At 47.7% G+C, this 268266-nt stretch overlaps 7 protein-coding genes across 7 annotated transcripts; 2 read left to right on the top strand and 5 right to left on the bottom strand.

The window, feature by feature from the left end:
• Positions 1–23524: 23524 nt before the first annotated feature.
• POFUT1 (protein O-fucosyltransferase 1) lies at positions 23525–48480 on the bottom strand. Its single transcript, XM_082670309.1, has 7 exons — positions 48312–48480; positions 46536–46657; positions 42921–43103; positions 41650–41762; positions 32259–32451; positions 30562–30804; positions 23525–27773 (listed from the first exon to the last, which is right to left on the bottom strand). The coding sequence occupies exons 1-7, from the start codon at positions 48442–48444 to the stop codon at positions 27585–27587; spliced, it is 1176 nt and encodes a 391-aa protein (XP_082526435.1). The 5' UTR covers positions 48445–48480; the 3' UTR covers positions 23525–27584.
• A 5612-nt stretch (positions 48481–54092) lies between these two features.
• PLAGL2 (PLAG1 like zinc finger 2) lies at positions 54093–60658 on the top strand (the record flags this gene model as incomplete). The annotated part of the gene is made up of 2 exons (XM_082669608.1): positions 54093–54352; positions 57501–60658. The coding sequence occupies 2 exons, from the start codon at positions 54093–54095 to the stop codon at positions 58729–58731; spliced, it is 1491 nt and encodes a 496-aa protein (XP_082525734.1). The 3' UTR covers positions 58732–60658.
• Positions 60659–64826: 4168 nt separating this feature from the next.
• LOC309832314 (putative testis-specific Y-encoded-like protein 3) lies at positions 64827–65891 on the top strand (the record flags this gene model as incomplete). Its single annotated transcript, XM_082669973.1, has 1 exon — positions 64827–65891. One exon carries the CDS (start codon positions 64827–64829, stop codon positions 65889–65891), a length of 1065 nt encoding a protein of 354 aa, XP_082526099.1.
• A 19740-nt stretch (positions 65892–85631) lies between these two features.
• TM9SF4 (transmembrane 9 superfamily member 4) lies at positions 85632–142184 on the bottom strand. The gene is made up of 18 exons (XM_082671303.1): positions 142091–142184; positions 118559–118672; positions 113813–113912; positions 108895–109063; positions 108666–108795; positions 107297–107420; positions 105717–105835; positions 105503–105614; positions 104092–104162; positions 99587–99719; positions 98081–98162; positions 97907–97982; positions 94997–95080; positions 93296–93471; positions 92737–92800; positions 91444–91563; positions 90540–90629; positions 85632–87537 (listed from the first exon to the last, which is right to left on the bottom strand). Exons 1-18 carry the CDS (start codon positions 142103–142105, stop codon positions 87388–87390), a joined length of 1929 nt encoding a protein of 642 aa, XP_082527429.1. The 5' UTR covers positions 142106–142184; the 3' UTR covers positions 85632–87387.
• Positions 142185–152821: 10637 nt separating this feature from the next.
• On the bottom strand, positions 152822–191640 carry HCK (HCK proto-oncogene, Src family tyrosine kinase). Its single transcript, XM_082669972.1, has 13 exons — positions 191512–191640; positions 177052–177169; positions 174419–174461; positions 173954–174056; positions 173031–173129; positions 170910–171013; positions 168172–168321; positions 167555–167707; positions 165728–165907; positions 164805–164881; positions 159960–160113; positions 157475–157606; positions 152822–153328 (listed from the first exon to the last, which is right to left on the bottom strand). Exons 2-13 carry the CDS (start codon positions 177166–177168, stop codon positions 153126–153128), a joined length of 1515 nt encoding a protein of 504 aa, XP_082526098.1. The 5' UTR covers position 177169; positions 191512–191640; the 3' UTR covers positions 152822–153125.
• Positions 191641–208566: 16926 nt separating this feature from the next.
• CCM2L (CCM2 like scaffold protein) lies at positions 208567–226376 on the bottom strand. The gene is made up of 10 exons (XM_082671645.1): positions 226317–226376; positions 223854–224021; positions 221621–221704; positions 221345–221528; positions 220013–220476; positions 216534–216669; positions 214851–214914; positions 212366–212495; positions 211691–211829; positions 208567–210816 (listed from the first exon to the last, which is right to left on the bottom strand). The coding sequence occupies exons 1-10, from the start codon at positions 226344–226346 to the stop codon at positions 210500–210502; spliced, it is 1716 nt and encodes a 571-aa protein (XP_082527771.1). The 5' UTR covers positions 226347–226376; the 3' UTR covers positions 208567–210499.
• Positions 226377–238113: 11737 nt separating this feature from the next.
• On the bottom strand, positions 238114–261873 carry XKR7 (XK related 7; the record flags this gene model as incomplete). The annotated part of the gene is made up of 3 exons (XM_082671076.1): positions 238114–239069; positions 240389–240591; positions 261290–261873. 3 exons carry the CDS (start codon positions 261871–261873, stop codon positions 238114–238116), a joined length of 1743 nt encoding a protein of 580 aa, XP_082527202.1.
• Positions 261874–268266: the final 6393 nt, after the last annotated feature.

Here is a 268266-nt window from a genome sequence, read left to right as displayed (position 1 = left end):
ATGAATCCCTGGGATGCTCTTCCCCACCCCCCAGCCCCTACTTTTGCCTAGTGTGGTAGATATTGCTACTTACTACCCCACATTTTTTTTCTGGCTCCTGAACACACAACTAGACTACATTTCCCAGCCTTAACCTGTGGTTCAGACCAAGTTCTGGCCAATTCAATGTGAATATGTGCCATGCTCAGGCCTAGCCCATAAAAACTTCTCATATAATTGTTCATACTGTATCTGCTTTAATGTGAAGGACTTTAAAGGACTTTGCCTTAAAGTGAAGGACTCCAAGGCCCTAGGAGATGGCTGAGTTGCAAGATGGAAGGAATCTGGATCAATGAGACACCCCTTAGAGGACAGCTGTCCCAAACTGGACAAGAAAATAAACTTTTATTGGACTCTGCTGTTGAGACGAGGAGGCTTTTTGCTATAGCAGTTAGCTGGCCCCAACTAAGATACCTGACTTTGAATCATCCCTTGGGTCCTCATTTACTTCCCTTCACCTGTTAACCCACCCTACTTCCCTACCCAGCATTATTCAATATAGTTAAATCAATGAATCATGTTTACCCTATAATAACTACAAATTTTGTTTCTACTGAACCAAATAGTGTGTGTTTATGTTTATTTCTTCCACACCTTTTGGTATTTTTTGAGATTGATAATTACCTCGATTTTTTTTCCATTTTCCTTAGTTTTCTTTGCAGCTATTATTTTTTTTTTCTAAATGATCAACAAATCTTTCTGTCTTGAACTTCTCTTAGAAGTTGTATTTAATGGACTGAGCTTCTAATTTTCTCATTGTTTTTCTCTTATTTTCCCTCTTTTCGGCTTTTTTGTTCTACTCTCTGGGAGATTTCCTCAACCTTAGCATCCATTTCTTCTATGGAAAGATTCTGGGCTCACCTTTCAGTCATCAGTGTTCCTCTCTGCAGACACTGGTCAAAACTTCCTCCTCCTGTTAAGTCAGTTAGTACTTCCCCTTCTGTCTCTGTCTGCCAAAAGTTTGCTGAAATCTCTGCACTGCTAATGTCTCCCTCCTGTTCTATCCACATTATGGGCTGCTACATTTTTTATTTCTTACTGTCATATAAACAGGATTCAAGGAGAAAAAAATAAATACATGTCATGTATTCCAGGCCAATCAATACACCATGTTTAACTAGATGTCTTTATTACTTTAAATTTTAAAAAACAGGTACATAAAGGGGTATAAACAGCTAGTTCAGATAAAGGGTATAGAAAACATGGCTTTTAAACATATGAAAAGATGCTCTACTCACTCATATTAAAGGAAATGAAAATTGAAATAACGTTGAAATTTTTTTCACTTATCAGGAAGAAAAAAACTTTTATAAGGCACTGTTGATGAGAGTCTGGTCTTGATTCTGTCCTTAGTAAGCTGTATAAAACTGTATAGATTAGTAGTAGTAGTGTAGATTTAGTAGAAGTGTAGGGCGATCAATTCATCCTTGTTTGCACAGAACTTTCCCTATTTTCGAATCAGTCAGAAGTCCCATCTCCCAAGAAAACCTTAGCTGGGCAAACCAGGATGGCTGGTCATCCTAGTATGGGAGGGTAACACTTTGATATATTAACCAGTATTTTTCCATTTTCCACCCAACTTAGACATTGAAGCATTTATTTCTCAAGGAAGAGTTGTTTCAGGAGAAAGATAGGGAAAGGACTTTCTGAGTTCCAAAATCCTGAAGAGGGGACTCAGGACATGGAGGAAGTCTTGACAATTCAGAGCAGGGCTTCCAACCTCCAATTCTGTAGATTTGCTCATTTGAGTGAGAAGAGATATGGTGAGAATGCAACAGCGGGGAAAGAGGCCAGTGGGGCTGGGACAAGGGGTCCTGATATGGAGAGATCATGTGAACCACAGCAGAGACCCCTTCCCCCAGAGCAAACTCCAGCCTAGAAACGATCTGATCTAATTTCCGTGAGCGCCATTGTGTCGCTTCATTATAAGCAACAGTAACCAACCCTGGCTGATGATAGCAGAAACAATTTATTAAATGAGAAGTTCAAAAATCATCAGGAAATTTCTAGAAGTGTCCAGGAATGACAAGGCCAGGTCATGTGAGACCACATACTACTGAGCTAGTCTGGTGGGGACATCGGATGCCCAGTTTTCACCACAGACATCTGGCCTTGAGCACTGTCTCAGCATCATTCTCACCCACCCTCCCCATGAGGATTCCCTGCAGTCCCAGCTTCTTTGTAACCCAAGCTTTGATTGGTCAAGTCTGACTCATATGTCCATCTCACACCTGCAGTGGAAGCTATAAAGGCAAACATCTGGCTTTTTGGCTTCTATGGTGGGAGAAGACCCTGCCTTCATTTACAAAGTGAGAATTCCTTGAACGTAAGAAAAAGGGGTTCTGTTGTTAGGCAAGAAAAAAATCCCATTATAACCAGACATCCCTTTGCCAAGGAGCTCCGTCCATCCTCCTTCTCCTCATTGTCACTCAGTGAGGACACCTCTCCTCAGCAGCAACCATGTCACCCAGTGGCCACCCAGCTGGAATGAAGCCCACTGTGTCGTGAAATTTTGCTCAGTCCCCATCTGATTTATCCTGTGAAGGCATCCATTTTAATGGCCAGGAGCATCACGAGTCCCCCGTGACAGAGGAGAGCACTGGATACCTGGGGGTTTGGGGCAGAAGGGGAGTGAGGAAAGGAATCTGCCGGCACCTACCATGGGTGGGACAGAGCAGAGCCAGCTTGCAGTCTCCTCCCAAACCAAGAGAAAGACAAAACGCAGCCCAGAAACCCATGGATAATTTTATTTTGATCTCACCCAGGGAAGATAACTTCCGATGGACTCCCTACAGGGTTGACAAACGGCAGATGGCTGGCTCCCCATGCAAGAGTAAAATCGCCAAGTTTCCTTTCTTCTCTGACATCCTAGAGCAGCGCTATCCAACAGATCTTTCCACAGTGATGGAAATAGTCTATATTTGATGGTGTCCAATACAGTAGCCATCAGCCATGTATGGCTATTGAGTACTTGAGATGTGGTTGGTACTACCAAGGAATTGAATTTTATTTATTCAATTTGAATTCATTTAAGTTTACATGGCCACGAGTGGCTAGTGGCTACCATATTGGACAGCACAGCTCTGGGATGTGAAAAATGACAAGCATGACTGTGGGGTCCAGATGATTTTGGGTTTGCATCCCAGCTCCGTCCCTCACCAGATAGCTGAGTGACCCAGTGCAAGTCACATTATCTCTCTGGGACTCAGTTTCCTCATCAGCGAAATGGGGCTATTAATGCTACTGCTCAGGTTTATGGTGAGGATTAATGGAGATATAGAGTGGGACAGTGGTTGGCACTTAGTAGGTGCTCCAATAATGGTGAATCTCTTTCCCTCTTTTATTGGGTGAGGACCATGGTGTCCTCCAGGAAAACAATAGTTGCAGTGTAAAGAGTCATACTGTTTAGGAGAGTTTGGTCTTGGAAATTTAATACCTATTGGGGAAGAGCCTTGGAAAGGGGTCGTGTAAAAAGACAGCAAAGGTAAGTGAAATGAGTCAGACAGAAAAAGACAAATACCATATAACCTCACTTATATGTGGATTCTAAAACAAACAAACAAAGAGCAAAACAAAACAAGAACCAAGCTCTGGATATAGAGAAAGGATTGGTGGCTGCCTGAGGCAGGGGGTGGGGAGGTGGATGAAATGGGTGAAGGGAGTTAAAAGGTACAAATTTCTAATTATACAATGAGTAAGTCATGGTGATGTAATGTAGAGCATGGCGACTATAGTTACTAATTCTGTGTTGCATATTAGAAAGTGGCTACGAGAGTGGATCTTGAAAGTACTCATCACAAGAAAAACAATTTTGTAACTATACATGGTGGCAGATGTTAACTGGACTTATTGTGGTGATCATTTTGTAATGTATATAAATAGAGAATCATTACATTGCACATCTGAAATTCATATAATGTTATGTCAAGTATATCTCAGTGGAAAAAACAAACAGAGAGACTGCAAAGGGAATGATTTATTACAATGGAAGGAGGTGGCATCCCAGAGCCCGTTTCAGGAAGAAACGAGATACTGGGTTTGGACTGAGGCCAAGCACCTGAGACACACTTGATGGTCCTTGGTTGGCTGAGTGCCCAGGTTCAGTACAGATGAGATGCTGGGATCTGAGAGAGGCTCCAAGGGCTGAGAACCAAGCTAGTGCCTTCTAAATTCACATCTTGATGTTTTCTGAAGAAAGACAGACAGACGCTGGCTGCTAATTGCTTCCTCCTCAGGTACTTAACTGGCTGGACAACCTCAGTGAACCTAGTTCACTTTTCTGGACCTCATTTCCCTACTTGCCTCCTGCAGGGTTGCTATGAGAATTCCCCCAGAGGATGGGTGGGAAACTGCTTTCCCAACTGTAAAGCACAGTAAATGGTGGGGGATGAAGAACCAACAATGATGATTAAAATCTCAGAGCCAGAAGGAGGTCGTAGAAGCCTGATGACAGAACCGGTACTAGAATCGACGTCCCAGGATGGAGTTTTGTCTTGTATCTGTCCTCTGTGTTTAGCACAGTGGCTGGCACATGGCAGCACACAACACATGTATTTAAAAACATATATTATCACCATTCACCTTTCAAATTGGCAGTTTTTTTTTTTTTTTGCGGTACGCGGGCCTCTCACTGTTGTGGCGTCTCCCGTTGCGGAGCACAGGCTCCGGACGCGCAGGCTCAGCGGCCATGGCTCACGGGCCCAGCCGCTCTGCAGCATGCGGGATCTTCCCGGACCGGGGTACGAACCCGTGTCCCCTGCATCGGCAGGCGGACTCTCAACCACTGCGCCACCAGGGAAGCCCCAAATTGGCAGATTTTTAAAGCATAATACTAAGTGTTGGCAAGAAAGGAGAGAAGAGCACTTTATCCCACTGCTAATGGGATGAAATTGGCACAAATTGTAAGGAAAATTAACATGATGACTAAGAGCCATTTGAGTCAGCCCATACCACCTCTAGAAATCAATTCCGAGAAAATAATGAGAAATGCTCCTAAAGAAGTTCATCCCAGCTTCACTTACAACTGGGGACTATTATATCCAACATTAGGGGAATGGATAGATAAACTAAGATATGTCAATAAGAGGGAATATTATGTTGCCATTGAAAATGTTTTTTGAAGAGCATCGAATGATATGTGGGAATGCTCCAGAAAATATAATGAGGGGAAAAGTAGAATATCTATATACATTAGGAAAACTTTTAATGCTCCATGGTGGTCATCAAGGCAATCAACAGAATGAAAAAGAAAACTTACAGAAAATATTTGCAAGCCATATATCTGATAAGGGGTTAATGTCCAGAACATATAAAGAACTCCTACAACTCAACAATAAAAGACAAATAACCCAATTAAAAATTGGGCAGGGACTTCCCTGGTGGCACAGTGGTTAAGAATCCGCCTGCCAATGCAGGGGACACGGGTTCAATCCCTGGTCTGGGAAGATCCCACTGCCACGGAGCAACTAAGCCCGTGCACTCTACTACTGAGCCTTCGCTCTGGAGCCCATGCGCCGCAACTACTGAGCCCACGCGCCGCAACTACTGAAGTCCGTGTGCCTACAGCCTGTGCTCTGCAACAAGAGAAGCCACTGCAATGAGAAGCCCGTGCACCGAAACGAAGAGTAGCCCCTGCTCACCACACCTAGAGAAAGCCTGCACACAGCAATGAACACCCAACACAGTAAAAAATAGATAATAAAAAAAAAATAAAATTTTTTTTTAATTGGGCAAAGGACTTGAATAGACATTTCCTCAAAGAAGGTATACGAATGACCAACAGACACATGAAAAGATGCTCAATGTCACTAATCATTAGTGAAATGCAAATCAAGACCACAATTAAAGAATATAACAAGTGTTGGTCAAGATGTGGAGAAATTAGAATCCTTATGCATTGTTGGTGGAAATGTAAAATTGTGCAGCCTTTCTGGAAAACAGCATTGGGTTCCTCAAAAAATTAAAAATAGAAGTAACATATGATCCAGCAATTTCACTTTTGGATACTTACCCAAAAGAACTGAAAGCAGGGTCGCAAAGAGGTATTTGTACACCCACGTACATAGCAGCATTATTCATGATAGTCAAAAGGTGGAAGCACCCCAGGTGTCCATGGATGAATGAATGGATAAACAAAATACAGTATAAACATACAATAGAGGGGCTTCCCTGGTGGCGCAGTGGTTGGGAGTCCTCCTGCCAATACAGGAGACACAGGGTTGAGCTCTGGTCCAGGAAGATCCCACATGCCGCGGAGCGACTAAGCCCATCTGCTGCAACTAAGGAGCCCACGTGGCACAACCACTGATGCCCACGCCTAGAGCCCGTGCTCCGCAACAAGAGAAGCCACCACAATAAGAAGCCCACATAACGCAAGGAAGAGTAGCCCCCGCTCACCGCAACTAGAGAAAGCCCACACGCAGCAACAAAGACCCAACACAGCCAAAAATAGTAAATAAATAAATTAATTTTAAAAAAACATACAATGGAATATTATTTAGCCTTAAAAAGGAAGGAAATTCTGATACATGCTACAACACGGATGAACCTTGAGAACATTATGCTAAGTGAAGTAAGCCAGTGCAAAAAGATAAGTACTGTATGATTCCACTTACACAACGTAGTCAAAAATCATAGAATGGTGGTTGTCAGGGGCTGGTGAGAGGGGAGAATGGGGAGTTGTTTAATGGGCACAGAGTTTCAGTTTCGCAAGATGAAGAGTTCTGGAGACTGGCTGCATGATAACATGAATGTACTTAACACTACTGAACTGTATATTTAAAAGGGTTAAGATGGTAAATTTTATGTTATGTATGTTTTAACCACAATTTTTTTAAAAAAGAAGAAAATAGTGGCCTTTGGCTCTTTTCATCCTACTCCACCCTTACATGCAAGTTGTTTTCTTGTCCTTGCACTTGTCACCTTGTTGCAAGATGTCTGCTCCAGGCATCACACGCTTACGCCAGCATCTTGCGTGAGAAGAAGCAGGGGCAGAGGCTTCATCCCAGTGAGACTCTGTCTTTCCATCCAGGCGGGGTGAGGCAGCAAACTCACCACCCATGTTTCCTGGCCAGGAGTGGGCCAAGCACACACTTCCAGCTGTGTCCAATAAAACTTTCTGCAGTGATGGAAATGTTCTATGTCTGTGCTGTCCAATACTGTAGCCACAGTCACGTGTGGCTTTTGAGGACTTGAAACGTGGCTAGTGCAGCTGAGGAACTACATGTTAGATTTTATTTTAAAAATTAAATAAATTAATTTGAATTTTAAAAGCCACATGTGGGCAATAGTAACCAAATTAGACAGTGCAGCAATACAAGCTAGAAGGGGGATAAGATGAGCATGAGTGGCCCAGAGCAGTCATGATTCCTCTCCCTGGACAGGCTGAACCTTCTCTGAGATTAAGGCAACTCCATCACTACCTAAAAACAAAACTGGGGCTTCCCTGGTGGCGCAGTGGTTGGGAGTCTGCCTGCCAATGCAGGGGACGTGGGTTCGAGCCCTGGTCCGGGAAGATCCCACATGCCACAGAACAGTTGAGTCGCTGCGCCACAGCTGCTGAGCCTGTGCTCTGGAGCCAGCACTCCGCAACAGGGGAGGCCACCGCAATGAGAGGCCAGTGCACTGCAGCAGGGAGTGGCCCCTGCTCGCCTCAACTAGAGAAAGCCTGGGTGCAGCAGCGGAGACCCAGTGCAGCCAAAAATAAATTAAAAAAAAAAAAAAACAGAGCCTTTAAAAAAAATAAAACAAAACTGAAGTTCTGTGAACAAGGGAGAAGGGTGTGTGTATTGAGCAGAAGACCAACAGTATCTGCTACAGGTATGCAACTCTGTCTGATCACACATTTGGTTTAGAAATACGTGTATGTGTGTGTGTGTGTGTGTGTGTGTGTGTGTGTGTAGGCATAGAAAAAGCTGGAGGGATACCCATCAAATATTTACAATGGTCATTACCTTTGGGTATTGGCATTATAGTTGATTCTTATTTTCTTTTTAACACCTTTTCATATTTTCTAAATTTTATGTAGTAAGCAGGAATTATATTTATTGTGAAAACTAAGTAGCTGCCATTACACACTTATTAGAATGGCCAAAATCCAGAACACTGACAACACCAAGTGCTGGTGAAGACAGGAAGCAGTGGGAGCTCTCACTCATTGCTGGTGGGAATGCAAAATGAATGGTGCAGCCACTTTGGAAGACAGTTTGGCAATTTTTTACAAAACTAAACATACTCTTACCATATGATCCAGCAATCATGCTCCTTGGTATTTATCCAAAGGAGCCGAAAAATTATGTCCACACAAACACCTGCACACGGATGTTTAAAGCAGCTTTATTAATAATTGCCCAAACTTGGAAGCCACCAAAATGTCCTTCAGTAGGTGAATGAATAAATAAACTGTGGAATATCCAGACAGTGGAATATTATTCAGTGCTAAAAAGAAATGCTCGGGACTTCCCTGGTGGTCCAATGGTTAAGAATCCGCCTACCAATGCAGGGGATGCAAGTTCGATCCCTGGTCAGAGAACTAAGATCCCACATGCCATGGAGCAACTAAGCCCGTGCACTCTGGAGCCTGCATGCCACAACTAGAGAGCCTGCACGCCGCAGCTACTAAGCCTGTGCACTGCAACAAACGATCCTGCCTGCTTCAACTAAGACCCCATGCAGCCAAATAAGTAAATATATATATATATTTTTTTTAATAAATAAATTTATTTATTTATTTTTGGCTGCATTTGGTCTTCGTTTCTGTGCGCGGGCTTTCTCTAGTTGCGGCGAGCAGGGGCTACTCTTTGTTGCAATGTGCGGGCTTCTCATTGCAGTGGCTTCTCTTGTTGCGGAGCATGGGTTCTAGGTGCATGGGTTTCAGTAGTTGTGTTGCATGGGCTCAGTAGTTGTGGCTCATGGGCTCTAGAGCACAGGCTCAGTAGTTGTGGTGCACGGGCTTAGTTGCTCCGCGGCATGTGAGATCTTCCCGGACCAGGGCTCAAACTCATGTCCCCTGCATTGGCAGGCAGATTCTTAACCACTGCACCACCAGGAAAGTCCCTAAATAAATATTTTTTTAAAAAGGAAAATGAAGTGCGCTATCAAGCCATGAAAAGACATGGAGGAAACTTAAATGTGTATTACTAGGTGAAAGAAGCCAATCTGAAAAGGCTACATAATGTATGATTCTAATTATGTGACATTCTGGAAAAGGCAAAAGTATGGAGACAGTAAAAAGATCAGTGGCTGCCAGAGGTTAGTGGGGAGGGATGAATACGCAGAGCACAGAGTATTTTTAAAGAAGTGAACATACTCTATTATGACACTATAATGGCAGATATATGTCATTATACATTGTCCAAAACCATAGAATGTACAAGAGAGAACCCTACTGTAAACTATGGGCTTTGGGCAATAATGACGTGTCCATGTAGTTCATCAGTTGTAACAAATGTACCACTCTGGTGAGGGATGTTGATGGGGACAGGAGACAACTTTGCTGTGAACCTAAAAGCCTGCTCTAAAAAAAAAAGTCTTAAAAAATAAACAAACTAAGTAGCTGTTGTGGTCTTAAAGGATATCATTGGCAACCCACCATCCTGGCCCTGGTGATTACAGTTCCTCGGGTGGCCACCACTAGTATGGTCGTGAAGGTCTATCACTTCCCTTTCCCTCCCCTGAGCAGCAAGGCTATCTCTGGTGCCCTGGGAACAACCAGATTCAGGCTCTGCACAAAGATAGCATCCGACACAGGGGTGGGCAACCCATTAGAAAATCATTTACTGAAATGATTGCGGGCAGGGCATCACTTTAGGAGCAACAAGACACCTGAGAATGGCTAAGATGTAGCATCTGCACTGAGCTAGGATTCTGGAAGCAGGGGGAATCTTGGCTATACCAATTCTGTGTGACCTTGGATAACTTGCTTTCCCTCTCTGAGCCTCAGTTTCTTCATCTACAAATTGGGTGTGACTCCTGCTGTATGACCTTATAGAATTCCTGTGGGAGAGTTGATAATGAAGTGCTGTAGTGAAATGCTTCATTACTTAATGGCGCTATGGGAGAAGCAGGGTGATTATTCTAAAGGGCAACTGAAGACTCCATATGAGGATTGCGGAGTGGGGGTAAGGGGGAATCACCAGGTTTGGAGCCAGGCAGATCTGGGTTTGGATCTCAGCTCTGCCATTGATGGTCATGAGGCCTTGAACAAGACACTTGATTGCTCACAGCCAGTGAGTATCGAGTCCAAGGAGCATGCTGTGATATCAAAGTTCAGGAACCTGAGAGTCAGTCAGACCTGAATGCAAGACCCAACTCTGCCATTTATCAGCTACATGTGATCTTCTGGCTTTTCCCGAGGAGAGTCAGAAGTAAAAAAATTCAAAGGCACATTCTTGACCGGTAAGGAAAGTGGGATCAGGGGATGAAAAGAGAGGGAGCACATAGGTTAAGGAGGGAGACAGATAATCCACAGGTACAAGGTGGTGGCCTAAGGTAAGGAGACCAAGGGGAAGGGCACGGGACAGCTGAAAGGACATTTATGGAGCATTGAGTCAGGTACATCAATCCTTACAGTCCCCTATTATGAAGGTACTATTATCATCCCCACCTTACAGGTAGGAAAACTGGCCAAGGTTACATTTTTGTCCCATGAACGCAGAGCCCACACTCTTTCCTCTGCCTACAGCCAGGTGGCCCCAGCTCATCCCTGCACTTCTCTCAAGTTCTCTGCAAATATTGGGGATGTCTCTACGGCAGCAAGACTGAAAAATAGCCTATTTTCCTCCTCCCCCGCAACTCCCAGATTTGTGGAGAGGAGACACAGGCTCATGCTGATTTGAGATGAGGCCTGGGAAAGCACATTCAGCACATCACTGACTAGCAAACAGTGATGATTTTCGGTTATCCCTGTTCCTACATCTGCAGATCTGCCCTGCCCGTAACTCTCCAATGGCTCCCCTTCCCCCAGGCACATAGCTCCGAGGCTCCTCCCACCAACACGGACAACCTCATTGTTGGCCGTATTTCCCATGTTTCTCTGGCTAGGTTGCATAAACCCACTGGCCTCTCTGTACCTTTCTTCCAGAGGTCCTTCTCCCCTGTAATGCCCTCTCCCCTGGACCCCTCTTCCCATGCACACATGACAGATCTCTCTTCATATCTGTTCATCATCCCCGCCCCCGCCCCAAAATAGGATCCTGCAAACTTCCTCTTTCAGCTGGGTTTTGTCTCAACCTTGCACGAAGGAAAATGCTGTATGTGCTGGCACCTAAGAGGAAAATGTGAACTGCGCATCTAACAATTAAAACCAAAGTCCCCCTTGAAAACCTTGGAAGTTACCTCAACCACCCTTATCAAAAATTACCTTCATAGGGACTTCCCTGGTGGTGCAGTGGTTAAGAATCCACCTGCCAATGCAAGGGACACGGGTTCGAGCCCTGGTCCGGGAAGTTCCCACATGCTGCGGAGCAACTAAGCCTGTGCGCCACAGCTACTGAGCCTGCGCTCTCGAGCCTGTGAGCCACAACTACTGAGCCTGCATGCTATAACTACTGAAGTCCGTGAGCCTAGAGCCTGTGCTCTGCAACAAGAGAAGCCACAGCAGTGAGAAGCCCATGCACTGCAACAAAGAGTAGCCCCTGCTCGCCGCAACCAGAGAAAGCCTGCGTGCAGCAACGAAGACCTAATGCAGCCAAATAAATAAAATAAATAAATAAATTTATAAAACAAACAAACAAAAAATTACCTTCATAGGCAGAGCTGCGAACAGTGCATGGAAGCCTGAGAGAGGCCCTCATAATAGTTTAGTTATTTATTGCATTTATTTAGCACTGCATATTTATTTATAAATATTTGTTTATTATTTATTATTTATAAATTCTTTATTTATTTATAGCTCTGCATTTATTGGGTGTTTCCTTATGCCAGGCACTGTGGTAAATACTTTACAGTTTATCTTTCTCTTCACACATCTATGTCTTTAAGAGGTGGGAACTATTATTATCTCCATTTTACAGGTGAGAACTGAGGCTTCAAACCATTACCCAGTAAGCGGCAGAGCCAGAGTCAGTCTGTTGTAATCCAGTTTCAAAGCCCATGACTTTGGTGTCTCTGGGCCCACAAACTGGTGAACTGTGGGAGCATCTGCCTGTAGTTGCATTTTATCTGGCCTGCTCCATGTTTTAAAAAATAGAGAATTAACTGCCGACATTTAAAGACTAGGAGATTTCTCATATCAGTTGGGATCTTCAGCTTCTCTTGAAATATCCAGGGAATTCCCTGGCGGTCCAGTGGTTAGCACTCCACGTTCTCACTGCCATGGCTCAGGTTCAATCCCCGGTCGGGGAACTAAGATCCCACAAGACATGCAGGGCGGCAAAAAAAAAAAAAAGAAGAAGAAAGAAATATACAAAGACTGGGCTCCCCTGGTGGCGCAGTGGTTGAGAGTCCACCTGCCGATGCAGGGGACATGGGTTCGTGCCCCGGTCCGGGAAGATCCCACATGCCGCTGAGCGGCTGGGCCCGTGAGCCATGGCCACTGAGCCTGCGCGTCCGGAGCCTGTGCTCTGCAATGGGAGAGGCCACAACAGTGAGCGGCCCGCGTACTGGAAAAAAAAAAAAAGAAATATACAAAGACTTGGCCACACTTGGCCTGGGTTCCCACATGGCAATAATTGGCTGGGAGGAGTAGCAACTGTCCCCCTTAATCAGGATGTGTGCATTCCACTTTGCCATATACTCGCCAGTCACCTGCAGACCTACCTCATTTATTTTCATTGCCTGCCTGGCCCTTGGAAGCATGTGAGTTTATACTCCTGGGTCCACACTCTCTGATAGTTGTAATTTCCTTGCAATGTAATGAGCTTCCCATCACTGGAGATGTGCAAACTGAGGCCAGCTGGCTGTTCGGTATGGGTGTTGGAAAGGGATTTCAAGAGGTAGTTGGAGAACTAGATCAGATAATGTATATAATCTCCTCCAGCCCTGCAATGCCAAATATTTACTTAAGACTTTGCAGCATATATTGTTAAGAACTAACTTCCCCCTTGGTCTCAACTTACTGTTTCAAACTTTCCTTCCCTTCACCTTGGTTTCTTGATCTATTTATATATTTTAATCATATGATTACGCTATATCAATTCTAGTAAGCTTCCTCAGATCCTTTTTGGAACAAGGCATGGGGAACAAACAAATCCAGACATAAATATTTACATAAAGGGCTTGGTTCCAGATACTGAAAAGAAAAAAAAGGAAAAAGAAAGGATTAAAAGTTGTAACAGCAAGTTATCTCAGTTTCACTGAGATGTTTGGGCTCAAGGAGATAAGGACCTAGGAGTCTGGGATGCAGCAGCTGTGAGCATGTGCCTAGGAGGTCCCAACCCACTATCTCAGGAAAGGCATCCTCAATGTTTTATTCTCCATTCTCTATTTAAAATAGATTTAAAAATTTTTTATTTATTTATTTTACTTTTGGCTGCATTGGGTCTTCGTTGCTGTGTGTGGGCTTTCTCTAGTTATGGCGAGCGCGGGCTACTCTTTGCTGCGGCATGCGGGCTTCTCACTGCGGTGGCTTCTCTTGTTGCGAAGCATGCGCTCTAGACACACAGGCTTCAGTAGTTGTGGCACTTGGGCTCAGTAGTTGTGGCTCGTGAGCTCTAGAGCGCAGGATCAGTAGTTGTGGCACACGGGCTTAGTTGCTCCGCAGCATGTGGGATCTTCCCGGACCAGGGCTCGAACCCGTGTCCCCTGCATTGGCAGGCAGATTCTTAACCACTGCACCACCAGGGAAGCTCTAAAACAGATTTTAAAATCATATAACTAATTGTGGCAGTTTAAAAAAATTACTTCAGTTTCCTTAACGTTCCTCCCATCAAGAGGGAGAATCTATGTCCTCTTTCCTTGAATCTGAGTAGGCTTGTGGATGATTTAAACAATACAGTGTGGCAAAGTGATGCTCGGTGACTTCTGAGACTGGGTCATAAAAAGACATGCAGCTTTGCCTGGTTCTCTTGGAATATCCTCTCTCCAAGAGATATTCCTCCTGCGACACAGCTTCCATGCTATGAGAAAGACCAAGCCACAGCGAGGGCCCATTTGTAGGTGTTCCAGTCAGTGGCCCTACCTGAAGCCAACATCCCAGCCATCCAAGCCCAGGCACCACAAATGTAGTCACTCCCAGCTGTTTTCGTCCCCCAACTTAGGCCCTTAGACTCCTTGGAGCAGAGACAAACCAATTCTGCTATGCCCTGTCCACATTCCCAACCCATAGAATCTGTGAGCAAAATAAAAGGATTATTATTTTACAACACTAAATTTGGGGTGCTTTGCTACATAGCAACAGAAAATTGGAACAGCAAACCCAACAAATGATTCAAACTATAAAGTAAACTATAGTGTAAAAATGGTAAGTTCCCTTTCACAACATTTCATTCCATCTCCCTTCCCAGAGATAACACTTTTAACAGCGTCAAATGTATCCTTCCAGACCTTTTTCTATACATTTACATATATATATATGAGATACGAATATGTATATTTTGTTTCTTTATTAAGTGCAATTATATGAAAAGGCAACTTGCTTTTTTTCTATTAATAATATATCTCAGTGATCTCTTTAAATTTACAAAAGAATTTGAATTGGTGATCTATTCACATACTGTGGTAGGCAGCATGTAAGATGGCTCTCAATGACACTCACTGTATTCAAATCCTCGTGTAGTCCCTTCCCGCCCTGAACCAACAATGGCTTGTATGGTTAGAATAGGGTTAGAATAGGATATGGCAGAAATGTTGGTGTGCCACTTCTGAGGTTAGTTTTTTTTTGTTTTGTTTTTTGTTTTTGCGGTACGCGGGCCTCTCACTGCTGTGGCCTCTCCCGTCGCGGAGCACAGGCTCCGGACGCGCAGACCCAGCGGCCATGGCTCACGGGCCCAGCCGCTCCGCGGCATGTGGGATCTTCCCGGACTGGGGCACGAACCCGCGTCCCCTGCATCGGCAGGTGGACTCTCAACCACTGCGCCACCAGGGAAGCCCTGAGGTTAGTTTTTAAAAGGCACTGAAGCTTCCATCTTGATCTCTTGGATCTGGGGAAAACAGCTGTCACATCAGGAGCAGCCCTATGGAAATGCCTACGTGGGGAATAATTGAGACTTCCTGCCAATAGTCACCGGGGAACTGAGGCCTCCTGCCAATAGCCATGTGAGTGCACCATCTTGGAAGGAGACCCTTCAGCCCTAGTCGAGACTTCAGCTGACTACAGCCCAGGTTGACATCTTGACTATAACTTCATGAGAGACCCTGAGCCAGAACCACTCAGCTAAGCTGATTCCAGATTCCTGACGCTCAGAAACTGGGTGAAGTAATAAATGTTTGTTGTTTTTCAGCTGCTGAGTTTTAGGGTCATTTTTTCACACCAACAGATAACTAGTACAAGAGGTTTGAAATTTTTAAAAATAAGAAAGAGAATATAGCAAAAGCTCTTTGTCACTCCTACCTCTAAACACCTGGTCCCCTATCCTCTCCCAAATCCCCCAGCTAGCTTATAGAAAGCCCTTGGGAAGCATTAGATTTATTATCTGGGATACAGAAGCAGATATCTTCCTGGCTCCTCTTATAGATCATTTGACCCAAGAAAGGCTGCAGCAATATGGCATTCCCTTTCAGCAGCTGTAAAATCATGCCCTTCTTTCTCCACAGGAACTGGGCCTTTTCAGCCTTGATGCCACCTTTCCCTGCCAAGGCCTCAGTCTCCCACGAGCGTCCCCACATCCTATCTCAGGTCTGGGGGTGGGGGATTCCCCTCCTTGCACACCAGTGGAAAACATTACCTGGCCTTGTTCTTCAACCCATAGAAATCAGAAATCAACCACTCACTTCCCAACATGTAGTCTTAGCCTAGTCCCTGGCCTTCTTGCTGAGGGGACCCACCCTTCATCTTGCCCCAGCCTGGCATCCTCACCCCAGACAGCCCAGTCTGCTCCCAAGATATTGCCCATGCTCATCCCTCTGCCCTGAATGCTCTGCCCCCAACCCACCCTTCTGAAAACAGCCACGTATCTTTGAGACTCAACCCAGGGGCCATCTCTGTGAAGCTTCCCCAAACATCCTCACACGCCTCCTTGCTTCCAACCTGGCCCCCACCCCCACCCCCGTCAGTCCATGGTCCACTTGACAGCCAGGAGGATGGGTGCAAAACCTGAGGTAGTGCTTACTTCCAGTGAGTTGGAGAAACAGTCTCCACCCTGCCTCTGCTGCTGAATGCAGCTCCAAACCCTGGACAGAAGATACTGAGCAGCTCTTGAGGGCTCAGAAAAGTCAGCAGTAGCAGGCAGATTGGGGAAGACCAGCAATCAAAGTACCACCAAACTGGCAGTGAGTTTACACTTTTGTTTCCCCTCTGTATTCCTTGGGTTCTCTCAATGCAGTTCCAAACCTAGAAGTGGACATCAGCATGACAGAGAGAGTGTCAGGAGAAACCCTCTAGTTCTAGCTCCAGAAACAGGAAAGAGGTCTCCTAACACTCAGAAAGACTGGCGGGGGGGTGGGGGGGAATTCCTATTTCCTTTCTTTTCTCCGTTTTCTTGTGTCCTAGTCCCCAGGCCATCCATGGCAGTGGAGATGGTGGCAGGTGCCTCCAGGAGCCTGAAACTATGAGGAAAGCGAAACTTCCCCTCTAACTGGAAGAGCTGTGTCCTGAGATGTTGGGATGAACCCCTACTGATTTTCAGTTGTTGGAAATGCACATCAGGGCCACATAAATAAAGCCCCAGGGAGCCAGAGAGTCCCAGGGAGACAGCACTGAGGGAGGAGTTTGGGAAAGTGGCCCTGTAACGTTATCAATGGGCTTCTGGACTCACCTGCTAGCTGCATATCAGTGGATCTAAACTAAACAGCGTACCACAGACTTTGAGAACTGAATCATGAGAGGCCGCTTCCTGAGCTCCAGACTGGCCCATGAGCGGCACGCAAACAGAGCAGATACACATAGCACCGCTGAGGGTTTGAAAACAGGATTGACACTGGAACTAAACCCACAGAAGGCAGGTGGAGCCGAACCCACTGTGCCAATTGCCTTCTAAGACAAACATATCGATATCTCCATGGGATTTTAGTGAGACCCATTGCTTGTAACATCATATTCAAAATGTCCAGGACAATTTACCTGCAATACAAAAAAGCAGGAAAGTCTCAACTCACATGGGAAAAGCCAATGAAAAGATGTCAACACCAAGATGTTGGAATGATCTGAAAAAGACCTTAAAGCAGCTGTTACAAAAATACTCCAAGGAGAGAATGGGGAGTATTTAATGGGTATGGTTTTAGTTTGGAAGGAAGAAAAAGTTCTGGAGACGGGTAAGTGGTGATGGTTGCACGACAATGTGAGTATACTTAACGCCCCTGAACTATACTTAAACGTGGTTAAAGTGGTAAATCTTATGTATGCTTTACCACAATCTTAAAAAAATACTCCATGTAGTAAGGATGAAGATTCTGGGCTTTCTCTAGCTTTTTCATAATAGATAATCTCCAATGGATATTTTAGAACTGAAACGTACAAAAACTGAAATTAAAGACTCAATGGATGGGCTAAACAGCAGAATGGAGATGGCACAGGAAAAAAAAAATCTGTGGACTTGAAGGCAGAGCAATTGAAATTACCCAATCTGAACAACAGAAAAAAAATAAACAGGGTCCATGAGACCTGTGGTACAATATCAAAAGGTCATCAGAGTAGCAGAAGGATGGGAGAAAGAGTACAGTGCATGAGTGTTTATAGCAGCTCTATTCATAATCCACACTTCCCAATTGGAAATAACCTCTTCAATGGATAAATCAATAAACAAACTGTGGTATAGCCATACAGAGCAATGCAGCTCAGCAATACAAAGAAATGAGCTATTAATACTTGCAGCAACCTAGATGAGTCTCAGCGGCATTATTCTGAGTGAAAGAAGCCAGTTTCAGAGGTTGATGTACTACTGTACGGTTCCTTTTATGACATTCTCAAAGACAAAACTATAGTGATACATCAGTGGTTACCACAGGTTAAGGGTGGGAAGAGTGTGTCACTACAAAGGGAAACAGGAGGGTTTTTTGAAAGGTGATGGAACTGTTCTGCATCCTGTTTGTGGTGGTGGTTACGCAAATCTACACGTGTTAAAATTCGTAGAACTATACACCAAAAAGAAGTACATTTTACCGTATGCTAATTAAAATAAAACAAAATAAAACTTGTGGTAGTCAGTCTCAAGCTGGCTCACAGAGATCCTCACTGCCTTGTATTTATGCCCTTGTGTAGTCCCCTCTCACATTGAATAGGGCTGGCGGGTAGGACAAATAAAAATGGCAGAAGTGACAGTGTATGACTTCTGAAGCTGGGTCATAAAAGACACTGCAGCTTCTGTCTTGGTCTCTTGAGTCACTCACTCTGAGGGAAGGCAGCAACAATGCTGTGAGGACACCCAAACAAGCCTGTGGAAAGGAGCTGAGGCGTCCCATCAACAGCCAACCCCAACTCGCCAGCCACACAAGTGGGCCACCTTGGAGATGGAGCCTCCAGCCACAGTCAAGCCTTCAGATGAGTGCAGCCCTGGCCAATACTCACTGCAACCTCATGAGAGACCAGAACGGCTCAGCCAAGTTGCTCCCAAATTGCTGACCCACACAGAAGCGGTGAGAGAGAATATATGATTATTGATTATTGTTGCTTTAAGAGACTACATTTTGGGGGCTTCCCTGGTGGCGCAGTGGTTAAGAATCCGCCTGCCAATGCATGGGACATGGGTTCGAACCCTGGTCCCAAAAGATCCCACATGTTGCAGAGCAACTAAGCCCGTGCGCCACAACTACTGAGCCTGCACTGTAGAGCCCGCGAGCCACAACTACTGAAGCCCGTGTGCCACAACTACTGAAGCCCGTGCACCTAGAGCCCATGCTCCGCAACAAGAGAAGCCACCACAATGAGAAGCCAGTGCACCGCAACAAAGAGTAGCCCCCACTCTCAGCAACTAGAGAAAACCTGCGTGCAGCAGTGAAGACCCAATGCAGCCAAAAATTAAATAAATTAATAAGTAAATAAATTTATTTTAAAAAAAGAGAGACTACGTTTTGGATTACTTGTTATATAGCACCAGGTAACTACAATCCCGAGATAATAGTTCAGATCATGTCGCTCCCCTGCTCAAGATCTCCCAGTGGCTTCTCACCTCACTCACATAAAAACCAGAAGTGAGGTCCACTCTGATCTGGCCCGTGCCCCCCTCATACCTCACCCTCTTCCCCTCCTCTCTGTCCCTCAAACATGCCAGGCTTACCCCACTCCAGGCCTTCTGCATTTGCTGTTCCTTCTGCCTGGAATGCTCTTCCCAGGTATCCACACACTCACCTCCTGAGGGTTTCCGCTGAAATGCCACCTGGACACAGAGGCCTTCTCTGACCACCTCAGCCACTCTCCTTCCCTTTACCCTATTTCATTCTCCTTCATGGTCTTCATCATCTCCTAACACTTTATATATTTTTTCCTTAGCTGTTTCTCCCCACTAGAAAGCAAGCTCCATGACAGGAGGGACTCAATTCATAACTCAATTCAATGGTTTAATTTCTATTCCCATTTTACAGATGAGGACACTGAGTCCCAGTGATTACGCACTAGATTAATGTTAGGGTAGGCTGTGCACCCAAGTCTTGGGACACCAAACCTAGTGCCTTTTCTATAGAATTACCCAATCCAAAGTCCTCATTTTCTAGTTGAAGTGGAAACAAGAGTTCAGAGAGGGCTGGGGACTTTCCTGCCACAAAGAAACAGTTCTCTGTACCCTCCCCTTGTATACAACTGGCCTACTCCTCAGAAGCTTAATCCCCCAGAGGCAGGAGCGGTTCTTTCCCGCCAGCCTATCTCCCAAGTGGGCTGAGTGCTCAGCTCCTGTTCGCTTACTGGCAATGGCTGGGAAAAGATGGTCTCACTGTGAGCTAACACAGCACTGAAATGCCAAGGAGACACGTAAAGGAAGTTTACAGCAGGTGGCGCCTGGCAGGGCTGCTGTAGCCCCAGTAAAGCTTAACCCCTGTATCTGGGGCCCTCGTAATAGTTGCAAAACATTTTCATGCACTTTGGAATCTCTCTGGCAGCCCCATGCCAGCTGTTCCTGGATGAAGAAACTGAGCCTCAGAAAGATGCTTTTGCAATTTCATGAAATAATAACACTGTTATCATCAAGCATCCATGATGTGCCAGGTACTATGGCAACAGTCGTTCCTTAAATTCTCACAATGACCCTACAAAGCAGGATGAAGATATACCACATATGGGTTTAACAAATTAGGGCACAAAGAGAGTAAATTTTGTCTTTATACTTTAGGACCTGACTTTAAAGTAAGATAGACTCAACTGAAGACATTATTTCCATTTGACAGATGCAAAAACTGAGGCTCAGATAGGCTAATAACTTGATTGAGTCACACATCAGTTAGTGGCTGAGTTGGGATTCAAACCCAAATCTCCTCGACTGTGTAGAGCCAGCACAATGCAGCACCAGGACAGAAATTAAAGTGTCTAGACCCAAGATAAGTGGCTTCTCCCTAAGCCACATGAAAAACCAGTGAAACCAGACAGTGTAGGGAACAGGCATTATGCCAGGGAGGGTGAATTGGCACAAGCTCTTTGGAGGGCAGTGTGGCCATGCCCATCGAAGTGACAAATGTACACACCCTTTTGACTCACCAATGCCACTGTCAGAAACCTATCCTACTGATGTATTTGCACATATGGGAAATGGCACCTGTTCCATGTTTTTCATTGTGGCTTTGTTCCTGATGGCCGAAAACATCAAGCTTAAATGTCTCACAAAGGTTAAATACCCCTCCCCCGACAGCCCCATGGGTCTCATTCTGAGGGTCTGCGGGGCCTGGCATAAAGATAAGGCTGAGTGAGGGTCTCCTAAACTTCACCTTCATCATTCACACCATATCATTTACTTAATATTTTCTCTAAATCAAATCACTTTTTGTAACCTAAATAAATTACTTAAAAGGAAACTTTAAATCACGTCTGTAATTGAAAACATACAAAATATCCAAAAAATAAATTTAGCAAAAGTGTTACTAAATTCTAGATAGCTAACTCTGACTCCAGGTCTGCTCTCTCTCTTACCAGGATGGATTGGCAGGTGGCAGAGGACTTAATGACCTGCTGGCACCAAACTGAGACTTTCTCTTCGGCATTGCTAGCAGGACTGAGAAAACGCTGAAAAGACAATTCTCTCCTTCTGCTAGTGCCCTGGGCCTCCTAAACCATCTTGTACACTGTTAAGAGGGGAAATAGCCCCCACGCTGCAGAGAATGGATGCGTCACCAGTTTTGTTTTGTTTTAACAAATTTATTTATTTTTGGCTGCGTTGGGTCTTCGTGTGCACAGGCTTTCTCTAGCTGCGGCGAGCGGGGGCTACTCTTTGTTGCGGTGCGTGGGCTTATTGCGGTGGCTTCTCTTGTTGAGCAGCACGGGTTCTAGGCGTGCTGGCTTCAGTAGTTGTGGCACGTGGGCTCAGTAGTTGTGGCTCGTGGGCTCTAGAGCACAGGCTCAGTAGTTGTGGGGCACGGGCTTAGTTGCTCTGCGGCATGTGGGATCTTCCCGGACCAGGGCTCGAACCCACGTTCCCTGCATTGGCAGGCGGATTCTTAACCACTGCACCACCAGGGAAGTCCCAACCAGTTTTTTTTAGACGTGGATCTTCAAAGAGGGATGGGGTGTCCTCCAGGCTTCCTTCTGCCCTTTGGGTGGGCATCAGTCCCCACTTCTGCTGAGTCACTGCTTGTGGGGACGGAGGTAGTTTCTGGGAAATGCCTTTTGTTCTTCCCTTCCCGCTCTTTACCTGATTGGGCTTGGCATCCTGGGCTGATGATCCATAAAGGATTAGCTGTAAAAACAAACCAAACCTTCTCGTCCTTAAAGATGTTATTTCAGGGGCTTCCCTGGTGGCGCAGTGGTTCAGAGTCCACCTGCCGATGCAGGGGACACGGGTTCATGCTCCGGTCTGGGAGGATCCCACATGCCGCGGAGCGGCTGGGCCCATGAGCCATGGCCGCTGAGCCTGCGCGTCCGGAGCCTGTGCTCCACAGCGGGAGAGGCCACAACAGTGAGAGGCCCGTGTACCGCAAAAAAAAAAAAAAAAGATGTTATTTCAAGGGAAAGTTCCCAATCCTGAAATAAACCAGGTTTCAAGTAAGAATTTGAATTACTCCTGACAACATAATCCAGAGAGCAGGATTTGCCTTCAGGCTATGGGTTTTTTCTGTCAACCTCACTAAGGATAAAGAGAAAATTGAAGCAAGTGATCTTTATTTTCAGGCCAGGGAAAGATTATTATTATTGCTATTATTACCATTAAGCTTCCTTGAAGTGAACAGAATGTGGACATGAGAGCTCAGCTTTCTTCCGTCCTCTATCCCGTCTCACCTTCCTTGCCCCCTTCCTGTCCACTCCCTTCCATACTTTTGGAGGATCTATAAGGACAGCATTTTCCCAGCTTTGGTTCCTTTGAACACCAGTTTCTCCATTTCTGCCTCATCCACAACCCACCTCTACTGGTAGTTACTTAATTTTTAAAAAATGTAATTCCCATCATTTTGCTTATGTAAGTTTGGCCCCATCCTAAAACAATGAGATCCATTAACTGAAGGGCTTGACTATCTAGCTGTATATTTCCCCCAGTGCACAAAAAAGAGAAAAAAGTCAATGTTACAACACAAACTGAGCACTACTGGGCACCTTGCACAGCCACGCCGCTGACCACGCTTGGTGGAAACTTCGAGGAGTGCCAGAGAGGTACCTCAGTGAAGGCCCTCCATAAGTGCTTGCTGGCTGACCACAGTGCGCCATCCCCACAACCTTGTTATCAGTGGTGCTCAAACTTTAGCTGCTGGAGAGCTTGTTAAAAGATTCCTGGGCTGCATCCGCAGAGATTCTGATTCAGCAGGTCTGGGGTGGGGCCTAGGAGCCTGCATTTCTAGCAAGTTGCCCCAGATGATGTCGATGTTGCTGGTCCAAGGACCACAATTTAAGTAGGTCTTGGGCTACTGGGCATCACAATCACTTGTAGGTGCTTAAGATGCAGATTCTTGGGCACTGCACACCAGACGTTGATTCCTCAGACCTGGGTGGGTGCCCGGAATCTGATATATCAACCAGCACTCCAAGGAGCCTCCAGAGACCACCATTATTAACACCTGGAACTCACAGGTGAGGTGGAGAGGTGAGTGACCCACATCAAGGTCACTCTGCAAATCAGGGACAGCTCCTCCTCCCCGTTGCTTCGGCCCTAAACCTCAGAGCATTCTGGACTTCCCTCTTCTCTCCTAACCCCACTTCAGTGTGTCAGCAAACCCTATAGGCTCTTCCTTTGAAACATTCAGATTTTCTTGAAAAGTCTCCAGCACATGGACTTGGGAATGAGACAGTAAATGAAACAAGGCTGGTGAAACGTTGAGGATTGTTGAAACTGAGAGTTCATTTTATTACTCACAATTTTTATGTATATTTGAATTTTTTCAAAAAAAAGTTTTTATTTTTAAGTCTATCTAACAAATCCACTTCTGGGAATTTATCTTAATGAAAATTTTAGATATAGAAAAAGACTTACAAATAAAAATATTTTCCAAATAATAGCAGTGAAAAATTGGGAACATACTAAGTTCTCATAATAGGACAACAATAAGCTATGGGACACCCCTCAATGGAATTTTATATCATTAAAAACATTTATTCAGGCCATGTACCAACATGGAAAACATGATATACTATTAAGTGAAAACCAGGACATTAAATTGTAAATACTGCATGATTAAAACTATGCAAAGACTTATATCTTTAAAAAAGACTGAAATTTTTAAATGATTTTATACATGCAGAATCTGACCACTTCCCACCACCTCCAAGACAATAACCTTTGCCTAAGTCCCATTGTCTCTCTCGCCTGCATCCTTGTGACAGCCCCACATTGGTCGCCCTGCTGCTACCCTTCCTCCTTCCCATCTCTTCTCCACGTGGCAGCCAGAGAGGCCCTTCAAAAATGTAAATCAGGGTTTCCCTGGTGGCGAAGTGGTTAACAATCCGCCTGACAATGCAGGGAACACAGGTTCGAGCCCTGCTTGGGGAAGATCCCACATGCCGCGTAGCAACTAAGCCCATGTGCCACGACTACTGAGCCTGCGCGCCACAACTACTGAGCCCTGGCACCACAACTACTGAAGCCCGCGTGCCTAGAGCCTGTGCTCCGCAACGAGAAGCCCGCGCACTGCAATGAAGAGCAGCTCCCGCTCGCCGCAACTAGAGAAAGCCCGCGTGCAGCAACGAAGACCCAATGCAGCCAAAAGAAAAAAAAATAACCAAAACTTCAACAAAAAAAAAAAGTAAATCAGACCATGACCCTCCTCTGTTCAGATGCAACAGGGCTTCCCATCTCTCTCCAAATAAAAGCCAAGTCTTGACCTTACACTGCCCTCCAGGCTGTAGGATGGGTCACGTCACCTGCTCTCATCTACTCTGTTCCCTGCCTCGCTTCTGCCACTCCAGCCACACTGACCTCCTTGCTAGTTTTCAAACGCTCATTCCAGCTTCAGGACCTTTGCACATGCCGTTTCCTCTGCCGGGAAAGCGCTGCCTCCAGATCTCTGGATGAGTGCGCCCCTCCGCCCTCCACAGTAGCTCTTCAGAGAGGCCTTCCTGAGCTCATCTAAACCAGGACTACTCCCCATCTGCACCCACCACGCCCTTTATTTTTCTTTAAAGCACTTAATTAACACCTCCCACAGTACATTTGCTTATTATGTCTTCTACTTTATTAGAATGCAAATTCCTTGAGTACAAAGACTTTATGTCTGATCCTCTGCTGAATCCCTAGGACCTAGCACAGAGCGTGGCACACAGTGGGTCAATAAACACCTGCTGAATGAAAGCATGTTGAATTAAGCAACCACCCAAGAGAACTGTAAGCTTCATGTGGGCTTTCTGTTTCTTGGGTGATCCCCCCTCCCTGAAAGCTCCTGGCAGTGGCAGACCCACGGCTGCAGCCCAATGGGGATAAAGGTGGCTGACCATTTCTCCATCCGAAGCCTCCACAGCATACAGCATAAAGTGTATCCTGTGAACTGGAGGAGCAGAGCATGCTGGCTAACAGCACTGACTTTTGGAGGTCAAATCCGGGCTGACCACTACTGGCTGTGTGGTCATGGGGAAACTGAGAATTTTCTGAGCATTAATTCTGCCCTGTGGGACTTCCCTGGGGGCTCAGTGGTTAAGAATCCGCCTGCCAATGCAGGGGACACGGGTTCTATCCCTGGTCCGGGAAGATCCCACATGCCGCAAAGCAACTAAGCCCATGCGCCACAACTATTGAAGCCCGCGCACCTAGAGCCTGTGCTCTTCAACAAGAGAAGCCACCGAAATTAGCAGCCTGCACACCGCAACGAAGAGTAGCCCCCGCTCGCCGCAACTAGAGAAAACCCACACGCAGCAATGAAGACCCAACGCAGCCAAAAATAATTAAAAAAAAAAATTCTGCCCTGCCCAGAAGTTCCTACTTCCCAGGGCTGAGGTGGGGGCTAAACCAGAGAATGTCCACAAAGCACCTAGCAAGCACAGTGCCTGGTGCCAAGGAGGCATGCAACGAGAGGCAGTCAAATTATCAACAGCCATGTATTTGCCTTTGTCTGTTTCACGTTTACAACGGGCTCTTATACATGCTTTATGTGATTGGGGCTGTTCAACAACCCCGTCAGTTTTATCACCACTTTATAGGTGAGGAAACTGGGTCAAAGGAATAAAGTACTCGCCTACAAAACACACTGAATCTGACTGCAACTCCAGCACCCTCACCTCCAGAGACACGAGGATTTGGCCGGCCCATTAGAGCCTCAGACTCTAAGGCGTGTGCCTAGTGTGGGGCAGCAAATGACATCAGGCAGAAAGCCACAAGCCCCCAGCCGCCGGATGGAGGCAGGGGTTCCCTTGTCCCACAGTGAGGCTCGTGAACAAGTCTGAACAGATAAACCATCTCTCAGAGTCCACCCAGGATTTAAAACATTGCCCCCGGAGGGAAAATTCAAATGTCCTTTCTGTACAGTTTCTCCTGCTAAGAGTTGGGCGGCAGCTCTAAGCAGCGAATGCCACCTTTGGTGTTTGGTGCTTGTTGCCCTGCAGCCTCTGATTCAGTCTGCCATGGAAACAAAGCATCTCTTCCCAAAGGTTACCCAAGGGGCACCGCTGCATGGAGCTCTGGGCCTGGCTCTCATCAATCTCCTCTACCTTACCAGGATTGACTGTGGCCTTCTGAGGGAGGCCAGATGGCGGGGAAGTGATCGGCAGGTGTTAGACGTGAATTTTAGAACCACAAGGCCAAAAAATCAGACTCTCAGGAGTCATGGATTTTTACAACGACAGCATCTGAGAGACAAAGAAACTTATGACTGTTAACACCTTAAGCCTCACGGGCTTGGCTGAGATTATACTGGATGACATGGGCAAAAAAACCTGGGAATCCAATGGCTCCTGGGAACTGAGCATCTTTGATCTGGTCAGAGGCTTAGTGAACACTCCCTTGTGAGAATATAGTCTGAGGGCTCCAGCTGCAGGAGGAAGGCTGGGAGGACAGGCCTTGGACAGCAGCTTAATGGCAAAATTCTACAACCAGGCCCCTTGGGACATGAGATCAGAAGAGGAGACTTCAGAAGGATCCTGCCAGGCCAGCAAGTCCTGGCCCTGGTGAGGTGTTATGAAACCCTGACGGTGCCAGGTTTGTGGCAGGCCACCAACTACCAAGAGACTTTGAGAGCAATACCATGATGGTCTGGCTTGACGGCAGGTGCTCCTTGCCGGGAATGCGCTGTGGGAGCAGCACTTAGCCGTCTTCAGGGTACTGACAGCACTGTGATCGATAACTTCTATTTGCATAGTGTGTACAATGGAGAAGAGTGTTTGTGCCCCAAACCCTGGCAATGGCCTAGGAAAGGGGGGCTGACAAATGGCTCTGGCCAGGCAGTGGGGATGAGTCTGAGGGCCACTTTGGGGGTCATCTGGAAAAGCGGTCAATACACCCACCCACCCCTGGCCTTATCCACATTCTGTTAAGGTCACTTCAGGTACCTACGTTAATGAACTTCACTGATTTTTTAAAATGAGGGAGAGTTCTAGGGGAGTCATGACCTTGTATCAAAACTATAAAAATCTCTCTCTATATATATAAAAAAATCTCTCCTAATACAGTTCAGCATCCCAGGCTGCTCAGAGCAGGGCAGACCAAAAGACAGATGTTGGACTGCTTTGCTGGTGTGAGAAATTCCCAGGAGAAGCAGCAGGGAGCACATGAGAAAGGGAGATGGTCTGGCTACTAGAAGCTTGGAAGTCCCGTGCCCTGGGAGATGGACTGTTTTCCTACTCCTCCAGGAAGTCCCTGGTACTTTTTTCTGTTCTCTGATCCTTGGGGATCAATCCTGGGAGCACCTCTGGCTGCCAGGCCTGGCTGGAGGGAACAACTCAGACAGGCGGTATGCTCCAGGTAGGATCAGAACTCATCCCGCAGCTGAGGGGGACTGTCCATGCCGAAGAAGGAGGACTGCCTCCCCTGGAGGTCCCGCTCCCGCTTCACGAAGGCAGTGAAGGAGGAGACACAGTTGCCAATAAAGTGGTCAGCTTGGCCGAGGATGTACAGGTCGATCTGGGCCACCTCAGGCTTCAGACTCACCACGTTCACCTGCAGGAGGAAGGGCAGGGTGTTTTAGCCAGGGTGCAGGCCTAAGTGGCCAGCTCAGCCAAGGCCTGCAGCCACCTGCCACCTTCCTTCCCTGTGCTGAAGTCACAGACAGACAAGGAAGCATACAGAGGATTAAAATGCAGGGTCGGGGCACCTGGGGGAAGTGCTGCCCAGCAGCTGCCTTAGCCCCTCAGCTGCAGACACACCACTCATTCACACTCTGCCTTTGCTTGTTGGTTCCCTCTGTCGGGAACGCCTTTTCCCATCCATCACAGTCCTGACCATACTCTCAAGGTTCAGCTCAAGGTCACCTGAGGGGCTTGGCTTCTCCCACCAAACCATGATCTGACCAAAGCGCACCCCACCCACTTGGTTCTGCTGCCTGGATGCCTCCAAGACTTAAGTCCTGTCCAATCTATCCCCGAGATATTCCCCAAAGGTGAACCCTTCTCTTGATGGATTACTACTCCCTGGCCAGTCACCATAATCTTTTCTCCTCCAGGTCTATTCACCAAATGAAAGTAGCCAAAGGAAACTTTTTCAGATTCCCCTACCCGCCTACTCCTCCCTCTACCCCAAGCTGAGCACCCTTAACTGGTGCCCTACTGCTCTTCAGATAAAGATGACAAATCTTGAATGTGGCCTATAAGGCCTGTTTAGCTGCCTCTCCACCCTGAGCTCCAGCCACTACACCAGTCTCCCTTCCACCTCAGGACCTTTGCACATGCTCTTCTGTCTGGCGTGCTTGTCTCTTTGCTCGGTTAACTCCTACTTAACTCTCACCCTGCAGCTCAAGTCACACCTCCTCGGGGAAGCCCTCCCTGGCTCCCCCATCTAGTCCAGGCTCCTCTGCTCTACACGCTCACAGAACCACGTTCTTTTACTTTGTAGTACACATCTCAGTTTGTAGCTTTCACTCCTTAGTGATTCTCTGGTTAACGTCTGTTTCCTGCACCTGACTGGGGCTGGGGCTGCGTCAGTTTGCTTGTCGCTGCTGGCTGGGGTCTGCCTCAGTATGCATCTGTTGACTGGACAAGTGAGTGAATGAGCCTCCACACCCAAGCCTGGCCCTCTCTTGTGGCGTATCTTATAATTCTTTGCAAATCTCTTTTCCTGAGTTTAGACTGTGAGCCCTGGAAGGCAGCACCACATCTTATTTATCAGTATCACCGGCTCAGCACTGGCCCAGCTTAACAGATGAGCAAGGCTTAGTTCAAGAGGAAGGGTGGGCTGAGCCCATGGAGAAGGGGGCAGAGTGGTGGAGAAGGGCAAAAATAGTGGCACAGGAACAGGAAATAGAAAATGGCAAGAAGCTCAAGGTATAACAAACATACCAACTCTAGAAACTCACAAAAAAACTCCCTGGGACTCTCCAAATGGGGGTGTGGGCAGAGTTGGGGCTGAAAGTGCTTTGCTGTCACACAGAGATTTCTGATGTAACAAAAATCATCATCTTGCTATTTGGATGGCAGCATAAAAATAATAGCAGCTTAACCATGGCCAAAATCCCCTGAACAATTCCACCCACGCCCTGAAACTTACCCGCTCTGTGTCATGCCCACTAAAATGAGCCCCGAGACCTCCTGGGTAAATTCTATTCCTTTACGGGACTTTGGTTTTCTCAGTTATAAAACGCAGGGCTTGGGTTAGAGGCCCTCCAAGGTCTCCCGGCTCTGATACTCTTCTATAAAGCGGGTGGGTGGGGACCAGAATGCTCTGACTCGGCACTTCCTCTACAAGCCGGTAAAAGAGAGAAAGGGAGCCCCGCGACATAAGCCAAGGGCACCCACTGCTAGAAAGCGGATGTCTGTCTTTTAAGGTCTGCACAAGCATTTAGGGCCTTCATTCACTCAAAAGTCTTACTGAATGTTCACTATTAACTCCGTCATTTTATCGATACCTACTTATTATCTATTCTTCACTCATACGGTAACAAGCCTGTTCTATTATTTACTCATATACTGAACACCTACCATTCACCACCTCTTCAATCATTTACTAAGCACAAAAGAGCCTTCCTTGTATTCATCACCACCTACTTCTACTATCAATGACAGCTAACTTTATTCAGCACTTATTTTTTACTGGACCTGTTTTAATTTCTTTTTATTTGATCTTCACAATTACACTATGAGATGTAGGCACGACTCTCAGTCCCATTTTATTGACGAGGAAACAGAAGCACAGAGAGGTAAAGTAACTTGTGTGAGGCTGCACAGTGAGTAGAGCCCAAGTCCTCTGGCTCCAGAGTCCATGCTCTTAATCCCTCTGCTGCACTGGACCCCTTCCAAGGGCCCACTCTTTATGGCCTCATTCACCAAACATTTACCAAGTGTCTACCACGTGTCAGGCACTGTCCTAGACACTGAAATGGCAAGGCGGGGTCTCAGCCCTGGAGGAGGTCAAAGCAACAGGCTACACCCTGAGGAGTAGAACAGTGAGTCCACCTTGGATCCTGCCTTCAAGGAGTCGCAACTGGGAAGAAATAAGACCTGTTTCTACACTAGTCTCAGTCTAGAAGGTGTCTCAGGAGATGTGATAAAGTGCTGTGACAGCTCCCAGTAGGGATCCATTAGCGACAGGAGTGGAGGGAAATCTGCGGAGCACCTGCGGAGGTGTCTGAGCTGGGGTTTAAAGAAGGGTAGGAACTGGAAGGGAACCTGATGTTCAAGTAAAAGCCTGGTGGTGGGAGGACGTGAAGCATGAGGTGGGAGCGGGCAGACCACCCTGGTGCTTCCTCTGATTCCCTTCCTGCTGCCCTCCCACCAGGCCCACGCCCCATGTGTACCTTCCCTTTGAAGAGCTGCTGGATCTCAGGTACATAACTCTCAGAGTCAGTGGCAATGTAGACCGACTGGGCGTTCAGCGCCGTCACCCAGAGCTTCAGGGTGCGCCTGATTTCCTTCAGGTCGGGGAGGCACATGGTCATGGTGAGCGGGGCGGCGGTGTGGCGGCTGTAGCCCACGCACTGCGGGGAGGCCATGAAGTGGGCGCCGGCGGTCCCGTCCTTCAGCATGGCGCACGCATTCTTCTGTGGGGTGGGTGGGGACAGAGCTAAAGACGGCCACCGCCCGCAACCCCAGAAGCAAGAGCCGGGAAGGGGAAAAAGGCAGGCAATACAGGAGGAGCGCAACTATTTTTTTTTTTTAAAGCATTGAGGGAAGAGGGAAATGCTTCAAAACAGTTAACGGTGGTTATTTCTGGGTAGTGGGATATTGGCTTTTCACAATTTTTTTTTCTTCGTATAACTGCACTATCTGGGACTTCCAGCAGAATTCTGAACTGTGGTGGTGACGATGGGCAGCCTTGTCTGATTTCTGACTTCAGTGGGAACACTTCTGATAGCTCCCAAGAAGTACGTGTTTGCTGTGGGTTTCGGAGAGATAGCCTTTATCAAGGTAAGGTGGGTCCCTTGTATTCCTGGTTGGTTAAGAGCTGTTTTTCTTCTTTTTTAAATCATAAATGACTGTTGACTTTTTATCAGGTGCTTTCTTGGCCTCCATTGAGATGATTATATGATTTTTCTTCTTTGGGTGTTAATATAGTGAATTTCCCTGCATTCCTGGGATGAATTTTACTTGTTTGTGTTGTATGTTCTTCAATGTGCTACTGGATTTTACTTGGTAATATATCTATGCTCTTTATGAGAATGGGCTGTACTTTCCAGAGTTGACCTTATCTGAGTTTGGTATTAGCATTATGCTAGCTTTATAAAAAAAGAAAGCATCTTATATCTTCTTATGTTCTAGGGAAGCATAAATGGGAACTATCTGAAACCACTCACAAAATACTCTGGGCCTGGCTCCTTTACTTTGTGGAAGGGGGCAGGAAGGGGGGCAGGAAGGGAATCTAGTGGGTAAATGTGTGATTGCTTCCTCAAGTGACACTGAATGAATTGTGATCTACTTTCTATACTTTTCAGTATTTTTCAAGTTTTCAACGATGGGTATTTCTCACACACATACATATATATCTTCTTCTGTAAACTAAGGAGATTGTCTACATTACTCCAGTTATTTTCACAGGGAGGATAACCTGATGAGCTTTCTGCACATTTCAGCAGCTGCTAAACTTGGAGGATGACATCTTCATTTCTTGGGAGCCCCACCCAACCTCCAGAGCTTGTTTTTCAACAAGGAGTCTACTGGCTAAACACTGAACTGGGACAGAGGACTGTGGGCTATGGGGCTCTTTCTGGCTTGCTGTCTGACCCAGAGCCTAGCTTGATACCTCAGTTTATCCATCTGTGAAATGAGGATAAAAATGGCAACTGTTAAAATGAAAACTGTCAAGCAAGTGCTCTGGAGCTACATTTCTGACGTGTCTGCAGTGGGATCGTGGGGCACAGTCCCGTGAACTTGGCCAAGTGAGACCTCTCTACCCTGGCTAGGACGTGGTGCAGTGGGTTCAGTGTCCAACCCCCATAGGCATGGGCCCTGCTCAGAGATGTGTCCATCCCAGCCATGAGAGGAAGGGGGAAGTTACCCAGTCGGAGCCAATGCGCAGGTGGATGCCCACATAGGGTCGGATGAGGTGGGCACGGATCTGGGCCTCCCCTGTCCTCACCATCTCATCTGACCACACCATGTACTTTTGGAGCGGCCTATGCTCCTCCAAGACAGGGAACTGGGCCGGGGCCCCTGGCAGGGCAAGCACTGGATGTTCCTCTGGAGAAAATCTAGGCATGAGACAGAAGGAGAAGAAGTCAGACAGAGAGCACACAGCGAGTCCAGCCGCCACCCCCATGGGAGAAAAGACGGCGTTGCACCATGCCCCAGAGACCCTGCGGAGGGGCCCCTGCAACATGCAAGAAGCACAAGAGGTTGTGAAACCCCAACGGGCTGATAAGAGACCTTGGCAGCGGCAAGAGGCACAGTATGCAATACTGTCCCGCCACATGGAATTTACAACTCTCTTTGATTGTTTAACAATTAAAAATTTACAGCAGAACCTGTAAATTTACACTCCAACCTTTTGTATGTCATGCTGGCTTCCAATCTGTAGTGCGGTAATTCACTCCAGGTTGGGGTGTCTAGACTGAGTCTTTGCCATTTTACACACACAGTGGGATTGGGAAGTGCAGCTGCTGACAGGTCACACTCCCAGGGAATGTGTACGCTGGATGAGACCATTCCCTCAACATTTAACACATTATCTATGGATTGCCTACTATGTGCTGGGGGCCAGGGGAGAATGAGACAGGCATGGTCCCTGCTCTCATGGAAAACACTAGAGGTCTGTAGATGCCCCCCACATACCCTGCCGAAAGCTCTCCCTCCCCCTTGTTCACAATGCACCTTGTAATTATTTTACCCGAGTCCAGAAAAGTTTGCTGGACTCAGGCTTCTGAAGTCAGTATCTCCGCGTGCCTAGAACAGTACATGGAAGAGCTCAGTAAAGATCTGTTGACTGAATAGAGTGAGGAGCAAACCTGTGTTCCCTCATTAGCTAAGCCCAGACTATATTCCAGCAACATGAAATGCCCCGCTCTTCCATAAGCTTGCAATGCACTTTCAAAGTACAGATCTCTGCAGACTTCTCCCCTCTACCTGGTATGCCTTCCCTCTGCCAGCCAAAATCCTTTTCCTGAAATTATGAAATAGGTACAGGCACTCGGGAAAAGTTTGGCAGCTTCTTATAAAACTAGACGTGCAATGACGATATGACCCACCAATGTACTCTTGGGCATTTAACCCAGAGAAATGGAAACCTATATTCACACATGAACCGGTATGCGAATGTTCACAGCAGCTTTCTTCATAATAGTAAAAAACTGGAAACAACTCAGACGTCGTTTAACAAGTGACTGGTTAAACAAACTGCAGTACATCTACACCACAGAGCACTATTGCAGTAAGAAGGAACCAGCTACTGATACAGGGAACAACTGGGATGGATCTCAAGGGAATTATGCTGAGTGAAAAAAGTCTGCCTCAAAAGGTCACATACTGTATGATTTCGTTTATATAACATTTGTGAAATGACAAAGTTGAGAAAAAAGAAATGGAGATGGGATTAGTGGTTGCCAGGGGCTAGGGTGTGTGTGTGTGTGTGTGTGTGTGTGTGTGTGTGTGTGTGTGTGTCTGTGTGTGTGTGTGTGTGTGTGTGTGTGTGTGTGTGTGTGTGTGTGTGTGTGTGTGTGTGTGTGTGTGTTTAGGGAGGTGGGTGTGGTTATAAACTGGCCACACAAGGACCTTTGTGATGTTAGAACTGTTTGATATCTTAACTGTGGTGATGGATACACAAACATACACACGTGATAAAATTGAACAGAACTAAGTATACACACACACAGAAGTGAGTACAAGTAACACTGGGGAAATTTGAATAAGATGGATGGACTGTACCAATGTCAATATCCTGGTTGTGATACTGTGCTATAGCTTCGCAAAATGTTAACATTGGGGGAAACTGGGTAAAGGGTACATGGGATCTCTCTGTATTAATTCTTACAAGTGCTTGTGAACCTACAGTTATCTCAATAAAAATTTCAATCAAAATTTATTAAAAATTTCAGAGCATACAGGATAATACTGAAAATAATTTAACAGTCCACAGAGCTGTGACCCAAATTAGCAAATATTAACACTTTATTTCAGATTTTAAAAAATATACACCTGAATAAAAGCTCTATCCTATGATCTCTTTTCCACTTCCTCTTCTTTCCAGAAGATACTGTGGTTTCATGCATGATTACACCTTACTATTTATATTAAAGGGTATTATTTTGTGTGCTCTTTACACAGTGCAATGGTAAAAGCATGGATGGTCGAGCCAGATGACCGTGCTCTAATGTTGACTATGCCACTTACTAACTAGGGCAGGTGACTTAACCATTCTGTGCCTCAGTTTCCTTATCTGTATAATAGAGCTGATAATAGTTCCCACTTCATAGGGCTGTTGAGATCAAATGGATTAATATAAGCACAGCATTTAGAACAGTGCTTGGCACGTAGAAAGCTCTCAGAAAATTCTCTCACCATCACCACCATCATCATCATCATATTGCATGTAACCTATTTCAACTTTTAAAAAATTCAACTCAGGGACTTCCCTGGTAGCGCAGTGGTTAAGAATCCGCCGACAGAGGTTCGATCCCTGGTCTGGGAAGATTCCACATGCCGCAGAGCAACTAAGCCCGTGCACCACAACTACTGAGCCTGCACTCTCGAGCCCACGAGCCACAACTACTGAGCCTGTGTGCCACAACTACTGAAGATTGCATGCCTAGACCCCGTGCTCCGCAACAAAGAGAAGCCACTGCAGTGAGAAGCCTGCTCACCACGACGAAGAGTAGCCCCCACCTGCCACAACTAGAGAAAGCCTGCGCGCAGCAACGAAGATCCAATGCAGCCAAAAATAAAAAATAAAATAAATTTATTTTTAAAAAGTCAACTCTGTTTTAGAGATTTGGCCATGTTGATGGTGTGGGTCACGTGATCGTGTTAGTGTCTCTTGAAGGTTTCCATTTGCATGAATAAACTGCAGTTTACCTATCTAGTCCCCCCCTGCTGGTCAGTGAGGCTGCTTCCGATCTTTCCCCATACAACAGTGCTGCAATGTACATGCCACTCTTTCTTCACACCCAACCAAACACCTCGCTCCACAAACACCTTCCAAAGTTCCAAGACCAGTTGCCGCTCCCAAGCCTCAGCTCCTAGGAGAGGGCTCTGTACCACTTCTCCTTTGCTGCCTTCTGCACACTGATGTGCTCAATAACCACCTTCCCTGTCCACTGCCACGAGGGTAGGCCCCAAGCACTCTTGTCCACCATGATTCCCACACACACTGGTGCAAGGCCTGTGCCAGCTAAGCCACAGCAAGTGTTCATGGACAGCTTGGCTCTATCTAATCGTCTTGTCAGACTTTACATGTACATACATGTGACAGGCAATGTTCCAATTACTTTGTGTACAGTAACTCACTCGATCCTCTTGAGAGCCCCGTGAGGTAAGTACTACCATTGTCTCACTTCACAGATGAGGAAATTGAGACACAGAAAGGTTAAGTAGCATGCTCCTGGTCACACAGCTAGGAACTGGTGGAGCAGGGATTTGAATCCAGGCAATCTCCTCCAGAACCTTTGCTCTTAACTACTATACCTCACTCCCAGCTCCCCCACCCAGTCAATAAGCACCTCAAAAGCCGAGTCTGTGGCTTATTCTTCTGATTCCCAGCCTAGACACAGGCCTCAACACATAGTAGGTACAATAAATATGTCAGTGAATGAATGAGAATTCAGGGATCTCACCAGAAAGACCAGATCAGGATGTCAGGGGTCAGAGGAAGAAGTGAATAGTAACTGAGTACCTACTATGGGCTAGGACCTCAGCTAAGCGACTTTCATAGGCCACCTTAAAGGGTTTCAAATGGAAAGCAAAGCTGTGATCTCCCAGGTGGCAGGAACATTAGGATAAAATCAGGATCTGTTCCCTCCTTGACCTCTTAGAAAGTACCTGCTGTTGACCTTTGGTGAATTCCAAATCTGGAATATGCAGCCCCTCCACATGGATCTGGATCAGCACATATAGCTGTCCCAATGCAACGTCAGCTCTGACGTGACAAGCAGGAAGAGGCCAAGACTGACGTGCTCGTTTGCTCCCAATGAGGGAGGAGAGTGTTGTTTGGAAAGAAAGTGGGGAATAAGGGTCTTGTTTGGGAAGAAAGCTTGACCAGGTCCATCTGTTCACATCCCTGATGGTTGACCCTAAGTCAGGCCCTTAGCCTGGTCACTGTTCAGCTGAAGAAGGCACACTTTCCTGCTGCTGGGTGCAGTGAACCTCTGGGGTTCTTCACCACCACACTGACACTGCTGAGATCCCCCTACCAAGCTGGGGTTTCTCCATGCACAGCACCCACATGTGAGCCCAGGATACACCAGTGGATGGATACTATGCTGAGTGCAGAGGGTGCAGGGACATGAAAGAGGCAGAGTCTAGTTCTCAATGTCCCTGACATGAAGAACTACCTTTCCCTGCAGCTCTTTGCATGCCTGGCTTCTTCTCATCCTGCAGGTCTCCGCCCTGCCAATTACATGTCACCTGTTTATGTCCTCCCAAGGAGGCTGCAGCCTGGGAGAACGATAAGCCACGTGCTCAAACACCTGTTGCCTTCATACCAAGAGAATGGTTCATAGCCTTCCAACAGTAAATGTGCAATAAATAATAAATGTCTGTTCAATTAAATCTCCATCAGGGTATTCACAGACTCAGAACCAGCAGAGCTGGAAAGATCCTCAGCGGGAAATCACTTAGTGGGGAGAAATAACTCTTATCCTCTTTTCCTAGAAGCCAGTTTTCAGCTGGACACACAGAAGCCCCAAAAAAGACATTTCTCAGTACTTCTTGTAGCTACGTATGGCCACATGTCTAAGTACTGGCCAATGAGCTGGTGTAAGCAAGCTATAAGGAAGGCTCCTTAAAACGGTGAGGATGTGCCCTTCTTCTGCCCCTTTTGTCCTTCCAGCTACCTGGGGCTTCATGAGTCATCTTGGCCCATGAGGTGACACTAAGGATAAAAGCCAGTACTGGGGGAATTCCTTGGTGGTCCAGTGGTTAGGATTTCACGCTTCCACTGCAGGGGGCAGGGGTTCGATCCCTGGTTGGGGAACTAAGATCCCGCATGCCGTGCAGTGTAGCCAAAAAAAAAAAAAAAAAGCCAGTACTGGGATGGCTAAGCAGAGATGGGAGCCTAATTCCTAGACACAAGGGAGCTGCCATGCAGCCCTGGGTTGCACAGCCCGGTCCTTTTACTTAAGAAAACAATGAACTTTTATCTTGCTAGTCTTCTGTTATTTGGGGTTTTCTGTTACATGTAGCTAAGTTAAACCTGGTGCACCCGGACCTGTGGCCACCAGCACTTCTAGCTGATATACAAGAGGGTTACTGGTTGAAGGCAGTGGGGGAGGGGAACCAAGCAGTTCCCACTTGGCCCCCGTTGCTGCCCCCACAGCACACAGCGCTTCTCCAGAACTCTAAAACTCAAAGAACAGTTTGAAAGTGACCGATCTTGCTCAATCCCTTCATTTTGTAGATAGAGCACTGTGGCCAGAGAAGGGAGGCAATCTGCAGTTACACAGTGAGCCAGGGAAGCGGCTGACCCTTTCTAATGCCATTCTCCCTACACCCACGCCCCTGCCCCCAAAGGACAATTGTCTCCAGCAAGAAAGTGTCCACTATTTAAGAAAATGTTTAAAATACTTAAACTCTCAAAACTCACCCCTGCAAACACTCACAGGATTCTTATCAGACTGCTTCACCAGGGCCTAAAAAGCCCTGCACAGTCTGACTCCTGCCCACTTCTCCAATCTCCTGTTCTATATGGCAGGTTAATTCAAGTCTCCTCCCATTGGGTGGGCTCTATGTCCCCTCCCAATAGCACTTGGCAGAGGTAACAGTGTCCTGGATGCCAGGCCCAGGCTTTAGGGGGCCAGCAGCTTCCACCTTCTGTCTCTTGGAGCACGCACTCCCTGGATGCACCCTCTCAGAATCCAGCTGCCACGTTGCCCGAAATCCAAGCCACACGGAGAGGTCAAGAGTATACATGTCAGCCGACTGCCTCAGGTGAGCTCCCAGACGACAGCCAGCACCACCAGCCAGCCATGAGTGAGCCCTCTTGGACATGCAGTTGAGCCTTCAGATGACTCCAGTCCCAGCCGACAGCTGACTGTAGCCATGTGAGACCACAAGCAAGAAGTGCCCATCGACAGATGAATGGACATCCCACACACATACCCTACCCAATACACCCCATTGGCATGGAGTGGAATACACATATACACACCAGTTAACCATTTTTTGAAATCTCATGTTTTTACATGTTTAGAACGGATCTTGCCAATGATATTTATTTACTAACCTGATAAATATCAATTACTCCTCAGAAAAGATAGTTACTCAATTACAAACTATATGTAATAATTTCATTTTAAGTTAGTATGTGTAGGTATACATTGTATATGTACATAAAAATACACCCATTTTGGAGGGTGGAAGTATACATATCAAAATTCTAATACTTTTTTGGAGGGGTGATGGGAGTATGAGTAAGTTTAATTTTCTTATAAAAAAAAAAAAAAAAACACCAAATGTGGTGGGTATTCCAAAGAGTATTCATCTTAAGAAATTAGATGTTTAACATGGATTGGAACTTTGTACAGTTGGGATTCCATAAAGAAAATGGAAAAACAAAAACCAAACCAAAGACCTACCAGCCACTCTGGCCTTTCTGCCCCTTGACCACACCAAGCTTGTCCTGCCTCAGAGCTTGCAGTGTCCCCACCATGAAGAATTACCTTTCCCTCCAGCTCTTGGCATGGCTGGCTCCTCATCCTTCAGATCTGTTATGGACTAAATGTTTGTGCCCCCGCCCCCGCCCCGCCCCCAATTCATATGTTGAAGCCCCAACTCCCAATGTGATAGTATTAGGAAGTGGGCCTTTTGGGGGCAGTTACATTTAGATGGTCATGAGGGTAGAGCCCTCGTGATGAGATTAGTGCCCTTATAAGAGACCAGAGAGCTTGCTCTCTCTCCAACATGTGAGGATACAGTAAGAGGCAGCAACTGCAAATCAAGGAGTCCTTACTAGAACCTGACCACGCTGGTACCGTGATCTCGGACATCCCAGCCTCCAAAAGCATGAGAAATAAATGTCTGTTGTTTAAGCCCCCTAGTCTGTGGTATTTTGTTATAGCAGTCCAAGCTGACAAAGACAAGGTCTTTGCCTGCCCATCACACATCACCTGCTTATGTCCCTCACAGCACTGTCTTCTGGGACTATCCTATGTAAAAATGTATTCACTGTCTCCCCTGTTAGAATCAGCTCCATCAGGGCAGGGGCCTTATCTGCTTTATTCTTGCCTGTCTCCCCAGCATCCACACCAGTGCTTGACACTCAGGTGCTTCTTACATGTGTGTGGAAGGAAGGCAGCTGCCCAGGTGGTCCTAGCTCTCTCCAACTGCCTCCAGGGACCTCATCTTCCCCACTAGTCTTCCTTTCCCAAAAATTTGCTTGTGAGGTACAAGCTTCCCCAAGCCCTTACACAATTCCTACAACTCAATGATCTGAAGCAAGACCACGCGGCCATGAACAAGTGTTTCAGCAACATTGTCCGACTGATGCATCCATGCAACCCTGTCCCTTCTCTTCCAACCAGGACTGTGTGCTTTTTGGAATTTGCTCTTAGAGCTGCTTTTAGAGCTGGTGTCATGGTTTTTTTTTCCCCCTGGCATTTTAGAGGCAAATCTCCATCCTTTGAGGACAGGTCTGCCGTCTGGCAATAGCTCTGGGTCATTCAGAGTTGAATGGGGAGAACCAAGCAGGTGATCAAATGGGAATCAACAATTCCCTATCTGGGATCAACAATGAGGGGGATTAGACTCTGCCAGGACTGAGTATCCTCAGTAGCTCATGAACTAGCTCTGAAGGCAAGTCCCAAATAGGAACTGGCAGCTATTAAAGGCACAGCTCTTTTCTCCACAGTGATGAAGAATGGGTGCTCTGAAGTCAGGCTGCCTGGATTCAAACCCCAGCTCTGCCACTTCAAGCTGCATGACCTTAGGGAAGTGACTTCACTTCTCTCTGTCTCAATTTCCTTACCTGTAAAGCAGAGACGACAGTAACACTTGTCCCCCAGACTCATGGAAGCATTAAATGAGCTATTACCTTAGAAGACTTAGGTAGTGAAGATTTAGAACAGCAACTGGCACAAGTAAGCACTAAATAAATATTAGTTCTTATTACCTATGAAAGCCTTACACACAGACCCCTGCTGCCCAGTCAATAGCTGCATTACCTTGGGCAAGTTATTTAGCCTTACTGAGCTCAGTTTCTTCACCTGTCAAATGGAAATTGATCATAGTACCCATTTCATGAAATTTCTCAAAGACTTAAATAAAATAAAGGATGTGAATAATAGTAACAGGTAACAGTGACTGGCCCTCTACTACGTGCCATGTGATTTACACACTTGGAGGCAGATACCATAGTGCTCCTTCCAATAAACCAAGGAGGAACCTCAGGCCAGACAGCTGGAGTGGCTCACTCAGGGGCATCTGAGAAAGAGGCAGGGCTGGGTCAGCGCTCAGGCCTGTCTTATCCTGAGCCTGTGCTCGTTCCTCTGCATCAGTCCATCTTTGGCTAACTAAATGCCAAGTGCTGGGACCTCACAAGAATTCATAAGCCCCTCACGGTTTCTAACCCAGGTCTGACATCAAAGCCCACGCTCTTTCTTGCCACACTACAGCATCAGGGGCAAATGTACTATGTTAGTGTCATCATTATATCTAGACTGTAGCCCGCTGAAGGCTGAGACCGGGTCTTCCTCATTTTTATGCATCACCTCTGGCCTTTGAGCACTACGTCTCATACGTGACGGCTGCTCTATAAATATTTCACAGCCTGTGCCTATGCCCTGCTAACCTAGTTTTTGTTCTTTAATAGGGCTTACTGGAGCACAATTAATAAAGCACATCCAATTACTATCAGGATGACATCATTTCTCCGTCTGCACCTGAAGCTGTTTTTCTCTAGAAGCAGCTTCCAATTTTCACCTTGTGAAGAGGAAGGTAACAGGGGAGTGATTCTCACGCCTAGAGGAGGAAATCGAGACTCATGTGACTGCACAATATTCTTTTTATGACATCCTTTATTGGCTGATAAACTCTTGCTCAACCTTGTGGCAGGTCAACGTCCCACCGTGTCAGGCGTTGAGATGGGAACAGATCACATAGGATCCCAAGTTCAACAGACAGAACAGCCGCACCTTTGGTCTCATACATCAGGGTGTGGTAGAGGGGAAGAGGGCCAGGAAGGTGCTGAATGCCCGTGGGCCCCCCACCTCTCCCCTAATCCCAGCAACGCTGCCCCCTCCACATACCTCTGGATCCACTGATCTTTGTAGGAGGCGCTGAAGGAAATGCCTGCAAAAAGCTCAGACCTGTTGAAACTCACATGAAACTGATCCCAAAATGGGCCAAAGGGGTTTCCTTCCTAGAGAAAGAGAGTGGGAAAAGGCTTACTGAGCAGGAGGGAAGGCCAGTTGGGGATGGGGCCAAGGGACTGTGGATGGGGGAGCCCTGGGTGATTTGACTCAGGCTGAAATACTCTCACAGGATGGGCCAGTAGGAATATCACGTCGTAATTTCTGGGCTGGGTGCTGAGGAGGGCAGCTCGGCCTCCAGTCTGGTTTTCAGCAGGCAACGTTCACCACGATATCTGAAGGAGTCTTTCCTGCTCGTGTGCCATATGCCGCTGACCCTGCAGCACTGGTGGGGGTCTGGGGAGCAAGTCAACCTTGGATTTAGGACCATGGACTACGAGCTCCAAGAGACCTTCAAGACCTGGCTAATCCAATGCCCTTATTTTCAAGATGGAAACCAGGACCCAGACAAGACACTTGCTCAAGCTCACAGAGCAAGTGAGGGCAATGTTGGGGCTGTAAGCAAGGTCTCCCTTCTCAAATTTCACAGCTCCTCCAACCACCCTCCTCAGACTGTAGCATAAGCACTGAAACACATGTTGGGGACTGTCTTATTCCAAAAGTGCCAGAAATTTACAAACTTCTACTGATAAATATAACAGCTTTTCATTTATGTGCTGAGAGGCAAGAAAGTATACAAGTTAGGAGGGTGGATAATGGAGCCATATTACCACAACTTATTTGCTATTATGATTTTGGGCAAAATATTAAACCTCTCTTTGTTGCATTCGGTGTCCTCTCTACAAAATGGGGTATTAATAGTACTTTGCTCATGGAACAGTTTAAGGATTAAGTGGGATAATATGTGGAAAGCTCTTAACATGGTACTGGTGTGTAGTAAGTGCTATGTGAGTATTAGTGATTATTACTGATGTGGCACTTTACAGTTTACAAGCACTCTTACACCTGGCCCTCACTGATACTTTACGAGCAAGACACAGCAGGAACTGGTGTCTTTACTTTGTAGGCAGAAGTAAAGGCTCAGAGGAAGCAACGTCCTCTGCCCAAAGTGACACTGCTGACAAATGCCAGAAATGGGACTTAAATCTCCATCTTTCTATTCTAGGCCCTTCTGGTGCCTTCTCCCACACACTGCTATCGCACAGTGTCTCAGGGGCCTAGAGGACCTGGAACAGGCAGAAAGGGTCCCCCAGACCCACAGGACCCACCTTCATGGGGCATGTCTTCTTATCAGGGCTTCGCTGGGCTGCCACCTCAAAGCAGTATGCCACCCGCTTCTCAGGGGGCCAGTGAGTAGGTGCCAGCTTCTCCATGAAGTCCTCCAGGCTGATGACCCGATGGTAGGCCTGGAGGGGCTCCAGCTTGAAGTACTTCTGGTAGGACACATGGAGCTACAGGGAAAGTGGGGAAAAGGAGGGGGCGAGGGCCCCTCCTCAGTATCCTAGTGGCTGTTTCAAAGACATTCATTAAAACCATATACTCTAAGACCCAGACAGCTTGGACTACATGTCAATGAACAACTTTTGATAAAAGATACCACAGTTAGAACGGAGGCTGGGAGAAGACATCTGCAAACTAAAGAACAAACAGTAATACACCTCATATTCAAAAATGCCTGCTGATTTATAAGAAAAAAGACAAATGATGCAAGAGAAAACATGGGCAAAGGATAGGAGTGAGCAACTCACAGCAAAGGGAACCCAAATAGCCAACACACTCAAAAGATGTGCAAGCTCACGAGAATTAGGAGAAAGAAAATTACAATGACAACAAGACACCACTTCTTACCTGTGAGACCAGCAAAAATTTAAAAGCTTAACTCTAATTACTGGAAAAGATACGGCTGATAGTAGAAGTATACATTTTGGAACAACTACTTTGGAGTGTAACCCCTTACAAGCATCTAATAGGATTTTAAAGGTGCCCTCTACCTCTAGGTATTTGCCTTAGAGAATCGTGCCCTTCGTACCAAGAGATGGATAAAAGGATGCTCAGTGCCACAATGGAAGTAGTACAGGAAAAAACTTGGAAGGAGTCATACCAAGACACTAAATCCATGATAGTGGTTGCCTCTGGGGGGAGGGACTAGAAGTTACCTCGAGCCAAGACACACAATCTTTTAACGACTTTATCTATAAACTTTTATTTCTTTTATTAACAAAAAGAAAACATGAAGCAAAGATGAGAAAATATTAATGATTATCATTTCTAGTGGTAGATACATGGACGGTGATTATAGTAATCTCTGTATTTTTCTAGACTTAAGAAAATTTCTTAGAACACCATGAAATAAAATTTAGACTTTATCCTATAGGTCAGAGTTCCCAAGCATGTTCCACTAGTTCAGGTGGGTAAAGGGTTCTGCAATAAAAAGGCTCCAGAAATAAACAGGCCTGGGAAATGCTATGTTAAGCAGGTTTCTTTATGACAGAACTCAGGGCCTTTAATATGCTAACATGCATTTTGAATCTCCAAATTTGGGGGGAATGAGGAATTGAGAACACAATTTCCCAAACTGACTTAACCACTGCACCATTCCTGCACGAGCCATTGATGTTCCAATGAACAGACTTCGAGAACCTTAATTATTAGCAACAAGGTCTTGCTGAAGGATTTTAAGCAGAAATAATGTGAGATCTGCTTCCTTGAAAGATCACTCTGGCGGCAGAAGAAAGAATGTACTGATGGTAAGATAAGAGGAAGGAGAGGAATTAGGAGGCTACTGCAATGGTCCTTTTACTTGTTCAAGTATTCATTCAACATGTATTTTCGTTTTGTTTTGTGTGCTTTGTTTTGTTTCAACATGTATTTTTGAGCATCTCCAAAAGTCCGAGAGATGGGGAAGCATGGACAGGTTAAAAAATGTAAAGGGAGGTGAAGTACAGAGTAAAGGGAAGCATTTAGGATGACTTCTAGGTTCCTGGCCCAGGTGAATGGAGGTGACATAAACTAGGGCTGGAAATATAGGTGGTTACACAGGTTTGAGGGGAAAGTTCTGGCTTTGTGAACTTCAGATTATCTGTGGGTCATCCAAATAGACCCAAAGGCAGAGGAGTTAGAAACACAAGGCCTGTGGTCAGAGGAGAGTCTGGGCCATAGGTAAATTTGGGAGGTACGTGGAGAAAAGTGAAAGCCCAAGAGTCAACAGAAACTTATAGCAAAGCAAATAATGGTAATAAAAGCAACTAATATTTACTGAGTGCTGGGTTAGTGCCAGGTGCTGTACTCATGATGTTTCATGGACTTATTCATCTAATTGTAAGAGGTTGGAATACAACCATCTCCAGTTTATTTATGAAGAAACCCAGGTGGACAGAATCTAGGTAACTCATCTTGAGTCACACAGCTAATAAGCAAACAGAAAGAGGAGACCCACCAACATTTAAACAGTGGGTGGGGAGAGAGGAGCCCCTGATGCAGCACAAAGAGGAAAATGTGGATAGGTTGGGCTGAAGCAGGAACAGGCTGTGTCTTGGAAGCCAGGGGAGTAGGAAGTTCAAGAAGGAGAGAGGCACATGGGGCCAGGTGCCACCGGGAGGTCAGTTAAGATAAAGACTGAGAAATGACTCCTGGATTTGGCAATTCTGAGGTCCTTAGTGGCCTCTGTGAGAACAGTCTCAGTGGGGAAGGGGAGCCCAACTGGGGTAGGTTGAGTAACCCATAGAAAGCAAGAAGTGGAAACTCTGAAAGACTCCTAGCTGAGAAGGCAAGGTGAGAGAAGGCAAGCAAACCAGAGGGAGACCAACGGGCCAGGTCTAAACTATAACAGTGAGTACAAAAAGTCAGAGCATCAACAGCTCCCGGTTACTAAGGACTCCCTGCATCCTAAGCACTTTCAATTGATGGCTTCAGCTGATTCTAAGAGGGAGGCATTCCACAATCACTAACTCACTGAGGGAGGTAGCAACAACTATTACCAGCCTGTTTTAAAGATGAGGAAACTGAGGCACAAAGAGGTCACGTACCCTGCCCAGGCGATACGGCTAGTAAGTGGCCAAGCCAGGCTATGATCTCAGGTACTCTGGCTTTTAAACTTTCTAAATACAGGCATGTGCAGGAAAAAATAAAACCTACGTTTTAGGCTGTAAGAATAAAGTACAGTGTTTTGTACATACTAAACATAATTTTTTGAAGTTTATTAAAAACTTTCAAAGTCAATTCACTAAATATTAATTTAGTTCCTACTGCCAGGCCCCTGGAGTTACATTGTGAACAATGCCAGATACAGGACTGGTGGAAGACATAAAGAACATGCAAGAAATTACATGATGCTGGGCTTCCCATACTAAGGGACCCCTTGATGAGGTGAGAGGCAGTGCCGGAGCCAGACTGCTCCGGTTTGTGGCCCTGGACATGTTATTAACCAACTTGTGCCTCTGTTTCTCCTTCAGAACTGATAATAGCAACCATCACCTCTGACCAATGGGTGGGACCAAACAAGGCTGGAAATGGAGTCTGGAGGTTCAGGTCACAGGCTCAGGAGTCAGAGAGACATGGGCTTGAATTCCAGTTTACTACTCACAAGCTGTGTGAGCGTGGGTAGTTACCTAACCTCTCTAAACCCATTTCCTCATAGGGATGTGATGAGAAGGAAAAGAGCTAATCCTGATGCAGTGCTCAGAAACAGTGCCTGGCAGACAACAGGTGCTGGATAAATGTTAGCCAGTTAGCCAGGGAAGACAGTTCTGGCGGGGGGCGGGGTGGGGGGAGGTAGGGCAAACTCAGAGGGGTGGGAGGTAAAGCCTACAGAAAGACTTGGGGTCAAGCAGAGGTGAGCAGGATTAGGGAAAGGTGGACAAGGGTCAACAGCAGGAGGTACTCACATTGGTGAAAGGAGGCTTGTGATGCTGGTACTCAATCCAAGGAGGTACAGCCAGGGTGCGGTTCAACAGCTTTGCAAATGCCAGGGAGCCCAAGAAATGATCAGCCTGGTTCCCAAAGCGCCCTGGATGGTATATTGCAGGTGAAGTGAGGACTACGGCATCGAGGGCTTGGGGCATGCAAGGCTCAGAAAGGATGCAGAGCCAGGAGTGTGGAGGGCCAGGACACCAAGGAGAGCCAGGGGAGCTGGCAGCATGGGATCACGTCTGGACTCCTGGGTCTGACAGTCAAGGCCCTTCAGGCCCTGCCTCTTCTGCCTCAGCCACTCCAGGTTCTTTGCTGTTTCCCAAACATGCTCTACACTTCCCATCCCCACCCCATGCCTTTGCTCTTGCTGTTCCATCAGCCAGGAGTGACCTTCTACTTCTATTTCCTCCCATCTGCATGTGAAGGGGTAACTCCAATGCCTCACTCACTGGGATCCTTTCACTACCCCTCTGCCATATTCAGTTCCCCTCCTCTGCCTCCCACCTTGGATATGAGTTACTTGCGGTTCTTCACTCTTCCTAGAATGTCCTTTCCCATTTCCCGGCCTTTGGCTGTTTCCTCAGCCTGTGAATGCCCCAGGTGCAAGGTCCCTGTCTGACTCTTTCTGTTATCCCCAGCATGGCATCCATTCATTCATTCCACAAAGACTGTTGAGAGGCCACAACGTGTCAGGCTCTCTGCTAGGTGCTGGGACACAGGAGTGAGCAAGAAGGACAAGGTCTCTGCCTTCAAGGCATTCACAGGCCAGGTAGGGGGACAGTAAACATATAAACAAATATACAGTGATAAATTTTTATAAGTTCAAAAATGAAGTGAAAAAAGTTTGGTGATGGAGAACAATGAGGAGGAGATTATTTGGGTTGAGGTCAGTGAAGTCTTTTCTGGTGACATTTAAGCTGTGGCCTGAGGATGGAAAGGAGTTGGTCTGGCACAAGACAAGGGGAGGGTGTTCCCCGGCAGAGGGACTAGCACAGGCTGCAGGACCTGAGTATGTGTAAGGAACAGAAAAGGGTAACTGTGCCTGCAGCTGGAGGGTCTGGGGAGAAGGGTGTGGTGGAGATGATGCGCAGAGGGCAACATCATCATGGTTAGGAGTGTGAAGGAGTTTAAGAAGAAATAACTTTAACAGTGACGATCCACCACTCCCATTTAAATTGCACTCCTAAGCCAGCTTTTAGATTCTCCCTTACCCTGCTCTATTTTATTTTCCCATAGCACTCATCCATATATATTATGCAGTTACTTATTTTTTATATTTATCTTTTATGGTCTGTCTTTCCCAACTAAAATGAAGGCTCTACAAGGGCCTGGAGCTTTCTGTCTTATCACCACCGTATCCCTGGAGCAGAGAACAGGGCTGGGCACACAGTAGGTGCCCTATAAATACGTGTTGAATGAATGAAAGAATCGCCCAGAGCCAGCGTTGGGTCAGTGCCATCAAGTCCTGCCCCACTAACTCCATTTACTGGACTCGGGGCTGGCTTAGGCCTTGCGCAAGACACATCGTAACCTCTCCCGGCCTCAGTTTTCTCATCTGCCAAACGGAAGGTTGGACACAGAGGTCCCTTCGGTGCCCTTGCAACTGGGGCAGAAAGGTGAGGAGCAGGCCCTGCCCCGCGCTGGAGTCCTTTCCTGGACCTGTCAAGGCGTCTCTGGGCGCCTCAGAGAAATTGCTTCTCCTCTCTGGGCCTCAGTTTCCCCATTTGGACAGAAGGCTCGGGAGGCCTTACCCATGCATGGGCAGTAGAGCAGGTAACCCGCCGGGTCCCAGGAGCCCACGGGCAGCCCCGGGAACGGCAGAAGCAGCAGCAGGAGAGACACACGCGGCAGCAGGGGCGACGATGCCCACGCGGCGGCTCCCATATTGGCCCCAGAGCCAGGGCGCTCCGCGGCTCGGAGGCGGGGAGGGAAGGAAGGGCGCGAGCGTCCGCCCCGCTCCCGTCAGCCCCCGCGCGCCGCCCGCGCGCCGCTCCGGCCGCTCTAGCCGGCGGGCAGGCGGGACCATAGAGAGCCCGCGGCACCGCCCCCTCCACGGGCAGAACGCCCGCTCGTGCGGCTCCCAGAATGCACCGCACAATGGCCCGACCGCCGCCACTACCGGGGCCTGAGCGGGCCTGGCGGAGCCCGAGCGCGGCCCGGCCCGCAGCGCGGGGCCCGGAGCGCGGTGAGTGTGGGCGAGGGCCCCGGGGGACGGCGGGGAGCGGGGCGGGAGGCAGTCTCGCTGCACCCGCGCGCCCGGCGCCCGGAGTGGCAGCGCCCCTCATCTCTGGCCCCTCTGCACGGTCGCCCACACCCCCGACCCGAGGCCCCCTCTGCGCCAGCCCGGCCCAGATAGGCCCCAGGGTGACGAAAACTTTCCCCGGACCCGATACCTGGGTCTGGGGGACCTGAAGAAACCCCGCTGGCCCCCTCCCTTCCGAGACCTGGAGCCTCAGCCCTGGGGGGGGGGTCCCCACTCCCGACCCCGCAGGCTCCCTGGAAACCCAGATAACGCGCTGCTGACCTTACCAGGGACCCGGGTCTGGGGGACGCCGATAAGCTGCACCTGCTCTCTCCTCTCAGACACGCCTACCCGGACCCACATAACCCCCTTTCCTGCTCCAAATAGTTCGCTCTTTCTCCTCTGTTTCATTTCCCAGAACCACATAACCCCTTTTGAGGCTTCCCCCAATTATTTGGTTCTGGGGAACCCAAATAATTTCTACCTATAGTTCCCTCCTCGGCGATCGTACTCCCAAACTCTAGACAGTTTCCACCCGGTACCATTTTGAGACTCTTGAAATTCAGGGAATTCGCTTTTATCTTCAGCCCCTTTAACCCTCCATCCCATGTAATCCATCCCCCACCCCCCACCGTCTCTCTTTCTTTGCGGAGGGTGGAGTGGGGGTCTCTTAGGGATCGAGATAACTTGCTCCTCCCTCCCTTCCATTCCTGAGACCTCCAGACTTCTTCCTGAATTTCTGTCCCTGGTCCGGCAGCCGTCTACCCCCAGCCCTCCCAGCCCAGGGGCGTTTAACCTTTCCCCCCATGCAGTAAGGTAGTCTAGAAACGAACCAGAAGACAGGCTATCCCCTGCAAATCCTGTCCTGGCCCCATCTCGGTGGGGGAAAGGGACTTGTAAGGTGCAAGATAAGGGGACGTCGGGTGTGGGGAGTTGGTACTTTAACCAGCAAGTGTTCCTGTGACCTGGCCTGTGTGTTTTCCCACCTGTCTGCCTGGGACTCTGAAAGAGTCTCGCCTGGGGTTGCTAACCCTACCGCCCAAGGTGAGGCCACGGGATTGGGGGGGGGGTGTCTAATGAGGTTTCCTCTTGGTGAAAATGGGGCTGTTGTGAATTGCAGCCATTTGCTCAAGGCCTCCTTAGGAGTGGGAGGCAGCGGGAATCAGAGGAAATCATGAATCAAAAGGACTCCAAAAAGGGTCCATCTACACCGATAGAAGAACTAGCAGCCCCTGTTAATCCTGTTTGATGTCTCCTGGAATGATGCAAGTCATTGAGACGCTCCAGCCTCCCTGTAATTTAATTCTCCCCCCCACTCTGGAGTGTATGTGTGTTTGTGTGTGTGTTTTGGTGGCGGGGGGCAGCTATACCCATTTCCCGCTTTCCTTCTCACTGTTCTCCAGTCAGTCAGTGTGTCTTTTGGATTTGTTTCTGATGCCCAGGTCAGGACCTGTTTTTTATCTCTAAGTCTATTTATAATTTCCCAGTTGCTATTTTGGGTTCTGCTTAAGGGAAGATTGTGTCCACTGCAAGGAAAGTTCCTGGGTGTGTTTCCTCCTCGGCAGGTGTTGAATTGAGTTCTTCAGATCCCCAAGTAGCTCTTGGGCAGCAGGGATAAAAGCTATTTTAGGGTAGTCACTGAAGTGGAGCTGTTAATCCTCTGTGGGTCTCTCTAGTTAAGAACACTTACAGATTAACCCTTTCCTTGGTGCAGGGGCGCTATTTCTCAACAGTTTTGGGGGGAGGTTTGAGAGAATTCAACTGTGGCAGCAGAAGGTGGGAACATGCAACTCTATACAAAGGCAAAGATAATAGCTGCCTTTTGTTGGGTACTTAGAGCAAGCCAAGCCCTGTGCTGAGTCCTTTGCATACCTGACTAAAATAATCTTTACAACAAGCCTGTGAGGTAAGTATTTTTAGTTTTACAGATGAGGAAACAGGCTAATAATGGAGAAAGAACGCAGTCTCTATAGAGATGATGTAACACCATAAAAACTATAGTTTCATCAGAGGGCAGCAGGCATCGTGGCACACAACAGAGGACAGACAGACGAGGAAGCGATTTGTCTCTTTTAAAGGCTTCCAAAGAGGGCCATACAGAGTTTTTAGCAAGCATTTGTATTTGGGGTATGGGGCCTTAATAACAGAGGAGATTCCTACAGTGAGGGAACTCTGGCCCAGGATATGGTGCTGGAGGAAGATAAAGTAAGGGGGACTGGCTCCGGGGGATGTGCTGAGGGTTAATTGTGAGGGAAAAGGGGAAGGCTGCATTCTGGGGAGATGTTGGGAAGGGAAGGAAACTCACTCTGAGGCCTGAGAAGACTCATCTAGGGAGGAAAAAAAAGTAGTACTATTCAGGCCCCGTGCGAAAAAGAGGGAGACACAGTTTAGACCTCAGAGACAGCACTGTTTGTATTTACACGTTTTATGTCAGACATTTCAAGAGTTTCACTGAATCTTCCATGAGGATTTTATAGGTAAGGAGAACAAATGTCTATTTTAGAAATTGAGGAAACTGAGGTTCAGAGAAACTACGTAACCTGCCCATGGTTTCACAGCCAGTAAGTGGCAGTCTTCTGATAGCAAGTCCAAGGTTCTTTCCACAATACCTCCCTCTTCATATCAGACTCCAGAAGGAATCTTAGGATGAAAATATACCGAGTTACACCAGTAACTGGGAGGGATTGATTGTGTTTGTTTTATGGGAACAGGTTCTGTCAGCTTCTGTAGTTGTTAAGGTTAGAGTATGAGACCAGAAGAGCAGCTTTGAAAGAGAAGCAGAATTTTTTCAGTTTTGCAGAGGAAGATGTCTGAAGGAATAGGCCTTCGGATAATGTGGGAGAGGCCCAGGAATCTTCCTGGATGAAAGGATTTTGCAGACAAGGGACAGAGGGAGAAAAACTAGATTTCCAGAAGGGTTCCTAAGGTAACACTAAAGCCATAGCCCCATTAAGTGCAAATCAAGGCAAGCACATGGCTGCTGCCTTCCTTCTTTGATTCTATCATTACAACCTTGAGAGCTCTTCTTAGCCACCATCAGCCTCTTTCCTAGAAGCCCATTACTCTTCCAGCAGCAGCATACTAAACTGCTGTGTCTTGTTTGTGCTTGTTCGGGAGAACAGATGAGGTGGACGTGTGGGAGGTGGGGGACATACTGTTCTCTTTCTGAGTTTGCGTGGAATTTCCAAAGCTAGGCTCCTCTCTCACATCAGCCAAAGTGATGTGACTTGCTTCCCTCTGGCTGCCATTCCCAACTTTCCAGAGGCTGAGGTGCATGATTTCACATATTGACGGGGGGTGGGGCAGAATTTGACTTTGAAGGTGGGGGAAATTCCCTTCAAACTAGATGTTCAAATTCGTGCTCGCTCACTACCCAATTCCAAGCTGCCTAGTAATCACTGGTATTATAAACAGGTAATTCCACCCTTTGGAAGAAGGAGGGGACTTAAACGATGAAAGCCAGACATCAGAGGCCTTTGAGGTTTATCGTGAAGCAGGCAAATATGCCATGATGACTCGAAGGCTCAAGTGGGACTAGTTTTTAGTGCTAACACGTGACTCACGCAAAATGCAGCCACCTTTGTGCAGATCTTTCTAGGCAAATCTCCACTCGTGATAGGGAGATGTTTATCATATTACATTGCAGTGTTTCTTCAACAAGAGGAATGGTTCCTGAACAGGACGTAGCTTATGTTAATGATGAGCAAAGCTCTCTCGGGCATAAACCCGCTGATCCCATCATCTCGTTCACGGCCAGCCTGTTGGTTGAATGGTCACTGTAAGCAGCAGGTGCTAATGAGCTGAGCAAGCATTCTTTGGCCCACAGCTAGTTTGTGCAATTGGAGCCCTCCCCAGATTCTCATGGACAATCCCCAGATACCCCTTTTGCTCCCTTCACATGGAAAAGCCTCATGACCAAATTTTGGCATGACCTCTTCAAAGGAAATCCCCCTGTTATAGCAAGTTGCATTGGGGTTGGTAATCTCGTGTGATGAGCTTGTGAGTGTGAATGTGGCTCTGTTGTCCCCCTTTTGAGAATCAGTATGGTAATGCCCTTTCTCTCTTCCTCTGAGTTGAGTCAGGAAAGAAGTTGTGTCACCTTTGCTCCCCCGCCCCACTCCACAACCCAGTAGAAAGCATCAGACTTCAAGATATTGGCTCCCCACTTTGGAACTCAGTTTAAACCAGAACTTCCTGAGCATGTTAGCCAATAAGAATCCACTTGCATTCAATGACTGATTTACTCATCTAAAAGAAAGTTGAAAGTCCTTTTCTAGGTGCTAGGTGTGTGGAGATGAAAGAGATGTGATCTGAACTCTCAAAGAATCAGAGTTTGGTGATGGCGTCTAAGTTCTAATGCAAATGTGTTACTTGCTCATAATGGAGACATGCACGTGTTCTATGAGGGTCTTTGGGACCCTCAGCACCACTCAACACCTTGTGTGTTCAGCGGACTTTGCTAAAGAAGTATGGTTTGGGCCCTGAGACCAAGAGACCCAGAGTGGTGGTTGAGGGCGGGACAGGACCAGTACTGGTTTAGTGGAAATGCTGAGTTTGCTGTTGCCTTCCTCAGACAGAACCTCTTGATGTTGATATGCTGCTAAGAAACACATCTGCTAAGGAACACGTCTGGCGCAGGGGCTGACTCTCCAGGGTGTAAATTTCCTAAGTAATGGCTTCTTCTTTCTCCTCTGATGCCTTTTGGGCATTTTATTGCTCCTTAGCACCTCTATGAGGAGAATTGTAGAAAGTGAGGAGGAGGTAGGGTGAAGAGGAGGAGGAGGTGCTGCTATTTCTAAATTTAGTGGAAAGGATGTAAAAGTGAAGCTAGAAGGGAAAGTCTGGAGTTTAGGGCTTTTACTTCCTCTGATTATCCTGTTTTCCTATTAGCCTAGGTGGTACTTGTAATAATAGTTACCACTAAGCACTAGGTGCCCAGCCTTCTGCTGAATGCTTTGTATTTATTATCTCATTTAATCCTCAAAAGATCCTTATGATGTAGGAGATTATTAAGCCCATTTTGTAAATGAGGGAACAGCTCAGGGAAGTAAGTAATTGGCTGAAAGTCACATGGCTTCTAAGTGGAAGGGCTGGGATGGAACGGGGATCTCTCTGCCTCCAGAGCCCATGTTTTCATGGTATTGGGCTCCCTAACACCAGGTGTTCTGATGTTTCAGGTGAAGAGATTGTTTTCTGAAGGCTGCGTTGGAGGCTGTGACAGAGCACAGAGCCCTGTGGAGCTGATGGGGAGGCTTTCTCAATAACATGGCCCTTCGCCATTAGCCTTGCCATGACCACATTTTTCACCAGCGTACCCCCCTGGATTCAAGATGCAAAGCAGGAGGAGGAAGTGGGCTGGAAACTAGTTCCCAGGCCTCGGGGCCGGGAGGCGGAGAGTCAAGTGAAGTGCCAATGTGAAATCTCGGGGACACCCTTCTCAAATGGGGAGAAGCTGAGGCCTCAGAGCCTCCCCCATCCAGAGCAGAGACCGTATAGCTGCCCTCAGCTGCACTGTGGCAAGGCGTTTGCCTCCAAGTACAAGCTGTATAGGTAGGTGATACTCCCATACTTCTTCCTGCCCTGAGGTTTCCAGAGGATAAAGCCAGAGAGACTCCACTGAGTGTGGGACTTTATCTGTGGCAGAAGAGTAGAGGTTAATTTGTCCCATAAGTGTACCCTGAACGTCAGCCCTTTGAGGTCACTCACTGAAAAATAATGGTGGTATTTTTTATTCAAACACTAGAATCTGATGGGTACAATATCAGGTAGCCACGAACAAACTAGATAGAATTTTTTTTTCAATACAGGTATACCTCACTGTATTGCACTTCACTTTATTGTACTTCTCAGATACTGCGATTTTTACAAATTGAAGGTTTGTGGCAACTCTCAGTCAAGAAAGTTGGACCAGTTTTCCAACAGCATTTGCTCACTTCATGTCTCTATGTCATGTTTTGGTAATTCTCACAAAAAAAGATTATAGTTTGCTGAAGGCTCAGATGATAGCTAGCATTTTTTAGCAATAAAGTATTTTTTAATTAAGTATATACATTGGTTTTTTAGACATAATGCTATGGCACACTTAATAGACCACAGTATAGTGTAAACATAACTTTTATATGCACTAGGAAACCAAAAAATTCATGTGACTCCTATTATTGTGATGTTCACTTCATCGCAGTGGTCTGGAACCAAACCTGCAATATCTCTGAGGTACGCCTGTGCTACTTTCCCCACCTGTGTCGGGTAATGGTCAGAATATTAGCCCCAAATTAGGAATCAGTTTTAGAAGTTAAGAAGGAAAAGGAGACCCTCAGGTCCAATCTGTAAATTTTAAAGTGCAGGCTCGGAGTGGAGAAGTAACTTACCCAAGGTCTATAGCTTCTTAGGTCCTGCAGTGCCTCTTCTACTGAACTAGCATGCCACTCAGATGATTACTTATGTCTCTGTAGAGTCCCTGGTGTCCTCTGGGTTGGAAGATTTCCTGAAACTTCTAAGCCCAAGAACCCCTACTTAAAGTGAAATGGAATGTGAAAGCCCTGGTGTAAAGCAGATAATGACAGAGCAGCTTTGAAGGGAGGGGGGCCCGCTCGGACATAATTTTGATTTTATCCTTGCCTTTCCGTCAGAGGACCATGAACATGCCCTTTACCAATAATGTAGACTTCCCTGATGCACAGTCATTCATCTCTTGACTATTATTTATTGATCTCCTGCCACATACCAGGCACAGTGTTCAGTGATACGGACAGAATAGTGAGCCAGACAGATGGGGGTGCTGGCCCTCCTTGAGTTTACTGTCTAGTAGCAGGGACAGACAGTAAATGAGTAAATACAAGGACAAGATGACCACAGAAAGCCTCAGTTCCTTGTCTGGAAAACAGTTGATAGGAAGGAACTAAAACAGGTAACAGGGTAGCGTGTGGCCAGGATTGCCCTCATGACAGTTCTGTTGTCCTCAGGAATGCTTTGATTCTGTGTGCTCCTCTGTCTTAGGTGAATTCCAGTTGGGGCTGTCCTCTTAGACTTTCTTAGTGACAGTCTGAGTGTCAGTGGGAGGCTACAGGAAAGGTCCTGGGCCAGGAGACAGGAGCCTTGACTCCACCCTTAGTCACTGTATTTTAGGTGAATTACTAAACCTCTCTGGGCCTTTGTTTCCTCACCTTCAAAATGAGGGAAATAGACTGTGGATCACTCAGCATCTCCCTCTCATACGTTTTCATGCCAGTTGTGTCACAGGAGGTTAATAGTAACCCTCATAGGTGTGAGCATTCACACATAGCATGAGGGTAATGGGTACGATTGATAAGAATCACTGGGTGCTGTGCTAGAGACAGCAGTGGCATACCTAAGTGAACCTGGGTCTCAAGAAGGTCTGTGTTTAAATGCAGCCTCTGCCACTTACTGACTGGTGGGTGGGGCTGCCCTGTGCTTCAGCCTCTTAGGGAGAACAACGTTAATCACACATCTCACACAGGGCTTGCAAACCATGGGACTCCAAAGTCTTGCTGAGTTGATTCTGAATGTACTGTGGAGCTCTGGATTGCAGTTCCTGGATTCTGAGCTGCTTTCCAGACAGAAAGGAGCAGGAGCAAACCAAGGGACACTGAGGTGCCAGATCACTAAAAAAAAGTTTTTAAATGTTGCTGCTGTGCTCGCTTCGGCAGCACATATGCTAAAATTAAATGTTGCTGCTTTGTGTGGCAAACAATTTAAATGGTACCAATGGACATGCAGTGAAAAATGAATTGTCACACTCAAAGCCACTGTTCTCCTCCCCAAAGGCAGTTTCTTGTATGTCCTTGTTGAGACATTCAAACGTGTATTCCCTTCCTTCTTTATTTTCACAGGGGATTGTATTACACACACTATACTGAACTTCCTTTTTTGACTTGGCTCCCTATATCTTCGGATATTGTTCCAGATCAGGAAGTTTAGATACATTTCATTTTCCCTTTATTGTGTCATTTAAATTTTTATAAATACACTTTTTTTTGCAAAGGAAATGCATTCAAAATTCAAAAGGTATATAATGAAAATTCTCCATCACACCCATAAAAGCTGCCCATTTCTTCTCCCCATAGGTAGCCAGTGTTGTCAGTTTCTTGTGTAGCCTTCCAGAAATATTTTAAGCTCATACAAGCAAACATACATATATCTTCCCTCTTTTCATATGTATAGTACCATTCCATAGGCACTATTCTGTCTCATGGGTTTTTTTGACTTAAGTGTATCTAGGAGCTTGTTACCTGTGGTACGTATAAAGCTGCCATTATTTTAAAAAGTTGAGTTGGGAATTCTCTGGTGGTCCAGTGGTTAGGACTCTGTGCTTTCACTGCTGAGGACCCAGGTTCGATCCCTGATCGGGGAACGAAGATCCCACAAGCCTCATGGCCAGAAAAAAAAAAAAAGTTGAGTCATTTTATGGACATAGAATAACTTAATCAATTCCCTATTGATGGACATTTAGATTGTTCCTGATTTTTTGCCACTAAAATCAGTGCTGCAAAGAATAGCAGTACATGATTTTGCAGGTGGTCAGGGATATCTATAGAATACAGTTGGCGTGGTATTCCATTCCATTGCATGGCTGTACCATAGTTTTTGTGTCTGATTGCCTGTTAGTGGACAACTCAGTTGTCTAGCCAGCCCTTGTGATCTCATTTCTTTCTCCTCTGTCCTCCATCCCTATCTCCAGGCACATGGCCACTCACTCAGCCCAGAAACCCCACCAGTGCATGTACTGTGATAAGATGTTTCACCGCAAGGATCATCTGCGGAACCACCTGCAGACCCATGACCCCAACAAAGAGGCCCTCCACTGTTCTGAGTGTGGTAAGAATTACAATACAAAGCTGGGCTACCGGCGCCACCTGGCCATGCATGCCGCCAGCAGTGGTGACCTCAGCTGCAAGGTGTGCCTGCAGACCTTCGAGAGTACCCAGGCCCTGCTAGAGCACCTGAAGGCCCACTCACGCCGGGTAGCAGGTGGCACCAAGGAGAAGAAGCACCCCTGTGACCACTGTGACCGGCGGTTCTATACTCGTAAGGATGTGCGGCGGCACCTGGTGGTCCACACAGGCCGGAAAGACTTCCTGTGCCAGTACTGTGCCCAGCGATTTGGCCGCAAAGACCACCTGACACGTCATGTCAAGAAGAGTCACTCGCAAGAGCTGCTCAAGATCAAGACAGAGCCAGTGGACATGTTAGGCCTACTCAGCTGCAGCTCCACGGTCAATGTGAAGGAAGAGCTGAGCCCTGTGCTGTGCATGGCCTCTCGGGACGTGATGGGGGCCAAGGCCTTCCCTGGCATGTTGCCCATGGGCATGTATGGTGCCCACATCCCTACCATGCCCAGTGCGGGCGTGCCACACTCCCTGGTGCACAACACGCTGCCCATGGGTATGAGCTACCCTCTGGAGTCCTCACCTATCTCTTCCCCAGCTCAGCTTCCTCCAAAATACCAGCTTGGATCTACCTCATACTTGCCCGACAAATTGCCCAAAGTGGAGGTGGATAGTTTTCTGGCGGAGCTTCCTGGAAGCCTGTCTCTCTCATCCGCTGAACCCCAGCCCGCCTCACCTCAGCCGGCGGCAGCTGCGGCCCTCCTAGATGAAGCACTGCTCACCAAGAGCCCCGCCAACCTCTCTGAGGCCCTCTGCGCTGCTAATGTGGACTTCTCCCACTTACTGGGCTTTCTTCCTCTCAACCTGCCCCCATGTAACCCACCCGGGGCCACAGGAGGCCTGGTCATGGGCTACTCCCAGGCCGAGGCGCAGCCCCTGCTCACCACTTTGCAAGCTCAGCCTCAAGATTCCCCGGGAGCTGGGGGACCGCTGAACTTTGGGCCTCTGCACTCCTTGCCTCCTGTCTTCACCTCTGGCCTGAGCACCACCACCCTGCCTCGTTTCCACCAGGCATTCCAGTAGCCCCAAGGAGGACCTCAGCTCAGTCTTGGCTCTGTCAGGGAGTCTCAGTATCTACCCCATATGCATCCCCCATGAAGGCAGCTGAGCTTTCAGAGCTGAGTTCAAAAAGAAAAATTTCAGTATCTGTATGGAGCACTTGGTTTGGGGGCTTGGGCTCCAGGATCAGTTCCAGGAGGAGCCTTGAGCCCCAACCCCATGAAAAGATTTCATACAATAGGACTTCAGGTATTTTTACTTTTTTTTTTTTTAATCTGAATCGGGAGCCACACCTAGCCCTCTCCCTCTCCAAAGCATCAGAACCTCCTCCTCTTTGGAGAAGGGAGAGGTCTCGGAGACACAGAGGGTTTTACTTTGGATGACCTCGAGAGAAATAGCCCAAGAAGCCCGTCTTCTGGTCCCAGCCTGCAGACCCCACAGCAGTTGGTCAGGCCCTGCTGCAGCGGGTCCATTGCCTGCTTCCAACCAACAGGCAGGAGAGAGGGCCTCTGTTCTTCCCATCACCTCCATCCCTCCTGTCCTAGCACCTCCATTTTCAGTGTTTTCCAGCAACGGTACCGTTTACACAGTCGCCTCAGACACACCATTTCACCTCCCTTGCTGAGCTGTATAGCCTTAGAATGATTGCAGTGAACATTGTTTACACACCGTGAATCCATTCCCACCAGTCCATTCCAGTTGGCACCAGCCGGAACCATTTGGTACCTGGTGTTGACTGGAGCCCTGTTTACAAGGCGGAGTCGGGTCTCACTGACTTCTCTTCACTTGAGGTCATATTTTTCCCCTGTGGGGAAATAAACTGACTTTGGACTGCTTCAGTCTCTGCCATCTTCCATGACTGTGTCTGTTCCTGCCTTCGTCGGCAGAGTCCACAGGAGACAGGCAAGAAGATTGGAGCGGTTTTCTCACAGGTCTGCAATTCTGTTTTTCTCCAAGTACATCATGACCCCCTCATCCTCCTTTTGAACTGGAGAGGGGAAGAAATGAAAGGCATGCCCACTTCCATCACCTCCCGCCCCAATTCTCTAATCCCCACCCTGAATGTCATGAGCTTTTATCATTAGTCTTGGAATGAGGGACTCCGGTTCTAGGCTGGTGTGGATAGCAAAGGAGAGGGTGAGACCTCATTTGTCTCTCTCCTGTCTCTTTTCCAGGAAGTTGTGGAATTGTTGGAAGAAGAGTTTTCAGAAAGTTAGGACTGGGCAGATAGTTGAGTCCTAATCTCTGGGTGTACATCATTGCCTCCCATACCAAACTTTTTTCTTCTCTACAGTGTTCCTCCTCTCTCCCACTTTGCAGTCCCGTGGACTCAGGCCCACTGTGCCTAGGCTTCTCTGCTCTCCATCAAAGAACTTCCATCTTCCTTTTGTGGCCCCTCTCACTTTTGCCCCCAGTACTCAGCAAGTTTCTTGCAACAAATGATTAGTTCTTCTCTTCTGACTTGTGGGGCTCCCTGCCACAGATAGCACAGCTCTTGCCCAGCTGAACCCCATCCCTGCTTCATCTCAGTTCTGCATGGGCTTCGCTCTTCCCACTCGTGGAAGGGAGGCAGCTCAGGGACCACCAGTGTGGGGCCCTCTTGAGACACTTCCACTCTGATTCAGAAACACACTCCTACCTCTTTACTGTTAACTCCTACAGATGCAGCCAGCAGTTTCTGGGCACTTCTCTCAGCAGGTGCCTCGTACTGGCTTCTCCACTAGGGTTTCAGGACAAACTACCGAGGAACTGCCTCAGCCTCTTCCCAGTCCTCCCCCCCTCCCCCTTCTGTCTAGAAATCACTTTGGTTTATCATCAGGAACTGAGCAGGTCCAAGACCCAGGCTTCTGCTTCAGCCCAGGCCAGTACTCTTCCTTTGAGGTGAAAGCCTTATAATGTAGCTCCCTGGCCCTTGATTGGAAGCAATGTGGAGTGAATAAGCATGTTTTAATTTAGGCAGGCTAGTTTGGGATACCTTTTTAAAAAAAAGACAAAACCAGATATAAAGGTGTCTGGCAAGATTAGAATCAGAGTAGGTGATTTGCTTCTAAAAATTAGTTTCAGTGAGTCCCAGGGACTAATTAAGGTTTACTTTTAAAAGCGTCCCCTTGGTACGCAGCCACCTCCTGCATGCTGTGCATGTTATTGGGACTCGTGTATAGGAAATGGTATGTGAGGATCCAAACAGGACTCTGCTGCCATTCTCCTTGTCGTCTCTGATCTTCATCACTAGACCCAGCAACCCTCACCCCTCCCTGCCACCTTCCCTGCATCTTTCGTTTACAGAGGCAAATGGGCCTCTGGCCACAGAATATAAAGTCTTGGGCTGTTAGAAGCGTCGCCTCCTCTTTGCTCTTTCCTGTCCCTTCCTTGAATACTCTCCCCCATTAGTGATGCTGGGAAACTCATAGGACAGGCAAAGCAACTATTTAAAACCTTGTAACTGGGGCCTTGCCCCTACTCCCCTCACTTCTTCCTTCCGTCCTGTTCCTCTTTTCTTCTTCCTTCAATGCCCTTCCCACCCACAAGGAATTTTCCTATCACTGTGAACTTTGCTGGTGCAGAGGAACATTTGCCTTCACCTTTTTTTTTTTTTTTGGACCATAGACACCCAGCCATTTCTTAAACCTCCCCAAAATTTAAAAAAAGAAAAAAGTCCATATTGGCCTGGTTGTTCAAAGGATAAGAATAGCTTTATCCTACTCAGTACCAAACCCACTTCAGTACCCTTACTGAGGCCATGAGAGCCTAGGGGTTTCTGCCCAGGACAGGAGCCACGGCATGTTGGCAGAGACCAAACGGGGACCAGGAAAAGGGGTGATGTTCCCTTCCCCCACCACCTCCAACCTCTGTCAGCATGAGCTGCCTTGAACAGTGGCAGGCAACTCCCCCTCTGCACAGTAGCTGGTCAGGGTTGAGTGCAGTCCTGGGGGCCAGGGGATAGCATGCCCAGTTGTGTCAGCTCAGAGGATCTGTGCACATCTTAGAGATGTGAGAGGTAGGGAAAGGAATAACAATGAGGTTTTTTCCCTCACCCTTTTACAATGGCATTTTGTTAATGGAAATCTGGGAAGCAGGTGTGATTACTTCTTTTGCTCGTAGATATTGTCCTAAGTTGAAATTCTCTCACTGCCCTAAACTTTCCCCTAGTAGCCCTTTAAGTCCCCACCCCCCTTCTTTTTGGTAGCTGTTTTCTTCACCCTCTCTCCACCTCCTCTTTATCTAGGAGCTGTTTTTAAGCACGATTTTTTTTTAACAGTTTATATTGTACAGGATCAATATTTTGCTTTTTAACAAGGATATTTATGTAATAAGAAACTTTGCCTTAGGCAGGTGTTGGCCAGAAAAGTCCAGATTCCTCTGGGACCCCACCCTGGCCTCTCCTGGAACTCTGAACCTGCTGTGGAAGGAATTGGCTGTAACCTCACCACTGGAGAGTAGGGTCTGTGGCGAGGGAAAGGGGTGTACTGGTGTGACAGGAGAAGGATCCACCATCATAATCTAGTGCCTCTATGGAGGGGTTTGGAAGAAGCATTCCAGTTCAGTTTCTTCGGGTGTGAGCTTCCTTCCTTAGCGGGTTCTCCCCATAGTGCACCTCTCCACCTCCTACTGTTTGGCACTAGAACTCCTGAAACACCACTTCTCATACACCTCCCTCCCTCCTTCCCAGTGGTCAAGGCTTTGGAGCCACTCTTTCGGAACGCCAGATTATTTAAAGAGAGAAAAATACAAGACAAAACCTTCTAGCACTTTGTAAACACAGTGAATAACCTCTTGGAGTATTTTTGGCTTTATATAAAACAAGGTTTTTAATTGTAAAATATAAGTGCCATTAGAAAATGCACAGGGCCTATCTTTGTTAAAGTAGATTTTTCAATGTTTTGCAGAATTACATTTTCAAAAAAGTTTTTATAATGAAGTTGTTTATTAAAAACTTCTGAATGATGTGTTTGGAAGTTGTGAACCTGTTTGATTGGGAAGGGGTAGGAGAGAGCTTGAAGAAGAACTGGAATCCAGACATCTTTAGCATCCAAGGGGATGATGAGTATAGGGCAGACAGTAACAACCTTTCACATTAGCACCTACAAACTTTGCACTTTGATATTAAAGATCTTTGAGGTAAGTGGCATCATGCCACCACTTAATATTTTTGGGTGCAAGAGTCAGAAAAACCAAATTGGCTTAAATGGTGAAATTTCATGTCACTGAAAATGCCAGATGAAGTGCAGTCTTGAGGTTAATATTGATCCAGCAGCTCAAACATGGTTGGCCTTAGCATTCCTGTGTTTGCCCTATCTTGTGCAGTTGTGACTTCATCCTCCAGCCCTTCCAAATGGTTTGTCCCTTTATGTAGAAGAATGCTGCCATAATTCCAGTCATTTTCACACAGTGCTGACCACAATGGAGAGGGACCCTTTCTGGGAGAGAGGAGTCCTTTATTCACGTAAGCGTCTCCTGTCTCATTGGCCGTGATGGCATTGTGTGCCATCCCAAAACCAGTCACTATAGGCCAGTGATGACAAGGCTGAGACAAGGGTTGGAGTAGTTTCTCAAAGGAAATTTGGGGTACTGTTAGGATGAGGAATGGATGCTGGTTGTCCAAGAAAAAAATGTCATCCATTGCCCAAGGCGCACAGCTGGTAAGTGACAGAGCTAGGACCTAACCTTGACCACACTCGTGCCTACCCATTTGGTTCAGACAGACTCTTGAAAGGCCATTATGGCTTCACCTGATGTTGCTTGGCCAGTCTCCAGTGAAGATAGTCATCACTATTCCGGGCCCCATCCTTTGTACTGAGATCCTCCTGTCCAGGGCTCAGACTGAGCTTGCCTTTCTGGGGTCTGGAGCCAGTGTTCATAGCCAAGCAGTGCAAATCACTGCAGAGACCAGCCCAAGAATTTATGGGACGTTAAGTGTTAATGTGTGTAACAGGTGCTTTATGTACAAAGGCAGTGGGCTGGCTGTTCATCTCTTTGGCCTTCTGTTTACTTGACTAACTGTCCACCCCAGTGGGTTGGATCCCTGCTAGGGCCCCAAGAGAATCCACCTTGCCCTCTAGGGGATGCATACCCAGGAGTGGGTCTGGGGGCTCAAAGCTATCTTTTCCATTGGATGGGAGGAAGCTGAAGGCCTTCTGGAGGAGGTGGCAAGGACTTCCAGGTGAGCGGGTGGGGTATTGGGTGTATTGACCTCCATGGGCCACAAGTTTGGGAGCTGAGATCACAGGAGTGCAGGTGCACTTGCAGGATCAGGGCTGCGGGGGCTGGTCCATCCAGGCTCTTACTATCTGTGCACAGACCCTGCACTTCAGACTAGAGTTCACATTTGTGAAATGTCTGGAGCAGAGAAAGGGGTAGCCCCTAGGCCTAGGACGAGGTGAAGCCATGTCCACCCTTCAGCCTGTCAGCCCAGGAAGATCCAGCTCGTTCAGGGAAACCAGGCAGAGGCCCACTTGCTTCCTGGTTGGCAGCATTTGGGATCTTCCCTCGCCCTTAGATCCTTCTACTCAGACCTTGTTTCTGCCTTTCCCCACAAATATTTTGAGCACCTCTGTGTGCCTGACAATTACTATGCAAGTTTCAGTCTAGTCAGCCTCTGCAAAGGATACCTCTTGGGTCCTCTGCATATGCCTGAGTAATTTATCCTGTGAAAGCTGCCCCGAAGCCACAGTCGAGTGTGGGCATCAGCCGACTCCCACCTGTCCACCGCAGATGCGGGGAACAGTAATTGCCTGGCGTGGTGGCTCTGGGGTTGGGCCTGATCCTGGGCGCCTGCTCAGAGCTGTTCGCTGCTTGGTACACCCCTGCACTTCACCCCATTTCCACCGCCGACTCCCAGTTCTGTCTGGGCGCCCGCAGTCGCATCCCCACCGGGCAGCCCCCTGCCACTCCACCAGGCGCCTAGTCCCAAGACAGCCGGGGAACCCTTGCGAATCACATCCGTAAAAGCGTCGGGGCGCAAGGGGCGGGGCGAGCCCCGTAGGAGAAAATCGGGCCTCCCTGCCTACTACCCGCGGTCCCGCTGGGGTCGCTGCCAGCCCTCCAGCCGCCCCTCTCGCTGAACCCGCAGTATCGCCCGCGCGCCCCGAGCCCCTCCAGGCCAGAGGCTCCCGCAGGTGATGGCGGACGAGGGTGCGGGGGGCCTGGAAACCGCCGCGCGCCCGGTCACCGCGTCTGGGGCCCAAGAGGCTGGGGGACGCGGGTATCCCGACCCCGCAGCCCGCCCAGGGACCATCCTACCTTCCCCGGGGGGCCGGGAAGCGGCCTCCGCGGCCACTGGCCTGAGCCCAGAAAACGGCCTTTTCGGGGACGGGGGCCCAGAAACCTGTGGCGCAGAAGGGTGGGAGGCTCGGGCTGGAGCCGGCGGGAAGGCAGAGGAAGTGACGACTGGGGAGGGCGCCATCTTCATGGAGGAGGCGGAACGGGAGGTGGGGAAGCAGCCTGTGGGAGAGGAGATGGAGGTGGCCGAGAAGCTGGTGCGGGGGGAGAAGCTGGAGGTGGGAGCGGAGGCGCAGCAAGGCCCGGGGCCCCTGAACTTTGGTGGCCCAGTTGTGGACCCGCTGGAAGCCATCCAGTGGGAGCTGGAGGCCGTGAGTGCCCAGGCAGGCAGGGCCTACCTGCGGCTGGAGCGCAGGTTTGGGCGCATGCACCGGTTGCACCTAGCCCGAAGGAGCTTCATCATCCAGAATATTCCTGGCTTCTGGGTCACCACCTTCCTGAACCACCCGCAGCTGTCAGCCATGATCAGCCCCCGAGGCGAAGACATGCTCTGCTACCTGATGAATTTGGAAGTGAGGGAGCACAGGCACGCCAGGACGGGCTGCAAGTTCAAGTTCAGTTTTTGGAGCAACCCCTACTTCCGGAACAAGGTGATAGTGAAGAAGTATGAGTGCAGATCCTTAGGCCGGGTGGTGTCAATTGCAAGTCGCATTTGCTGGCACTGGGGCCAGGAACCTCCAACTCTGGTACACAGGAACCGGGACACCATCCACAGCTTCTTCAGCTGGTTCTCAAAGCACAGCCTCCCGGAGGCCGACAGGGTTGCCCAGATTATTAAAGAGGACCTGTGGCCCAACCCCCTGCAGTACTACCTGCTCTGGGATAGGCCCCACAGAGCCAGGCAAGGCCTAGCAAGGTGGCCCACAGAGGCCCCTCCTAGGCCCTATGGGTTCCAGTCTGGCTAAGTCCTGCCCTGGGACCTGGCCCCTACACAAGACTCCTTTCTGCCTCCTGGGGACCTGGGCTTAGGCCAGCCATGGCACTCTGCTGTCTGCTTTCTGTTCCATGTACTCTGACCCCTTTGGACTTCAGTGGACTCAGCTCCGAGATTGTGGCCTTCATGGCCACGCTCTTCTGTTTCCATGTAGGCTCCATGCATCACATGACTGTCACATGCCACAGTGTCTACCCAAGCACCCAGCGCTGTGGACAGGTACTACCATCATCTTCATGGCCCTGGACCTGTCTTTGATCATGGCCTTCCACCCATTTTTTTTTTTTTTTTGCGGTACGCGGGCCTCTCACTGTTGTGGCCTCTCCCGTTGCGGAACACAGGCTCCGGACACGCAGGCTCAGTGGCCATGGCTCACAGACCCAGCTGCTCCGCAGCATGTGGGATCTTCCTGGACTGGGGCACAAACCCGCGTCCCCTGCATCAACAGGCGGACTCTCAACCACTGCGCCACCAGGGAAGCCCCACCACCCATTTTTTACATGGGCACCCACAGGTCATCACTAGGAGGACCAGTGCCTCTTTGAGGCCTACTCCTTCAAGGCCACAGCATGCCAGGCTTCATACTTATGCTGACCCCACACCTGTCTGTGGCAAGCTGAGTCTTGTCACCCAAGAGGAAGTGGGTGCATTTGGTCAGCCAGACTTGGACATTCCAGGACCTCAGGACCACAGGCCAGGCTAATAGACTGTTGGGCATCTAGCAGAATGGGCATGGGGTGAGGTCAAGGACATGAAGCAGTGGGCAGTGCATTCTTTGTGATCACACTGCTCTTCTTACCCCTGTGTTGGTCCTACCTCCCGACCTGCTACTGACTTTTGAAGGTCTGTGTCCTACCTGTGTCTGGTCATCGCCCTTCTCATGAGTTTCACCCAGGTTGCCAGCGACCTTGTTGCCTGCTCCCAGGTCTATAAGGACCTCAAGAACTGCCTGTGAACCCAGGTGGGCCACCTGCCAATGCACAAGAGCTCCCCAAACCCCAGGAACTCTGCCACGCTGGCATATCTGGGCATGCACTTAACGCAGGGGCAGTAATGGAGTCCCTTCCAGAAGCCTACCTTCCTGAGCTCCAGTCACTGGACTCACACAGAACCCAACTCCCCTCTCTCCACTTGTTTTTAGGCGGCCAGCTTGGGGGTGCTGGAGAGGGGGTGTTTCTGGTCGTGAGGCCTTTCTCCACCTGCCGAGATCTCACACGTTTGTTTTTATTTTCTTTAAAGTGATAGCTCAGAAACAAAATAACTGAAGAAGCAAGGTTTTTTACAAACAGCTGAGGAGACAGGCTTTCTTGTTGAATTTGCCTCTCCGATTGTCTCCAGAGAGGGAGGGTTGTCCTCTAGCTTGGCGGAGCTCTCTTTGCCCCCTCTGCTCCAGTGCCCTGTCCCCCTCAGCAACGGGGGACAGCACAGGGCCCCTGAGCAGAGACACCAGGAGCTCCGGGCCCACAGGGATAGCACACTGTTTTGTTTCGTGCTGTGTTCTTGGAGACTAACTTTAGCTCCAACTCTACTTTCTTCTCCTTTCGCCGGGTCCAAACCCTCATGGGATCCTGTTAGTACAGGGGCTTAGCCGTGCCCCACTCCTGAGACCCCCTAAGACAGTTTTTTTGGGCTGTCTCCATCTCATTTTGGGGGAATGACCATACCCAGGTCCCTTCCCATGGAAGGGCTTCTGTTCTGCTCCCGAGGACCTGGGGAGACCTTAACACAAAATAAAGGGGGGGGGGCTGCTCTCGGCAGGGGCGTGCAAGAGAAGTTGGAGCCAGCTGGGAAGACAGGGATGGAGGAGGGCCTGCAAGGTGCAGGGAGGGGAGCCCCCGAATCTTCTTAACTTTTTTGATTCACCAACTGATCTTTTAATTTTTTAATATTTTTTTCCTTTTATTTTTTTAAATTTATTTTTATTTGATTATTCCAGTTTCTAAAAATTTTGATGGTCAACCCTATTGAGGAAATTTGTAGATTTTTTTTAACATCTTTATTGCAGTATAATTGCTTTACAATGGTGTGTTAGTTTCTGCTTTATAACAAAGTGAATCAGCTATACATACACGTATATCCCCCATATCCCCTCCCTCTTGTGCCTCCCTCCCACCCTCCCTATCCCACCCCTCTAGGTGGTCACAAAGCACCGAGCTGATCTCCCTGTGCTATGCAGCTGCTTCCCACTAGCTATCTAGTGGGATATATATGTCCATGCCACTCTCTCACTTCGTCCCAACTTACCATTCCCACTCCCCGTGTCCTCAAGTCCATTCTCTACGTCTGCGTGTAGATTTTTTTTTAAATTAATTTTTATTGGAGTGTGGTGGCTTTACAATGTCATGTTAGCCTCCACTGCACAACAAAATGAATCAGCCATACACATACAGATATCCCCTCCCTTTTGGACTTCCCTCCCATTTAGGTTACCACAGTGCATTAGGTAAGAGTTCCCTGTGCTATACTGTATGTCCCCATCAGTTGTCTATTTTATACATAGGATCAATAATGTATATGTGCCAATCCCAGTCTCCCAATTCCTCCCACCCCACCCCTTTCCCCCTTGGTATCCATACGTTTGTTCTCTACGTCTGTGTCTCTATTTCTGCTTTGCAGATAAGATCATCTATACCATTTTTCTGGATTCCACATATATGTGTTATTATACGATATTTGCTTTTCCCTTTCTGACTTACTTTACTCTGTATAACACTCTCTAGGTCCATCCATGACTCTACAAATGATCCATTTTTATTCCTTTTTATGGCTGAGTAATATTCCATTGTATATATGTACCACATCTTTATCCATTCCTCTGTTGATGGACATTTAGTTTGCTTCCATGCCCTGGCTATTGTAAATAGTGCTTCAGTGAACATTGGGATGCATGTGTTTTTCTGAATTATGGTTTTCTCTGGGTATATGCCCAGTGGTAGGACTGTTGGGTCATATAGTAGTTCTATTTTTAGTTCTTTAAGGAACCTCCATACTGTTCTCCATAGTGGCTGTATCAATTTACATTCCTGCCAACAGTGTATGAGGGTTCCTTTTCTCCACACCCTCTCCAGCATTTATTGTTTGTAGGTTTTTTAAAATAAATTTTAATTAATTAATTTTTGGCTGCATTGGGTCTTCGTTGCTATGTGCAGGCTTTCTCTAGTTGCAGCCAGCGGGGGCTACTCTTTGTTGTGGTGGGCGGGCTTCTCATTGCAGTGGCTTCTCTTGTTGCGGAGCATGGGCTTAGTTGCTCTGTGGCATGTGGGATCTTCCCAGACCAGGGCTGGAACCTGTGTCCCCTGCACTGGCAGGTAGATTCTTAACCACTGTGCCACCAGGGAAGCCCTGTTTGTAGGTTTTTTGATGATGGCTGTTCTGACCGGTGTGAGGTGATACCTCATTGTAGTTTTGATTTGCATTTCTCTAATAATTAGTGATGTTGAGCATCTTTTCATGTGTTTGTTAGGTCTTCTGCCCATTTTTTGATTGGGTTGTTTGCTTTTTTGATGTTGAGCTGCATGAGCTGCTTGTATATTTTGGAGTTTAATCCTTTGTCAGTTGCTTCGTTTGCAAATATTTTCTCCCATTCTGAGGGTTGTCTTTTCGTCTTGTTTATGGTTTCCTTTGCTGTGCAAAAGCTTTTAAGTTTCACTAGGTCCCATTTGTTTATTTTTGTTTTAATTTTCATTACTCGAGGAGGTGGCTCAAAACAGGTGTTGCTGTGATTTATGTCGAAGAGTGTTCTGCCTATGTTTTCCTCTAAGAGTTTGATAGTGTCTGGCCTTACATTTAGGTCTTTAACCCATTTTGAGTTTATTTTTGAGCATGGTGTTAGGGAGTGTTCTAATTTCATTTTTTTACATGTAGCTCTCCAGTTTTCCCAGCACCACTTATTGAAGAGGCTGTCTTTTCTCCATTGTATATTTTTGCTTCCTTTGTCATAGATTAGGTGACCATAGGTGTGTGGGTTTATCTCTGGGCTTTCTTTTTTTTTTAAATTAATTAATTAATTTTTACTTTTGGCTGCATTGAGTCCTCGTTGCTGTGTGCGGGCTTTCTTTTAGTTGCGGTGAGTGGGGGCTAGTCTTTGTTGCGGTGCGTGGGCTTCTTATTGTGGTGGCTTCTCTTGTTGCGGAACACAGGCTCTAGGTGCGTGGGCTTCAGTAGCTGTGGCACGTGGGCTCAGTAGTTGTGGCTCGTGGGCTCTAGAGTGCAGGCTCAGTAGTTGTGGCACACGGGCTTAGTTGCTCCGTGGCATGTGGGATCTTCCCAGACCAGGGCTCGAACCCATGTCCCCTGCATTGGTAGGCAGATTCTTAACTGCAGCACCACCAGGGGAGCCCCTGTCTCTGGGCTTTGTACTAATTCTGTGAAAGATGACATTGGTAATTTGATAGGGATTGCATTGAATCTGTAGATTGCTTTGGGTAGTATAGTCATTTTCACAGTATTGATTTTTCCAATCCAAGAACATAGTATATCTTTCCATCTGTTTGTGTCTTCTTTGATTTCTTTCAAGAGTGTCTTATAGTTTTCTGCATACAGGTCTTTTGCCTCCTTAGGTAGGTTTATTCCTAGGTATTTTATTCTTTTTGTTGTAGTGGTAAATGGGATTGTTTCCTTAATTTCTCTTTCTGCCCTTTCATTGTTAGTGTACAGGAATGCAAGAGATTTCTGTGTATTAATTTTGTATCCTGCAACTTTACCAAATTCATTGATTAGCTCTAGTAGTTTTCTGGTGACATCTCTTTAAATTAGAAGAACGCATAACAGAACACTACAATTTTAGAGGTTCCCTCAATCCAGGTATGACTTTGGGTATGTAGAAAGTTTATGCTCTGTTTTACATTTCACTGCTTTGTTTGTTTGTTTTTGTTTTGTTTTGTTTTGTTTTGGTCATGCGGTATGCAGGATCTTAGTTCTCCAACCAGGGATCGAACCCATGCCCCCTGCAGTGGAAGCATGGAGTCTTAACCACTGGGCCACCACGGAAGTCCCTCATTTCGCTGCTTTTAAGTCAGCCCCGATGCATCCCCTTCTGCATTTCCATCCACTGGGGAAATTGAGCTGTCCAGTCCTGCTTGTTGCTTTTAGCTGAGAACATTTACCAAGAATATCAGTGTAATTTTTCTACACCATTTGGAAACCTATGTGGCTATTCGTGATTGTTATTAAGTTGTTGTGGCTGTTAATATAACCCTGAACTTAGAAGTAGTTTGAATAAGGTGGTTTTGTAGGACTTAAGACTAGAAATTGTTACCATATTCTGTGAGGATAACCTCCGAAAAGAAATCTGTAACTCTGATGGTCTTGATGACCTGTGTCCCAGTGGCGGTGTTGTAATGACATCGCTGTAACTGACATCACTGCTTCTAGACAGAGAAACAGTCATAAGGTGGCTTTGTCCAATCAGAAGAGGATTCATGGCACTTTGTCTTCTATTGCTTGAAGAAAAAATAAAAACTTTTCAGTCTGGGGGGAAAAAAAAACCCTCAGATCATGTTACTCCCCCATCCAAAACCCTCCATTGACAGAAAAAAAAATCCTAATTCCTTATTGTGGCTGACAGATTCCAGCATTTTCTGGTCCCTGCCAACATCTCCCCTCGATCTTCCTTCGCTTCCCCCATGCTTGCCTCTAAGCTGCTCATTAAACACACTAAGCACATTCCGACCTCAGGGGTTTCGCACTTGCTTTTCTGGCCCCAAACGCTTCTCCCGAGGCCCTTCCTGCCCAGCCTGTCTAAAGTCATTCTCTGCCCCTCGGCATTGCTTCTCCCCTTCTCTTCCTGATTGCCTCCATGGCACTTGTAACTCTGAAGTGATCTTCGTTTTCTTCTTTTCCTCTCCCATCTAACATGTGTCAGGAGGACAGGGACCTCTCAGTCTGCTGCTTTGCCCCACGTGCACCTCAAAAATTACTTGTGTGAAATGAATGACTTTAGCCAAATGTGTCAGAGTATCGTGCTCTGCCCTGCCAACGTGGTTGCTGCCCAAAGGATTTCAGTTGGGCAGAGAAGTGTGGGGACAATGAAGGGTGACCATGTAATTTGTCCTTAGCTAGAACACATCTGGGAGTGAAAGGGACACTACTAATAATTACACCAGGACAAGAGGCCTAACTGGTACATAACAGTCACCCCAAAGAGACAGAACCCAGCTAAGTCCAGCTTGGCATACAGCTCTTCCCAGCTGTGTATGATGTGGGATCAGAGGGTAGAGACTTCTCTGAAGCCAGGACACTGGAGCTGGGCTTTAAAAAATGGGCGGTAGTTTAGAAATTGGGCCTGAAAAAGGAAATTCCTGACAGAGCAAACAGTGTGACCAGAGGCGCTGGGATAGAAAATGCATGATGTGTTTAGGGCACAACATGTGCCCTGCGTGTGGCCGCTTGGAAGAGGCAAGCCTAGATGGGTAGGTTCAGGCCATTTTCTGGAAACAGGACCTCTGAATGCAAAGCCAAAGCATTGTCCTGTAGATAGTGGGGAGGGCTATCAGATGTGGTTCAGAGGTGGGAGAGCTCATGGGGCAGCTGGAGGCAAGGCAGGGGTCAGTGTCTGCAACTCCCGCTCTCCAGTACCTTCAGTTTGAATCTTTTCCATCTATCCAGGCTGCAGCTCTTCCAGGAAGCCCTCCATGATTGCCCTAGCCCACCACAATCTCTGCCACCTCCCAAGTAGACTGAGAACCCAAAATTGGCACACCAGTGCCTGGCTGGGATGCACCCTCTGGGGTTCTCTTTTGTGCTGTCCCAGATGCTCCCAGGGGATTCAGGGTGAGCCTGAAGTGGAGGCGGCCTGGCGATTCTGGAAGCCAGTGCCCCATGTGGTTTGCCTGCCCTGCGCCTGGTGTTTGGCAGGTGCACTTTGGCTCCTGCAGCCCAAATTGGGGCCCAGCTGCATCCTACACGTCCTTAGGCCTTTGATAGTGGTGCTTACCCAGACAGGTGCTCACTTGATCTTTCTGCTGCGTGGCCAACAGCACACCTCCTTCATGCCGTGACTGGCCTCAGTGGGGGACCTTGGCAACCGTGGGTCTTGGCGCTCTTCTGGGGCCTGAGTCTCGTCCTCAGAACCCACTCCTGCTTGCTCATTTATTCGGGTCCTGAGTCATTTGTTTATCCACGCATCTTAGCGTCCTCCGTACCGGATGTTGGGGGCGCAAGATGACTCTATTCAGGTTTCTGCTCTCAGTGAGCTCAAGAGCCTGAAAACAGTGATAATAACCCCTGACGTTTAGTGAACACCTACTGTGTACAGGGAGCTCACACGGATACAGCAGCCAGAGTGGTTCTTTAAACCTACGTCGGGTCATGTCTTTCCTCTGCTCCAAACCCTCCAACGGCTCCAATCGCACACAAGAGGGAAAGCCAACGTGCTCCTCGTGGCCTGCAAGACCCTCAAGATCTGACCTTATCACCTCTCCAACCTCATCTCCTCCACCTCTCCCTCCAGATCGCTTTCCAGTGACAACTCCTGTTAGTCTTCAAACCTGGCTCAAACCTTTGCTTGCGCTTCCCTCACCTGGAACCTTCTTCTCCTGATATCTGCACGGCCGACTCCTTGATTCATTAAGGTTTCTCAGCTCATCTGTTACAGTTTCACCTCCTGAGGGAGGCCGTTTTTGACCACCCTTTCCGAAAAACACCCTGACAGTCCTCCTCCCGGTTCTCTGATTTGGATTTTGTTATAGCACTGACAACCCCTTACGTTAGATTGCATATTGATTTATTGATCTGCCGTTTCCTCTGCACTCATGGGGACTTTGTCTTATTCACTGCTGAATACCCCTCACCTAGAGTAGCACCTGGCACAGCTGGGGGCTCAGGAACTCTTTGAGGAATGAATGCTTCACATGCTTGAGGTTCAGGAAGCTCTCACAGGTGGGCAAGGGGAAGACGATCTCTAAGGATAGGAGCTCTGTATGGCCCGAAGGCAGCCATTTTCCAGGCACTCTCTGGAGTTGAGGTGATGTCTCTGGGCCCATTCCTGGTCCCTCCTACAGAGATATGGCCGCCTGGCTTACACATGCTCCAAGGGTGGAGGAAGGAGTTCAGGGCGAGGAGGGTCTTCCTGCTCTGGTGTGACAGACACGAGCCTATGCTCTCAGAGGTCTGCCCTGTTCCGTTGTCCTGGGAAGGAACTTTGGACAAGTTCTTTTCAATCAGAATGAATCTGTCTAGAAACTATAGCAATTAGTTGTTACCTATAACCGCCCTGATTACAGCTTGGGGGACTTTGATATTTTCTCCCAAGGACATGATTTCAGCACAGAGATGCAAGTATGTCTGATATCCGCTTGCCTTTGCTTAGCAGGAGAACTAAATGCTAACTTGGGCCAGAGAACTTTGAGGCTCCCACCTCACAGGCCCCACCATCACAGCTGACTCGACCTCAAGGGCAGGGGCTGGGGTGGAGCAGGCACTAGCCGGAAGGCTGATAGGCCGGCATGCTCTTGATTCCCCACTGTGTGGCCTTGGACACATCCTTTCATGGCTCTCAGCCCGAGTTTCTCACCTAAAGGAAAACTTGGAAATTCTTTAGCGGGAGGAAAAAGTCCCTTCAGGTGTCTCCCCCTCCCCATAAGCCTGCAGCCCTCCAGGTGGCCAGTTCAGTGACAATGCTTTTGGTTGCATCTAACAGAAACTCTAATTGACTTAAACAAGAGAATTTTTTCCCCTTACGTGAACATCCAGAGGTCAGGTGGGCTTTGGGGCTGTTTGAATCAGCAGCTCAATGATGTCTGCAAAGACTTGGGCCTTCTTCTCTGATCTGCCATCCTTCCTGTTGGTTCCATTCTCGGGTTGGTACCAAGATGGTAGCAGTAGTTCCAAGGGTAACTTCGGGATATGGCAACTCCAGAGAAGGCAGATTGTGTCTTCCCATGACTTGCTTAAAATGGAAGAAAACTTTCCCAGAAGCCACTTTAGACTTTCTGGGTTCCGCATCTAATCGGCTAGAACTGGGTAACAGGTCTGCTCTTGAATCAGTTATCGGTGAGGGGGAACATGGTACTGTGACTTGCTTGGACCAAACATCAGGGGTAAACTGGGTGTCTGTCCACAGCGTCCAGTGGGGTGGTTAAGACTGTCATCTCTAGGAGCTGCAGTTATAATTCAGCTCTCCTGTGGGGCCCTAGATAGCACTTTCACCCTGCAGTGGCCCTCAGGGTTAGAGGGCGCAGACTTCTGGGCTAGCACACGTTCAATCGCACAGTTTCTCGGCCTAGAGCATTCTTAGGTGCAGCCAAGTCACTGCCAAGCTTAGATTGCCAGGAATTAGGCCCTTTAGACTCACCATCCATGGGTGAGGAGGGAGTAACCGATTAAGCAGCTACCATGAGTGACCCTTTCATGTAACAGGACTCACACAGCCCTTCAGAGACCCCGTGATCTTACAGGTTAAAAAAGGGAGCAGCAGAGACTTCTGTTTTTAGCCAAGATGAAATAACAGGTAAGATTTATCCTCCCACCTGCAACTACCAGAAAAACTAAATATATGAAACAGTGGTTTTCAAGGCTTTGGACATTGATCAATAAAGGACAGTAATCCCAGACAGATGGGGAACAAGTGAGGTAAGTTCTATGACTGCCTAGCTCACTTCCTTGAGAGAGTTTTCAGGCTGCAGCATAAGGAGGGGGACTGAAGTAGAGCCGAGTGCCCTCCCTGAGATGGTGCTGGGAGTCTGGAGACCAATGTAACAAGGGTTCAGAAATGGGCAAAAGATCTGAACGGACATTTTTCCAAAGAAGACAAACAGGTGGCCAACAGGTACATGAAAAGATGCTCAATATCATTAATCATCAGGAATATGCAAGTCAAAAACCACAATGAGATATCACTTCACACCTGTTAGAATGGCTATTATCAAAAAGACAAGAAATATTGGTGAGGATGTGGAGAAAAGGGAAACTTTGTGCACTGTTGGTAGGAATGTAAATTGGTGCAGCCACTGTGGAAAACAATATGGAGGTTCCTCAAAAAATGAAAAATAGAACTACCATACGATCCAGCAGTTCTACTTCTGGGTATTTATCTAAAGAAGACGAAAACACTAACTCAAAAAGATGCACCCCTATGTTCCCTGCAGCATTATTTACAATAGCCAAGATACGGAAACAACCTAAGTGTCCATCGATGGATGAAGAGATGAAGAAATTGTGGTATATATACACAATGGAATATTATCCAGCCATAAAAAATGAAATCACCATTTGCAACAATATGGTTGGACACTGAGGACATTATTGCTAAGTGAAATAAGTCAGAGAAAGACAAATACCATATGATCTCTCTTGTAGGTGGAATCTAAAAAAAGAAAAACAAATAAAAACAAACTCATAGATACAGAGAACAGATTGGTGGTTGCCAGAGGTGCAGGGGGTGGGAGAAATGGGTAAAGGGGATTAAAAGGTAAAAAGAAAAAGGGGGAGAGAAGGGGAGGGGAGATGAGAGAGAGAGAGAGAGAGAGAGGAGAGAGAGAGAGAGAGAGAGAGAGAGAGAGAGAGAGAGAGAGAGAGAGAGTGTTCTCAGAATACCAGAGAGCCAGAGAGAACTGTGCAAGGAGAAACCCCTGGAGCTCTGCATAGGGTCCCCTGAAGTATTCATTAGCATACTGATAAGCACAAGTGTGCGAGGAAACTACCTGAGGCCAAGAACCAACAGGAAGAATGAAAGGGAATAGTCCTTAGTGCTCACATGAGTGGGGAATAGTGTCTATTCCCACCAGCCATGGCACGGGGGAGAATGTCATGGTATATACGGGAGAATACTCAGAAAGGCCTTGCCTCGATAGTGGCCAATAATTAGCCCTAGAAAAAGCACTGCTCTGAAATTGCCTAAAAAATCTGTGAGTAAGACCCAAAAGGATTAAACTGTTTCCAAGTAACTTAACTGTCCCAGAACAAAGCTCAAGAGGATTTACAGGATTACAAAAATATCCAGCCCCTAACAAGGTGAAACTCACAACATCTGGCATTCAATCAAAGACCGTCAAGCCTATAAAGTGGCAGGCAATATGATCCACAATGAGGAAAATAAGCAATGAAAACCAACCCACAACTGAAATAGATGTTCAAATGAGCAGATAGAGGCTTTCCTCCTGGCGCAGTGGTTAAGAATCCACCTGCCGAATCCAGGGGACACAGGTTCAGAGTAACCCTAACCTAACACAAGCCACAACCAGACCTGGTGCAGCCAAAATAAATAAATATTTTAAAATAATAATAAAAAAATTTTTATTTGCAGATCAAATGATATTCTACATAAAAAACCCTAAAGATTCCACAAAAAACTGTTAGAACTAATCAATGAATTCAGTAAAGTTGCAGGATATAATCACAATACAAATAATACAATAATACAAAAATCTGTTGTGTGTCTATACACTAATAGCAAAAAATCACAAGGAGAAATTAAGAAAACAATCCCATTTACAACTGCGTCAAATATAATAAAATACTTAGGGATAGATTTTTTTTACATCTTTATTGGAGTATAATTGCTTTACAATGGTGTGTTAGTTTCTGCTTTATAACAAAGTGAATCAGTTATACATATACATATGTTCCCATATCTCTTCCCTCTTGCGTCTCCCTCCCTCCCACCCTCCCTATCCCACCCCTCTAGGCGGTCACAAACCACCAAGCTGATCTCCCTGTGCTATGCTGCTGCTTCCCACTAGCTATCTACCTTACGTTTGGTAGTGTATATATATAAAAATTTTTTTTTTAAATTTTAAAAAATGGGTAAGGACCTAAATAGACATTTCTCCAAAGAAGATATACAAATAGCCAATAAGCACTGAAAAGATGCTCAACATCACTAATTATTAGGTAAATGCAAATCAAAAACACAAGATACCACTTCATATTCACTAGGATTGATGGGTATTTTCTTTTTTTAAAACAAATTTATTTATTTATTTATTTTTGGTTGCATTGGGTCTTCGTTGCTGTGCGCAGGCTTTCTCTAGTTGCAGCAAGTGGGGGCTACTCTTTGTTGCAGTGCGTGGACTTCTCATCGTGGTGGCTTGTTGCAGAGCATGGGCTCTAGGTGCGTGGGCTTCAGTAGTTGTGGCATGCGGGCTCAGTAGTTGTGGCTCGCGGGCTCTAGAGCGCAGGCTCAGTAGTTGTGGCGCACGGGCTTAGTTGCTCCGCGGCATGTGGGATCTTCCCGGACCAGGGCTCGAACCCGTGTCCCCTGCATTGGCAGGTGGATTCTTAACCACTGCACTACCAGGGAAGTCCCAGGATGGGTATTTTCAAAAAACAGAAAATAACAACTATTGGTGAGAATGTAAAGAAACTGAAATTTTCATGCATAGCTGGTGGGAATGTAAATGATACAGCCACTGTGGATAACAGGATGGTGGCTTCTCAAAAAAATTAAACATAAAATTACCATAAGATCCAGCAATTCCACTCCTAGGTATATACCCAAAATAACTGAAAGCAGGGACTTGAACAGATATTTGTACACCAGTGTCTACAACAGCATTATCCACAATAGCCCAAAGGTAAAAACAACCCAAATGTCCACTGGTGGGTTAATGGATAAGCAAAATGTAGTATATACATACAATGGGATATTAAACCTTAAAGGAGTGAAATTCTGACAGATGCTACAATGTGAATGAACCTTGAAGACACAGTAAGTAAAATAAGCCAGACACAAAAGGACAAATATGTCCTGATCCCACCAGAGTAGTCAAGTTCATAGAGGCAGAAAGTAGAATGGTGGCTACCAGGGGCTGGGGGGAGAAAAGAACGGGGAGTTAGTGTTTAATGCATAAACAGAGTTTCAGTTTGGGATGATGAAAAAGTTCTGGAGATGGCTGGTGACCACACATTTGTTGCACAAATTATGTTGCACAATTTGTGAGTCTACTTAATGCTTCTGAATTGTACACTTTAAAACAGTTGAAGTGGTAAATTTTATGTATACTTTACACAATAAAAAGTTAGGTAGAAATATATAAAAAGAAAAGACCTAAATCAAATTGCTAGAGGTGAAAAAGACGATATCTGAGACGAAAACCACTGGATTAGTGGCAGAGTAGACATGGTACAAGATTAGTGAATTTAAAGGAACAGTAATAGAAACTATCCAAAGTGAAACACAGAAAAAAGAATTAATGAAATGAGCATCAGTGGATGGGACATCAGTGGTGAAACAACTTCAAGTAGTCTAACCTATGGTTAATCAGAATCACAGAGGAAAGTTGGGGGGGAGAAAAAATATTTGAAGAAACAGTGACCTAAAAACTTTCCAATCTTACTGAAAACAATGAACGCACAGTTCTAAGAAGCTCAATGTACCCTAAACATAAGAAATATGAAGAAAACTATACCAAGGCATCCAAAATCAAATAGCTCCAAACCACTGACATAGTAAAAGCAGTCATAGAGAAAAGACTTGTTACATACGGGGGACAAAGAGAAGGATATCAGCTCTGTTGTTGGAAGCAACGCAAGCAGCAAGAGAGTAGACTAACATCTTTAAAGTACTAGGAAACAAAAAAACTTGTCAACCTAGAATTCTATACCAGCAAAAATATCTTTCAATCACAAAGCTAAAACTGAAATATTTTGGACATACAAAAACTGAAAGGGGACTTCCCTGGGGGTCTAGTGGTTAAGACTCCATGCTTCCATTGCAGGGGGCACAGGCTTGATCCTTGGTTGGGGAACTAAGGTCCTGCATGCCATGTGGTGAAAAAAAAAAAAAAAAAGCTGAAAGAATTCATCATCAGCAGATCCTCACTACAAGAAATATTAAAGGATATTAAAGGATGTCTTTTAGGCAGATGGAAAGTCGTACCAGATGGAAATTTGTGTCTACACAAAGGAATGAAGACCACTGGAAATAATAACTACCTGGGTACATATGTAAGATTTTTTCTTATTACTTAAGCTCTCAAAAGACAACTGTTAAAAAAAAAAAGACAACTGTTTAAATAAAAATAGCAACAGTATATTGTGGGGTTTATAACATATGTAAAAGTAAAAAAGGAGTGACAATCAAAATATAAATGCTGGTAATGGAGAAATGGAAGTATACTATTGTATGGTTCTTATACTGTATGCGAAGTGGTATAATATCACTTGAAGGTAGACCGTGACAAGTTAAATATATACACTAGGAACCCTAAAGTAATTACTGAAATATCCAGAAAAAGTTACAGTCAATAAGCCCATGAAGGAAATTAAAATGCAAAGCATATTTAATTTGTCCAAAAGAAGGCAGAAAAAGAGGAAAAAAGGATACAACAAATGGGGAAAATAGAAAACAAATGGCAAGATGAAGGACTTCAACTTAGCCAAATCAAGAATCGTATTAGGGACTTCCCTGGTGGTGCAGTGGTTAAGAATCTGCCTGCCAGTGGAGGGGACACAGGTTCGAGCCCTAGTCTGGGAAGAATCCACATGCCACAGAGCAACGAAGCCCATGTGTCACAACCCTGAGCCTGTGCTCTACACAGTTGCTCCACAACTACTGAGCCCGTGTGCCACAACTCCTGAAGCCCGCACACCTAGAGCCTGTGTTCCACAACAAGAGAAGCCATCGCAATGAGAAGCCCGTGCACCTCAACAAAGAGTAGCCCCTGTTTGCCACAACTAGAGAAAGCCTGTGTGCAGCAACAAAGACCCAACGCAGCAAGCAAGTAAGCGAGCAAGAAAGAGAAAGAAAAGACGAAAGAAAGAAAGAATCATATTAAATGTAAACGATTTAAACACTCCAATTAAAAAGCAGAGATTGTAAGACTGGATAAAAAGCAAAACCAAAGTATATGCTGCCTATAAGAAACACACTTTAAATATAAAAATACAAATAGGCTAAAAGTAAAAGAATGGAAAAAGACATACTGTGCTAACATTAGTTAAAAGAAAGTGGGATTGGCTGTATTAATACCAAAGTAGATTTCTGGGGATAAATTCATCCAAAGAACAACATGAACCTAACAGAGTTTCAAAATACATATAGCAAAAACAGAACTGCAAGGAGAAATATACAAATCTACAATTACAGTTAGAGATTTCAATATTCCTCTCTCAATCACTGGTAAAACAAGCAGGCAGAAAATAGGCAAGCACATCATAGACTTGAAAAACACTATCAACCAACCTGACCTAATTGACATTTATATAACACTCCACTCAAAAACAGCTGAATACTCATTCTTTTCAAGTGTACATGGAATATTTACCAAGACAGACCATATTTGGGGCCATAAAACAAGTCTCAATAAATTCAAAAGAATTCAAGTCATATAAAGTCTCTGCCCATTATTGTCTCTGTCCACAATAGAATTAAATTAGAAATCAATAACAGAAATATCCTTGAAAAAAAATCCCCCAATATTTGGACACTAAATAACATACTTCTAAATAACCATGAATCAAACAAGTAATCAAATGGAAATTAGAAGGTATCTTGGACTGAATGACAATGAACACACAACATATCAGCATTTCTGGGATCTTGCTAAAGCAGTATTTAGGAAGAAATTTATGAACACCTATTTTAGAAAAAAAAAAAGACCTCAAATAAATGACCTCAGCTTCCACCTTAAGAAACCAGAAGAGAGCAAATTAAAGAGAGATGTCCACTCGCACCATTCACCACTGTATTTGAGGCTGTGGCCGGTGCAAGACAACATGATCATTTATGTAGAATTCTGAAGGAATATACAAAAGACAAAAACAAAACAAAACGAACAACCCCCCCCCCAAAAAAAACAGCTACTAGAACTAATATGTGAATTTAGCAAGGTTTTAGGATATAAGATCAATATATAAAACTCAGTTGTGGAGCTTCCCTGCTGGCACAGTGGTTAAGAATCCGCCTGACAATGCAGGGGACACGGGTTTGAGCCCTGGTCCGGGAAGATCCCACATGCTGCAGAGCAACTAAGCCCATGCGACACAACTACTGAGCCTGCGCTCTAGAGCCCGCGAGGCACAACTACTGAGCCCGCGCGCCTAGAGCCCATGCTCCACAAGAGAAGCCACCATAATGAGAAGCCCGCGCACCACAACAAAGAGTAGTCCCTGCTTGCCACAACTAGAGAAACCCGTGCGCAGCAACAAAGACCCAGTGCAGCCAAAAAAAAACAAAAATAAAACAATTATATTTCTATTGCTAGCAATGAAAAACTTGGAAATTAAAAAACACCATTTTTAATGGCATCAAAAGTATGAAGTACTTAGGAATAAATCTGACAAAAAGCTGTGAAAGACCTATACATTGACGACTGCAAAATATGGTTGAGAGAAATTAAACAGAGAGATATAAGTTGTTCACAGGTCAGAAGACTCAACATTAAGATGTCAATTCTTCCCAAATTGATCTATAGATTTAACAGAATCTCAACTGAAATTACAGCAAGTGTGGACTTCCCTGGTGGTCCAGTGGGTAAGACTCCGAGCTCCCAATACAGGGGGTCCGGGTTCGATCCCTGGTCAGGGAACTAGATCCTGCATGTGTGCTGCAGCTAAGAGTCTGCATGCTGCAACTAAACAAAGATCCTGTGAGCTGCAGCTAAGACCCAGCGCAGTCTAAATAAATAAATCATTTTTTTAAAAAAGAAATTACAGCAGGTGTTTTTGTGGAAATTGACAAGGTGATTTAAAAATTCATATGGAAATCAAAGGGCCTCGAAATGCTGGAAAAGAACAAAATTGGAGGGCTAACAACACCTGATTCTAAGAATTATTATAAAGCTACAGTAATAAAAAGTGTGGCATTGGCATAAAAATGGACAGAACAATGGAACAGAATGGAAATTCCAGAAATAAATCCACACACAGGTGGGCAACTGATTTTTGTCAAAGACACAAAGAGAAAAGATAAGCTTTTCAAGAAATGGTAAAAGAAAAAAAAAACCAAAAAACAACTTAGATCCATATGTTGCACCTATACTAAAATTGCCTCAAAAAGGATCATAGATCTAAACACAAAACCTAAAACTATGAAACTTCTTAAAGAAAACATAGGAGAAAAATCACTGTAACCTTGAGTTAGGCAAAGATGTCTCAGATATGACACCCTAACCCCAATCCATGAAAGAACGAATTGATAATTGGACTCTTTCAAAATTAAAAATTTCTGCTCTTTAAAAGACACTACTAAGAGAAGGAAAACACAAGCCACAAACTGGGAGAAAATCTTTGCAAAGCATGTATCTGACAAAGGACTTGTATGCAGAATCCATAAAGAACTCTCAAAACTTAATTTCAAAAAACAAGCAACTCATTAAAAAATGGGCAAAGGATTTGAACAGACACTTCATCAAAGAAGATATATGGATGACAGATAAGCACATGAAAAGATGCTCAATAAAAGTTGTCACTAGGGATATGTAAATGGAAATCACAGTGAGACATTATTTTGCACCTGTTAGAATGTATGAAATTAAAAAGATTAACCACAGGAAGTGTCAGAACGTGGAGCAACTGGAACTCTTATATACTGCTGGTGGGAATGTGAAATTATAGATACAACCACCTGGGATAACAGCTTGGCAGTTTAGCTTAAACGTTCCCACTATCATATGATCCAGCCATTTCACTGCTTCACTTATTCACAGCAATTTTTTTTTTTTTTGCGTTACGCGGGCCTCTCACTGTTGTGGCCTCTCCCATTGCGGAGCACAGGCTCCGGACGCGCAGGCTCAGTGGCCATGGCTCACGGGCCTAGTCGCTCCACAGCATGTGGGATCTTCCCAGACCGGAGCACGAACCCGTGTCCCCTGCATCGGCAGGCGGACTCTCAACCACTGCGCCACCAGGGAAGCCCACAGCAATTTTCTTTGTGATAGACAAAAACTTGAGACACAAATGTCTGTCAATAGATAAGTAGATAAACAAATTATGGTATAGCCATACAATGGGATTTCATATACTCTGAAATATAGAGGAATGAACTACTGATATACATAACAATGTGGATTAATCTCAAAATAGTTACGCTGAATGAAAAAAGACAAAAAAAGCAAACATATGATTTCATTTATATAAAGCCCTAGGAAAGGTAAACTAATCTGTAGTGACAGAAAACAGGAATGGTGAGAGGCTGGAGGCCAGGATTACAAAGGACATGAAGAAACTTGGGTCGATGAATATGTTCACTATCTTGATTGTGGTGATGGTTTCATGATATATAAATATGTCAAAACATGGGACTTCCCTGGTGGTCCAGCGGTTAAGACTCCACACTTCCACTGCAGGGGTTGCGGGTTTGACCTCTGGTTGGGGAACTAAGATTCCACACGCTACACGGCACAGCCATAAAATAAATAAATTGTACACACACACACACACACACACATACAACAGAACATATCAAATGGTGTAGTTTCTATCAATTATAATTTCTATCAATATAATTTATTTATATTAAAAATATAAACATAAATACACTTTTTTTTTTTAAATACACATTCTTTTAAAAAAGCAGCTATGGTAGTGGTTGGAAGACCAGGCCTTGGAGTCTGGCTGCTTCAGTTGAGTACTACTCCAGCACTCACTTGCCATGGGACCCCCCCCAGCAGGCTACCTGAACTACTGGTGCCTGTTACCTCCTCCGTAAAAGGGAGGAAAGAATGAATTGATCATTGGACTCTTTCAAAATTAAATAACGGAAATTAAATTTTTAAATTAAATAACGGAACATGCTTCAGAGGATCATATTCAAGATTAAATGGCCTAACACATGGAAAGTGTTTGTAACAGTGTCTGGAACACAGGAAGTATCCCATGAATGGCAACCAGCACCTTTCTCACTGAGGTTTGGCGCTGGAGTGGGTGGGTCTAACAGGCAAATGTTGTTTTTGTTTGCTGTGCATACCCTACTGTGGTTAACGGTTCTTTCCTCATCACCCATTCCACGTGACTCTGGTGGGCTGAAATTCACAGTATCCAGTACACTTGGGGTATGCACCCTGTAATAGGACTCCATCACCCAGGATGTAGTGATTGGTCCAAGATGTATGAACAGTAACCCAAGCCGGGCCCATCAGAGACCTTTCCTGGGATTTATCAATATTGAGTGTACTGACATAAGATGTCTTTCTTTTTCTTCTGGGCTTTCTAAACTGGCTAATGTAAGCCTAGAGTGATCTGTGCCATGCTCTCCCTGCCTCCCCCACAGGAAAGAAGACTGTTGACAATGGGACAAACGATACAGAGAAAAGCACAGTGGAGACAGGGAGAATCTTAAGGCTATCCTTTGTGCCCCTGGATCTACCCAGACCTGAAGCCAAACCACTCCTTTCCTTGCTGACTTATGAGCTAGTCAATCCTCCTTGGGGCTTTAGGCTGTGTGACCCATTTCCACTGCCTGCAGCTGAAGGTGTCTTACATGACAGAGAGGTGAAGTGAGTTAGCAGCAAAATACTGGAGCTGGAAATCATTTAAAAACCAGGTCTCACTGCTACCAAAGCTCACACATGATTACCATCTCCTACTTGTGGGACCAGAGGGGCATGCTTAGTGATTCAGTATCAAGGGGCTAAGCAGATGGCAGAGGCTATGAACAAGCACCAGGCAGGGGAAGAGCAGTGGCCTGGGCCCTAGAAAGCCTTGACATGAGACCGAGCTTTGAGGGAAACCACTCAGCTCAACACATTTGGGGAATGTGTCTCACCTCAGACCCTTGAAGAGATTCAAGAGACATGACAACAGGACAATGACATATTTATTTACAATTGGACCAAAAAAAGGCATACAGGCGTCTTTTAATTAAAAATAATGATGATGATGATTTAAAAAGTCAGAAAAATCGATGCTGTTTGAACCCTTTATGAGGAGTCCGTTTCCCCACTCCCCCCAAAAAGAGAATCTCTTAGGGAAAAAATCCAAGATTCGAATGAAGAAGACTCCATTATCATACTCTACTGCTTGGGTTCCCTTTCCTCCAACCTGATTCTTGGTGGACGCCGCTTGGCACTGCGGAGTCGCCGTGAGGCAAGGTTGAGAAGATCACCGGTTTGACTGGTGGAGCTGGTGAGGGCTGCCGGGAGAGTGCGGGGGGAGGGCGGCGGGGAGGGTGGTGTGTTCCTAGCTCAGCCAGCATCCTGAGCTTTGTCTTCCTCAAGGGGCTGCAGCCAGGGTGAGCGGCTGCTACTTGAACCCTAACCCCAGGGTGGGTTTGGTCTCTTGCAGCTTAAGAGCAGACGTCTTGTGACACGCACGGGGGCGGGGGGTGGGTTAGGAGAAGTGGGCACTGACAGGGGAGCCAGGCCTGCACGTCAGCTCCTCTTTCTTAGGCTCCTTGCCTATTCCTGGGACTCGGGGAAGGAATGACAGAACTTACTTTCCATCTTCCTTCTCGCAACCAGTGTTCTGGGTGTTCCTCAAAGGAGACAAGAACTCAGACAGGAGGTGGAGGGGAGGGGTCTGGCTAAAAGAGCTGTGTATGGGCACTAAGGCTGGGGGATGTCAGGGAGAGTGCCTCTTCCCAGCCACCTAAAGGAGGGGATCTGCGGTCTCCAGGCCTTGTCCCGCCCTGGAAATGGAGGAGAGGGCCCACCCTAGCACACTCCGCAAAGAGCAGCGACCCCCACAAGGGAGGGGCTGAGGAGCCTCCTGTGGGGTGAGGACCCTCAGCCCAGACACACACACATGGATGCTTGGTTTGGCTCTGGAAACACTTGGCCCTGGATCCAGGGTTTCTTGGCACGAAGACAGTTCATTGCAAGTCTCTCCTCCGGTCCAGAAAACTCTCACTGCTCTGAGCAGGGGCAACTCCTGCTGTCCTGGGGCATTTGGTGCCCAGTACTTCCAGGGGATTTCCTTGTAGCAACCAAGACCTGGGCTCCCAGTGACAAGATGACCGGAGGCCTGGCGGGAAGCCCCACCTTGAGCAGCCCTGGGAGGAGGCTGGGGAGGAGAGAAGAGGGAGGAAAAGGGGCTGGAAGAGGCTGGTTGGCACTGAGGATGCGTGTCCGGGCTGAGCTGTGCTTTGTCGCGGCATCAATGGCGAGGACGGGCAGCAAGAGGCTCCGAAATCTCGCTGGAGCCTGGCAGGCCCGGCGTTTCCTCTTCCAGTTAGTCGTGGGGTGGCCAACAGCCCTGAGGAACTGAGGTGGAGACAGTGACCAGAACCCAGTGTCTTGATGGGTTTATCCATCCTGGATCCATTTGTTAAAAAAACTAAGGAAAAAACTCCAAACCAAAAATAAACCTGAATAAACAGGTCTGAGAGTTCCTGCTGGAGGGATCTTAGCACTGAAGAAAAACAACCCACAAAAAACTCATCCCCAACAGAACTGGAATAAGATGATGAAGAAAAATGCAAGATTTATCTATAGGCCCTCCCGCCCCCTATGCAGTCCCAGGATCCAGGAACACTGTGCCAGGAGTTACATTCCAAACGAGCAGGAGTTATTTTATTTTATGTGCCTGCAGTTCCCCACGCGGGGTGGCTTCCTGTCCGTGGATGGAGTGGGCCAGGCCACGGTCCACCCCCATCAGTCTATCTTCACAGCAGCGTAGATCTTGCGGACAAACATGTAGGCTGCATAGAAGCCGATGGTGCCCGTGAGAAGCCAGAAGGACAGGACCATGAGGGCCGTGTAGCCAAAGTAGAGGAGCGAGGGAATGAACTCGACGATGTCCAGCTGGGGCATGAGCAGGGGAGAGAAGAGAGGGGACACGCTTAGTGCCAGCCTGCCGTGGCCAACTGGGTGTCCCCCTACCTTCTCACTGATCTCGTGGTGAAGCTGAAGACTGGCAAGGGGAAGGGGCCTGCCCCAGGTGGGCAGCGAGGGGCAGGTGGGTCTCACAGTCACGGTGGACCTTCAGCAGTACCAGGGCCCGTGCACCGCCTTGGATGCTCACCACCACCATGGTAGGTTATTAACCCACTTTACAGATGGGGCACAGTTACACAGCCGGGAAACAGAAGGAGCTGGGATTTGAACCTGGGGCTAGAGGGCTAAGAGCCCAAGGCCCAAATCCATTGACTCAGGACATTTCCTGCGGGGGTAGGAGGGAGTGGGAGTCTTCCTGGGGAAGGGCCTGGGAGCTCGCTGGGAGATGGGGCTGACCTCAGGGGCCAGTGCCAAAATGACAAAGGCAGCAATGGCCATAGCTGTCACTTCCTCACTCGCCACAGTCCCCAGAACAGTACAGTGAGACTCCTGGATGCTGGAGCACAGGAAGTGGGGGCAGGAGAGAGGCGTCCAGGGCTCCTGGCTTTAGGAACAGAGAGCCACCATGAGCCTGTCTCAGCCGACAGTCCTGTCCATCTGAGTGCGCTCTGTCACTTTCGTTACTCTCTCATGGGGATTTTTATCTTGCAGCATTTGAACTCCTTTGCAGAGTTCTGAGGCCTGGGCAGGGATGCTAGGGAATCTGGGGTGTGGTGGGGTTTGCTGGGCCAAGTGGAACTAATCTAGGACCTTGGTATCAAGACCTGCCCAGCCCACCAGGGCCTGAGTGGGGCCTGTTCTAGGGCTCATGGGAAGACAAATGGCCACAAAATGCCAGGAGCCCAGAAGAAAACAATAAGGGTCACTGTTTGAGACCGTCTCCCTGAAGTCAAATGTCCTCAAACTAGGGGTGAAGGCCATGTTTTCCAGCTCAACTGCCTATGTCTCCTTTTATGAGCTTTCTTACGGCTGAAGATGGGGTGAAGGTGAGGGGGGAAACAGGGCAGTGGTAAATCCAGTGGTAAAACCAGGAAAGGGATGAGGCAAAAAGGCAGCGCTGGAAAGTTCCTTAGAGTTCAGACAGGCCAAGGCCACCATTTTACAGACAGGGCTCTGGGGCTGGAGGAGGTTTTTAGAGCAGAGAAGAAAGGCTGGGCCACAGGCAGGAAGGGCAGGAGGCTGAAATGTGACCCTTGTGTAGGCGGCTATGGTAGCAGGTTTTGCTTGCCCAACACTGGCTCCTGTCTTCCTTCTTCCTGGTGTCTCGGGTACCCACTCCCTACTTTGTGGTCCTATTGGGGCTGTCGGTCCTAATACAAAACCTAAGCTAGTCAATCAGAGTATGCCATCCTACTGGACATGAAGAACAGTGAGGGATGGCATGTAGCCTGGGCCAATGAGTGTCTTCCCTGGGGTTTATAACATAATGATAGAAGAAAGATGTTCTTTTAGTTCTAGAGCTGCAAAGCTGAGAAAAGGAGACTCTAGGGCTGCTATTGGTCATCCTTCTATTTGTGGAAAGATCCTGCCTACAGATTGAAGCCAAGAAAACACACACAGAGCTGAGGAATAAACACAGAGCCCTGATACCATCTGAGCTGCTGGATCTAACCAAGCCTGAAGCTAGAACTCCAACTTCTTATTAAACTTACATCAGCCAAAACATTCTCTTTTTTGCTTAAGCCAGTTGGGACTGGTTTTGGTCACTTTCCATTCAAAATAGTTCTGATTAATAAGGGCTGTAGAGAAGGGAAATTAGATTTGTTCTGCAGGATTCCAGGAACAAGACTGTGGTCTGAAGATGGAATTTACAGGGAGGCAGATTTCAGTGTGACTTAAGGAAGGCCTTGATAATGACAGGAGCTATCCAAAGAGAATGGGAGCATCAGGAGGGAGTGACTTCTGTTGCTGGATGTGCCAGGGCAGAGGTCAGCGAGCTTTTTCTTAAAGGACCAGATTATAAATAGTTTAGGCCACGTGGCCTCTGTCAAAACTACTCCACTCTGCCATTGTAGTGTAAAAACAGCCTTGACCATATGTAAATGAACAAGCGTGGCTGGGTGCCAATAAAACTTGTTTACAGAAGCAGGCCTGCTGGCCCATGGGCTAGATGATCACTTGTTGGGATCGCTGGAGAAGAGGGCAGTCCGCAAACTGGAAGCAGGGGTGCGGCACCGCACTCAAATATCTGGACAGTCCTTTCCAACCTGACGTTTTTGGGAAAGGGAATTCCAAGCTTCACCCAGCTGACCTATGCCTCTAGTGTGGGAATACACCCTGGTTATAAGCAGAGGACTTCTCGGTTTGGGGTCCTGGATACCCAAAGTACAGCGGGTAAAACTGTCTTCAGCGTAAGCTCCAGAGGTAACATGGGGTCCGCCAGAGTGACCCCAGACTCCTCTCAATGGCCCATCTGGTTTGTGTTACACACAAATCTAATAAGCCTGCTGTGGGGATCTGTTTGTATTCTTACTCTTACGTCACTCTTTGGGGACGGTGAGCTCCGTGAGTATAGCCGAGTTCCTAAATCTGGGCGCTAAAGCCTACTTCAGCAGTTTCTGCTTTTACCTTTATTAACTCTTCTCATTTACTTTCATTCTTTCAAGTTACTGTTCTTTTTTTTTTTTTTTTCTGTCATCTTGAGGTGAACACTGTATTAGTCTCTCTTATTTCCTCTTAAAAGCACTGTAAGGTGATATACTCCCTTTAAGTTCTGCTTTGATTGTATCTCACAGGTTTTGCATACAACATTCTCATTGTCATATATCCTGAAGGTTTTTGTCACCCAAACATACTCTCTTTCCTAAAAAGATTATGTTCTAAGAGCAGTAACAGTTCTAGGATGACTTTGGTCCTCCTCATTCTTGGCAGAAAAGTAAGACTTAGACACTTAGGGTTTTTCCCCAGCACCCTCCCCGCCACAATCCTGCCCTGAAAGGGCTAGGGGGCTCCCTCATGCAGGGTGGTACCTTGTTAACAAAATAAAAGATGGCATAGACCAGGACATAGAATGCAGATCCCCCGGAGACTAGGAAATTCCTCCACCACCAGCGGTAATCCTGAGGAGGAAACAGAGAAGGGTCATAGCTGTCTCCAGGCAGAACCTCTTCCCCAAGTTTCAGAGCTGCCTGAGGAACTAAAGACCCTGGGTAAGAACTGTAATATTTGGGGTGATGCGAAGCTTTTTATACCGTGACTGTGATGGTGGTTACACAACTGTAGGCATCTCTAAAAACTTACAGAACTGTAGATTAAAAAGGGTGAACTTTACTGTTTATAAATTATATCTCAATTTAAAAAAATCAGCAACAACAAAAGAACATTATTAACAACATTAGCATTTCTTGAGCAAACGCTCACCACGTGCCACATATTGTTCTAAGTGCTCTATGTGAATCAGCTCATTGAATCTTCGCAGCAGCCCTGTGAGCTAGGCCCGGAAGGCACACGGAGGTTAAACGACTGCCCGAGATCCAGAGCTACTAACAGAGGAGCCAGCGTTTCAGCTCAGGCTGTCTGTCCCAGAGCCCTTGTTTTGCCCATCAAGAGCTAGTCCCCACATGGAGGGCAGGTCACCCAAACTGCATCAGCTGTTGAAGAAACCACTACTGGAGTGGACTCAGTACTGACGAGTCTACTGTCGTTAGGTCGTGGTGACTTCCCTGCAAGACTATGCAGTGAGGTAGGGATCATTAACTCTAGTCTACAGCTGAACAAATGGAGGCTCTGCAAGGGGAAGTGATGATGTACATGCCCAAGACCTCATGGCCAGAAGAGGCAGGACCACAGGAGAAACCCAGACAGCCTCACTGATCCAATTCAATACTGGACCCAGCTGCCCCCACCCCAAACTGCTGGCCCCATTCCCCTCACCTCTGCACACAGCTGGAAGTACACCATGACGATGCTGATTTGCGAACAGGACACCACCAGGATGATGAAGACGAGGAACAGGAAGCCGAAAAGGTAATAGAACTGATTCTCCCAGATTGCCTGTGGATATACCGCAGCCGGCCTTCAGGTAGCCTGCCCCCACTCCCCTGGCATTCCCTGCTTGTGCTCGGGAACGCCATCCCTTAGTCAGGACTGGCAGGAATGGAGACACCATCATGACACCACTGGGGCCTGCGAGCCTGGCTCGTGGCTGACTGGTCTCTCCTCCCTGGAGCAAAAGGTTCCTAGGGAGGGGCTGGGGCATGGCTGATCCTGAGATGGGTGGCCCCCGCCTGAACTCAGCAGCTTGCGGAAAATAATGAATCCCACCCCAATCAAAATTACACGGCAGCCGCCACGACCTGGGGCAGCTCACCACGTGCCAGGCATAGTGTTACGTGCTTTACGTACACCATCACGTGTCAGCCTATGAAAGCATGGCATTTTACAGTGAACGACGTCACGGTTCAGAGAGGCTGGTGATTGGCCCAGTGTCACACAAACAGAACAGATGTAGACTCCCTGCCCAGGCAGCCAACCCGTCCTAGGCAGGGCTGGGTGGGCGAGGGGGTCTCAGTAGGGACAGGCTGGGCCACTCCAGAGGAGTGGATGCTTGTCCAGCACTGACTTATTGCAAGACCCTCCCTCCATGCTAGGCGCTGAGCTGGGTCAGCTGGACTTAGATGGCTCTGAAGAACTGTTCTGCCAACTTTCATCTTGGCATGCCTGGGAGAGGAGTAATCATCATTACAACAGCAGCTACAAGTTAACAAGCATTTCCTGAATGCCAGGCGCTGTGCCTTTTATAGACGTTATCACGTTCCAGCCTCATGATGATCCTGGGAATTAGGCATCATCCCCCCACTTTCCTAGGAGTTTTGAGTAACTTAGGTAAAGACACGTAGGGACCCAGAAGTCAAAGCAGACGCAACAATGATATTAATAATGGTGGTGACTGACTGCAATACTGCTAAAGCAGCCAAAGCAGCTTCTGTTTACTGAGCCCTTCCCACACCAGACCCCGTACATGTGGCACATCTCACGTACCCTTCCAAGCTGTCCCGAGAGGCAGGACTGTTACCCTATTTTAGGGCAAAGAATGGGGGCTCTGAGAGGCTAAAAGGTCTGTCTGAAATGTCACAGGCGGTAAGAGGCAGAGCACCTAAGTGGAGGGGTAGGGACTAGGCTAGTGCGGGTGAAGGTGAGGGGTGGGGAGCAAGTGGCAGTACTCACACTGAAGATGAAGAAAAGCTCGATGAACATGGCGCCAAAGGGCAGGATCCCAGCCATGAGAATGCTGCAGAGAACGGGAGGGTTAACAATGCTGGGAGGCCTGGGCCGCTGGAAGCTTCGGGCTCCCTCCTGAGCCAGCAAGACTGAGAATGCTTCCACTGTCTGGTGGGTCTAAATCTTTCGGCATGCTTTTGTACCATTATAGCCTCTCAAGAGGTGGGCATCATTCTCCCCATTTTATAGATGGGAAAACTGGAGTACAGAGAGGTGGCGCGACTTGCCCAAGGTCCAAGGTAGTCTTTACCTGTCACCCCGCACCTTTCCACTCCACCCCTTCCCTGGCCAACACTGAGTCTGGCTACAACTTGGTCCTCTCTATCTTGGAGTGAAGCTAAGCTTTCAGGAAGTCTACTAGAGCCAGCCGGGGCTGCAGGAGCACCTGTCATAGCCCCCACAGGGGGAGGGTACCCCTGTCCATGTCTTTCCAAGGAGATGGCTCAGGGGAACGTTGGCCTTGCCTACTCCAGAAGCCCCCGCCCGGCCCTTGCCGGAGACTCACCCCACGAATCGGTTCATGTACCACCGCTGCTCAGGGATCTGCCGGGGAATCTGGTTGGTGCGCACAGGGTTGTCATATGGCTGCTTGCGGAAGCCGAAGTAGTAACCCAGGTAGACAAGGGGCAGGGAGATTCCGAACCACATGCATAGCAGGGCCACCATGGTGGGGAAGGGCACCTGTGGGCACAGCACCGTGAGGCTCCACAAGCCCTGAAGCCCAGGCTGGGGACCCCTTCTGGGTCCCAGGGCAGGAAGGGCACAGCAGGACCACCATGGTGGGGAAGCTCCTGCAGACACGCCCCCCCAAAGGGCTCCTGGCCAGACTGTCCTGGGGCTGACCCCAGCCCCGGGAAAAGCAGAGGGCAGATGGAGGGCCAGTTGAGCCATGAAGTGAAGGAACCACGGCATCCTACAGGAGCTTGTCACCAGGGAGGACGTGGGGGAAAGAACAAGGAAGGAGGGGCTTAGCGCATGAAGGGGAGAGGAAGGGCCGGAATGAAGAGAAATTACGTGTGGTCTGTTAAGTGAAAACGAAGGGGAAAATACAGAAGTGCACAAATAGTGCGTTCCCAATTTCGCTCAATGAAAACACCACAATATACCACGAAGTGAAAAAAGCAGGATATAAAACTGTATGTAGAGAACTCCATTTTAATAAAAACACCCCAATACTTATATGCATACATGCCTGGAGAGGCCTACACCAAAAAGTTAACAGCACTTCCTCAGATGGAGTATGGGGTTTGGAATTGATTTTTCATTTTTTTTTTAAATTCCCCTCTGCACAGTCTGAGGTTTTTACAACTCACACAAAATGGAAGAAATGAATTAATCTTTGTAAAGTGTTCAGAACAATACTTATTCCAAAGTAAGCACTATAAAAATGTTTGCTATTAGTTTATAATTTTACGATTACATTATTCCATTTTAAATATATCTAAAAAGAGGTTAAAAGACTGCAAAAACAGGGAATCCCTGGCAGTCCAGTGGTTAGGACTCTGCGCTTCCATTGCAGGGGGCACGTTTCCTTTCTAAAATTTCTGCAATGAGTGTTTATAGTGAGCAGCTGGTAACTGGGAGAAAAATGTTGAGAGAGAGAAGGGAGACAGGTATAAAAAAGAGGAAGTGAGAGGAAGAGCATGACCCTGTCTTTCCTGAGGGCAGCTCCCTGGACCGCTGGGAAGGACCCAGTCCTCCGGCAGCCCGGAGTGCAAGCCTCACCCAAGCACCTTCTGTGGGCACCTGCCAGTGGAGGGGAGGCCGTTCTCTCCGCTGAGGCCGGGATGGCAAACACCTGCCCCACCTCTCCCGCAGCTAACCCATCAAGACCATCTCCCCACCCCCAGCTGAGTCCACAATCCTCACGGGGGGCTGGTGCTGAGCTCGGGGCAGGGACACTAGGAGGAGAGCGTTGTTTTGGGAGACTGACCTCATCAAGTCATACCAAGCAGCTTTCCCTTGGTTGAGACGAGGGAAATTCCCCAGTTGGCCCCTGGACTGTGGAAATCTCCCTTTAGAGAAGTGAGCTTTGGTCAGCTGTGTGAAAGAGCCCACAGGAAGGGCAAGACAGATGGATGCATAGGGATGGAGAAAACGTGGCCAGCCCTCTGGGGCTTTAGAAAAGGGAAGGAAGCAGCAGGAAGTGACCTGCAGGAATGGGCCTGAGCACAGCTGGCCCTCCCTTGCTGGGGAGGGCACTTACCGCCCCTGATGAGTGCTTTCCCCAGATGAAGCAATTCAATACGAAGCAGATGCCAAAAACCACGCCAGGGTACAATGTCGCCGTCTGGAAGCAAGAGAGACCAGGCTGGGAGCTGTATCTAGGGAGAGCTCCCACCTGCCCCATCAGGGCTCCCCGACTAGAGGTTCTCAAGCCCTCCCTGTCCTGTAGGACTCAGCTCAAGGATAAACCCTTCCAGAAAGCATTCCCTGACCCCCAGACTAGGCAAGCCTCCTGCTCTCTGTCCTTTTGGATCCCTGAACCGCACCGTCCTCGCCCTCATCCGTGTTCGTAATCATGTGCTGTTGTTACCCCCACAGACATAAGCTCTTGGGAGGATCAGGTCCTGCTCACTGATGTGTTCCCAGCACTCAGAGCACAGTAGTGTTCAATAAGCATTTGTTGAATAGGAATGATCAAATAAAAGTTTTACTAAACACGTAGGTCTGGGCCTCAACCCAAACTGTCCAGAGTGGTGGGTAAGCTTTAACTGAGTCTTAGGGGCGGTGGGTGCTCGCCTCCACATGAATCCATCATCTCACCCAATCCTCACTACAGGCCTAGATGGGAAGCACTGTCACTACCCCTTTTCAAGAAGAGGACAGAGGCCCAGTAACGTTAAATACCCCACACCCCAACTTCACACAGTCAGTTAAGGGTGGAGCAGAGATTCAAACCCAGGCAGTCTGACTCCAGAGGCCCTGCTCCTGACGCCCTGCGGTGTATTCTATCCAGTCAAGACTTCTGGGGCTGGGGCTCAGGCACTGGGAACCAAAGTCCTAGACCTACAGTGGAGCCTCCTTTACTACTGCGGCTGCCGGAGCACCCAAGAGGGTCTGCCCGTGAGGCCTGAGGCTCCCTGCAATCTGGTGCTCAGCTTCACGGCCAGTTTTATTTACCTTTAGCCTGTAGCCTCCCACACCCACTAACTGGCCACTGCTCTCCACGTCCCTGACCCCGGGCCTTCATGAGGTAGAGTCATCAGCATCTCAGGGATCTGCCGTCTGAGTGCCAGTGCTGAACCAGTGGCCTTCTGTATACAGTCTCCTTCCAACCACACAACGACCTGAGACTTAGGTGCAACCAGTCCCCACTGGAGAGATGGGGAAACCGAGGCTCAGAGGGCTGGTCAAGGTTACCAACCAAGGAAATAACGGAGCCAGGACTGGGATCCCGGAGATTCCAGAACCTGAGGCCTCCTTGCTGGCTGCTTCCATCCAGTTGAAACCCTCCTCTCCGAGGCCCAGCTCAAATGTCATTTCCCCCCTTCCTGTGTGTTCCTACTTTACTCTGCTGTGTAGCAGAGAACTCCTCGTCTGTCCTCCTGGCTGAAATGTATGGACTGAGCACTGTGCTAGATACCAGGAAGAACAGGAAAAATGTTCAGACCCATAAATGGAGAACAACATAAGTGGCACTCATAGGCACAAGGCTCTGCCCAGGCCCCCCTGGAGTGCCAAGGGGGACCCTGAAGTTAGAATCGGTGGGGGAGGAAGAGTGACCCCGGACCTAAGACTTAGCTGCCCACGCAGAGGCTGGAGGAGAGAAGAGCAGTTGTACACCTGCATGGCTGTGGCTGCAGCAGAGGCCCGCCTGTGGAGCGATGCAGAGCTCCACACCAGGGAAGGGTCAGAATCTTGCAGGGAAACTGAGGAGGCCTAGGACGGCCAAGGGCCCAGGCAGGAGGGAAAGATGCCTGAACCTGGGCAGGAGTCCTGGGGATGGAGATGGGAAGGAATTCGTGGACTATCTGGCAGGAGAACCATCCACACTTGATGTATGAGAGGAGGCGGGGGTGCTAGTGAGTAGGAGGAAGAAGGGGAGCCACCCAGGTGACTGCCTTGGGGGCCCGGGTGGATGACGGTGCCACTGGATGCAGGGAGCAGGTTTGGGGCAGAGAGACGGGGTTTGCCGTGGCACCAGTACAGGGAGACTTGGAGGGTATCTGGTGGGAGACCTCATCAGGGAAGTCTCACCAGGTGAGGAGAGGGCTGGGTTTTACAGCTCTGAAGATCCCTGGGTCTTAGCACACAGTAGCCTGAGAAAAACACCTGATGTGTCAAGAATTTAGGAAACTCTTTTTGATCTTTCTAGAACAACCACTGTCACAGCTCTTCTATACTGAGGGCTTATTAACTGCCAGGGGTATTTGCCAGAGCTGGGATAGCCTGAGTTCCCCTGCTCTTTTGATAGCTGTGAGAATGGTTTCAGAAGGCCTGGGTCTAGAGGCTTCTCTGAATTTGGCACCAGGGGTTTCCCTGGTCCTCTAAGGGCTCACTTGCTCTGGGAGAAGGGGCTCAGGGCTCCCTGGGAGGCAGGGTCCACTCCCAGGCATCCTCTGGTTTCTGTGGTCTTTTCTGCTGCCAAGAACTCTCCTCACCACCAGGAGGACAGTGAACACCAGAAGCTGACCTTATTGAAGAGGCACAGAGGCCCCAAAGTCTGGAAAACAGGCTGACGGTGACGTAGGCCTGGCTTCTCCCGCCCCTGGCAGGTAATTCTCTCCTTACTCTGCTGGGTAGGGTGTTCTCACAGCTGCCCTGCTGATCAGGTTTTGACCTTAAACTTTGACACCTGGGATGGTGTCTAAATCCTGTTATTCTGAATCCCCTATTTCTTCTTGTGCTTGAGCCATGGGACAATGTAGGCTAAAAATCATCTAAGTTCAATTCCCTCTTTTCATGGATGCGGCTACTAAGGCCTCAGAGGTAAGCACCCAGGGGTGAGAGCCCAGCTCTCCTGGCCCTTGGGTGTGCTCCTCCCACCCATCAGGCTGCTGCCCAGCACCTGGCCCTAAACCCCCACCAGAGCCTGCTTATGCTGCTCTCGAGGAGCCCAGGAGGAAGCTTCTTGGCCTCGCAAGAACACGGGGAGGAGGGTTGGGACACTTACACAGAAGGCTCCTTTCTTCCACCGATGGCCTTTTAGAGTGCGGTACAGACGGCCGGCGGAAAATCCACCAAACACCCTGTGGGGAGATGGAAGGGATCCACACACCAAGGGGACCTGTTAGCTGCAGTGCAGGCAGCCGGCGCCAGCCCTGGGACCCCACTCATGCACACGTACCCCATGAACATGAAGAGGAAGCAGGCCGTGGTCATGAGAGCTCCCCGGCTGGAGGGTGACAGCATCCCAAGCATGGCCACAACTGAGGAGGGAGGGGCAAGAGAGGGAAAGTCAGGGTCTCTAGGCCCCAAGGCCCAGTCGTGGGCTGGCTCACAGGGCCCCAGGGCAGGTGAGGCTAGATGAGGCTCCCTACTCCCTCTCTCTACTTTACTGGAGAAGACTGGGTCTTAGTTGGGGTTCAGAGGGGTGCAGCAGTTGCTGGGCCATGGCTGGCTGCGTCTTTTTCTTTTTTAAAAAAATTTATTTGATTTTAATTTATTTTTGGCTGTGTTGGGTCTTTGCTGCTGCGCGCGGGCTTTCTCTAGTTGCGGTGAGCGGGGGCTACTCTTCATTGCAGTGCTCGGGCTTCTCATTGCGGTGGCTTCTCTTGTTGCGCAGCACGGGCTCTAGATGCACGAGCTTCAGCAGTTGTGGCTCGAGGGCTCTAGAGTGCAGGCTCAGTAGCTGTGGCGTGTGGGCTTAGTTGCTCCGCGGCATGTGGGAATTTCCCGGACCAGGGCTTGAACCCGTGTCCCCTGCATTGGCAGGCGTATTCTTAACCACTGTACTACCAGGGAAGCCCCATGCATCTTAATGGTAATGGCCAGCCCACAGAGCACTTGCAACCAACCAGGCACTGAGCTGAGAGCATTACGAATGCCAGCTCACTGAATCTACCTCATCAGCCCTCTGAGGTGGTTAGTTCCCACATTCCTTAGATGAGGAAACTGTGGCTCACGAGGTTAAATGAGAGGCTCACAGAAGTTAAATGACTTGTCCAAGGTCACAAAGCTTGGAGGCATGAGGCTGAGACAGAAATTTAGGCAGATAAGTTGCTAAGAGATTAGATTTTGAAAGTTCTCATCACAAGAAAAAAAAACTGTAACTATGCGAGGTGATGGATATTAACTAAACTCACTATGGTAATCATTTTGCAATATATACATATAATATCAAATCATTATTTTGTATACCTTAAACTAATACAGTGTTATATGTCAGCAAAAAAAAAGGTTAAAATGGTTAAAAAAAAAAATTTAGGCAGATTGATTTCAGAACTGCCTGTAACTACTATATATTCATTTTGGGGGGTGTTTTCTGAGAAAAAAGACCTGATTCCAGTCCTAATCCTGGTGCTGAAATGGGTAAGTCACTTAATGCCTGGCTGCAAAAGGAGGCCAACCTCAGAGTGCTGATATATGGCTTCATTGGTGGTGTGGATGTCGGGGGCTATCGATGGTGCTGGCAAGATCTGAGGAGGAGCAAATCACCAGGGCCTGTGGCTGAGAGGACCAGCCCTCTTGCTGGGATGGACGGCTCTGTCTGGCCCAGAGATGTTGACATGCCCCTCTGCCCCAGGAAGGGAAGCCCACCCTTTTCTCAGACTCAGGCCTGTGCTGCGCTGGTGAGCACAGCTCACCCTCCCCAAACCCCCAGCCCACCTCCACCCCTGCCGGGCTTACTCACAGATGACGATGAGGATCATGCAGAAGAGCTGAATGCCCGAGCCCAGCAGGGAGCTGAGGATCATGGGGTACTGGGGGGGCCTGAAGACGTCGCCATGCACTAGCTTCCACCCGGACTCCTCCATCGTGTCTTCCTGCAGCAAAGGGCCAGAAAGCGAGGCTCTTCTTGGGCTCTGGAGAAGGCAGCTCCTGCAGGGACCACCCCCAAGGAACCACATCCTTGACCAGGGCTGAGGGTCCCTCAGGTGTCAACCAGCTCCACTCTGACACAGGAGTGTAAGTGACATGAGAACGTATATCCCAGAGAACTGTCACACGGAAAAAGGAGGGCACAAACATGGGCTTACAGCTATACAAAAGGAAAATCTCCTCCCCACATTCCACAAACCAAATGCATGGAAAAATAATGTAAACCAGTACACTAAAATGTTAACTGTGATAGTTTTTGAGTGGTGTCTTTAGAAGCAAGTTATTATTTTTTTAACTGATTATAAAAGTAATATAGGCACACCTTATTTTATTGTGCTTCATTTTACAGCACTTCGCAGATACTGTATTTTTTACAAATTGAAGGTCTGTGGCAACCTGCATCAAGCAAGTCTATTGGCGCCATTTTTCCAATAGCATTTCCTCATTTTGTGTCTCTGAGTCACATTTTAGTAATTCTCACAACATTTCAAAATTTTTCATTATATCTGTTATAGTGTTCTGTTATCAGTGATCTTTGACTTTACTACTGCAATTGTTTTGGGGTGCCGTGACCTGTGCCCATATAAGATGGCAAACTTCATCAGTAAACATGTTCTGATTGCTCCACCAACCAGTTGTTCCCCCATCTCTCTCCCTCTCCTCCAGCCTCCCTATTCCCTGAGACATAACGATATTGAAATCAGGCCAATTAATAACCCTATGCCTCTAAGTGTGTAAGTGAAAGGAAGAGTTGCCTGTCTCTCACGTTAAATCAAAAGCTAGAAATGATTAAGCTTAGCAAGGAACACGTGTCAAAGGCTGAGATTCCTGAAAACTAGAACTCTTTCACCAAATAATTAGCCAAGTTGTGAATGCAAAAGAAAAGTTCTTGAAAGAAATTAGAAGTGCTACTCCAGTGAATACAGGAATGATAAGAAAGCAAAACAGCTTTATTGCTGTTATGGAGAAAGTCTGAGTGGTCTGGATAGAAGATCAAACCAGCCACAACATTCCCTTAAGCCAAAGCCTCATCCAGAGAAGGCCTAACCCTCTTCAATTCTATGAAGGCTGAGAGAGGTGAGGAAGCGGCAGAAGAAAAGTCTGAAGCTAGGAGAGGTTGGTTCATAAGGTTTAAGGAGAGAATCCCATCTCCATAACATAAAAGTGCAATGTAAAGCAGCAAGTGCTGATGTAGAAGGTGGCTACGCTAAACATCAGATGTTCCATGTAGACGAAACAGCCTTCGATTGGAAGAAGATGCCATCTAGGACTTCCATAGCTAGAGAGGAGAAGTCAATGCTTGGCTTCAAAGCTTCAAAGGACAGGCTGACTCTCATTAGAGGCTAATGCAGCTGGTGATTTTAAGTTGAAGCCGATGCTCATTTACCACTCCGAAAATCCTGGGGCCCTAAAGAATTATGCTAAATCTACTCTGCCTGTGCTCTAGAAATGGGGCAACAAGCCTGGATGATAGCACATCTGTTTACAATATGATTTACTGAATACTTTAAATCCACTGTTGAGACCTACTGCTCAGAAAGATTCCTTTCAAAATATCACTGCTCATTGACAATGCGCCTGGTCATCCAAGAGTTCTGCTGGAGATGTACAATGAGATTACTGTTATTTTCATGCTTGCTAACACAACATCCATCCTGCAGCCCATGGATCAAGGAGTCATTTTGACTTTGCAGTCTTATTATTTAAGAAATACATTTCATAAAGCTATAGCTGCCATAGAGTGTGATTCCTCCGATGCATCTGGGCAAAGTAAACTGAAAACCTTCTGGAAAAGATTCACCATTCTAGATGCCATTAAGAACATTCGTGATTCATAGGAAGAGGTCAAAATATCAACATTAATAGGAGTTTTGAAGAAGCTGATTCCAACCCTCATGGATGGAACTGTGGGGTTCAAGACCTCAGAAGAAGAAGTAATTGCAGATGCAGTGGAAACAGCAAGAGAACTAGAATTAGAAGTGGAGCCTAGGGCTTCCCTGGTGGCGCAGTGGCTGGGAGTCCGCCTGCCGATGCAGGGGACGCGGGTTCGTGCCCCGGTCCAGGAGGATCCCACGTGCCGCGGAGAGGCTGGGCCCATAAGCCATGGCCGCTGGGCCTGCGCGTCCGGAGCCTGTGCTCTGCAGCGGGAGAGGCCGCAGCAGTGAGAGGCCCGCGTAATGCAAAAAAAAAAAAAAAAAAAAAAAAAGAAGTGGAGCCTAAAGATGGGACTGAATTGCTGCCATCTCATGATAAAACTTCAACGGATAAGGAGTTATTTCTTACAGATAGGCAAAGAAAGTGGTTTCTTGAGATGGAATCTGCTCCTGGTGAAGATTTGTGAAGATAGTTGAAATGAGAACATAGGATTTAGAGTATTACGTAAACTTGGTTGATAAAGCAGAGGCAGGGTTTGAGAGGACTGACTCCAATTTTGAACGAAATTCTGCTGTGGGTAAAATGCTATCAAACAGCATTGCATGTTTACAGAGAAATTGTCCATGAAAGGAAGAGTCAATTGATTTGGCAAATTTCACTGCTGCCTTATTGTAAGAAATCGCCACAGCCACCCCAACCTACAGCAACCAACACCCTGATCAGTCAGCAGCATCGACACTGAGGTGAGACGCTCCACCAGCAAAAAGATTAGGACTTGCTGAAGGCTCAGATGATGGTTAGCATTTTTAGCACTAAAGTATTTTTAAATTAAGGTATTTTTTTAGACATACTGCTACTGCACACTTAATAGACTGCAGTATAGTATAAGCCTAAGTTTTATATGCACTAGGAAACCAAAAAATTTGTTTGACTTCCTTTACTGTGATAATCACTTTATTGTGATGGTCTGGAACTGAGCCCGCAATATCTCTGAGGTATGTCTGTATGTGCTCTTACTTGTGTAATAAGTAAAAAAATTTTTTTGATATATGGCATGATATTCAAATGAACAAAAAGTAGTAAATGAGTATTGTAGACAATTTTTTAAAAATCCAGAAAGACTGAACAAAAAATAAAAAACTCATAAACATTCATAGATTAAAAAATAAATCAGAAAGATAGAGAAAATGATTTATATACTTAATAATACCGCTGTTTTGACATATTTCCTTCAGTCCTTTATGTATGTACATGTGCATATGTATATATAATTTTTAACAATAAAATACTGTATTTACTGTGTAACAATACTTTGTTATTTTAAGCTGATGTATGATCATGAGCATTTCCTTATGTCCATAAACACTCTCTACAATTACTATTTTAATGTTTGTACAATTTTTCATTGTATGGCTGTACCATAATATAACCAATCCATTGTTATGGAATATCAGGCAATTTCCAGTTTATTTAAATGATAAGAAAGGCTGCAATAAATATTTCTAGACCAAATTTTCTTTTTTTAGACCAAATTTTTGTGGTTTTAATGCTTTCCTTAGGAAAATTCTAGAAGATAGTGTATCAAAACAAGTTAACTAGGACTTCCCCGGTGGTCCAGTGGTTAAGACTCTGCTTCCACTGCAGGGGGTGCGGGTTCGATACTTGGTTGAGGAACTAAGATCCCACAGGCCGCACCAACAGTTAAAAGTGCAGCCACATGTTAAAAACAAAACAAACAAACAAGTTAACTATTTGGCAGTTCATGATATGTGCTGCCAATTAATAACTTTTCAGAAATCTCCTAGTTTACACTTGCACGGGTGGCATGAAAAGGTGCTTATCTCACATTAACCCTGCCGGCAATTAGTACTATGTGTACGAATCTGTGCTAATTTGAAGGTCCAAAACTGTCTTCTCATGACTGTTGGACACTGCACGTTGGGGGCTTATCCCTGAGGTAAAAACAGTTTTTCACATGTTTACTGGCCATGTATGGTTCCTTGTCTGTAAATTTTTTGTTCATTCTCACATTAGGGATTTTAGTGGTTTTTTTTTTTAGAGATTTTATACCAGTTCTTTTAACTATCATCTTTTAAAAAATTTGTTGCATATATTGTTTTGCCACTTCACTTTTCTGTTGTTTACATATCTTAACATGCAGGATTAAGGTAAAATTAATCCAGTTTTCTTTCTGTGATTTCTTCCATTGTTTTTATGCTTAGAAATTAGAAAGCCTTATCCCCATCACTTTGGGTCATTAAACATTTTGTTTTCCTTTTCAATATTTGGTTTACGCTATGAATGATAACACACACACACACACACACACACACACACACACACACGCGTGCATGTGCGCGTCCTGGTCTGGTAGGCCCAGAGCCCCACTGCTAGACTGCCCTCCCTCTGCAAGTCCATCCCTCCCCAGCCATGACCTCGTACAATGTCATCCTCCTTATTATAGTTGGCGATGTCCTTCCGGAGGGTCCGAATGATAATCATACTCAGGATGCCTGAAACAAACAGGGGCGGGAAGAAGAGGAGTGTCAGCACGGCCATCTGAGTCTTCTGTGCTGCTTGCCCTCCGGGCACACGTGGCTTCCTCTAGTGGGAACTGGCTATGCAGCCGCCTCAGGTTCTCTCCTGGGCATAGCTCCACCCCAGCTACAGGGCAGGGGAAACAGAGGGTCACCCCCCAAGAGGGGAAGAATGAGCTGCTGGGATGGGCGGAGGCAGTCACAGGACACCGCTTGTATTCCAGGGAGAACAGCATCCCAGCTCCTCCAGGGCTTGGTCCTTCCAGCCTCTCCAGCCTCACCTCCTCCCAGGCTCGCCTCTCACTTGCCTCTGGTTATTTGTTGCTTTTAGTTATCAGGTCACAGCCCCATCTCTCTCTCACCTGCGTGCCTGTAACCCAGCCTGTTCCCTTTACCCGAATGCCCCACTCTGTCCTGACTCCTACTCACACTTCAAAACATCTTCTCTTCTCAACACCCCAAACAGCTCAGAGGCACCCCCGTTTGTACTTGCACAGCACCCTGTTTACCTATCTAGGCAGCACAGCGTAGTGGTTAAGACAATGGGTTGTAGGACCTTGAGCTAACTTAACACTTTTTGGCTTAGCTCACGGGGCTGCGAGGATGGGGATGCATTTAAGTGTTTATTAGCACAGCAGCTGGCCCCTGGGTAAATGTTTAATAAAGACAGCATTATCTTTACTTCTCCTGATACTGAAACGATCAGTTTCATTCTACCTCTGACAACCACCCTCACCCTGCTCAATGCCCTCTTGCCATCTGGCTTCTCACCAAGCCTGTCTCACTGCAGGGCCGTGACCCTTGCTGGAACCGTCTTTCCCTAGGTCTCTGAATGGTGGCTCCTCATTCAGAGAGGTCTTCTCTAAAGCAGCCTTCACCCTCTCCTCAACAGCCATGCATATGCTTCACAGCACTTAGCACTATCTGGAACCCTACTACTTCTGTGCTTTTCTGTCTCTCTCCTGCCACCAGAATACAGACCGTGAGGGCAGAGACTGGGTTGGGCTTGCTCAACACCATATCCAGCACGCGGCATGGGGCCCGAACAGGATGAGCAATGCCGAAACACTGTTGAATGAGTCAGTGAAGGTGTGCGTGAAGAGGCGGCGCAGCCTTCCCCTAGGGAGCTCTCCGGAGTAGAGGGTGAATCTTGTTTACCTCTGTGTACTGATGCCTTGCACAGAGCCCTAATGTCTGTTTTTGACCTATGCTTGGCTCCAAGAACACCCTAGAAGTCTCCTGGGAGTGATGTGACACCTCAGCCCCTCATCCCTCACCCCCTGTCCTCTCCACCCTCCAACCCATAGCTCTCTCACCTGACAGGAAGAAGACCACCACGACGGAGTTAATGATAGAAAACCAGTGGATCTGTACATCACTCATGGTCAGGTAAGTGTCCCAGCGAGAGGCCCATTTGATGTCACTCTCCTGGTGGTGGGAGGAAGCACTTGAGAGTCAGGCCTCCACCTTGATAACTGCTGCTTGGACCAGAGCCCTCCTCCCCTGCCGTGGGCTCCAGCCCCTTCTCACCTCCCAGTGCACAGAGTAGGTGAAGTACAGCTGATTCGCCTTGGTGGGGTCAATTTCTTGGGGCGAGGAGTTGGTACCCTCAGGCAGGGTGCATGAGCTCTTCTCGTCTGTTTTGAGGTCTGTGAGAGACAGAGACTCAGTCTGTTCCTGCAAGGGCTGGTGCCACTACCCAGGGTCTGTTCTGCGGGTGCCCTCAGAGGCAGCGTGCTGCGGAGCAGTGGCTGGGAGAACAGCTGGCAACTAGAGCTTTAAAACTGTGCTCCCTTGGGTGGGTGGGGAGGGTGGGAGGGAGCCCCAAGAGGGAGGGGATATAGGTATATATAGAGCTGATTCACTTTGTTGTACAGCAGAAATGAACACAGCATTTTAAAGCAATTATAATCTAATAAAGATGAAAAAACAAAAACAAAAAAGAAACAAAAAACTGTGCTTCCCACAGCCCTGACTTTCCAAAGGGCCTTAGGGGCTGCAGAGAGGTGTATGTGGGGAGGGGTCTGAGTCCCTATTTAGTCAAACGAATTCTTCCTTCAATCAATTCAAGCATTCATTTGCTCATTCAATCAGTCCCATTCAACAGGCAAAAACAACACTGACTCACTCTCTCATACGTTCGCTCACTCATTTAGTCCCCAGAGTCCTGGCACTTTAGTAATTCAATCACTCCGATGCTTCCTTCCTTCATTTACACATTTGTTCATCCTGCTGTCTGTCCATTCATTCAACCAACATACAATAAATAAGCACCTACTATGTGCCAGGTACTGTGCTGGAGAGAAAGTGGTGAGAAAAGGAGACAGGGTCTCTAACTTCGAAGGGCCAGTGGGGGAGCAGCTGCTGTCAAACACTCACACAGTAAATGTCAAGCTGTAACCATGACACAGACGGGAGGAGAGGCAGTATGATGCCCCGAAAGTGCAGGGTCTATGTTTTACATAAGACTTCTGCGTATGACTTTGTTTGACTATGAGGTTCCACAGCTTAAAAAAGCTCCAGAAACTCACCACCACTGTGGACAAAAGGCCAGGCATGCGAAATGGAAGTCGCCCTGTGGTGAGCTAGCGCTGCCAGGCAAGGTGAGGCCGACCAGATCCCGTCAGGCCCACAGGGCTGCGCCTGGGCGCTCAAATTCCTGCACAGCTGTTGACCCGGGGCCAATCACTCACACAGAGGAGCGGAAACACTGAAAGCTGCTGCCCAGCAGCTCCGTCGGTACCCCTGCCCCTTGTGCTTCATCCCTTTGCTCTTGAGCTGGCTGCTTCTTGTGATGGCCCAGCAAAGCCCCAAACTGCTGTTTGGTCTTGGCCAAGTCACTGACCTCTCTGAGCCTCTGGTTCCTATCATAATCAGCACATTACCTCCCGGGGTGGCTGGTAAGGTGCTGTGCCAGGCCAGGAGACACCCTGTCAGCTCTCCCATTGCCCCCCATCTTCTCTAATGGGAATGTAGTGACTCTACCTTGGCTGGGCCCATATGCCACACTGGGGCCTATCAGCCATTTCAGGAATCAAGGGTGCAAAGACCCTGGGTGTGAAGCCCAGGCCCGTCCAGCCCTGCCCCTCTGGTCACACCTCCCCACTCACCCTCCAGCCTGATGCTCTGGGGAATCACCTCGAAGCGGACGACGCGGTATGTGTGCTCCTGGTCCTCTTCCAGGTCCTCCCGGTGGTAGTAAAGGATGAACGAGAGGTGATTGTGCAGGTAGATCTAAAACAGCGCAACAAAGAGAACAAAATAGCTAGGAGCCAAGAAACCACCAGAAAAATCACACAGGGTGACCAGCCAGGTATTAGGTCCCTTCCCTCATCTAGCAGACCCAACTGTACCAGTGTTCCAAAAACACTGCTCTTATAGCAACCCGCTACTCATGAACCCTCCAGGGCTCTCTGGGGCTTACTAGGTACAAGTTCAGACCCCTTAGGCTGGTATTCAAGGCCTTCTGTCACCCTAACATACCCAGCTGCCGTCACCCTCCCAGACATGTTAGTTCGCCTGGTCTCCCTGGGTCCCTCCCTGCCCCGTGAACAGTCCCCACCCTGAACTCTGTTCACGGCATTCACTTAACTAGAATGCTGTCCCAACTTCACTCAGCTCAAGCCTACCTATTTTTCAAGGCCCACCTCCTCCGTGACAACCTGCCTGCACATTAGCTCCCTCTGAACTCTTCTGGCCCTGACCGTCAAAGCACTGGCACGGTCAGGATTGGGACTTAAGATCCAGGATCTTACACTGTCAGTTCTCTTCCCAGTTATGAAAAAAGCCCCTGGAGGACAGGGACTGTGCCTCAAAAGAAATGCTTTTGTTCTTTATTCCCTAAGTAATATGTGTTCAGTTTAGAAAATGACAAACATAAGAGAATCACTGTTACAATCAATGCCATTAGCATATTTCTCAGGGGCTGTGCTATAAAGTGCTTACACAGATTATCTGATTTACTCTGCATGACAACCCCAAAAGGCAGGTATGGCTGTAACATACATTTTACAGATAAGGGACCCAAGGCTTAGAGAGGTGAGAGAGGTAGGCTTAAGGTCACTCACCAACTAGTAAGTGGTGACGGCAGGATTCAAAACCCGGGGAACCTGCATGCTCTTGACCACTGCTGAGCTCTCTCTCTTACATACTGATGAAGTTCCAGACTTCCTTTTTTTTTTTTTGCGGGGGGGGGGGGGCGGTGGTTAATCTTATAATCCATATAATCATATATTTATGTGGAATCTGAGTTTTTAGGCACTGTGCCTTCCACCTGCTGTGTAGCATCTGCCAGAGCCGGGCCCACAGCACTCAGACATCTGACAGGCCATGGCCAGGGGCACCAGGGGGAACTTGTCTTGGCCATCCCCACCTTTCCTAAGCCTAGAGCTACATGTTTCCCCCTCCTCTGTGGCCCCAAGTGCTCGTGACTTTGGGGAGTGGCTCCCCCAGCCCTCTGAGCACATCAAGACACTCTACCTTGTTGACATCCGTGAAGCCGAGCCGGTAGCCGTGTTCAAACTGCACGTCCTTCTCCTTCTTCTTGTCATCGCCGTCGCGGTTGGAGTAGAGTTCCAGTCGGGTGGCCACGGGCAGGTTGTCTGCAATGCTGGAAACCCAAGGCCCCGCTCAGTCCCTCAGATCGCCTCTCCCTCAGTGCCCTCCCCTATGGGAACTCGAGGCTGGCAGGGAGCAGAGGACAACTCACAGGTGGACATAGTAGTCCTCTGAGATCCGCTCGGCCACGAGCCGGCTCTGTTCCACGGTCAGGGTCACTGGCTTGTTGGACTGGCTGCACAGAACCTCACACTTCTTTTCACTGTTCATGAGAACCTGGAAAGGGGTGTTGACAATCCGGTCCCCTCTCAGCACCTCTCCTGCCATAAGAGAGACAGATGGAGCTCAGAGCTTCAGCCCTGAGGTTGCTGAGGTCAGCAGAGACACAGGGCCCACCTGCAGGGCCTTCAGCAGTCCTGCAGCCTGGCACTCAATGCATTACCCTGCCTGTTCAGGCCAGGCTTGCCCACCTGACGCCCCCCTGTTGTCCCTCCTCTCCCTTTGTGCTCTAGCACCACCAGACTCTTCAGAGCACATCAAACATGCCACGTCATTCCGTGCCTCTGGGCCACATGTCGTTTCCTTTGCCTGGAGTGCCATTCCCTGCCCCGTGTTCCTGGGAAACTCTTCCTCACCCTTCAAGCTCAGCTTCTATTCCACTCTCCGGGAAGCCCTTCCTGACCGCCTTAGGACTGAGTTTGTGACTCCCTCCTCGGATTGCCCTCTGCACAGAGGCAGCATCGTACAGTGGTGAAGAGAGGGCTACTGAACCCTGGCTCTGCCACTGACTAGCTTAGCAGTCTTGGTAAGTACCTTAAGCTCAATGAGCCTCAATTTCCTCATCTGTAAAATGGGGATAATAGTACGCATCTCACAGGGTTACAGTGAGAAATAAAGTACCAGGCATAGAGTGGGAAGACAACAAATACTATTTTTATTACCAGCATCACTTCTGCACCTTTTCATATGTCAGTGATGTGACTTTGCACAATATGTTGATAGGTTAAGTTTCTGCCCTCATACCTCATTACGAGCTCTTTAAGGGCAGATAATGTTTCCTCTTTATTTCTGCATCTTCAGATCCTGGTTCAGGGAGGAAGGGAGGTAGGGTAAAATCCAGCACCTGAGATTTTCAGCCAAAACATCTTTTTAACTTAACAAACTGGCACACCCCTTGCATGCCTACTGCCTCAGAGAAACCTGCTGCCAGACGTTCCAAGAGCAGGCACCGAGCAGTCAGGGCCTGTCAACTAAACCCAATGGTGCTTTCCTTCTGAGCCATTCTAACACTTCTACTGGGATGAGGTGGAACTGGGGCAAGCTGAAGGAGACCTACCAAAGCCCACAGGCGGCACTAATGCCCACATACGCCTGGTCTAACAGCTGCCTACCAGTGTGGACCCGCTTGATGTGGGACTCTTGGCCTAGTCATTCATTCGTTCATTCATTCATTCCTTCCCAAACATCCACTAGATATTGGTTATGTGCTGGGCTCTGAAGAAATAATGTTGAACAGACATACGGAGCTTATGGTCTAGTGGGAAGACAGACTGATTAATCAGGATAACGAGAAGGTATAGTACAATATGAGGAACTTGCTCTAGGTGTGGGGGAGTAGGTCTAGGACAGCTTCTCTGAGGAAGTAATGCTTGAAGTGAGCTCTAAAGGAAGAGAGCCTTAACTAGGCAAAGAGATAGGGGAAGACTATTCTAGACAGAAGGGAATAGCACGCACAAAGGCCCCCTGCCTGGTTGGGGGGCGGGGGGAAGGCAGGGGGATGACGCGGTAAATGTAAGAGGCCTGTGCGGCTGCAGTGCACATGGCAAGGGTGACTTGAGGCACGCTGGAGAGACGGGCTAGAGCTGGACTTCAGGGGGCCTGTGGGCCAACGGGAAGTTTGATCTCTATCGAGAGAGCCACAAAAACCAATAAAGGGTTTCTAACAGGAGCGGCAGAAGACATTATCCAATTCTGGTTACAGATCACTCTGGCTGTTTTGTGAAGAAAATATCGAAGATGCACGGAACTGGCCGGGGGCGATGGCAGTCAGCTATGCAAGTGGGCGGTGATGGTGGCTGGATTAGAGGGTATAGTGAGGGCGGAAACAAGTACACAGACTCAGGAGCTACTGAGGAGGTGAAATCTAGGGGGGCTGGTGCTGGCTGACAAAGGGTGAGTGAGGAGCGGTGCATATCAGGAAGACTATGGGGCTTCTACAACCAAGTTCCAGTTGGGGGGAAAATGGGAAAAACAGCAAATTTAGACTGAAGGCATTTTTTCAGTTTGCATATGTCAAGTGGCTATGTCAAGCAGGCAGTCAGATATCCAAGTCTGAGGGTCAGAGGAAAGGTCAGGGCTATAGATAGAAGCTGTGAGTTGTTGGGATACAGATGGTAAGTGGCAGGGCCACTAGCTTTACCACAGTGGGGAGAACCACTCAGCTGTGCAAAGTAGCACTCTGACAAGAGTGGATGAGGCCGCTCAGGAGGGGGGGAGGGTGAAAAGGCGCCTGGATGAAGGTCTCTACACCTCTCCCCCGCTTTCCCCCTCTTTTAGAAGGCTAGTTATGCAGGTGAGTCTGCAAAACCCAGGGAGGGACTGGCCAGTGGGAGGCCAAGAACACCAATGAGATATCTGCATGGTCCACTGCTGAAATGATCTGGGTCATCCTCTGCCATTTTACATATGACAATGCTGAGAACCAGACCCAGATAGTGACTAGCCTATGACAGTGACTGTGGTAGTGCTAAGCCCCTGGGCTCTTTCCTCTACACCACGCCTTACCACTCACTTCTTTTCAGGAAGGTCAATAAGGAATTCACTTGAGGAAAGGAAGAACATACAGAGAGAGGAACAGGGCTGAAGATCAAGTAAGGTGGGTATCACTTCTTGATATTTAGAAATTATTGATACATTTAAACCAAGAAAGAGGACACACTGGCCTGGAACAGCTCAGTTCTAATACAGAAGTATTCATTTTAATTTTTAAAGCTGGGAGCACACAGCCAGCCACACTAGACGAGCAACACGCTGAGTGGACCCTCTAAACGAGTCTGATGTCATACTCCAGTACAGCTGCCGCAGACATGCCCCCACCCCCCCGCCACGATATGAATCTCCACCAACATGATAATCGGGAGCACAGCCCTTGGACAGCCCAAATGAACCTTTCTGGAAAAGGCAGTCTGGACAACAGAAAGAATTCTGTTTTTAGAGTTAAAAAACCTGGGTTAAGATCTCAATTTCTCTACCCATTGACCATGTGACCACAAGCAAGTTTTTCAAACCTCTGAAGCTGCTGTGCCCTCTACTATGGCATGGGGGCCATCATACCTGGCTTTGCTGAGTTACAGTCGGAACCAAGTAAGACAGTGCGCAGAGTGTACTGCTTAAGGCTATGGACCCTGAAGCCAGAGTTCCTGGGCTCTGCCACCAACTCGGCGAGTGACCTGTAGCAAGTGACTTCACCTCCTGTGCCTCGCTTCTGTTATCTGTGATAAGGGGATAGTAAGAGTAGCTACCTCAGAGGGCTGTTGTGAGAATTAACTAAGGTAAGCACAGACGTGCTTAGAACAATGCCTGGCTCACTGTTAGAGCCCTTTAAGTATTAACAGTGATGATGATGAGGACGTAGAGTACAAGGCTTGCGACCCAAAAGGCATTCAATCAAGGCTGTTTCTGCTCCACTCAGGGAGGACAAAAACTTTTACCGAATGACAACTATGTGTCAGACACTGGGTCAGAAGTGGCAGAGAGAGACACATGGAAGACATGATCCCGCTGCTCAAAGAGCCCCTAGGCCACAGAGGGAGGCACTACACAAAGCTGGAATGAGATACAGTGTGGCAGGATAACTTCTGTACATGGAAGTTTCCATTTCTACGAGGCAGGAACATTCCCCAGCTTCACGGAGGTTAAGGTCACGCAGTATCACACTGAGGTGTGCCCAAGTGCTCAGCCTTGGGCTGTAGATGAAGCCGCACCAGCTCACAGGGGGAGGGAGGAGCTGCTGTGAGGGGTCTGGAGGACACAGCAGGCCAGGCTTCCCAGCAGTGGCAAGGTGGCCGGAGCACGGCATGGTGTGGAGAGAAAAGAAGGGTAAGCGGCAGGCAGCAAGAGCAGCCCAGGCCCCGAGACCGACCTCCGTCCAACTGTACAAGGCGAGACTTCGGGACTGGCGGTGCTGCCTGCTTTTGGTCGAGGCCTGCCCCAGCTGGTCTGGGACATCCAATACCTGGCAGTAGGTACACCTGTTGGCTAGGGGTTCTGGAAACATCTGAGCCATGGGTAGCCCTGATGGAGAAGGCAGCCCTTTCAGGGGACTGCTCAAGAGCCAGTTCTCTCCTTTCCCCTCCCTAAGCTATAAGAGAACAGGAAAGTCTCTTAAGTTCCTTGAAGTCAGGGAGGGCATAGTTCTAAGCTTTTATCTCCAGGACTTAACACTGAGATGGCAGAGTAAGTTCTAATAACCATGTCCTCAATAGAGGCCACCAAATGCCTTTTCCTTTCAGCCTGAAATTCCACCAAATGAAGAATTATTTGAATTAAAATAAAATGGCTGCTATTTATGAACACATATGCCAGACACTGCACTGGGTGCTTCCCACATTATTTGAGGCAAGGCCTGCACAGCTTAGCAAGAACTATGGTGATGTCCCTGATTCCATTAGGGCCAGAGATAATCACTCATTCTTTTAATTAAAAGCAGAGCAGGTTACAGAAGCCACAAGAAACAGAAGGGGCTATCTAGAAATCAAGGAGAGCCAGTCGGAGCAGTAGCCAAGGGCTCCAGCTCTGAAGCCTGACTACATGGATTCCAAGCCCAGTTTAGCCATTAATTAACAGTATAACCAGAGGCAAATCACTTACCCTGTAAAATGGGAATCAACACCACAACTACCTCCTTCGGGATGTTATGAGGATTAAATAAGCTAATCTGTATATAAACTATGTAGAATGGTGTCCAGCACACGGTAGGTGCTATATAAGGGTTAACTGCTATTAACATTATGAAGAGATCCGGGTTCCTCTTTGGGATAGCGTGACAGCAGTGTGAGAGAAGAACTTACCCAGATTCTCTGCCTTGTAGGTTATTTTGCTGGGCTGGCAGAAGGGCAGTGAGTAGTATTCATAAGGCAGCTGGGTGCGAGAGCTGGTGAGCTTCACAGCCTAGTGGAAGAAGGGAGGCCATTATTCTTCAACCCAGAAATCAAGATGACTGTTTCAGTAACCCTCCCTGGTACCCACTCATCTTTAGTATACTCGGCATTATTACCTACTAAGCAAACTAACCGCAGCAGACACAACTCTGGTATACTATACAATACAATTATTTCACAGTTCACTAGTTTTAGATTACATTATAGATTTTGTTTAAAATCACAACCAAATCCAATATATACTCAGAGTCCTTAACATGCTGACATCCTTTGACCCTATAATTTCACTTCTGGGTATCTTTCCTAAGGAAATAACTCCAAATAAGGGAAAAAACTTCAGGAACAAAGAGCTCACTCCTCATTCCTAACCACAGTGGTCTTCTGCCTCTAGTTCCTTGAGCCTGACCAGCGCTCTCCTGCTTCAGGCTTTGAACCTGCTCCTCTCTGCCCGACTCTCTGACTCCTTCTCACATTTGGTCTCAGCTTAAATCCCCTCACCTTCGAGTCCTTTCCTTATCATCTTATCAAAGGAATTCCCTCATCTTCTGTATTTCAACACTTCTAGTTATCTTTGTAGCATGTCTGATAAAATGTAATTATTTTATGTTTTTGTTTTCTTTTTCCAGAGAAATCAGCCTCCCCTACTAGAATTTAAGATTAAACTCCATGAGGGCAAGGACCATATGTGTCTTGCTTACCTATGTAACCACCGTGCCTAGAGATCTAGGTACATAGTAGGTGCTCGATAAATGTTTGCACAATGAAAAAAGAGAAAAAAATGGAAAAACAGCTAAAAGCTCCGTAATGGGAAATTGGTCAATAAACCACAATATATTCGTTCAATTAAATATTATGCAACCATTAAAGATGAAGTTTAAGAAGACCATGAAGAAGAACATTTAGGAAGTGATGCAAGCACACAGAATGCAGCTCTGGAAACAGTGACAGCCACAGACAACTCCCCAAAACATGGATAAAATAGAACCAGTCAAAATGTTGCAAAAAAAAAAAATTAATTAATCAATTAATTATTTTAAAGTTTTTTTTGATGTGGACCATTTTTAAAGTCCTTATTGCTATTGTTACAATATTGCTTCTGGTTTGTTTTGGTTTTTTGGCTGCGAGGCATATGGGATCGTAGCTCCCCGACCAGGGATTGAACCCATAACCCCCTGCATTTGAAGGCGAAGTCTTAACCACTGGACGGCCAGGGAAGTCCCAAATTTTAATTTAAATGCAACTAAAATTATCTTTGCTATTTAAAAACTATTAACCATTCCTCATACACCATCTGAAAGTATAAATAGTTTTTAGAATCCAGATCCACAATCCTTACTTAAAATTCTTGCTTTGGAATTAGGATTTTTAATTTAATTTTAAAAGATTTAAAATTTAATTTAATTTAATGACTGTTTCAGTAATCCTCTCTGGTACCCACTCATCTTTAGTATACTCGGCATTATTACATTAATAATTATTACATTACATTACATTATTACATTAATTTATAAATTAATTTAATTTAATTTAAAAATTTTTCCAATTTTAAAAGAGCAATGTGGTATATTATAAAACCATGGGTTTTATAACACCCCCCAGCTGGGTCTGGAGCAGTACCCCACATTCAATGACAAGGAAATGCAAAAATATTCATACTAAGTGGGAAAAATAAAGTTAATAAACAGTTCAGGTCAGGTCTCGCCTACAATGAGTTTAGAAAAACTCTAAGTTTCAGAGCTTTTTAGATGTTGAATTGAAGGACGGGGGACCTCTATTAAGCATTTCATGAACTGCTTGAGGCGAAATGACCAAACAGTTATTATCTGTTATAACAGCCTGTTATTCTGTGTTTCTTAGCATTCTCTCCTTCTGGACAATCAAAAAAGAAGCCACATTACAAAGAAACTGAGTCTCACCTTTATGTCCCCTCCCGCCCTCTCCCTTCCCACCCAAGGTGTAGTTCTCACATGCCCAGCTTGGCAGGACTGAAGCCAGAGCCACCCTGTCCTCCCCATGCCACAAGCTTTGCTCTGGAGGGGGCTTCTGGCAGAGGCACTGGGAGGAAGGGTACCGCGGCGGTTAAGAGCCGGGCTCTGAACTAACCCTATGTCTCCCTCACAATGTGACCTTGGACAAGCAGGTTCACTTCCTCGGGCCTCAGTTTCCGTAACTGTAAAATGTTCAGTAAATCTCTAAAACATACAGTATCTGCCTCAGAGGGCTCTTAGGGGGCATCTTGAGCTAAGCCATGCATAATGCCCGGCATGTAAATAATCCTCAATAAAGGTGACTTTAATTATTGTTCCCGAAAGTTACAAGTCTGACTTCTAAGGAAGAGGGATGCTCACAGTAATGCAACACATGGAATGGTGCATTTGCTTGTTACTACTACATGGTTCTAAATGCAGACACTTTCTAATAGTCATTGATCATATGTATTTATCCACCCTGCCAGGCTATGTACTAGGAGCTGGTGACACAGCAGTAACCGAGAAAGATAATATCCCAGCCCTTGTAGAACTTGATTCGTGGTAATTTTCGTTTTTCCACAAATGTATTATATTTTTAACCTCTAAACTGGTTAACTCCCCCTGGATAATGAAAAGTTGCTTGCATCTAATGCCCCAAATAAGCATGACATGTAGCAATTTATAATTTTGCAAATGCCCAAAATGTGGTGGCAAACAAAGGCACATGTACATGACAGCATGTCAGGTGGATGGCCCTTTGTGATTTTCTGGGCTTCTGTTCCCCCTTTTGAACACTGTGATGCTTAGGACAGGATAAAAACTTTATTTTCACACAATCTCACTGCTTTGCTTTTGCACAGACCAGTAAAGATGTGGTTCCCATCAACAAGAAATGTACATTTTAGGAGCAGAATTTATTTTCATTGCTTTATAAGTTTTGCTAGACCTTTGTACAGAATCACTAAGGATTTGAAGGACTACTTAAAAACTTCAACTCTACGTTATTTTGCCTATGGGGGACCAATGTGGTAGTCAAGAAGCTGGGGGTTTACGGAAGTGTGAGAATGCCGAGTACCCTACACTGTAAACACTGCACAGAAAAAAAAGACTAAGAAAAATAACCCAAAGTATTAAGAGTGGTTATATTTGGGTGATGGTAGAGAGGAGTCCCTATAGCTGGGAGCTCTGGAACAAGGTCACACCCCTTGTCTGGTGGCCAGTCCTCTCGCCTCAATGTGGGAGAACTCTGCAGCTGGCCACTCCAGTTCCGGAGCCTTCCATAGGACTCTGTTTATCACAGCTTAATATCTCCCTCTGCCCAGTCCTGCTTCCAGGACTGGGCACCTAGTCAATAAATCTCTTGCACCAAATCTCCACCTTAGAGTTTGTTTCCTGGGAAATGAGATCCAAGAAGATCCACCACCAACCCTCAGCTGTGTTTAGGGCTCTGAAAATGCCACCAAGAGTCCAAGACATTAGCCAAGGTGCCAGCCTGCCCACTGCCCCGATCAACCACATTTTAAAGGACTCTCCCATAACCCTGTCACAGGTGACTGGCCCACAGGTGGGCATCTAGGCTGACAAGGTGAGGTGGCCCAGCTGGCTGTTCTTCTGGACTCTGATTTAGGACAATGCTTTCAAATCCGAATCACTCATGTACCAACTTGCTCTATCTACTTACCATTTATTCTGCTATTTTCTATATGATTCGTTTTTAGGTAAATACCTTTATTTAAGAAGCAAACATTTTGGGCTTCCCTGGTGGCGCAGTGGTTGAGAGTCCGCCTACCGATGCAGGGGACGCGGGTTCGTGCCCCGGTCCGGGAAGATCCCACATGCCGCGGAGCGGCTGGGCCCATGAGCCATGGCCGCTGAGCCTGCACGTCCGGAGCCTGTGCTCCACAACGGGAGAGGCCACAAGAGTGAGAGGCCCGTGTACCGCAAAAAAAAAAAGAAAAAAAAAAAAAGAAGCAAACATTTTAACACTATTAAAAATGGAAACCCAACAATGACAGCCATGGAATCATGAGTTGAAGTAATGGCTATATTTTCTAGTATAATTAAAAGAAAACAGCTATTAAAATAAAACATACGTGTCAGCCACTTAAAATCATCTCATATACCACCACTCAGATATGCAGTGCACCGTTTGGAAATACTGAACTGGAGAATCCTGGCAGAAGCTAAAATTGAAAAAAAAGGCCATAATAATCATGCGTATACATAGATGATATGAGTTATGCAGAGAAAGCCGGTAACATAGAGGAGGATGGAGAGAGGCAGAGATGTCACAGAGAAGGAGGCAGGTTGAGAGAGATGGAGACACAGAAAGAGGTGGGCACAGAAGCGAGTGAAAGTGAGAGAGAAACAAAGACACAGGAAGAACCAGAAACAGAGACAGAGCCAAAGAGAAAGAGAGAGAAGGACAGAGAGAGAGAATGCACTCATACAGGGGGAGATGCAGAGACAGCCAGAGGCGGAGAGAGAGGAGAGGCGGCGGGGCCAGAGGGACACACCACTTCTGCCCCAGCCATGCGCAGTGAATCCTCTTCCTCCCAGGCTGAGCAGCACTGGTCTGGGTTCTCTGCAACCACAGGAGGGACGTGACCAACTCGCAACAGTCCTCTGGCCAGGCTGCCCAGCAACTGGGCAACAGTTGGCTCCCACAGACCAGGAACGCACTTACCTTGATTTCTACAGGGTCGTTCTGGTGGAAGTTGATTGGTGCGACCCCAGGAACATAGAAGGCCCCGGTATCACACGTGAGAGAGAGAAGCAGCAGGGACCACGGCAACCAATCCTGCTTGGAAGAAGAGAGGTGGCAGTCGGAATGGGGGAAAGAGGTGAACAGCCCTCTGGGGCACCGTCACATCTGCTTTAACTGACGCAGTCTCATCCCCACTCTGAGAAGCCTGAGGCCCCCCAAAGGCTACCCTCTAAATGCCCCCAAGGGTGCTATGAGGCACTGATCCTGCACTTCCAGAAATGAGCCCCAAACTGAGCGCAGTAACTGACAGCAGGGCTAAAGGGCAGACTAATACAGGAGCCACGGCTCCCCACTCTTCGAGCAATGTCCCTTTCATCATGTCACATGTATCACTGTCCTGTAGGGCCAGCAGGAAACAAAGCTCCACAGTGTCCCATTAATTCCCATTTCTCCACGTAGCAACGGGCTTGCTTTGTCAGGAAGCTCCAATGGTACCAATACATTTTCCTACAAACCGCCTCCAAAATTGTCCTGACCCCGCCGCCTCCCATCCTCTGCCTCCTCAGCTCCGTTCACGCCGGCCTTCGTGTCTCCTGACAGCAAGTCCTTCTCCACCCCCTCAGGGCCATCACCTTCACTGCTCCCTCCGTCAGAATGCCCTTCCCACAGGTGCCTGCCTGGCTCACCCCCTTATTTCATTCAGGTCTCTCTCAGATGTCACTTCCTCAGAGAAGCCTCCGCCGACTAGCCTGTCTAAATGGCCTCCTCAGGGCTCCTATCACCCATTCTCCAACCCCTTACTCCACTTCTCTTCATGGACTCAGCTAATTGGCATGGGCATATGTATCTGTTTCCTTGTGTATTATCTGTCCCCCTTCATTCGAATGTAATCTGTGTGGGAGCAGGGACTGTGTCCCCAGTGCTTGGCACCTGGGAATCAAAGGCAAGAAAGGTCAATTACCCACCTCAAGAAGTACCCCATCAAAGCATCTCTGTCCCTCCATTAATATGCTTCGCCCCCTCAAGGTACTAGAAGAGCTTCTTTCCCTCTGCCTGTCTTGAACAAGGAACTTTGTCGTCCACACACCTGGATCACGAACTCAATTGCGCGGCTGCATCTGCCTTCTCTCTCCACCCCTTTTACCGCTGTGGCATTTCAGACCCTCATTTACTCCCATCGGACACTGGCCACAGCCCCCTGATTACCCTGTCCCCGCATCCTTCAAATCACCATCACCACCATACACACACACACGCTCTCTCTCCCTCTCTCTCTCTCTCTCTCTCTCTCTCTCTCTCTCTCTCTCAGACGATTCTTTCTGGAACTCAGTGTTACAGGGAATCGGAATCACTCAGGCGGCTTGCCAAAAATGTAGACTCATCTGTGTTTTTACCAGGAGCACAAGTTGAGGAAAACTGGCTTTCAAAGTTTAAGGTTCTGAGGTTGTGCACTAGTTTAGATACAAAGCCTGGTCAAACTCTTAAAAGCAATATATTCATAGAGTGCTTTCCTCTGATCTGCTGTGATGTTTATAAGTATCTGTCAGCTGATGTGCATTATGAAATATGAAATAATAGTCTGACCCCAACAAAAACAGTGAAAAATGGCTAAGACAGTTTTATTGAATCTGGTAATCACAAAGTCAGCAGAATTAGGGGTGAAAGCAAGATCTTTAAAAGAAATGACAAGACAAAAAGGTGGAAAAATGTCTCATGGGGTAGGATTCTGTATAGGAAGTCAGTATGCTCCCCGCCTCTGTCATTTTTTTAAACTTTTTATTTTTAAATAAATTTAGATTTACAGAATATACTATGAGAGTTCCCATATACTCTTCACCCACTTTCCTCTAATGTTAACATATTACATAACCATGCGTAAGAGAGGCTTTTAAAAAAATAACTAGGTTAAAAAAGTTTTGAAAAAGCAAAACATATACAGTAAATATTTGCGAAGATTATGGGAAAACCCGAACAAACTTTTTGGCCAATCCAGTAACTCAAACAGTACAAATGGGTATAACCATGAAAAATAAATCTTCCTCCCTCTTCAGCTCCCCACAGACAACTGCTAGCACCAGTTCCTTGAAAATCCCTCTGGAGATGTTCCACGCACATACAAAGAGAAGCCTTTAGTAGCATGGGTTTGCCTTGATACAGCAACAACAAACAGAGTTTTATTCTTTCTTTCTGTGAGAGAAAGCCTACTGACTGTGGGCTGGTTACAGCTTCTGATTTCCTCTCCATCAAGTGGAGGATTTCCTCCACTTGACCAGTCATCAGAAGATTCTAGCCCTCTCTCTTCGCTAGGCCTCACTGGGCAGTCCTTAGATTGAGTGCTTTGTGTGAGAGAAATAAATCCTGTCCTTTGTTTTCCTCAAATTCCTCTTTGAACCTGAATTCCAGTTAACTAAATGCAAGGAAGACAAACCCTGTACTACTGACGTCAAATGTCAGCCAAAAGTCATTTAAAAATAATAACCCAGCTCTAAATTTTTGAAAAATGATACAGAAAACAGACAATCCTCACACATAGATACTATCAACAAATCACAAATCAATTTATCTTACAGGAAGGATCAACAGATGAAAAATGGCAAAGAATTATTTCCACAATATGCTAGAATTTTTGAATAATATAAGTTGGCAACCAAAAGCAATTCAGAAGTTCAGTTTAGAATTAATGACTATACCAAGATGATACTGTTAGTTTTAGATATTAAAATGTCACTGTTTCGATATTTTCATATGGCTGGAGGGATTATAAACTGAAACATTTCTGGAGGGCAATTTGACGCTATCAAAATCCTCCCCCCAAAAAAGTCCCCCAGAAGTGCATACTCTTTGACCCTGCAATTCTACTTCTAGACATGTTAAGAAAAATATGACAAATATGCCAAAATGTACATAAAAGGATGTTCACCACAGGGTTATTTAAAATAGTGAAATAGTTCACAACTTACAATAGTAAAATGTCCAATATTAGTGGAATGGGTTAAATTATGGTGTAACCACTTATCCTTTTATGTAGTCATTAAACATGATGATATACTTCTTGAGTAGGAGTATTCAAGCTTTAGATTTATGTAGAAAAAGCAGGGGATAGAACCCTGCTCAGCAAGGCATGCCCCTCTTTTTTAAAGTTATGTTTGAGAAAATGAGGTGATGTTTTCCTTTTTTGCATATCTGTATTTTCCAGTTTTTCTTTGGGGATTATACATATTTATACCACTTAAGAAAAATAATAAAATAAATTAGGCAAAAGAAAACATCACTGTTCTGAACGCCTAGGTTAGAGCAATTCTAGCTTGGTATGGAATGAACTCTACCTGCTGGCCCCAAGATGCCTTTCCATCAGCACCTCCCACCTTTTCTTTCTAAGCCTTCAGGAAGACCCCAAGTTTGTCTCTGCCCTTGGCAAGCAGACTTGCCCAGGTGAGGCTGCCTTCAAGGCCTTTGCTCAGGCTGTTTCTGACACTTGCCCTTACCTAATTCAAGTCCTACCTACACTTGGAGGTCCAGTTGAAATGTTGCTTCCTTCAAGAACCCCTCAGACCCCCACAGGAGGAATTATCCTCTTTCTTCTTTATTTTTCAAGGCAGTTGGCAAATATCTCTATGATGACACTAGAGGCAAGAAATTTGAAACTACCCAACACCCAAATGAACGTTCACATCTATACATGTTCAAAGACTGCTGCTTAAGTTATCTGACAAGTATTTAAATCTGTACTTGTTTAAGGCCCTACTATGGCACTTTTCATGTTGTATTATGGTTTAAGTAGCTGCCATCTCTCCACCTGCACTAATCACTTGTCTGGCTTTGGTGATGTGAGTACTCAACAAATCCTTATCGAACAGGTTAACAATAAGCATCAACTAACCTCTGATCTATAAAAATGTAAAATCATAATTCGCATACAGGTTGAATACTATGGTTCTTAATCTTTGCTATATCCACTTGATAGCTGATTTTCTTCAAATCCTCAAATTTAAGGAGTTCTTGACACCTCCCACCTTTCCAGCTGTCCAAGGACCTACTGTGAGAATCCCTGAGACATCTATTACCTCTATACCCTATCTGTACATCTAGGATACTGGTTCTCAACCCTGATGCACATTAGAATAACTTGGGGAGTAAATGGATTAAATTCCCAATCAAAAGACATAGAGTGGCTGAATTGATAAAAAAACAAAATCCAGTGATATGCCACCTGCGAGAGACACATCTAAAGACACACACAATGAAATTGAAAGGATAGAAAAAGATGTTCCATGTAAACAATAACCAGAAGAAAGCAGGAGTAGCTATACTTATATCAGACAAAATAGACTTTCAGTCAAAAGCTGTGCCTAGAGAGCTTCCCTGGTGGCGCAGTGGTTGAGAGTCTGCCTGCCGATGCAGGGGACACGGGTTCACGCCCTGGTCCGGGAAGATCCCACATGCCGCGGAGGGGCTGGGCCCGTGAGCCATGGCTGCTGAGCCTGCGCGTCCGGAGCCTGTGCTCCGCAAGGGGAGAGGCCACAACAGTGAGAGGCCTGTGTACCGCCAAAAAAAAAAAAAAGCTGTGCCTAGAGACAAAGAAGGTCATTATATGATGACAAAAGGGTCAATTCAATAGGAAGATAAAATAATTATAAATATATATGCACCCAACATCAGAGCACCTAAATATATAAAGCAAATATTGACAGATCTGAAGGGAGAAATTGACAGCAATGCAATAATAGTAGGGGACTTTAATATCCCAATTACAATACTGGATAGAACATCCAGATAGAAAACTGTTAAACAGCTGACTTGAACAACACTACAGACCAAATGGACCTATATATATAGACATATATAGAACCTTCCACCCAACAGCAGAAGAATGCACATCTACTCAGGTGCACATGAAACATTCCCCAGGACAGACCACATGTTAGGTCACAAAACAAGTCTTAACAAATTTGAAAAGAGTGAAATCATTCCCTGTATATTTTCTGACCACAAAGGAATGAAACTAGAACTCAATGACAGCAGAAAATGGGAAAACCTGCAAATAGGTGAAAACTAAACAACACTCTCTTAGATCAAAGAGGAAGTTGAACAAGAATTTTAAAGGTACCTTAAACAAAAGAAAAAAAAAAGCCAAAATTTACGAAATGCAACAAAAGCAGTACTAAGAAGGAAGTTTAGAGTGATAAATGCCTACATTAAAAAAAAAACAAACCCTCAAACAAACAACCCAACTTTACATCTCAAGGGACCAGAAAAAGAACAAACTAAGCCCAAGTTAGGAGAAGTAAGGAAATAATAAGATTAGAGCAGAAATAAATTGAAAAGAGAATGTGAAAAAATAGGAAAAAAAAACCCAGAACTGTGTTGGTTTTTTGAAAATACTGACAAGCCCTTAGCAACACTAAGGAGAAAAAGACTCAAATAAATAAAATGTGAAATAAAAGAGGAGACATTACAACAGATGCCTAAGAAACAAAAAGGATCATAAGGGTCTATTGTGAACAATTATAGGTCAACAAATTGAATAAAAAGGAGACTGAATCAGTAATCAAAAACCTCCCAACAAAGAAAAGTCTAGGACTAGATGGCTTTAAAGGTAAATTCTAACAAACATTCAAAGAAGAGTTAATACCAATCCTTAAACTCTTCCAGAAATACAAGAGGGGACACTTCCAAACTCATTTTATGAGGCCAGCATCACCTGATACCAAAATCAGACAAAGATACCACAAGAAAAGAAAACTATAGGCTAATATCCCTGATGAACACAGATGCAAAAATCCCCAATAAAATACCAGCAAATTGAATTTAACATCTTGCTAAAAGGAGCATACACCAAGATCAAGTGGGATTTATCCCTGGGATACAAGGATGGTTCAACAAATGCAAATCAATCAATGTGATAAACTACATTAACAAAACGAAAGAAAAAATCACATAATCTTTTCAATAGACACAGAAAGAACATTTAACAAAGTTCAACATCCATTCATGGACTTCCCTGGTGGAGCAGTGATTAAGAATCCACCTGCCAATGCAGGGAACACGGGTTTGAGCCCTGGTCCAGGAAGATCCCACATGCCACGGAGCAACTAAGCCCGTGTGCCACAACTCCTGAGCCTGTGTTCTATAGCCCACGAGCCACAACTACTGAGCCCACGCTCCACGACTACTGAAGCCTGCACTCCTAAAGCCCGTGTTCCACAACAAGAGAAGCAGCTGCTATGAGAAGCCCGCACACTGCAGTGAAGAGTATCCCCTGCTCGCCACAACTAGAGAAAGCCTGCGCACAACGAAGACCCAATGCAGGCCAAAAAAAAAAAAAAAAAAAAAAAAATCCATTCATGATTTAAATTCTCAAAAAAAAAGTATAAAAGGAACTTACCTCAATGCAATAAAGGCCACGAATGAAAAGCCCACAGTTAACATCATTATTTCTTGCTAATCAAAAATATATGTGCTCTACCTCCTATGCTGCTGGTGGGAATGAAAACTGGTGCAGCCACTATGGAGAACAGTATGGAGGTTCCTCAAGAAACTAAAAATAGAGTTGCCATATGACCCATCAATCCCACTCCTGCGCATATATCCAGACAAAACTATAATTTGAAAGGATCCATGCACCCCTATGTTCATAGCAGCACTATTTACAACAGCCAAGACATGGAAACAACCTAAATGTCCATCGACTGATGAATGGATAAAGAAGATGTGGCAAATACATACATGTGTGTGTGTGTGTATCTGTGTATACACACACACACACACACACACACACATATACACAAAATGGAATATTACCCAGCCATAAAAAAGAATGAAATAATGCCATTTGCAGCAACATGGATGGATCTAGAGATTATCATACTAAGTGAAGTAAGTCAAAAAGAGAAAGACATATAACTGTATGATATCACTTATATGTGGAATCTAAAATACAACACAAATGAACATATCTACAAAACAGAAACAGACTCCTCACAGATATAGAGAACAGACTTGTGGTTGCCAAGGGGGAGGCAGGGTGGGGGAGGGAAGGATTGGGAGGTTGGGATTAGCAGGTGCAAAGTATTATACATATGATGAATAAACAACAAGGTCCTATTGTATAGCACAGAAAACTATATTCAATATCCTGTGTTAAACCATAATGGAAAAGAATATGAAAAAGAATATATATATATGTATAACTGAATCACTTTGCTGTACAGCAGAAATTAACACAACACTGTAAATCAACTATACGTCAATAAAATTTTTTTAAATATATATGTGTTCTAAATTTCCCTTCCTAGGAAGCCAGAGTCCAGACTTTTTGCCTTATCTGATATGTGATGTGAAGCCAGGGCAGAGGATTACAATCTCTTATGGTTATCAAGCCAATTAAATCTAAGAAGTTACTCCAGTTCTTTTGAAACAGAATCCTCCAATCTTAGCAGAGAGACACTGCCCTGGGGAACTCAAGGGCTCCATGAGAGCTCAGGTTGCAGAGGAATGAAAAGCAAATGCTGAAAGACTTCAATACCCTTTTGTTCCAAAGTCTCAAACCAATGGAGCAAGTAGACACAAAAAACAAACAAACAAAAAGACATAACAACAAAGAAAATACTCACCCTAGCGGAAAACAACATTAAAAAGTAACAAGAAGCCACAGAGTCACTGAGCACCTAAAAGTAGGTACAAGGCACTGTGGCACAAACAGTCCCTTCCTTCCATTTACCAAGTCCCTGCTTTGTGCTAAGCACTTTACAAACACTGACTTGCACGATTCTGGCAACTATAACTAACTACCTGGGGATTTCTATCACCATTTCCCAGATGATTGCCAATTAACCTGAGACCCTGAGATTATATAACTTGCCCAAGATCAGAATGTACAGGAACAGGTATGCTCTTTTCAGGCAGGTGAGTTGCATTAAAAGATGATAACAATGGCAGCTAACATTTACTGGATACCGATTATGTGCCAGGCACACTTCTAGGTTCTTTTCATGCAATAACCCAGTTAATCAATTAATCTTGACAACAATCCTATGAGATAGAGACTCTTACTATTCTCATTTCAGAGATGAGGAAATTGAGGCTCAGAGAGGCGGTATAACACTAGTTGGGTCAGGATTTATACCCAAGCAGTCTGACTCCAAGGCCCATGCTCTAACCAGTACAGAAATCAGCTCACTACATTGAACACCTACTATATGTCAGGCACTGTGCCAGCCTCACAGAATGCACACCCACGAGGAGCTTTCAGCCAGCTGGCGGACAGAGACAAGTCATCAGCCAATGGCAATACTAGGTCCCAGATGCAGATGCTATGGAGGGCCTAGTCTCTTGTCCTATCAGTTAAGAGGCTAAGAAGTACACAGGACCAGCAACAAGCCCAGTCTTAGAGGGATGGGGTGCAGATCTAAGAACTCAAGCCTACCCAGGGCCTGAAGGGAAAGGAGAGGGAAGAGAGAAGTGTTCCAGAAAGAGCAAAACACAGGCACGAAGGCCTGGGGCAACCATAAGGGGTTTATGGCAGGTGAGGTGTAGGCTGGTGCTTCTCAAACTTTACTGTGCATATAGATCACCTGGAGGGCTTATTAAAATGCAGAGTCTGATTCCGCAGGTCTGGGGTGGGGCCTGAGATTCTGTATTTCTAACAAGCTCCCAGGTGATGACAACATTTCTAGTTCACGTGAGTAGCAAGCATGACTAGGTCTGTGTAGACAGGAGACTGGAAAACGGGTAAGGGATACATCACACAAAAGCCACACTGAGGAGTTTGGGCTTTCTCCTTAGTGCATTGGGGAGACACTGAAGAACTTTAAGTAGGAAAGAGATACATCATATCTGCAGTTTTAAAAATGACTCTGGTTACCAAGTCCGCGTGCGTATGTGTTCGGGGGAAAGGTGTGTGTGTGCAGCACGTTTCTGCTCCAGAGACATAGTAATGTCCAGCCCTAGAGAAATTACCTATAAATTCTTGGTCAGATGTGAACAGAAGCAGCAGCCACGTGGGGAAGCAGAATGGGAGGCAGTGGTTCTGAAACTTGAACAGGCAAGGAAATCACCAGGAGGGATTATTAAAACAGATTCCTGGGTCTAACCCCCAGAATGTCTCTTTCAGTAGCTCTGGAGCAGGGCCTGGGAATCTGCACTTCAAACAAGTCCGCAGGAGATGCTGGTACTGCTGGTCTTGTCTTGGGATAACACTCTGAGAACCACTGGTGTAGTGGAAAAAGCACAGGCTTTGGGGGCCATACAGATATGAATTCAAAGCCCTGACCCACCACTTCCTAGCTGTGTGACTTTGGGCACGTTTTTTAAACTCTTTGAGTCTCTGGTTTCTTATTTGTAATAAGAAAATAGTAATACTAAACTCATGGCAGGGCGGTTGAGTGATGATGCTGGTAAGGATTAAGTAAAGTACACAGAGTGTGTGCTTGATAAGGCAGAGTGGCTTTGCTCTGGGTTGCATCGGAAGGCAGGACCAATGAGTGCACTGCAAGGAGGGAGATATATGCTCAATCTAAGGAAACTTCCAACAAGAGAGTTATCTAGCTAAGGAAAAGGCCATAACCATGAGCAAATCAGAGAGAAGGAGGTGACCAAGGAAGGAGGTGAAAGGGGATATCCCTACCCTAGTGAGGAGAGTGAACCAGAAGCCTCATTACCTCCCATAAAACTCAAGAAATTCATGATTCCCTTGAAAATATGGGACATTCCATCAACCCAAGCAACCTAAAGGTTGAACAAAACAAGGCAAAGTTCCACCCAGAGTTGGGTTCCATAAAGACATCTTTTGGAACTTCCCTGGTGGCGCAGTGGTTAAGAATCTGCCTGCCAATGGAGGAGACATGGGTTCAAGCCCTGGTCCGGGAGGACCCCACATGCCGCAGAGCAACTAAGCCCGTGCGCCACAACTACTGAGCCTGCGCTCTAGAGCCCGCGAGCCACAACGACTGAGCCCACGTGCCACAATCACTGAAGCCTGCGCGCCTAGAGCCCGTGCTCCGCAACAAGAGAAACCACCGCAATGAGAAGTCCATGCACCACCACGAAGAGTAGCCCCCGCTCACCACAACTAGAGAAAGCCCGTACGGCAATGAAGACCCAACGCAGCCAAAAATAAATAAATAAATTTAAAAAAAAGACACCTTTTGAAGAACCTCAGAGTCAAGTAATCCAGGAGGCCAGAGAGGGGAAGTGACGTGTTCACACAGCAAATTATCTGCAGAGTAAAGGAAGTCCAGCTGTACCAAACCTGGCAGAGCTGAGTGATCAGAAGTTTGTCCCCACTGTGGGAGCCAAGCTGGGAGATAATTTGGATACCTCATGATTAGAGGTATCCAAAGAAGAACCTGATGGCACAGATTAATTGCTTTTTGTCTCCCTTTACCCTCCCTCTCTAATTCTTTTCCTCTCCAATACTTTGTCTTCCTTGCCCCTCCCCCAATTCAATGCTTTACTACCAACAAACAAATCACTCTAGTCAGTTTCACACTTATCCTTTACTTCAGGATTATTTTGAAAAGAAAAATAATGAAGGCATACTAGTTCTACTAAATATTAAAATACAGAGCTATCCAAACTGGTATTGGAGAAGACAGAAAAGACTTCAACGTAGAAACTGAAATAAGAGCAGTATCAGAAGAAAATATAGCTATACTTTTAAGCAATCTTGACATGGAAAGTTTTCTAAGAAGAAAACAAAATCCAGAAGCTATTAAGAAAAAGAATATAAAGGAAGAAGGAAGAAAATGAAAAAAAAATCACCATAGAAAAAGAAAAAGACAATTTGAATAAAAATATTTCCCACACACCTGACAAAGGGCTAATTTCTTCAATACACCAAGAGCTCTTACAAACCAATAAAGGACAAATAACCCATAAGGATAAGAATGGGCAGTTAAGGGCTTCCCTGGTGGCGCAGTGGTTAGGAATCCGCCTGCCAGTGCAGCGGACATGGGCTCGAGCCCTGGTCTGGGAAGATCCCACATGCCGCGGAGCAACTAGGCCTGTGCACCACAACTACTGAGCCTGTGCTCTAGAGCTCGTGAGCCACAACTACTGAAGCCCGCGCGCCTAGAGCCCATGCTCCGAAACAAGAGAGGCCACCACGGTGAGAGGCCCACACACCACAGAGAAGAGTAGCCCCCGTTCGTCACAACTAGAGAAAGCCCACACGCAGCAATGAAGACCCAACACAGCCAAAAATAAATAAATAAATAAGAAGTATTTAAAAAAAAAAAAAGAATGGGCAGTTTAAAAGTTCAAATGGTCAGACACAAAAAGATGCTCAACATCATTCATAATCTAAAAACTGTAAATGAAAATAATGACATCTTTTTCACCTTTCAGAGTCAAAGTTTAAAGAAAATCTGAATACACTAGATATAGGTAAATTTGGGGAGGGCAATTTAGCACAATATATACTTAAATGGAAGGTAGAATTATTATGAAATACTGCCAACATAAGATATTAAGTTGAAAAAAAAAGATGCACAGCAGTGTATGTATAGCATAATATCATTTGTCTAAATAAATTTGTTAAAAGAATGTACCAAAGCCAAAGACATCACAAGAAAAGGAAACTACAAATATTCCTCAGGAACAAAGACAGAAAAATCCTTCACAAAATATTAGCAAATTGAATCCAGCAACATATAAAAAGGTTTACACATCATGGCCAAGTGGGGTTTAGCCCAGGAATGCAAGGTTGGCTTAATATCTGAAAATCAAATAATGTAATACACCATATAAATAGAATAAAGGACAAAAACTATACAATCATCACAACTGATGCAGAAAATGCACTTGACAAAATCCAACACACATTCATGATAAAAACTCTCAACAAACTAGGAATAAAAAAGAACTTCCTCAATCAGATAAATGGTAGCTTTGAAAAACCCATGGCCAACATCATACTTGATGAAAGACTGAATGCTTCCCCCTAAGAAGAGGAACAAGGCAAGGATGTCCACTTTTCCCATTCCTATTCAACACGGTTCTATAAATGCAAATAATGTGCACTAAAGCTAATAATTAAAGTCATCCAGATTAAAAGGAAAAAGTAAAAGTGCTTTTATCTGCAGATCACATATCTTGTATCTAGAAAATCCTAAGAAATCCACAAAACAACAACTAGAACTAATAAACAAGTTGAGCCAGGTCACAGACTACAAGATCAATATATAAAAATTAATTGTATTTTTACACACTAACAACAAACAATCCAAAAATAAAATTAAGAAAATATTGCAGGGACTTCCCTGGCAGTCTTAACTACTGGACCAGGTTTGATCCCTGGTTAGGAGTCTAAGATCCCACTTGCTGCACGGTGTGACCAAAAAAAGAAAAAAAAAGAAAAGAAAATAGCTCCATCCACAGTACTTCAAAAAGAATAAAATATTTAGAAATAAGTTTTCAAAAAGGACTTGTACACTGAAAATTACAAAACATTGCTAAGAAAAACAAAAGAAGATCTAAACAATTGGAGAGACATTCCACACTGGATTGGAAGACAATATTGTTAGGATGGCAATTTTCCCCAGACTAATCTATAGATTCAGTGCAATCCCTATCAAAATCCCAGTAGGCTTTTTTGTTGAAACTGACAAGTTGACCCTGAAATTTACCTGGAAGCACAAAGGACCTAGAATATCCAAAACAACTTCAAAAAAGAACAAAACTAGAGGATTTACACTACCAATTTCTAAGCAATTATAAAGCTACAGTAATCAAGACAGTGTGGTAAGGATAAGCATAAAACCCACTGGAACGTGGACTTCCTTGGTGGTGCAGTGGTTAAGAATCCGCCTGCCAATGCAGGGGACATGGGTTTGAGCCCTGGTCTGGGAAGATCCCACATGGCGTGTAATACACTAAGCCCGTGTGCCACAACTACTGAGCCTGTGCTCTAGAGCCCGCGAGCCACAACTACTAAGCCTGAGTGCCACAACTACTGAAGCCCACGCGCCTGGAGCCTGTGCTCCACAACGAGAAGCTACCGCAATGAGAAGCCCGTGCACCGCAACAAAGAGTAGCCCCTGCTCCCCGCAACTAGAGAAAGCCTGTGCGCAGCGACGAATACCCAACACAGCCAAAAATAAAATAAATTAATTAAGTAATTTTTTTTGTTTTGGTTTGGTTTTGTTTTTGTTTTGCGGTACGCGGGCCTCTCACTGTTGTGGCCTCTCCCGTTGCGGAGCACAGGCTCCGGACGCGCAGGCTCAGCGGCCATGGCTCACAGGTGCAGCCGCTCCGCGGCATGTGGGATCTTCCCGAACCAGGGCACGAACCCGTGTCCCCTGCATCGGCAGGCGGACTCTCAACCACTGCACTACCAGGGAAGCCCTAAATAAATAATTTTAAAAAACAAAACAAAAAAACCCCAATGGAACAAAATTAAAAGTCTAGAGATAAATCTTTGCATTTACAGTAAATTGACTCTCAACAAAGTTGCCAAAGCAATTCAATAGGGAAAGGATAGCCTTTTCAACAAATGGTACTTGGACAATTGGGTAACCACGTGCAAAAGGAACCTCACATCACATACAAAAATTAACTAAAAATAGATCATAGACCTAAACATAAAAGCTAAAATGATAAAACTTCTAGGAGAAAGTCTGTGCCCCTGGGTTAGGCAAAGATGTCTTAGATACAAAAGCACAACCTATATTTTAAAAAACTGATAAATTGAATTTCATCAAAATTTAAAACTTTTATACTTCAAAGATATCATTAAGAAAATGAGGACTTCCCTGGTGGTGCAGTGGTTAAGAAACCACCTGCCAATGCAGGGGACACGGGTTCGAGCCCTGGTCCAGGAAGATCCCACATGCCGTGGAGCAACTAAGCCCATGCGTCACAGCTACTGAGCCTGCGCTCTAGAGCCCACAAGCCACAACTACTGAGCCCACGTGCCACAACTACTGAAGCCTGTGCGCCTAGAGCCTGTGCTCTGCAACAAGAGAAGCCACCGCAATGAGAAACCCATGCACCACAACGAAGAGTAGCCCCTGCTCGCCACAACTAGAGAAAGCCTGCGTGCAGCAACAAAGACCCAATGCAGCCAAAAATAAATAAATAAAAAATAAATTTATTTAAAAAAAAAAAAAGGCTTCCCTGGTGGTGCAGTGGTTGAGAGTCCACCTGCCGATGCAGGGGACACGGGTTCGTGCCCTGGTCCGGGAAGATCCCACATGCCGCAGAGCGGCTGGGCCCGTGAGCCATGGCCGCTGAGCCTGCGTGTCCGGAGCCTGTGCTCCGCAACAGGAGAGGCCACAACAGTGAGAGGCCCGCGTACCGCAAAACAAACAAAAAAAAAGAAATGAAAATGAAAAACAGGCCACAGACTAGGAGAAAAACCTTTGTAAATCACATATCTGATAGGGGACTTGCATCCAGAATATATAAAGTTTGGCAGTATCTTTAAAGAGTTAAACATAAACTTACCATACTATCCAGTAATTCCAATCCTAGGCATTTACCCAAAAGAAAAGGAAATACATGTCCATACAATGACTTGCACATGAACGTTCCTAACAGCTTTGATCACAACAGTCCAAAATTGGAAACAACCCAAACACCCATCAATTGGTGAATGGATAAACAAAATGTAGTATAGCTGTACAATGGAATACTATTCAGCAATAAAAACTACCAATTCATGTTACAACATGGATGAACCTCAAAAATATTATGCTAGGTAGAAGCCAGATGTGAAAGTCTATGTACTACATGATTTCACTTACATGAAATGCCCAGAAAAGGCAAATCTATAGAGACAGAAAGCAGATCAGTGGTTGGCTGGCTGTGGGAACAGTGTTATTGGCTGCAAGTGTCAATCCCTTGACTGTAAGGGAATTTGTTGGGGTGACAGAAATGTCTAAAACTTTGTGTCATTATGAAGATGATTGTATAAGTCTATATGAAAAATTATTGAACTGTACACTTAAAATGGGTAATTTTATGGTGTTAAATGATACCTTCAAAAACCTGAAGAAAAAAAAATCAACTAGGGGGAGGTATAGACAAAACAAGTTTGGCAATATAATAGCAATTGCTGAAGTTGGGTAATGGGTTACAGAGGTTCTTTATACTATTTCTTCTACTTTTGTGTATGTTGGAAAATTTTTATAACAAAAGGTTTTTAAAAATAGACGTTTTATGTGCATAAAGATGTTCTGGAGAAACATTTTTTTAAAAATCAAAGACTACACCTGATGAATGGATGGTGGGGTAGCTGAGTGACTTTCTTTTCATTTATAGCTTTCATACTTTTTCCCAAGTATATGGATCACCTATATTCAAAATAAATACATTGACACTTTAAGAAGGGGAAGGCTGCCTCTGAAAATACATGGGCAAGTTCCCCCAAAGATGTGCAGAAAATGGGAGCTACAAGGTAAGAATGATGCAGAGGAGATTCTGAAGCCAGGTGTGTGGGTAACCAGACCAGATCAGTAATTCTTAATCTTGGGAAAGTGTTGCAAATCCCCCTAAGAATCTTAAAAAGCTACAGACGCTGCTCCCAGAAAAAAACACTCCGAAATGCAGAATCTGATGTATAATTCCAAGAGGATCAAAGGACCTAGAAGTTCACGGGCCCTTGATAAAGACCCCTGTACTGGATCCCATTCCAACTTTTGTGATTATCTGACTTAATTACCTCTGTAGCCCTGATAGCCTCATAGAGGATGTTTGACCCATATTTCATTTCTGTAAGGAAATTAGGGAGAAGCAAAGTACCTGCTTCTTGGGAAATTCCTTTATATCTTCCTTTAATTTTTAATTGATCACCACAGGAACTCTCACATGAGGTTCAGTTTGAAAAGCCAATTAAGTATTTAGGAAACATCTGCTGCAAGTTCAGAGCCATGAAAGGAGCAGAGTCCTAGGAGAGGTGAACCAGTCCATTCAACGTTATTTTGCTTGACTTGGTTTCCAAGTCACAAGACTGCAAAGGCAGCATGTCAAGGAACAAGGTGATGGCAATCTAGAAGCCCTTGTGCTGTAATCTAACACCCTATCACTGGCAAAGATATGGGTGACCTGAAAAGTTATAAAGCTCGAGAGGCCTAAGAATCAAGGTCTTGCCCTCCCTATCTACTTTATTCTTGGGGGCTGGGCACGCAGAAAATTTTCTCCGAAACAACAGCCCAATGAAGGACTACTAGGACCAAAAATCACCCCTCACCCCCCGCCCAAATTTGCACCACCCAGTTTGAAAGGTATGAACAATTAACTTCTTCCAAAGAAAATAGGAAGTTTCCCCTGAGAACTGAAAATTATTTCATTCACTCATATTTCTCTGTGGGCAGAAGTTAACCTTTTGTTTTCTGGAGCCCTCTGCCTTACAGTCGTCTTTCCCATAAACAGCATCACCTAGAGATAGAGTCTGGCCAATCTGAACAGCCTTCCTGGTTTCTATTCCATGCCTTTCCCGCTGCAAAAGCAGCACCTTCCCTTAAGAGTAAGCTAGATTCTTCTTTTTCCTTTTCAAAGATACAGTCACCATTTTAAGATTGCTCAGTAACTGCTCCCCAGGGCTGCGAAGAACAAAGAAAAAGGCTTTGGGGCACAGTTTGCAAACAGTTAACTGAAATCAGTTACCTAATCAGTTAAAGCTCCCTAAGAATTCAACCACACATGAAGGACAGCTAAAGACCTCAGGAAGAAAAACAAACAAACAAATGAACCAAAACAATCACACAAGCAAAAAAACCAAACCAGAACCAAATTAGCCACAGGAGACTGAAAATGTAGCCTTTATTTCAGAGCCCAAAGACACAGAATAGCTGTTGAGCAGAGACACACAAAAAGACTCAAAACTGTTCTTTGGGGGTAGGGAACAACCCACAGCAGGCTGTGGAAGTCCAGGTGAAACTAGTAACTACCCTCACCAAGCAAAAGACAACCAGACCCAAACCTTGAGGCTAGCAAGTGCAGAAATAAAACATAAAAAATGCACTGACCTTCCCTCTCCCCCTGGGTATTTGTAAAAGGACTCTCAGTTAGCCCAAGCAATAGGCTTAGATGGTTCGTCTCCTAAAGACTTCAAACCATGGAGTAGGAAAGTTACAGAGAGCTCTCTTTGCGCTAGGCATGTTCATCTCATATTTCATTTAATCATCACAACAATCCTTTGAGGAGAGTATCATCCTCATTTTAAGAATAAGGAAACCGGGCTTCCCTGGTGGCTCAGTGGTTAAGAATCCGCCTGCCAATGCAGGGGAGGTGGGTTCGAGCCCTGGTCCGGGAGGATCCCACATGCCGCAAAGCAACTAAGCCCGTGTGCCCCAACTACTGAGCCTGTGCCCTAGGGCCTGTGAGCCACAACTTCTGAGCCCACGTGCCACAACTACTGAAGCCCACGCACCTAGAGGCCGTGCTCCACAACAAGAGAAGTCACTGCAATGAGAAGCCTGCGCACTGCAACGAAGAGCAGCCCCCGCTCGCCGCAACTAGAGAAAGCCCGCGCGCAGTAACGAAGACCCAACGTAGCCAAAAAAAAAGGTAAAAATAAGGAAACCGATTCGGATGAAAAAGTTTTTTGTTTTTTGTTTTTTTTTTTTTGCGGTACATGGGCCTCTCACTGTTGTGGCCTCTCCCGTTGCGGAGCACAGGCCCCGGATGCGCAGGCTCAGCGGCCATGGCTCACGGGCCTAGCCGCTCCACAGCATGTGGGATCTTCCTGGACCGGGGCATGAACCCGTGTCCCCTGCATCGGCAGGCGGACTCTCAACCACTGTGCCACCAGGGAAGCCCGGATGAAAAAGCTTTAAAGATGTATGGTGGTGACAGTTGCACAATAATGTGAATGTACTTAATGCCACTGTACACTTAAAATAGCTAAAATGATAAATTTTATGTTATGTCTATTTTACCACAATAAAAAAATGTTTTTAAAGTAACAGGTTTAAAGAAGCAAATAGTTTTACCAAAGTCATAAAACCAATCAGAGTGTCAGATTCTAGCCCAGGTCCTTAGACCAAGCCTTAGTTTCTTCATTTGTAAAATGGGCTTTTGTAAGGATTAGACGGAATAATGGATGAGCCTATGGTTTATCAACTGAAATGTATCTTGTGAGCAGAAATCTCCCCTTCAAAGTTAGGTAACATAGGGGATTACCACACCTTTTCATATTGCTTTTGAATCAGAATGTCAAAATAGGAAAAATGTTATAGAGACCACCTCATTCAGGGGTTACAAGTTCAACCACCTAGAGGGGCCAGGCAAGTTACCTAAATGGTGAAGGAAGGAACAGGACACGAGGGAGTGGAAGAGAAAATGACAAACTGGGTCCTGCATGGGGAATGCTCCTGACGAGGGACTTGGGCCCAAATTTTCAAGAAAAAATGAAACTTTAGAGTTTTTGCAATGTGAAATCTCCCAATTATTAAATATTGGCAACTAATTAGAAAACATTTAAAGTCCTGTGCCTGCCAATCTCCATCCTCCACCCCCACCACCCCAATCAAATCCATATGAAGATGTGGTCCATAAACTGTCTATTTATAGCATCTGATCTACTTCATTAGAAACTGAGGCCCAAAGACGTTAAGTGACTTGCCAGGACACCCAGACTCCCTTCCAAACTGGCTTACGAATTCAGCTCCAATTTGTGATTTGATTTTGTTTTTTAAGAACTGCTAGTAGCATTTAGCATAGCCTCTGAATACAAAACCTTCAGACTTCAACCCTGGGAGGTCTGTCAGTTTAATGTTCGGGCATAGGTGAGAAATCATGGTAGGGGGCAGAGAAGGAAGCAATGAAGAGGAATGAGACGGAACCAAGAAGTCGCGGTGTCCCCAGCCGTGCCCCACTTGGGAACTACCAGTGTCAGCAAATGGTTCAGGGATCAAAGCAGGTTTGGGGTGGTAGGTGGCTCCTACCATTCGTCTATGGCCAGATGGCCCTGTTCATCCTGGGTCCTTCCCACCTTCCTGCCAGTGCCCAGAGATCAAAACTCAACCTTCTCCAACATTCTGTGACCTGCTTCTTTAATGCTGAGATCAAAGGGGAACTTTTGTCCAAGTTGTAAAAGAGAAACCAAGAGGCAACTTAATGCCATCTCTGCCTTCTCTGGACTTCCTGAGGGGATTAAGGGCACTCCTTTAAAGGGATTCCTCAGAGAAACACATTTGTACCAAGGCCTGGTGTCGGCGCCTCAGCTCCAAAGACGCAGTGACTCCTGCAGAACATGTGCCAGGTGGAGCAACTCGAGAGAGCAGACAACACAACCAACAGACAGCCGCTTGGGAAGACCACAGGGATTATGGTCATGAAAAATAAAAATCAATCTGATTTTATAGGCATATTAGCAAAAATCACCTTAAATACAAGTACTGTAAACCACAAAATTTTCAACCAAGACTTTAGAAATCCTCAAGTCTAAATCTTAATTTCACATATGACATGTGTTGAAACAAACCAAAAAAGCCAAAATAATCTGCCCCAGGCTACACGGTGGATCAGTGGCAGTGCTGGGACTAAGCTCCGGCTGCTGACTCCTGCTCCAGTGCTCTTTCCTCAATGGGCTGATGCCCATCCACATGTGAGGCCCAGGGGAGACAGCAACTTGTCACACACAGGACTGGTAGCAGAGTCCAGGCCTCCTGCCTCTTGTTCCAGGCCTCTATCATCCAGATTCCACCACTAAAAACGGCTCCTGTGCTTCTGACTGGGTTGGGGGGGCCAGTGCGGGATGGGACGGGGGGCGGGGGGGAACTGGCTAGCACTGCTTCTATCTGCTCAAAGGAACCTTGAGGTCATTCTGGCCATTCCCCTGCCTCTGGACTGGATCAAACCCAAGTAACCTCAAAACAGTGAGAACTGACCCAGCAGTTCCACTCCTAGGTATATACCCAAGAAAACTGAGAACCTATGTTCACGCAAAAACTTGTACACAAAATGTTCATACCAGTGTTATTCGTAACAGCCAAAAAGTGGAAACGATCCCAAAGTCCATCAACGGATGAAAGGATAAACAAAACGAGGTCTATCCATACAATGGAATATTATTTGACCATAAAAAGGAATGAAATATTGATACATGCTACAACATGGATGACGTTTGAAAACATTATGCCATGTAAAAAAAAAAAGTCAGATACAAAACACCACATATTGTTTGATTCCATTTATATGAAATGTCCAGAAAAGAAAAATCTATACAGACAGAAAGTATATTAGTGGTTGCCAGGGACTGGTGGGAAAGGGGGAGTGGGAAGTGGCTGCTAATGGGTTTCTTTATAGGGTGATGAAAATGTTCTGGAAGTAGATAGCAGTGAAGGTTACACAACTTTGTGAATATACTAAAAACCACTGAACTGTAAACTTTAAAAGGGTGAATTTTATGGTATATGAATTATATTCCAATAAAAAGGGAAAAAGATAAAACCTAAAACAGTATAAACAATGATTATGTGAGAGAAATACACAGAGTTTTATTCTCCAAATGGAGGTTTCTAGACTCCTGAGATGCCTACAAATGCATTCAATGGACATTTCCCAAGTTCCATGAAAATAATATTCCCCAAAGCATATTCCATATGATCAAGAGTTCCATAAGGAGTGAGACATGAGCCTGCTTCTGACCTCAGACCCAGCTAGATCAACTCAGTATCCTGTAACTTTATAGAGTCGCCTAAATCCAGGGCAGGAGGAAGGCAGGAAAACTAGAGAGCTTCAGTTTACACCAGCCACCTACTCCTATGCTGCAGGAAGTTCAGGAAACCCCATTGTGCTAACACAGACCTGGGAGGTGGCAGCCAACCCCTGGGGAAGAAGAACCAATCACTAAGGAGGGGAAGGGGGAGAAACACATAAATACCACTTGAAACTTGCGTCCACAACCCTAACTTGCAAAACAAAAGAATAAACCAAAACCCAGCATGTTCCCACGGTCACTGAATCTATTAGCTCACTTCCTCTTTCCTTGTATGACTTGCCTCAAAACCCAGATACCCCAAAGCAGATCCACACACTTCCATTCCCAACAGCTGTGCAACAACCTATGTGTACGAGGGTGTGGGGACTGTTCTGACTTGCGTGTAATAAAGTGCTTAATACAGACCAAGCTCAAGTCCATCTGCCCACTCTGCCTGTCACACATATCCCCCTGTAATAAACTTGCTTCCATGCCTTTTCACCATTGCATCAAACGTGAAGTTTCTCACGTGCACTCTTTAAAATGGCCTCTGTGGGTCACTGTATACATTACATCCTCAGTTTCTTGAAATCAGTTACAGTATTCATGAAAGCACAGGACGACACTCCCAGGTGACACAACAAACACGAAATCACTGTGCTTTCCACTGTCCTTAGAATAAAATCCAAACTCCTTTCCATTGTTTCTCTGCAGGCTGAGAACAAGCCGGCTCCCTTAATGTAACGTTCTGGAGAGGATGGGAAGGCGAAGCACCTAACAGAACAGTCTTTCAAAATGCAGTCCACAGACTGTAAACTGTAGACTACAACCCACCACAATTATAGGCATGCTTCTAGAAACACAGCTCTTCCTGCCTCTCTGCCATTTCCTCTTGTATCATTCTCTGCACCACACCCTGACTCCTCACCATGTTTCAGTCCCTCCAGCCTTCTATGTTCCTCAAACATACTCTTTCCCACCTTGGCCCTTTACGCTTGCCATTTCCTTTACCTGGAACACTCTTTGCATTGCTAGTTCCTTCTTGTCAATCAGGTCTCAACTCATGTCACTTTCTCTGAGAAGACTTCTCTGACCACTTAATGCAAAGCAGGTGCATCACCCTGTCACCCCCAATCACTACCATTTCACCTTGCCATCTTCACAGCACTTACTACTACCTGACACTACCTTGTTCATGTATTTGTTTACTTACTCACTGCCTGTCTCCTCAGACTAGAAAGGCTCCACGAAGGTAGGGACCTTGACCCTCTAATTCACCAGAACATCTCTAGGTCTTGGCACAGAGCAGGCCCTCAAATATTTGTTGATTAAATAAATGTGTACCAGAAATATGTTAACTTATTACCTCTTAAAAACCTCAGAACAGGGCAGGAATTTCCCAGTGCAATGCAATAAATGCCATTTTATTGAACTTTTGTAAAAGCGGGTGTGACTTTTCCTGTTAAGTTCTTATGCCATTCTTGTTCTGAATGTGGCCCAGAAAAAAAATGCGTTTCAACATACCACTTTGGGGATTTTTATCAGGCAAGACTGTGAAGACTTTTACCTGACCTCTGAGGTTCTAAACAAGGAATCCCTTTATTAAACAAAAAGGATAATTTATCAGTTGGTTAACAGAAGGAGGGAAATTTGTTATCAGCCAATATCCTACCCTTGTTTGGAGAAAATCAACACCAAAGAATTTAAACAACAATCTTCTTTACTAAAGTCAAATGCCCTTTGTGTGCACTCCCAGGATGCAATTATCTGCTGAGGAAGCAACATACAGGAACACCCAGACAATCACTCTGGACTAAGTGACTTAGTTTTGGTTCTGGTCTCTTGACAAGCAGAATGTGAGCCGAGCTTCTGGAAGAAGAAAGGGCCAGTCCTTCATAGATCTACTTCCAGCGTTCTGTACCAGAAGCCAGCAAGTTCTGACCCACTTTCCAGGCACAGCTTATCCACATACCCTTATTCACACACAGGCTTCATCCTGTAGGGGCACGGGAAGGGGAGGGGGGCAGGCGGGGCTGGTACAGTGTTTTTCGAAACGTAGTTACAGACCATCTCGATCATAATCGCTACAGTGCTAATAAAAGCGCAGATTCCTGGGCATCATCTAGCCCTAAGGAATTAGAATCTTTGGAAACTGCATTTTTAACAACCTCCAAGCACACACCCCGAGTCTTATGCACAGTTAAGTTTGAAAACCAGTGGGATAAAAGCTCCCTATGAGAGAGGCAGGGAGTTGAGAGAAGACAGGAGAAATGATTAGGGAAGAATCTGGGGATGGAGGATGGGGGGGGCCAAAGGCATGCTTCCGGGTATCGGCAGTCAAGACAAGTGCGCGGTGGAAACAGCTGAGGGTACAGGTGAAGACAGGGCTCTGGAAAAGATCTGACACAGTATTTGGGCTGGAAGGTTGGTCAGAGGTGAGGACGCATCCGCGGACTGGTCAAGACAGTGGGGAGGCGGAGAGAGCAGGGTCTGGACGTGAGAGGGAGGAGCGAAGGTGGGAATAACTGGGGGCTCTTCAGAGAGATCAGGGCTGGAAAGTGAAAACTGGGAAATGGGAGTCACAGGATGCGGAGACCAAAGCCAGAATAGGAACCGACGGAGGCGGTGTTTGAGACCTTTCCTCCGACCCAGTGCCTCCCCCAAAACTTCGGGCCTTGACAAGACTGAGTGCGGGGCAAAGGCCGGAGAGGGGGAGTTTGGGGGAGTCAAGTCCTGTCAGGGATGTCCCTCAGGCCTGCACTAGGAGTCCCTGAGGTGGCTCGGGCCAGGCATGGGACGCCGGAAAGTCCTGGGATCTCCCGGAGGGCCCCGCTCCATCTCCGGCTCCCGGAGCCTCCTTCACTCACCATCGCAGCCGCCATCTTGGATCCACGTGTCGTCGTAGTGACGTCAGCGGAAGTAGTGTTTCCCTGGTTACGGAGTTAAACTCCGCAAGGTGCTGCCTGCCTTCAGTTGCTCCTTTCGTGGCGGTGAGTGGAGGGGCAAAGAAGACTTAGCTGCTGATCGGTAGCTTGGTCTGGGGAGTCAGGTCGCTGATTAGGTGAAAAGAGAGAATGGTGTAACTACGGGAGCCATGTTAACTCCTGGCAGAGCCTGCTCCTCCCACTCTTGACACTGCATTGTGGGTAATAGAGGTGTGAGTAAACGCACTTGTTTTGTGGACTCCATTTTTACTATTGGCAGGAAGACCCGTTGCCAGGGTTACCTGAGGCCCCTGATATGGGTGAGTGGGATGGGTACCAGGGCTCTATTAGCAGAATAATTTGTAATTATATATTTAATTACTTGCTTGAATATCCTATATCCTCTCCAATAAAATATAATTCCTATGTGGGTAGGATCCTGCCTTTTATTTAACCTCGCTCTGCCTCATTCTTATCTGTGAAATGCAGAGGGGATGATTATAATACCTTCATCATACGTTTATGATGAGGATCCAATGACATAATGTTACACACTATTATTCAATAAATAATTGTCCTTAGACTCTTATGTATACTCCTTCTGGCATATGTTAGGTGCCCAACACAATACACTAATTAAATGAATGAAGGAAAAGCAGCATCTTTAATGGAGGGAAACATCTTTGAATGTGGACTTAACCATGTGCTACTTACCTAAGTGTGGGACTCGAGGCAAGTCACTCATCGTTCCTAAGCCTCAGTTTCCAGTAGCTGGAAAAGGAGACCCAAAGAGTTGTGGAGTTAAAATTGGGAGAGACCTGAAAGTTCTCTTGGTCCATGTATCACTGTAAGGTGGATACAGTACCAGTGCTATCTGCAACTGTTAGGAAAAGTTGTAAAAAAAATAATAATGGTGGGACTTCCCTGGTGGCGCAGTGGTTAAGAATCCACCTGCCAATGCAGGGAACACGGGTTCGAGCACTGGGCCGGGAAGATCCCACATGCCGCGGAGCAGCTTAACCCGTGTGTCACAACTACTGAGCCCGCGTGTGGCAACTACTGAAGCCCGCGCGCCTAGAGCCCGTGCTCTGCAACATGAGAAGCCTGCGCACGGCAAGGAAGAGCAGCCCCTGCTCGCTGCAACTAGAGAAAGCCCATGCTCAGCAGCAAAGACCCAACACAGCCAAAAATTAATTAATTAATTAATTTTAAAAAGACAAAAGAATAACAATGGTTAATAATAATAATCACTTACTGAACATTTGTTGTGTGCTGCAGCATTTAGCATTATGCTAAAACTATTCATAAGACTCTCTTATCTAATCCTACCTCTTGGCAGGGGGCAGTTGAACTCTGTTGCCCACCTACAAGCACCACTATGGTGGATTGCCAGACAAAGAAGGCTGCCAACAAGTCTTCCCATCTTTTTGTGAGCATACTGTTTCTCCCGCCAAGAGGTAGACGCTTGTTCTCTTCCTTTTGAATCTGGCTGGCCACATCATTTGCTTTAGCCAATAGAATGTGGTACAGATGACGCTGCCAGTTCTGGGTCTAAGCCTTAAGAGACTTGGCAGCTTCTGTTTCCATCATCTTGGGTCTAAAGATGTGTGGCTACCCAGCTGGAGAGCCACATGGAGAGGGAGAGAGGCCCAGGCATCTCCTCAAGTTACTCTGGAAATTCTAGTTGAGCACTAGGCATACAAATGGAGTCATCATGGACATTCTAACCCTAGCTGAACTGCCAACAGAATACAGCCACATGCATAACCTTATCTGACACTACATGGAAGAAAAAAACTGCCCAGCTGAGCTCGGTTGTTTTAGATTTTGGAGTGGTTTCTCATGCAGCAATAGATAATTGAAACATACACTTATTAACTCTTGTGACCCACACAACTATCCTGAAGAAGAGCACAACAGATAAATCCCCAAGGGGGAAGAAGTTTGAGAGACTGGGGGGGGGCGAAATTTGCCAGAGTTTCATAGCTAGTAAGCCATAGGTTCCAAACTTGCAATCAGTTCTCCTGGAGCTTGAATCCTGGGTGTTTCCCACCATTTCTGGATGCCTGAAGAAGGATGACTGATAAGGACCAAAGTTCCGTGAATGGCATATTCCTCAGTATTTCCATTTTTCCCCTCATACTTTCTGTTTTTCCCATAGGGCTTTCATGACCCAGTCTCCTTTAGTAACATACATACATCAGAATCTTGGAGTAAGACTGCTTGGGTTTAGATCCCATCTCTGTCACCCCCCAGCTCCATGGTATGGGCAAATTTCACTTTTCCCTTAATTTTTTTTATTGTAAAATATACATCACATAAAATTTACCATTTTAATCACTTTTAAGTGTACAATTCAGTGGTATCAAGTACATTCACAATCTTGGGCAGTCATTACTACCCTCCATCTCCGGAAACTTTTCATCATCCCAAACTGAAACTCTGTACCCATTAAACTCTAACTCTGCATTATACCTTCCCCTCAGCCCCTGGTAACCACTATTCTACTTTCTGTCTCTATGAATTTGCCTATTCTAGATACCTCATATAAATGGAGTTATGCAATATTTGTCCTTTTGTGTCTGGCTTATTTCATTTAGCATAATGTCTTCAAGTTTCATTCATGTTGTAGCATGTATCAGAATTTTATTCCTTAAGACATTTGGGTGGTTTCTACCTTTTGGCTATTGTAAATAATGCTGCTATGAAATATCTGTTCAAATCCCTGCTTTCACTTCTTTTAGGTGTACACACAGAAGTGGAATTGCTGAATCATATGGTAATTCTATGTTTAACTTTTTGAGGAACTGGTATACTATTTCCCACAGTAGCTGTATCATTTTACATTCCCATCAGTTATGCACAAGGGTTCTAATTTCTCCACATCCTCACCAACACTTGTTATTTTCTGTTGTTGTTGTTATATTTAATAATAACCATGCTAATGGGTGTGAAGATGGGCAAGTTTTTTAACCTCTCTAAACCTCAACTTCCTCATCTGTAGAGCATGGATCATAAAAGACCTTACCTCGTAGGATGGTTATGTGGGCTGAATAAGTTAATATATGTCAAAAGATTAGAATAGTGCCTGTCACATGGTAAGTGCTATATACATGTTTGCTGTTATTACTTTGAGGTCAGTAGGCCTGCCTTTTTATCTCTGGAATGGTGGAAACATTAAGATAAAGATAAGTTGAGAAACTTGGACAACGTAACCCAGCAAATCAGAAGGGGGATAAGGCTTGACTCAAATCCATTGAGTCAAGTCCATGCCTCCGTTGTACATCCAGATAGACAGACAAAACCAAACCCAAACTAGAGGGGTCTTATAGGAGCATCGAGGCATGTAGTTCCAGACACCTGCAAAAATGCTTCTCCAAGGAAAACTGGAGGGTGGGGCTGGGCTTAGAGGAAGCAAATCCGATCCTTAGATATCTCCAAGGAAAAGGATAGGATGTATTAATCTATGTCCTTCTCACAGTGGTGTCAGTTATCTATTGCTACATAACGCACTACCCTAAAACTTAGTGGCTCAAAACAACAATGATTTATTATTTCCCTTGATTGTGTAAGTTGGCCATCTGGGAAATTCTGATGGTTTCAACTGGGATCTTTCATACGCTCTCATCTGACAGCTTAACTGGGGCTGGAGGGTCCAAGGTGGCCTCATATATTTGGGAGGTTGGTGCTGACTATCAGAAGGGCCTCTCTCTCCACATCGTCTTTCATCCTCAACAAGGGCAGCCTAGGCTTCTTCACATTGTGGTCTCAGGGGTCCCTGAGGGTGAGAGCAAAAGCTGCTAGCCTCTTCCTAATGCCTAAGCTTCAGAAATCCCATAGCATCAGCTCTGTCACAATCTGTTGGTCAAAACAAGTTACAAGATCAGTCCAGAGTCAAAGTGGGAGGGGATCACACACAGGCACGAGTTCAAGGAGGCATGATTCATTGGGGGTCATTTTGTCACAAACCATGGCGCAATCCTTGCCTAGGCCACCCTCCCCTCTCTCCCCTGGGCATCTGGGGTGATTTTTTTCTACACTCACTCTTGTCACCTCTAATATCTATTTAACCATCAAAGTCATCTTTTAAAAAACAAGAATCAACTGCTTCTTCCCTGTTTAAAACTCTCGAATGATTCCCACTGTGGTAACAGAAAATCCCAAGTCCTCACCATGGCCTGCAAGGGCCTTCATGATCTGGCCTTGACTCCTACACTGTCCCCTTTACTCACCAGGCTCCAGCCACACAGACCTACTTGGAACTTGCCGAGCTCATCTCTATCTCAGGGCCTTTGTACTTGCAATTCCTTCTCTCTGGAATATTCTTCTCTCAACATTTTGTGTAATTAGCTCCTTCTCATGATTAGGTCTCAGCTCAACTGTCACCTCAGAGAGCTGTTCCCTGCCCCCCCAACACAGTTGGGAACACACACACGTACACACACACACAGATACTTTGGTTATTTCTTATTGTCCTTCTTCCATGAAAGCCTACACTGGGTCTATGGTGTTCCCAACTGTGTCCCTATTAAGTATGTGCTCAAAAAAATATTTGTTGAATGCTTGCATTATGAATTAATCTTAGGCCTCACTCTGTCAGTTGGGAATAGATCCGGCTGCAAGGAAGACACACACCGCCCCCCTGGAAAATAACAGTGGCTTAACAAGATGAACACTTACTTTTCTCTGTCTTAGTTTGCTTTTCTCCAGAAGCTGACTCTGAGACAAGGATTCAAGCAAAAGTACTTTATCTGGGAGGTAAAGGGATGCCAGAAGGCAATGGTGTGCAGAAGCCAGCTTCTACTGTTTGCAAGAGCTGATGGTTAAATTCTCAGAAATTTTGTGAGCCAGTTGTTGAATACGGGCATTATTGAAAATTAAATTATATACATTTAAAATTAAATAAGTGGTATTAAAAACAAAAGTATGAAATATTCAAAACTCATTTCCTAATAATTTTACTAGATTTTATTATTTGCTAAGCTCTTGATTTTATTTACATCTATTTTATGTGTATGACAGAAATACTGTTATTTCATGTGCTGCTACACATCTCTTCCCAGCTCTGTATTCAGTGACTTTGGGTTGGTAGCAGAGACAGTTTATCCATTAACACAGTAGGTACAGTGCCCAAGGCCCAACATACTTTTAGGGTCCACAAAATGTTTAAAAGAAATTAATTCCTTTTAAAATCAGAAGGCAAGGGCTTCCCTGGTGGCGCAGTGGTTGAGAGTCCGTCTGCCGATGCAGGAGACACGGGTTCGTGCCCCGGTCTGGAAAGATCCCACATGCCACGGAGCGGCTGGGCCCGTGAGCCATGGCCGCTGAGCCGGCGTGTCTGGAGCCTGTGCTCCGCAACGGGAGAGGCCACAACAGTGAGAGGCCCACATACTGCACAAAATAAAATAAAATAAAATCAGAAGGCAAAAATGAACTTTGGCGTTGAAGTAAAAGTTTTCATATGTAATATTAGCATATTTTTTAAAAAGAGCTTATTTACTTATTTATGTATGTATTTATTTATTGGCCACGCTGCGCAGTTTATGGGATCTTAGTTCCCTGACCAGGGATTGAACCCAGGCCCCAGCTGTGAAAGCACCAAGTCCTAATCACTGGACTGCCAGGGAATTCCCAGTGTATTCATTTTTATATCAATGCAGCGGTTGACTGCAATTTATATTCAATACAATTTATGTTTATAAATAAAAATATTTATATTGATATTTATAAAATGTATATTTTATGAAGGAAGTGTCCTACAAAGGCAAAACTGCCTAAGCCCCATGAAAGCCACAATACAGTTCTGGATGGTAGCTTAAAATTGGCCATGGTGGGGATATTTACACCACAAAAATCAGCAAATGCTACAAATCAGGACTTGAATTTTTGCTTTGTTAGCAAAAATTTTCTGTAAAGGGACAGATGGTAGATATTTTAGGCTTTGCAGACCATGTGATTGTGTCACAACTACTCAACCCCGCCTTGTAGTACAAAAGCTGCTACAAACAGTAAATAATGAGCATGCTGTGTTCCAATAAAATGTAGTTTGCCAAACCCCAGCTTAGACTTAAAGTGATGGAGAAAGTGTCAGTTATGCAGACTAAACTTTCAGAATATCATGTCTGTAGCTGTTACATTGTGATTAGCACAAAAATGTGATAGCATTTGAAACTCTTACTTTATTCAGCAAAGAAGTTGCTCATATCATTGAATAACAAGTGAAGTTCTGATGTACGCCTTCATTATTTCATTTTCACCTGATTCGTGAATATACATGAAACTATCAACCCACATTCGTGTTGGAACTATACTTGGAAAGCATATGTTGTCAAGCAAGTTACCATCGTGGTTAACTGAAGCTTAATTCTGTGGGGAAACTCTGGGAAACAATGCAAAACACTCACCTCAGTTATCCTACCCAAGGGGCAAGGGAGCTGGGGGATTTATACACCACCTCCCAAAAGTCATTAGTTGAGGACTGATCCCACAGGGTGTTAATTCCTTAGAACTTTTGGCCTTCTGGGAACACTGGTAGCTGAAGCTTTTTGCAGTTTTAGAAAAAGAGCTCTCAGGCACAGTGATGCAGATGACAGCTAAAAATCCAGTCCACTTTAAGGGATACCAACAGTGCCTGTCACACCCTGTAAAGTTAAAAGTCTGGGGAGGACTGTCTTAGCTGATATGGCAGCTGTGCCTCAAATATCTTCAGGGAATCAAGCTTCATCCAGCTTTGTCATCCCTAGAATTAATTTATTTTCCTCAGGGTCCAAGCTTCCAGCTAAAGCTCTAGCCTTCACATGTACATTCTAGGCAGAAAGATAGAGGAAGAGATGAAAAATAAGAGGCAAAGAGACCACATCAGTTGTCTTTTAAGAAAGGAATTTGGAAGATGCTACACCACACTTCCACTTACAACCCATTGATCAGGACTTAATCACGTGGCCACACTTTGCTGCAAGAGTGGGAAATGTAGTCTTCATTCCAGGGAGTTATGTGTCCCTAATAAAAATTCTGTTTCTCAGAATTCTACTTCTAGAAGAAGGGGGAACATAGATATGGGGACAACCAGCAGTCACTGCCAACCCCCCAAAGGGAAGGGATGCAAACAGAATGCAAACTGTTATAGCCTTATGTCAGAACATATTGTGACAAGGACAGACACGTGACAAAATTGAGGGCCCAGGGGGGTAATGAGGAGAAAGTTTTACAAGTCACAGGGAAGAGAGTGAAACAAGTGCTTTCCCTATATTTAAACTCAAAGCTATAACTAGAGAAAAGATTGAAACAAGTCATTAACATCTTAGAATGGGCACTTTACCCATGCCTTCTTTGCCATCTTCTGGGGAGGAGTGCGTGCCGTTTTCCCATAAAATGGGTGGCACAAATCTATCCCCATATTTATTTAATAGACTTTATTTTTTAAAGCAGTTTCATGTTTACAGAAAAATGAGTGTGAAGTACAGAGTTCCCGTATACTCCCTCATCCAGCCCCCAGTTTCCCCTATGATTAATATCTTGCCTCAGTGTGGTACATATGTTAGCATTGATGAGACAATAATGATACACTATTATTAACCAAAGTCCATATTTTACATTAGGGTTCACTCTTTGTGTTGTACATTCTATGAGTTTTGGCATATTTATGGTGATATGTATCCACCATTAAGAGAATCACATGGAATAGGTTCACTGCCCTGAAAATCGCCTGTGCTCCACCTCTTCATCCCTCCCTCCCTCCCCAACAAACCCCTGGCAACCACTGAGCTTTTCACTGTCTCTATAGTTTTACCTTTTCTACAGTGTCGTATAGTTGGAATCATACAGTATGTAGCCTTTTTAGATTGGCTTCTTTCATTTAGTGCATTTAAGGTTCTTTCATGTCTTGATAGCTCATTTCTTTTTAGCACTGAACAATATTCCATTATATGGATGTATCACAGTTTGTTTATCATTCACCTATTGAAGGATATCTTGGTTTCTTCCAAGTTTTGACAATTATAAATAAAGCTGCTACAAACATCTGTGCAGATTTTCGTGTGGACATAAGTTTTCAGCTCATTCAGGGAGTGCAACTGCTGGACTGTATGATAAGAGTATGCTTGTTTTGTAAGAAAGAGCCAAATGGCATCTAAAGTGCCTGCACTATTTTGCATTCCCACCAGCAACGAGTGAGAGTCCCTGTTGATCCACATCCTTGTCAGCTTTTGGTTGTATCAGTGTTCTGAATTTTAACCATTCTGATAGGAGTGCAGTGGTATTGCACTGTTATTTTAATTTGCATTTTTCTAATGACACATGATGTTGAGCATCTTTCCATATACTTATTTTCCATCTGCATATCTTCTTTTTGAGGTGTCCATGTGTTTTGCCCATTTTTTTTTTTTTTTTGCGGTACGCGGGCCTCTCACGGTTGTGGCTTCTCCTGTTGCGGAGCACAGGCTCCGGACGCGCAGGCTCAGCGGCCATGGCTCATGGGCCCAGCCGCTCCGTGGCACATGGGACCTTCCCAGACCGGGGCACGAAGCCGTGTCCCCTGCATCGGCAGGCGGACTCTCAACCACTGCGCCACCAGGGCAGCCCAGTTTTGCCCATTTTTTAAAGTGAATTGCTTTCTTATTGTTGAGTTTTAAGACTTTGTGTATTTGGGATATCAGTCCTTTGTCAGATACATGTTTTGCAAGTATTTTCTCCCAGATTGGAGCTTGTATTTTCATTTTCTTAAATGTCTTAGAGCAGAGTTTTAATTTTAATAAAGTCCAATTTATCAATTTTTTCTTTCACAGATCATACTTTTGATGTTGTACCTGTCCCCAGTATTCATCAGTCTTTCCTGTGACCAAAGGGATAAATCAGGGTGTAGGCTGATGGGGTTCAGAGGGCAGTGTAAACTGAGAGAGCAGGAGGGCAGGAATTGACCCTTTGATCTTGTCCATATAGGCTCCACCTTTTGAGATTATTTCTCAGTCATCTATTTCTATAATAATGCTACACAACAAAACACCCCCAGAACTCAAGGGCTTATCATAATAAGCATTTACTTCTCTCTCACATGTCCATGGGTTGGCTGGATTTCAGTTGATCAAGGCCGTGCTCAGCTGGGTTTAAATCCAAGCTGCAGGTTGGGTCCAGATCTGTTTCACATGTCACTTATCTTCCTTGGACCTTGTTCTTTTCAGGTCAAAAGACTGGAGGGCAAGCCCAGCCACACAAGCACATTTCTAGTCTTTGCTTACATCATATCTGCTAACATTCCATTGGTGAAAGCAAGTCCATGGCCGAGCTCAACATCAGTGGGGCAGGAAGTACACTCCTCCTATGGATAACTGAACAGCAATCTAATATGCCACAAATCATATATGCAGATTCCTATCACAGGACCCTGGGCTCTGCTTTCAGATATCCAAAGACACATTCCCAAACAAGAAAGCAAGAGAGAAATTCAGTTATAAACTAAGTCAGTTGAAACACTGCTAGCTTTATTTTCCACTGTTCTTATACCCAGTGCCTAAGGTTAGACCCTGTGCTACTCAAGGCTACAGAATCAAGTCAGTATAGCGTTCCATGGGACTCTGGCGGGTGCTTCACAGAAGGAGATAGATCCTTCAGGAGATACAAGAATACAGAAAGGTGTTATTTGCTCCCCACCCCACTGTCCACCTCTTCTCATCGCTCCCCCTACCACAAAGCTAACCAACAGTGACTTTCAACTGAGACAACATGCAGGAAGGCCCCACTGCCTCATCTTCTCTGCCTCCTTCCCACATCTGCCCCCACCCCCCTACCCTCCACTGAGAGCTTCCAACACAGGGTACCAGATACCTCTCAGCAGCGATAGCCCAGCTGCCAGGGCTCCTGCAATGGTGGATACCATCTTAACAACCATGGTGGCTGCTTGGCCATGAGAAATGCAGGGGCTACAGGCAGCCCCCTATCCTGTGGGAGATCCAGACCCACCAACATGCATAGCAAAGTGGCTTGACAGGAGAGTCAGTGTCCCAGATCGTGAAAAATCATTCCTGTCATCCTGGCTGACCCAGCTTCTGGGAGACAAAAAACCATCCACTGTGATAGGTGAATAATGCTCCCCCTCAAAAAAAAAAAAAAAAGATGTCCACGTCCTAATTCCTGGAACTTGTGAAGATGTTACCTTATGTGGCAAATGGGACTACAAATATGATTAAGGAACTGAAGATGGAAAAATTAGTCTGGATTATCCAGGTGGGTCCAATGTAATTACAGGGGTTCTTACAAGTAACAGAGGGAGGCAGGAGCCTCAGAGTCAGAGAAGGAGATATGATAACGGAAGCAGAATTTGGAGTGATGAACAGAAGGGAACGAGGAATGTGGACAGCTTCTAGAAGCTGGAAAAGGCAAGTACACAATTGTCCCCCAGAACCCTGCCAACCCATCTCAGACTCTGACCTATGGAACTGCAAGACAATAAATTTGCTTTGTTTTAAGCCATCAAGTTTGTGCTAATTTGTTACAGAAGCCATAGGAAACTAACACAGCTAGCAAGTATTTGGGGGCAGTTAGAAAACTGTGAGCACTGAACCCCACTTCTCTTTGCCAGTCCTTCCCCCTTTGACTTGACATCCAGCAAAAGGCAAATGTTCAGAAATTGGCAGGACAAGACAAGTCAACCTGTTAGTAAAACCTTTAGCATTCAGATCTTTTATTTAAATATTTATTTCATTATTTTTAAAGTTCTCCATCCAAACCACAGCTGTAACTGGAATCCAGCTGTCCCAGGCAATAGAAATATCAACCGGGGGTGTCCTGAGATTGGCAGATTGTGGGTTGCTAGAGTCAAAAAGAGATTGTCCGGTCCAACCCACCCACTTGACAGATGAGGAATTGTGGCTGGAGAGAGGGTGGGTGTCTGGGAGTGGGAAAGGTGAGCGGGTGCTGGGCAGATGGTGCTGGAGCCCCTGCGCAGGCATGGCCTCAGTGCCTGGCCCTGCCTGGCCGCCCCCCGTCATGGCTGCTGTTGGTACTGGCCCTCGGTGGCCGTGTAGAAGTCATCCAGCACACTCTGGATGTATTCGAAGGTGGGCCGTTCCTCGGGGTGGTTCTTCCAGCAGCGAGTCATGATGTTGTAGAGCTCCTCGGGGCAGTGCTCTGGTCGAGGCATCCGGTACCCCCGCTCCAGTGCCCGGATCACCTCGGGGTTTGACATCCCTGAGAAGGAGCCATGGAATTGAAAAGGGAGGGATTGGGGTTGGGGTGGCAGACACCGTTGCCTCCCCAATAACCATCACTCCCCACCTCCCCATGGGAACTGAGCTCCTCCCACTGTGAAAGCCAGGTATCCCTTCTCCAGCCACCCCTGCAGCGAGGGCAGGGGCCTGGTGCACAGTTTGGGCCAATGGAGCTGACGGGGAGACTCCCAGGAAACTTTCAGGCAAGGTTTTTCTCCCTTATGAGAAAAGAGGCTTTGGAGGACACACCCTTCCTGCTTCCTTTGGATACTGACACAATGTGATCTTTGGAGCTGCAGCAGCCATCTGACCACATGGGGAAGACAGTCACAGAGGAACCAACCCAGAGTCCTGAGAGCATTTGAGCAACTGAACTGACCAGTCACCAGTGCCAGATTCCTTGCTCTGGGGAAAAATAACTTACCTATTGTTTCCACCACTCTTAGCCTGATAATTTGTTACTTGCAGCCTAATGCATCCTAATGGATACAGCATTCCATAACCCATTGCCTGGTTTTTATTGGTGTACCCTCAAGATAAAACAAGTAGCTAGACTCAGTGTCACCCTATGAGTGGGAACATTTCTTTTTTTTTTTTAGAAGATGTTGGGGGTAGGAGTTTATTAATTAATTAATTTATTTTTGCTGTGTTGGGTCTTCGTTTCTGTGCGAGGGCTTTCTCTAGTTGTGGCAAGTGGGGACCACTCTTCATCGCAGTGCACGGGCCTCTCACTATCGTGGCCTCTCTTGTTGCGCAGCACAGGCTCCAGACGCGCAGGCTCAGTAGTTGTGGCTCACGGGCCCAGTTGCTCCACGGCATGTGGGATCCTCCCAGACAACGTGTGGCACGAACCCGTGTCCCCTGCATTAGCAGGCAGATTCTCAACCACTGTGCCACCAGTGAAGCCCTGGGAACATTTCTTTGTTCAATTAAAGTTTATGTTAGTTATCCTCAAGAACAACACTTTAAACATCTATGATCCCCAATTTTATATTACCAGTCTTGAACACCAAACATATTCATAGATCCAAGTGCTTCCTTGAACATCTTTACTTAGATGTCTACAAGTCACCTCAAATTTAACAGGGCTGAAATGGAATTCTTGAATTTCTATTCCCAGACCATCATGCACCCAGTTGCTCAATCAAAACAAGGAGACTCATCCTTGATTCTTCTCTCTCCCTCACCTTCCACATCAGTAAGTCACACCCTTTCTTCTTATAAAACACAGCACCAACTCATCAACTTATATCTGTTACGACTGTCACCACTGCCTGTGCCGTTGCTGCAGCTCCCACCATCTCCCCAGCCCCGATGCACTCTCCACACTAAACCAAAGCATCGCTTAAATGTGGAAATCAGATGATGCCACTTCCCTGCCTAGAATCCTCCAATAGCTTCTGTACACTTAGACTAACACCTATAAGCTTCACCATGACTACGGATCCTGCCTGACTGGGCCCCTGCCAACCCCCTCATGTACCGTCTGCTCTCATTCCTTGTCTCCAGCTACCTGGCTTCCTTGCTATTCTTCAGGCACACCGCAGGCCCTAAGAGCTGGCAGTACCTTCTACCTGGAATCCTTCCCCCAGATCTTCACTCGGCTGGCTTTCCGCTCAAATATGACCTGCTCTGACAGTGCTCCCTGTCTGCAGGAGGCCCATGTCACCCCCTCTCCCGAGCCCCTGCTTCATTTTCTTCTCTGCAGTGATCTCCACTGAGAGTGTGTGTCTGTTTAGTGTGTGTTCCTCCAGGCTAGAACGTGAGCTCCTGCTGAGCAGGGACCTTGTCTCTTACTGTATCCTTCATGCGCTGTATCCTTCTTCATGCCTAACACACAGTAGGAATTTGATAAATACTGATGAGTGAACCAAGTGTCTACACCTTTTATTTCTAATCTTCAAAACCACTTCTGCAAGGTAGTTGACATCATTACCTATAATTTTTACAGATGAAGAACTAGGGTAGAAGTCAAGTGGATTTCCCAAAGTGTAATAGTTGATGGGGACAGGATTAAAACTCAGAACTATTTACTATTACACGGGCTTCCCTGGTGGCGCAGTGGTTGAGAGTCCGCCTGCCGATGCAGGGGACACGGGTTCATGCCCCGGTCCGGGAAGATCCCACGTGCCGCGGAGCAGCTGGGCCCGTGAGCCATGGCCGCTGAGCCTGCGCGTCCGGAGCCTGTGCTCCGCAACGGGAGAGGCCACAGCAGTGAGAGGCCCGCGTACCGCGAAAAAAAAAAAAAAAGTCAGGGACTCTTTATATCCACCTTGCCTCTTCTCCCCACTGTTCTGGCTACAGATACCCTAGGATACATCCCAACTGAAAAGGAACAGCGAACAACTTTATTTACTGAGTCCCCGGCAATCTACATGTCGGGTATATCTTTGTATACCCTATGGTCTACTCAGTGTAGGGTGCTGCCCATAGGCATGGGGATAAATTCATCCATTTGACGAATAGTTACTAGACACCCATTATGAGCCAAGCACAAATGTAGGCAGTGCAGATGCACCAGTGAGGAATACAGAAATGATTTCTGGCCTCACAGAGCTCAGAGTCTGATGGAGAAAATATCAAATGAATATATAGTTATCAGTGGTGATGAATGCTGTGAATGAAACAGTATAGGGTATTGTGAATGAGAATCACAGGGACATGTATGGTACTTTAGATCAGAGGTCCCCAACCACCGGGGCGTGGACCAGTACAGGAACTGGGCCGCACAGCAGGAGGTGAGCGGCGGGTGAGCAGGCGAAGCTTCATCTGCTGTCCCCAATCGCTCCCCATCCCTCGCGTTACCGCCTGAAACACCCTCCCACCTCTATCCATGGGAGAACTGTCTTCCGTGAAACCAGTCCCTGGTGCCAAAAAGGTTGCTGCTTTAGATGACTGGGCTGTGGGGTACAGCATGAAATGAAGCGGGAGAAGTAGGCAGGGGCTGGATCATGAAGGACCTGCAGGCCACAATTAGGAGTTGGGATTCTGTCCTAATTATGCTGGGAGGCCATTAAAAAGTTAGAGGTGGAGAAGGGAAAAGATCTGGTTCACAGTTTTAGAAAAATCCCTCTGGTCTCAGGTGGAGAAAGGCCTGTTAGAGAGATGGGAGACTGATTAGGAGGCCACTGCACCAGCGAGGTGAGGGAGGATGTTGGCCTGGTGTTGGTGGAGGCTGTGGAGTTAGAAGTGGGCCGACTTGGGGTGTTTTGGAGTCAAATGGCCAGAACCCTGTGACTTCTTGGATGTGGAAATGGATGAGAGAAGAGGAAGGGCCAAGCAGGCTCCCAGATTTCAGGCTTAAGAAACTGGATGGATAATGGAGGCTTTAACTGAGATGGGGCAGGCGAGGGGAAGTTGGGGGTGAGGGCCAGGAACTCAGTCCGACATAGAGAACAGACTGGTGGTTGCCAGGGGGGAAGGGGTTGGGGGAGGGATGGAGTGGGAGGTTGGGGTTAGCAGATGGACGCTTTTATATATAGAATGGATAAACAACAAGGTTCTACTGTACAGCACAGAGAACTATATTCAATATCCTATGATAAAACATAATGGAAAAGAATATTAAAAAAAAGAATGTATATAACTGAATCACTTTGCTGTACAGCAGAAATTAACACATTGCAAATCAACTATACTTCAATAAAAATATTGATAAAAATCGGGACTTCCCTGGTGGTCCAGTGGTAAAGAATCTACCTTCCAAGGGAGGGGACGTGGGTTTGATACCTGGTCAGGGAACTAAGATCTCACATGCAGTGGGGCAACTAAGCCTGTGTGCCACAACTACTGAGCTCATGTGCCTCAACTAGAGAGCCCCCGTGCCGCAAACTACAGAGCCCACGCGCTCTGGAGCCCGCGTGTCACAACTAGAGAGGGAAAACCCGCAAGCCACAATTAGAGAGAAGCCCGCGCACCACAACGAAGAGCTCGCACACTGCAATGAATGATCCCACGTGCCTCAAAGAAGACCGGATGCAGCCAAAAAAAAAAAAAAATTGATAACAATAAATAAACAAAATAACAAACAAACAAACAAAAACTCGGTCCGAATGGCCGCATTGATAAGAGAAGAGAGCCAGGCTGGGCCCTGGAAGCAGCCCCAAGCTGATGTTCTCTCTCCTACCTGGGTAAGGGATCCGGCCGTAGGTGACGATCTCCATCATCAGGATACCAAAGGACCAGACGTCTGACTTGATGGTGAAGGAGCCAAAGTTGATGGCTTCAGGAGCTGTCCACTTGATGGGGAACTTGGCCCCTGTGGTTTGGACAGAGCAGAGTCAGGCTGAGTCTGGGGAGCAGTCAGGGCTGGGTCTCTGCTAATGCAAGGGAACAGGACAGCGGTACAGCTGCCAACGTCTGCCCCCTGCAGAACTGTGACTTCCCTCAATCTGGCCTCCGTGGAAGCAAGGAACATCCATCCTGAGGACAGATGGCTAAAGTGGGGAGGAGTGGGCCGAGGTGCCTGGGATGTGTCTGGGAACTCACTCTCTGGGGCCACCTCATTGATTCAGCTGATGTCCTGGTGAACTGCAACTCCTGAAGAGTGGAGTCCTAGAGGTCACAGGATCTTTGGGGACAGCAGAACTTCAAGGGACTTTGAGACCAGGTCACATCTGATGCCTCCGCCCCCTAACCCCCTGCAATGGGGAAAGGGAAGATTTTGGCTCTTGGCCTCTGAGGTTTCCCCCGTCACTGGGTGTCTCCCCTTCTAGTCCTCCCCTCCTTGCCTCTGGTCTGGGATGGGTTTAGTTAACCTTTGGTGAGTGATTTCTATCATAATTCCACTGTGGTTGGGGAATGTGGTGTAAAGGATACATGTTCTTTGGAGTTTGTTGAGACCTGCTTTATGATTTAGTACATAGTCAAGTTCTGAAAATGCTCTATGTTTTTTCTGTTTTTCCCCAATCCCTTCCTTCCTTGGGATTGAGAGAGTTTTTTTTATTCCTGCTTATCCTCTCTTGGTTTAGAAATTATACACTCTATTCTTTTTTTTTTTTTGTGGTATGTGGGCCTCTCACTGTTGTGGCCTCTCCCGTTGCAGAGCACAGGCTCCGGACACACAGGCTCAGCGGCCATGGCTCACAGGCCCAGCTGCTCCACGGCACGTGCAATTGTCCCGGACCAGGGCACGAACCCGTGTCCCCTGCATCAGCAGGTGGACTCTCAACCACTGTGCCACCAGGGAAGCCCTACACTCTATTCTTTTAGTGGTTGCCCTAAGTTTAGATTCTTTTAATTGTGTCATAATAAACATGAAATAGAATGTACAAATCTTTCATACACAACTTGATGCATTTTATATATGTATATCCCTTTGTAATCACCACTCAGATCAAGATATAGAACACTTTCTCAGAAGTGTTCCCTCCGGCCCCCTCTCTGTCAATACCCTCCCCAATCCAGGTAGCTATTACTCTGATCTCTAACATCATAAATGAGTTTTGCCTGTTTTTTTTGTTTGAGATACATTCACAGACCATATAATTCACCCACCTAAAGTATACAGTACAATGGTTCTTAGTATATTCACAAAGTTGTGTTTTAAAATATTTTCACCATACCCCCCAAAACCACAGCAGTCACTACTCATTTCTTGCCAGGTCCCCACACCAGCCCTAGGCTGGAGTTAATCTACTTTCTGTCTGTAGATTTGCTTGTTCTGGGCATTTCATATAAATGGAATCATATAATATAGGTCTTCGTGTCTGGCTTCTTTCACTTAACATGATGTTTTCAAAGTTTATCCATGTTTAGGGTATATTAGTACTTCATGCCTTTTTTTATGGCCAAATGATATTCCATTGTATGTCTATATCCCATTTTGTGTATCAGTTGATGGACATTTGGGTTGCTTCCACTTTTGGGCTCTTAAGAATATTGCTGCTGTCAACCTTCACATATGTGTTTGCCTGTTTCTGAATTTTATATAGATGCAACTATCCAGCATCTACTTTTTTGTCTGATTTCTTTTATTTCGATATTATGCCGTGATAGTCATCTACTTTTTTGCATGTGTCACTGGTTCGTAAGTTCTCATCGTTCCATAATATCATATTCTGTGAATAGACCCCAATTTAAAGATCATTCTACTATTTGTGGACGTTTAGATGCTTCCCAGTTTTGTTTTGTTTTGTTTTTTTTTTGCGGTACGCGGGCCTCTCACTGCTGTGGCCTCTCCCGTTGTGGAGCACAGGCTCCGGACGCGCAGGCTCAGCGGCCATGGCTCACGGGCCCAGCTGCTCCGCGACATGTGGGATCTTCCCGGACTGGGGCACGAACCTGCGTCCCCTGCATCGGCAGGCGGATTCTCAACCGCTGCGCCACCAGGGAAGCCCAGATGCTTCCCAATTTTTGTCGACTACACATAACGTTGCTCTTACCCTTAATTTCAACATGACTTGACTAACCCAATCTACAACTGATCACAGTCACTGGGGGAGACTCTGCAGACCAAGACACTATGTCCAGGAGTCCGTCCAGCTTAATAACTCACAGCTGATACTGGGACAGACCTTTGCATTTTCACCAATCACTTTCACGGGTCTTAACTCTCAACAGTCACGACCCACCCGAGTGGGCTTCACGGGGCCCTCGGCAGCATCCCCTACCTTCCCGAGCTGTGTACTCGTTGTCCTCTATGATCCGCGCCAGGCCGAAGTCAGCAATCTTGCACACCAGGGACGCAGACACCAAGATGTTGGCGGCTCGGAGGTCTCGGTGGATGTAGTTCCTCTGCTCGATGAAGGCCATGCCTTCTGCAATCTCCACCCAAAAGAGAGACATGCTTACCCTCGGATCTGGCCCAGCCCAAGATGGGTCTCATCCAAAAGCAGAAGAGAAATGTCCAAGTGTGAGAAGGCTGGAAAATACGTGCGCCAGCTCCCTCTTTTTTTGTGGGAGGGTCCTGGGCTCAGGTTGGCATTTCTCTGTCTACCCAGCCAGACTGGGGGGATCCTCAGGGCCTGGGCCAGTTTGGGGCTTCTCTAGAGCTCCAAGACCTCCCAAGAACGCTTTGAGGAAAAAGTGTTATTTCTCCAGGGACCTACACACACACAAACCAATATACTTCGACGGGCTTTCATCCTCAACCCCACTTCTGGGAACAACCTAGGCTCACATAACATTCTGCTGTATCTCTTATGCCTCCTTCACCCCGAAGCCTGGGTAGGGAAAACTCCTTTATTCATTCAACAAATATCTACTGAGTGTCTCATGGGTGCCAGACATATTGCTTGAACAGGTGGGGAGCCAGGCAAGGTCCCTGCAGGTGGTAATAAGTACCATAAAGAAAGGATGAAGCAGGTAATAGGACACGAAGTGTAGAGGGCTGTTTTGGATTAGATGGTCAGGGAAGGCTGCTTTGATGAGGTGAAACTTTAGGAAAGATCTGAGTGATGATAAAAATGTGTCAAATAAGAGCATCACCATGAGCAAAGGTCCGGAAGTAGGAGTGAGCTTGCGTATTCATAGAACAGGTGGCTGAGCAGAAGTTGCCAGAGGGGAAGTTGGGGGAGTTGAGGTTGTTAGGGAGGCTGCTGATTGGGAAGAACCTTGTAGGTTAGGAGAGGCAGTTGGGTTGTAGTCTAAGCATAAAGGGAAGAAAGAAGTCTTAGAGCAGGAGAGTGACATGGTCTGATATATATTTTAATGTCATCATGGCTGCTGAGTGCATAATGGACTGTGTGGAGGATTCTTTTTTTTGTTTTGAATTTTATTTTATTTATTTTTTATACAGAAGGTTCTTATTAGTTATCCATTTTATACATATTAATGTATATATGTCAATCCCAACCTTGTGTGGAGGATTCTTATTCACAATGGGACCTTGGAAGCCTGACAGAAAGATGTGGGATTTTTCCTTAGAGACGTTTTCCACTTACAAGGGTTTGTGCATTAACCCTCAGAAACAGGCTTATGACTAACCCTCAGAAACTCAGAAAATAGCATTTATAGTTCATAAACTGGCCTTCAATGTCCTTGAGGCAGGCATTATCACCATTTCTGTTGTACAGGGGAGGGACACATTTTCTAGATCACACCACCAGGGAGATTCTGATTCAAACCTGTCTGTGGATTTCCACTCCCCATACCCCAAGCTGCCTCTAGTTACTCAGAACCCCAGTGCTCTGGAGAACTGCAGCTGGGTGCAATCTGGTGAGATTATTTGGGGAGGTGGGACTTCTGACCAGACCAAACCGAGACACAAGCCTGTTCAAAGTCTGAGGCAAGTGGATGGTGCACTTGTGGAAAATGGCCAGCAGGGAGCACCTGTGGCCATTGGAACTGAGGTCTGAGGCTCCAGTCTTTCCAACAAAGACGTGAGACTTTCTGATTTTGTTTGTGGTAAGGCGGAGTCTTGACCAGGGGGTGTGGAAAATTTATAAGGAGTTCCTCGACCAAACAGTTAACAACAGCTGTAACATTAACGGCGGATGTTGTAGCTTATTCATTAATCATAAGATAATACTTAACAAACTTAAATAGCATTTACTCTCTGCTTTGGGGGAGGTACTATTGATATCAGCACTATTTTACAGGTGAGAAAACTGAATCCTAGAGAAATACTTAACTGGCCCAAGTGGAGACCAGGACTGGAAATCTGACAGCCCTGCTGTGGCAGCCCTGTGTCCAGTAATGGACACAGGGTCTGTGTCCATTACTCTACCTGAATGTTTGGCACAGAGCAGGCACTAATGCTGGTCGTTACCATTTCTCAGTACCCAGGGACAGACTCTCATGTTATGGATTTGCACATGAGCACATGAGCTCAGTGGGGCAGGTGGGACTAACCCCACTCAGGAGACAGCAGATGAGAATGCTTAGGTGACTCTGGGGTTGGACCAGCTCAATTTGAGCCCCATATCTCTGTGACCTCCAAGCAAACTATTTTAACCCTCTGTGCCTCACTTTTCTTCTCTGTAAAATGGGAACAATAGAACCTTCTTCCAAGGGGTCGTGTGAGGATTAATACTCTAAGTCTACATCAGGGCTTAGAACAGAGTCTGGCATATAATTATTCACTTCAACAGTGGCTATAATGGTCCCTGTTGAGGAAAGTGGCCCTCAGAAAGGTTAAGCAATTTGCTCAAAGCTACACAGGCAGAGCTGGGGTCAATAGCAAAACTCTACGTGATTTCTAAGCCTGTGTGTATATAGTGGTTCTTCTCAAGGGTTTGTCAACTGAACAAATAGTGGATAGGTTGACTGGGTTCAGGGTTGGTCTACGAATTGGGGGTTAATGAGGTGGTGAGATTTCATGCCCACCAAGTGGGTTGCCATGATGTCAGGCGTTATTACTGGGTTTGCTTCTTAGAGTATCAGGGAATCACAGAACCAGCTGGAAGGGCCTGTAGGGATATCCCAGCTCAGGGCTCTTCAAACTGAACCCAATTGATACCTCAAGGTCATCTTGGGGTTGGAGGGAGAAAATAAAGGCCACCTGCTTCAATCAGAGCAGCTCTGTTTTGATCTATTTTAAAGTATTCAGCTGCTCTATAAGATTCATTTGACTAACCGAGTTATGGCTTAAAAAAAAAAAAAAGAAAAAGCTTTCAAACTTGAAAACCACAGAGATGGTCCAATTCCCTCATTTGACAAATAGAGAGACCAAGACCCAGAGTGGATCTCAGGCTCCACAGCCAGTTGGTGACAGGGCTGGGCAGCCTCCACTGACTGCGCCCACCTGCCTCTCTAGACTGGAAGTGAAGATCAGGCCACCAGGTTGACTCCTTCCCATCCCTGGGCTCTGGGGGTACCTCTGCTCCTTGATGCACAAGGGCCTGGAACCTCTTTCCCTCCTGTGGTTTCTATTTTCCTGTCTGTGCCATGAGGAGAGTGGTTCTTGCCCCAGTCCGTGAACCTCCACCCGGCAAGGTTTCTGCCAGTTTGATGGTTATAATTTAGTAACAGGCCAGACTATTGTTTCCCCGGGGCAGCGCCCACTGAAGGGAAAATGCCAGGTCTTGATTTCCATAGGCCACTGGCATTCCAGGCTCTGAAAGGTAAACTCTTTTATTATACCTCTGCCCACGCCCCCAGGATTTGCCTACTCAAGTGAACTCTGCCTCAGGCATCTCCAGAAGGCCCAGCCCTAGGCCCAGGCGCCCCCGTCTCCCTTAACACCTTCCAGGCTGCGAGCCACACCCCCTTCATTTTTGCCAGGCCCAGCCTCCAACTGACCAGGCTGAGCTCTTGTTTTGCCCTTTGGGCTTGGCACAGGCTGCTGCTTCTGCCTAGAATACCCTTCCCTCTCCTCTTCATCTGCCTAACTTCTACTCATCCTTCAGGGCTCAGCCTAGAGACCGCTTCCTCTGAGAAGCCTTCTCAGATTGCTCCTCGACTGGGCTAAGTGCTCCGGCCGTGTACTCCCATAGCAGACTTTTCCTCCCCTGTTTTCCCACAGATAGGACAGAATGAGAGGCTAGAAGTAAAAAGCACTCAGGCTGGGGGTGAGAAGAGCTGTAGAAAGTGAAGGGAAGATGAGAAAGAAAATGGGGTTTAAGAAGCGTTTGTGTGATTTACAGACATTTTAAATTTTGCTGGATACTGCATTCTTTTGGCACTGAGCCAGGACCACTTGGGTCCTGGCTCTCTAAGAGATTCAGTTGTTTCGTAAGTGTAAACCCTGGGAGGACAGCAATACTTTCCATTTTGTTCACTGCTGTATCCCCTAAAAGTAACATAGTAATTTAGACAAGCTACTCCACCTCACTGGGCCTTAGTTTCCTCATCGGTACTTCACTTCATCTCTGTGCCTCAATTTCCTGTGCTGTAAAATGGAGTGACAATTACCTATCTGTGGCCGGACTATTACATCAGCGGCTTCCAGTGAACCATGCCTCCTGGGACTCATGGTGTAGTCCCTCCCACACTGACTGAGGGCTGGGCGTGTGACTTGCTTTGGCCACGGGGACGTTAGTAAGCGTGATGCAAGCAGAGCTTGCTCATTTACGGCTTGGTCCCTTAGAAGATTCCCTCTTGGAACCTCGCTGCCAGGATGTAAAGGAGCTCTGCTTGGCCTATTGAGTGACGTGGGGCCACTGGAGAGAGACTTGGAGGATGAGCCACCGTCTCGGACATTCTAGCCCCAGGCAAGCTCTCAGAAGAATGCATCCACAAGAGGAACCTCGGTTTCACCACGTGGAGCAGAAAAACCACCCAGCCGACCCCAGTCAACTCCACAGAATCATGGGAAATAGTACGTTGCTGTTTCAGGCTACTAAGCTTTGGAGTGGTTGATCACAAAGGAATAGATAACAAAAATCTCACCCTAGAAGGTTGATGTGAGGACTACGTGAGTTAGTACATAGAAGGCACATAGAAAAAGCATACTTTAATCCTGAGCACTCAATAAATGTTAGCTGTTACTACTATAGTATGTGATCAATAAACATTTGTTGAAGAGATAATTGCCTTCCTGTCGCCCTCCCCAGACTTCCCCATTAGACTCGCACCTGGGCTGAGAAGTCGATGAGTCTTGGCAACGGCTGCTTACTGCCTTCTTCACTCTTCAGGAAGTCCAGCAGGCTGCCTGTGTCGGGGAGGGTGAAGCAACATTTACTACTCTCAGGACTTCAGCGTGTGCTTAAGATCTTTCCTAGTAATGGATCTAAATAAAAGTATTTACCGCTCCTAGTGTTTGAGAAACAGAATTGGGGCGTTTGGAAAACGACTTTGTGATTGCCAGACTGGTCCCTTGACTGAGACGGCTTTCTGAGCCTGGATGACTGGGGGCGTGGTTTTATAAGGCAGGCATAATTGTGTGTTTAGAAAATGATAAAAGCTTTGAGATGTTGAATCACTCTAAATGGAGGTCATGTGAGATGTTTCTGTATATAGAGAAATGGGCAGGGATTGAAAATGATTGGTAAATGGTGGTCTAAAAAAAGATCCCTGAGACTGTCCTGAATTGTGTGTAGGCAGGGTGGGGGCAGCCTGGAACGGATGCTTTGTCAACTCTTAAGGTTGACAAAGGTCTTAATGCTTTGACTCTCTTTTCTGGAGCATTGGTCCAGCTAGGGAAGGTGGCTGATGGTGGGGGGTGGGGGGGTGGTTTAGGGAGTCACCCCAGGCTCTAGGGCTCACAGTGAACCCATAGAAGCCTCTTCTCCTATCACCCCGAGGGATTCTGGCCCCACCCGCTCTCCCAGGGGCCCATGTGCTCCCCTTCTCCTGGCATCCCCCTAACATGATTTCACCCCCTCAAACAGGAGGGTGGGGTAGGTGGATATGAGGATGATCAGTGAGCTCGTGTCAGAAGAGCTCCTGGTCAGACTGGGGAAATCTTGAAGGCAAGAACCGTGACAGAGTCACCGTTGACTCTGCAATTGACCCGGAGGAGCCACAGCCTGCATCCCCAGCTCCCAGCACGTGGCACCTTTGGCCATGAACTCTGTGATGATGTAGATGGGCTCCTCTGTGACCACGGCATGCAGCTTCACCAGCTTGTCGTGCTGCAGAGTTTTCATCAGGTTGGCTTCTGCCAGGAACGCGTCCACAGACATGCTCCCGGGCTTCATCGTCTTCACGGCCACCTTGGTGTGCTTGTTGTAGGTGGCTGGAGTGGAACAAGGAGCAGGAAAGGTGGTCAGGACCCACTGCCCACAGTTCTGGAAGACCCGGGTGCAGACCTGCCTCCTCCAGGACGCCTTCCCTGCCCATCTCAGCCCTTAGAGAGAGAAGGGGAGACATGGGCTTTGGCCTTAGACAGATGTGGGTTGAAGGGCCGGTTTACCACTTCCTAGCTGTGTGCCCTTGGGCAAGTCACTCAACCTCTTTGAACTGTGGTTTCCTCATCTGCAAAGGCTCTTTCAGGGATTAAAGAATAACCTTAAAACATCACTCAGATTATGTCACTCACTCACACACCTACCTTTGTTTTGTCAGACATTCATATACATACTATCTTTGCTTAAAATGGTTTATTTAATCTTAACACTGCTCTCAAAATAAATACCAGTTTCATCATGGTCCATAAGGCCCTGCATGATCTGGCCTTGCCCACCTCGCCTCATCATCCACCAACACCCCCTTACCTTTTGTGCACCAATCAGCCTGCGTATCCTTCAGTCCCCCAAGCAGCCAACTCCCCCTCCCACCACAGGGACTTTGCACATGCTGTTCCCTCACCTCACCCTACTCCTTCCCTGCTTCATCTTGTTGATCTTGTAAATCTCGTTGTTGCTTGTGTTTCCACGTGTGCCTTGGCTGCCAGGAAGCTCTAATCCAGAGTTGAGGTCTTCCTGTAGTAAGAGTCTAAGGCCTCATATAATATTTTTTGTTTTCCAACCTCATCAGCCCAATCTGTCTTACCTTCCTCTCCATATTCTCTCTGCCACATTCTCTTATTCAGTGCCTGGCACATAGTAGGCTCTCAATAAATATAGTTAACATAGGTGGATTTTAATCTTATTTTTTTCTGGCTGAATTGTTTGCATATCTGTAAGTTGTCTTCACTCCCATTTGGAATGTGGTGGAGTATAAACACAATGGGGGGCGCCAGGCACTGGGCCAGGCATCGTGTCTAACCCACAGTCCTGCAAAGCAGGCTTTGCTATTCTTAGGTTATTAGAGGCAGGACAGCAGGGGTGGAATATGACTTTTTGGTGCTCCACAATGCCCTAGCATGGCGCTGGGCACACGGCCGGTGCTCAGAACAGCTTGTTCGTCAGCTGCCAACACTGAACTCACCTGGAAATCTCCAGTAATACTTACCCTTTCTTTCTTTTTTTTTTTTTTGCCATGCTGCATGGCATGTGGGATCTTAGTTCCCTAACCGGGGATCGAAACCCGTACCCCCTGCATTGGAAGCACAGAGTCTTAACCACTGGACCACCAGGGAAGTCCTATATTCTTTCCCATTCTTAATTTTCATCATCCTAAGAGATGTTCAGGTTATGTCAACACCCTACTAAGAGACTGTCCCAGCTCCATATGAGGGAGCAGATTCCTCATCTAGGACTCCTACTTCCCAGAAGAAAGTGTTTGACCCCAACAGGCCTGGCCTCAAAGGCAAATCAGTGTTTGCATGGCAGGACAATTTGGTTTGCTATCAGAGAGGAACTGAAGAATTGCTCCTTTATGGTTATTATTCAAATCTCCCCTCTGCCCTGGGTGGCATTCCCACTTTGCCTCAGGCTGTTCCTGAAAGCAAGGACCTCCCTCTCCCCTCCTTCCCCTCCCCACTCTGGCCCTGGGTTCTTACCCATCCAGACTTCCCCAAACTGCCCAGCTCCAAGTTTCTTCTCCAGCCTGAGGGACTCCCGGGGGATCTCCCAGGCATCTTTCTCCCAAGGCTTCTGGGGTTTGGAGGACATGCAGGGCACTGTCAGCTTCTGGCAGAGTCCGTCGCTCCCCTCTGGAATAGAGTCCCTGATCAGCTGAGGGCAGCCAGCTCCAGGCCAGCCACAGGCTTCCCCTTGGGGGCTGCCCCACCTGGTCCACTGTATCTGGCCCGTGTTCCAAAGGGTCGCCCTATCAGGGACATCCCCAAGAGAACAGAGCATGACGAGATGTCACCTCTGTCCTCCTGCTCAAAAGGCCTTCAGGAGACTCCGAAGCAACTATTTGTCTGGGGAGGAAGCATCATCAGGCCTCAGAGGCTGCAGTGCACACTTGACCAGGATTCCTGGGAGACAGGCCCACCCACTTGGGCCCCCGGTTGGAAGGCAGCCACAGTAGGACTTACTCTTTTTTGTTTGTTTGGCTGTGTCCCACAGCATGTGGGATCTTAGTTTCCTGATCAGGGATTGAACCTGCACCCCGTGTATTAAAAGGGCGGAGTCTTAACCACTGGATCGCCAGGGAACCCCCAGGACTCACTCTTGTAGTGGGCCACCAGCTCCTGCAGGCTGCCGAAAGTGCTCCGGGGGGAGATGTAGAAGCCCCCATTGTCCAGCGTCCGGATCTTATAATGTTTCACTGTGTCCCCGTGCTGGGGGTCGTAGTCTCGCACGGACAAAGAGTAGCTCCCTGCGTGGGCCAGAGAGAAACCCCTCAGGAGTGGACTCTCGGAGGCCTGCCACCTTGTGTCAGCAACCTGACACTCTGTAAGGCCACTACTGGCACCGTCCTGGCACCTGCTCAGTGGAGTACAGGGTAGGAGTGGGCTGTGGAGTCAGGCTTCCTGGGTGCTTCTCAGGCTGCTCCATGTCCAGCTGTGAGACCTTGGACAAGTGACCGCGTCACTTCTCTGGGCCTCAGTTTTCTCATCTGTAAAATGGGATTGGTCATACCTCCTCACCCCCATCCCATTGCCTGATGGTTAAAAGAAGTAATGCTTGTACTCAGGATGTAAACACTCATTAAATGTTGGCTGTCATCATCTTCATTATTATCTCTTTTTCTTCCTATCATCTATCTATCTATCTATCAATCACAAAAGCCAAGATACCACACCAGTTTGGTAGAAATGCTATTTAGAAACAAACAAGCAAAAAGATAAAACAAACACAAAAATATCCAGTTCAATTATTACAGTATAAACATTGAAATGTAAGTGTAAACATTAAATGCTGTGGCAGGCTGAGTAACAGCTCCCAAGATGTCCGCGTTCTAATCCCTGACACCTGTGATTACCTTACATGGTAAAAGGGGTTTTACAGATGTGATTCAGTTAAGGATCTGGAGATAGGGAAATCATCCTGGATTATCCAGGTAGGCCCAGTGTAATCACAAGCGTCTTTATAAGAGGAAGTAAGAAGGTCAAAGTAGGATATATGAAGATGGAAAGTTGAGGTTGGAGAGATGTGAGAAAGGGGCTATGAGGCAAGGAATGCTGGTGACCTCTAGAAGCTGAAAAAGGCAAAGAAACAGATTCTTTTGTGAAGCCTCCAGAAGGGACCAGTCCTGCGGACACTTTAACTTGAGCCCAGTGAGACTGATTTCAGAATTCTGAGCCCCAGAACTGTAACATCATAAATTTATCTCGCTTTAAGCCACTAAGCTTGTGGTAATTTGTTACAACAGCAATAGGAACCTAATACACATGGCATCACATAGACCAGAAACACACACGTCTTTCAGTCCACGGCCATGGTTCTGCCATTTGTGAGCTGAGTGTCCTTGGGCAAGTTATCAGCCTCTCTGTCTCTCAGTTTTCTCTACCACAGTAGCACCATGTCTTAGGATTTGGGGGAGGTTTAAACTGTTGCATGAATAACAGTTGATCATACATGCTAGCCACTAAGAACCTTGTCTGAATAAAAAATGAATGAAAGAAAAAATGAATGAATAGGAATAATATTCATTATAATGAATTATAGTTATATGTATTATGATAAATGATATTATTCACTATAGTGAATGAATAACCCCACAAGGTAGAGGTTCTTCATCACCACAATTTTATAGATGAGGAGACTGAGGTCCAGGGAGGTGAAGTAACTCACCCACAGTCACACAGCTTGTAAGTAGCAGAGCTGGGAGTCAAACCCAGGCAGCAGGCTCTGGGACCCCCCACTCTTAGCCGCTCTGCCCAGTCAAGGTGAGGCTGGTTTGGCCGATGCTGGGTGGGGAGAAGCAGAATCCAAGAAGAAGCAGGATAGGATTTGGGGCACTTGTGCTGCAAGTTTTATTAACTCGGCGAACCCGCCTATGCCCCCACCTCTGAGGGCTGTGACAGTGGCCCAAGCTCACCTTCCTGCCCCGTAGGTCTGCCCCTGTGTGCAGGATGGCCCAGCGGGAGAAGAGAAGCCGAGGGCTGTGTACGGCTTTACCTTTTTGTCCATTTCTTTTCCTCTGGGGGCTGAAAAGGGGCTTGTTGGGTGGGAGGAAATAAAGCCCAAATATTCACTGACCCAAAACACTGATTTTGAGTGGTGTTCTAGCCACATTCAGGCTTCCCCAGTTCAGATATCTAGGGAGTGAGTAGAAGGTCACACAGATGCCTTCGATTGTTGGCCCCAAAACTGCCCAGGGTACTGTGAGGTCACACTTTACGCAATTTACTGATTTCTTTGAACCAGGCAGTCTTGAGACTAAACACCGTAGTAAAGGTCCACTCTGTGTGTGAAATCCGAAATCACGAGACTCCTACTTACATTCATTCCTTTGGGAAAACTGGCCTCAGTTGATGTCAGTTTGAGTTACGCACTGTTTTGGGGCACTGCTCTTGCCTCCTGTGCGATGACCCGGCACAAAGCCACCCTCACAGCACAGAAATTTCAGGAAGCAGGCCTCCAACATCAAAACTTCCAAATACCTCAAAGGAGCTATTTTAAGCAGGGTCCTAGCGAAGGCCCTCCTTTGGGAGGAGGCCACCCATTTTCGTATGGAGAGAGGGAAGAGTCAGGTCTAGGGACAAGATATATTTTGATGGATATTTAAAAGAATACAAGCAGGATGTTGTTTTTAGGGGCGGTCACTGCCTCCTACTTCCATTGGCCTAAGCCGGCAGCTCTGGGGGCTGAGAAGGCCCAAACTAGGCTTGAGCAAAGGGCCGGAGGAAGCTTGGAAGCCGTGGTGGGCTGGTGAGTTGTTCAGGCCCCCATCCCCCGGGGCATTCCCCGTGGGGTAGGGGTGGGTGGGCAGGGACACAGGGCTGGGAGGGCCCGCATCACCTTTGGTGGTCTCGCTGTCCCGCATCATGAAGGAGCCCAGCACATTGCCAGGGGCCAGGAGTTGGCGCTCTGCATCCTTCCGGCTGATGCCCTTGAAGAACCACCTGGAGGGGAGGGGGGTGCAGCGTGTGAACCCGTGGCGGACAGTCCTGGCTGGCTCTCAGTGCTCTTGCCCGGCACCAGGATTCTGAGGGCCAGGCTTCCTGCGGGATCAATTTTACTCAGATTCTTTTGGGGAAAACAACCATTCTTTTAATATTTTAACATTAAAACAGACATTTTACCAAACTGGTGAATCCAGTTTGCTGAGGCTGAAACTTATGCAATTTGGGGAGCTTTCTTCAAGAAAAGTAACACAGCGTTACAAATACAAAATGCTCGTGGTCGTTCCAGCACCACCCAACGGGAGGGATAAGGTGATGAACAGAAAGATTGGGTGGAAAAATACAGCGGTCTTAACCAACTGCGGTCAAAAATCTTACTTCTCCAAATTTCACAAGAACATTTGACCATCTTTTCAGGGTCTTGGAGGCCCACGTGAGTGAGGGCTGAGCTCTGTTACTGCCACAGTTCATCCTCCTCTGTGGATACAGAGTGAATATAAAGTCGGCATGCGTTTCTAAGATAAAAGGTGAGATTTCAAATGATTTTCTACTTGGGACCATATCCTTGGACCTTTTCTTCATACTCCCTGGATGTTTGGGATCTTGGGTGGAAAAATTCAAGCAGCAGCAAACAAACCCGTTCCCTGAGGAGTAGTTCATGGGCTGTGATGGAAAAACCTCAGACCAGAGGTCAGCTGGCCTTGACCCTGCCACAAATCTGCTGTGTGATTTTGATCACGTCGTTTTCCCTCTCTGGACTCCTGTTTCCTCTGCTATCAACTGGGGAGACAGACAGCTGACATTCCTCAAGTTCTTGTTACCCACCCAACAACTCTGTGGAATCATTGCCTTTATTATCCCCACTTTATAGATGAGGAAACTGAGGAACAGAGAAAGCAAGTAACTTGCCTGGCGTCATAGAGCTAGGAAGTGGTGGGGGCAGGATTCAAAGCCAGGCAGTCTAACTCCAGAGCCCAAGGTCTTAGTCACCATTCTACACCCCCCACTTGCCTTCTTTGCTCTCATTTGGTAAAGTAATTCATGCCATGGTAAAATGTTCAAGCAATGTTAAAGGGTACAGAGTAAGAGATATCTCCCTGGCAATTCCAGCCCTAGGAAGTTATCCCGCTATCTCCCTGGCAATTCCATCCCTAGGAAGTTATCCCACCGATCTTGCACAGGAGGAAGTGACATATACGCAAGGAGATTCACCGCAGCACAAGACTGGAAGCAGCTTAAGTGACCGCTGGCAGGGGATGGTGGGGCATCTACGTGACAGACACTGCAGCTGTGAAAAGGAGGATACTGTAGGTGCTGCACGGAAGAGCTGAACAAAAGGAGTAGAACAGTGTGCGTTCAATCTGCCACTTGTGTAAAATGGAGGGAGATATATGTATTTTCTTAATCAAGTATAAAGCATTTGGGAGGACGTACAAGAAACTGGTTGCTTCTGGAAGGGAAGTAGCTGGGTGGGGATAGGGTGGGAGGAACACTTTTCACTCTTTATCCTAGGTCCTTCTGCACCATTTGCATTTTGAAACATTTGAAAATATTGCCTATTTCAAGGCAGATGAGGAAATAAGATCTCATCCCACGCTGATTCCAGTGCCCCAGCTGCCCTCCCCAGAAGCAGCCTCTGTGAGCAGTTTCTTGATGCAGACACAAGAACCCAGGAGTGTAAGACTCACATAGGTATTTAGGTCAGTGGTTCTCAAGGTGCGGGAGGCAGACAGCGAACCCGTGAACAACCAAGGAAACAAGATCATTTTTGCTAGTGAGAAGTGTCTAGAAGGAAGTAAAATGGGTTTCCATGAGAGAGAGAGAATCTCAGAGGGGACCTGATTGAGACCGGGAAGGCCTCTCTGAGACTGGAAAGATGAGAAGGAGCCAGCCAGGCAAAGAGCCCTAGGAAGAGCGTGCCAGGCAGGGGAGACAGTGAGTGCAAAGGCCCTGAGGCAGGAGCAAGGCTGGCTCTGTTCATGCTTCCTTCTGGAGGGCGGGGAAATAGAATACTCACTCTTCTGTCTCCAGAGAGTTGACTCGGGCAACGTAGTTGCTTGGGATGTAGCCCTCTTTCCGGGTAGCCAGGGATCGTGCTCTCCACCACTCCCCAGATCTGAGGGACAGGAGGAAGCAAAGGGGTCAGAGGGCAGGAGGACCACTCCTCGTCCTCTTGGGCCCCCCAGCGTTGGCCTGGAATACCCCCAACACCAGGAAGCCGGTAGGGTGAAGGGCAGGGCCACTACTGTCTCCGCTCCCAGCCTTCACCCCGTTAAGGTAAATACCTTTACAACAATCCCCACTGTGCCTCTGAAGGTCCGCCCAGGGCTAGAATCAAGCCCTGTACCTGCATTCAGAGTCCTAGGTTTGTGGCCTCACTCTTATTCCCTGGACTTGTGGCCTTGGCCTTATTAGCCATATGTAAGGTGGGGCCCTATGCCCATGGCAGACTCACAGTGGCTCGTTGGGGCTGAGAGCCAGAAGGAGTGGGCTCAGGAGTCTGACCAAGCATAACCACTCCCATCCTTGGGCCCCAGGACATACTAGACACTACATCCACTGATGGTGAAGATGGTAGGAGAGTGGAGGTAGCAAGCTCAGAGATCCATGGATTTCTGAATGCAAAGTCACCTCAGCAGGGTCTGGTCCATAGGTAAGGCTGCAGCTTAATCATAGGAGTCCAAGGAAGGCTTCCCTGAGAAAGCACTTTCTACTGTCCATCCTTGCCTGGATGAGCCATTAGCAAGTATGCAAGCCCCTTTACTGTGGCTGTAAGCCAGGTTAACAGCAAACTCTTCTTCCTTTATTACGATCAGGTTCTCATCAGTCATTTACACCCTAGTGTAATATAGTTTATCAGGTCCTTTACTGAAGCACAAGAGAGCAAAACTGAGTATTGGAGATAGGTATGTCTTAGAGGGGAGTGGAATGGGGACTCACTCTTCCAGGACTACCATCTCGTCCCCCTTCTGGAAACTGAGGTCTTCATGGTGAATGGCCTCGTAATCATACAAGGCAACCACAATGATCTCCTCAGAACCTGCTGGGAAGAGAGACATGTGGGATGGTGAGGCTTTATCTGAGCACACCCACAGTCCTGGGTGTTTCCCACCCCAACACCTGGCACCCAGCCCTGGACCCCTTGATGTGTCTGTCTTGTGATATAAGTAAGCATCTTGCCATGCCAGCTGTGATTCTTGAGTTTAAAGCTAACGGAGTTTTGTTCATGTTATGAAACAACATTATAGAAAAACAATAGCTTGTACTAAGTACTTTGGGGGAAATTTATGGGATTTTCAAGAGTGGTTTTGACTGTTTGGGATTTTTGCCTCAAGCTCTGACTGAGAACCTAACCTAATCCGCTACATAACATGACTCCAGTACACGTGCTTGCCAGCTACTTACCCTCTGTGGACCCTGGTGGGTTGCCGTTGCTACTGTCAGGCCACTGTGGGGAAGAAATGGGAGAAGGGGATGAATCCAATAGTGTGTGTGTAGCCACGGAAGGTCTGTGTCAAAAAGGATATCCCAGCCCCGTGAGTCATGGGAGGAGGCCCAGAGAGGGCTGGGAAGTACCCAAGGTAACACAGCACATTAGGGGCACAGGCAGCACAAGGATGCAGGTCTCTTGGGTTGTAGGCTCTGCCTTCAGCCTTGGACATACTGGGGGACGTACTTGTGCCTTCTCCTCAACATACAGTGAGGGGCTTGGTCCCGATCAGTGTTTTCCAAGCTATGTTTGAAGAAACCCTGGGTCTACCAACGTGGCTCATGAATAAAGGCTCCACTATGTATGTGAAACAACATAAGTGTCTGTCCAAAGGGGAATTGGTTCCTACACTGTGGTGCTCTAAGCAGCCCTTATAAAAGGGAGGCCGCTTCCTTCCTGACACAATGAGACCTCAAAGATATATTGTTGAGTAAACAAAGCTAGTTCAGAATGGTAAATATGATACATTGGTATAAAACACATACTCAAACATCCTAAACACTTTCTGTGGACACATGCTGTACACATGTGAGTGTAAATTCATGGAAAAAGGTTTGCAAGGTTCCATGCCAAACTGACAACAGCTGATACCTCTGAGGTAGGGTGTGGGGCATTGGTCAGCAGAGACTGTAGCTTTCACTGAAATCTGTGATTTTTATTTTCAAGGAGAATGAATTTGTGTGTTACACACGTAAGTAAACATTAATTTAAAGAAATAGGTTTGGGAAACACTAAGAAGTATATCCTTTTTGGGGAGAGTCACAAAGCCCATTACAAAGATTTATAAAGGCTCTGAGTCCTACAGGGAAGGAGTGTTTGGCCCAGTGTTTTGCAAACTGATATGACCTGGGAACCCTTTCTCAGTTACTAACTTACTGCTGAACCAGTGCTCTGAATGAGGGGAACAGTGAATGGCTGATAATAGCGTCCCTTAAACCTGATGCTCAGAGAGAACAGCCAGAAACTGGTGGGAGAAAATCCTCTGCTTCCCACTGCTGACAAGGCAGAAGGCCTCAGAGAACCTGAGAACCTGGAGCCCTGGCCACAGAAAGGGCCCCGGGACGTGCAGGCCAGGTGAGAAGCAGACCTGGGAGCGACTTAGGGTTTAGGATGTCAGCTCAGGATCTCGTGTAACCTCAGGCTGTATTAGTAGATGTCAAGTGTCAGAAGGAGGGAGGTGAATATTCCAGTCTTCTCCCATTTCCATGTGTTTGGGGCAGGACTAAGGGGCAGGTGTGTGATCCAGGAGTAAGGGTTATGGGGTAATATGCCTGCCTTCAATACAAGGAAGAACCTTCTAAGGGGCACCAGAAAAGAGTGCACCCCTGCCTCTGCAGGCAGCGAGCAGAGGCTGTCCTTCCTGGACAGCCTCAGGTAAGGGGATGGACGAAAGAATCCCATAGGAGAGAGAACCTAGCCTTGAGTTTAGGAAGACCCAGCTCTGCTGCTTCCCAGCGGTATGAGCCCAGGGGAGCCATTTAACCTCTTTGAGCCTCAGTCAGCCTGGCTGTAAAGTAAAGTAACTCCAGCCTCAGTTTTTGGTGAGGATTAATGAACAGAAATACCTCACTCCAGTGCCCGGAACATAGTAGGTTTTCAAAGAACAGTAATGGTTATTACAACTGTTATTGCTGCTCTTAGTACTGTTGTCCCTTTACTAGTACGATTATTGTAATCACTACTATTGCTACTGCTACGGCTCTTCTGACTATCACAACTACCATTACTAGTGGGGCTACTTCTATGGCAACTACTGCTCCCAGGACCCCCACTATTGCCACCACGACTACTGTTCCTGTCACTAGCATTTGGCTCTGTTACTCTTGTTCCTACCCCTGGGACATTGGAACCTGCACTGCCCAAGTTCAATCCTTACAACCAGGTGGTCTTCAGCAAGTTATTTAATCTCTCTGTGTCTCATCTGTAAAATGGGTATAATATAAATTGTGACCTACAAGAGCACTATTGTGAGGATTAAAGGTGTTAGTAACAGTAATGCACTTAAGGTAGGGCTTGGTTCATCGTAAGCTCTGTAGAAGTGTAAGAGAAGTAAGCAAATAACCTCTGCTAGTATTACCACTTCTCTCATTTACTCTTTCTGCTTTTGTTCCTACTGCTATTGCTGTTGTATTCCCACTAGTATTGTTGTTTCTGTTACTGCTACCATTGTTATTACAGTTACTGCCATGATGCTGATACTGTCATCATTCCTGTCATTACTTCAACTGCTGTTGTCACTAACCTGCTCACTCATGACTCTCAGTACTGCTTATGGTACTTCCTAGGTGTGAGGCCGGCCATGCCCCCTGGGACCTGGTCACCCAGGCTGATGGGCCAAGGCCTGGGCAGTGGGACAAGGGGCAGTGACATCCCCGTCCTGGGTGCTTGGTGCAGGTGTATCCTGGGGAGTCAGGGAGCTGCTGGCGACCTGTAAGCTCCATTTCACCCCAGGCTCACCCTGCTCGCCCTTGGGAAAACAGGAAGCGGTGAGGGCAGGTTGGGGCAGCCCCCGGGCTGCCGTCGGTCTCCCCTTTCTTCCCCAACTCACCCGCTTGCCCAAGGACGTGGGATCCGGCACATACAAAGCGCTGTGTGGGCTGGTGTTGGGCTCCGTTTTTGAGACCTTGCCTCCATCCCGGAGGAACTTGGACTTCACACACCCCATCCTGTGGTAGAGAGAAGGGAGATGAGCCCCGCTTGCTCTGAGCCCCACACGGGGGAGTCTTTGATGCTGGGCTCTAGACCCCGTGTTCCCAGGCTGGCACCCTGTCACCTTCCCTGTCTCCCCTCCCCCTCTCTGCCCCCCTCACCCCACCCTGGCCACGTGGAGCTCACTCTGCCCTTGTCATCTCTGGGCTTCCCCACACCACGTCTGGCCCGCACCCACACAGAGCTGACAAGCTGTTGTAGTCATGCTACCAAGGACCCCTGCGATGGGGAGTTTATTCAGAGAATAAATCGTGATGATCATTGAAATTCAACAGGCGGAGCCTCAGACCAGAGTGGGGGGAGGGGGTGTGGGAGCTGCCAGCTCTGGGGTCAGAAAGCCTGAGCTGACGCTTGACCCCTCCCTCCCCAGCTAGCAGCTCACTTACCATGCCCCCTGCTCCCCAGTCTCAGTTCCTCATCAGCAAAGTGGGGATAATAATACGACCTACTCGCCGGGCGTTGGGAGGACGAGAAAGCACGTGGGTGGGGAAATACTCAACACAGAGTCAGGCTCAGAGCAAATGGTGAAGTAAAACTATACTCTCATTATATAACGTCAACATTTTATATAAACTGATAAGGATCAGGTCACATAATGTGGCTCAAACAATCAAGGTCATCATATTCCTCACATCATTTTCTAGTTGCCTTCTAACAGCTTCCTTCCTTCTTCCCTCCCTCCCCCCCACCCCTTTTTCTTTTTTTCTTCCTTCCCTTCTTTCTCTCATGGATTTATTTGGTCATTCAACCATTCATTTACTCAGCAAACATTTACTGAGCACTCTTCTAAACCATGATTAAGACAAGCAAGTTCATGCCCTTACGGAGCTCACTCTGGAGATGGATGGGAGACACAGACGATAAACAGGTAACAAATAAATAACAAGATAAATTCAGTTAGTGAAAAGTGTGAGGATGATAAAAGAGGATGTGATCAGGAACAACTATGTGGGGACCCTTTACACAGGGCGGTTGGGGAAGGCCTCTCTCAGGAGGTGATATTGGACCTGGGGCCTGACTGACACAAAGGAGCCAGTTATGTAACACTCTGAGGGAACAGTGTTCCAGGCAGAGGGAACAGCAAGTGCAAAGGAATGTGATTGAAGAGAATCAGGCACTGAAAGGAGGCCAGTGTGACTGGAGACCGCAGGCAGCAGAGAGAGGATAGCATGTGACAAGGATGCCCCATGTTGTGAGGAGTTTGGATTTGATTCTAAGGATGATGGGAAACCATGGAAAGTTTCAAGCAGAAGGATGACAGGGTTCAGTGTGTACTTTAAATAATCCCACTGGCTGCTCGGTGGAGTGTGGACTTTAGTGAGCAGGGCAGGGAGCCCCGTCCACTGCAGGAGTCCAGGCTTGAGATGATGGTGGCCTGGCCCGGGGTGGTGGCTACTGAGGAGGGCGTAAGAAGTGGACAGATTCGGGGGACATTTTGGAGGTAGAGCTGACAGACTTTGCTGGTGGATTAATCAAATTTAAAGACACTTAAAGAAAACACTTTTACCTGATCAGAGTCAAAACTTAATTGTTAAAGTGGCAGAAACTTTTTCTTTCTTTTCTCAAAATGTGCACATGTATTTGCTGAGAAGATAGGCTGTGAGCCGCCACATAAGGAAGTAACTGTCTTCCTCATCTCTACACAGTCACAATTTTCTTCTAAAGCAGTTAGAACTCAGTTATACTTATCTTGTTAAAATAAACATGTGTTTGTGGCTTAAGAAATAACCCCGAATTCCTAGGTTAACGAGAGTTATTTTTTTAAGATTCTTTTTATTTACAAGGATGTTTTCTGTCTGTCCTGGTGGGAACTGGGAACAGTTTACCACATCAAGACTTGAGCGGTTTTTGCTTCATTCGCCTTTTGCGAATAAAGTAAGGAACTAATCCAGACTCCTGGAGCGCTAGATCATTATTTTGAAAAATGATTGCAATGAATCAGTGCTTTATAATGTACTTGTATGCATCGAAAACAAAAACCAATACCTCTCTGACTTGTGATAAATATGGTTTACACTTGTGGGAAATAAAACAGCATATTGTGTGGTTTTGTATGACAAAATTATATTATGTTTCATATATTTTGATTAACTTAAGGGTGTTCTGGGAAGAGCATAGCTATGTGAAGTACAGCCGCTCCCTCCACCTCTCTCAGTACCTATTGGGTATGCCTTACGTCATCAAGTTACATATTCAGCATGGCCACAGGGTCTTGAGGGATGGGTCTCCCCAGGCATGAACATGCATGATCCATGGATGGTGGGGTTCTACCTCCCGGGGTGGCTGCAATCACAGATGAGTTGAGGAGTGTAAAGGTGTCTGCCACACAATAAGTTCGACAGAAATGTTAACCTTAACCATTTCCATTCCCTAGCAGATGTGGCACTGCCCTGGAGCATAAAGCAAGCACCGTTTGCAAGTCCTTTGGCCTACAAGTGTAGAGATACCACAGTACTCTAGAAGTTAACTTTTTAAAATAGGGAATTCCCGTTAGTTCAATTTTTGCACAATAAAGTTTTTTTTTTTTTAAAGTGATGTACTAGCAGGAGTCAAATTTGCATAAAATGTGATTTCCCGCTAAGTCAAGAGAACCATTCTACTGCCTGGTCTGGAGCGGCCTCAGAAATGCTTATTTTCACGACCACTAGACCTAGCCATGTAACGTGAGCCACGTATATAATTAAAAATTTTCTACAGCCACATTTTTTCAAGGTAAAAAGAAACAAGGGAATTAATTTTAAGATGTATTTATTTTTCCCAATATGTCAAAATTATTAACATGGAATCAATATAAAATTATCATTGAGATACTTTATATATACATATTTTTTCATGCTGAGTCTTCACATCCCAGGGTGTGTTTTACACGTACAGCACATCTCAGCTAGGACTTGCTGTGTTTCACGTGCTCAAGACCTGTCTGTGGCTCAAGCTACTGTACTCAGCAGTGCAGATACAGAAGGTTTCCATCTCTGCAGCACAGCAGAGGCTGGTCTTGTTCACATCTGTGTCCCTCAGCGCTTAGCTCAGTGCCTCCCTGGCACACGGTAGGAGCATAATGCGCCGTTAGTGAGTAAATACATGCCCAGAGCCCACGCTTTATGTGGTCAGGCCAAAGTAAAAGCATCAGGACCTGGTTCCTGCTCCAGTTGGGATGGGAAGACTGGACATACAGAACTACATTCCCAAGAAGCTGTTAGGCATTGGCAAGGACAGTCAGAGCCATGCAAAGACTGCTACAATACTTACTGAGTGAGAAAAGCAAACTGCAAAACATATATAATATCAAGCCATTTTGTAAAATGAATATATATCCGGGTTCTGCCACTAACATGTGTATGTTAGTTTGTTCATAGGAAAAACAACCTGTTTATAATAATTGAGCAGCAGGTTAATGAGTTGGGTTTTGAAGAATGGGAAGGATTTCAATAAAGATTGGGGGAAACTCAAGAATGTTCCAAAGAAGCACTGACTTTCAAAAAGGATTTGAGGGAGCTTATAATATTAAACCATATACAGAGCACTTCAAGACTCAAAAAGGGTTATGCTACACCATTTAGAAAGGAAAGATTATTGAACCAGAAGCCTAGGGTGCTACTGCTACTGCCATTGAGCAGTAGATTTATCTCTGAGTTTCCTAGCAGCCAAGATAAAAATGGCAATTTGTACATTGTTAACATAAAATCCCAGGAAGCATGGCAATTTACTGAGAGAAACAAATATTTTTTGAGCACTAAATTCAAAAGAGAATTTATTATGTGGATCATCCTATAAAGGTCACTGGAGAACACAATGAACAGTGATTTGGCAGCAAAGTCTGCTGTATGTTGACAAGTAGTCCCCAAATACATGACGCTGATGTTTGGGTGGGTTTGGAAACCATGGGATGGGGGTGGGGAGAGGGCGAGGGAAGAGGTTTATATATCCCAGGGCTTCTCTGCAGAGTGGGGGCTGCACAGTTGCTTGAACTGAGTGAGAAATGTAAGAGTGCCTGGCTACTCAGAGTGTGGCCAGCATGAAGACCAGCAGCATCTTCGTACGGGAGGCGTTAGAAATGCAATCTCGGGCCCCACCTCCCAAATCGGAATGTGCGTTTTAACAAGGCTCAGGTGATTCACGTGATCATTTTAATTGAGAACCGGGCAGATGAACATTTTTTGCTCTTGCTTCCTCAGCATCCATCCCTTTTCTGATAACAGTGCCTGGATATTCCTTGGGCAACCAGCTTCTCCCACTCAATGGGCTTTCAGGGGGCTACCCCACCCTTGCCTTCAGGGATTGACAACTTGATACAGGCCCAGCCCATTCGAGAATTCCATGTTCCACGACAACAAATGGTGCTTGGTTCAGTTATAGGTATGTACGTGATCCTAGCCGAGGCAGAGTCTGCCCTGAGGTTTTGCTGGAAAAATTAGGGAAAAGGCACTCTCTTTCCATAAGCGTTGATGTGGATGTGAATGTAGATGTAGGTATAGATGTGGACGTCAATGTAGATATGAATGTGGATGTGGATGTAGGTATAGATGTAGATGGAGATGTGGATGTGGATGGAGATGTAGTTATAGATGTGGATGTAGCTATAGATGTGGATGTGGATGTAGCTGTGGATGTGGATGCAGGTATAGATGTGGGTATAGATGTAGATAGGGATGTAGAAAACTGGAGCTCTTGGGAGCCATCCTGACATCATGAAGGGAGGGACTGCCTTTGAGTGAAGCCATCACAAAGGACAGCAGAGCTGAACAATGGAGACAATGTGATTCCTGAAGACATGTTTGAACACCTGGATCCAGCTATGCCTAAAACTTTCCAACCTCAGAATTTTTGTAATTCATGAGCAAGTAAATTCTCAATTCTGCCTAAGCCAGTTTGAGTTGGATTTCTGCCACTTGTACCCAAAGAGTCCTCACTGATTCTTGCATATTCCTGGGCCACACTCTGGATTGAATGAACTAGAGTTTCTGGGGATGTAGGCCTGGAATCTGCATTTCTAACAATTCTTTAGGAGATTCTTATCACACTAAAATTTGAGACCAACCAATGTAGTGGAATGAAGGTCAAACTTGGGGTCTGAATACTTGGGTTTGGATCCCAGTTCTGCCACTGACTGGCTGTGTAACCTTGAGTAAGTCACTTCCCCTCTCTGAGCCTCATTTTCTTCCCTGTATGATAGAAGGCACTTGCTTCTCAAGCTTGTGGGACAGAGATGTGAAAGGCTTTTTAAAATTTCTGAAAACACATGTTTCTTGTCTAATCTGATTCGAAACCAGGCTCTGAGAGCAGAAGTGGCCTGCCTGGCCCCAGACTAACTTAGAACAGCTGATCCCTGACAAAGACACTTGCTCAGGTCACTGCTGAACTCCTGGGACCTGAAACCGGCTCCTCGTCCCCTCAGCTTCTGCAGGTGTTGCATGGAAGGGAAATGAGAAAGTCCAGCTTGCTTGGCCTGGCTGCCTCCCATGGTCACCGTGCTGGCTGTGGAGGCCTCAGAGCCGCCTCCTGAACTCTCAGAGCCAAGCCCAGGTCCTGCCTGTGCATCCTGTGGATTGGGCGGGAGATGGTTTTCTAGGAGCTTTTAGGCTCAAGCAGAGGCTTGTGAGGGCTGGGGGAGAGGAGCCCTGGAGTTTGGTCCCACCTCTGCCACAGACTCACTGTGTGACCTCAGGCAAGTCCCAGCCTCTCTCTGGGCCTCAGTTTCCCCAAATATGAAGTGAGATGTTGGATGATAAGTTCTCTGAAGGGAACAGCTATAGTTCTTTCCTGAGTAGCATCTACTCCTTCTTTTGACAACAGCTCCCCAGTTTTCTTTGGGAACCACCCTTCCCCCATTCTCAACCCATGGATTGCGGTAAAGCTGACTTCAACCTCTGGATGTAGGGGTGGGTCTGTGACCAAGTCTGGCCAATCAGTAATAGAAGTAGAGATGGGCATGTGACTCAATCCTGGCCCGTGAGCATCATCCGTTTGGCTGGAAAAGAGGCTTGTAGCTGCAAACAGAGCCAAGAAATGAAGAAATACAGATTCTCCAGCCCTACCTGAAGTTGATGTGCTCGTGGACTTTCCAATAACCCCCTTCTTCTGTTTGAGCCAGTTTGAGTTAAATTTCTGCTCCCTTAAACCTCAAAGGGTCCTGCCCAGTGCAAAGGAAATTCTTACAAGGGATTGCAATTCATACTCAAGTGTTAATGGCTTAGGGAAAAGACTGCCTTGATAGGAAGTTTGATGGAAGAAAGTAAAGAGAGTACTAGACCCATTAGAGTAGGTGAGGGTGTGTGAAGTATGGACCCCATGAAGATGACGGCACTGAAGCCATGCTTAGAAAGGGCTTCCATATATATTTGTGGAATGAATATATTGTGTTCAACCCTCTCTAGGCCTGACCATACTTGGCTGAAGTCAGCAGGACCAGAATTATGAACCCACCTGTCAGATGGGGAAATGGAGGCCCATGGCAGAGAGCATCCCCAGGTGATCAGTGGCAAGTACAACAAGAACTCAGCTCTCCTGCCTCTCATACTTCACTGGGTCAGCCTCAGAAGCTGCAGTGGGGAAAGGGGAGGGGGGATGAGTTAACACAAACAGGAAGCTTAGGAAGGCAGACCGCCAGAGGCCCAGGGCTCAAGACTGTCCAGTTAGAGGAAACTTCCCTTCTCTGAATAGCTCAGCCATGGGTGTGGGGGAGAAAGCATTTCGCTATGAGGGACCAAGTCCCTGAAGAGTTTTCAGGAGTGCAGAGCCCTACAGCTCCCTCTTCTCGAGTTCCCTGACTGTCTTCTGAATGAACCAGCCAAACCTCCAAGTGACTGTTATCCATAATGGACATTTAGGGGTCACCCCTGTCTCCCCATCTCTTCCCTTTTCTGACCCTCAGCTTCTTTCTGATCAAGAGCTCAAAACTTTGACTTTGCAAACAGGAAGGGACTGGAGAGACCTTTGTTTTACAGATGGAAGCAGCAGCCCCAGAGAGGGCGGGTGTCATGCCCTGGTTTACAAAAAAGCAAGTGACAGAGCAACACACTGAAGAGGAACTCGGGCCTTTGGTCATTTGCCTCACTTGGCCAGAGGGTTGGCTCTGAGATGCATGTGTTCCAACCACTTGTTCCAAACATGTAGTAAGTTTTTAGCATGTTCAATGTTACCTCTGGGTCAACTCCAGAACTCAATGTTACCTGGTCAACTCCAGAACTCAAGGGCACTTGCGAGCCTCCTTAGAATAATACTATCTTTAAGGTAGGCAGGGGGCAGGGAAGTTTGGAAAACATAGGATGGGATTTGAAGCCAGAAAGAGCTGGGTTTGAATCCCCATTCTGCCTCTTACAGAAGTGAGCCTTTTAAAAATATAAGTCAAGTCATGTCGCTCCTCTGCTCAGAACCTCCTGGGGCTGCCATCTCACTTGGAGTAAAAGCCCAACTCCCCTCTATGGTTGGCAAGGCTCCATGACCTGGAATCCCCTCAACCTCACAGTCCTGTCTCCTCCAGCCCGCCCTTGATTTTTCCATTTCAGCCACACTAGCCTCTTGCTACTCTTCAACTCACCAACCATGTGTCCACCTCAGGACCATTGCACATGCTGCTTTCTGGAATGTTCGTCACCCAGAAAGCCTCTTTCTCTTCATGTAGATCTCTTTGCAGATCTCACTTTCTCAGAGGGGTCTTCCCTCATCACCCTGGCTAAGATAGGAACTCCGCCCCCAACTCCCAACACTTTCTGGCCCCTTCCCAGCTCTATTCTTCATGGCTTTAACCACCACCTAACGTGGCAATTCTACTGAGAGCAGAATTGACAAATGGCCCCAGCTGCTGTGCTTTGAAGACCGTCACTGTTGCCATGGGCTGCTCCCAGCCAGGGACTGAGTGTGGCGGGGATACTGAGGCAGGCCCGTGCCAGGGGGACCTCTGATAGGAGACTTCGGCTAAGGGCTCTTTGACAGCCTTGCCAACCTTCCTTAGAACTGCCCTGCAGTCTAAGACACTTCCACCTTCCCTTCCTTGCTTGTTCTCTTCCTTCCTCCCTCCTTCCTTCATTTGGAGTCAGACGCACCTGCTATCTGATGGCTCTCCTAGCCTCTCCTAGCTTCTCCCACAGGCATTCCCTCTAATCAATTTCTGGCACATTTAATCTCTCTGAGAGTCTGCTTCTCAAAGGACCTGAACTAACACACCTATTGTTACCTGTGGATGTATCATCTGTCCTCCCATAGAAAGTAAGATACATGAGGGTAATGATTGTTTGGTACCTGGCTATATACTAGTGTGCAAAACTAGGACACAGTAGGTGCTCAATAAATTCTTGACTAATTGAACAAAGTGCCCTTTAGCTGCCAGGGTGCCCTAGATTTCCCCATTTAAACAATAGTTACAAATGTGTGTTTAAACTGAGAAGGACTCTCCATGTTTGTTTATCTCTGCTTGGAGAGGAACAAAGTCTTTCCTCGATTGAAGCTGAGTGGAGGTGGCCCCCTTCAGAAAGGACATGGTGGTCAGTTCGCCCCAGGGACAACTTTTCACTTCAACCTCCCAACGTGCTCCGAGGTCAGCTGCCCCCAAATCTGTCCTCAGTAAATGGAAACTTCAAAGCCAAAAAAACACATCCTCTGACCCTTTTACACTTATTCTTTTATAGTTGACAGAGCCTATTCTTTTCTGTTTTGGTGGGTATGTGTTTTTGTTTTTAAAATTATCTTTCATCACCTAGTAAAACAATACACCGTCCTTGTTAAAAATGAAAACAAGGACTTCCCTGGTGGTCCAGTGGTTAAGAGTTCACACTTCCACTGCAGTGGACCCAGGTTTGATCCCTGGTGGGGGAACTGAGATCCTGCATGCCTTCGTGGGGTGGCCAAAAAATTTAAAAAAAGAAAAATTGAAAACAATACAGCGAAATCTAAGGCACCCTTGGAGTAAGGCTTGTAAGGTACCCTTTACAGGCTCTCCACGGCCACCCCTCCCCCCTCCAGGTAGCCTCTGCACGTGCGTCTGCATACATGTACTATATCAGAGAAGATGCTGTCGGCGCTCTGCCCCATAGCTCAGCGCTTCACCATTTCTGAACACTCGCCGGACGTCCAACTGCTAGCACTTGCATCTCTTTGCCTAAGAGATTTCTCTGTGGCCCTTGGTGCCTGCTGTGCCCTTGAGCTTGGCAAGTGGAAGTGCTAGAGAATCACCATCCCTCAGGAGCAGCCCTCGACCAGTGGCTGACAGGAGCAGGCAGATAAATACCCCAGTTCCTTTGCTTCTCAAGCGCGGTCATCAGCTCCCAGTGGAAATGAGCTCCAGGTGCCCACAGCGGGACTGGCTTGATAACACACCTTGATTGGCTGCCTTCTCTCCTTGTTTTGCTTCCCCACTCTCCTACCAGGGTTTTCTGGGATCTGCTCCCAAATAAACTAAATAGTAAATGCATTTGAAATCTTTTCTATGGTCTGCTTCTGGGCCAACTCAACCTGAGACATATACGCCTATAGAAAATATGGAGTATCTTTTGTGTGTGTTCACATCAAAGGAATACTGTTCTGCACGCATCATGAGGCAGTATTCTTATTCCCATCTTTTAGATGAGGAAATTGAGACTCAGAGAGTGAAGGAATTTGCTTGATGCATCACGACTTGTATGAGGCAATGTCAGCGCTCAGACTCAGGTCTCCTGTGCTCCGTCTCCTGTGCTTCACTGCTCTGGCAGAGCAACCTGTTCTCTTGGTTGCACCTAAGTCTCCTGGACCAAAGGATTTCATGGTGATGGTGGGAGCTCGGGCAGGTGTCATAGGGCAGGATTAGGAATGCAAGCCCCTGTGCAGTGCCATCCAGAGGGTGCAGCATGTGTGGCCACAGCCACTGCCAAGAACGGGGCACGTTTTACATTCAAGCAAGGGTTTCTTCTGTATCATTACCCCTGCCTCTGAAAGTACACTAAAACTCCCAGTCCTGGGGTAGAGGGAACCGGAGAAATGGGATGGGGATCAAAATGCTGTGAGGGGGGACTTCCCTGGCGGTCCAGTGGTTAAGACTTTGCCTTCCAATGCAGGGGGTGCGGGTTCGATCCCTGGTTGGGGAGCTAAGATCCCACATGCCTCGTGGCGAAAAAACGGAAACATGAAAACAGAAGCAAAGATTGTAACAAATTCAATAAAGACTTAAAAAAAAATGTGCTGTGAGGGTTTGCTTAGAAAGACAGAGGCTAAGAGAGATTGTACTACTAACTTTGTGTGTAACTTTGGGAAAGTTACTTACCCTCTCTGGGCCTGACATTTCTTTTCTATTTAAAGGGAGGCCTTGTCATGATTGGAGGGCTGGGCTTGAAAACTCAAGTGGCTATAGGGGCCCACAGGGCCATCCACATGAGGAAGGTGGTCCGGGCAAGGGTGCCGCAAACCGGACAGCTCAGGGGCAGTCTACAGGGCAGCCCCATTCAGCATCACCAACGCTACCATGAGTCAATAGCAGAGGAGTACAGGAGATTGGTCTAGAACCTTGGGGTTCTAGTCCCAGGGCTGTCAGCTCCTCCAGTTTTTCAAGAGAAGACAGAAATCCAGATTTATGTGAGCTCTCTTGACTTTAAATGTTAGCAACTAATTTAAAAAGAATCACTTTGTGGGGTCAATTGAAATACACCTACTTGCTGAAATACCTCCTAGGCAAGGGAGGGAGGGACTGTTCAACGTCCCTCAATTCCGTATTTTTGAGTGGCCCTACTATGTGCCAGGTGCCAGGTGTTAGAGATACAGTAGTTTAGGAGACAGACATGTCTGTGCCCTCATGGGACTTAACTTCTAAAATAGCTTAAAGTCCAAGCCCTGACCAGTCCTCTGAATGCAGACAACTTTTTCCTCACCCTCTGGGGTAAGGGGCCCCACAGAGCATCCTGATTGGGGTGAGATTAAGATTCATGCTTCCCACGCCCATTAGGATGGCTCTAATAATATATATATATATATTTTTTGCGGTACACGGGCCTCTCACTGTTGTGGCCTCTCCCGTTGCGGAGCAACAGGCTCCGGATGCACAGGCTCAGCGGCCATGGCTCACGGGCCCAGCCGCTCCGCGGCATGCGGGATATTCCCGAACCGGAGCACGAACCCGTGTCCCCTGCATCGGCAGGCGGACTCTCAACCACTGCGCCACCAGGGGAGCCCTCTAATAATAATTTTTTAAAAAGGAAAATAGCAAGTGTTGGCCACAATGTGGAAAAATTGGAACTCTTGTACATTGCTGCTGGGAATATAAAGTAGTGGAATACAGTCTGGCGATTCCTCAAAAGTTAAACATGGAATTACCATATGACCCAGAAATTCAACTCCTAAGTATATACCCAAGGGAACTGAAAACAGGTGCTCAAATATATGTACATGCATGCTCATGGCAGCACCATTCACAATAGTCAAAACGTGGAAACAACCTGAATTTCCATCTACAGATGAATGGATAAACAAATTGTAACGCATACATACAATGAAATACTATTCAGCCATAAAAGGAATTAAATGTGTCAGTATTTAACTGGATGAACCTTGAAAACATTACGTTAAGTGAAAGAAGCCGGTCACAAAAGGTGTGACTTTGTGTGATTCCGTTTACATGAAATATCCAGAATAAATTAATCCAGCGATACAAAAAAGCAGGTTGGTGGCTGCCAAGGGCTGAGAGGAAGGAGGAACAGAGTAACTGCTTAACGTATGGCGTTTCCTTCTGGGATGACGAAGGTGTTTTGGAACTACACAGAGGTGCTGATTGCACAACACTGTGAACATGCTAAATGCCACTGCATTGTTCACTTTAAAATGGTTAATTTTATAATGTTATGCGAAGTTCATCTAAAAATAGTTTTAAAAATTACAAACTACATAAAAGTGCTTTGCTAGGATGGTTAAACAAATTATGGTGCCTCCAAACAGTGGAATATTATTCAGCCATTCAGAATTCAAGGATGTTTTAATGACATGGAAAAATGCTTACAATGTAATACTAAGTAAACAAGTGGGATAAAAATTGTATATGCAGCATTTTACTAATTATGTTAAATAAAATGTGCACAAAAAAGAAGACTATAAAAATAAGCTAAAATGTTTGTTATCCAAAATTTTTTTAAAAGATTCATGTTCCAGGAATTCCCTGATGGTCCAGTGGACCGTCCCTGACTCCCCGAATTCCCTGACTCAGTGCTTTCACTGCTGTGGCCGGGGTTCAATCCCTGGTCGGAGAACTGAGATCCCACAAGCTGCGAAGTGCGGTCAAAAAAACAAACAAAAAACAAACAACAGCAAAAGTTTCATGCTTCCACTGCTTCAGCATCTACTAAGTGTCAGTCATAGTGAACGAGACAAATGAAGATTTTTGCCCTCCTGCAGCAGAGAACAGGCGACAGTGGCCCTGGGTCTAGAAAGAGCTGGAAGGTCAGCAGAGCCAGATTCTTTCTTCTCTATTCTCTGCCCCAGACTCCCTGGGTGACCCTTTCATGCCTCAGTCCTCCTCATACGCAAAAGCTGCCCCTCGGGAGAGCCATCCAGCCTCTTGGTGTTTCCCCCTAGAAACACCTGTACATGCACCCAAGACCACACATCCAGGCTGGCCCCAGCAGTATTGTGTGTTGTCGTGAACCCATGGAATAACCTGTATGTTCATCACCAGGGGAATGAGAAGTAAGGCAGGATGGTCCCCTGCTGGGATCCTCCACTTAGAAGGAATAAACTAGAGCTCTGTTTCTTATCCTGGCTAGACCCTGACAACTTAATGATAAGAAGGCAAGGGAAAATGAAACTGCAGAAGAATTGCACAGTTAGATAGCATTTATGTAGATCCTTAAAACACGAAAAACAATTTTATGTATTGTTTATGTACCCACATATATGTAATACATTTTTTAAAGGCACAGACAGGAAGCACTGTAATTCATGACAGAGGTTGCCTCTGGGGAGGAAGAGAAACAGAACTGAGAGGGATACAAGGTGGGGAGGCTTCAATTTTAACTGTTACTTTTAGTAATATTATTTTTTAAAAAACTGAAGCAAACAGGACAAAATGTGAACATTTGTTAATTCTGGGTGGTGGGTTCCTGGGATATTTAGTATATTATTCTCTTCACTTTTCTGTATTTTAACCTCACCCCCCTCAAAAAAAAAAGGATAGTGAAAATAAAGCAGTGAAGAGAACCAGTATCTATTGAGGGCTTTCTCTGTTATGGCCAAAGTGGTCCTCAAAGTGTGTCCCCGGGACAGGCAGCATCAGTATCACCTGGGGATGCAAATTCTTGGGGTCCGGTGCCAGACTTACGGAGTCATGAACTCTGGGGTCAAGACCCAGAAATTTGTGTTTTAACAAGCCTTCTAGATGATTCTGTTGTTCTGTTAAAATATGAGAATCACCGGGCTAGACTGTAATAGCTATGACAACAGTTAACCCGTATTAAGCAATTAGACCTGTCAGTTCTCTAAGAGCGTTCCTTCAGCAACTCAATCTAATCTTCAGAACAACCCTATGAAGGAGCCATATTTTAATTATCCACATTCTACAGTTGTGGAAATGGAGGCACAGAAAGGCTAAATCCGCTGCCCAAGGTCCAACAGGCAGGTTGCTCCCAGAAACCCTTTACCTAACCACTACACTAAACTGTCACTTGCATGACCTCTAACATATTCTAGCTCACTGCAGCCTTGGAAGAAAGACTTAGTAGCCCTCTTTGGCAGATTAGGAAATTGGAATTTAGGGAGGGAGAGTGACTTGTCCAAGGTCTCACAAGGAGGAAAGTCAGGGGCCACACATCCTGTTGTCTGTCCAGGAGGTTTTGGGGTTTGACCTAGACCCCCTGGGGATCAGGGCCTAGCTGGGAGGAGGAGGGAGCTCAGCGAGCTGACCCAGCTGCAGCCCTGCCTGGGCTCGCACCGTCACGCCTACGGCCAGCTGTCCCCTTCCCCACTATGGCTGCCAACCCGCCGTGACCGTGACGGTCACCCACCCTCACCAGGAACCGTAAGGGCCTTCCCCTCCCGGGCTCCGTGAAGCCTTTTTTTTTTTTTCCTTTTGCAAAAGGGGAACCTGGAGTGCCCAGAGAAGTGGCGGCTCAGGCACAAAGTCACCCTACAGCTTTCCCAGGCTCGCCGCCAGGCAATTCCGCTGTTCATCTGGGCACCCTCCCCTGCGGGTCGGCCCCCGCATCCCACCTCCTGTCCGCCGCTCCCACGAAGGTCCCTTTCCCGGGCAACCCAACCTACGCGGCTCACCACCCCGGGTTCCCTCCGCAGCCCGAAGACCCTCAGGCCGAGGGTCACGGGCCGCTGTCCCCGAACCCGTGTGCGCTGCACTCACCTGGGCGCCCGCTCCTCGTCCCGTGGGCAGCCCGGATCCTCGCAGCTCGAGCGCCCCCCCAGCTCGGCAGCCCCCGGCGTCCCGGGCGCTCGTGCCCTAGGGAAAATGGACTGACTTTCGAGAAGAGGCTGGGGCTGCGCTCAGAGGGGCTTCGGGGCAGCGCGTCTTATGGGGCCCCTCTCGTGCTGGACTGTCCGCGTCCCTCCCACTTGCTTCTAGTTCCCGGCGGTGCGCCCGGGGTGGAACCAGGGACGCGGTGTCGCCCACAGGCCATCTGGGCTCCTTAGCCGCGCCCGGGGTGATGCTAACCCCGCCCCCAAGTGTCTTAAACCCGCCCCCGAAGATTCTAACCCCACCCCAGGGACTCTAATCTCTGTCCCCACCTCCTAAAATCCTAATCCCGCCGCCTAAGGATTTTTTTAAACACCGCCCATCCAAGGTTTCTAACCCTGCCCCCAAGAATCCTAACCTTGTCCCTGAGGGATAATAACCCCGCCCCCAAGAATTTTAACCGGTCCTTCAAAGGTCCTAACCCCCAAATAACCTAACACCTCCCCCAATGTATTCTAACGTTGCCTCCCATCGCCCTAATCCTACCCTAAAGGATTCTAAACCCCACCCTTCCGAGAACCCCAACACCTCATCTCCTCCTCCTGAGATCTTAATTCTGCCCCAAAGGATCTTGAATCTCACATCTGAAGGAATTTTAACCTCGCCTACCGGAGGTTTCTAATTCTGCCCGCAGGATTTTAATCCTGCCAACGGAAGGATACTAACCCTTTCCTTTTTTCTTTTTTTCTTTTCTCCCGGTACGCGGGCCTCTCACTGCTGTGGCCTCTCCCGCTGCGGAGCACAGGCTCCGGACGCGCAGGCTCAGCGGCCATGGCTTACGGGCCCAGCCGCTCCGCGGCATGTGGGATCTTCCCGGACCGGGACACGAACCTGTGTCCCCTGTATCGGCAGGCGGACTCTCAACCACCGCGCCACGAGGGAAGCCCCTAACCCTTTTCTTGAAAAGATTCTAACCCAGCCCTCAGGATTTATTACCCTACTCCTAGGGATTCTAATCTCTCTCCTGAGCGATCCCACCCTGTTCCCATAAGATTTTAATCCGCCCCCCCGGGTTCTAATCCGACGCATCCAAATATTCCATCCCTGCCTTCCAGGGTTTCTGATGGCACCTATCAAAGGATTCTAAACCTTTTCAGGAGGATCCTAATCCCACCCTCATCATTCTCACAGGATTCTAAATCCACTCCTCCTCCCGCAAGCATTCCCCACCCTTCCAATCGCCACCTCCTAGCCCGGGCCCCTCCCCACACCGCGTCCCAAGCCTTCCCGGCCCTTCTGTGGTCTGCGATTTCCGCTCCGCAGGCCCCTGGCGAGTCAAACGCCAAGCAAAGTTCTTTGCCTGCAGGAACCAGACTGCCTTACTCCTTGCAGGCTTCCTGGCAGCTCAGAGGAGTTCGAAAGTTGAGGGGGCGGCAAGTGGGGCTGGAGGGCACAGCTGGAGGCCGCAGATGAGCGAGATGTGCCCAGGGCCAGGCAAGGGCAGAGCACATCTCCTCCTGGAAAGAGAGGGACTGTCGCCTTAAATTCTGCTGGACACACCTCCAAAATGTACGGGAATCCTACTGTGTCTCTGTAGTCCCACTGCTACCAGCCAGTTCAGGCCACCATCACCTCTCCATTCATTCATTCAGCAAGATTGTGCTGGGCGCTGGGCTACACAGGGCTGGCTTCTTGGCCTCAGCACTATTGACATCTAGGTCCTGAAGTTCTTTGTTGTGGGGTCTGTTTTGTGCATAGTAGAATGTTGAACAGCATTTCTGGATTTAATCCACTAGATGCCAGTAACAACCCCCTTCCCCAGTTGTGACAGCCCAAGTGTTTCCAGACATGACCAAACGTCCTGGGGGGGAGGGGGACAGACCATGGATGAGAAAGATAATGACTCTGCTTTTATGTGTTTTGTTTATGTACTTAAATACATGTATGCACTTTTAAAAAGTAGAAAACGGGGGACTTCCCTGGTGGTGCAGTGATTAAGAATCCGCCTGCCAGTGCAGGGGACACAGGTTCAATCCCTGGTCCGGGAAGGTCCAACATGCCGCAGATAAGCCCCGGCACCACAACTACTGAAGCCCGTGCGCCACAGTGAGAAGCCCGCGCACCGCAAACAAGTGTGGCCCCTTCTCACTGCAACTAGAGAATGCCGGCACGCAGCAATGAAGACCCAACGCAGCCAAAAAAAAAAAAGTGGATAATGGGTTTATATATATATATATATTTTTTTAATTTTATTTTTGGCTGCGTTGGGTCTTCTTTGCTGCGTATGGGCTGTCTCTAGTTGCAGCGAGCAGGGGCTACTTTTCACTGGGTGCGCGGGCTTCTCATTTCAGCGGCTTCTCTTGTTGCGGTGCCCGGGCTCTAGGTGCACGGGTTTCAGTAGTTGTGGCTCACCAGCTGGAGAGTGCAGGCTCAGTAATTGTGGCGCCCGGGCTTAGTTGCTCCGTGGCATGTGGGATCTTCCCAGACCAGGGATCAAACCATTGTCCCCTGCATTGGCAGGTGGATTCTTAACCACTGTGCCACCAGGGAAGCCCCTAGATAATGTTTTAATTGTGTGTTTAAGTTACTTGGATGGTACTTATTCAGTTTTGTCCCTTTTTTTCCACTCCATCACTAGATACTATTAATATCTAGCCATGTTGCTGAAGGTCATTGTCTACATCCTCCATAGTCTATTTATCCATTCCCCTAGTCATGGACACCCAAATTGCACACAACTTCATGCCACTGTGGACATCCTGATATGTGTCCCCTTATGAACCCACGTGAGAATTTTATAAAGACTTGCTTTGCCAAGAATGACAGATTCTTGCACAGTGGCTGCTGCCTGGATTCCTCTCCTGCCATTTCCCCGTATCTTGTCCCTTGGTATCCTCTGCTGGTCTTAATTTGAGTTCCCCAGAAGCAGACCCTAGACATGGATTCAAGTGAAAGTTATTTGGAAGATGCAGAAAACACTGGTAAAGGAGTGGGTGAATGAGACAGGCAAGGGAAGAAAGCCAATGAAGAGAGCATTATCGGGCTTCCCTGGTGGCGCAGTTGTTGAGAGTCCGCCTGCCAATGCAGGGGGACATGGGTTCGTGCCCCGATCCGGGAGGATCCCACATGCCGCGGAGAGGCTGGGCCCGTGAGCCATGGCCGCTGAGCCTGCGCGTCCGGAGCCTGTGCTCCGCAACGGGAGAGGCCACAACAGTGAGAGGCCCGCGTACCGCCAAAAAAAAAGAATAAGAGCATTAACAAGCAAGCTTCAATTGTGGGCTCCTGGAGCTCAATCCTGCTGGGAAGCGAACCCACTTCAGAGTTATCCCACCTGAGGCTTGAGGGAGCTGGGGTATTTATACACCAACGCCTGCCAGGCATTGGATGAGGGCTGCTCCCCGGCGGATATTAATCCTTCAGCATTTCTGGTCTGCCCCATGCATGCTCCAGTCACCAGAGAGAGCCTCTAGGAAGAGAGATGCAGGTTCCCGGGACATTAGAGGGTCATTGTCAGCATCAGCTACATCTTCTTCCAAAAGTCTGCCATTCTGATGGCAAAGGACCACTGATAGCTGAAACATTCTCCTGCTAACAGCCAATTTCCCCAATTCTTTTGGTATTCAAGTGATGCTGCAATAAAAATTCTTGTATGTGTTCCCAAAGCCCCTATCAACTTTACTGCGGCATAATCTTATAAATAAAATGCACCATTTAAAATACTCAGCTCGGGCTTCCCTGGTGGCACAGTGGTTGACAGTCCGCCTGCCGATGCTGGGGACACGGGTTCGTGCCCCGGTCCGGGAAGATCCCACATGCCGCGGAGCGGCTGGGCCCGTGAGCCATGGCCGCTGAGTCTGCGTGTCCGGAGCCTGTGCTCCGCAACGAAAGAGGCCACAACAGTGAGAGGCCCGCGTACCACACACACACAAAAAAACAACACATAAAATACTCAGCTTGATGAGTTTGGACAACTGTATACATCTGTGTAACCACCACACTAATCAAGATCTAGAACATTTCTATCCCTCCCAAAAGTTCCCTTATACCCTGTTGCACTCAACTTCTCCCACTCATTTCCTAAGGTAACAACTGATTGGATTTTTGTCATTATAGATTAGCTTTGTCTTTTCTGGGATTTTACATAAATGCAATCATACAGTATGCTTCTTTTTCATCTGTCTTTTTATTCACGTATTGCTTTTAGGAGTTTCCATGTTGTTTCATATTCTAGTATTTTGTTCCTTTTCACTGCTGAGAAGTATTCCATAGTACCGATGTATCGCTATTTGTTTATCCATTTACTTGTTGGTGGACATTTGGGTTCCTTTTGTTACAAGAATAAAGCTGTTATGAACATTCATGTACAAGTCTTTGTGTGGACATGTTTTCATTTCTATTGGTTAAATACTTTGGACTGGAATTGCTGGGTCATATAGTAAGTGTATGTTTAACTTTATAATACAATGCTAAGTTGGTTTTCAAAGTAATTATACCATTTTGCATTCCTACCAGTGATGTATGGTTTCCAGTTTTGTCACATCCTTGTCAATTTTGTACTGTCATTCTTTGTAATTAAAAAAATATTTTCCATCTAACTCATATTAGCATCAAAGAACATTGATACAATTACAAATTTTATGCTAAAGCACTGGCTTACTAGTATTTGGGGTGGCAAACATTTTGTCTACTCATGCATTCGTTCATTCATTGTCATGGGGAGTATAGCTGGCCACAAGCAGTGGTGCTAAATACTGCATCTTTGGAGTCAGACTAGAGTTCAAACCCTGGCACTGCCATTTATCAACTGAGTGATCTTGCTCATATCAAGTCACTTCTCTGAGCCTCAGTTTCCTTATCTCTCAAGTGGGAATAATAATAGGTGAGTCATTGTGAGAGTCAACTAACATCTTATGTCTGAGGGTGATAAGGATTAAAAGGAAAATAAAGCAAAGCAAGGGGAGAGGTAGCAGCGGTGGGGGAGGGGTGATGGTGTGACTTGAGACAGAGAGGCGGGGAAGGCCTCTCGGAAGAGGGAGCATGTGAGCAGAGACCTGCTGAATTGGGGGAGTGAGTCATGGGATGGTTTGGGGGAAGTGTGTTCCAAGCAGAAGGAATAGTAATGGCTAAGGTCCTGAGGTGCAACTGCACTTGATGTGTTGAAGGAACACAAGGAGGCCAGCGTACCTGGAACAGAGTGGGCACAGGAGAGAATGATGGAGATGATGTTGGAGAAGTTGTGCTGTCAGACTGTGAGGCCATGAACCTCCTGGTACTGATATTAAACTTTAATTGACACAAGATGGGAGCCATTGGAGGGTTCTGAGCAGAGAAGTAGGCCACAAATGGCTTGTGTTTTAATGGGATCTCTTTGGCTGCTGGGTGGAGAATGCATTAGATGGGCCAGGGGAAGCAGGGAACCCAGTGAGCAGGCTGAGGCAGTTCCCCAAAGGCAAGATGATGGTGGCATGCGCCGGGGTGGTGGCAAATGACAATTGTAGGAGCTCAAAGAAAGGAACAGAATGCTTGAAACTTTACGGGTATTCACAAGGAGAGTCATTGCAGCACCACTTTTACTAGGGAAGAACTGGAAATAACCTAGATGCCCATCATTTGGGGACTGGAAAAAAATTATAATACAGTAATGGAGTACCAAGCAGTTGTCAAAAGAATAATGATGTTTAAAAACTAATCATATTTCTATGCACTAGCAAAGAACAATCTGAAAATAAAGCTAAGAAAACAATTTCACTTACAATGTCAATGAAAAGAATAAAATTCTGGGAATCAATTTAACAAAAGAAATGCAAGATACTTGGAAAACTAAGAAACATTTTTAAAAATATTTATTTATTTATTTGGCTATGCCCGGTCTTAGCTACAGCACGTGGGATCTTCATTGCGCATGCGGGATATTTTTTCAGTTGTGGCATGAGGGACTTAGTTCCCTGACCAGGGATCGAACCTAGGTCCCCTGCATTGGGAGCATGGAGTCTTAATCACTGGACCACCAGGGAAGTCCCCTAAGAAACATTCTTGAAAGAAGCTTAAGAAGACCTAAGTAAAGTCATCTCAGGGATGGAAAAGACATCTCATGGAAAAGACATCCCTCTGTGGACTGGAAGACTTAATATTGTTAAGGTGATGATACTCCCCGAAGTGACCAACCAAATCCCTATCAAAACCCCAGATGTCTCAAAATGAGGGACTTCCCTGGTGGTCCAGTGGTTAAGACTCCGCACTTCCAGTGCAGGGGGCCTGCGTTAGATCCCTGGTCAGGGAACTAAGAATCCGCATGCCGCATGGCGTGGCCTGAAAAAAAAAAGAAAAAGAAAAGACAACCCACAGAGTGGGAGAAAATATTTGCAAATCATACATCTGATAAGGTACTGGTATCCTAAATGTTTAAATAACACTTACAACTCAATAATAAAAAGACAACATAATTGAAAAGTGGGCAAAAGATCTGAATAGATATTTCTCCGAAGAAGCAATACAAATAGCTAATAAGCACATAAAAAGATGCTTACTATCATTAGTCATCAGGGAAATACAAATTAAGCCCAGTGAGATGCCACTTCACATCCATTAGAATGGCTAATAACAAAAAAGATGGATAATAGCAACTGTTGATGAGACTATGAAGAAATTAGAACCTTCATATATTGTGGTGGGAACATAAAATGGTGCAGCCCCTTTGGAAAACGGTGTGGCAGTTCCTCAAAACGTTAAACATGGAGTTACCATATGACCCAGCAATCCCACTCCTACGTGTCTGCCCAAGAGAATTGAAAATATGTCTACACAAACATTTGTATGTGAAATTTTCATAGCAACATTATTCATAATAGCCAACAAGTGGAACAACTCTGATGTCCATCAATGGATAAATAAAACGTGCTATATCCATTCAATGGAATATTATTTGGCAATAAAACAGTATGAAGTACTGATACATGCTACAACATGGGTGAACTTTGAAAATTTGTTAAATGAAAGAAGCCGGTCACAAAAGTTCACATATTGTGTAATTCCATTTACATGAAATGTCCAGAATAGGCAAATCTACAGAAACAGAAAGTAGATTAGTGGTTGTCTAGGGCTGGGGGTTGGGGAGAAATAAGGGGTGACTGCCAGTGGGTTTGGGGTTTTTGTGGGGGGTGGGTAATGAAAATGCCCTAAAATTGATTGTACTAATGGCTGCACAATTCTGTGAACATACTAAAAATTACTAGAGTGTACATTTAAATGGATGAATAAGTGAATTATAATTCAATAAAAAAATTTTTTTAATGAAGAAAGTCGTTATGTACTAATAGGGAACATGTGGGTAAGGGGAGGGGGGAGCAAGGTGCACAACAGTTTCTATTGTATTTTACTATTTGTGTAGAACAGGAGAACAAGGATACGGGAATTTACCAGCACATGCCTCGGCGGGGTCAGGAAGGGCGCACAGAGGAAACAGCCCCAGTGGTTTCTTCCAGGGAAGGGAACTGTGTAGCTGGGTGACAGAGGAGGGAGAGAGACTTATTGGTCCTAGTATACCCTTTGTACTCTTGAATTTTGAACGACCTGAATATATTAACTATTCAAAAATAAAGTCATTTAAAAAATCAGAGACTTCATGGACAAGATAGAATTGGGGCTGGGTAGGATTTTTAGAGGATGAAGAGTCCAAAAAGGTTCTGGGTGTGCACTTCACACTGGGGCCAGTGGTGTAAGAATGATGGAAGCAAAGGCATTGAGACTGGACTGACTGCCTCTCACTAGCTCTGAGTTTGGTCAAGTTACTCAACTCCTCTCTGTCCCTGCTTCCTCATCTGCAAAGTGGAATGATAAGAGTGCTTACCTCACCAGGTCATTGAATCATTGCATATCAAGCTCATTACTGTGCCCTCACTTATATCATCTCATTTAATCTCTTTGAAATGGGGATGATTATAAGTGGATGGCTCAGAGAGGTAAAGACAGTTGCCCAAGGTCACACAGCCAGCAACAAATTCGAATCCAGGTCTGTGAGCCTCCAGTGTGCCTCCAAAGGCTGTGCTTGTAACGACTAGACAAACCTAATAAGTGTGCCCCGGAGATTAAGGAGTAGAGAGAGAGAGATGCTGATGGGAGGACATGATGCAGGGCTCAGTCCTGGAGGGAGGGCAGGAGCTAGGGAACAATGCAGTCTTCACTTTACAGGGGGTCAGAGGTTAGCTCCTTCAAAAGTATATTTTCCTATTTCCAGGAGCATTTGCATTTTATTTCAAATTCTTTGGGAACTGCTGATTGTTCTACATTCAAAACAGGATGGGGGATGGGGAAGAGAGCCACAAATGATTATTTCAAAGCCCAGATATTTCCCCTTTTACTTGCAAAGTAGCCAGTGTACACCCTCTCAGGCAGGAGGTCATTGCTGTCCTTATTTTCCAAGAGAGGCAAACAAAAACCTGAGAAGACTAGCCCTTGAGAACCTCACAACAGCCCCCAGCAGGTCCTTGACCACTCTTCTTAAAAAACTCCTCCAGGGGCTTCCCTGGTGGCGCAGTGGTTGAGAGTCCGCCTGCCGATGCAGGGGACACGGGTTCGTGCCCCGGTGCGGGAAGATCTCACATGCCGCGGAGCGGCTGGGCCCGTGAGCCATGGCCGCTGAGCCTGCGCATCCGGAGCCTGCGCTCCTCAATGAGAGAGGCCACAATAGTGAGAGGCCCGCGTACCGCAAAAACAAACAAACATACAAAAAAAACACACAAAACTCCTCCAGCCTCCATCATCTCTAGCCCCCCATGCCCACCTCCACCCCTGCCCTGGCTTATTTTTCTCCGGAGAACTTGTCACCACCAGGCACTTTAATACATATTTATATGTTAAACTGTTTGTTGTCTATCTCTTCTACTTTTTTTTTTTTTGCAGGTTCACGCAGGTACTATTCATGTGTACGTTTTTACAGATGGAGAAACTGAATGAATGAAGGAAACTGAATGAATGAAAGAAACTGAAGGAAGGAACCAAATGAAGGAAGGTTTAGTGAATAACAGTGCCGGGATCAAAACCCTTCATTTGATTAATTCTATTAATATTTATTAAGGGTTTACTATGTGTAGTTTCCAGACTTTTCTCTGCACGTTTACATACATATATAGGTAAATACAAAACCATGTTATTTTTAAAAAAATGAATGTACTCTCTGTACTATTGTACAAGCATGTCTTGGGGCTCTCTCCATGTTAATTCACCACTGAATGTGAGTGAGGCTGGGGCCCAGGAACTTTAACCTCTCAGAATGCTGCCACGAGCTGGGAGGACAAAAATGGACAAGATAGTCTTGGTCCTCAAGCAACGTCCAATTCAATTAGGTAGACAAAAACTTAGACCAATAACTTAGATACAGAAGTGGAAAATTCTGTGGTAGAGAGGCACATGATATTGTAGAACCAAGTAGGAGGGACATTGGCCCAGCCTGGAGTGCATCAAGGAGGACTTCTTGAAGGAGGTGATCCATTGAGGCTTAAAGGATGATAGTGGAAGGTCATGGCAAAGGATTTTCCAGACAGAAGGTACAGCCTGACAAAGACTTGAGGGAGGAAAGCCTGGCCTGTTTGAGGAACCACAAACTTCTGTTTTGTTGGTGCCTGAAGCCCGAGGCAAGAGAAGGCAGACCATGAGGCTGGAGATGACAGCAGCAGCAGCGGATAAGGAGCTGGGGCTTTCTCATGAGGGTGACCAGGGAGACTGGGCTATGCGTGTCTTGGAAGCTTACCTACCCCGGGTACCATCCTAGAGGCAGCCGACCTCTTGCTCAGGGGTGTGGCAGGGCTGAACCGGGATGGGGATGGTGGGGGGTGTCAATGAAGTTGTTTTTCTGCCCCCAGCTGCGTGGCCACCTCCAGCTGATGGGTCCCCCTGGGGCGGGGGGGTACGGGACTGTTCGGTTTCACAACCCCCCTCCCTTCCCCCAGTGTCTCCGGAGGCCAAGAAAAGAGGAAGCGCTACGTGGACTTCCTCCTGGGTCCCGGTGCTTTTGAGCCCCGGCGGGTCTTTCGGAAGGGCGGGGGGAGGGGCGGGGCACAGAAGGACCTCTCCGCCCACATGCTTTCAGCAGAATAAAAAGGCCTGGCCTAGTCCCGCCCCCTTTCCTCGGTGGCCGAGGTCTTGCAGGGTGGGCCCAGGCCTGGAGCTGGGAGAGCGAGTTCGCATCCCAGCAGTCCTAACACACTGTCTCTTTCTGTACAGGACCTCCTCTCTGAGACTCACATCTTGAATGAGAGGGCATGTCCTATCCAGCAATTTAAAACTGAGGCGATGTGTATGAATGAATATGGAGAGAGTCCCAAGATAGCTTTCAGAATAGTATAGAGTACATTCATTAAAAAACAAACAAAAACCCCAACAAACCAACCATGGTTTTGTATTTACCTATATACGTATGTAGATGTGTAGAGAAAGGTCTGGAAACTACACAGCCGACAAGAACAGAGATTGTCATTGAAAGAAGAAAGGAACATTGGGATCAGGAAGAAAGAGGTGAACTTTCTTCTATTTTTTTTAAACTAGAGTGTATTTGTTTTTATCTGTGTAATTAAAATGATAATAATAAATGAGAAGATTGGAATATAGGGTTATGGAGGGTCTTTTTCCCCAAACGTTTTATTATGAAACTTCCCAAACATACAGCAAAATTGAAAGACTTTTACAACAAAACCCCTATACTCACCACCTTCATTCTACCATTAACATTCTATTGCTTCATCACGTCTGTCCATCTAGCTGTACATCAATTCATCTTTGAAATGTATTTCAAAGTAAATTACTTCGGCATACATATTAGTTCAATGTTTGCTTACAAAATTTAATGTAAAATTTACATACAACAAAGTGAATAAGGTTAAGTGTTCATTTGCTGAATTTTTGCAAATGGATATACATCCATGTAACTTCAACCCTGTTAAAATAGATTGCCATCAATCCTGAAAGTTTCCCTTTGTCCTACAGTATATTTTAATTGCCAACATTCTATGAGTCAGCATTCCACACAGGGCCAGGTATATAGTAAGTGCTCAATAAATGTTTGTTGAAGGATGAATGTGTACATGGCCTGCTCCCCTGAGGGCAGGATGATGTCTTTTTCTCTTGCATTTCCCACAGAATTGATACACAGTAAATGCTTAATAAAGACTTATTGATTGTATTAGTTATTCATTGCTGTGTAACAAATTATCTCTAAATTTAGCAGTTTAAAGCATTATAAGCAGTTATTATCTCACCCAGTTTCTGTGGGTCAGGAATCTGGGAGCAGCTTAGCTTAGTGGCTCCGGCTTGGGGTCTCTCATGAAGCGGGCCTGGTCAGCCTGATCTGCAGTCCTCTGAAGGATAGACTGGAGCTGAGGATCCATTTCCAGGATGACTCACTCATATGACAGTTGGCAGGAGGCCCAGGTCCTCATTACACGAACCTCTCCATAAGCCTGCCTGAGTGTGCTTATGTGGCTGGCTTCCCCCAGAGCGAGCGATCTGGGAGAGCAAGGTGACACATCACACTGGGTACACAGGTCATCTCTAGTCAGTGTGGGAGTGGTCCACACAAGAGCAAGAATGCCAGGAGGTGAGACTGCTTGAGGACTTCTTGGGGAAGAAAGCCATTATGAATATGGATTCAGATTTTCTGAGCACTTGCTTTGTGCTGGATACTGTGTTGGGCTCCTGGAGGGAATGTAAGGATGAGTCACAACCAGTTCTCCCCCTTCCAATCACAAGATCAAGATCTCTTTGTGTGTGTGTGTGCTGGGGGTGGAGATGGGGAGGTCAGACAGACATGGAAACAGATGACAGTGTTGTAGAGTATGATAAATCTCACAATAGTGGTTTTTAAAATTGCTTTTCTGTAATTCATGTTCATGACACAACATTTGAGATAACATCATGAAAAGAGAGTTTCCTTTCCTCCATATTTTACATCTGTACATTCCTCTAGCTCAGAGGCAACAACTATAACCTGTTTTGTATATGCTTCCAGAACTATGTGTTCCATGCATAGACACAAAGACATTTCCTGCCCTCTTTAAACAAAAAGACAGCACCATCCATAGTTCATTATTCTGCACCTCGTTTTTCTTTTTTCCACTTACTCTATCTTGGAAACAATTCCATATCAGTACACAGAGAGCTACTGCATTCTTACTTACGGCTGCATGGTATTCTATTGTCTGCCTGAGTCCCGGTTTATTTAACCAGTCCTCTTTATCACCGAATGTCTGGTTTCTCCCTTTCTTTCCTTCTTTCTTTCTGGCCGTGACACACAGCATGCAGGATGCAGGGATCTCAGTTCCCCGACCAGGGATGGAAACTGTGTCCCCTGCATTGGGAGCGCAGAGTCTTAACCATTGAACCACTGGGGAAGTCCCAACATTTGGTTTATTTCTAACCTCTTGTTCTTAGAAGCAAAGCTGCAACGATTTTCCTTGCATGGCCATCGTTTCCATTTTGCGCCTATGAATGCAGGAGAAATTCCTGGCAGTGAAATTGTTGCATCAAAGGGTGTGTGCATTTAAAATATGGTAGATATTGCTAAATAGGTTTTTTAAAAAAAATTTGGTTGCCCCAGGTCTTAGTTGCGGCTCGCCAGCTCCTTAGTTGCAACATGTGAACTCTTAGTTGCAGCATGCATGTAGGATCTAGTTCCCTGACCAGGGGTCGAAGCTGGGCCTCCTGCATTGGGAGCGTGGAGTCTTAACCACTGCACCACCAGGGAAGTCCCCCGCTAAGTAGGCTTTATGCCAACTTGCCCTCCCACTTAAAACATGTGAGGGCTGGGCTTCCCTGGTGGCGCGGTAGTTGAGAGTCCGCCTGCCGATGCGGAGGACACGGGTTCGTGCCCCGGTCCGGGAGGATCCCACATGCCGTGGAGCGGCTGGGCCCGTGAGCCATGGCCGCTGAGCCTGCGAGTCCGGAGCCTGTGCTCCGCAATGGGAGAGGCCACAGCGGTGAGAGGCCCGCGTACCGCAAAACAAACAAAAAAAACATGTGAGTGCCTGTTTCTTCACCTTACACACACAGTAAGTAATCAAACTTTCCAAACTTTGCCAATCTAGTAACTGAAAAATGGTTTCTCAATGTAGTTTTAATTTCTCTTATTAGAGTGAGGTTGAACATCTTGTCACATGTTTCAGAACCAATTGTATTTTCTTTTCTGTGAACTGAATAAATAATTTGCCTATTTTTCTATTGGGCTGTGGGTCCTTATTATTTATTTGAATGTTCTCTTTACACATCAAGGCACTGTCTGCATGATAAGCTTCAAAAATAATTTTTTGAAAAAAGTTGCTTTTAGACAGAGATGAGAAGTTTCTACAGGTCACATCATTTTCTGTGCATCACTGCAGGGCTACCTAAGGGCTAAGGGGGCAGCCGTGCCATGTAGAATTCTAAAAGGTGATGCTAGGATCTGGTGCTGGGGTTGGGGGAGGAGGGGTGGGCAAGGAGGCAGTTGTTAGCTCTCACACTAGATGGAAAGGGCTGCCTCAGAAGACAGCAAGCTCCCCAGTGCAGGAGGTAGGCAAGACAGGCTGGCCTGGCTCTAAGACCTTTTGCCCTTTATCTGGAATGTCTGTGGATAGACAAGTCAGAAAGGGGAAGACACACAAGTAGGGCTGTCAGTTTCTCATCATTTGGGCCTTGAGTGGGTGGTTACTGCATCTGGAACATTATTTGTTTATTTATTTATTTATTTAATTAAAAAGATTTTTTTGGCCTCACGGCTTGTGGGATCTCACTCAGTTCCCCGATCAGGGATTGAACCCAGGCTCTTGGCAGTGAAAGTGCAGAGTCCTAACCAATGGACCACCAGGGAATTCCCATGTAACATTATTTAATAGTAATATAAACTCCTTAGAATGTAAGCTCCATGAGGCCATTTCAAGTGCTAAATAAATAGTTGTGAGATGAAGAATGAATGAATGAATCTAATCAAAGGATGTGAGAGGTTGCTGTTTCTGAGCGCGGAGGGAGCCCTCTTCCCCTCCCTCCCTCTTTGAAACTGCCCTGTCCTCTTCCTTCCTCTGAGTCAGGTCTTAGCATCTCTCCTCTGGTCCTTGTCTCCACACCCCCCCAAGTCCCCCAGTGCCCAGGCTTCTCTTGACTCCCCTCCAAGCAGCTAGATTCACTTCAAGAAAATGTAAGCCCATTAGCTCGCTCCCCACTGCCTATACTTCCCAGCCTGCCCCTTCAGGGCCTTCTCAGTCTGCCCACTTCTCTGGTTTCCTCTCCTACGAGTCCTGCCCCTCACCTCACACACCCCATGCTCCTCCAGAAAAAATAATGGTCACGTTGACTGAGCACTTCCTAGATGTACTTTTACACGGATTATCTTGTTTAAGCCTCACAACTATCTACGAGACCTATGAGGGCAATGCTCTTATTACCTCATGTGATAGATGAGGAAACGAAGACCCAGAGAGACATTTACCCCTTGGGTGACCCCAAGGTCACCCAACTAGCAGATGACAGAGTTGGGACTGAAAACCACTCAGTCTGACCCTGGAGCCAGAGCGCTTAAGTGTCTCGGACTGTGCCACGCTCCTTCCGGCTCCCCTGCCTGTGCTCATGCTGGGCCCCCCAAAGGGCTCTCCCTGCTATTGTCAACCTGCCAAAAATCTTGCTCGTCCTTCAAGGTCTCACTCATACATCACCTCCTCCGAGAAGCTTTTCCCAGCTTCCCCAGAAAGAGCCGGTTTCACACTCTTTGATTTTACAGTTGAGAATTTTGTGCTGTGATAATTTGGGGACCATCAGGCTAGGAACCCCCCCAGTGGGCAGGGATTATTCTGTATCTCCTTCTACTGTCTAGCACAACCCCTGGCACACAGTGGGTGATCTCTAAATGACAGTGACTGAATGGCAGTGGCCCCAGGACTCCTCCCCAACACGCGGTTGTGAAGGATTGCTAGGAGTCTCCAGGGCCCCCAAGTGGGAGGGGCTTCAGTGTAAGGGGCAGCTGGAGGCATTTTCACTACCCACCACTTGTCAATGGGTCGAGACTGTCACCATGTGATCCTGCTGGTGGGGGAGTTCCATCATTATGCCACCCCTACAGGTCTTTGGGAATCAACTATCCACCCCCAGGGGCATTTCCCGTCTTGCAGTGCCAGGAACTGAACCACGATGGGAAGTGATCCTGGCAGGGTTTCTGAGTGCTATAGGAGGAAGTGTGGCCAGAGTCCGCATGCTCAGAGCCCGGGTCACCCCAGTCAGGGCCCTTTGGACCTCAGAAACCAAGGGGTTGCATGGCTTTGGTAAGAAGGTAGTTCCGGGGTGTGTGTGGACTTCCTCGGGGTGTGCGGGAAATTGCTCCATCCCTGGAGCTGTGGGGTAAGAGCTTTCCCAGTGCCTCTCAGCAGCCCTGTCACAGTGTCCAGGCTAGGACTGTGGGCAATTTCCAAGCTTGATCCTCTTGCAAAGCCCTCAGCCCTTTGAGAGGGACCCCATCTCTTTGGCCTCTGCCCCTTATCAACAGACTTCTCCCTCACGGCTGCCTCACTCAGGAACTTACTAGGGCACCCCACAGCCTTGGGTTCAAATGCCTCAGCCTGCAGTCATTATATCCCAAAGACTGGTAGAGAGGATAGCAGAGCAGGTAGGAGCCTGGGTTCTGGGGTTAGCCAGATATGGGTCCAATTCCCAGTTCACTGGGTGACCTTGGGTCATTCACTTCACCTCCTTGAGGTCCAGTTCCTTCATCCACAAAATGAGAATAAATAAATTTGAAAACATCATAATTAAGGATTTGTCCAGTGGAAAATTTGTTCAAAGGAAGGCACCACAGACCAATGGTTCTCAACGTGTGGTCCCTGAACCATCAGCATCACCAGAGTACTTGTTAAAAACACAAGTGCTGGGACTTCCCTGGTGGCGCAGTGGTTAAGAATCCACCTGCCAATGCAGGGGACACGGGTTCGAGCCCTGGTCCGAGAAGATCCCACATGCCATGGAGCAACTAAGCCTGTGTGCCACAACTACTGAGCCTGCGATCTAGAGCCCATGAGCCACAATTACTGAAGCCAGCGCGCCTAGAGGCCGTGCTCTGCAACAAAGACAAGCCAGCCCAATGAGAAGCCCGCGCACCACAATGAAGAGTAGCCCCTCCTCGACCCAACTAGAGAAAGTCTGTGTTCAGCAACGAGGACCCAATGCAGCCAAAAATAAATAAATACACAAATTTATTTTTTAAAAAAACACAAGTGCTAAAAACAAACAAAACCAAAAACGCAAGCTCTTAGGTCCCACCTCTGTTCTGTTGAGTCAGAAGCTCTGGAGTGGGGATCAGGAGATTCTGATAAATGCTGAAGTTGGAGAACCACTGCCATAAATAACAGATGGGCAATGCACTAGGAGAAGATCCTTGTAACAACAATATCCAAAAAGAGATTGACATCTAAAATTTATAAGCTACTCCTACAAATCAACAAGAAAAAACAGGAAATCCAGGAGATAATGGAGAAAAGATATGGACAGACAATTCACTGAAGGGGAAGCCTAAATCCCTGACAAGTATAGGAGGTTCTGAATCTCAGGATTGACAGAGAAACGCAAGTTAAAACAACGAGATGTCATCTTACACCCAAAGTAGGCAAAAGTTACAAAGTCAGATAATGTAAAAGTTGCTGAAAATGTGGGGAGAAAACATCCCTCACACGCTACTAGTGGAGCCATCCTAGCAGATTTTAGTGAAAATTAAAACAGAGATGCTCTATGATCTAGTAATTCTACTCTTGGGTATACAGCTCAAAGAAATTTTCACACAGCCCCATAAGGGGCATGCACAAAGATGTTCATCACGGTGTGGTTTATGGTAAGAGGGAACTGGAAGCAACCTGACTGTCCATCACTGGGGGAATGGATAGATAAAACAGTGGATGCTCAGCTTGGAATATTTTGCAGTGGTTAGATGTAATAATTTAGGTTTTTACACAGCAACATGAGTAGATCTTTTTTTAAAAAAATAAATTTATTTATTTTTGGCTGCGTTGGGTCTTTGTTGCTGCACGAGGGCTTTCTCTAGTTGCGGCGAGTGGGGGCTACTCTTCGTCGTGGTGCTCGGGCCTCTCATTGCGGTGGCTTCTCTTGTTGCGGAGCACAGGCTTTAGGCACGCGGGCTTCAGTAGTTGTGGCTCGCGGGCTCTAGAGTGCAGGCTCAGTAGTTGTGGCGCCCAGGCTTAGTTGCTCCATGGCTTGTGGGATCTTCCTGGACCAAGGCTCAAACCCGTGTCCCCTGCATTGGCAGGCAGATTCTTAACTGCTGCACCACCAGGGAAGTCCCCACATAAGTAGATCTTAAAAACACATTAGGGAGTGAAAAAGGAAACAACAGAATGAGAACCTTATACAATACCATTTACGTAATATAAACACACACACAGAAGACATTGTACATTTTATGTCCCGGGATATATATCAACACATAGGGGTGGGTGCCTATTGTAGGGAGGGGAAGGATTGTGGGGATGTATGGATGGAGTTCGGGGAATATAAAACAAAGTAAGACATCAGAAGGGCCTTTCATGGATCAGTTATGATGGGATGGTCATTTGCCACGAACTGAGTATAACTCATGAAACTCTCTGGATCTGAAGCCCTAATAATAATAACGATATAATTTTAACAATGGTGATAATAGTACCTACCTCACGGTAAGTGCCCTGTGTCTGGCCATGGAAGGCCATGTAAAGTTCTACAAATAAATTTTAGCTCTTCTATGCAATTCTTGCCTCTTCTCAGGGCTTCTTTCTTTCAGCCTCTGAGCCTTTACTGAGGCTGTGCTGAGTCCTGTCCTTATGCTGACTTCTCCTCCCCTCCAACCCTGTCTTCAGACTTCTTTGACTACCCCAGATGCGACGGCTTGTCTGCGGAATCTTGGGTACTTTTCATTTGGGCCTCGAGCACAGAGCCAGGCTGTAATAGAGCTGTGAGGGGCAATTCCTATTTCCTCCTCCCAAACTGTGAGCTCCCTGAGGGTCTTCTCACCTCCACCTCAGTTCCTGTCCCGTTGCACACAGGTAAAGACAGGTAAACTGAGTCAGAAAGTGTTCGATGTGGAAGGGAACAGCATTTATTGAGCGCTTAGCATGTGCTAGACCCAGCACTGAGGTCTTGACCTTCAGTCATCCCTATGACGCCCCTGTGAGGTGGGTGGGGCCGCCTTCATGGTCAGAAGAGGAAATGGAGATGCAGAGAAGCTAGAACTGCTACCAGACAGGAGGCCTAGCCTGTCTGGCTCCAAATGCAAGATCTGAACAAGCAACCTGTTCAGAGCCTTAGGGCCAGGACTGGGACCCAAATCGTCCACCTCTGGGTTGACTCTCAGTAGAAAGAAACCTCTATTCCACACTAACGATCTAATTCCACCTGCGAAGGGGAGACCCTGCCTCTTAGAGCTTTAAAAATACCCTCTACACCACTTAGTATGGTCAGTTTGAGGTAATATCTGAGGGGAATCAGGAGACTCCCTCAAGTCCCTTCTCTCGAACATGTTTCTCAAACTGTAAAATAAGAGGAACAGAGGTCTTTGGGCTCTGAGAATTATTTTCTCAACCGGCCAGCAGGTGGAGCCTACTCTTCATCCCTCCCTTGGTCTCCAGAAAGCTGCGGAGTCTCGAGGAGGAGGGAGAGTCCAGAAGCCGAACCCGCGGGGCTAGTGGGACAAAGAAGTTCGCAGTCCACCCCAGCCGGCCTAGGGGCTGCCAAGTCCCAGTTAGGATTCCGCCCCCTGCAGGACATTCTCGGTACTGCAGGGACCGGAGCCCCGGGAGTAGGGACAGAGACCCCAGGAGGGTGCAGCCCCGGTTGGGGGTTTGAGGAGGAGGTCTGGGGATGGGGTCCCACAGGCAACGGTGAGTGAGGCTCAGGAGCGGGGTCTTGGGGCCACCCCCTTCCCCGCCCTCCGCATGGGCGGCGGCACAGGCTACAGGTAGTTGTCCTCGGCCGCGTCGACCCCGCTCGGGGAGCCCTGGGCCTCCTCGTCAGTGCTTTCGTCGTCGTCGTCTGGGGCCAGCGCCTCGATGTCGTGCGTGATGTCGGCCAGCAGCCGGTGGAAGGCCTGCGCCTCGGGCCGCTGGGCCGCGCCGTCGTAGCTGCGCACGGCTGACGCCGACGTGGAGCTCATGCTGCGTTTGATGCGGCCGAAGCTGTCGGTGAGGATGCCGCCCTCGCGGATGCCCACGCCCTCCAGGAAGCCCTCGAAGTAGCCGATGTCCTGGTCCGGAATGAAGGGCCGCATCCCTGCAGGCCGAGGGGCAGGGTGATTCCTGGGGGTCAAGCCTTCCCCTCCCACGGAGGAATCACCTTCTCTGGGGAGCGGAGTGCAAATCCCCACCCTGCCGCTCGCCGGCTGTGTGACCTTGCACAATTCCGGACTCTCTGAGCCAGAGCGTAACGGCATAATGCTCCGCACGCAATAAATGCTCACTACATGTTAGCTTATTATTGTTATCATTATTATTATTACATTCCCATTTATGAGTTGTGTAACACTCCTCCAATAATTACTCTGAGCCTTACTTTCCTCCCCTGTAAAAGGGAGATAATTACACCTGTTCTCTCGGTAGGGCTGTGAGGATTAAATAAGGTACTTAACACACACTGAGTGCCCCATTTGGCTTCCGTTTTACTTCTGTCACTTATTAGCTTTGTGACTTATTTATGTACTTTGCTTCTCTAAGCCTCAGTTTTCTTATCTGCAAAATGAGGGCAAATCATAGTTTCAACTTCCCGGAACTGAGGGCGTTCAATGAGATGATCCTTGCCACTACACACGGTAACTGCCCAATACATGTTAGCTTATTAAGATTATCGTTCCTGTTGCTGTTATCACTAGCCCTCCTTACTAGCTCTGTGACCTTGGAAGAGTTCCTTAGCCTCTCTGAGCCTCAGATTCCTCATGGAGTAAAATGGGAAGAATCATATCCTCTCCCAGCTTTGCTGTGAAGGTGAAATGGTTACACCTGTGCTCTCTCTCCCGGCTCTGACTGCAGACAAGTCTCTTCCCCTCTCTGCACTTCGGTTTCCCTGTTTGCCTCATGGATCTCATGATGTCAGCTTTATGGGAGGCCAAGGGATAAAGAGTAAACACTCCCAGCCTGGGCAGGGGGCTCACCAAGCAGGAGGAACTTGCGCCGGTCTCCGTAGAGCTTCAGCAGGCCTGCGCAATAGTCCTGGATGGGCAGCCCCAGACGGTAGTCCCGCAGCAGCAGGGCAAACTGCTGGATCTCAGGGGGCCCCAGCTTACTCCGCAACTGTCAGGGACACCATTCGAGATTAATCCCAAGAGCAACCCCCACCCAACCCCTGCCTAAAAGACCCAGAGCCCTCACTAAGGGTGTATCCAGCCCAGCCCTCCTGTGAAAACCTGGCCTTGGGCTGCATCTAAGAATGGGATGTGGACTCAAGCTGCCCGATTTCAAATCCTGGCCCCTTCACTGACCAGCTCTGTGATCGTGGGTAGGTGACAACCTCCTTAACCCTCGCTTTCTTCATCTGCAATGTGAGGATAATGAAGGCATTTCCTTCTTGGGTTGTTGAAAGGATGGAAAGAAATGATGCATTAAAGGCGCTCAGAACAGTGCCTGGTATAAAGTCAACACTCAGTGCTAGTTGACATTACTTGAAGCCTTTCACAGCTGACTCCGTTTGCTCTCCTAACCTCATGCCCTGCCCTGACCGCTGAGGTCTTATGCTTCAGTTATGTCCAGGATTATTCATGATGCCTGAAATACCCCATGTGTTCTCCAGGCCCTTGCTTATGCTGTTCGCACTGCCTGCCCCAGCTCACCGTGACCATGTAATCCTGCAACTGCTCGAGGCCCAGGCTGCTGTGGTCGCTGCCGCTGCAGTGGGAGCCATGGAAAGAGGGTGTGGACGTGCCGCTGTAACAGGCTTCAAATGTGTCCTGGGAGCCATTGCTGCAGAGACAGGGGGGGAAGGGGCCCTCACTCGCCTCCCTCCAGCTCCTCGCCATGTGGTAGGCTGAAGGTGGGAGGGCACAGCCACCAGTGCTCTGGGCCTGGGGCCTCATCCTATACCCCATTTTGGCCTTCGAGGCCCCATATGATCTGGCCACGCACCACCTCTCAAGCCTCGTCTCCCCCTTGCTGTTTGTGCTCAGGTCACCCTGCCTTCTGTCTTTTCTTCTAATACTCCAAGTACCTCCTCACCTCTGGGCCTTTGCACATGCTGTTCCCTCTGCCTGGAATGCCTCCCTTTCCCTGTCTTTTGCTCAGCTAACTCTTCCTCACCATTGGATCTTAAATGTCACCTCCTCAGGAAAGTTTTCCCTGATCCCTCTAGAATGGATTAGACCCTCTGTCAAATGTGGTCACATAGTCTGTAAGCCTACCCATGACATGAAGGCCTTTCCGATGCCTCCACCAGATCTCCTCTCTATCCACTCTGTCCTTCACACCCTCTGCTGCAGCCATAGTGGCCTCCTGGCTGCTCCTCAAACATGCCAAGTGGATCCCGCTTCAGCATCCTTGCACTTGCTGTTCCCTGTACCTGGAGCGCTCTTCCCCCTTTTATTTGTCATGTCTCAGTTCAAGTGTCATCACCTCGGAGAGGTCCTCCTGACTCCCCGGATGAGGTAGGGTTTCCACAGCCTCTCTCTCAGCACTCTGAGCTTCTCTTGAGTGTTTATTACTGTTGATGCTTATTATTACTAAATAATGATTTCATTGTCTCCTGTGCTACCTTGTAAACCATGCAAGAGCAGGGACCTGGTTTTCTCTGTTTGCTGAGTACCTACTATGTGCCAAGCACAGGCCTCGTCCTTGTCTGGCTCCCCACTGTATCCCTAGCACAGAGCACAGTGCCTGGCACATGGTAGGTACTCAATAAATATCGCTTAAATAAAAGTCAACATTGGGCTCCTGCCTCCTGGTCTCTACATTGTTCCAGAACCATCTTCAATGATTACCTCCAGAGAAGCAGTGTAAGCTTAGTGTGGACTCTGGAGCCAGCCTGTCTGGGTTCAAATCGCAGGCCTACAACTTACTAGCTGCTTGACCTTGGGTCAAGTTACTTAACTTCTCTATTCTTCAGTTTCTCTATCTGTAAAATGGTATGATAAAAATTGGTGTCATTGTAAGAAACAGAGGAGTTAATGTTTGTACAGTACTTAGAGTCATGGACTAGGCAGTAAATAAACAGTAGCTACTGTAATGTTGCTATGTTGATTTTAAAAACGAAGTGCATTATAGAATAGCACTTGGCAGACAGCAAGTTCTAAAGTTAGTCATTGTCATGACTGTCATCTCTCTAGCAGATAGCAGGTTGTTTAAGGACTGGCCTAAGAGTGCACAGTCTTAAGAAAGTATATTGCCGCTGAAAAGGGGGGCGGGGGGAAGTAAGGCCTGTATCACTGGCAGAGGCTGTCCCCTGTCAGCCTTAATAACAGAAAGCCAAAGGCCTTAGTAACAGAACTAAGGTGACCAACTTGTCCCAGTTTTCCTGGGACTTTCCTGGTTACAGTACTGAAACTTCCATGTTTTGGGGAACCCCTAAATCCTGGGCAAACTGGGGTGGTCAGTCACCCTAAATAGAACCCTGGACAACATTCCCAAATGAGATTTTTTTTAAAAAAAAACCCTACATTTTCCAGACTTGCTTATAGCTAGTTCTGGCCATGAGACCAAGTTCTGGCCAATGAGATGTAAGCAGAAGTCAGGTAGGAATTCTAGCACAGCTCTTTCTTTAAAGAGATTCCTCATATGCTGCTGTGATGGCTGGAACTATAGCCACTATCTGGGCCCATGAGGTGACCTTGAGGATGGAAGCAAGTGTTAGAGAGGGAGGAAAAGATAAGCCCGAGCCCTTAATGACCATAAGGCCATAGACTCCTTGTCTATCTTATATAAGAGACGGGCGGGTGGGGAAGCTTTATCCTTTTTAAAGCTACTCTTTTTTAGGATTCTCTATTCCATAGAGCCAAAATGACTTTTTGGCATTAGCTGTGATTTTGGCCTCTGCAGGCCACTGTGTCTGGATGACTGGGAAAGAGCTGCAGGCCCATGTGGACCTATTTCTGAGTTCTGGCTGCCCTGTCTGTCTCTCAGGGGTTCAGATCCTATAAGCTCACCAGAGCCTGGGAAGTTCAGGTTACCTGCACCCTCGGGGCCTAGCATCTCAGCACAAATCAAGATGGAGTGACTTTCTCCCACCCTCTCTTGCCCATAGGGGCTCAAGAATGCCTAGATGAGCAACCCTGTTTGTGCAGGGACAGAGGGGACCAGAGTGGGGTCCCTGAGAAGGACGGTACCCACAAGGAGCTGCAGCAGCTGAAGTCGGCGTCATAGGCGTAAGTCCCATCCGTGCGGCAGCTGTCACCTGGGGGCAGCAGACAGAGGGCGGTCAGAGGCGGCCTGGAGTAAGGATGGCGGCTGGAGCACGAATGGCCTTTTTAGTAACTGTACAGGTGTTAACTTTCACTCTGAGTGAAATGGGCAGCCACTGGAAGTTTCTGACCATGATTCCTGCCCCCACCGGCAACACACAGCCAAACTTGGGCAACGCACTTCTCTCCCAGGCACTCAACTTCCCCAAGGTTGGGACAATACCACCTTCCTGCCTACCTCAGGGGGGCCTTGGGGAGAGCAAGCCAGGGAACAGGCGAGGTAGCGCTTTGTAAACTGTATATGTTTGACAGAGAGAAAAAAGAACTTTGAGGGCAAGGAGCTCAAAATCATGAGGAGAAAGGAGCACCAGGTACAGAGAACTTGCTCTGTACCTGCCCCTGTCATCTCAGTGAATCCAGCTACTGGCCTCCCCCTGTCCATCGTGGCTCACTTAGTGTCACTTCCTCAGGACACTCCCCTGACTTTCCAGGCCCCGCTGGTTCCTCATTATACATTCTTATAACACAGTGTGTGGTTACATTTTATCTGTGCAACTATTTAATTACTGTCGGCCTACTTCAGCACTGCACGCCTCAGAGGGAGGGCCACATCTGGCTTTACTCGCCAGTACATCCTGGTGATTAGCAGGATCCCACAGACAGGTGTTCAAGAAATACTTGTTGAATGAATGAATTTGTTGAAATATCTGTTGAGTTATCTCATTTATTTGTCCATCATCCCTGGGAGAGTCAATGAACTTTCCCAAATTCTCAATAACCACAGTTCCCACAGATGTGAGTGCCTCCAGAAGGAAAGAGCTGGCTCCCCATTGCCTGAGCTACGCAAACAGGGACCACGCTCAGGGGGCTGTGGCTGAGGAAGTTCCCTTAATGGCCCTGAAGGCAGCACGGGGAGTGAGGCTGTTGCAGGAAGCTTTAGAATCAGACGCACCTGGGTTTGAATCCTGACTCTGCCATTTACCAGCTGTGTGACCCTGAGATATTTATTGACTACTCTGAGCCTTAATGTCCTCATCTGTAAAAATTGTATTCATAAGGCCTCAGAGTGTTCTTTCATCCATTCAGAAAATACGCCTTGAGCATCCGTCCCTGGTCCTGTGTTAGGCACAGGGGATACAGTGGTAAACAGGACAGACAAGGTTGTTACGAGGATTAAATAAGATTCGGTACATCGGCCCTGTGCTTGGCACGTAGTTGGTGATCAACGAATACCGCTATTGGTCTCATTCTCATTCCAGCCCTTGATGGCATTCAAGGACCAGTCTGGAAATCTTGGTTTTGACCTAGAGTCCTAGTGGGACTAGATGGCTCAGTAAACTGACAATGCATGTACTTAGGTTTTGGCAAAGTGGGGACACCAAAAAACAAAAGGGAGAGAGAGTTCAGCTCTGAGGGTCTCGTTCTGAAACTACGTTTGAGGTCGTTATGAAATTTGACATTTTATTTTAGCGACATATCGGGGGTATGCTGTAATTGCTGTAGAGGTCAGGACCCCTAAGGGCTTTCATTGGCCCCAGTCCTGGGACATCCCCCCTCCTCTGGCCTTTCAGGACGTTTCACAGGAGGGGCCACCAGGAGTTGGAGTACTCACTGCGGCTGCACAGCCACGGCCGTTCGGGCGTGGACGTGTAGTGGTAGCCGGCCCGGTCCACACACTCGATGCTTTGGTCCCCGTAGATGATCTGGAAGACCTGACAGATGAGGGCGCAGGACTCCTCTGCAGCATCCTGGCCCAGAGAGGAGGACAGAGCTCAGGCCTTCTCCAGGGACCAGGATGCCCCTGCTTCCTAAAAACGCAGTGTGAGGAGGCGCACAAGGGCACACACACAACTATGGGAGCCTTTAAATTGATTTTGCGGACATTTTTCATCAAAATTATATGGCCACGCTCTGGGTGGCCTTTCTAGAAATAGCCACTCACTGGCCTTTACAGAATCCAGTGACAAATGTAACTCTTCTGCCCTGAAAAATGCACACATGCACCCCAAATTTCTGGGAGAATTATGGGGCCTCCTGAAGCTTATCTAAAATAAGCCCTAATTTAGTTTAATTTACACGTAGGAAGCTGAAGCCCAGAGACATAAAGTGATTAGCCAGGACTAGAGCCCAGGTCTCCTAATGCCTAGTAAGAGGAAAGGAAGAATTAACTGTATGAAAATGTTAGGCTCAGCAGAGTTACTACTGCTCAACATAGTTACTATGCCATATTTAGATATGAGCTTCCTGGCACCCAAGGCAAAAATGGAAGCAGGATGAACACATAAACTTCAGTCCCTGATAGAAGGAAGGCATTTAAGTTCTTGGGTGCAACTTTTTTGAGATCGCAAATATGAAGAGGAATTTGCCTCTTTGATTTTCCTCTTTAAGTCTTTAAGCAAGAGACACGGAAAGACAACAACTAATGAAGAGACCAACTTCATGAAGCCACTTCTTATATTGTGCTTCTAAAAAAGCCAGTCCAGGGAGTAAATTAAAATGTAACCCAGGACAGGCATTTTGGGATGAGGGAGTGAAATTATCATTAAACCAGGATTGACCCTTATAATAGCTCTACCAAATGGACAGGGAAGAGGGCATCCTTATTTTATAATGAAAGACATGGAGGCTTAGAGTGGTTAAGTGACTTGCCCAGGCTCACACAGCAGGCTCATGGCTTTGGTTAATATTGGCACCCAGGTTTTTTGACTCTAATTCCTGTACCCTCCTTGGGACCATGATGCCTCAGATTGGAGGCCAGAGGCTCAGTTACTCCTAGAAAACAACCATTATTTATTTACTCATTCCACAAATTATTATTTAGTCCCACTGTGTGGCAAGCACTGGGCCAGGCTGTGGAGTCTCAGAGGTGAATTCGATGAGGCCTAAAGCCCTCACAGCCCAGTGGGATAAACAGGGTACACTGTTCCCTCTGCCTGGAATTTGCTTTCTTTTCTTTCTTTTTTTTTTTTTTTGCTGTACGCGGGCCCCTCACTACTGTGGCCTCTCCCGTTGCGGAGCACAGGCTCCGGACGCGCAGGCCCAGCGGCCATGGCTCACAGGACCAGCCGCTCTGCGGCATGTGGTATCTTCCCAGACCGGGGCACGAACCCGTGCCCCCTGCATCGGCAGGTGGACTCTCAACCTCTGCGCCACCAGGGAAGCCCCCTGGAATTTGCTTTCTTGACTCTTTGCCCTGCTGCTTCCTTCTCTCTTACACATTTCAGTTTAAAAGGCACAAACTCACTTTCCCTCTGGAAAATGGATCTCGTCCCTCATTATCATTGCAACCTGCTTTTCTACTTGGTCCCCATCACAAGGTATAGTAACATAGTACCCACTAATCCATCTATTCAGTATATTTATTGAGCACCTATCATGTGCCAGGCACTGCCCTGGGGGCCAGGGATACCAGAGTGAACCATCCGGAATGCACAGATGTCTTTAGATGAGGCTAGAGAGGAAATGAGGATGGTGGCTAGGCTACCATTGTAAGGTAGATGGCCTTATAAACAGTTGTAAGGACATTAGATTTTACTCTGAGTGAACTGGGGAGCCACTGAAAGGTTTTGAGCAGTGACACAATGTGACTTCTGTGTTAACAGGACTGCTCTGACCGTGTGGGGGAACAGATTCTGAGCAATGGCCAAACCAGTGAGGGGTGAGTGAATGACCCAGATGGGGGAAGATGGAGCATGGACCTGGGAAGTGGGGGACAATGGAGCTTGGGGAGAAGTAGATGCACTTTGGTGATATTTTAGAAATAGGGCCAACAGGATTTGTTGACAGAGTGGATATGGGTTGTGTGAGAGACAGGAGCCAAGGAGTGCTGCAGGGTTTTGGTCTGAGCAATGGAAGGACAGAGCTGCCATTCATCAAGACAGGGAGAGCAAGGGAGGAGCAGGTCTGGGGAGAAGACTGGGCGCTCAGCTCTGGTCGTTAGACCTTTGAACGGAGAGGCTGAGTGGAGACACAGCCGTGGAGATTTGGTGGGAGGTAACATTTGGGGGAGTTCTCACTAGAGAAGGCCACGTAGAAATGAGTGTAGATAAAGGAGAAAGAGAATCAAGGACTAAGCCTGGGACAGTCCAACCTCAAGAGACTGGTGAGAAGAGGAGGCGCCAGCTCTTGAGAAGGAGCAGCCAGGGACGTAGGAAAACCAGGAGCATGTGCAGAGCTGCACACCAAGTGAGAAAATGTTTCAAGTCAGCACCAGAGCCTGAGTTTACTGGTTACTATCCACCTCTCTTAGAGAGGCACTGTGTCTGTTTTGTTCACCATGTGGGGTTTATATAGAGAGGGAGTTCAGGGCCCTGGGCCAGAGAAACAGCTTACAAGGCTCAGGGTTTGGAGGTGTCTGCTAGATGGTGAGCTCCCTAAGGGAGGGCACTAAATATGTCTTTGTTCATCTCTGTATCCATGGCACCTAGCCCAATGCCTAGCACAAGCTGGCGCTCAATGAACATGGTCAAATGAATAAAAGCAAGGGTGAATGTGGAGGATGGGGGGGACAAGAATGGCCAGAAGTCTTCTGCCTTGGGTGATGGCCACTGTTACCAAGAGTACAGGCTCTGAACTTCTGGGTCCCAATGCTGAAATCACCACCTGCTTCCTGTGTGACCTTGCACAAGTTGCTTAGCCTCTGGATCTGTTTCCTTCTCTATAGAATGGGGATGGTGGTAATATTTGCCTCCAGGGGTTACTGTGAGAATGAAATGACTTAATGCTGGTTTCCTGTCTGGCACAGGTCGGCCCTGAATTCGTGCTGGTGATTACTGTCCTCATTATTGTTACTGTGGTAGTGTGGACACTGACGACTTTGGAGAAGGAGCAGGGCTGGATGAGGGGTTAGATCAAGTGTGGGTCATTTTGAGCTTTCATCCCATTGGGACAGCAAGGGGGAGGTGTCCTGGGGCTGGAGTAAAAGCCTTTTGGCGTCAATGGGCACACAGTTCCGAAGTTCTGGGCAGTAGGGCCGAAGGAGGTAAAAGAAAAGGGGCTGGGGTAGACTCCAGGAACTTGGTATGTGTGTGGGGAGTGTGAAAACGCGCCGGGGAGGCAGGGCGCAGGGGCGCGGGATGCCCTGGGGCTCACCCTGTTGGCCACAGCCAGGATGACCAGGTTGCAGTAGGCGTCGGGGCTGGGGTCCTGCGGGTCGAGCGGGTTGGGGCCCGGGTGGCGCCGCTCCCAGCTGCCGCCGCCTCCCGCCTGCCTCCGCTCCCAGCTGCCGCCTGGCTTGCCCGCGGCGCCGCCGCCGCCGCCGCCGCCGTGTCGCCGCTCCCAGCTGCCGCTGAACGTCTGCCGCCGCTCCCAGCTGCCCGACGCCCGCGCCCCGGCGCGCTGGCGCTCCAGGCTGCCGCCGCCGCCGCCCCCGGCCCGGGCCTCGGCGCCCGCGCTCCCGCCCCACGCCATCCGCCAGTCAAGGCTGCAGATGGTGTGGCGCCGCTCCGTGGCGCCCACCCGCCGCTTCTCGGGCGCCGCCCCGGGCGGGCCCGGGTCGCGCCCCGCGCCGCCGGGGCTGGCGTCTACTCCGGCTGGCACCGGGTCCACGCCCAGACCTAGGAAAGGCCGGGTGGCCGTCAGAAGCAGGAGATCCGGGCTGAGAGCCCTCTCCCGAGGCCAGCTGGGTGTCCTGACCCCCGCCGCTGCGGTGGTGGTTGGGGGGAGAAGGGGTCCAGCCGTGTCTGGCCCCGCCCCCACCCTCAGGCTCCACCCCTGGCTTCAAAGTCGGAAGGCCGGACCCCGCCCCACTACGGGTCCTCACTTTTGGGTCCCGCCCCCACCCTCAGGCTCCACCCCTGGGTTTGGCAGTTCCCACACGCCCTACCCCATTCCGACGCCCCTTGCCTCCCAGACGCTGCCGTCTGGTCTGAGAGTAGTGGTCAGGCTGTCCCCTCCTTCTTTACCCTTAACTCGGACCCTGTCCCGGGTTTCAGGAACACCTCCTTGGCTTCCGGCTTCCCTTCAACCCCTCCCCTGGCCTCAGGCCCCGCCCCTAGTATGGCAGGGTCTGACATCTCCCACCAAGATACCCCAGCCGCAAGCTCCGCCTCCCCAGTGTATGGCCCCTCCACTAGATGAGACTCCGCCTCTGCCGCAGGTTCCCTCCTAGCCTCAGAGCCTTGCTACCCTTCATCACGCCCTTTAACTTCAGGCCTCAGGATTCTGGCTTCTCCACCGTTTCGAAGATGGTGGGTCAGGCCGCCCCTCCTTCAAGCTTCAACCTTGGGCTTCCTCTTCTCGCAAACAGCCATGTCCTGTCCCTAGTCTCAGGGTAGTTTGGTCAGGTCTTTCCATCACCCACTTATCCAGCCTCAGGCCCCGCCCCTGCCCCAGGTCACGCCCATGCCCAAGACTAGGTGTTGGGCCCTTTCTCCACTCCTTCACCTCCCCCGCCCCGGCCCTGCCAGGCCCCGCCTGCCGTACCGGTCTTAAGCACCAGCAGGTGCAGCGCGTCGTCCTGCAGGTAGGAGGCAGCGGCGATCTCGTGCGTGGGGATACGCAAGATGAGCTCCTCGTTGTCGCGCCAGGTGAGCAGCAGGCAGCGGGCCGACAGGCTCAGGATGCTGTCCTGCTCCGCCGTGGTCTTCAGCGGCAGCTCCTTCAGCTGCTGCGGGGTGGGTCGGATCTCCTGAGTCCCGGGGGCCTCGGGTGGGAGAGGTAGGGGACCAGACCCTGCCCTCCCCTCTCCCGGAGCCTCACCCTGGCCGTGTCCAGCAGCTGCAGGAGCTCGTCGCGGCTGGAGGGGTTCAGTGAGGAGGTGACCCAGGTGAGGTGGCCCAGGAACTGGATGGAAATGGGGCGGGGGCGGGGGTGGTGGGAAAAGGGCAGAGAGAGGTCTCCCTGAAGCCTTGGAGGACCCTGACCTCCTCACTGACACAGTGCGGGTAGACTGAGATAAAAATATCTGAATTAATAATAATAGCCTGATAATAACTGTTATTAAAGCCATTGTAGGAGCCAGGCATAGTCCTGAGAGTTTTCTGCACTCATTCATCATCGCTTTAAGGATGAGAAAACTAAGGCACAGCAAAGCCAAATAACCTGCCCAATATTATAGAGCTAAAAAGGACAGAACTGGACTCCACACACCAGAGTCCATACTCTCACTGCTAGCTTATTTTTGCTAAAATAAGCTTATTTTATGAGCACATAGTTATTTAGCTATGGCAGAAACAAAAGTCATTAGAATAGCTTGAATTTCCTGCTTGGCCTGAGTGGCTCTGTGCACCCCAAGCACCAGTGTCAACTGACTGTGCAGGTCACTGGCCCTCTTCATGATCTTGTCGCAGAAGTCAAATGGAAAGGGAAGAATGTTGTATCCAATTAGTATATAATTTTGTCAGAAAAATGATGCCCTAAATTAAATTAATAGTAAATTAATTCTTCATTCATTCTTAGTTATAGCTTAATGTTATCACACTTAAATGTTATTTAATATAAGAATTAACTTTTTAAAATATTTTTAGTTTTATTCTTCTAGGTGATTCTACCAATCATACCTTTCTTTTCTTTTTATTCTCTATGAAATTTCAGTTCCCAATTTTTTAAGTGGATTTGTTTGCTAGCTTTTCTCTTCATATAGGGCTGCCAGGTAAAATACAAGATGCCAGTTAAACTTGGTTTTCACATAAACAACTAATATCAAAATTAAAAAAGTACTCATCGCCTATCTGAAATTCAAATTAAAAAAATTTTTTTTGTTGAAATATAATTGATTTACAGTGTTAGTTTCAGGTATATAGCAAAGTGATTCAAATACATATTCTTTTTCAGATTCTTTTCCATTATAGGTTATTATAAGCTATTGAATATAGTTCCCTGTGTTATACAATAGGTCCTTTTGGTTATCTATTTTATATATAGTAGTGTGTATCTGTTAATCCCAAACTCTAATTTATCCCTCCCCCCACCAAAATTCAAACTTAACTGGGTGCCTGTTTTTACTAAATCTGACACTCCTACCCCCATATCAGTCTTTATTGGGTAGCGAGGATTCTCCACTGCTCCTTCATGGTGTTCATAAAATAGAAGTAAAGCCCCTGAGTTGGCCTAAGTCCATGTGGCCTGCAGAACTGGCTTCCTTTAAGCTGGACACTGTCCAAGTAGCAGCAACGTCACTGCAGTAAAATCTCACAGGACGGTCCGGCTTTTTGGTGCACAGAGCACCCTCCCATCTGCTCTCCCCTTGGGGTAGGCTTTGAGCCCCATGTTGAGATGGCAACACTGAGGCTGAACAGGTGGAGGTCACTTGTTGAGGGTCCCCAGCATAATTCAGGGGCAAGGCTGCCTTGAACCCAGGCCTCTTTCCCCTGAGCCTCCCCTGTGTGGTCAGGGGTTGGTGTGGGGGAGAGGTAAGGTCTTTCCTGATGGGATCCAGAACATGCTTCCCTAAAATATGGCATCTTGGCACATTGAATATCTTAAGCTGAAGGAGTATGAGAAAACGGCAGAAGCAGGAAGGTCACTCTAACTTCCCCCACCTCACCCATCTTCCCTGAAAGCAGGCGATAAATCTCCCTGGTGAAGGGTACCCTCCTTTCAGGGTACCAGTAGGAAGGGAGACATCCTTATCACCAGGGACAGGGAATTGAGGGCCGAGAAGTCTGTATAAACAAACCTTGTTCCTCTTTCACCATTTACCAACCCCCTCCAAACCCCTCTGGCCTTGTCCATTCTTCACAGATTTATTGTTTCTTTGTCAAAAAGTATAAAAACTTCCTGCTCTGGTCACTTCTCAGGGTCTTCCATTCTCTTCTGAAGGCTCTCATGTCCATGTGAAAATTTAATAAAATGTGTGTGCTTTTCTCCTGTTAATCTTTGTTCAGTTTAATTTTCAGATCCAGCCAGGTAACCTAAGAGGGCTGAGGAAAACTTTCCCCCCAGCCCCTTATCTCAAGCTTCTTCCCACCCCTCCTGCTCATCCCGAAAGTACCTTGACCTCTTTCTCCAGATAGTCACACAGCAGAATCTGGGGGTCGATGAGGTAGTCGGGGGGATAAAGGGGCATCGAATGCAGGGGCCGGCGGCTCACACTGCTTCGAAAGGCTGCCCGGCGCCCAGCCTTCGGGAACACCAGCCTCCGGATGGGGGACACGAAGCCCTGGGAGAGGCGGGGGCGTGGGGGTAAGAACAGTAATAACAGCAACTGACTTGATCATATTCAGCACTTACATGTGCAGCCTTTTACTTACATTACCTAATTTAATTCTTACAAAAACTCTGCAGAGGGGGTAGCTCTATGATTCCCATTTAGTAGGTGGAGAAACAGCCTCAGAGAGGCAGCTAGCTAATAAGGTCACCAGCTAGTAGCGGTAGAACCAATAGTTCACCTTGGGCAGTCTGGCTCCAAACCTTCCATTCTAAACATGCAGGTGAGGGTAGAAGCCCTGTGCAGGCCCAGGCTGAGGCTTAAGGAACCCCCACCCAGGCTGGGGCAAGTACAGAAAAATATTAACATTCAGTGTGGCTGAGTGGTGGGTGCATAGGTATTTAAGCTATTTTCTGTGCTTTCCTAAATATTAGAAATGGTTAACAGGTACCTTGAAGTTTAATCCAGTGGGCACCTGCATAAAAATGGCCTGGATCAAGGTTAAAGGAGCAAATTTCAGGACCCCAGCCCATCCCAACAGAATTTAAACTCCCAGGAAAGTGTGAGCACTGCTCTAGAGCAGTGGTTCTCAGTGTGTGGTTCCTGGGTCTCCACCAGCAGTAGCAGCAGCATCGCCTGTGAACTGAAGAGAAATCTACATTCTTGCGCTCCATCTCAAACCTATTGGATCAGAACCTGGGATGAGACCCAATGATCTGTGTATTAACAAGCGCTCCAGGTGATTCTGCTGCAGGCCCAGCTCAAGTTTTAAAATCAGTATCACGGAGCCTGGATGAAGTACGTGGAAGCTCTGAGAAATGAGAACAAGCGATGTGGGAACGAGCACCCCAAGCAGAGGGCACAGCATGTGCAAAACACTGGGGGCTGCAAGGGCGGGCGCGAGCCTGGAGAAGGTGTGTTGTAGCTGTGGCTGAATGACGAGATGAACAAGTCATAGAGGGCTCGAATGCCGGCTGTGGAGCCAGGACTTTATCCTGTATATGGGAGCATGTGTGTATATGTGAGTGGAGTGGGGAGGTGAATGCTTTGTCTGTGGCCCTCAGTGGTCCACCCCTGCCCACTTCTCCAGCCTCATCTCACCCCGCGCTGCCCCTAACTCCTGCCCTCCAGCTATAGGGCCATCTTTCAGTTCTTCCTATTTGCTACATTCCTTCCTACCATGGAGCTTTGCACATGCTGTTCCTCTGCCAGAAACACTCTTCCCTGTCCTCTTTCCTTCCACCCAACAGATCTCAGCTCAAACTGACCAGTCTAGGGCTGGGTCCCTTAATATTCTGTCACCCAGCACTGTGTATGGAGACTTTTGTACAATTTTACATTAATTGTTTTTTTAAAAAAATTAATAGTTGTCTCCCTCACTAGAATGTGAGCTTCAGGGAGGGAGCAGGGACCTTGTCTGACTTTGCTCACCAAGTGCATCATCACCAGCGCCAGGCACAGTGCCTGGCACATAATAGGTGCTGAATAAATATCTATAGAAGGAATGAACCAAGAGAGAACAAGCACCTATGTCTTGTCTCCCTTCGGAGCCCTCACAGTTCATGTGGGAGTCTTTTCAAACAGCTGGATCTAGGTTTCCTGGGGGAAGAGGGCTCAGTGGGGGTGGGGGTGGGAGTTGGAATCCCAGAGGCTCCCTGGACCACAAAGAGAAACAGGTGTGATGCCCAGAGAACCAGACTAGAAAATATCTGAGAGTCAGGAAGGGGTAAAGGTCTAGGGGTGGGGGGAATGACCCCCAGGCTGAGGCCTTTGGAGCAGAACTGGGCCCTGTATAAAGACAGGGAGGGGGCAGGCTCAGTTGGAACCCAGCGGGGGGGGAGCAAGCAGGTGTCTCGAGCCTGGATAGGCAGCCTCATAGCACAGAATTGCCCTGGCTGAGGTCCTTCTGTCTGGGGAGGCAGGGAGCAGGGGAATGGGTTTGTTGGGTGGCTCTCTATCTGTCCCTTGGTCTGAGAAGCTGCAGGAGGGAACCCCCAGGAACACCAGGGAAGCAGGTTGAGAATATCTCCCAAACTAATCTGACTGGCTGGATTTTCCTGGAAGGTGCCCGTCCGTCTGTCCATTCCTGGGATGGCACAGGCCACTGAGAGCAGGGAGACGGGTTAGGGAATTTTGAGTCCAAATGTCTGGCTGCCCAAGGGTGGGGAGGAAGGTCTTTCCCAATAAGAAGAAAGGCTCTCCTGACGCCACTCACTGCCCATCACCCCCCTCCTACCCCCAGGCTTCCCACTTCTCCGACTCCGGGGACATCTCTCTACCGCGCACCCCTTCCAACCTCCCACCTACCTTTTTCCCTTTCTTGACTTCATATTCCATGGTGAAGTGTCCCCTCCACTCCTGCCACCCTCCTGGCCACCCCCCTCCACCTTCTCCCCCCATGCAGTTCCTTTGTTCTTTTTCCTGCCTGGTCGGAAACTCCACCAGTCCCAGAGTTCCTGCCCCTCCCATCTGATAGTGAGCGGTGGGGTGTGGGGTCGGTGGAGGACGCAGCCTTGGGACCTTCCAGCTGAACAGTGGAAGCCCAGCCAGAGCAACTGGCCTGGGGAGAAAGCCCCCAAGGCCTCCAGCAGCCTTGCTATTTAGGGGGCTTGGGAGTTGAGTAAGGCTGGGAATGGTCCCCTGAATTTGGAGTCGGAAAGTCCCAGATACCACCCCCTCTTCTGCCACCGACCTTGCTGTGTGACCTTGGCAAGACAGGATAGTTCCCCCTTTCACAGCCTCAGTTTCCCCCTCCCCTTTATAAATTAGGGGTAAACATTGCCTTCCTCTCTGGGCTGGTGTGGTGAGAAATAAATGGAAGTGGGTGGGAAAATGCTTCATAAACTATGGAATATTGTGTCTGAGCAAGTAATGATTTTAAAATTTAATCTTACTATTAAGGGAGGTGGTATGCATGGGCTTTAGAGACAGGCTGTTTGAGTTTGAATCCTGGCTTTGTCACTTACTAGGGTTATGACCTTGGGTCTGTAACCTCTTGTGCCTCCATTTCCCCATCTGTACAATGGGCATAATACCAGCCTTGTGACCTTGTAAGAATTAAATGCACTTAGAAAGGCTCTTGGCACATGTGAGGTACTCAGTAAATATTAACTATTTACCTGTGTGTCTGTGTGTCCTGGGCTGTTTTACTGTCTCTTGAGAGAATAATATTAGAGAGGCAAGGTTCCCTTTGTGGTTCTGGACTGAGCACTTTACTTATTTCATCTCACTTATTCTTCACAATATTGGGGTACCATTGTTATACAGATTTTTTTCTTTCTTTCTTTTTTTTTTTTTTTTTGTGGTACGCGGGCCTCTCACTGCTGTGGCCTCTCCCGTTGCGGAGCACAGGCTCCGGACGCACAGGCTCAGCGGCCATGGCTCACGGGCCCAGCCGCTCCGCGGCACGTGGGATCTTCCCGGACCGGGGCACGAACCCTTGTCCCCTGCATCGGCAGGCGGACTCTCAACCACTGCGCCACCAGGGAAGCCCTGTTATACAGATTTTTAAAACAGGCTCAATTGCAGAGGCTGACCCAATGAGGGGACACAGTGAATGAGAGGAGGACCTGGGATATCTGCTGGGTCTGGCTCTGATCTGAAGCCTGGTTCCTTTCCTCTAGGGCCTATGCCCTCTGTGTGGCCCACCCAGGACAGCTGGAAAGGTTCTGACTGACCCCTTCTGACCTTGCCATGACCCCTGGGTTCTGGAGACCTAAGTCCCGGAACTGATTTGCTGTATGATCCAGGGAGGTTGCTTATTGTAAGCTCCCTGGGCCTCAGTTTCCTCATCTTTCCAACGGGAACAATAATCCCCCAAACCCTGTCCTGCAGTCAGAGACATGGCAGGAAAGACATCAGGCCGTGCATAAGAAGGCAGTTGGAAATTATGAAGTGCAGGGGCCAATGCATAGGATTGTTTTGAGTTTTTTCTAAAAGCCTGGGTGTTCCAGGTTAGTGCCGGTGGGAGCGAGGGTCAGAGCTCCCCACTGCCTCTGGGTGTGAGAGCCGACAGAGGCTCCCAGACACCAGCCTTCCCTCTTCCCCTCCCTCCCTCTTTTGGGGGTGGGGAAATGGCCCAGGCTGCTTAGTGCTAGCTCATACAGCCACCCCCACCTGCTCCCCTACATCCTGCCAGTCACCTCCCAACAGCAGGAAGTGAGGTCTCCCTCAGCGCCCCCGCTGGCCAACAGGAAGAGGCCTGACCCAATCCCTGACTGCCCCAGACATCAAACTCCCAGTTAACCCCTGAGCAGGTCCTGAACTCCCACCCTCAGAGTGGCAGCAGGGAATGAAAGGTGGTCTCTTGCTTTGGCACCTCCAAGACTGACTTTTTATTTTTTTAAAGATTTTCCTGATGTGGACCATTTTAAAAGTCTTTTTGAATTTGTTACAATATCGCTTCCGTTTTATGTTTTTTTGATTTTTTGGCCACGAGGCATGTGGGATTTTAGCTCTGTGACCAAGGATTGAACCTGCACCCACTGCATTGGAAGGTGAAGTCTTAACCGCTGGACCTCCAAGGGAAGTCCCCCATGACTGACCTTTGCAAGCCTTTTCTTCTCTCTGAGCCTCAGTTTCCCTATCTGTAAAATGGGGATGTCTATTATTCCTGGAATAACTCCAAACATCACTGAACTGCTGGGAATCTCAAACAGGACAAGAAGTGTTCTGAATGCCACTAGAAAGAGCAAACTATCCCTGTGTTCCCTGCAGTGCACACCCCAGGGCCATGAACAGATCAATTGGCTAGTACGTCAGTGGAAATGGGCGGAGACAGGTGGACCTAGGTTCACATGTGTATGACCTTGAACCAGTAGTTTCTCTTGGAGTCCCAGAGTCTCGTGTGTCAAAAGCAGGATAATGATGGTGCTTGCCTCAGAAGGCTGCTGCAGGGATTAAGTGGGATCAGAAGCATACAGTGGTAACACTTATTAACAAAGTTGCTTGTGAATCAAAAAAGAGGTGAGTAAAACAAAGTCCATGCCCTCAAGACTTAACAGTTGTGGCAAATAGGATTCACGTCTTTTGAGCCACCTCCAGTTGATTGGAGGGGCTGCCCTGGAGTGCTGATTAGAAAAACCAGATCTACTCCCAATGAAAAAGGGATTGCCATGGGATGGTGGCTGGGTGGGGAATGTGGCAGCTGGTGTACAGTGCATATGCTGACCCCTAAACTGGTGAGAGAGAAAGACACACAGGCAAAGAACTCTGATACAAGGCAAGCGACTTGTTTGGGGAAGGTAGAATCAGGAGCCATTCACCAAGCCTGTGGCATTCAAGCCAGGCTTTGAAGGGCATATGGACAGGAAGGTCACTCCGGGCAGAGGGAACAGCGTGAACACTCATTGCATGAGATGCGACACTTTTGGCTGCCAAGAATAGACTATCCGATCAAAAGTGACTTAGACATAAGGGAAATTTATTATCTCTCAAGACAAAGCCCAATGGTAAGTGATTTTAGGGCTGGTTAATTGAGCAGCTCAAAAATGGCATCAAGTTTCTTACATCTTCTGCTTTGCTGGTGTTATAGGCTGAATTGTGTCCCCCCCGCCCCCCAAAATTTATATGTTGAAGCCCGCACACCCAGTACCTCAGAATGTGGCTGTTGGGGAGAGAAGACCTTTAAAGAGGTGATTAAGTTAAAATGAGGCCATAGTGTGGGTTCTAATCTAACTTGATCGGTGTCCTTATAAGAAGAGGAAATTTGAACGCATAGACACCAGGGGCGCACACACACAGAGGAAAGGCCATGTAAGGACATAGTGAGAATGCTGCCATCGGCAAGCCAAGGAGAGAGCCTCAGAAGAAACCAGTCCTGCTGACACCTTGGTCTTGGACTTCTAGCCTCCGGAACGGTGAAAAAATAGATTTCTGTTAAGTCACCCAGTGTGTGGTATTTTGTTATGGGAGCCCTAGCAAACTAACACAGCTGGCAAGAGGGCTGTAGCAGTTGTAGGACCAATACAGACCTGATACTACTCATCATTATTCTGGTTTTGATGCTATCAACCCTTGATAAGGCCAAGGGTTTCCCCTTCTTATGTGTCTTTTTATCGAGAAGGAAAACCTTTCCCAGAGATTCTTCAAGAGACTTCCCTTAGGGATCTAGGGGTCAGATGTATTAGCCAGGATATATTTCAGCTCTAACAAAGATCCAAATAACAGTGGCTTAAACGTGATAGAAGTTGATCTCTTCCATCACATAAGCAAGTCCAGGGCAGGTACAGCAGCTCCATGTGTCCAGGACCTAGGGGCTTCCCGTCTCGCTGCTCCACCAGGCTAGGGTTTTGCTTTCAACTTCAAGTTGGCTCTCGACACAGCTGCAGTCAAGCCGGTAGGAAGGGTAAACTGAGCCAGAGGAGAGCACAGCTCCTCCCTCTAAAGGGATGACCTGGAAGCAGCACAAAGTTCTACCGCTCATATCCCATTGGCCGGAACTTGTTTCCATGGAAACGCCTAATTGCAGAGGAGGCTGGGAAATAGTCTTCTATTCTGAGTGGCCATGTGCCCAGCTAATAATTCCTTTATAGAAAAAGGGGGGGCATGGATACTGGGGGACATATAGCAGTCTCTGCCTCACAGAATTGGGTCACATGGCCCTGCCCCCACCAATCCTCAGTCAGGGGAATTATCTTGGACCAATGGTTCTCAAACTTGGGTGTGCCTCAGAATCTGCGTGAAGGCTTATAAAAACATGGTGCTCCCCACCCACACCATGGCTGGTTCAGTAGGTCTGGGGTGGGCTCTGAGAATCAGCACATTTCTAACAAATTTCCTGGTGATGCTGCTCTGGGGACCACACTTTGAGAACTATTGTCTTGCCTCCTAAGGCCAGGTAGGGGCTACATTCCCTGAGCACTTGGGCTGGGCGGTCCTAGGACATGGGGCTCTACCTCATGAGAGAATGGAGAGAAAGGGCATTGGGTGGCAACCAGAAGAACCTCACAGAAGCAGGAAGATGGTGGTTTGGAGAAGCTATGAGGTCTAGGTGGGGTGATGTTGGAGGTGAGAATTAAGAGGTATTTTGGGTCCAGGTTGTGAAAAGTCAGCATCTTGCCTACTAAAGAATGTCACCAGCCATCTGGCTCTACAAGAATTGAGTCATTGGCCACTGCAGTCACTGACCTTTAACACACCCTGAAGGGAGATCAGGAATGAGGCACTCTGTGCTCTGGGAAAACTGGCAGAACAGCCCTTCAGATAGTTATATATTTTCAGGAGAAATGTTTTATGCACCTGGATTCTTGCATCTTCCCATACTTCGGAAAGCACTAAAACCATTAACTAAGATATCTGTTCCTTGAGACTAGCAGCAAAGTTGACAATCTTTATTCTGAAGGCCCTGGGAAGCCATGGGAGATTGTAAAGCCAGGAAATGTCATCGTCACATTTGGGGGAGGAGGCATTAAAGCAATGGTCCTCAAAGTGAGGTTCTTAGACCCCCTCGTACTAGATCCTCTGGAGAGCCTTTAAAATTCATATTCCCAGGCATGCTCTATTACTCCCCCCTCCAGTTATGGAGACGGAAATCTGCATTTTAAATATCCCCACTCCGCCCCAGGTAATTCTGATGCATTTTGAAGTTTGAGAACCACTGGCTTAGAGGGTGGAAACCCTGGAGGTAGGGAGATCTCTTAGGGGCAATGCCCTCTAGAATGTAAGCTCCAGGAGGGCAGCGATCATGACTTTAATATCATTCTTATTCACTGTGTCTTAGAAGAGTGCCTGGCACGTAGTAGTTATTCAATAAACATTTGTTTTAGCGGCATTAGGAACTTCGGTCTAGGTCCTGACTTTGCCACTGACTCATTCTTTGACCTCTAGAAAGTCTGTCCCCAGTCCCTTTTTTCCCTTACTTGTAAAACGAGGAGTTTGGAGAAAATCCCTAAATTTTTGGCCCCACCCATCATTCTGGTTGAGTGATTGAGGTTCTGTCCAATCAACAAGGAGCTTTGTATGCTGCTGTCCTCTTCCAGCCAAATGCCTGTGTCTCTTAAGGGAGCCACAGGAGCCGCAGGGGTTGTGGCAGAGGGTGTCCTTTCTCCCCGCACCCTCCTTCCTCATCTTCTTTCTCTGGCGCAGAATAGCCAAAACAATAAGACGCAAACAGCACGTACTGAAATGACTTTTAATATCTCATGTTGCAGCAAAATTAAAAATATACAAAAAGTTTGTGGCGTACAAAAGAGTCTCAGTACAGAAGTCCCAGCTTGGGGTCCCCTCCCCCTCCTGGGGGAAGGGCAGAGGGGTGAGTGGGGTCTCGGGACTGAGGATGGCACAGATGCAGTAAATACCAGGAGGTGGGATCGGGATTGGAGACACAATTGGGCAGGGGTGGGGGTCGACTACAGAGGGAAGAAAGAATCTGGATGGGAGAATCACCCGGAATTGTGCTGAGGGAGGGAAATTAACCCCTCGGGCATGGCTAGTGGTTCCTGGAGTTGGAGAAAAAGTGGAAGAGGGGGCATCAGGGCTGGGGGTATTCTGGTGGGACCCCGAAGAACCTGGGCTCTGATCCCACCCTCCCAACTCACTGTGTGACCTTCTGCTGGCCACCCCTTCTGGGCCTTCCCCTTCAGAAGGGGAAGGATGATTCAACAGACGCTGGATGATTAAACCACTGATCCCTAACTTGGGGTCCCAGAGGCAAGAATGGGGCCCACAAGTGCTCTTGAGAATTATGTATTAAATGCCAACAGAATACAGATATCCCCCCCACCTTTAAGCCCTAGAAGCTAACTCAAGGCCTTGGAAGCATTTCTCTGCAATCAGAAGCTCAGTTTGAGTTCATTTAATGTGGGAAAATTAATTATCCTTCAAGAAGCGAGGCTAGTTTGGGAGAAAAATCTCCCAAACTATAGGATCCTCAGGGGTGAAAATAATAAGGGAGAATCTGGGAACCATTCGGGTCCCTTCCAGCTAGTTTATGACTGGTTCACAAAAGACAGTGGGTTTGGGGGGCTGTTCAGATGGGGTCCCTCCACGTGGGGTTGTTTAGCCAAACAAATGGAGACAGGCCTGGTTTGGAGTCTGGGATTTGGGTGAGAGGGAGATGGAAGAATATCATTTTTCTACCTAGTGCCTTTCTCACCCCCTTTGCCTCAAGCTACCCTCCACTCTGGGATTACTGCAGGTGCCCCAGGGCCCACCCCCCTTCAGCCTGGCCTGGGGGTGCCCTTAACGATGATTGTGCATAGAATAAAGGCCAGGATTGCTAGGGAGAAGGCAGCCCCCTTCTTGCTGGGAGAAGGGAAGGGTAGAGGAGGCCTGGCACAGCAGGTCCACATCCCACACAGACACATACCGGGGAGTTTTCTGCTTCCAGGAACCAGGCCATCCCTAGATCAGGCCTTCCTCTCCCACTTCCACAATTTCCTGCTGTTCCTCCCCTCGCCTCTACCTGCAGCAACCAAGAACCCGGAAACGTCCGAGCCCCTCCCCAACCAGAAGGGCACCTGAGAGTCTTTATCCCCAGCCCCAGGGTCTCAGAAGACCCTCTGGTTGGGAAGGGGGACCGCAGACCCCATCCCCACTGCTGCCCACGTGGCTTGGCACTCACTCCATCTCTTTCACTGAGACATTACAAAGAACGGAAGTACAGAAATTGATAGCTTCGCCCCCTGTGGGCCATAACTGGGAGGGAACCATCCTCAGGGTGCCAAAGGGTGGCATGGCCCAGCACAGGATGGGGCAGTTGGGTCCTGGCTTTCAGTCCTCTGCCTGTGCCTGAACTCTCCCCCCACCCAGTGCAGGTTCCTCCTACCTGGGGGCCCCCAAACTGGAGAAGACCCCAGTCCTTACGCTGACCCTGTCAGTCACTGGAGGGGCCTGCAGCCCTTATCGGATGATGGTTCCCAAGCCAGGGACCTCCCGGATGCCCAGACCTCCCTGGCCTTTTCAGTCGAGAGGGCGTCGGGCAGTTCTCCAGTGGCCAGGCCATGGGGGTTTAGGGTTGGACTAGAAAAGTCTCAAAGGAGTTTCCAGACTCTTCAAGACTCTCCAGAACCTTATTAACATTTTGATCCAGAGGTTTCAAACTGGTGGCCCACGGTCAAATATGAGTGTTTAGTTTGGCCCGCACTGGATTTTTCAAACATTTGAACTTTAGTGGCTATAGGCAGGGCACGTACTCTCCAGTTTGTCAGAGTCCCCACCACTTAATTTTCTAGCACCTTTACCTCTCTTATTTTCATTAACTGGAGGCATTTGAATTTGCAACCCATGCACTCAGATACCTTCTCCCCACTGCCTGAGGTTTCAGTGAATTCCCAGCCCAGGTGATCTCCAAGGGACCTGTGGGACTTTAGCCCTTAGGAGGGCACTGGGGCTGCCAGGCAAGACCTTCCCTCCCTGGATACTCCTAGCCCTGTTGGCCCTGACCCTGAGACCTGGACCAGGCCTTGCCCTCCCTGCCCTCTGCTTTCTTCAACTCTCATGGGTGACACACCTCTGCAGGACACAGGTGTAGTAGGGAACTGGCTTGGGGTAAGGCAGATTTGGGGGAGATACGAGGATAAGGCAGATGAAAGGAGAGGACCAAGAAAGGCTTCCTTGTTGGGGAGCCCCCTGCTGGCGAGGGGTAGAGGTCTGTGCTGTCCAACCAGGTGATAGTTACAAGGCACGTGGAACATCAGTGCATGGGGGTATGATGAGGGGTGTGTGCTGCCTGGAGAGGTTTGGGGAGCGCAGTCAGCAGCCTGGGGCATCAGCTCCAAAAAACTGGGAGACAGAAGTCTGCCCTGGGAATGGGGACATGGTCTCCTAGGAGTTGAGATACTGACAGCATGGCAGGGCCTGACATATTTGGTACCTAGAGCATCCTGTTCTCTTCTCTCCCTGGCAAAATTAAGATGGACCCAACTACCTCTCATCTCCAGGAAAAGCCTAACTCTGCCACGACTTCCTGTGTGATCTTGGGCAAGTCCCTGGCCCTCTCTGTGCCTCCATTTCTTCTTTATAGTGGATGTGGAGGGTAGGTGGCTTAAGAGACACTAAGGGCCCCTCTGGGCTGGGAACCTTCTCTCACTGCAAGGACGCTGTAGGGATTCTGGGAAGGGCTGAGCAGCCAGGCTAGGGGGGAAGACAGGGAATGGGCAGTAGGAGGCAGGGACCCAGGGTGTCCAGTTCTGGCAGGGAAGAGAGACTGGCTGAGGTAGATTGTGTCACAGAAAGGAAAACAAAACCGCTTGAATGAGATGGTGCCCCTTCCCTACTCTGACGCTTCCATCCCAGTGAAACAAGGGGACCAGCAGGGACAAGATGAAGTAAGGGACAGGCCAGCAGAGAGAGGGACCTCAGGCCTGGGAGGGATGGGGTCCTGAGCTCCTAGGTGTGGAGGGAGGGGGCAGTCCTTAAGGGGCTGAGCTCTTTCCAGAGGGTGAGACGCAGAAGGTGCCTGTAGCCCTCTCCTCGGGCCCTTTGACTATGACCGTTTCTGGTGTTCAGGTGTCCTTGCAGGCAGAGGCCTTTAGGGAAGGTTTTGTGGGATTGAGAAGATGTGGGGTGGAGGTGGAGTAAAGTCCAAAAATGAGCCTCAAGCCACGCCTCAGCACTGCCTGCTCGTCCCTACTCTCTGGTTCTCTGGGCAGCTCCTGGAGCCGTCAGGACTCCCAGCTCCCAGGGAGGAGATTTTTAACTTTTCTTTCAAGGATGCTGGGGAAAGGAGCAGCCATTCTGGGGCACTGGGAGTAAAATAACTCGCCAAGGCTGACCCTCATGTCCCCTCTCTGAGCCTGTTTCCTCCTCTGTAAGACGGATTGATAACACCTCTGTTGTAGGCAGGGGAGAGTTTAAGTGAAACAGTCCAGAGTGAAAACTGCTGGCAGTCAACCCAGGAGAAACGATCGGTTGGATCTGGGTCCACATCCTCAATGCTCCCATCTCACAAAGGGCCATGGAATTTGGTCTCTGAAAACAGAAGGACAGAGGATAAAGAGGATGGGGGAACGCACCAGAGGGAATCTGGGTCAGCCTTGGGCTGCTCCTGCCCCCCACCACCTTGAGGCCTGGTTCCTGAGGCATCTTAGGGATCAGAGAAGTAGAAGAAAGAAAGAAGGAAAAACACTCTCTGTGAGTTGACAGGAGGGATGCACACACCATTTCGGCCTGGGTGGGTGTCTGTGCAGTCACCTGTGGTGCTGGGGGGGTGAGGTGACTTGTGTCACGGGGGTGATGTGTGCTTGTGTGTGTGTGTATGTGCAGTCCTGCCTTCTCTGCCTTTGGAGCCACCCTGCACCCTGAGTGTGGCCCTCTCCCAGCATCCTTAGCAAAGCCACTATCACCTTTCACATTCTGATGGAAAAGCCAGGAATCTAGGACCTTGTGAGACTCGCTGCCACGCTGGGCCTCAGTTCCTATCTGTAACCCAAGGGAGGCTGAACCAGAAAGGGCTAAGTGCCCCTCTAATTTGCATAGTTTGCCCCTCTAATTCTCATGTCCACTTCACCCCAGCCCAGGTCTGCATCTGTCCTTAATATCGCCTGCTGAGCCCTTGCAGTGAACGAACCTTACTAGGCATGCGGGAGGGAGGAATTTGTGGAGAGGGGTTCCAAGCTTCGCTCTGTCCCCTCACCCCACAGAACTGCCTACTTCTCAGCTCCCATACCCCCCATGCTATCCAGGACTTGTTGTCCCAGGTGGAGAGAAAGGGCACTGGGTGAGTGGCCCCAAGGATGCCCTGGGATGTTTGGACCATGAGAATGAACCATGGGTCCCGGAGGGTTGTCAGATCTGAGGCAAAACAAGTCAGTTTTACAGCTGCAGCCCCAGGGAGCTGCATCTGCAAGGTGGCTAAGAGCCAAGATTCATGTCATGTCCCCAGAGCTAATTTTCTCCAGCTGGAAACCAGTTGGCAGTTGAAATGTCTCAGGAGTTCTGAGGACAGTTTCTCCTCGGGAAGGTGGCTGTGGACTGAAGTGGACAGGGGCACAGAACTCTTATAAACCCTAGAAGTCTAGAAGCGGAGTACCCTTTCCTAGAATATTCCACGCACACAGGGTTCTGATGCCTTCTTCCCCACCACCACGGCAGGAGCTAGAATTCCCCGCAGCAGAGCAGCAGGGTGCCAGCGTCTGCACCTCGTTATAACAGAATCCAGGTCAGAGTGACTCCCGAGAATGTTTTATCAGCTGTGTGTCCTGGAGCTCAATCCAGAACAAAGAATGTCTCTCTAGAACAGTCTCCCTGCTAAACGCGCCAGAACCTTATCCACAATCAAACCCAGACAGAGCATCTTCCTAGGCAGTTCATCTACTGCGGTCAAGACCTTCATCTAGAAGAAATGTTCTAGATGCTCACCTAGAACAAAGAATGGCTCCGTGAAACACTTCACCTGAGGTGTCTGGAGCCTCATCCACTAAAGAGCCCACAACAAAGGCTGTCTCCTGAGGAACACTCTCTATGCTCCGGATCGAGGTTGCCCTCCCCCAAATCTGCCACCCCTTCATGCTTCTGCCAGCCTGTACCTCTCCAATGTCTCAGGGTCCTCCCTCCTGTCCACCTCCAGCACTGTCAGCCCCCCACCCCAACTTCCCACCCCACCCCAACTCCCTCCTTTAACTCCCCTCTTGCCCAGGCTCCAGACCTCGACCCACAGGAGCTGTACCAACCTCGCTCACCAGATGCTCCCGCCTCACCCCACATCTTCCGTGGCCTCCTCCATCCTTGCCAGAGGCAGCCCACCCCCACGCCCCCTGAGGAGCACAGGGCCTAGGTCATGGACCCCCTTCTCTGGTGGGCCCACCAGAGTTGACAGGTGGGCAGCTCCAGGCAGGGGAGAGGGTGTGGGGTCCTCAGCACCAGCTGTGATACGGAGGCCTCCATGAAAGTGGGGCCGCTCCCGAGGAGCGTAGCACCAGTTGGTTCCCTGGGCCCCGGTTCAGGGGAGTTTAGGAAACGGGCCGCAGGGCTGAAAACAGGGCCAAGGCCTGGGGCCTCCACAAGGCTGTCGCCTCCCATGAAATAACCCCATGGTGGGCGCCACTCTACCCTTGGACCAACAGATCCACTCCCCCTCAGCCTGGTGGCCCTGAAATTTTGGGCTCAACACTGTGCTCGATGTGGGATCAGCCAGAGTTCATCCCTTTTGCAGGGAGACTGTGACCTACACTGAGGTCTCATACTCCAGCAGCTCCTGGGGGATCCCGATGCTCCGGTACTGCAAGCGGGGTGTCGTAGGCGAGGAGTACTCCAGCGCCAGAATGGTCTTCCGGAGCCGGCGGTCGATAAAATGAGCGTCCCAGGCAGGGTACTTCTTACGAGGCAGGTCAATCCGAATGACAGGCCCCTCTGTCCGCAAGGTGCGGGGCACAGGCGTGGGAGGCAAGCCAGGTCGCACCTGGAAGACAGGTGGTGTGGGGGTCCCCGCACGCTCGCCTCCCACGGAGGCCCCATCCCGCTCAGCGCCTGTAGTCCTGGGCAGGGACCTCGGGGGACTTGTGACAGCATCGGCTGGTGGGCCACAGGGCCCTGGGGCCTCAGGGCAGATGCAGCCAGGCATCTGGGGACCCAGCAGGGGCCCGTTAGGGTGCAGGAGGCAGTAGTAGACACACATGAAGAATATGCCCAGTGCGAAGCTGGAGGCCACGACGCAGACCAGAATAAGTGAGTGGAAGTCAGTGGAGAAGTTGCGGCTGGAGTACCAGAAGCCGGTGAGCACGGCGTTCTCGAGCAGGACGATGCAGTAGTAGAGGGTCATGCGGCGGCGGCTGCGGCCCTCCTTGACGTTGAACCAGCAGAAGATGTAGATGATGCCCACCACCATGTTGTAGATGATCTCTTCCCACTTGGACATGCAGAAGTCCGTCTCGCCCTGGATGACCCAGAAGGTCATGACGCACCAGTGCGCCACAATGAAAATGCCAAAGTAGAGCTTGTAAACGCTGGCGAAGAGCGCGAAGGCCAGGCTGCGGGCCGCGATGGCAAACAGGTGCCACAGCACCTGGGCCACGGCGCCCTTGTAGGACAGCGGCCGCTTGTCGTCCCGTGAGTCCCGCAGCACCTTCTGGTAGGAGGCCAGGGTCCAGGCCAGGGACACGAGTGAGGCGGAGGTGGAGAGGGCTGTGGAGACAGGGTGGGGGCAGGGTGGGCTGGGTTAGGGATGGGTCTGGGCTGGGGTCTGAGGAAAGGGGGAGGGGTCTGGGTCAGGAGCTGGGTTCTGAGGAGGTGTGAGGGAAGGGTCTACAAATCGAGAGGGGTGTGGAGAGGGACTGGGTGGGTGGTCTTCAAGAACACTGAGGCAGGGGTGAGAGTGGACAGGGTTGGGTACTTCTACAGGGGTGGGAGCATAAAGGGAGAGGGGAAGTGGGTGATTTTGGTCTCCATAAGGGTCAGGTTGGGGTCTCTAGTATGGGGCTGTTAGGGTTCAGGGGTCTTGGTGGGAGGTTGGGAAAATAGGGTCCAGGACTCTGGGAGTGAAAAAGGAGGTGAAGAGGGGGGGTCATGATTAAGGAATGGAGGAGCCAGAAGGGACTGTTAGAAGCTACAGGCCACCAGGATGAGGCTGGGGCATGGAAAGGAATATCCAAGCTGAGCACAGCTGAGGGCATGGGAGGAAAATCCCGGTGGGAAGTTTCGACTGGGGCCCAGGACCCTGGGCGAGGGATGCCCAGGGAACCTGAGAGATGGTGATAGAGTCTTCTGAAACACTGAGGGTGTGTCGGGCAGTGTCGGGCGGGAGGGGCACCGGGAGCCCCAGGGAGACTGGGAATGTGGCTTTTCTCTGACACTGAAGGGGTTGGCCTGGTCTGTTAGGGTTCGAGAAGCGGCAAGGTGGGTGGGCGGGGTGAGCTCATGGGGACCAGGACGAAGCCTGGGAGGAGTCCACAAGGGGCTGAAGAGCAGTGAGGGGTGGATGGAAGGGCTCTCTGGAAACTGGTGGTGATTCAGAGAGCCTGTGAGGCAGAGGGGTCCCCAGGAGATGCAGGCTGGGATTGGGACAGTCTGGGGAAAGCAGGGGCAGGGGACTTCCCTGAGGGTCTGAGGAGTGGTGGTGGGGTCAAGGGCCTCTTTGGACTTGGCAGAAGTGAGGTCTGGTCTGCCCTGGCAATGGGGAAGGGAGGAGGGCGGGAGGGGCTAGTGCGCAGGGAGCCTGAGAAGAGCAAGGGGGTGGGGTGTCTCCTAACACTGAGGGTAAGGGGGCCATTGGGGGGGACCTGGGGGTCTCCAGAGGCCTGGAGAGTAGAAGGGGCGGGGCCCCCAAAACCCCGACAGCGAGTGCGCCAAGGTGGGGGGAGTGGACAGGGCCTCCCCAGGGGGCCTTAAGCGTGGGGCTGGCGGGGGTGGGGGTGGGGGACAGGTGGGGCCGTCAGAATACTGCAGACGAGTGAGCCCTGGGGGCGGGGGCGCCCGGGGCGGGCAGGCGGAGGGGCGGGGCTCACCGGGCAGCAGGTCGGGCGCGCCGCCGCGGTGCACCAGGAGGCTGAGCTGCAGGACAAGCTGCGGCGCGCTGCGCAGGAAGGTCTCCAGCAGGCGCAGCATGCTCACGTCGGCGCTCTCGAACAGCATCCTCCAGTAGAAGTGGCGCCGCAGCCGCTCCCCGCGCCAGCGGCTCTGCAGCCCTAGGTACATGGCGCGCAGGTACCTGCGGGAGGACGTGGTGCTCAGGCTGTTGCGCGCGCTCATCCCCCTCGCCCCCTCCCAACCAGACCCTCGCCACCCAGCAAGTGCAGAGGGCCAGGGCGCGGTGTTGCCCTGGGCAAGTCACTTACTGCGCTTGTTTCCTCAGCTGTGAAACGGCCTCATTGAAAGGATCGCCTCACGGGGCTGTTGTTGGGCTGCTCCCACTGGGCTCACTAGCTTAAAGCACTGGCACAAATTAAGCCTTGAATACAGCATTATAAGGATCATTATTGCTATGGCAAGTTAGGGCCTGCTTTCTTTGCAGGATTCTGGACACCTTACCTGGAGCTTGCAATAACCCTATTATTATCCCCATTTTAGAGATGAGAAAACTGAGGCTCAGAGAGGTATGTCATTTGTCCAAGGTCACACAGCTAGGAAGCAGTGGAACCAGGATTCAAACCCAGATGGGCTGGTCTCAGACCCACACTCTAACCAATAGGTGACACTGCCTCTCACTGTAAGCCATAAAGACTTGCCCATACACAGGTTCCTTCAGGGACAGTCCTGGTGCCAGCCCCCAGTTCTGTTGCCAGCTTCCTGGCCTTTTCCCCAACCCCACGTCTGAGTGCCCAGTTCTCCCCTTAGGGAAGCTGCTCAGAGATCCCCTGGCATTTGCGACTTAGCTCTTCCTCTGGTGCCACTTCTCCCAACAAACTTCACAGCTCCAGCCACTTTGTACACGTCACAGATTTGCTCGCCCTCACTGCTAAGCTTTTGCACTTTCTGTTCCCTCTGCCTGGAACACCTTGCCCTGTCCGCCAACCCCACCCCAGCCCCAAACCTGGATAACTCTTGCTTTTCATCCAAGGCTCAGCTTTTAGATATGACTTCTTCAGGGTAGCCTCTACTGGTCACCCTCCACCTGAGGTAGGGGCCTCTCCCCGGCTTCCCTCCAGCCCAGCACTCGTCACAGTGGGTTGTAACTGTCTGGTTATGCATCCATCTCCCCCAGGCTGTGAACTCCATGAGTATGACTAGGTCATAACTGACTGCTATACCCTCAGTTCTTAGCACACGGTAGGTGCCAATCCTATTGGCTGCATGACTGAGTGCATGATTCCAAGTCTGTTTAACTGAATGGAACTCTGGTAGCCCCATAGGAGGTATGGAAGGGATCTGGAAGTCCTGAGTTCAATTCCTGACTTTGCTTCTAATTTGCTGTGTGATTTTGAACAAGACCCTCTCTGAGCCCTAGCTGATCCCACCTAAAGTGGTTGTGAGGATTAAATGGATAAGGCCCTTTGCAGCTATAAAGTGCAGCGCCCATTAGGGTGACAAAGGACCTGTCCACACAGATCTCTGCCCTGGTTCCTTGCCCAGCAGCTCCACTCCTGGCTGTTGCAGGTACAACAGCCCCAACCCCCAAATTCTCTGACACACAGGACAGGCAAGCCCTTTTTATGAAACCAGAGAAGGCTCCTCTAGGAGTCATATCCCCCCAAACTGGGGGAGAAAATCCCACTAGATTCAATGACCCTATTGCCTGAATCCACAATCAGGGAAGCAGGGATCTGGGGGTCTATTCCCTGATGTGAAGTGCCGGCATTTCCAGGATGTTCTGTATTCAGCTGTGTGTGACCAGCCCAAGGGAGGAACCACAGTGCTCCCTGGAATTTGTGCTCAGCTAATTCCCAGAGTTTTCCCAAATGAGTATCCTGGTCTTAGCAATGGTGTGGCCCTCTCTGGGCCTCAGCTTCTCTATCTGCCAACAAGAGGGATGGGCTTGGAGACTTTGGAGATCCTTTCAGAGCTAATGTTCTGGGACCCAAACTTCCCCCCAAAACATGGCCAGAAACATACCATTTAGGCCTCTCCTTCCCATCTCTGGGTCTTCTGAGGACCAATCGGTGGTGTAGACACACCCTCAGTGTGAAACAGTACGGGATTGGCCCCCAGGACGGGGAGGAGGGCTGTTCCCTCAGAAGCTGACTCAAGATGCAGAGGCCCTTCAGTCTAACTCTCCTGTCCAGCGCTGGAATCCCTTCAGCAGTTCCCAGCCCCGTGCATTTACCCCTCTGCTCACACACTTCTCAGAACAGGGAGACGCTACCTCTTGAGGCAGAGCCTGTGGCTTCCGAGCAGCTCCAGGGCCGAACTGTGTTTCTCCTGATGAGCAGAAATTTGTCTCCCTGTGACTTCTATTCTCTAGGCCCCTGCCTACCCCCCAAATAAGGATGTCTGCAGCTAGAATCATTCATTCACATAGCAAGCGTATCTTGACCACTTGCTATGTTCCAGGCCCTGTGACCTTAAGTACCTCACAGTCCCACGGGAGAACAGACAAGCTAAGAGCTGAAATAGATGCTCTAAGATGCTGTGAAACCCAGAGAAGGATCAGTAACTTTAGCTGGGGAAGACTTCCTGGAGGAAGAAACACTTGATCTCCGTTTTAAAGCATGGGTAGGCATTTGAAGGCACACGGGAAGCAGAAAGGCATTTTAGGTGGAAGCCCAACTAAGGCAGAGGTGTAGAGGCGTGAGAGAGAGAACATGGCTTTTCAGGGGAACGGCCAGGGTTTTGCCAGGCCTGGCGGGGAGGGTTGTCCTGGGGAGGAGCATTAGAAAACTAGAATTGTGAAAGGCATCAAATTTTGGACTGAACAGTTCCTATTTTATTCTAAATCTGAATTCTATCCCAGAATCGGGGGTGATGTGATCAGCTCGGTAGCTTAGAAAGCTCACTCTGCTGGCTGCCTTGGAGGAAGGCCAGGTGAGTCCCCAGTTTAGTTCAGGCCTGAAATGACAGGGCTGAGTTAAGGCAGGGCACAGAGGAGGAGTCGAGCGCAGAGCTGGGAATGCCAGAAGTGGGGGCGACTCGGGGAGAGACCAGGCTGGCCCCCAGAGCTTCTCAGGGCCCAAAACGCAGACCACCTGTCCCAGCCTCCATCTCCCCCTTCCCGTTCCCTTTCCCAGTCCTGCGGCTCCGGCTTTGAACAGGAAGGAGAGACCAGCTGGTCCAGTGTGAAGGGGCCTGGGGAGCTGGGGGAGGGCAACACCCTGGAAGTTTCCCTCAGGCTGAAGACCATCTGTTTCCCGGCCTGGGTCAGCATGAGAAAGGCCCCAGCCCGGCCAGCATCCATCACCACCTGACAGGCTGCTTGCCCAACTCCCCACCCACTCCTGTCCCCTCCTGTGCCAGCTCCCAACACCCCACACCCCACACCCCAGCTAACAGCAGACAAAGGGCTTACCCAGCCGAGGGCGCTGTTGGGCCAGAGCAAGGAAGGGGGAGGGGAAGAAAGAAGGCTTCTGAGACCCAAGAACATGGGGTCAGCAGGGAGCGTGGAGAGACCATGCTGCAGTCTGAGGGTGAAAGGGCCTCGGTTCAGCCTCATTTTGCCCCTTGCCCCTTTTGACAACAGGTCCAAAAATCGTGGCTGTCCTTTCCAGCCGGTGGTACATGCTCGTTGCCAAGGGCCTGTGAGGTTTTCATGGGCCTAGCAAAATGTTTGAAGCCTGGAAAAAAAATTGGCTCTAAAACACAGGGAAAAACTGCAGAATCAAAATTAATAAATGTTTAATTAAATGTCTGCAAAACAGAGCATATCAGCCAGTCGACTGCAATTTGGCTTGTATCTGGGTATATATAATTTACATTCAATGTTTGATATGGCTGCATTTTAATATACTTGATAGATGTGGGGCCCACAAAAGTCTTAAAACAGCTCTGCCCAGGACATACAACCTAATTGCCCTGGGCCTCAGTTTTACGTTCTCTAGAAAGGAGCACAGCACTTGCCCTCCTGCCTACATCACAGCCACTGGGGCGAGGATCAGGAGACAAGACGGCAATATGCTGGGCTTGTGGGTTTGCCCGTGCCCTGGATGCTGTGTGACCTTGGGTAATCTCTCTGCCTCTCTGAGCCTCATTTTCCCCCTTGTTGTGGGCATTTATAAACTGTAGAGGGTGTGCACATAGTGAGGGTGAGCATATGCTAGGTGGAGGCCTCTGGCTCCTTCTGATCATCCAGCCTCTCTCTTTTAATTGAAAGTTGACGTACTAGCAGGTGCCCTTAAAACCTCCTCCAGGAAGCCCACCTGATTCCACTCTACTTGAAAGGAAGTTGGAAGAAGTTGATTTTCACCACAAATGGGACCGATGCCACCTACAGAGAACACCTCATCTCAGGGAAAGGAATCCAACTTCAGGGGCAGTGCCTCTACTCTCCTCCAAAACACAACCCCAGTCTGTCCATTCACTGACACCACCCTGGTCCAGGCCATCATCATCTTCTGCTTTCTCAGTCCTGCATCCACTCCTGTGCCCCACCACCATAGCCCATTCTCCACATGGCAACCAGTGGGATATTTTAAAAACTAATCATGTCAGATCACGTTATTCCCTGTCTCAAAATCCTCCAAGGGCCTCCCATCCCACTTGGAATAAAATCCAAGCATTCCCCCTTGGCTTGCAGGCCCTAAACCATCTGGCCCTTTCTGCTTCTTTCAACTCGTCTCAAACCACTGCTTCATTTGTGCCCTGGAGGTTCCTGGAAGCCAGCCCAACTTGGTCCTGACTCTGGACCTTTGCACTTGCTACTTGCTCTGCCTGAAACACCCCCTTCCCCAGATCCTCCTGTGGCTGATTCCTCAGCTCCCACGTCACTTTCTCAGAGAGGCCCCCCAGGCCACTCATCCTATGTCAGCCCCTCCACTCTCACTAAATCACTCTCATCTCTCATATCACTCTGTCTTATTTTGTTCTTAACATACACTATGAAACAATCTTATTTATTAATTTACACATCTATTTTCTGTTTTACCACTGTGGTTTGCTGAGGGTCGGGACCTCATCTGTCTTGGTCACCACTGTGTCCCCAGCATCAGTACGTGTAGTAGGCACTTGATAAATATTTGTTGAATATTTGCGCGTGAGTGTTTGCCGGTGTCTCCCTCCTGACCTTGGAGGCCCTGGGGCTTCTCTGCCTGAGTTTGCATAGAGCCAGAACATCTGGCCTTCCTCCTCCAGGAAGCCTCCCCTGATGCCCCACAGCCTGGTTGGGCCTCCCCAGCTCTGACATCCCCAGCCTTAAACTGCCCGAGGCCAGTGTGAACCAGAACCTAACAGACAGCTCTACCGCCCCCATTCTACCGGTGAGGAAACAGAGGTGCTCAGAAGTCTGTTTTGGATCTAACTTGCTGACTCCCAATCTTTGGCTCGGAGAAGAAGCCTGTCTGGGAGGAAATTGGAAATTGAAGTGGTAAGTGTGTATCGTTGAGGATGGGGTGGGGAGCAAAATGACGAAGCCTAGAGAAGAGAGAAGCCAGCAGTGAGCGTGTGAAATCCCTCCACTCAAGGATCCGAAAGGCTGTCTCCTCTGGATCCCCCGGCCCTGTGAGCAGGCAGCTGGGCAGAAGATGAACAGAGCTCATCCCCTTCTCCCCAGGCCCAGGGACTTCCCAGCATTGAGGGCTCCTTTCTAACAGGCAGAAGAGAGAAGGATGAGGGGATCCCACATCCCTAAGTAGCCAGAAAGTTTCTGGGTCACCCTGTCTCTCTCCTGTTCTCTGTTCCTGGGTTGCCCTGAGTCTCTGGTACCAGTCAGGGCTGCTGGCCTTGGCCTCAGTCCCCGTGCAGAAGGTCATCCTGGACCCGTCTTTTGTGTGTGCTCAGATCCTCGGTCATTGTCTGTCTCTGTCTCTGGCTCAGATCAGCTTGTTGTTGTGTCTGTCCCTTGAATGCAGGGTCAGCCTATTTATTTATCTGTTCCTCCATTACTGTCAGTCAGTCAATCTATTTGTCAGTCAGGGTCACCCTGGGGCCCTGGGTCAGTCCTCCTGTCTGTCCTTGGACTATAGGTCACATCGTCTCTCAGATACTATGTCCATCTGTTAGTCAGCTTGACCCTGGGGTCCCACGTCAGCCTGTCTGTCTGCTCTTAGAGGCCAGGAACGTCAGTCTGTCTGTCCCTTGGATGTCAGGATAGCCTGTCTGTCCCCTCGGATACCAGGTCTGCTTTTCTGTCTGTCTTTCTGGCTGTCTCCTGAATACTGCCTGTTGGTCTGTCCGTCTTTCAGTCCCTTGGCGGCTTGGTCCATCTGCTGGTCTGTTGCTCAGCTCGTGGCTCGCGTGACTCTGCCAGTTTTCCGGCCGCCCTCCCCTGCCTGCTCCCTGTCTCCCGACTCTGGGGCTCTCTCTGTCTGTCTGCGTCTCTCACATCCTCGGCTCTTCCATCTGTCGATCTCAGCGTTTCCGAGTGTGTGTTCTCGTCCCTCTCCACTCCCCCTCACAGCTCTGGGCCAAAAACACAGCAGCTTCCAGCGGCTCCCCCGCTCCCACCCCATCCAGAAACGGCACCATGGCCAGCTCTCTTGTCTCCATTGTGGACCAGGCTTGCAGGCTCTGGAGGGTAACCAGGCTGGGCTGATGGAAAGCAGCAGGAACACTGTACCAACTGGGCCCACAACTGCTCCGTAAGTCTGTAGGGGGATAGCGTGCAGGCAAAAATAATGAGAATAGCTCACGCTTACTGAGCACCAACTGTATGATAGGCCGTGCTAAGCCTTTGTATACATACTGTGCATTCGTCACAGCAAATCTTTGAGGTGGGTACTATTATTATCTTTATTTTACAGATGAAGAAACTGAGACCCAGAAAGGGACTGGGACTTGTATAAAGTCACACAGCAAGTTACTGCCAGACCTAGAACTCAGACTTGGCTCTCCATGGGCCCCTGCATCAGAGAAGGTGCTTCAGTTGCCTGGAAGGTATTCAGAGGGCTGCCCGGGAGGACCCGTGTCGGACAGGGCTGGACCTAAAAGCTTTGCTTGGAATTATGTGGGTTTAGAGAAAACTGGGGAAGGGGTGACACTAGTAGTTGGAGTGTCAGGAAACCCAGGCTCAAGGCCTCCACTGGACTTTCTGGGAAAGTCCAATTCCTCTGTGGGCTTTAGTTCTCCTACAAAATAGGTCCAAGGAACTTGATGCTTGCCTACCCCAAGGAGTTTTCATCAGGCGCAAGTCCCCACACATCCCATCCTGATAACATCAAGGCCTGACAGCTGTCTCCTAAACCCAAGTACTTCTCCCCGCCCCGGTGTCATCACTCTGGTCCAAGCTACCCAACCTGAAGCAGCGGCGGCCTCCATCTACCTTGATCTCCTTCCCTCCATCCTTGCCCTCATAGACCGTATTCTTCACACAGCAGCCTGAGGGGTCCTGTAAAATCCTAGGTCAGGTCATGTCACTCTCTACTGTCCTTAGAATAAAATCCTCACCATGACCTGTGGGGCCCGGTGCGATCCAGCCTCTGTCTACCTCTAGGACTTCATTTCCCTCCGCCGTCCCCCTCTCCCACATCTCCAGCTACACTGGTCTGTCTTGCTTCTTCCTGGACACCCCAAGCTCTTTCCAGCCTCAGGGCCTCTCCCTGGAAAGGGCTTTACCAACACGTGGCAAATTCTTATTCTTTCCATCTCAGCTCAGTGTCACCTCCTCAGAGAGGCCTTCCCAGATCCGCCCCCTGCCTTCCAAAGCAATTCTACCCACCCCTCTTGCCACTTTCTGTCAAGTTACTCTATTTTCTGAATAACACATATCACAACCAGAGATGATCTAACTTACTTGCTTACATATTTCTTGTCTGTCTCTCCATGAGTGTGGGGACCATGTTTGTCCTCTTCTCTGCTATGCCCCTAGTGCCTGGCACATAGTTAATGTTCAATATATATTTGTTTCTTGAATGAGTTAATGAATGGAGTGTGAATGTGTTTTATAAGCCCCCAAGTGAAGGCTGTCAAGTACAGAGGGAAAGAATCAGCCTTGAGAGGCAGGGAGACCCGGGTTCAGATCCTGACGCCATCATTTACTGTCTGTATAGTTTTAGGCAAGTTGCTTCCCTCTCTGAACCCTTCAGCTCAATGCCCACCTTATGGGATAGCTATAAAATCAGAAAGTGGTGATTTGTATAAAATGCCCAGCCCAGTGCAGGGTATTCAACCAATACGAGGTTTTAAGAAGCTGACAGACTCAGAGGCTCCAGCAGGGAGAGGAGGTCTTGTAGTTTCCAGTTTAGTTTCTAGCGGGGCTGAGACCTACTCCTCGCCTGACTTTCCCTGGTGCTCATTGAATCCATCCTCAGGAGACAGAGGGTCAGAGAAGTCCCTCCAGGACAAGTTCACAGGGCAGGGCCTTATTTGGGGTCTTCGCCCTCCTCCAGAAAATAACTGCCACTCATCAAAGGCCTTCTGTGGGCACTTTGCCAAAATCCTCACTGCAGCCCTGTGAGGTTTCGTGGGCATGACCCCCACTTTCCAGATGAGGAAACTGAGTCTCAGAAAAGAGGAGGTTCACTTGACGTTTATTCACCCAGCAGTTTTTTTTTTTTTTTTTTTTTTGCGGTACGCGGGCCTCTCACTGTTGTGGCCTCTCCCGTTGTGGAGCACAGGCTCCGGATGCACAGGCTCAGCGGCCATGGCTCACGGGCCCAGCCACTCCGCGGCATGTGGGATCTTCCCGGACCAGGGCACGAACCCGCGTCCCCTGCATGGGCAGGCGGACTCTCAACCACTGCGCCACCAGGGAAGCCCCACCCAGCATTTTTGAGTACCTACTGTGTGCCAGGAGCTGTGCTAAAATGCTGGTGGACACGATGGTGAGCAAGACAGACCCAGTCCATCTGGCACTGTCTAGCGGGGAACCTGGACATTAATGAAATCGTCCTGTAGACTTGAAACGACAGACATTCTGTGGGCTGCAGACATGTTCCAACAGGCTTCTGTGCTCCAGTGCTGAGGAAGGCAATTCTATGGGAGAAGCGCCCAGCTTGGGAAGGGCGTGGCAGTCAGGGAAGGCTTTCTGAAGGAGGTGGCTACTGAGGCATGATCTGAAGCAGGCACAGGAGTTAACCAGGTGAAGGGAGGGAAGGGAGTTTCCGGTAGAGGAACAACATGGGCACAGGTCCTGAGTTAGGCGGGAACAGTAAGTGGTCAGAATGGCTATAGCTCCAGAAAAGGAGGTGAGAAAGCAAGGGATGAGGGGGACCATGGTGAAGCATTTGGTCTTTATCTGAAGAGTGAAGACTGTGTTGGATAGCACTTCTGCATTTTAGAGGGAGTACCCTGGCTGTAAGGAACAGATTGGACGGAGGCAAGGGTGGAGGTTGGGAGACCAGGTGAGAGGTGAGAGGTGAGGAGGGCCCAGACAGAAGGGATGGACCCCAGAGACATTTAGCAGGCATTTGGAGAAGTGACATGCCCAAGATCAGTAGCCAGAAGCATTGGAATTGCATCTCAGCTTAGGAATGGTGGACTCCTTCATTTCACCACAGGCATGGATCAAGCTGAGGACCTAGATGCAGTCTGTGAGTTCCCTGCAAAACATTGGGCCTCCAATTATACAGATTCCTCACCTGAAATGTGGTCAAGGAAGCTCCCGGGGGGAACAACCTTGAGGCCCCCTCCCCATCTATCCACTCCTCAATGCTGAGCACTCCTGCAAGGATGCAAAATGGGACCTTCCTGGAATTGGCAGCCTAATGAGTCATAAATGTCAGTAAAGGATGCGATTTTACACGTTTGGCTCCCATTTCATATGGTGCTGGGAGCTGGGCTGTCTCCTTCCTCCTCAGCAGCCCCCTCCAGAGTCACAGCACTTTTTTTTTGCTGGACTAAGGCCAAACATCTCCCTGCCACTAATTTTAGGCTCTGGCTGTAAAGCTGAGACCCTCTCCCAACCCGCCCACTGCAGTCAGCTCCCAGACAGTGTGCCTCTCTTTGCCCAACAGGGAAGCAGGCAGCTCCTCTCCAGCAAAGCATTTGGGACCAGGTTCCTGACTCTTATGTTCTTCACTGTATGAGTGCAGCCAGATCGCCTTCCCTCTCTGGGCTTCACTTGCCGCATCTGTGAAATGGGTGCAGAGCAGAGACTCAAAGCCAGGACTCCATACTCTAGCCCAAGCCTCTTTGATCCCCCCTTTCCTCTTTTCCTGATTTCCCTGTGTGACATTGGGGTGGCATGAGCCTGTGAGGGAGAAGGAGTTAGATCCTGGTCTCCTGGTGGTATCTGAAGGTACTTGAAGATCGAGGCAGGGAGAAAGCACCACTTCTCTTTGTCTCTGATCTATGAGATCCTAGATGGTAGAGGAGCCGAGCTGATATTATGAGGGACTCTGGGGAATGAAAGAAGGGTGTCTAGAAAGGTAGCTGTCCCTCAGCTCCAGCTGATTGCTGCCATGGGAGAATGTGAGCCCAGTATGGCTGGAATTTCAATTTTTCAAGAAGAGCTGGAGGGCTTCCCTGGTGGCGCAGTGGTTGAGAGTCCGCCTGCCGATGCAGGGGACACGGTTCGTGCCCCGGTCCGGGAAGATCCCACGTGCTGCGGAACGGCTGGGCCCGTGAGCTGTGGCCACTGAGCCTGTGGGTCCGGAGCCTGTGCTCCACAGCGGGAGAGGCCACAACAGTGAGAGGCCCGTGTACCGCAAAAAAAAAAAAAAAAAAAAAAAGGAAGAAGAGCTGGAAATTAGGATATTTATGCAAAAAACAAAATAAAACCCCAAAACTTCAATTTGGAAATGTTGGCAACTAATTTTAAAAATACCATATGAATTTAAAAGAAATTATTATTCCTTTTTTAGGTTTGATAACAGTATTACATACTTCAGTTACATTTTTAAAAAGTCTATCTTTTTAGAGATGTACTGAAATATTTATGGGTGCAATGATATGACATCTGAGACTTGCTTCAAAATAACATGGAAGGGCAAGAAATGGGGTGGGGTCCAGACCTATACTCTCCAACACCTACGTGTCCTACACTAGCCACATATGGTTCTTTAAATTTAAATTAGTTAAAATTAAATGAAATTTAAAATTCAGTTGCTCAATTATACATTTCCAATGCTCAATAGTCATGTGTGGCTAGTAGCTACTGTATAGGACAGTGCATTTCCTATATACATATATATTTCCATCACTGCAGAAAGTTCTTTCGGATGGTGCTGGCCTAAGTAAAACAAGGCTGGCCAGGAGATGATCATTCTTGGAGCAGAATGGTGGTACACAGAGCAATCATTAACCTGTTCCCTCTGCTTTTATATATTTAAAATCTTTCCATAATAAAAAGTTTCATTAAATAGTAGGGGAAAAAATACTGTATGGGACAATCGAACACATCCTCAGGCTGGATTTGCCCTTGGGCCACTGATCTGCAACCTGTGGTCCAGCAGGTAAGCATCACAAAGCACCCAAGTTAGATCCACAGACTCTTAAAACTGTGAGGGGCTTTAGAGATGACTGGTTTATCCTCCAAACTGAAGGCAGGAGGCTCTGCTACTGCTTCCCTGCCAAAGTCAGTCACTTTTGTCTGCATGCATGTCTGGTGATGTGGAGTTCACACCCTCGGGGCAACCCAGGGAGATCTTTCTTCTTATCACACAGCTTCTGCCTCCCTTTAACTTTGGGTTGTCACCTATCCTCACACTGTCTCTGGAGTCACAGAATAAGTCTCCTTCCTTGAAGGGGGGATCTGTGGGTGAGGGGTAGTGAGCGTTAGGACCCTTGATGCCCTTCTCCCACCCCCTATCTTATTATAAAGCAAGTAGGATGGGCTACTACTTGGGCCAATAATAATTGGTAGTAAATATTTTCTGAGCATATAATATGTGAAGACCCTATTCATTTACATTATCTCAAGACATCTTTACAAGAAACTTAAGGGGTGAATACTATCACCCCATTTCACAATGCGACTAGAGCTCCAGCTGGTGGAGCAACTTGCCCAAGGTCACACAGTGAGGAAGCCATGGCGCCATGGGCTGTACCAGTGCCCCAAGCTCTCAGCTACTCTGCTGTCTTGTCCAAGTCCTGGGAAAACTCATCCAGGATTCCCAAGCCCCCACCTGGACTTTACAGATGGGATAACTGAATCCCAGGCAGAGAAATGTCTTTCTCAAGATTCTGATTTCAGAAACAGACTCACAGACTTAGAGAACAGACTTATGGTTACCAGGGGGCAAGGGTGGGAACAGGGATAGATTGGGAGTTTGGGTTTGACAGGTACACACTGCTATATTTAAAATAGATAACCAACAAGGACCTACTGTATAGCACCAGGAACTCTGCTCAATATTCTGTAATAACCTAAATGGGAAAAGAATTTGAAAAAGAATAGATACATGTATATGTACAACTGAATCACTTTGCTGTACACCTGAAACTAATACAACATTGTTAATCAACTATACTCCAATATAAAATAAAAAATTTAAATAAAGTTACGTTACTAACAGTGGAGGAAAAAAGGTTCTGATTTTAAAGATTCTATTCAGTTCACATGAACGTTTATTGAGCACTTACTGCATACGAGGAACTTCATCTCCTGTCAGACACACGTGCATCCTCCTGGGAACTCAGCCCCGGGGTTGCTTCTACTACATCTTGTACAAATACATATGTATTGCCCTTAGCCTGCATTTGTTCATTGATAGTTTGGAAGGCTGCGGATGAAGGCCTAAGCAGACCTCAGTGCTGTGTCCACACAGCAAGGGGCTCCCACACTGCCTTAGCGCCCCCCACATCAGCCACAGATGCAAACCCTGCTTCAACAGAATTTGTGTTCTAAGACCCTACTATGGACCTCACCAAAGCTCGCTGGGTACAAGGCCACCAATAGCAACAGAGTGTCAGCTCGGAGCCAGTCATGGTGGGGGACAGAAAGAAGGACGAACAAGGCCTCAACTCCCCAGGTGCTTTTAATCTGGTAGGAAAACCAGCCAGGTGGGCAAGGATCACAACAGAATCTGATCAGGACTATGGGGCTGAGGAGGAATGAGTAATTGTGCATGGGGGGAAAGTCGGAGAGGAGGAACCCAGAATGTCAACAGGGGGTACTTTATATTAAAATAAAATTTAAAAAATACTTTTCTGACTTTTTCCCTCTTCCCAAAGCAATACATGATTGTTTGTTTTGTAAGAATACACTTAACTAGCAAAAGGTAGTATCTCTTGGTAGTTACACATGTGGGCTTGGGAGCCTGACTGCATGGCTTCAAACACTGGCTTTGCTACTTATGTATTAGGAGGCTGTTACCTCCTTGTGTGTCAATTTCCACATCTGAAACATGGGCCAATAATGCTAGCTAACACTACTTGAGGACTTATGATGTGGTGAATACTGTGCAAAGCATGTTCCATATATTAATTCAATAAGCCTTCATAATGGCCATTTGTATAGGGGTGTTATCCCATTTCACAGATGAGGAAACTGAGGCCCAGAGAGGTTAAGTGACTTGCCCAAAGTCACATAGCTCCTAAGTGGCAGAGTCAGAGTTTGGGCTCCACAGTCCTTATTATTATTCATTATTACACTCCCTACCTGACAGGATTGAAGAGGAACGACCTAATCTATGTCTCTATAAGTGGTGACTATAATTTTTAGTAGTATCTGACTCTTTGAAAGCAGGTATACATGCTTTTAAAATGTATGCAGGTAAAATGTATTTTTTGGTTAATTAAAAATCAGAGTAAAATCATCAAGTGATACAAGAAATATCTAATTAGTAAGGGAAAATCTCCCCTAACCCCACTTCTGCACCCCCAGAGATAATAAGTGGAGAGGAGTCTCCTTTGCACCTTTCCTGCGCTGCCTGAGGTTTCAACAAGAGCATACAGCTCCTTTTTAAACAGACAAAACAACCAAGCAGTTTTCATTTTAGATGAAAATGCCAACAACTAGCCTGACTGAGGAAATGGGAGGTGGGGTCTGAGGGGCAGAGGGTGGCACATGTTGAGTTTGTTCAGGGTGAGCGTCTCAGAAGGGGTGGCATTTGAGCTTGGTCTTGAGGGATGTACAGAGTTTCACTGGGAGGAGGATGGGGCGGGGTGTTGCTGAAGGAAGGACTGCAGGCAGCTGCTTAGAGGCATGAAGAAAAGGAGCATGTGATTTATTTGGGGGGAAGCGTAGAGCAGTGAAAGGGTGGGAGGTTGGGGCTTGACACCAGGCTATAGCATTAAGACTCGCTCAAGGGGCAGAGGGGAGCCAGGGCTGGCCCTCTGGCTACAGAGTGGCAGGGTCAGCTCTGAGCTTTAGAACTACCATTCTGGCCGCAGGTGGAGGCAGGATATGGGGAGGAGTGGGCTGGGGGGAGACCGGAGGCTGATAGGATTTCCCAGAGGAGGAATTCCGAGGCCCTAACAAAGGCAGAGTGGTGAATGGAGAGGCCAGAGAAGATCCCAACCCATCCTCCTTCCTCTCCGTGGGGACCTTCGCCCCAGCTGCCAGGGGTTCAAAGCCATTTCCTGGCAGCCCTCCCTCCTCCCCCAGGGTTTCTCCTGTGTGGTCTTTATAGATCAAACAGGGGACGCTGGGCCCAACTGCCGCTGCTGTGTCTGTTAGGAGCTGCTCTAATGGCCTGTTGCTGCCAGCTGGGCAGGGAGAGGAGGGCGGCCCGGTGGAGAGCGTCCTAGAGAGGGGTCTCCCAGGAGGTGGGTGGTGAGGCTAGACTGGAACAAGCCTGCAAGGTCAGAGCAGGGAGGGACCTTGTGGATAGTCACCGAGTTCAGGGGGTTGTAAACATGTTTCAGCTGTAGGACTGTCAAAACAAAATCTTAGGCACGTGACCATCATATCAAGAAAGAGAAACTTTGAGATACTCAGGTTGAAATGATGGTAAGAGGTGAAACACAGTTTGAAAACCACTATGGAATCCAACTCCTGACCTGTTTTATGTATTACTTATATACTTGTATTATTACTGTACAACTAGTAATGGCTACTGAGAATTGAGCACTTCCTGTGTTCCAGGCACCGTGCTAAACACTACACATACATTCTTTAATTTACTACTCCTCCAAGCCACATGCGATACATACTATCAGTAAGAATGTCCAATTTGCAGATGAGAAAATTAAGGCACAGACAAGTTATGCCATTTGCCCCAAATCACAGAAAGTGGCAGACACAGGATAAGGCTGATTCCAGAGTACGAGTTCTTAACCATTAACTGTCTGGCCCCAATGGGGAAATTGACCAAAGAAGGAAAGATACCCTGCCTGCTATGCCTAAAACAGACCCCCGCCCCCTCTGCTACTGCCCTGGTCCAGCCTCCATCTTCTCTCACCTGCATCATCGAGGGTGGATCTCTTCGTGGGTCTCCAGGCTTACCCTGGCTTCCCTCCAGTCCATTTTTCATCCAGCAGCCAGGGTGCGCGTTGTAAAGCATAAGTCTAGACCCTGTTCCTACTCTGCTCAAATCTTCTTGGGCTCCTCACTTCATGCAGAGTGAAAGCCCCAATCCTCCCCCCCGGCCTTTGGGGCCCTGTGTCATCCACCCCCAGCCACCCTGTCCACCATCGTCTCCTACAATCTCCCCCCAGCTCCCTGCTTTGCCACAGGGCCTTCTCCCTGCTCTGCTCCTTCCCTGTGCCTGGAACGCCCTTCCCAAGACATCCACACAGCTTGCCCGCACCCTGTTCAGCCCTCTGCCCACATGCCCACCCCTCACAGAGGCTGCCCTTACCACCTTATCTTGAAGGGCCACACCCTCCTCCTTTTCACTTTTTCCATAGTTCTTACCAGTATCTAACCCATTATATTTTGTGTTATGTATTATATTTATATTATATTTATATTTTAGATTAGGTAATATATATTTCAATGTATTTATTGGTTTCCCCCACTAGACTTTTTTTTGTTTGTTTTTGCGGTACGCGGGCCTCTCGCTGTTGTGGCCTCTCCCGTGGTGGAGCACAGGCTCCGGACGCGCAGGCTCAGCGGCCATGGCTCACGGGCCCAGCCGCTCTGCGGCATGTGGGATCTTCCTGGACCGGGGCACGAACCCGTGTCCCCTGCATCGGCAGGCGGACTCTCAACCACTGCGCCACCAGGGAAGCCCCCCACTAGACTCTTGAGCTCCAAGAGGGCCGGGACTCTGCCTTGTTCACCACTGTATTTCCAGCACTTAGCGCAGTGCCTGGTACACAGCAGGTGCTCCATATATTTGTGGAATGAATGACTACAGATTAAATGCACAGCTGCTGTGTCCCTATGGCTTCAGGGTCCTTCAAGGCCCTCTTGCCCTCCTGCCCACTCACAGGCCACCTGCTCAGTGAACAAACCTTTTTCTACAGGGAACAAAGCCCGGGCTGATGGTCCTAACCATTGCCAGGGGTTCTGAGTACTTAATGATGGCCAGCCCTTTGCTAAAACCTTGGTATATTATCTCGAAACCTTGAAACAAACCAAGAGGTGATACCGTATGGTCTCTAGTTTATAAAGGATGAGACTCAGGCACAGAGAGATTATGTGACCTGTCAGGATCACACATATTAAGTGGTATGGTCAGGATTTGAACTGAGGACATTTGAATCCAGAGTTCATGTTCTTAACCATCACGCAAAGAACAGAGCTTCCCAGAGAGGAGCCCCAGAGACTGACTTTCATACCAGGTAGGTCACTAATTCATTTCTGAACGTCTCTGGAGTGCAGGGCTTGTGAGGAGGCAGAGGGAGCAGTGCTGGGGCCTAGACATAGAGAGTGTGGTAGAGGGAGGGCCTTCAAAGTCCAGTTTGCCTCTTTCCTTCCCCTCCCTCCCATTTTGGGGTCCCCGGATCCTGACAGCCTGGGAGGAATCCCACGGCAGATTAATTCCACTAATTGGCTTAACAAACCACGCTTATCTGGGCAAAGCTGGGGCCCAGTGAGTTTAAGATTAGGGAAAGCAGGATTCATGGCTTACTGCTCTCCTGCCCACAGGGTCAGAGTGGACAGGGTTAGGACTTTAATTGGCTTAGCAGCGCTGAGTGGCTTAACAGCTCAGAGGGATGGGGGTGGGAGCTGGGCAGAAGGCATGAAAACACAGGTTGGTGTCCAGCCCCCAGCCAGCGTCATGTCTGACCAGAGGATCTGTGTGTTCTCTCAGGGATCAATCTGTCTCTGCACCGGGCCATCGCTCTGGGATCCTCTAATGCAGCCAGTGTGGTGGTATCAGGGATAGAGCCTGGGCTTGGGAATTAGGCAAAGGTGGGTTGACACCTCACCTCTCCCCCACTTGCTCAGTGGGTGACCTTCGGCAAGTTACTTGACTTTTCCAAGCCTCACTTTCTTGTCTGATAAATGGGTATATCAACTGTCACCAGAGGGAAGGTTTTGGGGCAAAACAAGATCACATGCCTAGAGCACCTCACATGGGGCCTGCTGGGACATGGAGGGTGCATAGTGTCTGTGAATTCCTTCCCTTGCTCTCCCTCCTCAGAGCCCCATTTTGTGATTAAAATAATAACATGCATCTTGCAGGCTTGTCTGGGAACAGAAGAAGAAAGGACCTGAATCAATTGTAAGGAGCTGGCCAGAGGTTACAAAGAGGATGGGCCCCCATATGTTTCCTGTGGTTGACACTATTTTTAAAAACCTTAATTAGTAGTTGAATACTGGCAGAATTCACCAAAAAAAAAAAAAAAAAATCCCAATTTCCCATTTCTCTTGAGAAATCAAGACTTGTCAACACCTGGTCCATGATTTCTTGTGGCACCATCAGCTGGAGCTGGGCGGTAGCTTCAGCTTCTCTAGGACACTGCTTGCCCCATACTGTCCCCTTGTCTGACACCCATGTACTGACACAGTCTGTGTTACTAGCTCCTCAAAGTATTCAAGGTTTTGATTCAACATTGTGCAAGCATAAGGAGTTGAAAGATATCTTTATGATTCAAATTAATTTATTCAGATTTGGGGGCGTGGAATCAGCATGTGAGTGAATGGCCAGTCCCTCAGCTTTGATCATGCAGGTCTCACACACACATCTCCTTCCTCATTACCCTGGGGTCCAGCCCTCAGAACATCTGCACCAAGTCCCGCTGGACAGTGAGCCTGTTCTTTGTGGGAACCTCATGTTTGCTTACCACATTGCTTAGTTTCTAGGAATACCAACTCTGGTGGCTTCTCGTCTGGATCTCTCTCCATTTAGCCAGACTCTCAGCCATTTTTGAATCCAAAGCTTTTGGGACAGGGGCCCAGAGGTTTAGCTCTGATATAGACCCAGAGTCAGACTTCCAGAAAAGGGAAGGCTCTTAAGGCCATCAAATCTATTACTCTCATTTTACATACAGGGAAACTGAGGCCCAGAGGTGGGAAGAGCCTTGCCCAAAGTCACCTAGCCAGCTAGTTACAAACCTGGATGAAGTCTCCTGATCCCGCCCTACCCCCAATCCAGCACTTTCCTGACAATATACACAGTCTCCCCATCCTTATCCACATAGTTCAACTCCCTCCCCCTCCTTTCCCATTCTTAACTCAGTCCAGCAGAAGCCCTGACTTTCTATCATCCTGGAATCTTGGTATCTCAGACTCATAATTCTTTGAGCTTGGAGGACACTTTAGTGGCAGAATTGCAGGGGAGATAAATTGAACTTGGGCTTTGAAGGCAGAAAGTCTTGAGTCCCAGTGCTTTTACTCCCTAGCCATGTGACCTTGGGCAAGGATGTCCCTTTTCTGAGCCTCCATTCCCTCATCTGTTAAGCAGGAATGATAATACAACCACATTGCAGGATTATTAGGAGGGATACAGGAGATGAAGCAGGTAAAAAGGCAATCAGTAGTCTGGCACAAAGTGAAGGCTTAATGAAACAATTGTTACAGAACTGTAAATTAGGGCTCTCATGCCCCTAAGGCCTAAGTGAAAGAGTCCAGATGTGATCCAAGAGAATGGAACCGGACAAACTGAAGCGCATATACCCTGTCTAAATTGTTCCAGGCCTGATATTGCTAGATGCATTTTTTTTCAAGAGGAGCTAGGATTTTGGATTTTTGAAATACTATGCAAGCCAGACAAAACACTTCTGTAGGCCAAGTTCGATCTAAGAGCCATTAATTTGTCATCCCTGCAAAATCATCTCATCCCAAGCCCCTCATTTTACGAATAGGGTAGAGTAGAAATCGCTAGCCCTTTTATCTAAGAAACCATGGAGTTCAATGGACCCTCAGCCATCTGCAGCCACTCCCCTGAGACCCCCACCTCCACCCCATGGTCATTTTTTGCTCTGTTTGAGGGAAATTCAGTTTATGTTCAAGAAAGAAGTATGCATTTCTTGTAAGTAGATTCTGAAAATGGGAGAAGGGGGTTTTGAGGTAGCCAGTGAGTCAAGGGGCAGCTGGCCCATTTTAGGCTGAAGGGAAAGGGGGATGAAGTTTTGGTTACCAAGAATAGGAAGTTACCATTTCAGAATCTAAAAATATCTTTCACCATCTGTCCACTCGGGCACAGAATGATAAATGCAGATTAGTTCCTGGATGTAGACATGAATATTTTTTGTGTCAAGCTAATAATAATAACACCACCTTGTGTGGATAGAGCTCCTCCCACCTTTTCCCCCAGGGTAAGCTAAATGGGATATATACATCATCTAGGCAAGGCACATATGGGGAAAGCAAGTCAGAGAGAGATTTGGCAACACAACAAGGGTGACACAGCAAATGAGCAGCTGGGACAAACCCTGGGAGTCCTCTTTCCAACCCTCAGCTCAGAACTGCATCTTCTGAGTTAAGCAGAATGTGTTAACAAGTAGCAGAATAAATATAACAACAGCAATAATCACCCTTTACTCCACAGTGACTTTGACTTTTTCCATGGTTTCCCCACAGGTGTGATAATCATGATAATCTATTGTATTCCTAAAATATGTTACAGTCTGCAGGGCCTTTACAAAGACCCTCTCTCACCTGACCATCCCAAGAGGTAAGAAAATGTAATGTAGATCAATGAGATGAGAAGAGTAGGGAATCGCCCTCTCTTCACAGGTGAGGAAACTGAGGCTTGGAGGGAGGAGAGGTTTGTGTAAGATCAAATAGCAGACAAGTTCATTCTGTCAGTGCACAGTAGAGCCTAAGCTACTAGAGCAATACAGACTCAAGGGGAACCCTAGGTTCAGAATTCCCCGTCTCCAGTTAACTCAGCTCAGCAGCCACCCTCAGTCCTGGCAGAGGAAGAAGCCTAGAATTGGGCGGCTTGTACAAAGCTTCAGTTTTGTCTTACTGTCCTGAGATGAAAGGACAGATAGTGGCTATCTAATCTCAGATTCAAGATCCCATATCCCCATGGCTCTGTTTCGGGGGGCGGGGGGGGGCGCTGCAGAGATACTGGGGAAGTCCTAGGAGGCAGAGGAGCTAGACACCTTCTCAGCTAGGTCCACCACAACCTTTCCTAAAAGTCCAAAAAGTTTGGCGGGATATTCATTTAGCTGCCTCGAATTCTGTTTCTCCTGGGAGGTTGGGAATGGACTGCAATTCCGAGCTGAGAATCTTTGAGAGCAGAGAGGGACTTCTGAGATCTTTCCTAAGCCCAGGCTCAGGCTCAGCACTCAGGCAGAGAGGAGTGGGACAGGGCTGGATGGAGCCCTGGGGCCCTGTTCCAACCCTCACATTCTTCTCCATCGGCCCTGGGCCCTCCTCATTCACACACCCCTGAGGATCTCTTTCTCTTTCTTCTTGCCCCATTCCCTCTTCCCTCAATAGCCAGATCCTAGAGGATGGTACAGAGGTTGATCAGAGTTAGAGGGCAGAGGTCAGGGAGGAGCTGGCAGAGGAGGAATCAGAGCTGCAATAGGGTGGGGCGGGGCGGGGGTCAGGACAGGAGCGGGCGTGGAGGATCAGAGAAAGGCTGGGGCGGCAGGCAGCCCCTTACCACCTCCCACTCCTCCAACTCAGTTCTCTCCACCTGAGCTTCTCCTACCTCCAGACCTGGCCGAGCTGCAGGAGGTGGACGAGGGTCTGCAGTAGCCAGACGCAGAGGCGGCGGCAGCGGCGGCGGTAGGCGCTGGCCGAGGAGGGCTCAGGTCGGGGGCCCAGATCGGGGCTGCCTTCTTTGGTACGGAAGGTGACGGCGCTGTCCTTGGTGCTGATGACCGGTCCGCCGGTGCCGCTGTCCTTGGTGCTGATTGCGGGTCCCGGGGCCCCAGCGGTCTCCGTGTAGTCGTAGACGAACCAGCGGAAGCTGAGCAGTTGTACGACAAGCGAGGGCAGGATCACAAACAGCAACGTGAGGCCGAAGTAGGTGCGGTGACCCTGCAGGTAGTAGGAGGCCGCCAGCCACAGGTCCGTGGCGCCGTCGGAGAAGAACACGAGCAGCGCGCACAGCACCCAGCAGCAGTCCCGCAGCTCGTAGCGCGGCCCCGGGCCTCCCGCCCCGGTTACCCCGGGGTCCCCGGCTGCCGCCGCCGCCTCCCCGCGCCCACCCGCACCGCCCCGAGCTCCTCCGGCCGCCCCCTCCGGCCCCGGGCCGGCCGCGGCCACCGCTCCATCCGACTTCGCGGCCATGTTGGCGGAGCAGGAGGCGGGGAGCGACTTCCGGGCGGCGGAGGGGGGTGGGGTGCGGAGTGGGAAGGACCCTGTGCGGGCGGCTCCCGCCTCCTCCTCTTCCTCCTCTTCTTCTTTCTCCTCCCCTACACTTCAATTATTCATTCCCCTCGGCGCCGCCCCCGCCCCCGCCCTTCCCCCACTCCGCCTGGGCTGTGACCGGATGCGGGCAGCCCTCCAGGGAATGGAGAGGGGGAGGGGAGGGGAGAGCATCCCAGGTCACCCTCCTCTTCCTTCCTCAGAGGCGTGGGGCTCCAGCCACATGCTTTCTGCCTCCAAGCCCCCCACCTCACTCCACTTCCTTCTTTCCTCTTTTCTTCACCATCCCTGTCTCCATCCTCTCTTCCATTTATCTCCTCTGTTTACCTTCAGTGGTCTGGGTCTGAGGAGAGTAGGGGACCAGGGACTTGAAAGTAAGGGGCTTCTTAGGCAGGCACCCCAGTAGACCATCACTCCATGCTAACACCCCACTTCCTAGTTTCCAAAGTGTTCACATATTGTTCCATCCCTTTCTTTCATCTTGGGAGGTCTCTTTTCTTATTGTCTTTTTCTCATTTAGGCTGAGTAAACTGCAGCTCTGAGAGTTGCTGTCTCTTCCCACTCTCCCCTTCCCCTCCCTCAGGGAGGGGCCTTCATCTGGCCACAGCCCTAGTCGAACAGAGGCTGGGAAGGGGTCAACATCAGAGGGAAAGGGATGAGAGGAAACACCAAGTGGAGGAAAGAGCAAGTGTAAAGGCCTGGAGGCCTGAGACTAGAGGGCATGTTTTCAAGGAAGTCTGGATCACAGATCCAAGGAGGTGGAAAGCTAGGAAAGTTGGGGCTGGAGAGTTCCAAGGGATGCGATCCTAAAGAGCCAGAAGCAATGGGGAAACACTCAGAATTTGATCAGGGAAGTAATGTGATCAAATCAGGATTTGGAAAAAAGACCCTGCAGCCAGAGGAGAGAAGTGCTTACAGGGAAGCAGTGTGGAGATGGAGAGACCAGAGAGAGAGAGAGTGCTAACAGTAATCCATGAGAGGGGTAGGGTCCCTCATATGCCCTGGATATCCCTAGTTCACCACCCACTTCACCCTGCTTTGCTCAGATTGGATGTACCAGGGCATTTATGATACAAGCACTCATGTAGCAGTTTCTCTTTGCTCAGAATCATTCTAAGCATTGTACATTTACTAACTCTTTATCCTTACAATTTGTGAGGTAGTTTATGTTTCCCTCCCATTTTACAGATGAAGAAACTGAGTCTCGGAGAAGTTTATTTATTTGTTTGGAATCACACAGTAAGTGCTAGAGTCAAATTCAAACCCATCACCTGGTTCCAGAATAAGCTTTTCTACCTTCCAAAGGGAGGATGGGAATTAGGTGAGAAAGGGAGGAGAGAAGAGGGGAGGAAGGGAGGTTTGAGGACCACCCTGCTTCAGAGTGGCAAGGAAGGGAAGATGAAGGGAGACAGCTGCCCTGGATCAGGAAGGAGCAGCCATTTGCAGTCCTTCAGCCCAACATCCCTTTCATGTCCAGGGACTGTTTTGGTCCCAGCAATGCTCAGGAGTTGGAGTGCCAGCTGTTGTCCAAGGCTGAAAATGGAGGACGAAGAGTTAGGGATTAAGGGAGTTTTCCAAGCTGGATACAAAGCTGACAGTCTTTATCCGCAGGCATGTGTAGACTGGTGGGAGTTTTTGTGGGTTGGGCAGGAGGGGAGTCCGAATCCCAATGTGATTAAGCAGGAGAAGTGTCTCTTCCTTTCTTTCTCCTCTACAACTCCAGGCAAGGAGACTCATGTAGTGCATGGAGCCCTGAGCAGAGGGAAGATCTGACCTCAGATCCCCTTATGGCCCTGGGCCAGTTCTGCATGTGTATGGATAGGGCCTGACAGAGTTAGGTTCTCACCTCCCGGGCCCCACCCAATGGAGGCAGCCCCTCTACCTCCCATGCCTCTCCACATCCCAGGATCAGCCTGTTCAAACAGGCAGTAGAAGTCACACTTTTATGTACGAGACTCTAGAGCCAGGAAACCTGGGTTCAAAACCTACTCATTCCTTCCTGGCTCTATGACCTTAGGCAAGTCACTCAATTTCTCTTAGCTTCAGAAAAGAAAGTAAAATGGTGGGCTTGGGGGATAACCAGTGCCTTCCTCCTAGGGCTGTGGTGAAAATTAATGCTAATCATTAGCTGGGGTGATGCCTCCCTCAGGAAGCCCTCTTGGATCTCCTACCCAGCCGTGCCCTGCTCCCTATCCCTCAGAGAAACCTCCCTGACCCTCCCCTATTATGAGCTTCCATGACACTTTAGTCTTTTCCTTCTTGACATCAATACACTGGCAATTTATCTTTTATGTTTGCCTGTTTGGAATTGTCTGGGAGCTCCATGAGAGTCGGGACAATTCATCCATTTTCTTCACTGACAAATCGCCGAGTGCCCAGTGCTGTGCCTGGCACTCAATAGATAGTCTATAAAAATCACTGAATGAATGAATGAATGAACAAGTGATCAGCCCTATGAAATAGGTTCTGCTATTCTCCTCATTTTATAAACAAAGTAACTTGTTCGGAAAAGGGCAGCGACTTGTGTAACTGTGAAGCCCTTCTGTGTGTCAGGAGCTGTGCTAAGAAATTTACTGATATTACCACATGTTATCCTCAAACTAGCCTTTTTTTTGGGGGGGGGGTGAGGAAACTGGGACTCAGGGAGGTGCTGTCATTTACCCGAGACCATTAGTTAAGAAGTAGCAGAGTTGGCATTCGAGAACTCTAGTTCAGGCAACTGGAGGAGTGACACTGAGGAAGGAACTGATGGGGTGCCTGAGTGGGTCAGGTGGGAGGGACCCACTTGTCACTGGTGCTGTAGAGGGGACTCTGCCCTGAGCAAGTTTGGACCAGTGTGTTCTGAGATCAGAGATCAGGGATTCAGACTAAGACCAAAGAGGAAGTACAGGGGTGGTGTTCCACTGGGGCCGGGGGCAGAATATCTTGGGCAAAGGCTCTGCAGTGGGACTGAGCCAGGCTCATTCAAGGGCTAAGATGAGGCTGGGTCTGGCTGATGTGGAGGCAGAAGGTGAACCACAGCTGGTCAGAAGTGGGTAGGTCCTTTGAGATCTCATCTAGTTCCCTGAGCTCTTCTTTCATTTTACACACAGGGACACTGAGGTCCAGAGAGAAGTATATCTAGCAAGTGGCAGAGGCAAATCTGGGAGCTTTTCCTTAGTGCCCAAGGACACGGCCTCTGGGCTTTGTTGGGAATCACTCTTGGAAACAGCCTTCATCACATTTCCTCAAGTAGCTAAGAGCTTAGTCCATGCCTACCACACCTTCTGCTTGGACCAGTTTCTAATACACGGGACCACTTTCCCTCTGCTTGGACCAGTTTCTAATACACAGGACCACTTTCCCTCTGCTTGGACCAGTTTCTAATACACAGGACCAGTTTCCCTCTGCTTGGACCAGTTTCTAATACACAGGACTAATTCCTTTAGTCCTGTGCAAACTGTGCACAAGATAATTGACACTGCATTGTTTATAACAAGAAAAATTGGGAACGACCCACATGCCCATCAGTAGGGGACTGGCTAAATAAATCATGGACTTCCTGACAACGGAATGGCATGTGGCAGTAAAGGAGGTGACGAAGCACTCTGGCTCCTAATACAGAGAGGCAGCCGTATGGAAAAGCAAGGGACAGAACAGGTGAAAAGTGGGACTAATAATCTATATTTGTATTTGTTTGCATATGCATAAAGAAACTTTGGAAGTCTACATAAGGAAATGAGATTACTGGGGAGCACTGGGCAGAAGGGAAACAGGTTGGGAGGGAGACTTTATAATATGCCTATTTATAATTTTTTGAATCATGTGAATGTATTTACCTATTAATAAATTGAAATAATAATGGGGACAGCTGCTACTCAGCTACTGCTGAGTGTTGTCATATGGGAATAGGCAGTCAGTATGGTCAGATTTTCCAATTACTCAAGAGAAGCCAGAAATCCAGATTTTACTGTAAAATCTCTTGATTTTTAAACCTTGGCTCCATTTTCTCTCAAATACTTTTCAGGCCAAATAAATAGGTCAGTGGGTCAGATGTGGCCTGAGGGCCACCAGGTTTCAGCCTCGGCTCTAACGGCCTTCTGCTTCCAGGCTGGAGTTCTCAGCAGCCCAGGTCTCTGCCCCACTGTGGGCAGCTGGAGACAGAAACAGAAAAGTGTCTTGTCTTGCCCCTTTCCTGGCACCCTCCAACCCTTGCCCCTTGGGGCTGTGGTATTTGGGGCTTTTAACTCAAGACCTGCAAGGCAGAGAGAGGTTATGAACGCTCAGATAAGTCCTTCCCCCAGGGCCCTGCAGGCGTCAAGGCACAGCTGTCTCCTGCTGCCCACCCATCTGTCCCTGGGAAGTGGGGACAGAAGTGGGGGTGGGCAGGAGTCTGCACTCTGAGCTTCAGATCGCTGGGCTCTGTCCAGACTCAGCCTCCAAGAGATTGTGAGGAAAGAAAAACAGGGGCTTGGCTGCACCTAGCTGGTGTGTGCTGAGGTAATTCAAGCAAATTACAAAACGCCAGAGCTGGAAAGGCCCTAAGGGACCATCTCATCAAACCCCTCGTTGTGCAGCTGGGAAGACTGACCTCTGCTCCCCAGCACCCCGCCCCAGACCATAGCTTTGTCGCTACTCTCCTGGACAACTGGACTGCACCAGCCTCTTCACTGGGCGCCCTGCAGCCTTTCTTCCCCTCCTATTGTTCAGTCTCCACCACTAGCCAGAGGGGCTTTTTTAAAAGAGAAATCTGGGGCTTCCCTGGTGGTGCAGTGGTTGAGAGTCTGCCTGCCGATGCAGGGGACAGGGGTTCGTGCCCCGGTCCGGGAAGATCCCACATGCTGCGGAGCGGCTTGGCCTGTGAGCCATGGCCACTGAGCCTGCGTGTCCGGAGCCTGTGCTCCACAAGGGGAGAGGCCACAACAGTGAAAGGCCCGCCTATCGCAAAAAAAAAAGAAAGAAAAAAAGAGAGATCTGCAGATCCCATTCTGCTCAGAATCTTCTCATTACTTCCTACTCACTTTGAGCCTGACTCCTCAGCCCTGCCTACAATCTCTCTCCTGCTCTCCTCTCCAACCTCTCATCCTTCGGTCTTGCCCTCGCACATTCTGTTCCAGCCACACTCTTTGCTATTCCTTTAACATGCCAGCCTTCTCCCTCTCACCCAGCTTCTGTTCCTTCTGCTCCCCCGGGTGTTCACAAGGCTCCATCTCTCTCTTCTCTAAATGTTGCCTCTTCAGAGGGGTTTTCCTCATCATTTCTCCCCTATGCTCTGTCGCCTCACCTGCCTTATTTTTCATCCACAGCATTTATCACTACATGATGTTATAATACGTATGTTTTTGTTTCTCGTCTAGAGTACAAGATCTGCGGAGGCAGCAGTCTTGCCTACATTGTTCACCACTGTGTCCTCGGCACTTAGCAGATTTTGGCACATAGATGCTTAGTGATCCTGAACCAGCTGTGACGTGAAAGGGCACAGTCTACAATTCAGGTGACAGCCAGTCCTGATTCTGCCATTACCTGCTTAGGTGACCTTAAGCAAGTCACGTCGCCTCTCTGGGCCTCAGTTTCCTCATTTGTAAAACAAGGGAATCACAGAGACACCTTCAATTCAACAATCCTGGGATGTCTTCTCTATTCCAACGTCACTTTCTCCTCCATGGAATCTGAAAGTCCTTTAAACAAACGTCATTGTGTTTATTGAATAGTTAATACATTCACAGTATTCAAAATTCAAAGGTACAAAGGCAGCACATATGTCTTTCCTATCTTGTTCTCCAAGGTTCTCCTTCCCTTAGGTACACAAGTTTCCTCTCCCTCCCTCCCTCCCTTCCTCCCTTCCTTCTTTATTTCTCCCCTGCCCCCCACTGCTTATCTTTATACTGTCCTTCACCATTCTGAAACAAATCAGAGCTTAATTATACACAGTTCTGTGTTTTGATTTTTTTTCGCATAACAGCATTTCTGGAGGTTGCTTTATATCAGTGCATAGAGAGCACTCCTGTTCTTTTTTGTGGCATCCCAGTGTTCCATTGCATCAATGTACCATAATCTACTTCACCAATCCCCTAGGTGGTGGGCAATTAGGTTGTCACCAGCCTGTAGCAATACTTCAGTGAATGACTTTGTGGACACACCATTTTGGATACCTGTATAATAAATGGACTTGCTGATTCAATGGTAGGTGTGTTTATAATTTGGATAGATGCCCCCTATAGGGACTATACCAATTTATCCCACACATATCAGCATTGAGTAAAAGTTCTCAAAATAAGCCTTTTTAAATGGACTGCAATAAGTCCTCAAGACTCCTTGTATAATAGATGAATAAGT

Source organism: Grampus griseus (genome assembly GCF_964374135.1).
Source record: "Grampus griseus genome assembly, chromosome: 14".
NCBI lineage: Eukaryota > Metazoa > Chordata > Mammalia > Artiodactyla > Delphinidae > Grampus > Grampus griseus.
Note: the sequence above shows the minus strand (reverse complement) of the source record. Positions and strands in the feature narration are given on the sequence as shown.

Coding starts and splice junctions, on each gene's coding strand:
- POFUT1 (XM_082670309.1), bottom strand. CDS start 48,444: ATGGGAGCCGCCGCGTGGGCATCGTCGCCCCTGCTGCCGCGTGTGTCT. Junction 41,763..42,920: donor AGAAGACATGCCCCATGAAG/GTGGGTCCTGTG, acceptor CTCTTTCTCTAG/GAAGGAAACCCCTTTGGCCC. Junction 30,805..32,258: donor TGCGCATTGGCTCCGACTGG/GTAACTTCCCCC, acceptor CCCACCCCACAG/AAGAATGCGTGCGCCATGCT.
- TM9SF4 (XM_082671303.1), bottom strand. Junction 95,081..97,906: donor GGAAGAAAGGAGCCTTCTGT/GTAAGTGTCCCA, acceptor TCTTGCTTCCAG/ACGGCGACATTGTACCCTGG. Junction 90,630..91,443: donor ACTTCCAGCTGTGTGCAGAG/GTGAGGGGAATG, acceptor TTTCCTCCTCAG/GATTACCGCTGGTGGTGGAG.
- HCK (XM_082669972.1), bottom strand. CDS start 177,168: ATGGGGTGTGTGAAGTCCAAGTTCCTCCGGGATGGAGGCAAGGTCTCA. Junction 174,057..174,418: donor CCCACCAGGGTCCACAGAGG/GTAAGTAGCTGG, acceptor CTCTCTTCCCAG/CAGGTTCTGAGGAGATCATT. Junction 165,908..167,554: donor GTTTGGGGAAGTCTGGATGG/GTAAGAACCCAG, acceptor GTTCCACTCCAG/CCACCTACAACAAGCACACC.
- CCM2L (XM_082671645.1), bottom strand. CDS start 226,346: ATGGAATATGAAGTCAAGAAAGGGAAAAAG. Junction 221,705..223,853: donor ATCTGGAGAAAGAGGTCAAG/GTACTTTCGGGA, acceptor ATTTCCATCCAG/TTCCTGGGCCACCTCACCTG. Junction 221,529..221,620: donor AGCTGCTGGACACGGCCAGG/GTGAGGCTCCGG, acceptor CCCACCCCGCAG/CAGCTGAAGGAGCTGCCGCT.